Source organism: Nyctibius grandis, chromosome 6, assembly GCF_013368605.1.
Source record: "Nyctibius grandis isolate bNycGra1 chromosome 6, bNycGra1.pri, whole genome shotgun sequence".
NCBI classification, from domain to species: domain Eukaryota; kingdom Metazoa; phylum Chordata; class Aves; order Nyctibiiformes; family Nyctibiidae; genus Nyctibius; species Nyctibius grandis.
Window position 1 is genome coordinate 26,471,314 of NC_090663.1, and position 288,358 is coordinate 26,759,671.

The 288,358-nt window shown below is 40.6% G+C and overlaps 4 protein-coding genes and 1 long non-coding RNA gene across 9 annotated transcripts; 4 read left to right on the forward strand and 1 right to left on the reverse strand.

The window, feature by feature from the left end:
• The first annotated feature begins 211 nt into the window (after positions 1–211).
• Positions 212–18,613, forward strand: C6H4orf19 (chromosome 6 C4orf19 homolog). Its single transcript, XM_068404275.1, has 3 exons — positions 212–306; positions 16,529–16,576; positions 17,662–18,613. Exons 1-3 carry the CDS (start codon positions 212–214, stop codon positions 18,611–18,613), a joined length of 1,095 nt encoding a protein of 364 aa, XP_068260376.1.
• Positions 18,614–29,871: 11,258 nt separating this feature from the next.
• Positions 29,872–59,138, reverse strand: RELL1 (RELT like 1). Of its 2 annotated transcripts, none has more exons than XM_068404218.1 (7): positions 58,974–59,138; positions 47,499–47,741; positions 43,933–44,004; positions 42,594–42,651; positions 39,743–39,982; positions 38,889–39,076; positions 29,872–32,469 (listed from the first exon to the last, which is right to left on the reverse strand). In XM_068404218.1, the coding sequence occupies exons 1-6, from the start codon at positions 59,059–59,061 to the stop codon at positions 38,896–38,898; spliced, it is 882 nt and encodes a 293-aa protein (XP_068260319.1). In that variant the 5' UTR covers positions 59,062–59,138; the 3' UTR covers positions 29,872–32,469; positions 38,889–38,895. The 2 variants fall into 2 exon arrangements, with proteins under 2 accessions (XP_068260319.1, XP_068260320.1); XM_068404219.1 differs by having other exon boundaries at positions 29,872–32,490.
• An 11,551-nt stretch (positions 59,139–70,689) lies between these two features.
• LOC137665245 (uncharacterized) lies at positions 70,690–91,294 on the forward strand. Its single transcript, XR_011048465.1, has 4 exons — positions 70,690–70,897; positions 71,218–71,310; positions 83,015–84,860; positions 89,816–91,294. It is a non-coding gene; the product is annotated as an uncharacterized lncRNA (long non-coding RNA).
• Positions 91,295–92,438: 1,144 nt separating this feature from the next.
• On the forward strand, positions 92,439–113,280 carry PGM2 (phosphoglucomutase 2). The gene is made up of 14 exons (XM_068403487.1): positions 92,439–92,652; positions 97,507–97,674; positions 98,554–98,660; positions 99,031–99,115; positions 100,415–100,498; positions 101,943–102,136; positions 103,268–103,457; positions 104,144–104,241; positions 107,222–107,402; positions 107,514–107,607; positions 108,481–108,610; positions 111,153–111,342; positions 111,990–112,123; positions 112,940–113,280. The coding sequence occupies exons 1-14, from the start codon at positions 92,581–92,583 to the stop codon at positions 113,040–113,042; spliced, it is 1,830 nt and encodes a 609-aa protein (XP_068259588.1). The 5' UTR covers positions 92,439–92,580; the 3' UTR covers positions 113,043–113,280.
• Positions 113,281–124,591: 11,311 nt separating this feature from the next.
• TBC1D1 (TBC1 domain family member 1) lies at positions 124,592–242,670 on the forward strand. 4 transcript variants are annotated; one of them, XM_068404271.1, is made up of 23 exons: positions 124,592–124,676; positions 132,079–132,122; positions 132,500–133,015; positions 179,492–180,025; positions 183,108–183,197; positions 186,936–187,040; positions 187,676–187,808; positions 189,238–189,329; positions 190,976–191,086; positions 193,672–193,800; positions 195,483–195,569; positions 197,271–197,521; positions 199,267–199,392; positions 202,385–202,504; positions 203,677–203,816; positions 214,787–214,972; positions 219,278–219,439; positions 222,753–222,911; positions 230,222–230,466; positions 230,914–231,073; positions 235,525–235,694; positions 238,503–238,673; positions 240,785–242,670. In XM_068404271.1, exons 3-23 carry the CDS (start codon positions 132,599–132,601, stop codon positions 240,983–240,985), a joined length of 3,789 nt encoding a protein of 1,262 aa, XP_068260372.1. In that variant the 5' UTR covers positions 124,592–124,676; positions 132,079–132,122; positions 132,500–132,598; the 3' UTR covers positions 240,986–242,670. The 4 variants fall into 4 exon arrangements, with proteins under 4 accessions (XP_068260372.1, XP_068260371.1, XP_068260373.1 ...); XM_068404270.1 differs by having other exon boundaries at positions 124,601–124,957; XM_068404272.1 differs by lacking the exons at positions 199,267–199,392; positions 202,385–202,504 and having other exon boundaries at positions 124,601–124,957; positions 197,271–197,560.
• Positions 242,671–288,358: the final 45,688 nt, after the last annotated feature.

A 288,358-nucleotide genomic window follows, 5' to 3' on the forward strand; every position in this document is an offset into this window, starting at 1 on the left:
TCACATGAGTCCTAATCCACTGTAGCAGGCAAGCTCATGCTCACTTTAAGCAGGTTAGCATTCCAGTTCAGCTCAAGGGGATGAGCATAGTACTCAAGTGATTTGTTTGATCATTGTCTAAATTAAGAATTCACAATGGCACGAAGAGGAGGTTGTTATATTTCCACATTCTTTGCAGTAGACAAAGTATCCTTCTTACTTGTGTGGGCACATGAAGAAACCACTCGCAAAGTGTTGTTTTACTATTGCAGGATCAAGACATTTAAACCAAACCTTTCAAGCAGTCGATGGAGTACAATCTGAAAGGTAGGATTTTTTTTTTATTCTCCTTGTGTAGGTTTAAAACGGACCATTCATTATTGTAACTTCAGCACTCCACAACAGAGAACATCACTGGATTATTTTCCTCTCCACAGTACTCCACCTATTTTCTAATGATGATGCTTTCTTCTACGAGCACTGATAACAGAACAGGTTCTGAACCATGTTTCTTTCCAGTCCCTAATATTTCTGATGTAACAAATAAAATCTTGCCAGTTTCTAAACTTTGAAGTTTAGAAAAAGATACTGTAAAGAAGAAATACAGGAGTACAAAGTTGACTCATTCTAAGTCAGTTAACACGGGTGAAAAATGGAAGAAGAAAATCTGGAAATGCAGGCAAATGGTACAGGAAGAACAAGCTAAGGCAAGGGGGGAAAGAAAGAGGGGCATTCAGGGAAGGAGAAGAAATTGGAAAACATAAGGATTGATTTGGCTGGAGAGGGAGAACACGCTGACTTCTTCTAACAGTTCCCTTACAAAGAGCTGCAGGTTATTTCATTAAATGATCAAACACAATATCCTGACAATTTTAAGAAAGCTCCTTGATCCATTGTTTTTTGGTTTTTTTTTTTTACAGAAGATAATCATTGACTCATACTAACTGCTTACGGCTTTATCCAGCTTTCTTTGTATTAAGAGAGGCTGATGCTCTGAGCAGTACACCACCACCACCACCACAATACCTGCCACTAGCAATATTTTGGACAATATAAACAAATCACAAGCATTTGAAATATTCAGGGCAAGATGTTTTTTGGGGTCATAAAGGTACAGTTGAATACCACAGCTGAGATCACATATCCTACCTGTCCTCAATCCTGCCTAAAGGCATATATACAAAAAACTCCAATACCTATTCGAAGTACTCTCCATAGAGGTCCAAGCCTATTTTTGGAATATTGCTCCCTTAAGTAAAAATATATGGCATACTTAAAGGATAAAGGCCTGCTAAACTCCAGCAGTGCCCCTTCATGCCCATTTCCAAAAACTCAACAGGGGTGGGGGGGGGGGAAAAAAAAAAAAAAAAAAAAAGCACTGAGCCCATCCACAAAACTGATGTGCAAACAAAAAAGTATTCAATAAGCTAGAATGCCAAAACTACACGAGTTGTACCATTTAGTGCACTTACACTTAATTGTTTTCACAGGTTTTATTATTTTCTTATTTTAACTTACAAGAATTTTATGACATCTAAAACATATGAGGTGCCCACCTTCTTTCCTTTCCCATCTTCCTCTATTCACAAAGTGTTTCCCAGATCACCTAAAGATTCAAAGTCTTTCAACAGCATTTTTTAAAGGTTCTGCTATCTATAGCCCCCAAATTTCTGCAGGCCAACAAATTACTTCTGGGTTTTCGCTGCTGCGCAGAACTCAGGCAAATATAAGAGGCGACAGCTTCCAGCAGATGAAGGATCAATGAAGAGCTTGATTTGTTTAAGAAAAGACTGGACATGGCACTTAGTGCCACGGTCTAGTTGACATGGTGCTGTCAGGGCAATGGTTGGATTCAATGATCCCAGAGGTCTCTTCCAACCTGATTGATTCTGTGATTCTGTGATAGCAGTGTAGTGTGCTGCTATGCTGCAAGCTAGTGGCAGCTATGTGACAGTGTACATGGCATAATCACATAACATAGCTAGGAACCAGCCTGGCTTGCCAAGTTTTTCTCAGACTAAATCCTGTGGCAGTAGGCTGTAAGCCTTCATGCTCAATGTCCAATATTTTCCATTTTCCTAATGTCCCAAGTAGAATTTCTCATTGATATCAGCATCCATAAAACTGATACAATAAAAATGAAATTATTCCAGGAGACTACAAAAATAGTCATTATATATATAAAAGAATACATTCAGTTGAGAAACAATCCACATCTAGAAAATACTTCTATATTTAAGTAGGCTTATAGTCTTCAGCTGATTCTGCAAATGGAAGTCTAAGGAAAAATTACTCCTGAGACAGAAGACAGAAAACAAGCTGCTCCACAGCCAATTGGGCTGACATACAAAATTCAAGTCAAAGGATTTTTTTGCTTCCCTGTCAGTACTGCAAAGAAAATAAAACTGTGCTGTTTCTGGCTCATTCAGCCCCAGAGTAATAAGTATTCTGGAAGGCAGATTCTGTCCTTATTTGCATTCTCCCTGTCCCTTCTGGTGAGAGTGCAGGAAACTAAGGCCACATCATGGCCAGGAGAGAATCTGCTTTGTATTCACATTGCCATATGCATTTTTCATTGCTACAGGATCTCAGGGACCACCATATCAGTTCAAACCAGTGACCTGAGTAATCAGCGATACCCCAATTTTCAGCTCAGTACCTGAGTTTAGTGCTACTTCATGTTTAAGTTACACATCAGTATTGAGATCCCCCAGCTATGCCTCATTGGGCACTCTAATCCATCAGTTTGCTCAGCAGCATCTCACACGCAGCCAAAAAGGGACGCAGCCAAAAAGAGGCATAGCCAAAAGAAAATCTGTCAAGGGCTGGATGCAACTGCAGACACTGACATACTGTTCTTTTCTTCAAATGTACCTTTCTGACCTCAGCATCGGCCCTTCCGCAAATTCAGCTAAAATTTCAATCTGATCTTTCACCAGGGACAGCAACATCTTTCAACTATTGTTATATTTAATGGATGTCTTTGACCTCTCAGCAACTGTTGAATTTTCTCAGTCTTCAAAATTTACCAAAAGCCTTTAATACATCTATGGATCAAGTAGCATGCTTCTATCCTCTCTCTCCAGTTTCTGAGACCTAAATTTATTGATTTCAGTAAAGCGTTTGACACGGTCTCCCACAGCATCCTTGCAGCTAAACTGAGGAAGTGTGGTCTGGATGATCGGGTAGTGAGGTGGATTGTGAACTGGCTGAAGGAAAGAAGCCAGAGAGTGGTGGTCAATGGGACAGAGTCCAGTTGGAGCCCTGTGTCTAGCGGAGTCCCTCAAGGGTCGGTACTGGGACCAGTACTATTCAGTATATTCATTAATGACTTGGATGAGGGAATAGAGTGCACTGTCAGCAAGTTCGCTGATGACACCAAACTGGGAGGAGTGGCTGACACACCAGAAGGCTGCGCAGCCATTCAGAGAGACCTAGACAGGCTGGAGAGTTGGGCGGGGAGAAACTTAATGAAATATAACAAGGGCAAGTGTAGAGTCCTGCATCTGAGCAAGAACAACCCCATGTACCAGTACAAGTTGGGGGCAGACCTGTTGGAGAGCAGCATAGGGGAAAGGGACCTGGGGGTCCTAGTGGACAGCAGGATGACCATGAGCCAGCAGTGTGCCCTTGTGGCCAAGAAGGCCAATGGCATCCTGGGGTGTATTACAAGGGGTGTGGTTAGCAGGTCAAGAGAGGTTCTCCTCCCCCTCTACTCTGCCCTGGTGAGGCCGCATCTGGAATATTGTGTCCAGTTCTGGGCCCCTCAGTTCAAGAAGGACAGGGAACTGCTAGAGAGAGTCCAGCGCAGAGCCACGAAGATGATTAAGGGGGTGGAACATCTCCCTTATGAGGAGAGGCTGAGGGAGCTGGGTCTCTTTAGCTTAGAGGAGACTGAGGGGTGACCTCATTAATGTTTATAAATATGTAAAGGGCAAGTGTCATGAGGATGGAGCCAGGCTCTTCTCAGTGACATCCCTTGACAGGACAAGGGGCAATGGGTGCAAGCTGGAACACAGGAGGTTCCACATAGATATGAGGAAAAACTTCTTTAGGGTGAGGGTGACCAAACACTGGAACAGGCTGCCCAGAGAAGTTGTGGAGTCTCCTTCTCTGGAGACATTCAAAACCCGCCTGGACGCGTTCCTGTGTGATATGGTCTAGGTAATCCTGCTCCGGCAGGGGGATTGGACTAGATGATCTTTCAAGGTCCCTTCCAATCCCTAACATTCTGTGATTCTGTGATTCTGTATATAGAAATACAACCTTACAACCTAACCTGCCACATCATTTCTTCATCACAAAGATTATAGCATAAAAAATGACAAGCCACTTCCTCTAGCTGAATCTGAGCTGGTCTGCAAGACTCGACAAATGGGGCAAATGAGTCACATTTTTCTCTTGAATAGATTCACTGCATCATATACATGACGCACATGAAGTGTCCACTGTCCTCAGGGAGGAAAGTCACAAATTAGCTGTCAATGCTCAGTTTCTAGCCATACCACTGCTATGCCAGTGGGACCCAGATTGTCTGTGGTGTAACACCCAGCTAGCTGAAAAAGAAGTTATCCACGGGGACAACCTGTCCTCAGACCCTATTCAAGCTTCCATTTCACTAAGCCCAAGCCAATCTATTGTATATCACACAGATGTATATCATCCGGTCAGGATAGAGCCTTTTAAGTAGAGTCAGGAAAATAGCATATTTTAAAGGATTTTTTTTCTTCCAACTGCATTATTAATTGTGTTCGCTCTAATACTTTTAGTGTCCTGGTGATGCTTTGGTGAATTTTAAGTGCCCAAGCCCAAAACTGAAATCCACAGCACTCTCTGAAAGTCCACAGACACTGCACTTCCACCCAGGTGTCTAGCTAACTAAAGCTGTTTTCATGGACATATCAGAGCTCCTACCATCTTGACAGGTCTCAGCAAAATAATCTCCTGCAAAGTTCATCTGGGAATTGTAAAATAAGCAGACTATTTGTATTAGGAATCAGGAAAGACTGTCCAGCCAAATACATGATAGAACAGGGAGTCCAAATTAAGAGCAAGAATTTATAATCAAATATCTACATGCTCCTAAGCCAGGAGGGACAAGGCACTTCAGCTGGATACCCAGCCAAGTGTGCTGAGAGCTTATGAACCCCTTGCCCTAGGGTGTGACTAAACCAGGTTTCCTGTGGCCTGAAACCACATAGTGTTGCTGAGGCTCCAAATCCTGGCAGGTGCATTAAGGCCACATCTCACACAGACTAAGAGCACTATGTTCAACCTAAAACACAGCAGCCACAGCAACTCCCAGTCAAAACCACAGAGGAGGTGGTGATTATTTTATGTAGTATTCAAAAAGTTAGATAATTCCCTCATAAATTAGGAGCCCCGGTGCAATTTGAGCCTCAGCCTCAAAGCCATGTCTCACAGCTATCGAAGTCCCATCCTTGATGGTATGCTGTGCAGAAGGCTGCTGAAGCCTGTCCATGGGAAGGGAACTGTTCCAGGCAAAGCATAAGCAAAGAATCCTGTGAATTGTAGCCCCATGGCAGCACTATCTCAGCTCCTGATTCTAGGGCTGTTTCTATGTTAAATATTGTAAAAAAGACATTGGATACAACTAAGGTTTTTCACACCAAGCGTTGGAACCCAAGAATCCATTCTCCAAAGTAGAAAGTCACACAAGGTTGCAAAGAGATAATTTAACCTCCCAAGAGAGATAAGATTTCAGATACAGTTCCTCTTTGTTACATAAAAATTGGCTACAGGTATTTTGAGGCTGCAGCTGTGTTCCCAAACACAGACCCCCCACTTGGGCCTAGCCTAACACAATTACTGAATCAAATACAGTTTCTCTGCTGATTGCTTCTTTCACACATACATGACCATCTGCTTATCATACCCATTTTTTGCCTTGTCATACATTTAGACCACATATCCCTTGGGAAGGAGTGCATTTCTATGTTTGCCTTTGCACAATATGGCCCTGAATATGATTCGGGGTTTTAGGCCCCACTAGAGTACAAGCTATTATATTTTATAGGATTAACAATTTTAAAAGACAGGAAATATAAACTTCAGTAACTTAAACACCAGACAGTGATGTAAGTTTGGGAAGACCAGATGTAGGGAATAAGCTTGGCTGAAGAGGAAATGAGTGTTTTTATGCTACAAGCTATTTTTGTTTTTCCTTTGTGCAAACTAGGTAATGATTGTGAGAGTTTCACCCTTTGCCCCACTCTTCCTTTTAATCATCAAAAATAAAACAAACATTTTTTATGATAAATAATGCGGGCAGAGAAATGCTCTGTGACCTAGTGCTGTGAGTGATGAGGAACTAGTCAGAGAGAATGCATTTCCTCTTAAATATCTTATAAATATTTAAAATCAATTGCAAAGAGCATAACAGGAAAAAAGGACACATTCAGGTCACCTCTAAGTTGTAGCACATGTGCCCTCTAGGGCACTCTACTGCAGTAATAAGGGCCTCAGAAAAAGGTCCACCTTCCCTGTGAGCTGGCCTTGCTTTCTCAGAGGTGTTTACAAAAAAGCCTACAGCTACCAGAGAGATTAGTCAGCGAATGAAACAGTACAAGAATGACTTCAAAATAAAAAACGTTGGCAGAGTGGAAATGGGGATCTATGATGAAAATAAAACATGGGACTTCATATACTGACCAGTACTGTCAGGAAGCCACTAGGGGTAAGGGGAAGACCTGGCTGACCTTACTGGTTCGGAAAGACAGACTTTTTGAGGAGGAGCTAGCAGGACTTAACATAGCTATGCATATTGTTACATTTTTTGGAAGATCAGCTTAGGCAATCACCAAGAGTTACAACTCAAAACAAAACACCTTTTGTAAAACTGATAGCATCTACTTTTCATTACCTTCCTCTTCCACCAGCACACCTGCAAACAAGTGCAGGTGCACTCAAGCTGAACTGGCAGCACTCAGCTTCCCTGCCTTGAGACCTGCCCGCCACTGCATCTTAGTTTGGTGCAAAACAGCTGCATGAAAAAAGCAAGAAGGTGAAGGGGCAAGGTGGAAGTAGAAATGCCATCAGGATCTGATGAAGACATATCTAGATGCCTGGGGGCATGGGGAGAGAGCAATTGTGAAGAAGGGGAGCAGTTTCTGATGATGTATTTGCATCAATTCAGATGCTCCCCATTCCAGGTAAAGTATTTACACTGGCATGTAACAACTTGGAAATATTGCCATTGCCAACTATACTGGTATAGCTTCCTGGTATTACAACTACACATATGTAAGGTAACTAGCACATATTTTTCTAGTAATAGCAGAATCAGGCTAAACCTGACCTTTTCTCAGCTCTTTGAGTGAGAATATGAGTGTAAGCAGATATTTCCATTACTTTGAACATCCTGACTGCCAGAGTTGCTTCTCATCAGATTGCAGCCGGACATCATGCTGGCAGGATGCTTTTCTCCAGTGTTAAGAAATGCCACAGCACACACCCACAATTAGAGGACATAATTGACTTCTGCACAGTAGACACACCTCTCAGCTAGGAGTCTGCACTCTCCCTTGAATGCTGTTATGAATAATCCAAAGATATAATAAGCAGTTTGTACTAGTACTAGTAGTTTACTAGTATAATAAGCAGTTTGTACTAGTAACTAGTGTTGACTGCTAATGTTGTGATCCTGGGACAAAGAGCACAGTAAGTGCACATTTTATCAATTATTATGCACTTAATACATGCATACATTTTCAGATGACACCATGCAGATAGAGGTTAAAATCATAATAGCATTACCCCCATTGGTTATGTGGCAAGTAAGCCATAGTTTGGTGATTAGCTGATACTGTATTGATGGTTCATTGGGCAAGCATGGTGTTTGTTATTTGGGTGTTTGATATTAAATCACTTTGCTCAGTAATCTGAAAAGTGTGGGATTCAGCTAATTCGAAACAATTCTGCTTAAATGTCACTTGGTTTGCTTTTCCCCTTGCTATGACTGCTCGCATACCTTTGTCATTTAAGGATGTTATCCTCTCATGTATCACCTTGATGAAGCAAAAACATGTTGTGATATCAGAGCTATTTCCTCGGTAACAAAAGAACTACTCTTTGTCAGAATAGAAAGCATCAAAATTTATGAAGCCATAACTGAGCAAGTCCTATAAATTCCCAGATAACAAGCAACACATGATTCTGAGGCATGAGAACCTCCAGTTTTTTATACTTGCCCTGGTTAAAACCACTTTTCTCCCTTGAAAAAAAACAAAAGTCTAAATCAGTGTCACAGCTTCGTTGGGAAGAAGCATAAATTATACCCTCAAGTCCTTACACACAAAACCAACTCCAAACTTGATGCCTTGAACAGCACACAGAATACATCAAATTCTTCCCTCATTGAAACAAACAGCCATTGTCTATACACAGTGCCAGTGTGCAATATCACCCAGAAGTTTGACACTTCAGTCACAAAAACACATAAATAATCAGGCCACTGCCTCGAACAACATACAATGCATGGGCTTGATTCAGCCTGGCCAGGCAGAAAAAATGGAAAGAATCATCTTCAAAAAATAAATACATAAATATTCTTCTCAACAACTGAAGACAGTGTAAGGATTATTTGCATTCATGCAATGATGACATCTATTTGTGAAAAACAGCAGATCCAATTTGAAAAGGAACAAGGAGAGAGTGGGAATGGGAGTCAAACAGCTAAAGCTGACTACCCTAAGTCATGACTGTAGTTAGGGCTGTGGCTTGAAGAAGTTGTATACAAGTCTTTGATGGATCTCTCTGTGTCAGCTTCTCTTATCTTCACAGTTAGCTGTACTAGACATGCATGCAAACTGTTCAGTGGGCAAATAAGGCCTCAGTGGAGAACAAAAGTGGCTGGTAGACCTGTGCAACTCCCCAGCTTTGTTTGTAAAGTAAATGAAAAAATGACAGGCAACAATAAACCTTGGCAATAACCTTGTGCTGGCAGGATATCATAAGGCTCTTTCTGGCAGACACTCTGACACTCCTTATTCCCAAACACAGAGCCTGCTCCCCTCAAAACAGCAGGGTAAACCAAGCTGCACCAGGAAAAGCACTTGCACAGTTCCCTTTTCTTGCAGAGCAATGCAGACAGCAGGGACTGCAGGGTGACTCAAAGTCAATTCACAGGTCATACTCCGTCAGCAGGACAGCACAGCCAGATATCTCACTAGCGCTGGACTGCAAGACGGCTAATGCACAGAAACGACACTTCAGTGCTGCACTTTAAGAAAGTGTGAACAATGAGACTGATGTCAATTCAGCTACGGAAAAACAGAGAGACAAAAAGAGCGCATGAGCTGGGACCTGCTTTCTGTAAGGGAGCATATTATGATATTTCCTCAGGTTAGTTCATTTATTTTAGATTATATATGACAATTCAGTTGTTCCCTGAAGCACTTTTAAAATAAATGTCCACACTAAGATTCAGTGAGGAAAAATGAAAGTAGATAGATTTCAGTCCAGCTTTAAGTATTGGTCTCAATGCAGAGTTAAGCACAGACTTGTTATCAAGTTGTTGCCTCTGTTAACAGCTATGCTAAGACGAGAGTTGCCAAAGACTCTAGAGACTCGATGAAAAAGATCAGGCATTCTATGCCACTTTAATTTTCACAATTTTTTGGGTTCTCACCTATACGTTAAATATGACTATTCCAGCCAAATTGGTCCGTAACCTTCAGGTACAGGAGTAGAACTGATTTGGAGTTTTGTAGGAACATATTTTGTTTTCAGAAGACATTCATCTGTCAGCTCCAAAGGTTTTATCGGTGGTGTTAGTCTCCACAGGGCATTGTAGAATCATAGAATAGTTTGTGTTGGAAGGGACCTTTAAAGGTCATCTAGTCCAACCCCCCTGCAATGAGCAGGGACATCTTCAACTAGATCAGGGTGCTCTGAGGATTCTGGCCTGAGGATGGGGTTTTTTCCCTCCCTCCCCCTGCTTTACAGGCCCTCTGGCCTCAGAATAGTGACTAAGGTCAGGAAAAAAAACCCCACAGGATTTGAAACTTTCTCTGTATTTTAAGCAAAGTGAGACAGTTCTTACAGATTATATTCATCCAATAGTATTGATTAGCCTGCACAGCGTGTGGCTAACAATGTTATGTCCCCACTCGCTCTTCCTTTACAACCTTTTCCCTGTTATCCTCTCTCTCCCTCTACCACAGGCTGGTGATTTTTTCTACCGCATGTGTACTAATTTTCTAAACTTCTAAATATAGTTCTTCTCAGCTCTACCATCTGTCCCACAATCTTTCTGTGCCTCTTTTGTATTATCTGTCATCCAGATCAATTGTTCCTCTGCCTCTACCCCTCAGGAACACATTGCACTTCCCTCCTCCAACCTAGAAACACCTGACCCTTTCTCAGACCTTGGCACATGCTGAAGACAGCCTCTGAAATCTTCTGAGAAGTGTGAATGCCTACTCAGCACACATGGCAAACTGCATCTCCCACTAGGAGAAGCTTGCCAATTGCTAGAGCTCTCTAAGGTTATTCCCACCCCAAATTCTTTCTGTTCCCTCCGTACATATTTCTCTGCAAACACTTTCTCTTCCCACATTTGCTTCTGTGAATATGTCTCCTAGCTGATTAGCATTTGGCATCTATATGAGACCCTGCTAGCGAAAAAAAAAATCCACTAAGTAAATTGTGTTTGTGTCAGTAGTGAGGCAGCCAGGCTTAATTTTGATGAGTGAGGGTTTCTGTCCATTGCAAAGAGACTGGTATCTCAGGCTCGTACCCTGAGATCAGACAGGTTTCACTGAGGAGCCCAAAACACAGCAGACTGATGGGAAAGACACTGGTCTAGTCCGAAAGGTGCCTCTACTGGAAAAAGTGAGCAGAAAGAGGTGCCCCAGGCCCCTGGGAGATGCATCATTCAGGCTCAACAGACCAGATAATACATTTGTAGGAAAAAAAGCTCCTTACTTTGTAATCTAGAGCGAGAAAGGATGGAGAAGAGAGAAAAGCCAAAGAAACAGCAAAAGCTCATAAAGCACCAGGTGTGGGGAAGGAAAAACCCGAACATACAAAAAATACCCCAACTGGCTTAAAAAGAATGACCCAGATCAAAAGTCACCAAGCCAGAGTTTATCAATTTGAGACCTACTAGAAAAGCTATTTTAATATGCTCTCCCCTCAGCTTTCTGCCTCTGCTCCTGGAGGGGTTTTAAAAAATAAATTAAAAAAAAAAAAAAAAATCAAGACAGAATTAAAAACACACCATGAACAAAAATAAGATTGGCCTTTTTCTATTTCTATGTAAACTTCCAAGAATATCAGGAAAGGCTGTCAAACCATTTTTATTTCTCAAAAATATTTCTCCTTCCCTTTTCATGACATTATCTTTCATTCACCTGTTGTTCATTCATAACACAGCTACAGTTTAAATAGAAGCTATGTTATTACATAATTTAAAATCATATATGTTGTGTTTATCAAATCTGATAAAGCAAAGCAGACTTCTCTTAAAGCACATTGTGGCTTGAAATGTAAGGTTACGTTTTTGAGTCAGACGCTATTCTTGTTATCCTCACCAAGGTCTCACACTAAGGAAAGTCCCATTTCATTCTCTTAGCAGGTGCCACCATAAAAATATTTAACAGCCTCCCCTTTTTCAGCATTTGTTTTACTGATGGGATTGCTGTTCTGCTCTCCTCAAATTGTCTAATTTCTGCCTCCTTAATAACCATAGTAGGATTTTTCAACTGATTTTAACATAGTTGCTCTTTTGTATCATCTTCATTTAAAGGAAGAAAGTCACTCTTTCATAACATCAAGTCTTCCCGGTCTCTCCGTGAACACTCTTTTAATACACTGCAAGTACATTATATGTAGACTATCTTTTGCATGGTCAAGTAAAGGTCTGCTTGGGTGGCTGGGGGAAACGCAGAGTTGGGCCTCTTCCATCTCCTTTCACTGATGAAAAGTATCGTCACTGAAGCAAGCACTGACACTGAATATGCAAACCACAAGGCTATCCTACTCTCTCATCCTGCAAGAATCTGACTGTTTTGTAGAAACTGGTACAAGCTCAACCTCAGAGACACACTTTAGAAGATTCAGCAGCTACTCAAAGCTGGAAAGGGAGAGTTCAAAGTTAAGCAGAGTAAAAAAAAAATTAATTCTAGGCCTCCTTCACTCCTGTCACCTGAACAGCTCCATGTATTAGTGCTCAGGATTAAGTGACTGCATAATAACCAGTGACAGAAATTTACAGGCTTTCAGGAATTTCATGATTGAGAAGGAATGATGTCTAGGATTAATGGCAGCTTGATCTGAATTCTGAAGATCTAAATGTTAAGCCAAGCATTTTACTGCTGCTGTAGACAGGCAGCCTTTTTTTGGGGGGGTGGGGAGAAACTAGTCCCCAAAGTGTTCTACAAGGAGCATTCCGCATCACATCATGTTCATCTGAAATTATCTAATCAATTTAGCAGCACAAAATATCTAACAGAATAAACATCTTATAAAAAGGCAAAAATTTTGAACATAAAAGGATGCAATGTTTCTAAACCCAGTATCACATAACATATCATTATCCATTGCTTGGGCTCTCTAATCCTTTTTTGTTGCAAGTTTGCAGCATGTGCTTGATTCAAACTGCTCCAGACAGAAGCTTATTAATACTACTTATCCATTAATGGAACTACGAACATCACACAATACACAAGTCTTTAGAGCAAGGTACCTAAAACAAGATAAGTAGGATTAAAGCATGCCTTTTCATGCTATAAAAGCAATTTGTTCCCCAGAATTATTTTCCAACTTGACTTGAAAGATTATTATAAATATGGAAGAGTAAGGGGGGAAAAAAACAAACCAGTGTTCAGACAGTGACACTGTAAAACCATATTCCTGTTTCAGGGATGTGAAATAATTTATAAGATAATACAACATAAAGTATTTTCCATATGTGATATTTTATTCATGCCAGAGAACAGATCCAGTTGTAACTAATAATTGGAAAAGCTTAACGCAGTAGCTGCAGAGATAATTCAAACAGTAACTGTAATTTAAAAAAACAACCAGGAAAATGCTTCCTATGAAAACAACAACAGTAATTTCCACTTATAATTGCTTTCTATGATGATCACAAGCATCTTTACAACAGAATACAGGACAGCAATTAGCACTTCCCAATGGTTAAAACCTATGAGCAAGATTTTGTGCTTTAAAAAAAAAAAAAAATCACGAAAAGTTATAAATAAAAGCACTGAGCACGAAATTTGTCAGACAAAAGCTTAAACAGAAGCAGCCTGACCTGAAGCACCCAAGCCCAGCTAGAAGCAGTATCTGTTCTCAGAACTGGTCTGCATACAAACCAGGACTGGTTTCACCAAACCTATAAACTTTAAAGCAAAGCCAAAAGCTGCGTGGGCATTTCAGTGGGCTCACGTGGCAACTGACAGCAACTGAAGTTATCAGGATCTAGCAGAGCTGAAATAATATTTGCATACTCTTAGCCCATGGCAAGCATGAGAGATGGTAAGAGCCTGTATCACAGAATCACAGTATCAACCAGGTTGGAAGAGACCTCAGGGATCATCGAGTCCAACCGCTGCCCTGACACCACCCTGTCAACTAGACCATGGCACTAAGTGCCATGTCCAGTCTTTCCTTAAACACATCCAGAGATGGTGACTCCACCACCTCCCTGGGCAGCCTGTTCCAATGTCTAATAACCCTTTCTGAAAAGAAATTCTTCCGAATGTCCAACCTGAACCTCCCCTGGCGAAGCTTGAGGCTGTGTCCTCTTGTCCTATCGCTAGTTGCCCGGGAGAAGAGGCCAACTCCCACTTCACTACAACCTCCCTTCAGGTAGTTGTAGACTGCAATAAGGTCACCTCTGAGCTTCCTCTTCTCCAGGCTAAACACCCCCAGCTCCCTCAGCCGTTCCTTGTAGGTCAGACCCTCTAGACGCTTCACCAGCTTGGTCGCCCTCCTCTGGACTCGCTCCAACACCTCAACATCTTTCTTGAAGTGCGCGGCCCAGAACTGGACACAGGATTCAAGGTGCGGCCTCACCAGTGCCGAGTACAGAGGGACGATCACTTCCCTAGACCGGCTGGCTACACTATTCCTAATAGAGGCCAGGATGCCATTGGCCTTCTTGGCCACCTGGGCACGCTGCTGGCTCATGTTTAGCTGGCTGTCAATCAGCACCCCCAGGTCTCTTTCCTATAGGAAAGAGTCTCCTTTTTCTCTTTTTCCTATAGGAAAAGGCTTAACACAATCCAAGTTACACTGCATTTCCCATGAACACGGATCACACGGTGACTTATCTAACACGTGGTAACCTGCCAACCACTGAGACCTGAAAGTTGAGTCTATCAATGGCTGGTCAACTTCAAGCAATTTTTATTCTTTCTGTTTAGAAGCAGGTTTAAGCTAAAACTAAAGATGTTAGTCAAACCAAAACAAGTGTCCATGTAAGGCTTAACTCACCTGAATTAGCTTCAAATTAGTCTTAACCTAAAGAAGGGCTATAGCTAATTCAGCTTTCAACATGATCAAAACAAATTATGTTAAGAATTCCTCTTTGGCTGGAAAAGATGGCTACGCCAGCCAGCTCAAATAAGCCCCGTATCTATTCAAACCTGTCCAAACGGCTTTGTATTGTAGAGCAACTGCACAAGGAAGGTCAGTACACATGACCACCTCACCAGTTATTGCATCCTCTGCAGATGAAAAATCCTGTATCAGAATTCCTGCTATGACATTGGTGGGGGGTGACAACACAGAGCATGAGATCAGCAGAGATGTGGAAGGGGGAGTGCATTTAAGGAACAGAGAGAAGCAGCACCAAGCCAGAGGAAGCAAAGCAGCTGGCTTACAAGCCATCCCAACAGGCACCAAGCTACAAGGAGCTGGCTACTCCTGATAGAAGTTTCTGCTCCAAAACAGTTCATGTGCAGACAAGGACAAAAAGCATAGGTAGGAGCAGCCATACACTAGCTAAAACCAGCTGCTGAATGATTGCGGGCCCTTAGAGGCTCCAGGAATGAGGGGCTTGACTTCAGGCATTTTGTTCAGTGCTAACACCAGAGGAAGTAAGATCTTAGAGGAAAAAAAGTGAGACAATAAGTCCATGCAGTTCAGCCCATGCCTGGTAAGAATAAATCAATACTACTTTCCTTTGGTGTTTTGTGAATAAATCACTCTGGAAAATACCCTGCCCTTGCATCGTCAATTTCTGTTTTATGGGAAATGAGCTACTGTCCTTAGGCAATGGCAAAAGTATGTGAGGTTGTGGAACATCAAGAGAAAAAGAGTGAGCATGAGTAACAATGGACGAAACATATTAACAACTTGTCCTGACTGGATTAACTTGAAATAAGATAGCCCCAACCCAAAAAGAATACTCCTTTTTCTGGGATTTTGGGATGTTCAGATCTGTGTCTTCACTTTAGGTTCAGAACATAAAAGTTTTCAAGGGTCCAAATTAGCAAACTATTTCTTCCCATAATAAAAGACTTTGGTATATGAACCATGTAACAGATAGCTCTTAGCATCTCACTGGGTCAGACACTGACACACATACACAGAAAGCTTGCAATATACAGAGAGGCAGCAAAACGCAAACACTCTGCTGGCTCTAGTCAAACTCTGAAGAATTTACTGTAGTAAAATGCAGGTGCAACACACTGCATATAATAAAGTGCCAATCCCAGCAATATGTCTGTGTCTAACAGAGTTCCACAAAAATCCTGTCCTCAGTGCTCAGTAGCTGTCACAGAGCCAACTGAGTGGGGACAGGAGTTACTAGGAAAGAATAGATCTGTGGTTCCCCACACCTTGAGAACTCTGCTTTTGTGGTTCCCACACCTCATCTAAGAAGGATGTCAAAATGCAAAAGACCCAGAGAACCACCACGAGGACAATCTATAGGCATGAAACAATGTCAGTATGGGTAACACTTTAAATAGATGAGGATTCTTCAGACTGCACATCAGAACTGAAGCGGCAGTACAGGACCTGTATTATAGTGACCACAGGACATGCTGCTCACCAACTTTTCGAATACAAATACTGCTAGTACAAACCAGGTTCAAGTCAAATAAAAGCAAGTGCTTCTTCACATAGGCAAGGCTGGGCTGTGAAACTCACAAGTAAAGGATGCTGTAGATGCTAGTAGTTTACTGGAGTTTAGAAAACAACTCAACAAATTCATGGAAGAGAAGTCCATCAATAACTGCCAAATAAAAAAAAACACACTACTTTCTCATTTAGGAGTCTCCAAATCATAAAATTGCTTAGGAAAATATTCTGGGGGAACACCACTATCTGTCTAAGAACTGTTAATTTCTTCCCCAGATTTTTCCCCAACTAAAGTCCACTGTCAATGCAAGATAGCAGCCTAGAAAGACCTTGAACTGTACTGCATCCATTCTTGTGTAGGAATCTTTCTTTTTAGCTAATAAAACCCTTCTAAACATAAGCATAATTTTCAATGCAATTGCCCATACATTAATTTCATAATGCTTCACTCACTTCCCCTCTCCCTTGCCTTCCCTCTCTCTCTTTTCAGATTAAAGAAAATCCAGATGGGGTGCAGGTGCTGCAAAATGATACAAAGGTACAACAGAACGAGAGTTGCTTAGACTGAATAAAAGAAATGCATTAAAACATGTGTCTGTGCTCCCCTACAAAATGTGCTCCCCTTAAATTAAGCCTATTTATAAGGTTGGAGTTTTCCCAAAGTTTACAGCATCTTTAAAGTCATGCCAGAGCGTAGGCATACTGATTTCCTGTGAATGTCCTTTTGATTTACTGTAATTGAGGTCAATTTCTATAATTCCTATCCCACAAAAAAATTGTGTGGCTTTGAAAACTCAGCTTCAGCAAAGCTTTTTCTGATTTAGGTAGCAGGAGCTTCCCTCAGTTCTGTAGAACGAGGAGCACAGACTTTGTCAGATCCTCCCTCTCTCCTAAGTAATGAAAATGAACTACAGATCCTTGCTTCCACCTTAGCTTTTAAATGTAGTTAGTCATGGGAACAACTCCCACATTAAAAGTCTCCCTGAAGAGGAAGACTAGGTAGTTTTAGAAAGACAACACTTCAGCCCCACTTGATGGTTACTCCTTCCCTTGGCCACATCTCTAGAACAAGTAAGGAAGTGGGAAAGAAAACTGGTGCTACAAGAGAAAAAGAGGAGATAAAGAAAAGAGAAAGGCTCTGGAAGAAATAGGTGAAGGAAAAGTTAGGAGCAAGAGGAAAAATTAAGTAAGAAAGAAAAAAGGAGGGAACAAAAATTTTAAAAAGGACTTGAAAGGAAGAACACCAGGGGAAAAAAGGGAGATATTTTAGCAACTACATGAGGACATATTAATTAACAATCTATGTGATGACTACTCATTGGCTAATCTACCCCCCCGAGAAAATAAAAAATAAAGTTGGAAACACGTAACAACCAGCACAAGGTTCTCCAACAACCTCCTTATGTCACTACAGGGTTTAGTTACAGTCAGTCCCAGGAGACAGAAGCCTACACCATAGTTCAGCATTTCCATTCAGGTTAGCTCATTCTCAGGACCCCAAGTAAAGCTTAGTGACACCCGTTCCTCAAGATCTCCAGCTTAAAAATTAACCTTAATCAATATAATTAGAAAAAGGATTAATGGCATAATTAATATTTCCTCTACAAATATTCCTTACTCCAGCTATATTTTTGATCCAGAAGAAGCAAAATCGCCTGGATGCATTCATGAAGTAAACAGCTACAAACACTATGAGCAAGACAGCAATAAATTAAAATTCAAAGAAAACAGTGACATTCAAGAACACAAAAATGAACTCCAGAAGGATGAGCTAAACAGAATAGAAAACAAAGATCAGGTAAATAGTACAAAAGAAACTCTCTGGAACCACGGAGGCAATGACTTTCAAGAGGATGGCCTCATGAAGTGTGCTGCAAAGCTTGATGTTGCAGTCAATGGTGGCAACTCCTGCGCTGGAGCACACCCCATGCTCAATCCCAACACAAACCCAGTGAAAGAAGCTGGTGAACAGGGAACATCCAACCAGTCAGAGTCTTCTTCAGCCAACAATAGAGACTTTTACACCAAATCAAATAGGTTTGGCCAAGAACTTGACCTAAAGGCAGGCAGGCAGAGGAAGGCAGCCTGCAGTGAGCCAAACATTATTCAAGATGGGAACCCCCAATCTGCAGAAGATAGCATTGTCCTCAAAGGAAGGACAATACTGGAGACACAAAACAATGCCATACAACTGCCAGATATTGATTATCCCCAAAATGGCAATCAAACAAGGAACTATGTTGAAAAAGATAGCTTTTCAGCCAACTGTGCACAGTCAGACCAAAACACTGGGCCTTCAGCAACACAGGACCAGGACCTTTGTGTAACCACACCTTCGCCTATGAAGGAAAGCAGTATTGAACCTTTTAAAACTGACTCCGCAAGTTTGAATGAGGGCATTCCTGGTGGTATCACTGCCGTGGCTGTTACCGAAGTAGCACAGGCACCCACACACCCCAACCACACAGACATCAATGGAGAAATTGAGGAGGAAGATGCAGAAGTAGCAGCAGCTCTGGCTGCACTGGAAGCTGCAACTGCAGGGGAAGACCTGGAAGATGATGACGAGTACTAGATGAAGGTTTCTTTCCAATACACTGGGTAAGATCCATATTTTATTACTGGATCTATATGAACACATGTACAGCACATGTGTACAGCTGTTATGAACAGCATATATAAAAGGAGTTGGGACCAAACCTCTGTTGTTTCAGCTGTTTTAACAGCCTTTTAATTTCTCCTGCCTGAGGTACACAAGTGCTCCCTTGGCTAATGGTAATACTAACACTCTTCTCTATGGGGCCAACCAGGAGGGCAAAACATAATTTCTTCCACACAGGATATTCTGCTTTATACTCACCTCACCTGGACTCATGCAAACGGTTCCTTTGGTTTTGACCCTCAAGAGGGTCTATACACACTGCATGTTCCAGGTTCAGAAAACTTTCATTATTTAAAACAGAACTATAAAAGCCATGGAGTTAGAAACCGCAGATTTTCATCATGTTAACACAAAAAAATAAAACTGACCCAAAGTTCTATGATCTAATGAAGTATGAAATAGGGAAGGCAGCTTGGCTTGCGCTTCAGTTCCATTCTGAATTAAGCCTAAATCTGTGCATGTGCAGTTGGCATTAGGATGATAACCTCATCTCTTCCCTCACACCTCCCCTGGACTTTGTTTGATACTCCAAGTGACCTGCTTTTGTTCATTAACACAGCAAAAGCCTAGCCAAATTCAAGAGAGTGGGTAACCTTCTGTTGGTTTAATGAGCTGAAGTAGCTCACGTAAGAATTGCATGAACACTATCAGTGGTGCTGGAGAGGTATCAAAACTCAGTCCTACCAGTTTGGATAGATTAAAACCACTGTGAAACTACAGCCTGGGACCTCTCAACTCTTGCTAAATTTTCCAGGTACACATCGCTTGCCTTAGCAATACAGTTTGCAAACAGGTTGTGTCTCAGACTTCCCCAGCAAGATGCGTTTTGTTTATGGACCCATCTCTGGCTCTGCTGCAGTCCTTAAACTTAAGCGCAGGAAAGGGATTGACCTTCCAAGTTGAATTAAGCATAAGACCTGAACATATCAGAGCTGCATTCCTGGAGTGTTTACCCTTCCTCTGATCTTCAGACTAGTATGTTAACCTTTCTTGTGGGAAGCAAAGGAGATAGATACCAACTTGGTGCTGCCATTTCATCAAAAGAAGGATCGTAATGGTTGAAATAGAAAGTGCTTGACATTTTATACTGAAATTTTGTGGTTTCTGAGTCTGTTATAAACTCTTAATAAATTTTTTTAATCATATGAACAATCATCTGGTGACTTTTGTGCTTTATGCATTTTCTGATTATATAACAGTTGCATAAAAAGTACTATAAAACACATACTTCATTCATTAGATATATGAAAAGCACTGTCTATGTATTTGCCAACAGTATATGCTGAATCCTAGTCTAACCATTAACACACGTAAGGATCAGAATATCAGGAGGTGGGTTTTAAGTAATGTGTAGATATTTCTATTATTTCTATTCAAATGCAGATTACTTCTTTTCCTCCAAATACTGGAAGATCAAATTAAGATTTCAATTTCTCAAAATATGAATGATATCCCTAAGAGCAATTAAAAAACCTAGAGTCCTACCTTCAAGAGAACTAAATTCAGCTAGATGAAAGCCACCACATTGCATCTGTAAAAAAAAAAAAAAAACTTTGTGTTTTTAAAGTATGGTAGTACTGTATCATTTGATTTTTCTACCACTTTCCTACTTCAATAGGCCCTTCTAACCATTTTCATAAGTGCATACAAGTTTTACATGCACATTTGTGTATCAAAGATTACTATAATACTGAATGACAATGGAAGACTACTTGCACATTGCATGTTTACTCGTTATGGTTATGACAGGACACAGCATATGTCTGCTTATATATTGTGAGGGCCCCAAGGGCACCACCAGGCCTGACTGTCCCCCAGGGGCTCCCCCCCCGCCCCGCCCTGTCCAGGGCCCAGGACTCGATTTCAGCCACTCAGGGCCATCAGACCCTGCCCCAGCTCCCCATGGCCCTGCCCAGCCTGGCTGCGGGCCCCACCAACCTGGGCCTACCTGCAGGCCGACAGCCCGTCCCTCCCTCGGCCTGGTCGCAGGGAGGTGCCCAATGCCCAGAGCTGGGCTTTCCGTGGTGCCCCCAGCCTGTCCCGGTGCTCCCAGCCTGCCCCGCTCCCTGGCTGGGGCAGTGGGACAGGCCCCGTCTGCGAGGCCCAGCCCTGTCATCCCCAGGGGAGCCTCCACTGCTCCCCATGTCCCAGCTCTAGGGAGCCACTGGCCCCTGCTGCACCATGACATGAACCATGAAAAATTATTTAAGTAAAAAAAATGTTAAAGAAATAAATGCAACAAACGCCACAGGAAAAGTATCCGATTTTTCGGTATCCACTTGATTAGATTTTTCTAAACTGAACTCCAACCTGAACTTCGAGTGCAAGTCACAGCAATTTTTGTCTTGCTCCCCAAGAACTAACAGTCGCTAGAGGAGAGCACCTTGTCCCCATGGATGGTCAAACCCAGCTGGCGCCCCGGACGCTCCAAACCAGGCAGCTGTTCTAGGGGCTGCCCGCAATCGTGGACCACCCGACTTAAATCCTCTGCAAGAGATCACCTGGGCTTCAAACGTCACATTTCTTGCAGCCCAAGTGCCCATTGTCTTAAATGTAAGAAAGACAAATTGTAAAGCAAGTATATTCACTGCATCGGAAATAACTGGTCAATGCTTCTCTTAACCTATTTTAAAAAAAAAAGTCAGGCATATGCATACCTCGAATCTGCAGGATATGGAAAGCTTCCATAAAATAAACCTATGAGGTGTCACCAACATTCAGACTTCTCTTACCTGCTATTTAAAAGTGCCCAGTGCAGTTGTTTGGGGTTTTTTTTAAATATATATGTTTTTTATATTCATATATGTGTTTATTTCCCTTAAGCTCTACCATGTCACAGCTGAGCATCAGGAATTTTTAGCCATTTCTCAGACTGCAGTACTCTTTTCACAATAAGTGTGAAAGAGAATCAATTCTTTCAGAAGTAATTTTTAAATACCACACACAATTTCCTTCATAAAAATCAGCTTTTAAATATTTTTCTGAGAACCAAATCTTATTCAGCTCCCGCAGATGTTGATGCAAAGAAACACAAACACTGCCAGCTTGAACAACCCATTTTGCTCAGACAATTGCGAGAGTAAAATTTAGTATCTTGAGAAAATAAAGTCACCAAAAAAAAGTTACTGGAATCAAGAGTAAACTGTGTATTTTAAGACTTCTCTCAAAAATGACACAGCTTTTAAGACACCTCTTCCTCTTTACCCCAGACACCATAACTTCAGATACCAATCAACTATGTTTCCTATATTCAGAGGGCTCACTTATGAAGTAGAGTTTAAACGTTTCAGTTTTCCTTTGATACAATAGGAATTAATGAGGGAGCTGGTTGGGCAATATCCATTTTTCATGTTTTTATATTTGATGTAATTCAATATAGGTGAGTGTGAAGACATATATAGCAATAAAGAACAGGCAACAGGATGGGAAACTATTATAAGAGCTAGTATTTCTATGAAAGATTTTGCATTGTGAAAGCTCATGTTTTACTTGTTATTCTCCAAAGCTAGTAATACAGCTTAAAGTGAAATGGTAATCTTTCCGTATATAAGAGACATTGAGTAAGAGTAAGCTTAGCACCTTCTCATTTAGCAGTGAGTTACCATTGGTTTATGAAAAACTTTTCAGATCACTGCAGAGATGCCAGATGTGACAACAGGAGTGGAAGTTGGCCCAGTCCACCCAACTCAAGGAAGTTAATTACTTCCTAGTAAAAACGTTATGGGTGAAGTTTGTTTACAGAGCAACAGAAGAACCCAAAATCTGGTACTGCAGAATTCTTCAGTTCAGCAAACAAAACCCTAACAAGAAACCAGGAACCTGGAAACAGATAAATTCCACAAGGATATTTTTTTTCCTTTTAAAGAACAAAGACAATCGCCTTGGCAAGCGTTGCTATGGAGACTTCCCATTAAAAATTAAAATCCAGAAATAGAAAGTCTATTATTTTGTAAAAGATACTTCAGATTTGATTGCTTTAAAGTACTCTAAAAATACCATTTCTTATCATAATTTAAATCATGAAATGAGAAACGCAGACTTAAAAACTAAAAAATTAATCCTGACCTTATGCTGTATTTGTAGTTTCAATTTCCTAAAAGTGATTTAATTTTCCAAAAGATTAATTCTTGCTGATGTATCCCAGTTTGCTAAATGAGAATAGAATATCTCAACATTTAAGGCCTGTGTATATGGTATTTCATACATTTATTCAAATGCCTATATTGTACATTTTAATTATGTTGAAACAATGAATCTTAATATATTATTTGTCTTGAATTGTGATCTCTCTCCTTGCGTGTAGATGGAAATTGGAATCCATCTAAATTGCACAAGAGCATCACTTCAAAATTAAATGTATTAGAACTTCTTTAACATGCTGAATACACAAGAAAGTAAATTTATCAGAGTTGTTCTACATTAAAAACTAATTTATTTTTAAAGGAAGTTTTATCAACAGAATTGCAGACATTGCATCCTTCTAGGTTTCAGAACACCTATATCATACAATGTTTAAGAGTAATTGTTAGAAGCAGATTAAGACTTTTTTATTGGTCTTTCCAACACAAACTGCCCTTGGCAAAGACCATTTTTTTCCCTTACCATCATGAATTCAAAACAGGAACTTCTCAGCTCCTTCCCTGGCCAGGCTTTCCAAATTTCATGCATTCACATACACAGCTAGAGACCTCAGTTTCAGGACTCCCTTCTCCATTAACAATTGCACTTGGCATCTCAGGGAGGTTTGTTTTTAAACTTTCCTTCATTTTGAACCTTCACAATCATTTTCTAAATTTCAGATCAGGCAATCCTTGAATTGAACTAGTTGGATAAAGAGAAAACAGGAAATACTGCCTGCACCTACAAATGATACTACTACTGACCGACCGCTTCTGCAAACTCTGTCCCATCTGCTTTGGGACTTTTTCCATTCCGAACAATGAGCTGTTGAAATTTTGGAAGAAGCTAACTGTTCATCCTGGTTTCTACAAGAAATTGAAATAGATTATAGCAATTTTATGCCTTATCATAAGCAGTCATGACTTTTTAAAATTTTTATTGTTAAATATAATTTTGTTAACATGGTTTAATCCAACTTCACAACAGAACTTTATCAAACAGACTTACTCCCCCACTTCCCACCTCTTCCTCCTTTAGTCAGAGAAAAGCAATATTCTCTTGTACAATTTAATTCAGAAAACACGATTCTCTCAATGAAGCAGGAAAGACAACGGCTCTCTTGTTTTTGTTTTTAATCCAATTGCTGAAGTACAGATCACAAGCAGCCACCTCACAACCATCATGAATGCAACTGTGGAGGTTACACCATTCTCCTCTCTGAATCTTGATTGAAATTATTATAGATTAAACAGGATTTATCATGTTTTTGCCGTACCTCATAATTCAATTACTGTACATTACCAACTGAAAAACATTTTATTCTATAGCAAAACAGAAAAAACAAGTCTTTCAGGAAATACAGCATCCCAATATTAGGTCAGGTTGCAGATGACTTAAGTACTGAACCGACTCCACAATAAAACCATGTCACATGAAGACTGCAGTTTAATTTGTTTGCTCATTGACCTCCTTTCTATTTACTCTGAGACAGAGATTAACTTGATTTTTATGAGGGTGCAGAAGCAGAAAGGAGCAAGGCAACACCCTCAGCTACTCACCTTAACCTCAAGCACAGCCAGATTTTCAATAATATCACACATGCTACTCCTCGCTCTTAACACTTGAAGCTGTATCAAGTGATAGCAAGTAACTTACCTAGACTTATCCAAAAGGAAAGTAATGTAAGTGACAAAGGTAAGATGACTACAGAGCAAAATGAATCAATGAATGAGATTAAAATACTGTTTAAGTATTTGAGGACAAACTGTAGGGATCTGGCCAAGAATGAATAACCTGAGTTGTTTCTATCTCATGTCTAAAGGTTGATATCTAAATAAAGCTTTACTTTACTTTAGTTCTCATTTGAGAACCTCTTCCAGAAACAAGATGGTATCAAATGAATTTAGGGACATTCCTCAGATTAGTTTTTCCATACAGTCTTCAGAAAAAAATAAGATCCATGCAAATTTCCATATTTCCAATACGAGATGTGTTAAATGACTAGAACAGACTACTTCAGTTGGAAGGGACCTACAACGATCATCTAGTTCAACCATCATGAAGAGACTTTGCTGTGGTCAAAAGTGGTACGAGTTTCTCCAGAATCCATCTCCAGAATGGAGGAAATATTGCAGATTTTTAACCCCACAAATTTCAGCCTGGTAGATAAAAGCAACTCTGTACTTTGCCAGAACAATGCCACTGTCTGATTTTGGTTACTGTTAATTTTTGATGATTAATCTGTTTATGCAGACTTGCATACAAAACTCATCCAGTTAGCATCTGCAAAAAAAGAACCATACTAAAGATCCAACATTAATCAAAATCAAGACAAATTATCAAAAGCCCTACAAAATTATACACATATTCCACCCTGAGTGGGAATTACTTTTCCAGAGTCATGCATGAGCGTTAATTAGCAGCCGACGCACACTACTATTGTTTTGACATACACCACACAGATCCTGTGCTTCCTCATTGCTTTGATTAAAAATTTGGCTTAGGGAGAAGCTTACGTTGTTCCTTTTAATAACTACAGCAGCTACTTCCAGGCTGCCGGCAGGCCGCAGGGCAGGAGCTGAGCTGTCAGCTCCCGGCCCGCCACAGCTCACGCCCCAGCCCTGGCAGGGCCCCACAGCTGTTGGCCACCACCACCAGCCGCTGGCCAACACCACCAGCCACCACCACCTTCACACCTACCTCACCATTGCCTTTCCTGGGGCACAGAAGACCTACCTGGCTACTCACCCCCAGGGCAACAACATGCCAGGCACCTCAGATCTCTTGATTCAATTAGGGCTTTTTAATTTTTTTTTTTTTTTTTAAACACTGACACGCTCCGCAAGTTTTTTGAATGATCAATAAAAGCTTCAATAGCTCCCTCTGCTGCCAGCAAATACATATTTCAGCTGCTCTATGCATAACCTGCTCACAGCTGACAGAAGACATTCCTGTATCTATCTCTATGCATATACATGGGTGCGTATGTGTGTACACACACAGGTATGTAGAATCCTTGAAAAGTAACATTTGGGAAATACTATGGGCATTTTAATTTAACTCTCTCCTAAGACTGAAGCTTTTAAAGGATAATTATTTTGACTGTAAATCAAAATACTTGAAGGCCAGTAGTTAAACACTCACTATTTTCCTATGATAATTTCAAAATACTATCTTATTCAATGCAAAAATCCCACCATATTACCTGGGTATCTAGCTGGATATATAGCAACATCCATAGAGCTGAGGCTAATTTTTTAGGACAGTAAGTGACAAGAGTTTGTCTCAAACTGCTGCTGCCCTTACTATCACTATTTTTCAGTCTTCCTCCTGTCTTCCCAAGTCTTTTATACTCCCGTTGCTGCCTCCTCTCTGTACCTGCCCCTCTGCCATCAGAGCCAGCAGGTATCAGCTAGGTTTGTTAGCTGCTTTGCAACAGCAAAATGGCGGTTTTGCTGCATGCTGACAGCTATGGAAAGCGTCCTGAAGCAAATGCTCTCTATTCCCCATGACTGCCATTTCAAGATCCACACAAGGACGCAGAACGAGCACCAGTGCCTCCTGTTCATCACTGCTGCACACTTAAAATGCTCTGCAGCCCAGAAGAAACAAGACTGGGATGACTAACTGAAAATAGGCAAGGAAATGACAGCTAACAAGGGAAGGGGGGGGGGGAAATCAGAGGGTTTACACATATAGGAGCAAGTGGTTACGTTGACAGAAAAACACATTTGCCAATATATCCTCCTTTGTACGAGACAGCTACGCTGCAGCTAAACTTGATGCCATTGCATCTCTACAGCACTAGGGGCTGCACAGACGTAATTTAAGAAGAGGTGTTTCAGTTAAGACACAACAGGCCTACTCGGCAAAGTCTTTACACAGACCTAGACAAAGCAAGCCTGATTACATGTCCAGAAACAGATGGCCAAGCACTACCCACATAACAGGCTCTGGACTAAGGCCCATCCATGTCACAGGTGACTTGGTATCTCTTCTTACCTAAACTTATTAGCAAAATATACCATGAACCCACTCATCCCCCCCTCCCCTGTCACAGGTAGTTCAGAGGTCGCTTACTTTAACAGCACAGACAGCTTTCAGACCTTGCCAGTATATCTCTTCAGAGGCTTCCACCATCTTCACACTTCCAGCACTACGGGCCTGGCGTCTCTTCTACCTTCTTTTCCCTGAGGGTTAGAGAAACAGACTCCTACTTTCCGAAACTGCTCAGCTTCTTTTTCCTCATCTTGCTCCAGCCTTACGTATCCTTTTATTAGTTTTGCCTCACCAGGTGATTTTAACCTGCCACGAACGCAGCTCCGAGGCTGACTGGGTGCCTTGTAGCTCTATGGAGTGATAGTTCAAAAACATCAGCCAGCCCTGCCACAGGTGGTGCAGAGAGGAGGAGAAATGGTGCATCCAGAGCAAGAGATACAATCAAATTACGGCAAGAGTAAACAGAGCAGCAGCACGTTATTGCACACGCCCTACAACTGGAGAGGGAAAAATAAATAAATAAATCAACAAGGATACAGAAAACAAGCGAGAAATGGAAATTGCATCCAGCATCTGCCAGTATTTTGAGCCTAACTGCAAACTTCCCTCAAACAAAATTCTCAAACACAGGACTTCACAAAACACTAAGAAAAAAAATTAAATCTAAATCCATCTTTATCTGCCCAAGTTTTAGAAGTTGTTCATTATTATTAGATAGCTAAGGCTTAACCACACTGTTTTCTTGTTTATTCATTAGCAGTAGCATTACATACTTACCAGGCAAGAAGAAAGAACAGGCTAACGTGCACAGAAACCCTGGTTTCATCGATACAAATTAATTTGCACTGCAAACCACACCCAGGGCACAGGTGAGAGTACTCAGTATCCATTAAACATCCAGGAAACATAATTCCTTAGGAGAGGCAGAGCCTCACATTCCAACCCAGCAGGTACTTTCAGCATTACCAAACTAGAACAGACCGCATTTCCTCCTCTCACCAAGAGATGAATCTCAGAAAAAGGCACTTTTCAACCCACATCATTTTGTATTAGTATGCAGCAAGTACAAGCTCAATTCATTTGTGGGGGAAAAAAAAAAAAGAACAAAAACCAAACCCAAACAAACTTACCTGACACCCTTTTCTCCTGTCGTTTCCTATCACGCTTTTAGTGCCCATCTCCCCCCTTCTGTGTCTCTCAGCCTGGCTCTGCTACTCAGCACCACAGGAAGCCACAGCTCTCCAGCAGGCTCAAGAGAGCCCCCCGCTCTGAGCTGTACACACACACTTCAGGGGTGCTGGAACAGCCTCGATTCACTTCTGCAGAAAGCGTGCAGATGCAACATCCATCCACAGACTTGAAGTACACAGGAAAACACTTGCGCTTTAGCTTTTTTTTTTTTTTTTTCTAAATTAGTCCAGCTGGCTGAAATAACACTATCTTTCCACAAGTGACACACAAAACACTTGTGAGTACAGGGATCCTATAAGGTATCAGTTTTGTCAAGGTTTATGTACCTGTGAAAAATAGGGAGACAGTTCAAAAAGAAAATGGCAATGAGCTACCAAGTACACTATGGCATGCTTTTTGACTGAGGCTGCTTATAAAGAGATTCAGAAATAAGAGAAAATAAATGCTCTAATCCTTACTACGTTTCAAAACTCAATTGCACATGTGCTCTGTGCTCTGTACAAGTCAAATCAGATTTTATTGAAGATCGAAGTAGCTTCCTCATCTGTTTCGCTACAGCAGCATGGGGATCTTGGATGGTGCTCTTGGATGAGCACCAAAATCCTGAATTTTGGCATAATACTCTACTAAAAAAATAAAGTGTCTGTATCGGGGAAAAGTAACAGAAGTATCCATGTAAAAGAATATTCCATCTGGAAAAAATTCTTCACATTTCTTTTGAGGACCTCCCTATGTCAGTCCAGTTATAATAGAATTTCTCAAACTTTAATACAGCAATCCTCTTATATTTCAATAAATGCACATATCTAATAAAAACTGTATTACACAAAATTACAATCTTCCATCCTTATCTTTTCTGGCATCAAAGTTTCTTGATACGGTTATATGTGTATTGAAATTAAAACGGAATGGAAGCTGAAATTGTTACTGAAAGCATTAGAAAGTCAGTGAAAAGGGGGCAGGGGTGAAACATGCTAAGGGAACAAGTAGTAACATAATATATTACTCCCATGTTCTTTTGTTATGTAGAACAAAAAAAAGGAACAAAAAAAAAATCCCTGAAAATGTGAATCAGAAAGTGTGTTCAATTTCCAGAAGCTTCACTATCAGCAGTGTCTCGATTCTCTTTGGAAATTAAGGCCTGGAGGGAATTTTTTTTTTTTTTTTTTAATTCTGAATATAAACTGCAGCTGTACATAAACCTCTAAAATTCAAATACAGACCGCAAAACAGAGCTCATGTGGTGCAGTGAGGAACACTTAAAGAACAAAAAACTGCTAATGGGATAGTACACTGATAATTACATCTCAGCTAGCCACAACAACTTGCTTAAGCCTCCTTCACACTACTCATACAGCAAAACTAATTTTTAATCCCATTTGCAGATTTTCGTCATCTGTGAGAACGTAATGTAACAACTTAAACATTGCAGTATCACAGAAGGACACAGGCTGACAGGAAGCAACTTCAAAGAGCTTCCTGTCATTGGTAATTTTTTGTTCCAGATCTTATGAAAACAGTTGAGAATAAAGATAACTTTGTGTATTTTTTAAAAGCTCAATGTCAAATATAATAAAAAGTTAAAAGTCTTGATACTTTAAAGGTAAAGTCTTTAATCAGATACCAGCTTGGATTAAAGCATAGATTTTTTCCTTTCCCACATAAAATATGGACGTAATATTTGCAATTGTCCTTTCTCAAGATAATAAAACTGTTGTGAAGTACATCACGCAACAACACAACCTTCTCACTACCTCCATGAACAAAAACTTAAGGTGCAAAGAGATTTCATTATACATTAAGACTGTGCAAAAGTTAAGTTTCACACAATGGATGCAGGCTTAAGGAAGTCACAAGCAAGCTTAAGAATCAGTATTTTTTATTTACTGCTTGGTAGTACAAAAGTTGTATGTAAACTATGTTGTTAAAAATACATCTTATATGCAAATTTAAGAAAGGCTGACTAATATGGCAATATTCATACCACTACAAAATTGCAGAGTGTAGTGTTAAATGCAATAAAATAGGCAGAGTTTCTGAATCCTCCCTCTTATTGAAGTAGCAATGCACAAATTAAATTCTTGCATGTATCAGGTCTTATAATACCACACGTAAGTATTTTATACAGGTAAACAATGTCTTACATATTCCACACATTTTTATTTCTTTTATTCTACACATTTCCAATGGAATCAAAATAGAAACTTCTTTTAAATTAAGTAAAAAAATACATATTTCTGTTTAAAGTTTCTTCCATCCTTTTGGCATATTTACTTGCAGTACTAATCCATCATGTATCAAAACAGAATATTATAAAAAAAAATTAATAAAGCTTTTTTTTAAAGCATTTTTTAAAGCTTTTTTTTAAAAAAACAGTCTATACACAGTCTATAACTGTGTATCTCCTTTCTGAAAATTATTTGAAAATGCTGTGTTTTGCCCAATACTCCCTTTTTCCAGTAATGTTTTATACTCATAGCTCTCAATCTCTTGGAAACTAAAAGCTAACTATTATAATCAATACTAATTAAATTCCTCTAGAAACATTAGCTCTTCATACAAATAATCAAGTGAAGCTTGAAGAAGAAAAAAATTCAAGAATATTAAATGTATGCCTGTAAGGTGAGCTTGGTCTTTATGTTATACTTAAATATTGAAGAGATTTCATAAACCAGGCTTAAATTAATGGGAGCAGGGATGCTAAACACTCACGGTCCAGTCCCGGCCAAACAGTTACTTTGGGTTTTCAAAGATGGACTGTTATCTCTAAAAATATACATTTTAAGAGGAACAAGAAACCATTTATTCTTTTCAGACCTTTGGTGGGTGGTGGGGTTTTTTGGCAAATACTAGCATCGATGAAACGTATATATTGATAGGTCCAGTCAGTATCTCGTGTATACAAGTAGAAGGAAGACCATCAGCAGCACATACTTTCAGCAAGAGTGAAATAAACTTGATGTTTCCTGACAAGACGTGGGAGTATCTAATACATAAACAAGAAGATTAATGTTTATCTTTGTACACATTGATTGCTTAATACTGCATAAGCTGATGAAGAAACCTGATTCTCAGATCTGAAGGAGAAACACAGTTTAGATCACTTAGACTAAAAGGACTGAAAGTATTAATTTAAAACAAATCAATTTCAAAACAAACACTGATTTTCACTGAGTTCACAAAGCAATTAAGTTACTTTATAGTTCTCAGAATATAGTGCAATCTCTACTAAAATGCATTCCATTAGATCTTATATTCTTAGGCACTCGGAACAAATGTTGTTTTTCAGTTTCTATTACACAGCAAAGTTTGCTGAAATATTGCAAAGATTTCCCTCCCAAAAACAAATAACAGGACAAAGCAGAGATCATGGTAAGCAGACACAAAGAATTAACATCACAAAACCATCACTGGAATTTTTAGCAGTAAGTCACACTTAAAATATGAAGGGAGTGACACTGGCTTAAGATTTTGGTGCCAATGAAAACTGCTACCCTCAGTCCAATAAAGCTACTCTGAAGTAATTTAGTATTAATAAATTTTTAACTCACTCCATAAATTTTTAATGTCAAATATTCCATATCCTTATCGAATGGTTGAAATACATTGCCCTAGCTTAATCAGGAACCTCTGGGAAGAAACAAAAGAGAAAGGCAGAACTATTAGGCATTCTTCAAATAAAGAGTGAGTAGGTACAAGAAAATGGAAGAACAACTGGCCTTGAGGAAAGTGACCTCCCCAAGAGCTCACCCAACTGCACAGAAAAATATGCTCTCTAGCCTAATGTTAGGTAGTAAGGGAGAAGTATGGGGTGAAAGACAATTTAATTTAACCTCTGCGTATAACTGAACCACTCTGTACTGTAAAGTACCCTTCACAGAGTGCGAGGGCTTATATACTAAAGGCACGCATGCAGATTTTGGACAACATAATTATCTCCTTGTATGTTTTGCTTGGCTGCTAACAGTTAGATTAAAAGAGTATTTTCATCTTCTGAAGGCTGGCTCTTATCTTCAGCGAACACTTGTCAGTTCTGGAGGGGAAGAACAGAGGTGAAATATCCAGATAGACCAGAGGACCAAACACAGTTTATCCATAGTGTAATCATATTACTTGTAATATTGAGCTCATTAAAAATGCTTGTTGAAGTACAAAAAAATTAAGATTATTCAATGAGGCTTTTACCTTTCCTGTCCAAAAACTTAAATGTATTTTTGTTTTCCAAGATGAAGCACAACATTTGGCATGAGGTCCACACAGCTCAACAGTATGTAAGTGTCTAAATCTTACTGATTTTATTGGTGTAAAACCATTAAGTGTTTAACCTTGCATGGATCCCATCACAGAACTTGTAAAATGCTACAGTGCCGTAAATATATTTCCTTAAATAGTATGCATCTCTTGGGAGTTTTCAGTTTTCTCCAAAGTGCCAGCAGACAAGCTTCTTCTAAAAGTTCCACCTGCAAGAGAAGAAAACAATTCTAAAAATAAGCCTGAATAGCAAAATTAGTTTTAGGATGAACAGGCCAATTAAAAAGTTAGCAGATGCTCTGAAATGGAAAAAAATGCCACAATCACATGAAGTGGTTGCCATGCATTACAAGTTTAGCATGTGAAATCCTAAAAGAGAAGAACTGAAAATTCAGCTGGTACTCATGAAAAGGATGGACAAACACATGGATAAACTGACAGATCACATCACAGTGCAAAGCCCACACAACTTTCAAAAGGAGACTAGGAATGGAAATTGTTATGTAGCTTCAATGCACCCATACCTTAAGCTTTTATTTACCCAGTAGCTTACAATGGATGTGCAATAGCTCAACTCAAAATTTTGACTTCAACTATCAGCTGTATATCTACTACTTTTTTATGTGCCACTAAGCATATTTTAAACAAACTTAACTGATGAAATGGAGTCTGCTGAGAACACGGACCTTGGAGACATGGAGAAGACATGCTACAACTTCAAATGATGCAGCCAGCAAGACACTAGGGTAAGCTGAAACACTGTAGAGCTCACCTCAAGAAAATACTAAGAACATGTCAGTTTATGGGAAAAAAAACCCTGAACTCAAGAGCAGCAGTGAACACAAGCAACCAGCAATATTACGTCATTCAGGTACTGCCCAACTCAGGAATTCCATCTCATGCAGGAACTCTCAGTAACAACAGTTAAAGTCAAGTCACAAAGCACAAATCCACGGCCTCCAAATGCTGGAACAGTTAAACACACAGCAGCTAAACACACATTTGTGTCTGCCTTCTTCCTCTACACCTGAAGATCTGAGCCAAATTCTCCAGAACTATATGTGCTTTTTATCCTAAATTTATTGGCTGGAGGCACAGAAGTATTAAATGCTGCTTATCTGTTCAGTTTCAGTAAATTAAGCTATAATAATTTATTGCAAGTCAGAAATAAGTAATTGAAGTAAAGGTCTAACTACTACCTGTTTGTGTGTGAACAGATTTTTGTGGCAAAAACTGATCTAGAATCATGCTAGGGAAAAGCATCATAGTCTTTCAAGCAAGATTTGTTTATTTTTTTATAGTGCACATCAAACAGGCCTGGCTAGTTTCCCAGATGATTTACAAATAGTTCTGTTGGACTGGAGAGACCTTCACAAGAGATTCCGTGGAGCCATTTCTCTGCTATTAGAACATTTGTTCTCAGAAAGGGCAATACTTTAATCCTAAGGGAGGTTCTACAATAAAAAGCTGCCATAGATGGACATATAAATTTTTTATAGCTATACTATCATATCTCTCTAGAGAACAGCTTACTTTTAGATTAAAGTAGTAACGGTTTAAATTTAGAGAACAACCTTTAGGTAATTACAGGGAATAGCTTTCTTATTTAGGAGAGTAAAGAACAAATTAGAAAGAAAAGTGGACTACAAAACATTTTCACAGTGATTTCAAAAGATTATTTCTTTCTTTTTTTTTTTAAATCAAAGTGCACTGGACTTAACTTTATTTTCATATATGCCCTCTTCTTTCTATTTCTAATGTTTAAAGAAAAGATAACTAGTCTGCCTTTAAGTCAAAACTCATATTACAAACAGTCTGATCATGCTACCATTAGAGATACAGAAAAGAAAAAAAAAAAAGTCACAGGAGTAACAAAGCAGTTAGCTGGGCATGAAAATGCCAATGCAGCCAGTGAAGGCAGAGGTTATCTCCTGTTGCATTTAGCCAATATTGATTTTTAAAAAGGGAAGAAAGGAAAAAGAAACCACACCAACAAAAAAAACCCTGAGCACCAGGACATAATTCTGAATCAGAAAATGAGAGTAAAGTTTTTCTTTCACTGACATCTGTAGATCCTTCACAGATTACAGAGCAGCAATGAGACAGCAGCCCCTAGAAAACTATGATTTGCCAAAATTTGCCACAGAGCAAAAAGCAAAACAAAAAAGCCAAACCATCCTTACAGTCTATCACCTACCTCCAAGGCAGGGTCAGCTGTATTTACACTGGCTTTGACCAGCATTTGTCCAGTGTGGTCTTACAAATGTCCAGCAATAAAGATACAACAGCTTATTCCAACTTCCTAATTTTTGAAACCTGAACTCCACCTCCTTGCAAATTAGCCTACTATTTATCATCTAACCCACTAAGCAAAAAGAAAAATTTACTTCATAACCCTCCACATCTTTTTTAAACATTTGGAAGCATACCACATCTCCAAATCTTTCTTCCTCTATTGCAATGGTTCCAAAAAATTGGGTATAATTTAATAAGGCACAAAGTCCAGACAAATACACTCCACTCAGTTCAACACTCATAACTGCACTGCCAGTAAAGGTTGGGAGGAAGTATTCCATTGCATACCAGCTCTCTGCTTTGTCTTTCTTCCTAAATTGACACAATTACAGAATGTTTTGTTAATGAATAAACAACGAATATAAAGAAAAAGCCACAACTTGTACCTTGGCCTTTCAGAATTCAACCTCAAGACACTCAAGGGGTTTTGGGTCTTGTTACATTCTTAAACATACACAATTTCCACTTGTGCATTTCCATCTTATATTTGAAGTTACTCAGAGTTTGAAACTGGACTGAGCTGACACAACCTGATTTATCCTCTCTCTCAGCATACAGAGAGTTTGGCACTGTGCACTTCGTCCACTTTCTTCAAATCCAGTGCCTTTAATTTGTTACAGAATCACAGAATGTTAGGGATTGGAAGGGACCTCGAAAGATCATCTAGTCCAATCCCCCTGCCGGAGCAGGATTAGCTAGATCATATCACACAGGAACGCGTCCAGGCGGGTTTTGAATGTCTCCAGAGAAGGAGACTCCACAACCTCTCTGGGCAGCCTGTTCCAGTGTTCAGTCACCCTCACTGTAAAGAAGTTTTTCCTCATATTTATGTGGAACCTCCTGTGTTCCAGCTTGCACCCATTGCCCCTTGTCCTGTCAAGGGATGTCACTGAGAAGAGCCTGGCTCCATCCTCATGACACTTGTCCTTTACATATTTATAAACATTAATGAGGTCACCCCTCAGTCTCCTCTTCTCCAAGCTAAAGAGACCCAGCTCCCTCAGCCTCTCCTCATAAGGGAGATGTTCCACTCCCTTAATCATCTTCGTGGCTCTGCGCTGGACTCTCTCTAGCAGTTCCCTGTCCTTCTTGAACTGAGGGGCCCAGAACTGGACACAATATTCCAGATGCGGCCTCACCAGGGCAGAGTAGAGGGGGCGGAGAACCTCTCTTGACCTACTAAACACACCCCTTCTAATACACCCCAGGATGCCATTGGCCTTCTTGGACACAAGGGCACACTGCTGGCTCATGGTCATCCTGCTGTCCACTAGGACCCCCAGGTCCCTTTCCCCTACGCTGCTCTCCAACAGGTCTGCCCCCAACTTGTACTGGTACATGGGGTTGTTCTTGCCCAGATGCAGGACTCTACACTTGCCCTTGTTCTATTTCATTAAGTTTCTCCCCGTCCAACTCTCCAGCCTGTCTAGGTCCCTCTGAATGGCTGCACAGCCTTCCGGTGTGTCAGCCACTCCTCCCAGTTTGGTGTCATCAGCGAACTTGCTGACAGTGCACTCTATTCCCTCATCCAAGTCATTAATGAATATACTGAATAGTACTGGTCCCAGTACCGACCCTTGAGGGACTCCGCTAGACACAGACCTCCAACTGGACTCTGTCCCATTGACCACCACTCTCTGGCTTCTTTCCTTCAGCCAGTTCACAATCCACCTCACTACCCGATCATCCAGACCACACTTCCTCAGTTTAGCTGCGAGGATGCTATGGGAGACCGTGTCAAACGCTTTACTGAAATAGAGATAAACCACATCCACAGCTTTACCATCATCTATCCACCGGGTTATGTCCTCATAAAAGGCTATCAAGTTGGTTAAGCATGAATTCCCCTTGGTGAAGCCATGTTGACTGCCCCTAATGATCCCCCTATCCTTGATGTGCCTAGAGACAGCACCAAGGACAAGTTGTTCCATCACCTTTCCGGGGATGGAGGTGAGGCTGACCGGTCTATAGTTACCTGGGTCCTCCTTCTTGCCCTTTTTGAAGACTGGAGTGACATTCGCTTTCCTCCAGTCCTCAGGCACCTCTCCCGTTGCCCATGACTTAGCAAAGATGATGGAGAGTGGCCTAGCAATGACTTCTGCCAGCTCCCTTACCCCAGAACCCCTTTCTTCCCCAAGGGTCAAGCTCTGTATTTTGAATCACATTTGTGTAAAATCACCTTTCCCCTTCAGATTATCAATCAGTGTGTCATCAGTTAGAAGCAAACCATATTAACTTACAGGCTTTTTTTCCCCAACACTCTTAACTGTTAAAAATAAAAAAAAAAAAGTAGTCAAAATCATGCCGGACACATTTTTGACATGCTTAATGGGGTCACTCAAGCAATTCACTGAAGTTTAATGACTCACAAGAAAACTCCAACCTCCTGGCTTAGTAACCTACCATAGATCCCTGTGATACGAGCATTTTTGCGTGTCTCCGTTCTTATTAGCCCAAGCTCCACTGATCCATCAGAGAAGTACCTCATAAGCAGTCACTTTATACAAGCACACAGCACAGAGCAGCAAGCGTAAGGAAGAAGCACTGTAGTTACTCCAGTGATGCAGCTGTCAGCAGTGTTTGTTTCTTTTGGGTAATAAGCACATTGCCACTAAATCTGAATCATCATTTATTGCCAAAAAATTAATACGTAGATGTTTTATTTCTTGGACCAGTGATGCCACCTTGACAAAGTAGTTTTTATTTCAACATCTACTCTAATTTCGAAGTCTAAATAAACAATTAAATAAGAATTTGGTGGATAATTTAGCCTCTACCAATTTATCAAGGGCCGGAAGGATGATCCAGCGAACTATAGGCCTGTCAGCCTGACCTCGGTGCCAGGCAAGGTGATGGAACAGATCATCCTGAGTGCCATTACACAGCACATGCAGGACAATCGGGGCATCGGGGCCAGCCAACATGGATTCATGAAAGGCAGGTCCTGCTTGACCAACCTGGTCTCCTTCTATGACCAAGTGACCCGCTTAGTAGATGAGGGCAGGGCTGTGGATGTAGTCTATCTAGACTTCAGTAAGGCATTCGACACTGTCTCCCACAGCATCCTCCTAGATAAACTGGCTGCCCGGGGCTTGGATGGGTGGACTCTTAAATGGGTTAAAAACTGGCTGGATGGCCGAGCCCAGAGAGTGGTGGTGAATGGGGCAAAGTCCAACTGGCGGCCGGTCACTAGCGGTGTTCCCCAGGGCTCAGTTCTGGGGCCGGTGCTGTTCAATATCTTTATAGATGATCTAGACGTAGGGATTGAGTGCACCCTCAGCAAATTCGCAGATGACACCAAGCTGGGTGGGAGTGTCAATCTGCTGGAGGGTAGGAAGGCCCTACAGAGGGATTTGGACAGGTTAGATAGATGGGCCGAGACCAACGGCATGAGGTTCAACAAGAACAAGTGCCGGGTCTTACACTTTGGCCACAACAACCCCATGCAGTGCTACAGGCTGGGGGAAAAGTGGTTAGAAAGCGGCCCGGCAGAAAGAGACCTGGGGGTGCTGATCGACAGCCGGCTAAACATGAGCCAGCAGTGTGCCCAGGTGGCCAAGAAGGCCAATGGCATCCTGGCCTCTATTAGGAATAGTGTAGCCAGCCGGTCTAGGGAAGTGATTGTCCCTCTCTACTCGGCACTGGTGAGGCCGCACCTTGAGTACTGTGTCCAGCTCTGGGCCGCGCACTTCAAGAAAGATGTTGAGGTGTTGGAGGGAGTCCAGAGGAGGGCGACCAAGCTGGTGAAGGGTCTGGAGGGTATGACCTACGAGGAACGGCTGAGGGAGCTGGGGGTGTTTAGCCTGGAGAAGAGGAGGCTCAGAGGTGACCTTATTGCAGTCTACAACTACCTGAAGGGAGGTTGTAGTGAAGTGGGAGTTGGCCTCTTCTCTTGGGCAACTAGCGATAGGACAAGAGGACACAGCCTCAAGCTTCGCCAGGGAAGGTTCAGGTTGGACATTAGGAAGAATTTCTTTTCAGAAAGGGTTATTAGACATTGGAACGGGCTGCCCAGGGAGGTGGTGGAGTCACCATCTCTGGCTGTGTTTAAGAAAAGACTGGACATGGCACTTAGTGCCATGGTCTAGTTGACAGGGTGGTGTCAGGGCAACGGTTGGACTCGATGATCCCTGAGGTCTCTTCCAACCTGATTGATTCTGTGATTCTGTGATCATTAACTGAGTGATCAAATATAACTTTTGCAGACTTCTGTAGAAACTTTTGAAATTGAAAGATGAGTTTTCACACAGAACTGATACATTTTAATTTCTCTTTACCAATTACCTTATTTCACAACATACCACTTTCAAGATTAGTTCCCAATGTTTGATACCTGCAGTTTACTCTGAGCTTCTCCTCTCTTGCATCTCCCGTTTCGCAGGCGTGGCAGGTGCCTCGCTCGCTTCCTCTTTCGCAGGCGTGGCAGGCATATCACCATTGACGCTCTCCACGCCAGTAACAGACATCAAGCTTTTCCGTTCTTTGGAATTTGATTTGTGCTCCACTTTTGTGACTCTAAATCTGAGGTAAGCAAAAGAAAGATTCAGTTGTATTTCCCCAGAGATTAGTTAGACTGTTCTCAGTACCCAGCATACAGACAGGAACACGTTTGCAGGTCCCAAGACCTAGATGTGAGAGCAGACATTCACACACACCCAGCTTCACTTCAGAGCAATCTTCCTTCCTATTACCTATGTGTACTTTTAATACTCACTACTACTGAACCACACTTTCTCAGGGAACTGTGTTTTAAAGCAGAATCCACAGATTGCTTACTACTTCTTAGAACAGTAATTTCCTAAGACAACTACAACATAAGCTAGGAATTAAAAATACTAAACAGAATGAAGAGGTTTCTGTAACTCAGACTTACTTGAGAAATATCAAATTCAGAAACAGAAGAATTTATTAGTCTGCCATCCTCGTTTCTTTTTAGCCAGTATCAACAGAGCAACAGCTTTGAATTTATACCCACAGTAAATCCCCATTTATTTACATAGTTCTAAAAAAAAAAAATTTAAAAATCACATTTACTTATTCCAGAAGGAACTTCAGCCTAATAGTAGCAGGATTACAAAAAACAATCACTGATGCTATAAACAGAGAGGAATCAATGGATAGCTGATCCAACACGGGCCACTGCAGTGTTCCTAAGAAAAGTATACAATAAAATTAACTAAATCTTACCTTCCCACAGAAAGGACTGTAACTTCTCCAAGACGACTTCTTCTGTGCTCTTTAGATTTGTGAGCTGGCTTTATAAGGTGCCATCGTTTGTGGCTACAACGATTACAAACATCCTTTTCCACTACTCCTCCAACAGTATGGAAGTGATGGCCTTTGCAGTTGTGTTTAAATGGAACAGCACCAGGTGACAAAGGAGATCCTGGACTCATTGGACTCCCAGGAGAGGTAGGAGATAAAGGGCTGTAAGAAAAAGTATAGAGGAAATTTAATGTTTACTATAAAATCCTTTTTCTTAAAAAGGAAAAAAGGATAAAATATAACCTTCAGTTATGTCTAGTGAATAGCTAGTTTTTTCAGGGACCGTTTATTTGTGAGGATGTCTGGTTTAAGGTTCCCTCCAATATCATATACTTGCAGTTAAAATCACTTCCATAAATTAATTCAGCTGCAGTCATGTGGTTAAGGCAACTAATAGAAAGGGCGAGGAGATGAAAAAAAAATCAGGCTAAAACAGAAAAGAACATGGTACATGGACTTATAATGATGAAGACATCTAATTAGCTGATTAAATTCGCACTTGGAGAACTACAGAAAGTATTTCAGAGTTGTTATAGCATCTTTAAAGAACTCACAGAAGAAGAGCATAGTCCCACAATATTGCAAAGAGGCAAAACTAAAATGTCTACCATGAAAAGGAATCAACAGATCATTCAGCTTAAGCTTCAGAAAAACGCTTTTTTAAAGTACCTAGAAAGAAAGAAAAAGTAGTACGACACCAAAAGGCATTTATTGAGAATATCTAATCAAATCAACCTAATTTTATTCTAAAACAGAAAAGCAGATAGCATAGGTAGAAAGCAGATTACGTAACTTTTGGACTTCAGCATCAATTTTGACACCATCTTGCAACATTCTCCTAAAGCAAGCTAGAGCTCAGTGTATTAAAGCTGAAATTCCTGTAGCGTAAGGTAGCACACATTGTTAAAAAAGAAAGACAACGACATACCACAAAGTTATATATCAGTAGCTTACTATGAAACTGGAAAGACATACTAAATGTGGTTATTCTGGTCCTGATGATATTCAGTGTTTTAAATAGTTCCTTGGGTAATGGATAGAAGAACAGCTAAAGTACCCGTAAACTTTGGGTCACCCATAGTTAACTGTAGAGGACAAGATGAGAAATTAGGATGATCAGAGGAGAGTACATGTGTGAAAGACACATTCACACATACATAACTCATTAAAAATACTGGATGTATTGCAGCAAGGACAACACAAATTTCAGTGCTTTAGCAGAAAAACTTTACAAACCCAGATGAAGAAGCAACTAGCCAGATGATCATTCTTCAGAAAAAGAAGGTGAAGATCACAAGCTGGACATGAATCATTACGATGATGTTGCTTAAAAAGGACAAATTTCACAGTGGAAAAAACAGGAGTATAACCTGTGAACTTAACGTTACATTACTCAGCATTAATCATGCCTCAGCTGAACGTTCCATCCAGTTTTAGAAATGTTATTTCAAGAAAAATACTAACAAACTGAAAAGTCTCCAAAGAAGAACAGAAAGAACAAATTAAAGAAGTGAAACACGCCATAAAAGACTGGAGTTACTTGGATGCTTATTTTCAAAACAAAAATATTGACAGGAGACATTTAATGGTTTTCAAATAAATAAGAGAATGCTCTAAGGGAAATAAATCTGTTCAACACCTGAAGCAAAGACAGGAATTGATGGCTTTAAGTGGAAGAAGTGCAGGTTTTACTCAGCCATTACTATTCCTATCATTAGGAAGCATTTCATAGTGCACCGAACTTACAAAGAAATACAGTGAATTTGCACTTGAATTCCTAAAGCTTTAGGAGTGTCTGTCAGAAATTATGTAAGAGCAAACAATCATTTTTCCCTTCCCCTTACTTTTAATTCACCACTGAAACAATAGTCTAAAACTCCCCAAATAACATCACACATCCCTACACAAGACGACTGAGTTAAAATTCAAACAAATACTTCTGCTGCACTATAAAAGTTTAAAAATAATTCCTATACTTGAGAAGAAGAAAACAAAATTGAACTCACAAAAGGAGTTCAGTAACCCCTCAGCGTTAAAACAGGAGATAAGCAGTTCCATACACTCAACTATTTGTTTTGCTAAAACTATACACTCGCACTTCTTTTATTAGTGGCACACTACTACTTGAACCTTCATCTTCTCTGCCTTGAATATGAACACAGGATTCCACATGAAGAGTATTTAGAGTAGTAAAGATATAGTTTAAAGGTACATCTGTACAGATATAAGTACTTTTACACAAATGATGCATCTGCAACTCAAGGGCTGAATTACTTTCTCTACCTAATTCTCCAAATAGGTGTGTAGTGAAAAAAATAAGAAGTAGGTCAGCCAATGTATATTACCACAATTATAAAGAAAAAAGTAAACCAGGAGGAGACATAGAAAGAGATGTCTATTCTAAGTTAGCATCCATACAAATTAAATGAGTGCTGCTTCTGTTCTTTCAAGTCAGACTAGCTTTGGACTAAGCCAACTTGTAAGTAACTTCACCGTAAAGTAAGTATTTGCAGACTCTGTAAATCTTTAGTCCAAAAAGCAATAAATCCGTATCACACACCTAGAACACGTAACCAGAAGAGCCAGTTACTAACCCAGCGCATACATTAAAATTTAGTGACTCAGAGACATCACAAGGAAATCAAAGTATTATCCTCTTAACTGATAACTCAAGGAACTGATGTAGTCTTAAAAGTGCTCAGGAAATAAAATCCTTTGAAGGGTACATTTTTAGTTACCTCAGGAAACATGCATTAAAAAGATAAGTAATTACCTTTCAGGTTCAAAGACACTGCTATCTGCTACCATGGCCTGTAACACATCAGCATTTGCTGCAATGAGAACAAATAGAAATCTTCAAAAGTGTACAGCTCTAACTTCATAAAAAACAAACAACAAAATCAAAGGTCCTCAGAGAAATTTCATCTAAAAGAAAGATGACTGGATTACGTATATCTCCAAAAAGATACAAGAGAAAATTGTGAAAAAAAATTTTAATATAATTCTATGGGATATTCTTAACACGAGCTACTAAAATGACGGTTCATATAGCACTCAAAGCTCTGCCCCAATACAAGCCACATAATGTAGCCATCTGCACAACACTCCCAAACAAGATCTCTGAAAATTTTAAAACATACATTTGACCACAGGAGTATCATCACCTCACATGTAAAAAGCAACTTCAGATTAAAAACAGGTTTAAGTAAGCTCTACAAAACGCAAATTAATTACCAGCCAAGAACTACCGATTGTTCACATACTTTAAAAAACACATGGGGTACCTAATCCCAAGCTCGAGTAAAAATACACAAGCTCAAGGGTCTAATTGTTATTAAGACGAAGGGAAGAACAAACCCCCCAAAACCCCATAAACAAACCCAAAAATACAACTTTTCCAGAGGACTAGTCTTCATTCAGAGGTAACTCAAAGCCAGTTCAATGCTTAGAAGAATTTCAATTTATGCAAATGTAAAACTAAAAGGCTAAAAGTTCTTGTACTATAAAAGCATGCAGTCTCCTAAATGTTTCTTTTATGGGCAAATACATTCTGAACTAACCAAGCATTCCATGTGCTGCTTAACTGTGATTTTATTTTTTCAGTCATATCTTCTTCTTTATCCTTTACTTTGCACACACAGCACACGAAGACACCAGGTCCAAAATGCAACGTTAGCACTAGTGTACCCTACTGTCTCCGTTACACACAAACCTTTTATCAGACAACAGCTTCAAGAACCGTTAGGACAAAATCTTTAATCCGGTCAAAACATAAAAATTTCACATGCTTTAAGCATTGCCATTAAGAAAGCAACCTTTAGCTTTTACTTCACAAACAAAACAAAAAGATGAACCAAAAAAATCAAACACCCAAATAGTTAAAATATCAAGAAATGCATGAGCCAAACTTACCATACAAACAGGTAAGCAAAAAACTTTCCTATTTTGTGTGAAGTTATTGCCTCCTGAAGGCAATCTCAAAGAGTTAAGAATGTACAAAATGGTTATTAAATGAAAACACATGAACATACCATACTTCAGAATATTGAAAAAAACATATGTTATAGAACACCATCACAAACGCTCATAACTTCAATACCACAATACTATACCTTCATTTTTCATAATGTAGTTAACAATTTGTCCCACAGTGTCGCTATTCTCATGCATAGTTTCGTTCATTTCTGTGCAAGGAAATAAATATTTTGTCAATATCTTGGCCTCCCAAATCAAGAATTGAGTTATTTTAAAGCAAAGTAAAAACAAAAAAAAACAAGTCAAAACAAAAACAAATAAACACCAGACGAAGTTACATCAAAAAAAAGACAAGATCTATTGTCACTTTAGAGGGAATGCTTACATAAGGCTTTTTAGTCCTTATTCGGGAAAAAATACAAACACAAGTTTATGGAATCTATACACCGGCTCTAACATACTCATCTAAGACTTGAATAAATATTTTCCAAGCATAAGTCAAAATTCCTTCTCTAGCTAGTAAGGAGGAGACAAGCAAGAGAGCAGTATTTCTAATCGTAACAATAGGGAGGAAAAAAAAACCAACCAAACAAAAAAAATCATTAAACTGTCTCAAGTCACTATTTTAAAATCGGTATTACTGGCTTCTAGTATAAGAGGGATTCAGTTTAAGCTTTTCACCACAAGGACATAAAATTTGATTTTTTTAATTTAAAAAAAATTCTCATGACTACAGGATCAAGGCATTTAAGAAAGAAACCTCATGACTATACTTAATACTTTTGGAATCAATTGCACCCAGCAACAACACTGGAAGCTTCCCCAGAATAACTTCAGAAGGCAGAAAAAGACTGAAGAGAGAAACAGAAAAATTATGATGCACAGCTCTGCCCTTCCCTAGTAATTGTTATGACTAGCTTTATTTAAATAAAAAAAAAAAAAATCACAGGATTGAGGCAAGTTTTATAGATGAGACCCTAAATTTGTCTCTAAGTAGTAAATTCATAGAATCATAGAATGGTTTGGGTTGGAAGGGACCTTAAAGATCATCTAGTTCCAACCCCCCTGCCACAGGCAGGGACACCTTCCACTAGACCAGGTTGCTCAAAGCCTCATCCAACCTGGCCTTAAACACTGCCAGGGAGGGGGCAGCCACAACTTCTCTGGGCAACCTGTTCCAGTGTCTCACCACCCTCACAGGAAAGAATTTCTTCCTAATATTTAATCTAAATCTACCCTCTTTCAGTTTAAAACCGTTCCCCCTCATCCTATCACTACTTGCCCTTGTAAAAAGCCCCTCTCCAACTTTCCTGTAGGCCCCTTCAGGTACTGGAAGGCTGCTATAAGGTCTCCATGGAGCCTTCTCTTCTCCAGGCTGAACAGCCCCAACTCTCTCAGCCTGTCTTCATAGGAGAGGTGCTCCAGGCCTCTCATCATCTTCGTGGCCCTCCTCTGGACTCATTCCAACAGCTCCATGTCCTTCTTATGTTGGGAGCCCCAGAGCTGGACGCAGTACTCCAGGTGGGGTCTCACGAGAGCAGAGTAGAGGGGCAGCATCACCTCCCTCGACCTGTTGGCCACACTGCTTTTGATGCAGCCCAGGATACGGTTGGCCTTCTGGGCTGCAAGCGCACACTGTCGGCTCATGTTGAGCTTCTCGTCAACCATCACCCCCAAGTTCTTCTCCTCAGGGCTGCTCTCAATTCATTCTCTGCCCAGCCTGTATTTGTCCATTTATCACCAATGTACCTATAGAAGCATTTCTTGTTGCCCTTGACAGCCCTGGCCAAATTTAATTTTATCAGGGCTTTAGCTTTCCGAACGTGCTCCCTGGCTGCTTGAACAATTTCCCTGTATTCCTCCCAGGCTACCTGCTCTTGCTTCCACCCTCTGTACGCTTCCTTCTTGTGCCTGAGTTTATCCAGGAGCTCTTTGTTCATCCATGCAGGCCTCCTGGCATTTTTGCCTTCCTCTTTGTTGGGATGCATCACTTCTGAGCCTGGAAGAGGTGGTCCTTGAATACTAACCAGCTTTCTTGGGCCCTCTTCTCTCTAGGGCTTTATCCCAAGGGACTCTCCCAAGCAGGTCCCTGAAGAAGCCAAAGTCTGCTCTCCTGAAGTGCAGGCTGGTGAGCTTGCTGCGTGCTCTCCTTGCTGCCCTATGGATCTTGAACTCCACCATTTCATGGTCACTGCAGCCAAGGCTGCCCTTGAGCTTCACATTCCCCACCAGCCCCTCCTTGCTGGTGAGAATAAGCTCCAGCATGGCACCTCTCCTCATCAGCTCCTCTATCACTTGGAGAAGGAAGTTGTCATCCACACATTCCAGGAACCTCCTGGATTGCTTGTGCCCAGCTGTGTTGTCCTTCCAACAGATATTGGTGTGGCTGAAGTCCCCCATGAGGACCAGGGCCTGTGAATGTGAGGCTACACCAATCTGTCTATACAGGGCCTCATCCACTCGGTCTTCCTGGTCAGGTGGCCTGTAGCAGATGCACTATAATGTCACCTGTCCCTGCCCTCCCTTTAACCCTGACCCATAAGCTCTCTGTTGGCTCCTCCTCCATCCCCAGGCAGAGCTCCATGCACTCCAACTGGTCATTGACATAGAGAGCGACACCCCCTTCTCATCTCCCCTGCCTGTCCTTCCTAAAAAGCCTGTATCCCTCCATTCCAACACTCCAGTCATTAGGGGCTTCCCCATCTCTGTACCTACCCTTCATCTTCATCGTGATACCTGCAACTTTGCAATGCAACTTAGACACTACCCCAAACTAAGACCTAAAAGTTGTTCCCCTTTCAGTACTACTCACCTTGCTGTTACCACTCAGGTGAACTAACAGATCAGACAGTCCCACTCTCTGCGTACATGCCCCAGGCTGTAATTGCTTAAGAACATACTGACACACCACTACTGCACCACACGGCTCTACCCTTACCACAGAGCCGCTGTAACTTGCACTTAGGAACCTACTGACAGTAATTAATTGGGAGAAAGGAAGAGGCTCACAGTTATTTACAAGTGACTTGGCCCTTGTATTTACTTAGCCAATGCTATACTGGGTTACTATAGCCCTTCCCAAGTGATAACACTCTTTTCTTGGGTTTTTTTTCAAGCAAGAGAAGATGGGAATAAGGAACCATAAAAAACAAGAGCACAAACAAACACACACTAAAAACAAAGACAAAGGTATCTTTAAGAAACAGTTATAAGTGGCACACATTACATAGAACATAGACAGTCAGTCCAAAGGCTCAGTTTTATAGCGAGAGGGGAGATGAGAATAGACAGAACAACAGGAACAAATTAAGATTGCTAAACATAAAACTAAGATTTTATGCTTTAAAAGGCAACTTTTTGTCACTCCTCTGTATAATACTTTGTTACTAACAGCATGTGGAATGCAGAAAAGCAATCTGGTGACTCCGATTGCAGTGTATAGTTGCAAACAGATAGGCTGGATACTTTAATCCCTCTGTAAGCTCTTAATTGATGTTAGAGGACTTTCATGGGAAATTGGAACACTCCTAGTTTTGACTGGCAAAGATCAAAACCCAACAGACATATAATGGTAATAAAAATATTTTTCTTAATATTGTTTTGATGTCAAAGATGTCAGAGAAATGACAGAAGTCTCACAATAAATTATTCCACAGTAGTTGCCATGTACAGAAATGAGACATTTATTAGACTTGTTGATTACCTATTTTTTCATCAAGTTTTTCTTCTTCTAGTTGTTCAGCCTCTGTTGTACAACGATATCCTTTCCTCTTAAGGACATGACAGACGAGGATCCCCAAGAGACCCATGATGAAGAAAACGGGAACCAATGCAAAAGCAATATACTCTAGGTGTTCAGTTTTGCCATCATTGCCATCAGTTTGAGTTGTCAAAGTAGTTGTCTGCAAGCCATAGCTTGACAAAACCTGGAGAAACTCTCCATTACCTACATAAACAAATAAACACAGTTATTACTATACACTGTAAATCACTTCAAAGCGTTTAGAAATTACAAGCATGGCCACATCCCCATAGCATCAATGTGATGCACCTTCTGTGATGACCTGAATGGGTGACACATACCCTACGTGCTGAGAACTCACACCCATAACAGTAGATATTCCCTCTTCATAAAATGATTACAAAACATCTAACATACAGAAAACCCACATGATATTTCTTCAATATAACAGTGAAGAACAAACAATATTCTAGCCTGACAGGCTTGCAACCTCAACAAGAGTGCCCACATATTTCACAGAAGAATAACACCACCATTGCTCCTTGTTCCCACCAGTGAGAAAAATGCCATACAATTCCTCTGGTCCTAAGTGCATGCAAAATTGCTAAAAGAAATGCGGATCCTTCCCTAATATGAGACTAAGTACAGGATTTAGTATTGACCCTTGCAAAGAAAAAGTATCAGGGTTGAGAAAAATAGCCTTGATTTTTTTCTTAACAGTGGGATTTCACAGCACAAAAGAATGAACATTTACCCTCTACTCATCAGTATAAAGTAGGCTAATTCTTCACTTGTTTAAGATTTGTAAACCATTTTGTATTTAAAACTTGACAGAGCATGGGACAGAGGATTTTTTTGTTTGCAAAGAATTTAAGTTGCAGCATAGGCACACACTAACTTTATATCCACAACTAAGCATTTTTGTTTCAATTAAGCTCTGAATTTAAGAGTCATATATTCCATGTTATAGATCGGCCTTTTGAACTACCAAAAGTATAGAATACTTACATTAGAAGGGACATCTGAAGTTCTTTAGTCCAAATGCTGCTAAAAGCAGCTCTGATTAGATCAGGTCGCTCAGGTAAGTTCCATCTGAAGGATGGACATTCCACAACATTTCTAGGCAGCCTGTTCCAGTATTTGCCCACTTTTATGGCCAATATACATAGATAAATTAAAACTTAGCAAAAGTTCAACTGTTCAGCTAAATCCAAAAATACATGTTTGCATCTTCAAAATTCCTTCTGAGCCTCTAGAGTTTATATACACTCCCCACCCCACATAATAAAGATTAAACTATTACTCTTTCAACAAGCAAGAATATTCCTGCATTTCTACCGTTTATTCTTCTCGTCCACTTCAGGTGAAAACAATTTTTGGAGTAGGAAAGAATGACAACAAAAAAGACCAATCAAAAAAAAAAACCACCAAACACTATTTCAAGATATTTTCCACCTACTTGTATTAAAATGGACAAGACAATTCACAATCTTTCCATTAATCAAACTAGTTGCAGGAATGAAGACTCATCAGAAAACCATTTACACGACGGTGACACTTTCACAACAGAAATGTCTAGAACAATCAAATCCCTCCCTTTTAAAAAAAAGTAACATGAGCCTCCAGTAAATTGCTGAAAGATGGTTATTCCACAAACACCTCTACCGTACTGGCTGGATAACTAAGTTGTATTTGAAAAATACCAGTAAGGTGACAGATAGCTAAGAAAAGATTTGTAAAACTGCAGTTAGACATTTACCTTAGCCTTCTTTATATGGAAAGATTAAACCTTTTATTTTTAAAGTATTTCTGAATTTTTCAGAACAGCTGTGAACTGTCAGTTCAGTAGTAATACACAAGACTTGCTCGAAGTGAAAAAATACTGGCACTTTGAAATAACAATTGATAAAACCCCTACCAGCAAAAAGAAAAAAAGAAGCGTTAAGCATTTCTCTAAACTAATTTTCTAGACAATAGTAGAAATGCAGAAAAATAGAAAGACGTGCAAACAAACTACTGAAGAGATCATGAGGCCAAATGCTAAAATAAAATCTCAGGATGTTTGCTTTGGATAAAGCCAGATAGTCTAGCTTGCTCCCAAAACCAAAAGAGAAAGCTATTCACTTTTAAGAAAGGCCAGCAATCCTACAGATAGTTGTATGCAGAATTAACTCGATAGGTAACCTTTAGAAGCTTTAACTTACGCCTGAGTAGGATAACTGAACAATACATACAATTTAACACTTTAAGACTGCAATTGTTTTACATAAGGAAACAAAAGACAGGAAGGGTTAACTGACACAATCATATAACTGAGAAGGCTCATCTTACATACAGTTTATTTGCTTTCTAAAAATTTATAATTCGCATTTTAATATACCAAAATAAAATTATTCCAATTTTTTATTTTTGGCTAAACCATCAGGTAGCAACAGCTACAAAGTTCTCCACTTAATCGCACAAAATAGCTTAATTTACTTCCCAGGCAGAAGAAAAGCCATCTCACCAGAGAAGTATTGTTTTGATGACTATAACATCTCAGAATCTAAGAAATCCAACTTAAATAGTATACATTACAAGCTCAGAAAGGTACTAATAAATAAGTATCCTTCATGTTCAAATATAAGACAAAAATAGGCAGATGCTTTGGATTTTGCTGTACATTATCAATTTTAAGAATGAATGGGAAAGACCTATGACACTATTTTTAAGACATCAACAGCCACTTACTAGTCAAGCTAACAGGTGGAATGACAAACCAGGAGGACCACAAAATGAACCTCCTACTCAACTTTTCAGGTTTTCTTCCTTTCTTTGTGGCAAGAGTGGCATGCATTGCCCAAACAAATAGCATCTCTTGACATTTCTCTATAACCACAGTAGGTAATTCCCACTTCAAACCTAGCGAGCAAGTGGGCCTTATCGCATGGCTAAAGGTTCATGCTTCAGACTCTCCAAGTTGTGGTTCATCATAGTTTCTGCAAATGCAAAGTGGCTTTAAGAAGTCCCTTCCCCTTCAGTCCTCGGCGACCCCACTGGATGTGCTCCTTACAGACTGCAGCCCTGAGAACAGTTTTAAACTGGATTATCGAAATGACCAGGGTTTAAGAAAAAATGCCTCAAAAAGTCTTCAGCTTTTAAGCAGCCATTTTACTGAATCAGTATAACCTGTGATTTGGCAAACTGCTCTATCAAGACACTGAGTAAGCTGAAGTGAGGGAACAAGCAGTCATGGGCAAGGATGAACGTAACTAGAACAAGCTTTCCTGAAGTAACTGTAATAATGCGGAGCCATAGTCTCACAGTACGCTCCAAAAATAAGGGCAGATGGATTAATTACATGTAAAAAAAGTATAATGTTCTACGTAATTATTTTTAAATCATCAACTTGAAACCCCATCAACTTGACACAGCCTCTGAAAACATACATAGAATGTAAAATACAAAGCTGATTCAAAGTTGCATACAATGCACAGAAGGCAACAATTATACAAAGGAAATGGGAAAATGAATCCCAAATACTATTAAATGTTCACCGCAAGCAAGAAAAAATTCTATATAAACCAGAGCCAATCTCAAGCTGACAAGTAACTCCAGCAACAGAGCTAGATCACATTTTCAGGACAGACCATTGCTGAGCAACCACTAAATACCATCCCCTCCCTCCAAAAAACCTGAACCATCAGAAACTACTCAGGCTGATATCCCCAGCCTACACAATATACATCACCTGTAAAGGTTTGCATGGTAAAAAAACATGTTTTGAGTTTCTTTGTTTTCTTTTTGTACCTATATAATCTGTTTTATGATTTAGTTTAGGACTCCCACTCATAGACTGCCACCTGAAACATCAATGAGAAAACCTCATCAGCTACAATCTAATCTGCAGTCAAAAGGTGATGACAACCTAGACAAATTCTCAAAAGATAGATGCAATGTATACAAGTTAAAATAAAATTTAAAAAAGAAAAATGCCAGAACTGTGCCTATATTGGCACTTTTTTCCCTGACAGTAGGACGTTTAAAAACTCTTAATTTATCAGCTGAATACCCTGTAGCATAGATTAGTCCACTAATTGGATTGAGATTTAAAGAGCTTTTGAACTAGTCAGGAAAACATACTTAAAGTATTTTTTGCCATTTAAAATGCATTAACATAGATAAGCCAACATATCAGCCTATATAGATAAGCCTAAGCAGTTGTCCTTAGATACTTAAAAATCTAATTCTATTAAAATTCAACAAGATACAAACAACTTTGCAAGGTATTGTGCTTATTACTAGTGAAGCATTAAATCAATATTTCTATATAAACACAATTTACACAAAGTCCATAAACTGCTTGATGCCATTGATTTTATGTTCAGAGATGTAAAAATTCACCAAAAGCAAACCAAAAATATCCTAGAAGAAATTAAGTAGCTGGATCAAATACTTGGTGCTGTGCAACCTTATAAGCAGAGCAAAGCACTCAGCTTTCATTATCAAACATCCTACACATATCAAGAAGTCTGCCTTCAAAAAAACCTCAGCAGTTATGACTTAATGCAAAAACAAAGCTTGACCAGCTAATGAGCAATATATTTTATATCCCAAGTCATAGCTACATCATTCATTGTATGTTCCCTATTCCTCTTCCCCAGAGGCATATTATACTTATTAACAGACTGTTAATAGTCCACCTCACTCTCATGATGTATGATGTTGCTTCAGAATGGCTTTTAATGACAAGTTCAGGCCATAGTAATCTTCCTTGACTCAAATCAATCCATATAGAAATTAATTTGCTTTGGTGTTTTGCTGTCCTGGCATTTATATATACCTGTCATTGTATACCAGTCTACATATCAAAATTACTTGAAGATGTGATCTAAATAAAAAGATTTAGGAGCAATATTCAGCACACTTAAAGAGATGCTTAAGCTGAAGATCACAGATTGCATTCATGTTACTAATTCAGATCCCACGTACTCTTGTTTGCTTAAAAATGAATATGTTAGGTATTGAAACTGAGTATCATCTGCCCTTACTTAATCCTTATCTAAAAAGCAAAATACAAGGACAGTCAGCCTCAGACAAGGACTAGTTTTTTACGCTGGTTCTAATCATTACTACTCTGACAAAGACAGTATTCTTCCATCAGAGCAATGGCTCAAGAAAATTTTACAGCACCTTTAGGAAACAGAATATAGGAGGAAAAAAAGCACATTAATGAAAAAATTTTTCATCCTTCATTAAATTGCAATTTTTACATGGCCTAGACATATCTATTAACATTCTAGTTAAACACTGTATTCCCTCCATATTAGTAAAATAACGTTTGACCACAAAAATATTCCAAGACTACAATGTCTTGAACGCTGTGATAAGAATGAAGCTGGAACGGACTACATAAGCAAAGGTATTGCTCTGTAACAAACTTTCTCTTCCCTGAGGTTTTACAAACTCAGAGAAAAAAAGAGATGGGAGCACCTTAGAGAGGTCATCCCACTGTGAAAAAGCAGGATTAACTGTACCTAGACAACTATCTGTCAAGCATGGCTAAAGACCCTACAAAGGCAATAGCTTGCCCTCCAAACCTATTTTCTTTCTCACTGCAAATGGAGGGATACAATTCTGCCTTTAGTATCTACTAGCACAGTATCAGATTCTGCTTGCACTGAGTTACAGAATTACTCTTTCCTTGCATGTAGTTGAGAAGATTTCACACTTAGCATGATCACTAGGGCCTGCTCAATATGAGCCCCAGTTATCTCAAAACTTTGCCTTTACTACTGAGATAAATAGACAATTCCCAAACTTCTCATAAAGCATGAGAAATCTCTACAAATATTTAATATTGCTAAAAGAACTCAATTCTTGAAAAATAAATCCTTTTTGTAACAAAGATCAAACCTGTTTAGTTGTTATGTAAGCAATATAAAACTCATCACTAAAATAATGCATTATATTTATTTTTCTAAATCTCCTATACTAAACTTAAGTATAATCTATATCCAGCTGATTACTTCAAGCACATTCCAGTTGCTTTCATATTGTTTGATTTACAGAAAGTAGCCCATAAACAATGATGAAATCTTCTCTCTGCTCTACTGATAAAGAATCCTATTTGGTTACTCAGGATTTTGCCCATTACGTCCATGCCATTTATTTCTTATGGCATGCCTTTTAAAGAACTTTGTTTACATTTTATGAATTGTTCTAGCAATCTACCTGCTAAAAATAAGTACATGCAAATTCACTATCTTCTTCTCCATAAAGTTCAAGGAGTTACAAGATCGTATTTCCTGCTTTCAGGCACAAAAATGAAATGTAGCTATCAAGCTCACAGTATACACAAACAATTGTTGGCCTTAATGCTAATATTTAAATAAATTAAATAAGATCCATGTAAAACCTATTTAAGTACAAGACAAATGAAATATTCAGATATGGCACATGATCTGCTCAAACATCTCAGCTAAGCATAGCTGGAAAACATGTCTCAATAGCAACATCAGCTTACGTGTTTCTCCCCCTCCTCACCATTAATGTGTCAGTCCATCCATCTGTGGAAAAAGAGCAACCACTTAAGGTTCAAAATAATTTAGACAGAATATTGTTTGCTGGGGTGGTTTTTTCACTCTTTTTTGGTTTTGGTTTGGTTTTGGTTTTTTTTCTTTTTCTCTCATACCTGGATCACTTCTAATTCAATTCACCATGTGGACCTACACACTGTTTAAAGGGCACAATCCAAGGACTGCTTAAGCTGGCAATGCCACAAGCAGGAATAGTCAGGAAGCCGTGACCTCAGTTCACCCTTCAAGGAAAAGGCACCTGGTGACCAAAGCGAGTGCTTCATCCTCTCCTGGCTCTAGGGGAAGTATCCTTTGAACCGCATTAAACTATAACACCACTTTTTACCTCCAGGCCGGACATCTAAGGTGCATGGATGTAAGCTTTGATTTAAAGCATTCAATTTTAAGCATGATTTAAAGTAAACTTTTTTGTTGTTTTTTAATTAAACACTTTTAAATTCAGGCCTAAACCCCCAAAATCTTATTTATTAGCTCAATTTCCTAAATACATGCTAAATACCTCACTCAAGAATTTAAGAAAACTAAGTATTTTTAAAAGCTTACTAAGGTAATGGAGCTTTAGTGAACTTAGTTAGATGGCGTAACTGGCCAGCTTATGTCCCTTGGCATTTCAGAACTGGTGGATATTCTGCTAAAAGAAACAAGCTCTAAATCAGTTATTTACTTTTATTCAGTACATTCAAGTTATTTAGATATAAAATACAGCATTCTGCTAGAGCTGCAGTAGAGGTTTCTGTTATCAAAGACTAATCCCATTTTTCAGATTCTTAATTCAAGTGCTTAGCAGAAAATTTGTTTAGAACTCTGATGATAATTATGTACTGATTCAATACAGGTTTTTAGTTATTTTAATAATAGCAAGTGTAGCTAGAACAGTTTGCCAGGACTTCAAATTAAATATACTTTTTAAGAGTTACCCAATTTAAATATTTACTTAAATTTATGTATTCTAGACACTATAGTCAAATTCCCTTCGCATAACTAAGTGGATGAAATAAAAAGCAATTTCAATCACAAGTCGAAATATATCACTGCCCAAACCAGACATACACAAAGATATTTAGGAACTTTTTGGGCTTCTCTGCTTTACTAGTAAGACAGTAGCTACAGAAGAGACCAGGCAAGCTAGAAAAGGCTGCAAAGAACAGGTTAAAAAAAAAAGTGTATTTTCTAGAGGAAAAACCTCTTAAGTGAAGAAAACCTATTGCCTACCATTTGCGTCGTCTATTGTTCAAGGAAACTGTACTTTAGGGAATATGCATAAACTGAGTAACAAAGGAAAAATACCTATCATCTAAGAGGAACATTCAACAAGTTTGTGAATTCCCCTTAATTTCTAGCTTCCTTGTAGTAATCAGAACCTACAACCAGAAGTGAAATAAGCAGGAAGTCTGATGAGAAAAAGGAAACCACATGATGAAAGAACACACTGACAACTAGTAACAGTACTGCCAATTGCCTTAGAGGTTAAGCAAGGTTGTTTAAGGTCTGCTGTTAAGAACAGACCTCAAAACCTTAACTAGATTTGTCAAAAGCAGTACCTCAAAAAAGTGAGCAGAAGAATCAGCCACATTTCTTTAAAGCTTGCTCCACCTGCACCTACTTTGAGATCACTAATAGTAAGATGCATGCAGCAATTCCCAGGGACGACCTACCTGAATATAATACCTAACAGCATCCTTACTACCCAACATCATGTTCAAAACCATAGAACTGCGAGTCTTTCATAGTACCTCAAGCTGGAGCCTGCTATGAGTCCTTAAATTAGAGACTGAGCCTTTGGCTCACTGAAGCCATCACAAAAATTGTGAATGTGGGCAAATTTTGCAGTAGGTCTGGAAAGAGAGCTTTCTACTCTGAGAGGTAAATGTCTGCTCTTGTGAGTTCTTTCCTAATACCTATTTATTTCTAAAGTACATGCCCTATCAACGCTTTCCATAAGTCGTCTGTAAAAAGTTTTAGACAGAAGTCCCTGAAAGCCTGGGAGTGGGGACCCAGAGAGGAGATACCTCCCATGTAGGGACAGGTTCTATTAACAGCAAACAAACGATAGCTAAAAGCAATACCGTATAATGCACGTAACCCTCAACAACTCTAAACCATTGCAATTTCTACACTCCCAGACGGAGCTCGTTAGGAACAAAAAGGAAGACCAAACGTAATAAATCATCTTGTTAGTCCAAACAATCACACCATGAAGGCATCTGACATTATTAAGAATTCAATGAGAAAAACAACGAAGAGTATCCAGAGCAGTTTTGTCCTGTTAAGAAAGGGAAAAACTGCAATATGAAGGGCAGTAACAGAGACTCTGTCCATTCCTTGTGTGTGACACAACATGCAGTTGATAACGCTGCAGAAACATATACAGAGACAAAAAGCTCATGTTTCACTGTTTACCAGTATTAAAATTGCAGTGCTTATGGTGTAATTGCTTTGGTCATGACCTGAGCAGCACATAGCTGCTACTGCAAACATACATAGCACTGATGCTTTGCATTTGCATTTCTGTTGGAAAATTTTTCCTCAAATTTCAGCTTTCAAATACAACACGCACTGCATGCAGCGACCACACACATTTAACAAAGCACACTTCACCAATTTGGCTGTTTAAAAAAAAAAAAAAATCCTTCCCGGACACATCAGATATTTAAAAGTATTCCGTATCACAGGTAAATTTACAAGTGCAAGCAGCATCTAGCAAGCAGCACTAAATCAATGCTTCCAAACTCATCATATCACTGCATTTATGCAAACTAACATCCACACTAGTTTAGATGAGTCAAAAATCAATTTTAACTAAAACTAGTATATTTCCTGTGTGAAGATACAGCAGACAAGCCGACAGAAAGCATTTGGCAAACTCAGAGGAAGAAGTCCTGTTCTTTCATATCTTTCGCATTTCCTGTTAGACTTGCCAACTTTTAGCTTTCATAAGTACAGCCCTATTCATTTACATATACCAGACTAAATTACTGCTATAGTTGTTAAATCCTACCAAGCACATGGCATACTAACATTCCTCCAGCATAATTGCCTGCAAGCTCAAAAAAGCAATCCTAAGTATAAACATTTGTAAAAAGTCAGTACAAACCTATGTATACACATCCTTTGGTTTACTAAAAGATCTGTTTACACCCTCTTCAAGGTGCCAGCAGTAGCTGAACTGTATAATAATCTCGACGTGTAGAAACATGCAGTAATATGCCAAAGTAACAACCATCAAAGAGCAAAATAATTTTTTATCTGTTAAAAAATATTTTACACTAAAGCAACTGAGAAAAAAAAAAAAGATGGCCATGATCAAGAAGAGAAGAAAAATCCACAATTCCTCTCCTCCTCTTACCTCTGCATACAAAACCTGAAAAAAATAAGAATTGGGGCCTTGGAGAGCACTAGCTACCAGTCAACACAAATTTGAAATTCAAGATGCTTAAACTCTTTCAGTGAAATTGATTAGCTGGGGAAAAAGAAGAAAAAAAAATGCTAGTATCTTTAGCACCATTTTAGTGGCCCCAGTTGTGCCTAGCAGTACTTATTTCTTTCTGCTCTCCTGAAGAGAAGGATGGACTTGATGACAAGCCTTCCATTCCTCTTGCTTTCAGAAAACAAATAGCACGTGGCAGGTATCTCAATCCTTTCTGACCAAGCTGGCCTGCACCAAGTAATAATTACAGACATAATTATTACAGTATAGAAAGACTAGAAACATTTATTGCTTAATTTTATGCTAATAAGTATACACATGATAACTGTTTCCAAGTTTAAAGTTTGCTCTCAAACAAGCTGGTACGCACTTTATCAGTTACATACCACCCAAAGGTAATAAAGGTGATCAATCATGCCAGGTAAAAATGAGCATCACCTTAAACACAAATGTTTGAGAAGCGTAGACAACACACAAAAAAGCACTTCAGACTACACAGGCAACAAAATCAGCTTCACTTCGAGGTAATAGTACCATAACATTTGGGGTTAGATATAAACAAAGAAAATGTCATTTAAAACTAACTTCCTCTGACACTTGTGTGCGTGCGAGCGTTCTTCAGAGATCTCAGGGGTTACAGTCAACTGAATTTCCAAAACCTAAACGCTAAGCCCAGTTTAACCTCACAACAGACGGTGAAGTAGAAGCAACTCTGACGCACTGCTACCTTGTGAGCCACCCGATTCCAGCTCAAAGTGAAATCAACGGCGGAGGAGTTGCCAGACTCGGTCTGTGTAGTGCATTAGAGCTTTTTCTTTCTTTTTTTTCCGCAACTCATGGCCATACCTTACTAAATTAACAGTCCGGGGCGGGCGCCGTCGCGACATTAGGGACCGTTTTATCGCTAAAAGCACCGGCACGGGGGACACGGACAGCACCGCTACTCCCAGCCCGCCTGGGCGGGACCCGGGACTCCCCGCTCCCGCCCCGAGCGCCCCCTCAGCCGCCGCCACCGACGGCCGCGCTCCGCTGGAACCTCCCGGCTGACAGGCGGGAGAAACTTCGGCCGCTGCGGCCGCGGAGCCTCGACCTCCTCCCTGCTCGCTCCCGCTGTCGCCCCAGGCGGCAGGGCGGAGGGGAGACGCGCCCTCCCCTACTACTCTCCAACAGGCCGCGGCGCAGGGACTCAAACGCCCGAGTTACCCGCTTCGGCCCCGCGACGGTGCGGGGGAAGGCTCCCGGGTAAGAAGCAGCGGGGTCAGCCGAGGCACCCGAGCGGCGAGAGAGGCCGGCGGGGCCCCGCGGCTCGCACCCCCACCAAGGTTACAGCCGGAGGCGGAAGGCCGCGGGGAGCCAGGGGGTCCCGGCTTGAAGCTTCCTCTCCGACCGAGCTCCCATCCGCAGTAAAGGACCGAGGCCGCAGAGACCCACCGGGAGCGGAGCCGCTGCCCAGCCAGGCAGCCGTCGGGCCCAGCGAGGAAGCAGTCGGCGAGATCCCACCCGTCACTGGCGGAGCCATAGCCGGCGCCGCAGCCGCGCTGTTCCCGCTTCAACAGCCGCGCTGCTGCCGCTGGCCTGCCCGACCCAGCCCAGCCCAGCCCACGGGCGGCGGGGCGAGCCCTGCGCGCACGACGCCTGCGCGGAGTCGCCGGTCCGGGGCGGTGTTGCGCCGTAGCGTCCCGCCCTTCATGAGACGGGCGAGGGTGGCTGGGCTCGGGGTTGCGGTGCGGGGCAGCTGGGGCTGGGGCTGCGAGCAGGGGCTGCAAGCAGGGTGCTTCGGCCGGGCATTGAAGAAGGGGGAAGGCGTTTCTTGCGTACAAGGATGTTTCCGAAGTTGGCCCCCACCCTCAGAAGCAGTTTAATATCGCAGCTCCCAGATGTGGTGTTCTGAGCCCCCCGGCCCCCTCAGGCCGGGAAGCGTCACGCCGGGGTGCAGCGGCGAGGCAAGATGGAGATGGGGAATCGTGCCCTAAAAGTCCCGGGGTGGGCTGGGCTGACGCCTCGCCCCGCTACCGAGGGGCCGCAGGGCCCGGTTGGAAGTGGCCGCTCCCGCTGCAGCATTGGCACGGGGACCCGCGAGTGTTCTGGAACTTCATTATGACACTGCATTAGCTGTCCCTTCGCGTGTGGGGACACTGCTCACGCTCACCCTGTTGCCTGTTCGCATCCACGAGGCCTCACATTTATGTTTTATTCCTTAATTCTTCATAGCTAAACTCCATCTTAGATTTACACTCTGGTAAACTAACTCATGTGCTTAGACTTTAGCCCACTTCGAATTTCAGCATCTGCAACTGGACTTTTCTACTGACATGGCATGAAACTAAGTCATGCTCTTGTATCAAGACAGAGGCAATTATAGTTTCCCTGGAGTTCCAAATATATTACTCTAAATTATTCTAATCTAAATAATTTATTTACTTTTACTCATTTTAAATACCTAAGCAAAAAAACAACATTCATTTAAGAAACAATATCACAATAATTATAAAGGCAGATATATTCTTGAATGATTTTTTCATCTAGTACCAACGATGCATGCAGAAATATCCTTATCAGCCACTGACTAGACCTACCCACAGCTAGATTCAGTACACCAGACTGCCACCTTCTTCTTTGGGACAATCAGCCCATCTGACATCTCCCTCCCCACCCTCCCAATCTTGTTTTCTGGGCAAGAAAATATGCAGAAAATTATGTCTGCAAAAATACTACGTCGGTACCATTTGTGCACTTGAAAAAATATACAGCGCTCTGGAAATAGCCAAAGTTTTAACCCTTTTCCTCTGTGCTTGACTGTCAGCTCTATTCATGGTACAAACTGTAGCCACTATTTTCTATAAAATTATTTTTTTCAGAGATACACATATAAAAATATCAGGATTATTTAGTATCTGAAATAAATATATTGACAAGCAAAAAGTTAAAAAGCTGTCTTTAATCCTTTTGGGCACAAGGGAAAAAGGCCTTTCCAGAGAATAAGCATTTTCTGAGTCTAGTGACAGGCACTATTGATTGTTTAGATACTTGTTTACATTTCCATTTTTAGCTTCTATTAGTACCATGATTTTACAATTCCTTTCACAATTCAAAGTTGAATCCTGATAGAAGCAAGTTCTGAAACACTTTAGCCGAGTTTGACTGCTATTTGCTCATCAGCAGCATCCAAATAGAAAAGGCAGTACAGCAGTCCTGAGAACAGATGATGTAAGCCATCAGAAACAATTATGGCATAGATAATAAAAATAGAATGTTAAAGCCCAATAAAAAAAAAAAGCCCTAAAGCTACAGAATAGAGTACATAAGCAGAATAAGTAAGGATTGCTGATTTTTTTTTTTTGGCAAGTTTATCTTGGGTATCAAATGTTCAGCCTGAAGGAGTTCAGGAATTTAATGAATATTTATAATTGGAACTGCCTCTTCTCAGTCAAGAGGATAACCAAGAACGTGAAATTTCAGGTTTCTTCTTATTTGAAGAAATGGCAGGAGACTTATGTATTTATTAACAAAGAAAGCTACCATGGAATGAGCAGAACTGTCCTTGTCAACAGAAGAGGAAGTCAAGCAGCAGGAGACAGGGTTCTTTGTACTTATAAAAACAAGTATTTCTTGCTCTCAGGTTTCCTACAGAAAGTACTGCTGCTCACCTGAGTTGCCTCTGCTCTGTCTCTTAAATTTTGATTTATTCTTTTTTTGAGGGTGTGGTTCTGTGTCAACTGCACTCAGTGTCGTAAAGGAGACAGACTCAGGGAGAGGGGAAGTCCTCCTTTTCTCTTTGGTTGAGTGTAGCTCTGCAGTTCCCATCTCACAGGTAATTGCAAAATTCATCTGGATTTCTGAACCAAATCTGACTCCATGAAACAAGCTCTCCAGAGGTAGCCTTTATCTCAGAGTCTCCCTCTGGCTTCAGAAAGATTATACTTTTTTTCAAAAAGAAAACCCCAACCTGATTAGAGAGCTAATCTGGGTTTACAATACAGCCCACAAGCAGTGAGTGAATCGGCACAGTAACTGAGGCAGTAACTTCCTGCCCTTCTTCACCCACTGGAACAAACACCCCTGGGCACAGGGGAACACTTAAACCAGCTTTGCCACTAGATCTGTGAAATCACCTGCCAGCTTTTACAGAAAATAATAAACCTCATTCAAAACACTATAAACCATAAAGTTTCTTTAACAGACTTGTTGCAATAAGGTTTAATTGACCCAATCTATCTCAGTTGTTTCCTCAGGATTTCTAAAATGTATCTTCAGTTTGTTCCTATTACTAGAGAATGCAATGAGTTAGGAAACTTCTAACTAGTTTTTCTAATGCAAAGCAGTCAAGGAAGTTTCTTCTTTAAGTTGCCATTGGCTTTATTCACTACTAATTCTTGACGCTTCATCTCAAAACCAAATTTGTCTTATTTTGTACTTAGTTTGTGCAAGCATGTGGAAGAGTTTACATTTTGCCTCTTTTTGTATGTATTATTGCGTATTTCTGCATTTCCCTTGGAAGTCCTCACTACTGTTACTGGAAGTCTGGAAAATGTGTGCCATTTCTTGACCTTTATAACTAAGAGGCAAGTAGGTTTTGCTTAGTATTTCTCTGATAGTTCAATTTCAGTCACACATTAACTTAAGTATTATTAAGAGGATGTCCTATTAATTAATTTACCTTATTTTTCCTTTTGTTGTTTCATTGTTAACTTTCTTTATTGAAATACGTTTTCTGGATTTCATTTTTATTGGTAGGAATATCAGAACAGGCCAGACAACTTGCCATCCTCATTTGTAAAAGTTATGGAAAGAAAAAACATTGGCAGCAGTTAAGTAGAAGACGGGGAACCCATCGCCTTCTTAAGCGACATGGTCTTAACCTTCAAAATAAATAGTCTAATTTTGACACTGGAAATGTCACATCATCAGGCCCTTTTATATGACTTAATGAGATACTTTATACTGAACTTGGACACCATTTCCCACAGCATTTTCATGAAGAAACTGGCTGCTCACGGCTTGGATGGGCGTACACTTCGCTGGGTAAAAAACTGGCTGGATGGCCGGGCCCAAAGAGTTATGAATGGAGTTAAATCCAGTTGGCGGCTGGTCACAAGTGATGTTCCCCAGGGCTCAGTGTTGGGGTCAGTTCTCTTTAATATCTTTATCAATGATCTGGACCAGGGGATCGAGTGCACCCTCAGTAAGTTCGCAGATGACACCAAGTTGGGTGGGAGTGTTGATCTGCTTGAGGGTAGAAAGGCTCTGCAGAGGAATCTCAACAGGCTGGATCGATGGGCCGAGGCCAACTGCATGAGGTTCAACAAGGCCAAGTGTTGGGTCCTGCATTTGAGTCACAACAGCCCCATGCAATGCTACAGGCTTGGGGAAGAGGCTTGAAAGTTGCCTGGCGGAAAAGGACCTGGGGGTGTTGATCGATGGCCGACTGAATATGAGCCAGCAATGTGCCCAGGTGGCCAAGGCAGCCAACAGCATCCTGGCTGGTATCAGAAATAGTGTGGCCAGCAGGACTAGGGAAATGATCATCCCTCTGTACTCAGCACTGGTGAGGCCGCACCTCGAATACTGTGTTCAGTTTTGGGCCCCTCACTACAAGAAAGACATTGAGGTGCTGGAGTGAGTCCAGAGAAGGGCAAAAGAAGCTGGTGAAGGGTCTGGAGGACAAGTCTTATGAGAAGCAGCTGAGGGAACTGGGTTGTTTAGTCTGAAGAAAAGGAGGCTCAGGGGAGATCTTATTGCTCTCTACAACTACCTGAAAGGAGGTTGTAGCGAGAAGGGTGTCAGTCTCTTCTCCCAAGTAACAAGCGATAGAATGAGAGGAAACGGCCTCAAGTTGCGCCAGGGGAGGTTTAGATTGGATATCAGGAAAAATTTCTTCACCAAAAGGGTTGTCAAGCATTGGACAGGGAAGTGGTTGAGTCACCATCCCTGGAGGTATTTAAAAGATGTGTAGATGTGATGCTTAGGGACATGGTTTAGTGGTGGACTTGGTAGCGTTTGGTTAACAGTTGGATTCAATGATCTTAAAGGTCCGTTCCAACCAAAACAATTCTATGATTCTATGGTTATAGCAATCGTGGTAGGGAATAAAGAGGGAAGTGGTGCAATTAGCTTTAAGCCCTAAAACTGCTGTGGTTGCCAGTATGTTTCCTGAGATGCCAGATCCTGTTGATACTCGGTAGGTGTTCCCCAAGAATGCCTGGTAGATAGAGCTCTCTTCAGGGGACTGAAGGAGAGGAATGTTGATGTTCTGGATTCTGATCAGAACACCAAATCAGGCATGATGTGGTATTAGCTAGGTCCTAAGCATTGAAACAGCTGTGCCTTCAATGCCTGGGAAACTTTAAAGGCTATGCTATGGCTCTTGGGAAGCTCTGGTGCCTCCTCAGTTAATCAACAGCTTTGGGCTTCGGTGGCATATAAGGTCTTTTGCATGTTATTAGATCAGCTTCTCAGAACATAGAGAAGAGAGAGGATGTTGAGCAAGTACCAAAGAAGCTTCTGAGCTTGACAAGAGGACTACAGGAAAACAACAAAGTCCACCCTACACTGAAAGGAGCTGTGAAAGAAGGCTAGAAGTTTTGAATGTTGTGGAGAACCATATTATGAATAGGGTGGCTTGCTTGATGTGTGGTAGAAGCAGAAACTGAAGTAGCACAAAGTAGACCAAGTCCCTAGAGACAGCAGCTTTTTTCCTGGGTTTTATGCTGGCACAGTTGTTAAGGAATTTTTCACATAATAGTTAGTAAGTAAAAATCAGCATGTAAATCCTATATTAAGATTTTGTATTGTAGTGCTTATTTTAAGTAAATTAAAAGTGAAGCACAGGTCAATAGTAATGAAACCAAAATTCACTGGTTCTCATTCCCCATTCATACATTATTATGAATTAATCTGATGGAGTTTGAATTTGTCACAGCTGGGCAAGTACTCATTGGGGAATTCAACAATAGTACTGGTGGGTGAAAAACTAAGAAAGCCCAGTAGTATTGTGTGAAATCACTAAGCATGAAAGAATTGGCTTCATTAATGGCCTTATTACAAATAGTGCATTCACAACGCTGCATGCCTAAAGCTATATATGTACATACAAAAGGAAATTTAGAAGTATAAATTTTCTATTAATATTTTGATTCATCTCTATAATCATTTTGGCAGCATCCCTAAATGAAAGTAGCAAAGTAACTGAGGAAGGTCACTTTCACATTTCAGCAACCAGGGAAGCAGGAAGGATGCACGGAGACACGTGCGTGGAAACCTGGAACCGCTTCTTAATTCTGGCTTTGTAAAGAGGGGCAGAAAGTAGTTCTGAGCAGAGTCCCTTCCCATCTTCTGCCTAGGGCAGACTTGCAGTGAGTGTTGCATTGCAGTTGTCTTCCGATTCCCAGAGCTAGTAAGAAGATCAGTACAAATTAAAAAGCCTGGATATTCTAATTAACCAAATTCTATTGATTTGTTTTATCCAGCCAGTTTGAAGACACTTGTTATTCTCATCTCTCTATCCCTGTTCCTGTTAGGAAAACAGAATAACTGAAAGCTGGCTTTCTGTCAAGTTAAATGATTTTTAATGTTCAAAACTTCAGATAATATTTAAAGTAAGTTTCCCTAGCTTCTGAGATTTTATCATCAATAACAAATTGCCTGTTCTGTAATATGGTAGTACTAATTTATTTGAAAAGGAGAGTAACAAAGTATTTTGTAAAGCATAAATATTAATCAAGTTTCCATATAACAGATAATTCAGGAGTGACTTTGCCTGAATACGACAAAGAGATTTGCTCTTCAGTAGAAATGGACTGCTTGGCTCTCCCCATTTTCTGGCTTTTTTATAGACCAGTCCTTCTAAAGCAGTCCTCTGTCTCCAGAGCCATGAGAGACATAACAGTTAAATGCCTATAAGAATTGATTGGTAATGGCAAATATGTTACCATGACACTTCGAAAAGTAGCTTTGTAATGCATTTGCTCCCTTATGATTTCATGAAAGTTTTTTTCTCTTTATGTAAAATGTATAAAGACCCAATGTGAAACCAATTGCATTTTGATTATTTTTTTTCCATACGGTCTGACATAAGAGTAAAAAAGGTGGCCAAATAGCAGTAATTTGTACAGATTATGCCACATGCAGCTTTATTGTGGAACACACACAAAAAAATAACATGCTGAAGATTGTATTCACAACAAAAACCAGGCTATGAGAATACAATGACAGTAAACTAGTAAGGAGATACAGCACAAATATATCTGTTTGGCATTCACATCTTGAGATTTATGCTCCCGATCTGTCAGCAACAATATTTACGCTTAGCTGTACGCTGCCTAGACACTTTCGAGGATTTCTCAATCCTCAACTCAGAAGCTGCTTTCTCAGTTCTTAGTCACTCATGAGTAATGTTTTCCAGAAGATTTAGAATCTAGTTCTAGGAATTAAGAACTTAATTTCCTGGAAGAAAAAAAGGATATAGACCTCCAAGAGACCTCTAGCAAAGGACCTAAGTGCTTCAATTATTAGCTTAGAGGCTCACTTACTCATAAAAAGCCCTGCTTTAATCTGAGCGTACTGGCTGTGCAGATGGAATAGCACATTCCTTCAAAATAATACTGAGGCTGGAACTATTAAAGAAAAATATAAGTCACACTACTCTGGTAGCAGTTCCTCATACATTTTCATAGGATGAAAACCTGGAAAGTGATCTGTTAGCCTGATATGGTTAGACTTCTCATGTTGGTTGACCAAACTATTAGCTACCACATTTTATCTCCTTAAGCATGAATATATAATGTGGGTAAAAGCCCAGAGCCAAGTAAGTAATCACTAAATTCCAAATTGAAGTCTTACTCTGTAGAGGACAGCCTTTATTTCCTCCAAGATTTCAGAAGCACAATCTGCTTTATGCAAATATGACTCACCAAGTTCGCTTTCAAACTCAGTCAAGAACAGATCTGCTGAGATAAACCTGAAATCTTGTTAGACCTGTTTATTTCCACTGCTTTTTATACGAAACTCTTCAGATAAGAAGCCACACACAAACTGAAAAGCTGTAGGGAGAGGGAAAAGATTTGATTTTATTTGAATTCCAGTCCATTGTGTTCACAACAGTATTTCTATTTATATGTATAATCCTTGGTAGGCCACCAATCATTTAGAGACAGAGAACACTTAGAAGCAGTTGTACATAAATAAATTTAGAAAAATATAAAAGCTGGAATACAGTAAGATATACAGTGGATGTGGTTGTATGGATGCTTATTAAAAGTAACATGCTAGGTATTATTTTAGTTCTTTTCTGGCAGAAAATGTTTGTGATTTCCTAAAATAATATGAATATTGGGAATTTCTGCAGCTCCTTCTCTTGCCTTCTCTAAGCCCAGCTGTGCAGTAATCTTCAGACCAAGGCAGCATCTTGCAGTAACTCTTTTTCTCTGGAAGACCCAGATTAGTTTATTGACAAGAATTGAAATGAGAAGGGCTAGTGAAATCCCAGCTGATTTCTGATGCACAACGTTCTCACTGTACTGACAAGACCTTGTTAGATCCACTGCCTGGGAATGTGGATCTGAAGCATAGTTGATTCAGGAGCTGATTCAGTTTTGAAGACACAGGGAATCAAGGGATGGATGGGGGTAGGAGAGACAGCTGGCTGAGAGTCTAGGGAGAACTTCTCAATGGAAGGAGCAGCTTCCTAGAGCTGGTCAGGAAATAATGTCCCCTGACTATGAGGACTTAGGAGGTTTTGACAGATTTTTCTCTTTCATATCAGGACAAAGCTGAGATCAGAAGCGTGATTAAGTCAGAATATTTTTTGGTTTAACAGCTTATGAACAGTAAGTGTTTGTGACAGCTTTAAAACCATAAAATATGTAATTCTGAGAAGTCCAATTGTTTTTCCCCAGAAATGTATGTTCTATAGACTAATCTTCTATTTTGTTTGCTTCAAATTATTTAGAATTTTCACTGGGGACAGAAAAAAGTGTAATCAGAAAACACTAGTGCCAAAGGCCAGCAGGAGTGCGGAGAGTCACTCTGGGGAAAAAGAAGGCTCAGCAACCAACATGGACTCTGGTGCTGTGTTTTCTGAAGAGGATCTTGTGGCATTAAGAAGGATCTCGGTGCCTTTCACTGAAGGTCACAAACCTGGGCCTGCCCTGGGTAAATAAAGACCATTGCAGAGCTCCCTTATCTTTAGTGTCATAGTTTCAAAAACTGTAGTGGTTAACTTTGATACAAATTCCGCTTACACAATAATTTTGTTACCAGACGGCTGCGTGCTTTTTTTTAAAAAGAAACAAGTTCGTTGTGTTGTCAAATAGTAGTAGATAAAGGAGCTGCTCATCTTCTATGTTTTGTGCAGAGCACGTGGTCTTGTTAATTGTGCTGGTTACTCTGCTGTATCACCAACCCTTGCCACAGGATTTGAGATAAGTTTCTTTTACAGGATTTTAATAGGTGTGTGATAATTAAATTAATAAGAAAAACATCTTGCAGTTGAGTTGGGTTTTTGGTTAGGACATGCCCATCCACATCAAGTCTTAGCAAGTTTGTTTCTTTTGTCTAGGGTGATGGGGGGAGGGCGGGGGTGAATAGTAAATTCATTAAAATATATGATTTCAGATATTCCCAAGCTGTTTATTAAATGCAGTCAAACTTGTTGAAGTATGATGACAGAGAAAATGTGCTACAAAAGGTGGGATCAGGTTCACGAGTTTGCAGAGGGAGGAGACATTTTTTAATCAAAAAGCCCAGTGTGTTAGCCTTCCTCCCGGATGTGGACAAGTTGTTTGATTTCCTTCTGGGTCTGAAATGATTTAAATCCATAGGTCCTGCTTTGTCAATCAGAGCCTAACCAAAGGGTTGTGGAAGCTGAGGTTGGCTGCTCTTTTTCTCAGTTGTGGATGCTGTTCTGCTTCACACAACTAGCCAAATCTTCAGAGCAGCAGTATCTTGTGTCGTAATCACAAGGATATAATGGTCTGTCTTGCTTGCTACCTCAATGATTATTTGAAGATTTTTTATACTTAAAACAGTGTCTCACTCACACTGCCAGAATATGTAGTTTCAGTATTCTGAGAGAATAAAGCAAATGCTGGACTACTGGGAAAGAAGAGAAGAAACTCCTCCATAGCTTATAATTATTTTTTCTTTAATAATAGTTTCAAAGAAATATTTAACTTTATGTTAAGTCAAATGTTTCTGATAAAGTGTTTTTACTTTTTATTTTCAGGAAAACCCCAGCTTTGGCATAATGCAAATCAGTTTCTCCCTGCCAGAATATTTTCTAATGGAAATGGAGGCAGGAACGAAAACATACAAGCAAAATTGCTTTATAACCAGCCTAGACTTGCAAAAGGTTATCTCAGAGTAGTACAAATAATATTAATACATTAAGATGAGGACAGACTTATAAATGATATCTTTGGTATGAATTACTATGTACACCAAACACTAATCTGCAATAATCATATCCTTAATTGTCATTATGGAAGGAACAATAGGAAGGAACCCAGCCTTATATGGAAGGAACCCAGCCTTTCTCAGCAAAGTCATTGCCTAGAGTTATATCAGTGCCTAGATAGATATAATATGTTATGTTATGATATAATATGTTGTATCTCTCTATAAGATCAGTGTAATATGTTATATATATCTCTCTATCATATATATAATGTATTATAGAGAAATATTATCACCTAGAATTGTGTTAGGTAGAAATCCTAGATTCTTAAATCACTTCACAGGGAATATGTAAGTAGTATATGGTACTAGAGGTCTTTTTCTAAGGATTCATTTGACCTTTATTCAGCCTCCTAAAGTAAACACCCAAATTATTCCAAAGAATCCCTCAAGAGTGTTAAGTCAACAAAAGGTCTTGCATCTCCAAATATTTGCTTCTGGTGATAGCACACTACAAACAGAAGCCATAATCAGGATTTCCACCTGATGTTTATAAAATGTAATCTTGTCTCAGCTGCTGATGTTCTATGGTAAAAGTAAGAAGGTCCTGCTGAATATTTTCACATTCCTTCAGTTAAAAATATTTTGACTGAAAAAAAGCAAAGGCATTTTTTTCCAATGGTGTTTGTCCATAAACCACAGTAACAACAGAGTGCAAGCCAAATCAGAACAGTGCTGCTGTGTAAGGTCAGATCCTTCACTTAATTCTCCACTTCAAGGAACTCTGACAAGAGGATTTTTTTTTCCCCTTTAAAATATGAAATACCCTTTTTCGAAAGAAATATCAAACTCCAATAGTGGGCTAAGTTCTGTCAAGAGAAAATACTGCCAGGTAGTAACAATCTGTAAACTTAAGTGTTAGCACTTTATGCTGCTTCCCTCTCAGCCCCTCTTCCTGCCTTTTTGCCAGACTGGTCATGGGTTGCAGGAGGGCTTGGATGCAGGAGGAAGACGACCCCTTGGGCAGCTCAGAGTAACTGGAGCATCCGTTAGAGTCTAAGAGATGCCAGTGAAGTTGGTGTTTGCCGTAGATTCACATCTGTGGTTTAAAGCAATACAGCTTTTTACTCTGCCTTCCATGCAATTCATAGTTGGAAAGCAGCTGAAAGAAGAGTAAGCAATAGTTTGAATTATATTTTGCTGTTAGGAGACAAACTATACAGATAAATTTTGCTCTTTCTTGTGGGGCCACTGACAGTATCAAAGATGGAAAAAATAGAGATGTGATCAGAGTAACAGGAAGGGGGGCAAGAGCTGATTAATCGGCACACTGTCAGTGGTCATCATTGCTAAAGCTGACGTGGAAACACAATGTTACGGTGTTTGAGGGAACCGACAAGGATGGATGAGAACAAAACTTGGGAGCATTCGAGTGAAATCAGGGGTTTTCTGAAGCGGGATATTCTACTTCAGCAAAGGAGGGGAGATGCTCACTGCATGTTTGTCTCTTCATAAAATCGCTAACTGGTTTAGGTTGTGACTTTTGAAAGAGCCCAAGAAAGCTCTGACTCTTGCAGAGGACGTCTGACTGATGCACTTTCTAGTCACAAAATCCACAGCTGCTTCCTAAAGTAGGCAGCACATAAATAAGGGTAGGTGTCAAGATCAGTTCAGCTGAGCATTGCAGAGCAAGGAGCTCTGCACCCTAAAATAGGAACACAGATCTATTTCAGCAGCTGAGAAGGTTACCAGCTCCCATATAGCCATGCCAAGAGGTTGTGCTTTAATCAGCTGAGGAGACATTGGCATGTGATCCTTGCCTGTCACATGGATAGCTGCTTACAAGCCTTTTCAAATAGGGGATAATAGTGTTTTCAGGTTAACTTAGGGTGGTGAATATGGTGGGGAAAGGGATTACTTTTGCTCCTTTATGCATTCTTGGGGGGGTTCCCCCTGTTGTACAGGTAAGTAAAGCTATATTACTGACTGTTTCTATGTTCAAAGGGCTGTAATACTTCCAGTGGATGATTACTGGAAAACCCATCTATAGTAAATAATTCTGTGGAGAACTGCCCTATTGACACCTGGGATTTTGTCTCACTCAGTCCTTCTCTCTTCCAACCCTTTTCTGACTTCTGTAGCTTTATGTTAGTCTGTCTGGTCAAATGGCTATACCTGTGCCTATCCCAAATAATGATGGGGGTTTTTTTTGTTTGCTTGTTTGTGCTATGGTCAATGCATCTTCCTTTCTTTGACAATTAAAATTTCTCCCTGTGTTTAACAGCGACGTTGACATTGTATTTGGTGCCTCAGTGCTGGCTGACCTGCCAGGAACCTCTAAGCCATCACAGCAACCGAGAAGGATCCTAAATAACTCGTGAGTCTTACAGTAAAACAGTGGAATGGAAATCATGGCTCATTGTTTCTCTGGGGAGCTTCTCTCAGCTAAAAATAAGTCACTTCATTAGAACTTAGCTGGTAAACTTTAGGTCCTGGAAGTGTACGCAACAGAAAGCAAAATTTAATCTCTAACAAGTCACTTCTGCATCAGGGAGGAAAGAAGCCATTTTATCTTTGAAAGCCTCTTTTTTATCCACTGCCACCCTGCAAGTCTCACAGCACTTAAAATACACATGCTTTGCTATCTTCAATATTGGCATCAGGTTCACATCAGAATAAGCTTCTAAGGCAAAAGAATCAGAGGTGCCACATTAAATTAGCTTGTCCAGAGCTCCAATTAAAATTTTAGTGTAATGAGTAGATAACAAAATGAAGATATTTCAGGTATCTTCAGAAGTGTGGTGGCTGTCAGCTAACATAAGATTGAATTTTGTCTTGAATGTAAATTGTTGCCTTACCTAGAAAAGGGACCAATGAAGAAAAATCTCCACCTTTATGTCAGAAAAGTGTGATCCAAAAATGTTAGACTGGTCCTTTTTTTCAGTACACAAAAACGTAATGGGAGAACTGAGATAACTGATATTCTTCACATTATTCCATTATTTTTTATGCAAGACCTTTTTTGCTTTTAAGAATGGAGAGAGCCATTTTTTTTTCAGTGGCACAGAAAGTAAATCTGAGTAACTGCATTGTTTTTAAATTGTTTTAATTGTCAGTGGTTGCCAGCCTATTCTCTACAGCTATAAGATTAAAAAAATGCTTTTTTTTCATTAAATGGCTAGTAATTGAAGGAACTCTCTTAAGTCACTCCGTCATAGTGTAGCACTCCCATAACCAAATGCTCAGAATTAGGTGAACATGTTTTCTGAAATAGGGGCGGGGGGCACACCTTTACCTTTTAAAAAAAAACTTCTGGTAACTTTTGCAATTTTTTCCTAAAGATTTGCTCCCACAGAAAAATGCTGCTTGTCATATTTATATGTTTTCAGTTACGTTACTGATATTAAGACTGGTTATGAAAGACTTTTATAATAGCTATGATGATACAAGTTTTATAAAATGATAAATATGATAACCTGCAATATTATACTAAAATTTAAAATTTCTCAGAAGTCCTGGAAGTGAAAACTCTAATTACAACCTGGAGTACTGTAGATGAAACTTGTACGTAGTGATGACTCTTTATAATCTATCTAGGTCATTACACGTTATCTGTGCTGCAAACTTACTGCGCTGCTTTGTGCTCCTCGTCTGTCCTGTCCTACAGCACCTTACGAAAAAGCACTACACCTTTGTACTCAACAGTGGGTTATGTGATTATTTTTTACCTCTTCGATACTGTGTTATCCTGTCTATGGTCTCATGGGGTGTTATCTTTATTGTTGGTAACAAGGCAGCACCTTCGTGCTTCCACTGTACCAAAATGTCTTTCTTGGGAAAGGGGAGAAGCAGGGTGCAGTCTGCTTTTTAAAATAAAATAACATTAAAAAATTGAAAGAAGTGAGGAAGTAGTAATTCTAGTAATTACAAGATGTTTTTGCTAAAACTGTGCCCTGAAGAATGTGCAGGTGTAAACGTCTGCTTATGGCTGAGTAGAACAGAGAAGTGCGTCAGTGAAAACCATCCTGAGACACAATAAACAGAAGTATGTACTTCAGAGCTGCTAATATTTAGACTCCTGGCTGAAAATGAGCGATATGAGGGAGAGCTTCAGCTAAGAATCAGGATCTGCTTTGAAGTGCTATGTTTCACGACGTAACTATTTTTTAAATGTATTGACTTGAAGAGATAACAGGAAGCAAAGTAAATCAGAGGATGCAGATCTCTAAGGAAGGAAGAAGTGGCTGGCAAAAAAAAGCAGTGGGTTAGTCTTGGTGTGGTTAGAACAGCTGCTGCTGTCCAGCATGTAATATGTTACTTTTTTGAGGGGGGGATGCCTTGCTTCTATATGAATGAACAAGGTGTGCCCTTAAATACATTTCTATCCATGAGATGATTCGCAGTTGAGGCCCACAGGTCTTTAGCCAGACCCAACAGACTATGGAACAAGGCTACTCCTGCTGACTATCTATCTGCTCAGCCTTGAACAATCTGCACCCTTGCATGCATGGTTACAAGTGATGCCTAAGCACTCAGCAGCCCTTGCTGAATTTCTGTTCCTCGAGCTTCTCATTGCCCTGTGAGCCATGCAGTTTCTAGCAACCTTAGCAAGGAATTCCACAAATTTATATCTCGCATGAAGGACCTTCATTGTCTACTTCTATTTAACACATCCGAGCTCTTGTACGGGAAAAGAGCACGTGAGGGAGGACTGGGACTCCGAGCACAAGGTCTCAGGGTGGGAGGTGGCAGCACCAGGAGCAGGGACAGGAAGAAGCTTCTCCCTCACTTACAAGGTCTCCTCCTCTCACACTTGCCAAACGTGAAGTCCATCTAAAAGTCGGGTTTTTTAACAAAAAGCCCCTTTTCTCATTACTTCTGGCACTTTCTCAGCCCATCAGAGCGCTAGATCAGCTCGTGGGATGGGCGGAAGCTTTCAGCTCTGCACCTGGTGTCCGTGTGTCCTGCTGGCTTCCTGGGCAGCTTGCAGAGGGGATCTGACATCAGGCAGAGCTGGAGATGGGGAGCCCCATGAGCGCCCCTGAGCTTGGGAGCACCCCTTTACCCAGACAGAGAACACTAATCTTCTAGAAGCACAGAAAGAAAAAGTATTTTATGTCCTTGCAGTTTTTATTTCCTACTTTTGTCACAAGTATTTGTCAAATTTCCTGTTAAGATACCAAAGCTGACTACTTTTTTTGACTACTTAAATCATAAAAAACCCATGATTCATAAAACTGCAATATTTAACAAGCAAGCTGAGAAAATACTTTGAAGACAGACACATCTCTTGTTTAAAAGATTACAAACCTAGTTTTAAAAGATATTGAAATACCCAAACTTTTTACTGTTAGATTGCTGTATATAAAACTTTTAGCACTGTTTAAATTTGCTGCAATGTATGTTAACAGTAGTAGAAATTTCTCACACAATGTAGGGAGGGGGAGAAAATAAGAGGATATGTGCTTAAAAAGCAAACACCCAAAATTTTTGCCACACATTTTGGGATGCACTAAGAAAACTGCAGCTACAGCATGAGTCAAAATTTGTAGCATGGGGAACTGAGAGACTTGCATCTGTGTGTATTTTTCTGCTTTGTTTTTAGCGCATGAGCTGAATGCTGCGTTTAAGCATTTTAACTAAGAATTTAGAATAGTGTGTTCAGTAAGCCTTGCTGACAGTTTATCTGGTATGTGACTGAGCTCACATGCTGCTGCTTCATGAAAAGAAAGGTGTAAACATGCCTGCATGTCATCTTGCCTGCACTGATGATATGAGTAGGTATATGTTTGCTATATAGGGGACTTATTCTTCCAGCTTGCTTCATACTTTCTTTTCTAAGACAGATTATTGCTTTAAAGCATATCTTTAAATAGAAAATCATTATCTCATCTTTAAAGCAAGTCTTTAAATAGAAAAACATTATCTCATCTTATTGACACTGAATTGCTTGAGAAGTCTTTAATGATGTTTTTGTCAGGAAGACTTTGTTCCAGCAAGTATTTACATCTATAGAGGAAATTGTACAGTTTGTCTACAGTAATATTGTGTTACAATACACCAGCAGTATGTACAATAAAGTGACAGTAGAGTGCTGTAATAAAGAACAGGTTTCAGAATGTAGTGTTAAAACTTCATCATTCAATATAGTCCTTTCTTCAGCTGGCACCCACAGAAACTTGGTTCTCTCTCTTCATCATCAGTGCAGAATACCTGTAGTTCATTCACCAAAGAGGGTTTGAATGGAGGTTGTAGCCTGTCCACATGGTCACCAGATTTGGGGTCTTCCATGTCGACAGAGTGACGATGCTGTAGAGCCACCAAGCCATCCGGCATCTTTGCTGACCACAGATGTGGCAATAAATTCCTCTTCAGGTAGAGCTGTCTTGGGTTATCTGGTGCTTGCTTGTGAAGAAACGGAAGCTTTAAACTTGTGCCCATAAGTGTGAACTATGTATTACTTAACTTGTTTTTATATGTTACTTAATACTGTGATTCTGTCTCTTCCCTACTAACAGCCTTCTCACTTCAATAAAACTTTTCCCTTTTTTCAGAGTGATACGTCTGCTAAATGTAAAGTTAATGCTGCTTCAGACCCAGGCAGATATTCTAAGGACAAATATGATTTTAACAGAACTAGGAATGGAAAGGTAGTCCTTCAGAATCGATAATAATGCCCCCTTTGCAGAGCTTGTAATGAAGGTTTTCTACGGTGCTGGTTTTGTACCACATCATATTTCCCTAAGAAGTCTCACACAAACTTCAGGCTTCCCAAGAAGTGTGACTCAGGCTGCTTCTTTTCCTCTTACCCATCTCTATCTGCAAGTGCATTTTTTGTGTAAAGAGTGCTTTCCTTCCTCAAGAGTAAAGCTTTTGTAAACTTTTTTTTTTTTTTGCTAGTCTTTTTTTTTTTAAGGTTTGGTTACCATATGATCCGAAGCACTACACTGTGAACTATCAGTTCCTAGTATAGATCTAATTATACTTCAGGCTCTGAATGGTGGTCACACATCCCTGGACAAGGCAGAAATGTCTTTTACTGGGATCAGATAATTGTGCTGGAGGAGGCAAATATTATGAATCACTTATAGCATATTTGCAAAGAGTTAATTACCATTTGTGATCTCATAAAGCTGTTCTTGTTATATAAGAAAGAAACTATAGTTTAAATCAAACATGTTCAAACCTTTTCAGTGCATTCCCATTCCAGGACATGGGGTAGAATTGCAACACATTATACTACTACTTCTTTTGATCATGTATCATTTCAATCTTGCTGTGAAAAATAAGCAGACGATGACTAGCCTGTCACCTACAAAATATGAACAAGCAGGAAGTAGCTTTGAGTCTGAGTATTTGGCAAGTAAACCAAGAATAAAAATGAGCATAATTATGCTAATCGGAAAGCCAATCTCCAAACAATTTCTAAAGCAGTGAAGGCACTGAGCCAAGTACCTAGTGAGATATTTGCATTTACCGAGCAAGCACATGACCCCAGAAAAATTTATTAATACAGGAATGGTTACAGAAGCAAATTGTTCTCAGAGGTGGTGACATTAATTCCTTTCAACAATTTGGTCACAGAAGGTAGAAAGCAAAACAACCCCCCTAGGCCCATGGTGAAGTTTCAGAGCCTTTACTAAAGCATATTACCATGCCAATTTACTTACGTTTTCTGTATATTAACAACAGGACTTCAGAAAGTAAAATTCAGTTGAATACAACTTCAAGTTTATGCAAAATAAGATATGGGAAAGATGGCAGACTTCCAAATGCATGGCGCTCCTGTTATGTTCTCAGTATTTCTTTTCATTCCTTGATAATCGAACATCATGGAAACAGGAATATTGCAGCAGTATGAGGAACAGTGCAGAGATTTTTTGTTCACTGACATTTGTTTTCTGTTACAGAATTCTAAAGACAAGCAGAGGAAACTCCTGCCCCTAAATTACAGGAAGACTAGCACTAAATTATCAAACAATTGCTACTGGCAGAAACGTGGGGATTTTTGACAAGGCAGGACACCCTGAATACTGTTCTAGCTCAACTATGACAGCAAGTCTCTCTGTGATTATTTCTGCTATAACCGAGAGAGGGCATCCTGTTCCTATCAAATCATGACATGACTACTGAGATAATAAAAGCTTTTGAAGAACCTAGTTAATTTTTTTAACTATTCTGTTACATTTTAACTGAAACTTTTTAAAGTTTCAAAATGCAACTGTTTAAAAAGCAGATTGTAGTCCAATCTCCAAGTTTTTTGGGCCATTTTAAGACCTGATACACAATTTTCTCAGTATAGACTTTCATTTAGTACTTGTATGGTTTCAGTAAGATATGCTTTACCTCCTCTGTCGAGAGTAAATAATATAAGAGTCTACCTCTTTTAAATCAATTCCTTAATTGCAGATTTTTTTATTTATTTAGGGAAAGCAAGGGCATTTAGTGTTACCTCCTTCTTCAAGTCGCTTTCTAGCACAAATGTGAAGCTACTGACTTTCCGTACTTTAGATACTATTTCCTCCATCAGTGAGACATCAGAGAAATCTTTTGCACGTGAGCTCAGTTTTTCTCGCTATAAAACAAATATATCACCTTTGGTGGTGTAAACTGTGGAGTGTAGCTCTATATTATAAAAGCACGCTGTGCCAGTTTCTTTAAAGCATCCGCCTTTCCCCTTTGATATGGTCATCGTGCCCCTCGGCCATGCATTTACAAGCCCGAGCATTCAATGGGAACTGCTGCAGGTTCAGCACTTTTGAGAAACAGCTTACTTAGAAGCCTAAAGTTGGATTTAGAAGCTTAACATTTTTGGGAAACTTGCCTATAATCCTCACAACTTATTGTTGGTAAGGCAAATATCTATCCAGTATATTTATGCTGTGACGACATTAGGTTTTTTTACTTCTACTCTGGATAACTAATACTGGCTAAGGAAACCTTTCCATAACTTAGGGCAAGAGAACTGTCAGAACCACTCTCAACCTCATTTCTGTAACAGACAACACCGTCTTCTCCAAATCAAGTTGTCAGCTTAGTAAATCTACCTAGGTATCCAGAAATGTACCTAACGAGGGAAGAAAGTTTAATTACAGTTACAACAGAACTGAAGAACATATATAAAAATAGTGCACCCCACTCACTTCTTTCATAAAGGAATTGGGCCAAAATAATCTGTGCATATTACTCTCTAATTCTGTGAAACCAAAACATTAAATACTTAATTTTTGTCACAGCATAATTTGAATCATTTGCATAAGGGGTGAGTTCAAGATCATGTATTTATTAGCCAGATTAATTTTATTTTTCGCTTAAACTTGCATTTTTGGGCTTTAAAGTGAAGCAACATCTAAGAGAAGGGCAGCAATCCAAAATATACTTGAAAAGAACTGGCATTAGCTCTAACTTTGTCCTGTCTGTTTGAACAAACGTAAGTTAGTTCGTCCTTGAACCTGGAAACTGGGTGCTGTCTAGAACAAGACAGAAAAAGCACGTTTTAGTAGTTCAGCTGCCACAGGACCCGATATCTGCCTGCTGCCAGAGGTCAGGAGTTTATGCCAAATGGTGGGAATTAGAAAAGACTTTCAGTTGTGAACAAGAGGCTTACAATAAACAATGGAGAAACCATTTCCAAGAGGAAACGTAAAAGAACTTGACACATCCTTGGGTTAGCTGGTAGACCACAGAAGTGGAGAACAAATACTAAAATGCAAGCCAGGAATACAGTCTCTGCTACATCCTTCCTTCTCCTCCCCTGCTTCCCCCTACCCTCTCATCAGGTTACACGAACAGTTCTTTATTTAAGACAACATCCTCCTGTGAGTGCTATATGTGCTTTTTGAAATGTGCAATGTGCGTCACAGTTTGCCAGTCAATCTCTGCTACAGAACTAAAGCTTTCTTCTCTTCTGCCTCCCACTAGTATTTCAAGCTAGTGATGGAAGTGAAAGCTAATAAAATACATTGAAATTTTCAGACTGCACAAAGTACTAGAGCTAAGACTTTTCTGCGCTTTAAGCTCTGAGAACCTACAGGTAACTTTAACTTGTTAGCAGTAATATTCTATAACCCTTAGTCCTCTTCTTTATTTCTGTAGGTACCACAAATATCAATTGCCATGTCCCAATTGGCAGTAAATGGGAGAATGGCTATGCATTAAAAGCCCACAGAAAATGGGGAACTGGGTAGAACAGTTTAAATGTAGTATCTGCATATATAACAGGAAAATGTCACAGATTGTGATACTCACTTTCTGTTAGCATTTCATGAATTTTCTGTACAGCTGTATCGCAGTAATGCAGAAGTCAGCAATGAAAAATTTAGATTCCTTGCCAGAACATACAGTATTTCACCTATCACAGAATGGTTGAGGCTGGAATAGACCTCTGGAGGTCATCATCTGGTCTAACCCCCTGCTCAAGCAGGGCCACCAAGAGCCAGTTGCCCAGGACCATGTCTAGATGGTTTTTTAATACCTCCAAGGAGGGAGACTCCACAACCTCCCTGGGCAAACCTGTGCCAGTACTTGGTCACCCTCACAGTTAAGAAGTGTTCTATGATGTTCAGAGGGAAACTCCTGTGTTCCAGCTGATGCCCATTGCCTCCGGTCCTGTCACTGGGCACTACGGAAAAGAGCCTGGCTCCATCCTCTTTGCACCTTCCCTTCAGGTGTTTATATACATTGATGAAATCCCCCTGTACAAACTACTGTTGTAGATAATGGGATTTTAAAAAATCCTTATTGATAACAGTTAACTGGTAATCTTTTATGTTGTTCCAGCATGTGCCAAATAGTATGCTATATTGAAAGTTTCCCTAGGAAATGTCTTTTTATGGCGCCTACGGAATTTCTAAGATAACATAATGAAGGAATGGCCAGGTAGTCCATGACTTTAAAAGCTTCAGATTTCTGTTAGCTCTTTGGCAGATCTCATCAGCTTACACCAGCTTCCTTAATAAATGTGCCTTTTATTCTGTCACACAGCAAACTCATCTATTACCTGAAGAACCACAAGTAATATTTAATTAGTGTGCTAAAAATTAGTGCGCTAAAAATTAGTGTTAAACTCATGTGATGCTTTGGATATGAAAGACATAGCTGGTACTTCTAACTTGCCGTTGCTATCTGTATTTCAGGTGTTAACTGAAACACTGAATCTGACAAATTGGTGTAGGGGCACTGACAAAAAGGGATGAAATATGTCTACATCGAACCATTAACTGCTTGTCTCATCTCGTATGTTTGCAGTGCCCTTGTTCCTATGGCTGGCTGGCTGCATGTGACAGCAAGTGCAAAGCTGTGCTCACACCTTGCTGAGCACCCACTGGTGTCCCATGCTTGTTTCTCATTTTCGTTTCTCCAGTGATGATACTCTGCAGTGTGAAACCTGGGACAGAGAAATACCTTACAAAGTGCAATAAATAGCCTTCCTTGCAGCTTACAGCCAAATGACAACCAAAAAATATAGAACATATATTAGATAAACCTCTTTCATCAGCCAGAAAAGTACCATAAAATATATAGTTTATCAAAATCCCATGTTTATTGACAATTACAGAAATCACATGCTGTTTTGACTTGGGAATGATCTTGTTTGTGACCTTAGGCTGAGTTGAAATTTAAACTTCTTTACATTTCTTTCAGGATTTTTCTTTTGTTGTCATTATATTGCTCTTACAGAGCAAGCTGTAGTAGTAACGTCTGCTGCACCAGCAAAAGACCCATAGGCTTAAAAATTCTCCAAAATGTTGCAAGCTGATTCCTGATTCTTCTGACCGACAAATAAGACTATCATCTCTACTGTCTACTTTGCTAAAAGAGAAAACACTGTACCCAACACAGCAGCTGCTCCGTGAAATACAATTTGGCCGGTATGATGTGATCCAAAGGTGTCCAGTCTTGTGGCTGACTTGAAGCCACGAGTGAATTTGGAGCTTTACAGTCACTTAGTTGTTTGTGTTTTTTTAATTTCAGAAAGCAGGAATATTCATGGACTGTCATGCTTTAAGAAACGATACGTTATTTAACCACCACACACACAGATTGGTTCTCTCAAAGTTGGAGCAAGTCCTTAAACAAAAAAAGTTACATACAACTCAAAATTTGCCAGAAAATATTGATCAGCATCATTGTGATCATGTTACTCATTTTTCTTCTTATCTACAAGTTAAATAAAGGAGTTTACTGCTGTGGTGTTACAGCTAAAGAAATAACACCATTAAAAAGCACAGGCCATTTAGTTCATATGTGGTGTGAAAAGCCTGTGCAGCCACAACCATACCGAGCCCAAGTTACAACAAGCTTTTGGCTTCAGTAAGTGTAAGTGAAGAGGGATGCTTTAAGTACCCTACTCTGAAATTCTAGCATTAATTTGAATTTAGTAATGGTTCCACATATTTTGAAGAAGATTCAAGTAAAATTAGCTACAGTATTTGAAGTTCCCAGAGAGAGCATAAAGTCAGTAAATTGACTTGGTTTATTGGTTGTTTTTTATTTTTATGTTTTATTTTGCTAACTTCAGGTGGGTTAGGTAACAGTTAGAGAAAAGAAAGGAAAAGGATTCCATCCTTTATGACTCAGTTTTATCTGCTTCTTTTTATCTGTGGTCAAACAAATACAACTTTTCTCCTACAACCCAGTATCTCAGCCTTTTCATGAAATACCATTGGTTTTCTAATTCTTTCTTGGAAATTTGCTCTCTGGAAGAGTCACCAGGAAAAATCTAATTGTTAGATTATCTGGTATTTTGAAATGATTTGCATTGTACTGTTTGCATGAAAATTATGTTAATCACAGGAGCAACTGCAGGCAGCACTTGACTGTTCTTCCTTTTTCAGCCTCTTTTAGTCCCATTAGATCATGCAGTTTTTAGGACTGTGGCACTTTGCAAGTTGCATGGTTCTGGCCACTCTGTTCAGGGCAGGCCCAGAAGGCATAAGGCAAGGACTTTCAAACAGGCTTTCAGTGACACAGCTGAGCCTACACTATGTGATGGATCCCGATGACCATTTTCCTCCATCTTGAAGAAAATCTGTTTGATTTATAGTCAACCTGAGGCACTCAGGAGAAAGAGGAGATCCTCCATGGACCTGTTGCTGTCTGCCACAGCTCCTTCAGTTGAGTCCATGGTGATACTTTGTCAGAGTGCTTTGCAAAGTCAACGTCTTTGTGGCTATATCGTTCTTCACTTACAGAAATGCTGTTTTTTTCTGTGGTTACTTCTCTCCTGCCTTTGAGAAGCACGGCAAAAGCTCACTGACATTTCCACAAGGTCAGCCTCTTCCTCGTTTGCCTCATCCTTTAAACATGGGACAACGGGAAATGAGGATGCTCAGATTGTTCCCACTGAAACGCTGTTTGAAAGTGCCTGGATAGCTCTATCCCTCACGGGAGTTCAGATTCAGGACTTGGCAACACTGGCAGGTTACTCTGCTGGCTCCCGGGTGTCTGCTCCTCCTCCTGCACGCCACCTTCACAGTGACCTCAGATTGCTCTGCACCCTCAGTACAGCTGTGATACATACTCTGCGTTCATACCATACTCGGGGATGTTGCCCCTACCTCACCTGTACGCAGAGTTGAGCAGGGAAATCCCAGTCACTCCTTGTAGCTCTCTCTGCAGTTATGCAGCACCTGGTCTAGCTCAGATTCTGACAGAGGCTGACAAAATGTAGGGAAAAGCTCCTGAACAGCGAACACCTTGTCCCTGGAACTCCAGAGCAATCAGACCACTGTTTCCCTTCGTACTTTGGGAGGCTGATGCCAGGTATCTTGTTGTGCAAGAAAGAGTTCAATGTTCTCTGGACTATACTTCTGCCCAAAAAGTTGGAAGAAATCTAACTGGCCAAAGGGGCTTATCAAGGCATCTTCAGGGGATTCCAGCCAAAACCCAACTAAGTTACAGGAACTGTTTAGATGGAGCAATGGCTTGGCATCTCAGGCTTCTCTTGAAGACGCTATGCTATCAGCTATAATGATTATTCAATCAATGCAATATTAAGTAGTCTTTAATTCTGGCAAGAGGAACACGATCAATATTCCTGAGTGAAATTCCATTACCAATACTTTTTTTTTATTTTGCAGCTGAGGGCAGGTGTGCCCAGCCAGAGAGATGCAGAGGCCAGAGGAGCTGCTGAAGGATCACTACCAAAGTGCTAGAGGAGAGAAGACAGAAGATTCCAAAAGCAGCCAAACAACATATTTTTGCTTGCTTTCCTTAATCTTAGGTTCCACTGATCTTTCATCTCAGAGTTTTTCCAAAAGGGTATGTGTCTATGTTTAGCCCACACCCAGGGCTAAACAATAACAGTTTTTCTCTCACCCAATGCCCCTTCCCCGACCAAACTGGGAAAAGGAGGGAGACTCATGGGTTAAAATTAAACAGATTTAATAAAATAAAGAAACCAATATAAGTGATAATACAAAACACACAAAATTTTATACTCAGCTATAAAGCACTAGCAAGTTGCTACATGAATAGCAATCATTAGAAATGAGGAAAGGAGAGCAAAAAGAACCCCCACCTCTTCCCCCCAAGCCCTCCCTTTTATAGTGAACTTGATTGTTAATGATATAGAATACACCTGTGGGCCAGCCTGGGTCAGCTGCCCTGCATTTAACTGCTAAGGGCCTTGATCACCATGGCTGGCCACAAACTGAAACAAAATCCCAATGAAACCAGGACAGTATGTTAACTGTTATGTTCCTGATCAGTAATGCAGAAGGATATTAATTAATATCTTTGCAAGTGATGTGTAGCATTTCTTTTGTTCACATGCATTCTGGTAACACACTAATGAACTTTGAAAGGTTTCCAAATATCCGTACAATGAAAATTTACCCAAGTAGTACTTATTCTTCTAACCAGTCATATATGCCTTTAGTACGTGATCTAGTGTATACCCAATAATATGTAGAAATAAAACATTTCATCTGATAACAATGAGCAGTGCCAACTTGAAAGGGTGTAATACATAGAAAATTTATTCACAAATAAACAAAAAGCATTCTTCAACATGAAAAACATATTCACAATACTGAACAAGTGCTTTTTAGCAATGGGATTTTTAGCCCCCAATAGTGGGAATGGCTGTGGAAGACCCTCAGCCTGCAAAGAGCTCTGCTTTACTTGGGGAGCATAAGATTTGCTTGGGAACACTGCACTGAGAATAGTTTTTGCTTGCTTCTAAGATAAAGGAGCCGAGACCAGTTCACAGGGCTTTTTGAGGCATGAAAGAAGTAAACGTGTTGAAGGTCAGTTCTGAACACAGAGCTGAAAACAAGGAATGGTTGTTGATGTTTTGAGCCCAGGACACTGTGGCTCTTGCCAGAACGGGTGCTGAGTGCTTAGCGTGTGAATGTTGATGTTATCTTGAACTGCCTAGTCTGGCTCCTGCATTGTAGCAGTTAAATAGGGTAGTAGCAAAACAATAAAAAGCCTTAAGCCTTTCAGCTTCATGCCCTTGCATCCTCCATCTCAGAGTCTGTGCCTTCCTTGCCGCCCGCCGCAAATGGCGCCCGAACAAGGTTGAAGATTAACGAAGAAGCGGCGGCGACTCTGATCGAAGGATTGTCAGGGGCTAGCACGCGCCAGGACCGGAGAGTCCCCAGGACCTGAGAGTCCCCAGGATCGGAGAATCCCCAGGATCAGAAAATCACCAGGACCGGAGAGTCCCCAGGACCTGAGAGTCCCCAGGATCGGAGAATCCCCAGGATCAGAAAATCACCAGGACCGGAGAGTCCCCAGGACCTGAGAGTCCCCAGGATCGGAGAATCCCCAGGATCAGAAAATCCCCAGGACCGGAGAGTCCCCAGGACCGGAGAGTGAGTCCCCAGGACAGGAGAGTCCCCAGGATCAGAGAATCCTCAGGACCGGAGAGCGAGTCTCCAGGACCGGAGGGTCCCCAGGACCAGAGAGTCCCCAGAATCAGTGAGTTCCGCAATCGCAATAAACATGGGACAGGCTAGTTCCCAAGAGCATAAGCTCTACACTGAGGTATTACAGCGTATATTACGCGAACAGGGCTATAAGGTCCAATTAGCGAAATTGGTGCAGTTATTAGTATGGATCAAAGACAACTGTACCTGGTTCCCTGTATCAGGGACTTACGATGCAAAGATTTGGGCGAAAATGGGGGTAGAAATACAAAAACGGAATACGTTGCAGTCTGATATTCTAAAGGATTTAGAAGCAACGTGGAGGGTTGTTTTTACAGCACTCTCTGCACTCCAGCCTGTAGAGGAGTATTTGCAATCTCTGGCATCCACTCCTATTAACACCTTAGTGGATGTGAAGGAGCAACAGGAGCCTGTATATGAAACAGTCTCCGGAGAATCAGACGATCCTTACAATCTTGATTTCACAGATCCAGACATACAGTCCAATTTATACCCACCATTAACATCGGTAAAAGAAACGGCTGCAGCCGTCCCTTCGGTGCGGGGGGTCTCGCAGCCAGCAGCGGCAGTAGCAGCGGCAGCGGCTACGGCCAGAGCACAGTTAACACCAACAGCTCCTCCATATCCTGCGTCTGCCGAGCCACCTATTGGCTTTGCTGAAAAGGTACCAGAGTCTTGTGTAACGAAATACAAAACGCTGGCAGAAAAATGTAGAGAGGAAGCTGCTCGTAAAGGAGATTTTGCCATGCTGACGGTGATGCCAGTAATCTATCGCCCAAATCATTCTCCTGAGTATCGCTACCTTAGTTATGAAATGATTAAGGAAGTACGGGCTGCGGTGAGAGACTATGGTTTGCACAGTAACTATACTTCAAATTTAGTAACAGTCATTGGGGAATCCTATACTATGACTCCACATGATTGGAAGTCACTTTTACGGATGATTTTAACACCTGCACAGTATTCAGTGTGGCTGGCAGAGTACCAGGAGGCTGCTTCTGCAGACACTTTGGAAAATAGGCAAGAATATTTGGGAGTTAATCAGTATGCGACACCAGAGGTACAAGCACGGTTACCTCTGCAGCGTTTACAACAGATCTCTGCATTGGCTTTAAAGTGCCTGAAACGCGTTCCGGAGGCAGGGAAACGCCAGCCCTCTTTTGCGGCAGTCAGGCAAGGAGCTCAAGAACCCTATGTTACATTTATTGATCGTTTACAAACAGCACTGAGCAGGCAGATTGATGATGAAAATACAGTAGAAACACTGTTATTACAATTGGCTTATGAAAATGCAAATGCAGATTGTCAAAGAATTTTGGGCCCTCTAAAAAACTCTTACAAAAGTATAGCAGAATTTATTAAAGCTTGTCAGAATGTGGGTTCTGAAGAGCATAAAGCTACTTTACTTGCAAGTGCCTTGGCTCAGCAACTCGTTGTGGGACGAGCAGAAATGAAATGTTTTGACTGTAATCAAATGGGACATATTAGAAAGAACTGCCCAAAGTTGACAGTAAAGAAAAAAGATGAGCAGAAAGGATCAAACAGACCTAGAACACCCAGAGGATTATGTCCTAAGTGTGAAAAGGGCTATCATTGGAGCAATCAGTGTCGATCAAGGTTTGATAAGGATGGAAATCCCATGCAGGGAAACTGGAGGAGGGGCGCGAGGCCCGGTGCCCCTCAATACAACAGGGTCTGTTGTGCACATGCACAGTCCGAGAATCCGATAAACGGACAGTCTCAGAACTCGTTGCCAGCACAGCCGGCAGCGCCGGGTTGGATCTGGCCTCAGCCACCGATACAGAATTGAATGATAAAAGGACTAAGATCATAGATACCAATGTATATGGGCCTCTCCCTTCGGGACTGGTAGGATTAATTTTTGGTCGTTCTTCTGTGGGAAAGCAAAATATATTTGTCATACCAGGAGTTATTGATTCAGATTATATGGGCCAAATTAAAATCATGTTATGGACATCAGAACCACCTTGTTTTATACCTAAAGGTCAGTGTGTGGTGCAGTTGCTATTGATACCATATACTGTGCCAGCGGCTAATCCACATCCACGCGGCACAGGAGGATTTGGCAGTACTAACACACCACAGGTGTTGTGGAATCAAAAGGTAACTAATGATCGGCCTATGCTCACAATAAAAATTGATGGACGGTTATTCACAGGTCTGTTAGATACTGGAGCAGACGTGTCCATTATCAGCAAAAATGACTGGCCGTCAGATTAGCCTCTTAAACAAGTAGCTGCTGCTGTGAATGGAGTAGGAGGGTTGCAAATTCCATTGCAAAGTGCACATACTCTCTGTGTGGTGGGCCCTGAAGGAAAAACAGCAACCTTAGTTCCTTTTTTTCTTTCAGTTCCTTTTACATTGTGGGGACGTGATCTTTTAGCTCAGTGGGGTATTGTATTGTCAGCTATGATGGCCCATTTAACCCAAGGGTCACTGATCTCTTACCCCGGCTCAAACTGACTTGGCTAACAACAAAACCGGTTTGGGTAAATCAGTGGCCCCTTAACAGGGAGAAACAAAAACGGGCAGAGGAATTAGTAAATGAACAATTAAGGGCTGGACATATCGTACTCTCAACTAGTCCTTGGAATACCCCTATATTTGTGATACCAAAGAAATCTGGCAAATGGCGATTATTGCAGGATCTTAGAGCTGTCAATGCAGTAATACAGCCTATGGGAGCTTTACAGCCAGGTACACCTAGTCCAGCAATGATCCCTTCTGACTGGCAGTTATATATAATTGATTTGAAGGACTGCTTTTTTACTATACCTCTCCATCCTGACGATCAGCCACATTTTGCTTTCTCTGTACCTTCGATTAATAATCAGGCACCTATGAAAAGGTACCAAAGGACGGTTCTCCCACAGGGCATGATGAACAGTCCCACAATTTGTCAGTTAGTGGTCTCTGCTGCAATAGAGCTGACTCGAAGTATTTTTAAACAGTCTCTTATTTACCATTATATGGATGACATTCTCATTGCAGCTTTGACATGGACAGAACAGATGAAAACAGTAAATCATCTAAAAGACTCTTTACAACAATTTGGGCTTCATATTTCCCCAGAAAAAATACAAACAGAACCGCCCTGGAAGTATTTGGGATGGGTACTGTTTACCAGAACCTTACGGCCACAACAACTTCGTTTGGTAAACAATATCTCTACATTAAATGATTTGCAGCAACTACTAAGGACAATTAATTGGATTGGTCCTGTGCTGGGTATTTCTACTGAAGAGTTAAGTACCCTGTTTAACACCTTGAAGGGGGATTCAGATTTAACTTCGCCTTGAATCCTTTCTGACAAAGCAAAACAGGAATTGGCATTGGTAATTCAAAAACTTACAACTTCCCAAGCAGGACGTATAATCTTACACTTGCCTCTTCTATTTTTTGTGATTCACACGAAATTCCAGCCTTATGGGCTATTTGCTCAACTGACAGAATCATAGCAATTAGTTACCCTGGAATGGATTTTCTTATCACACACCTTTACAAAAACAATTACGACCCCTTTGGAGATGGTCATTATGGTGATTCAGAAAGGACGGTTCAGGATACAGCAGCTGACAGATAGAGACCCTGACATTATTTACCTACCCTTTCATAAGGAAACGTACATTACTCTGATGAGGGACAGCCTTGAATTTCAGGCTGCTCTGGCTGATTATTTGAATGATATCCATTTTACTTTGCCACAGAATAAAATCTTGCAAGCCTTACCTTCCCTCTGTTTACAACCACAGAGAGTGATGGTGCCTCACCCTTTACCAAATGCAAAAACAGTTTTTACAGACGGCTCAGGTAAAACAAATAAGGCCGTAGTGGCCTGGAAAGAAAAGGCACAATGGCAACACACATCAATTACTGTGGAAGCGTCCACTCAGATTGTTGAATTGTCTGCAATACATTTAGCTTTGATATTGTTTGCAAGCGAACCTATTAATATTGTATCAGATTCACTATATGCTGTTGGCGCTATTAACCGCTTAGAAGCTGCATTTATCAAAGAAATTAGCAATCAAGAGCTGTATAAACTTTTCCTTGCTATTGCAACTCTGCTTCAGCAACGACAGCATCCTTGCTTTATTGTTCATATTTGGTCTCACACTCGCTTGCCAGGACCTCTGGTAGAAGGGAATGCGGTAGCTGATAAGTACACTGTTTTGCCCATAACATCATCCTCGCTTACTCAACGATTTCAACATGCACAATTATCTCACTCCTTTTTCCATCAAAATGCTCGCAGTTTACAGAAAGAATTTGCTCTGACAAAAACGCAGGCTCGTGATATTATTCGGGCATGTAACGATTGTCAACTATATAATACTGTAACTTATCATGATGGTGTAAATGTCAGGGGACTGAAGGCTAATGAAATTTGGCAAACAGATGTTACACATTATCCACCTTTTGGCAGGCAAAAGTATGTTCATGTTACTGTGGACACCTTTTCTGGTTATGTTGTTGCTTCTGCAGCTACAGGGGAACGGACTCAGGATGTTTAGAAACATTGGACAAGGTGCTTTGCACTTATGGGCCTCCCTAAACAAATAAAAACAGACAATAGACCCGCCTATCTATCTCAAGCAGCGGCCTTATTCCTACAACAGTGGGGTGTGTCTCACGTTACAGGTATCCCGCACACCCCCACTGGACAAGCCATAATTGAACGGACACATCAAAACTTGAAACACATGTTGCAAAAACAAAAAAGGGGGAGTGTAGCCACAACTCCTCAAGAACAATTAGATATGGCTGTGTTCACTTTAAATTTTCTAAATCGGTCATCTTCTCGATTAGATACCGCGGCAGTGGAACGACATTTTCAGGGTAAAGTTCCCTTTACACAAAATCCTAAGGTTTGGTATAAAGATCTGCCAGGCCCAACTGATTGGCGTGGACCAGTAGAATTGTTGACATGGGGGAGGGGATATGCTTGTGTTTTACTCTCAACAGGTCCTCGTTGGCTACCTGCGAGATGCGTGAAGCCATACCATGAGCTGGAGAAACCACAACCAGAACCCGGTACCAGAAATGCAGACGCTGAAAGCACAGGGACCACGCAAGCGACGTAGAACAGTCAACCCGACACCAGGCATTACTTGGGGAATGCTGAAATGACTGGATGAGCACGCAAGTAGCATGCTGCGAGGGGTCTTGGGTGGTCTCTGGTGGTCGTAGTCCCCCCGTAGTTGTGCTGTCTGCTGTGTGACTTCGCTTCCACGCAAGCATGGTTAAGGCCTTTCTGTTGACACATGCAGGTGGCTCTGAGGAGAAGATACTGTTTTGATTTTCACAGCAGTTATCTCTTCTAGAGCATGTGGATCAAGTAAATTTATACACTACAGGGATGTTGTTCACAGTCTTGTTTATCTTTGGCCCTTCCTTGTAATTAGTGATGCTACAGCATTATTGTATAGATATCTATGTTTATTCCTTTTTCTATATGTATTTATTGCGTACCTCTGTATATTATTCTGCTCTACACCCCGCAAGCCAAATGTGCGCATCCAGCTTTGCACTCCCCAGGAGAAGCAGTCTCATGAGCGAGGGGGTAGAATGTGGGAATATAACGGAAGATTGGCAAGGAGGATTGTAAACACACTCAAGTGACTTGCACCTGGGATGTCAAAAAACACGTATATCATACTACCTACTGTTATTTAGTCTTGTGTGCTGGACAAGTAGAGCATCTGCATTCAGTTAACATAGGCCTGTGATAAGACTCAAGGGCACCTAATGGTTTATGCCTGAGATTCCTGCCCTGCTGTGAGAAAGATCAAGGCACAGTGGAAAACTGCCGCCTGCCAGAAATTCCTAATATACAGGCGAAGGCAGCAGGCCCGGAATCTCTCTCACTCTCTCTCTAACAGGAACTGAACTCCGCAGTGCCTGCGTCCCTGCTTGTGTGCCTTTGCCCCGAGTGCTGCTTCAGACATTTCTCGGTATGTGAGTTCTTCATTTTACCTGGTCTGCAATCAGAGGACTCTGAAAAGCCAAAGCCCACATCATGACCACACTTGTCATCGAATAAACAAAAAAAGGGGGAAATGTGGAAGACTCTCAGCCTGCAAAGAGCTGTGCTTTACTTGGGGAGCATAAGATTTGCTTGGGAACACTGCACTGAGAATAGTTTTTGCTTGCTTCTAAGATAAAGGAGCCGAGACCAGTTCACAGGGCTTTTTGAGGCATGAAAGAAGTAAACGTGTTGAAGGTCAGTTCTGAACACAGAGCTGAAAACAAGGAATGGTTGTTGATGTTTTGAGCCCAGGACACTGTGGCTCTTGCCAGAATGGGTGCTGAGTGCTTAGCGTGTGAATGTTGATGTTATCTTGAACTGCCTAGTCTGGCTCCTGCATTGTAGCAGTTAAATAGGGTAGTAGCAAAACAATAAAAAGCCTTAGGCCTTTCAGCTTCAGGCCTTTGCATCCTCCATCTCAGAGTCTGTGCCTTCCTTGCCGCCCGCCGCAAATGGCGTTAGCCAACTTCTCACAGCACTGAACAGGAATCATCCAGGATTCATCCCGGTAATCTCTCTGAAAGGGCTGTGATGTGAGGCCAGGCTGCTGCGTGCTGGCTCAGAATTAGCAGAAGTAGAGCGCTGTGACTGTGACTTCCATAAAGAACTTCCTATGTTTGACTGGTTGGCAATTAAAGGAGAAACAGAAGTCATATTAAGTCCTGAAGTCTGAGACCAAGCACTGGAAAAAAAAAGCAGTTATAGGTCCATTCGCTGAAATATTCCTCCTTGCACGCTGCTTGGCTCGTGCAGAATTCCAGCTTGTTCTGGAGCGTATGGGATAGAGCAGAGGAGGAGGAAAGATGGAAAATTAGTTTCTCCAGGCTGTTTCCCGCTTTGCCTCCAGGTGAATGCAATTTGTTCATGTTTTTGTTATGGGAAGGATTGGCTACACGGTTGTTAGGGTGTTTAGAACCAGACACGGCTAAAAACTTTTCTTGCATCCTTTGTCCCTTCCATGCTCTCACAGCACAGACAGTAAAAAGTAAGTAAAGATACCACATATGCATCGAATGCTTTAAGTAGGTGACTTCATGTCTGTATGTTGCGTATAAATTAGGGTTCCTCAGAGATCACCCCTCATTTATATTGACTTCAAAAAGAAATCTAAGCAGCCTTACTCCAGTGCCCGTGAGAAGTTCACACTCCTACACACAGGGATAGTTTTAATTTTTCAGACAGACACGCTGAGAAGGAGGCAGCAGCTCGGGTAAGTGCGAATAAGCGGTGCCGTTTATCGCCGTTCTGCCTTTGGTGTTTGGGCTCGGGGCGGCGGGGACACGGGGCGGCGGGGACATGGGGCACCCACCGCCGCCGCTTGGGCCCTCCCGTGCCGCCAGCGCGGCACCCACCGCCGCCCGGGTGCTTCCACTGCCCCGGGGGAGCCCGCCGGAACATTCAGCCCGCCGGTGAAATGCAGGGACGCGGCTCGTCAGACAAAGGCCCTAAACACCCCGCTCTTCCCAAGACTCCCCCAGCCTCGAAGGCCCGCCCCGGCGGGCGGGGCGGAGGTGGGGCTGCCCCAGCACGGCCCCGGCCCTGGCCCCGACCCTGACCCCGGCCTGGGCCTGGGCCCGGGCCCGGGCAGGGCGGAGGTGGGGCGGCACGGCACGGCCCCGGCGGGCGGAGCGGAGCAGAGCGGGCGCGGTCCGGAAGAGGGAAGGAGCGGCGCGCTGGCGGTGGCTGTGGCGGCGGCAGCGGCATGGCAGCGCGGAGCTCCGCCGGGGATGCCGCTCTCCGCCGCGCGGCCGAGCAGTGGTTGCTCTGGGATAAGGTGAGGGGCGGCGGGGGCGGCGGTTAGCGAGAACCTCCGGGACGCCGGGTCCTCCCTTCCCCGCGGGGACTGCGGGTGCCGGGGCGGAGGGGGCCTCCCTGTCCCGCAGGGACGTGTAGGGGGAGGAGGGGGTGGCGCAGGCTTGTGGAATGTCAGGAGGCGTGGGGCGAGCCTCGGCTCTTAAGCTGTGTCAGCGCTTGGTGCGGGGAAGGTGCTTGCTGGCTCCTTCCCCTCGGCTCTGGAAGCCCTCCGGCACGGTGCTCTCCCTCCCTCCCCGCCGCAGTGAGGGGCGCGGTGGCGCTGGGGCTGCGGGTCCCGCCGCCGCCGCCGCCCCCCGCTGCCCTCTGCGCCGCTGCCCTGTCACCTCGGCAATGATGTCCGGCCATAGCAGCCCCCTCCCTGGCTTAGAACCCAACTGGTTGTTCTCCAAGTGTCGTCACTGTATCTGGCGTTTAGCTACGTTGAATTTCTTTTTTAAAAGGGCCTGTATTGTTCCTAACAGCACCTGTTGTAAGGGTAGTTGATAGACTTAAATTATTAAAGGCAAGAAATACATTGCAGTGTTGTCTGTCTCTCAGTGTTAAAAACCTCTGGGTACCTCCCCATTCTTGTTGCTAAAATATCGTTTCCAAAGCACATGTGGGCTTGCTTCATAACCACGGGGGAATGTGGAATCCGTCCTCTTTTCCTGGTAGTGTCGTCCAGTGCTTCGTGACCCTCACTGCTGATAAAATAACTCCCAAATCTTCAATATTGTCTGGTTTCATGGTTTTTCTCTCTTTTTCTGCTCTTACATAGCAACACTTTAGAGTGCATTATTTCCCTTCCTGTTAAGGTGCTTAAACATCTTAAGACTTAATCTTTGTGTCTTCGGTTTTGGTCTTGACAGCACTATATGCAGAAGTAAAATCTTCTCTGTGTTTCTATATTCCGTATGTCTAAAGAAATGTTTTGCCATAGCAGTGTTCTGGAAATGCTTACGTACTTCCTTGCTGCTGCAGTTCCCACTGAGATGCAGGCCCATATTCAGTATATATGGTTTGCATTTTTTTTTGTCTCTGTACATGAAATTTGTTCATTTGGCTGTATTGGAACACACAGGCCATTGCCCCCTGTGGGTCACTGTAATGACTGCCCTGGGCTCAGCACCATACAGTGCTCTCTGGGGTTTGTGCAACCTACATATGTTTTTGATAAGGGGTCTTCTGCTTATTTCAAGATTGTCAATGAAAACATAGAATTATTCTTTTTTTTAGTACTCTTTCCAGGTTCTAAAGGACATCATTAGAAGTACCTCAAGTTTGTTGTGATTTTTCATTAAAGGTCATTTAACAGGTTAACTGATCAGTTATTCAGCTCTGTTTTTATTAATGATAATGTAGGGCCAAACCAGCCCATCTTTCAGAAATGCTAATGTGTCGCATCAAATGACAATAAGCTTTTCTGTCTTCCCCCTCCCCCCCCAGTTTAAACTGATTTTGAGAAAACAGTCTGGTTTTAAAGGGCCTCTTATTTCCGTAACTTCCTTGACTAACATTAGTTATATTCCTGTCTTCTGTGTAATCATTTCATTTTCAACTGGTTATTCTGATTATTTTGTGAAACCCTTTGGAAATCCAATGCAGCATCCCTTATAGTATCTTTACTTTTGAAAGGTTAGCTCTTTGTTAACAGTTGCGTCTTTGACTCAGTAATAATTGACCAGTGTGCAATACCCATTGCTTATTGCTCAAAAACTATGAGGTATTTTCATTTCTTGGGGAGCTCTTACACGTTTGTATTGAGTAACAGAAGAATCCGATATAACCCTTGTCCATTTACTCTGATATTAAAAAAAAAAAAGGTTTCTTTTTTATGTGTAGAGATAGGTTAATATTTAATGATGATAAGCTGCACATTTCTTGCAAAATAATAGTCTGCAAGATCAAGCCCATATGCCTGAAGAGAGTCCTGCTGACTTAACAGGAAGTTTCTACCTAGATGATGATTACTGAGCTTGTTACCAGGTGATTTTCATCACTGTATTCATTACAGAAGTACTATATTTTTCATTCTTTCCATTATCAATCATAAAATTCTGGATAGAAGGTAGCTTCTGTTTTTGTTAAAAAATAAAACCTGTTTAGTCAGTAGCTGTCCCTCTCCTTTAAAACTTTGTGGGGACTCCTGCAGTGACGAAAAACTCTTTGGGGCCTTCCTTTAGATTAAGGTAAATAACTCACGTTACAGATGATGTTAAAGCAAACTGCACTACTGCGCATTAACCCTGTATTAAAACCCTTGCCACTGTATTCGCAGAAATTGGTATGCTCATACTCACATCCAGCTTTGTTGGAGAGCAGAAAAAGTGTAACCTGAGAGAACCAGCGAGGATGGAAAAAAGCAGCACTTCATCCTTCAGATACAGTTGGGTCCTCCTTTAATAGAGATGCTGTGGGGATTTGGTTTTGGCTTTTTCTTTTGCTTAAAAAGTTTAGTTTTTTTCCTTAGCTATGTACAATGGCATCATAACATTCCTAAAATTGAAACAAAATGGGAACAGTTGTCTGTACAGTTAAAAAAAAAAACAAAATGCAAATTCTTAGGAGAATATCACCATAAACAGTTACAACAGAAATTCTGGAAAAAATCCTTCTGTTCTATTAAACAGACTTGGGCCTGGCTACACACACACTACTTCTTAGAGTGTGTGTGTATGTGTGGTGGGGGGGAACAACCCAAACGACTAAATTCACGCAATCAAGTTTTCTCTAGCAAATGGTGTGGACTGAAAGTCCAAGACTCGGGCAGCCACCTGGACAAATACGATCATTTAACCAGACCTGAAAAACTGGAGGATCTCTGTAGTTTCACAGTAGATACCAAACCTGGGAAATTCCTCTAACAACAATAACAAACAAAAATCTCCTTGGTTGTGAGAGCTACAGTATCATCATAGTGTCCAGCTGCCCTTCTGTATTGGCATTACAGCTTCTAGTCTGTCCAACATCTACACAAATGTGTGCAGCATCTACTGAAAGAGATGCCTGTTTCAATGCTGAGACAACTCCTGTGCACAAAGCTCATGCGGGGAAAAAAAAAAAGGTGAGGAGGTGCTGTACAAAGCCCAATGCAAGAGGTGGCACTCAGGCTTTACTTACAAGACACAGGCCTGGTACTGCAGCAAAAAGTTCAGGTCAGCTTTTAAACAGCCTAAATTCAGAATAGTTATGCTGACCTATATTATTCTGTAATAACATAGAATTATATTTATTCTTATAGTGATAGAATACAATTATTCTATAATCATACAGAATTGTGTTGAGCCTCCTACAAGGAAGTGTCAGTTACAATGTTCTCGGACTGGTAAACTGGTAATTCTTAAACTGGAAATCAGTAATTCAGGGGTGCCTAATTGCTTACTGCATGCAGGAAACGTGATTTTTTTTCTTTAATGAGCCCAGCTTATTCTGCATTGTATAGTTTGCTCATTAGCATCAAAGGCTCTTTAGCTTTTTGAGTGTTTATTTGAACTATGGTGTTTGTTGTGCAGCAGCAGGTGCACACATCAGTGATTAAGGCATCCAGACCCTGATCTCAGTTTGGTTTCCAGAATGCTTACACTTTTGTATGCAAGCTCACTCACGTGCCTACTACTGTGCATTTTCTGCAGCATTTTCTGGAGCTGCAGAATTTTTTTTTTTTTTTTTCCCCTAGGTTGATATGCCTTCCCTTGCTGTAAGCATACCTGGGTCATCCAACAAATAGTGAAGTCTGTGACTTTTTATGAGGTCATTTGGTTGACCAGAAATCAAAGCTTATGTCCATTTGGAAATTATAATCTTTGTACTCCAGTGTAAAGTGTGTGTAATCATGCGGTGACTAACCTGCAGAGTATGCCGCCTCTCCACGTAACCCAGTTGCCCCGTGGCTGGAGTGTGCCAGCTGTCCTGTTGGCTCATCAGTTTTCAAGAAATCAAATATTAAACTTCTCAAATCCCATGTTACTAAGATTGAGATGTTGGGGCATACAGGACTTTACTAGTTCCTGAGTTTTGAAACAAAGAGAGTTGGTAACAATAAAGAGTCAATATAAGTAATACACTGAGAGACTTAGAAGCTCCTCACTGTTTGCGAGCAGTCTGACGCAGCCTTTCCGTCGCCACTCTGCACAGTCATTTTATTTACAAGTTCAGCTGTAGTTGCTAAGCATTCCTCCTCAGAGTTGTGCTTATTTTTACAAGCTTTATCTGCAAATATATTGCAGATTGTCATCTTTATCTTCTGACCAATCTGCTTAGTTTTGCTGCTACCTCTGGTGTTAGCCAGTCTTGGGACAAGGTTATGATATTGGGTTTTTTTAGACTCTACTTATAGCACTATGGAAGTAACAAATATTTCTTAATCATCAGCTTAGCTTACTTTCTTATATGTTTAGAGTAGTTCTTGTGATGACAAAAATTCTCTGAACTGTAAAGGTGCTTTTTTGTTTGGTTTTGGGTTTTTTTTTTTAAACAAGAAAATATTAAAATAGACATCTTGGAAACCTTTTCACTTCCCAAAATGCAATATATACACTGCTGTCAAGGCAGTGTCAAGGCATGCTGTCAAGGCAGTGTCAAGGCATGCTGTCAAGCATGCTCACTTAAGGAGATAAATCTAAAATAAGTAATACTTAACATTGTACTGACGTAAAATTAGGAAGATGTAGCAGGAGTTCTGGTGTTCTTGAAGTGGTGTGCAATGTTTTGATACTGAAATAACCCAGCACAGAGAGTGGGAAAGGAAGTCATTTCTGTTAAGAAGCTTAAGGGTATTAAAAACAAACAAACAAACAAAAACCTTTTCTAGAATATCTGAATTTTGTATCTACAGAATCCAAAAACTTCTGCAATAGTGAAGCAACTGGTTGCTGAAGGAAATGTCGGAGAACTGCAGAAATACTTTGGCTCGCGGATGGAGTTTGGCACAGCAGGGCTCAGAGCTGCCATGGGAGCAGGGATTTCCCACATGAATGACTTGACTATTATCCAGACAACCCAGGTACGTGCTCACACTTTCTCTCACTTAACTGGCTGTATATATATGAATGGAAGAGCCTCATTTATGGCAAGCAAATGGGTGTTCTATGGAAGTGCAAGGTTTTTACTATTCCTCCAGTTTTCAGAAATCATTTAAATTATAATTATTAGCTGAGTGCTGATCTCTAAAAACAAGCAGAGAGAAGCTGTTAAGCTGTTAAAATAAGTTATCTTCCATATTTGATTTGCAACTGAATTTATACACAGGTGCAGTTAAGCTCAAGTGGATCAGTTAGTCCTGATGTAATTATTAAAAAAACCCAAAGGTAGCCAGCATTTGGCTAAGCTTTCTGTATGTTGGACATAAATTTACATAAATGCAATGAAGCTATATATATGCATATAGGTCCTAAAGTAGATCTACCTGGAGAGAGCTTAAAAAAACCCAAAACTTTAAATTACTGCAGCCTGGAGTGGTGGTGTATCATGTCCTAAACAGGTGTCATTATTAAGGGTGAGATTCAGTTAAAAAATGGAGAGATTTCAGTTAAAATACTGAAATATTGGGCAGTTGTTCTCTTCCTCATCTGAGACCTAACACAGCTAAATCACTTCTCAAAATCTGCAATTCAGATTAATCGTGTTAACTATTTCTTTCTGGAGCTGGTTCTGATTTTTGGAAAAGTACTTAAATGCTGTCCAGCTTCTCTGTATTGATTTGAAGGTTTCTGATATTTCTTGGTGTTTGTTGGTCCTAGACAAACTGAATCCCAATCCAGTTCAGTGAGATGTTATGTGCGCTCACCTTTCTAAGACGTCAGTGCCTTAGCAGTCATCTTAATGCAGTGATAAACCAAATATTAAGATTGGGTTAATGAGGTGGATTTGTTGTTGTCTTCAGGGACTTTGCAGATACCTTGAGAAGAATTTCAGTCACCTGAAAAAGAGAGGAGTTGTGATTGGTTTTGATGCTCGTGCCCACCTTTCCAGCGGAGGTAGCAGCAAAAGGTACTTTTTAGGTTTTAAGTATTTTGTAGATGTCTTGTGTGATCCATTATGGTTTTCTATCTGCTTCAACGGTATTTTCTCTTTCTGTAGAGTGAATTAAGGTGAGGGATTTATAGTATTTTTATATTCTGTTAATGCCAAAGCAGTTCTTAAGAGTTGTGCTTTGTCTGTTGGGAATAGGGAGGGAACACATTTAAATTGAGTCTGTATAAGAATTTGTGTTTTATTTATGTTTGTGTGGTTTTTTTGGGTTTTTTTGTTTTTTTGTTTTTTTAAACTGGAGTGAGGAGGGGAAAAAAGCTGTGAATACTAGGAAACTAATTGGTGAGAAAATGAATATATTTCCAAGGTATCTTTTCTTGTTATTTAGGTTTGCAAGACTTGCTGCTAATACCTTCATCAGTCAGGGGGTTCCAGTTTATCTGTTCTCTGATATAACACCAACTCCTTTTGTGGTAGGTTTCTCCATCATATCTTTTGATAGACACACAAAATCTGTCAGATATCAAAAATGTAATATTTATATTAAGGAAAACTAGACAACCCACTTTTAACTTTTTAAGCTCTACCTGCAGTTAATGTCATGCTTATTTAGCTATATTTAGTTTACAAAACCCACAGCAAGAGAAGCAGCTTAGTGGAATATCAGTGACGGTGGGATGTGTTTCTATTCATTCCTGCTTTCATGCAGATTGCTTGTAGAAGAAATAACTTCTAGATGGCTGTGGAGTCTGACATCTGAAACTTAAGAAGTCTGAAACATATACAAAAATTTAATGTTGTGATTTTTGGTTGGTTGGTTGGTTTCGTTGTTTTCTTTATTTTTTTTTTTGTTTTCGGGGTATTGAATCCAGAGTCACCTTTTTGAACGGCAGGTTGGAGTGCAGGGATGTTATGCCGGGAGGGTTGTTGAATGTGTCTGCATTTTCCCCATCGGCTCACTAGGTGTCAGAGCTCTAGAGCAGTAAAGAAACCCCTACCTTGGCCCCGAAGGCAACAGTTTCTCCTGATACCAGTTGCTCCAGTGAGTGCTGCAAACAGAACATAGCAGGATGAAGACTTTGTATGTAGTATTCTTGTACTGATACAAATTTTGGTAGATTTAGGGCCAAATTCTTCATAGTGCAGCTTAAAGCAGTGTTGCAAGAACTGCAGTTGATGCCATTTGCTAATAAATAGAGAGCTAGGAGTATATTCAAAGCAGATCTCTGGTCACAAATAATGCTTTATTTTTAAATCACTCCATCTGTTTTGGACTAATTTATAAGAGCTCTCTCCAAAACGTCTCTCTTCTTAACTACAATGGAGTAGTTGCTCCATGGGCTGCTCTCAAAAGATAGTATGGGTGAGACTACTCCAGTTGTAATTCTCTACCCTATGCAGACTTCTGTCATTACCGCAACAGATTTTGTACCCTTAAAGGCCTCAGGTATCTCAAGTCATCTTACAGTAGGCAACATGTGCATTTGGTTTGTTTCTATAAAAACACTACTCTAGAGATCCACAAAATATCTGAAACGAGACTAAAAATACATACATGGGAGAATGCACAAGAAGAAGCAAGGGCTACAGTTGTGGCACACGGGGTCTAGTGGAGCAAGTAATACTTAGCTGCTGCTTCAGAGAGTCAGTCTGTAGGAATCACATCCTGGCTTTCTTTTCGTTCGGCAGTATGGAAGTATTGCATATGCATGAGAATAAATAATATATAATATTTTGTACATTCCACTTCAGATAACTTTCTCTTGTTACAGCCATACACAGTAACTCATTTGAAGCTTTGTGCTGGAATTATGGTAACAGCTTCCCACAATCCAAAACAGGATAATGGCTACAAGGTATTCCTATAAGATATATTTTCTGGAGTTTTTTCAAATATTTTTTTCCATGTAGAGACACAAAAAGTATTGCATATAGTTCCTATCATGTTGTGGACCAAATTAATTGATAGTTTGATTTTTTGAGATGTCTTCTAGACATACATATTTAAAGCTAGTAGCATGTTATACTAATAACATAATTAAAATCTTAGCTCTAAAAAGCAGGAAGATAAGTAATAGAAGTGCATGCTTTGGAACACTAAAATATTAACTGACCTTTTTTCACAAGCACTAATCGCTTCTCCAGTTCATGATTTAAAAAGATTTCTCTACTTCTACAAACCCGGAGAATTAAAGTATGTTAAACCTAATGAGCTGCTTGTACAAAACTTTTTGAATAAATTCCATTAACTTCATGTAGTGTATTTCTCTTTTGCTAAGTCACCTAAGTGACCTTTTTCTATGACAGAAATCTGCTTTCCACTGAAAAACCATGGCTGAGCTGCCTGTATGCCAATAGCATAGCTGGACTAGTCACATACAGACTGTTTCCAAAATACAAAAATGGCAGCTGGGAGATCTTTTTTGTCTTAACAGAAAAACAAGGCATTAGCAGGGATGATTTCTTGCTATCTCTCCTTCCAGAACTTCACGTCTGTTTAAAATTGCTTTTTTTTAATATTTTATGTATTGATCTTGATAGCTTGTTTGGATGTTTTATCAATTACTTTTTAAATCAACTTCATTTTTTCTTAATGTTTTGTTATTTGGGCTACATACATGCATGGCCCAGATGCTGTTAGGTATCTTTCCTTAAACTTGTGGTCTGTAAATGATGAGTAGAAGGAAATGTGCAAGCAACTGTCAAAAAGTAAAACATAATAAGTACATCTGTCCTGGATGTGTAAACAATCAACAAAAAGGAGAAGACTACAAGTAATGAACATCTGGAAACTTAGTTGAATTTGTGCTTGCTGTTGTGGCAACACTGCTGCTGTAGGCAGCTGCAAAGTTTTTGTGCCTTTCTCCTTGATTTTTTTTTTTTTTGTGGTAACTGTGTTTCACTTTTGCACACTTTTTTCCTCTTAAGAATTCTTCTATATATAATGATTATACCTAAAAATCTGGAAGAAAGTATATGAAATAGCATGGGCAAGTTATCAGTCCCAAGGCTAGCAGACAGGCTGATACTTGAATCTTCTCAATAAATGAACTGTCGTGTTTTGTGTTTCATTATGGATTTTGATATCTTGATAAAATTAAACAACTTTTTTTATAGAACCAAAATGGGATGTGAGAGGAAACACTGAGACTATGAACAAGGGCGTACTCTGGGTATACTTAAGCCTAATTTACCGTAATACTCTATGGAATGTAGTGCACGTTAGCCAACAAAAAAAATAACAAAGCTATCCTACAATATTAATGACCATAATACTCTCTTGCCTTATTTATTATTTAGGTTTACTGGGAAAATGGTGCTCAGATCATTTCCCCTCATGACAAAGGAATTTCTCAGGCTATTGAGAAGAACCAAGAGCCATGGCCTCAGGCTTGGGATGACAAACTGATTGACAGCAGCCCACTACTTCATGATCCATATGCCACAGTCAATAAGGAGTATTTCAAAGACATACAGAAACAGTGCTTTCACAGGTAACTGGTGTTAACTCTATTAAGAATACGGGATTTTCCATCTAGTATGTCAGTGGGGCAGTTTAAATTGATGGAAGTCAGGGCGTCCATGATCCTGCCGTGATCCAGTTCTGCCTGTGCTGCCTTGTCATCTTTTGCGGTAGCACTGGCAGCTGTGTGGTGATGTAGTAAGCCAGTTGATAAAGCTGGTCTGGCAGAAGCCGAACCCAGCAAAGTGAGCAATTAGTTTCTGATTATATCATCTCTCTGTATTTGCATAACCACGCATCAACCAAATGCCACAGCAAGACTGGGGGTGAGCTGACACTTATGGTCCAACAGCCTTAAAATAGGCTTCTAAGAGAGAAGGTGAACCAGGCTGGTAAGCCAGTTCTGGAAGAGGAGGTCTTGCTCTGCCATTCTAGCCTTGCGTGTGCTCCTGGTGGCCTGGGGTGCCTTGCACGAGCCTGTTCCTGTCACTTGCTCAGTAAAAACTTTACTCAACAAAATCAAGTGGATGTTTTGCTTTGTGATTAACAAGTAGAATTGGTTTATGGATTAGATGAGCAGCAACCTGTTAGATCTGCTTATTTACATGAAAATTTTAACCACCCATAACCCTGTTCTTACTCTTCCTAAAAACAGTCAGAATTACTAGAAAGTTGGGGCTATGTTGAGAAATTATGCCGCTTTTTCAGAATACGAGTTAAATGTCTCCTTAGGAGTTTGCATGCCTTTAGGTATGTTCTACACTTTCAGTAATGTACTTCATAAAAATGAGTGTGCTCAGATGAAGCATGCTGCTGTCAGCTCACTGTGTTCAGTCTTTGGAGCTGGTTAAATGCCAGAGTTGGGGATGAAGAGTCTTGTTAGTCAGTTGTATTTGTTTTCCACTCAGCTCCTTTGGTGTGTATCTCTTTCTCATTCCAGTGATTTGCACATACCAGGACATCAGCTATCAAGAGTGACTCATATTGCTGAAAAATGAGACTAAGCCAATTTTAGAGCCATTACCTTTAAAATCTGACCTCCTTTAATTTATAATTTTAACAGTGATATACAATACTGAGTCATATCTGTTTCCGAACGTAGTCAGTTTTGTGCAGAATATTCTTCTGTATCCAAATTTACTGTTAATCTGTTTTATTTCAGGAATATAAACAAGGAAACAAACCTGAAATTTGTTCATACTTCTGTGCATGGCGTAGGTCATAAATTTGTGCAGTTGGCCTTCAAGGCATTTGACCTTAGCCCTCCTTTTGCTGTTCCGGAGCAGAAGGATCCTGATCCAGAATTTCCCACCGTGAAGTATCCAAATCCTGAAGAAGGCAAAGGTGTTCTGGTAAATAGATATTTCTTTAATAGTTTCAATGTCTTTCAATTGGCGTTTCCTTTCCGCCAGTAGTCATGGCTATAAATATTGGTTAAAGGTCTATTATGTTTCTGTTTTCATAGCGTTACATTTAGTGAAGAGTTAGCTGGTATCCTTTCTTTGAAATTTATAACTCTTTCTGAACCAGTCAGGTAATAATTAGCCATAACTTTAAACTACTTTGTTCTGTGCTTTAACAGAATGCATCTGCACACAGAACAAATTATCGATAGAGTTCCTTTAAAAAAATAAAATAATAATTAAAAAATCTTCACAGTTGGTTTTGGAAAGTTTCTACAATTTACATCTGAAATACAAGGACTGATTTGTTCTGATATGACAGCAGGAGGGGCCAGGGGAAGTCCTGAGAGGTGGTTAGAATTTCTGCTATGAGTATTTCTGCTACACTTTGTTATTGAAGGATCCTGTTGAATCTAAGACTCGGACTGTAGAAGTGGATTGATGTAGGTGAAGTCAAATATCCTGACTGTGCTCTACTGCTTCCAGGCTTGAAGTTTATTTTTTGTAGAGACACATCATGATTTTGGGTGTTTGAGATTAAATAAATGGGGAAAATTATTTAAAACCTATAAAGAAAGTGAAAATATTATTTGGGAGTATTAACACTCATCTGGTTTTGCTTACCACTTTTCTAGACATTGTCTTTTGCTTTGGCTGAAAAAGATGGGGCAAAAATCATTTTAGCAAATGACCCTGACGCTGATCGGCTTGCAGTGGCAGAGAAACAAGAGAGGTATGGTAATAAAGAAATGCAAACCATTTACATTTTTTACTTAAAGGCTATGCTCATTTGGGGGATTCTTGCAACCTGTGTTGCAGAGGAAGATAGAATAGTCACAGTAGTTGTTTTTGGACTGAAAACACATAGAAATGTGAGAGGACTGTATGAAGCAGACCACAGTAGGGGCAGTAAATGAAATAATGATTAATTTTAGACACTGTACGGAAGTGTGAATAAATACTTGACGCTTGCTGTACTTGAGGCATGCACAGAAGCATGTGAATTGTCATTGTGCTGTACCTTTTTAAAGGTAGGTTTTCAGTTAGGAAATTTTCACAGAAGACTGATAAACATTATTTCATACTGTGTTTATTAAACAACAACTTTAATATTCATGAGAACCTTTATAGTTTCCTGATAATCTCAGGAATAGGGAACATCCCTGTTCTTTAATATGAGTTCCTTCTTTCTCAAATACTGTTAGACTAGACTTTTTCCTAATCATTAGATGATTTGGGCCTCTCTTGCTCAGTTCCCCACTTCTATGTATAATGTTATGTATCTGCATTTCACCTTAAGCTTTGTCAGTGTTTGGTACTTCTCAGTATAGTCATTTGTACTCTCTCCTTTAAGGACCAGCTATACATGCATTATTTATCTATGTGCATCCTGTCAAAGAACGGGATCACAAAAGGTAAACTTGCTTAAACAAGGGCTTCTCGTAAATTTTCATATGTATGGAATGTGTAACCTATAGTTCTGACCTAATATTGCCATCCTCTTATTTCATGCCCCCTGATATCCTGTATTTCTATAATTGTTTGCATTTCTGTATTGTGATTATATTTGATGAATGAAAATAAACTGAAGTACTGCACTTGGTATCATATCTACAAATAGTGGTGTTTCTCTTTAATCTACCTTGATAAAGCAGAAACTAATCTGAGCAGTTAGAAACCATAAATGTTTAATAAGTAAACTTCAAGGTTTTCAGCTCAGAGGGGAGCAGGACAAGAATCTGCTGCTGGGCCAGGAGCAGAAATAGTGTGAATGAATTCCCTGTGCGTGAGAGGCAGAAGAGGGATATAAAATCATGCCAACAGTCCTTGGTACCCCAGGGATGAGATGGGCACCTGAGATGGAGCGAATCCAGAGGAGGGCCACGAAGATGATCAGAGGGCTGGAGCACCTCTCCTGTGAAGACAGGCCGAGAGAGTTGGGGCTGTTCAGCCTGGAGAAGAGAAGGCTCCATGGAGACCTTATAGCAGCCTTCCAGTACCTGAAGGGGCCTACAGGAAAGCTGGAGAGGGACTTTTTACAAGGGCATCTAGTGATAGGACAAGGGGTAACAGTTTTGAACTGAAAGAGGGTAGATTTAGATTAGACATTAGGAAGAAATTCTTTACTGTGAGGGTGGTGAGACACTGGAACAGGTTGCCCAGAGAAGCTGTGGATGCCCCTTCCCTGGCAGTGTTCAAGGCCAGGTTGGATGTGGCTTTGAGCAACCTGGTCTAGTGGAAAGGTGTCCCTGCCTGTGGCAGGGGAGTTGGAACTAGATGATCTTTAAGGTCCCTTCCAACCCAAACCATTCTCTGATTCTATGATAATTCTATGATTAGATGTCCTCAGTGATTGTGGATGATGCAAGTATTTGAACCTGAATCAGTTATGCAAATTCCAAAAACCCAGTAAAAGGAGACAGTGCAAATATCAATTTTGCTTACCAGATAACCTCTTTTGGTCTTGTAGCAACTTCAAAGGTGGCAGTGTTTTATTTGGCTTTTTGGGGCTTTTTTTAACTTGTTATCCTCACAGCACTAACTGAGGAGGCTTCTCTGCCTTTAGAAGAAGAATGGGCTAATTGGCACTCTCTGCTGTATCTTTGGCAGTGTTAGCTGGAATATTCTCATTTTAATGTTTTTGGCCTGTACCAGCCTCAGTTGGCAATTCAGCATTGAGGGGAAAAGTATAAAAAGCTTTAGTTTGTGCTGGTTATGATGGGTTAAAACAAGAATGCAAAATCACTCATGTTTTTTGTCTAAAACCTCATAGCTATCAGAGACTTGAAGGGGGGTGTTAGTTTATTGTATTTGTCACCATTGAGAGCATGGTGCTCTCATTCTGCTACCTCTTTGCTAATTGTTTAGCCTGTCTTAGTTGTCTCCTAACTTTCAGTCCTGCATCCTCCTTTCAGACTTCTGCTGTAGCTGTTCATACACTAATTGAATATTAATATAGGCTTCTACAGTATCTGTACTTCTTCTTTGACAGAAACTCCTGCTAGAGCACACTCTCTCAGGGCTCTTACACTAAGTTGTCGCTGTGCATTGCTTTGTGCCTGTTGGCATCAGTAAATGCAGGAGACAGTCTTCTCTTTCACAACAGGTACTGTTTCTGTAGGTCTTGATTTTTGTCAGTTTGGCAGTGTCTTTGTCCCCTTTTGTGACTGGGAATCTTTGGGCATTTTTGACATCTGTCTTTCCTTTTTTCCTTCAGTTTTTCTTGTTCTAGCCACACTTCAATGTTAATCTTTTTTTACCTGTTTGAGATTTTTTTCCAGTCTTCCTCAATGACCAGTTGGTGTATTTGTCATTAAATAAAAGGTATTTGTCACTGAGTCAACTAAAAATACGGATCACTTGAAACTGTATTTTCTTGTCTCTGTGCTTGTCTTAATCATTGATTTTATAATTTGTCTGCTGAATATTTTTGGTTTACTTAAAATCTGCTGGAAATATCCCTGTTTCATCTCTGGATAAACTCAAAAGCTGGTATGTGTGATGGAGGAGGAAGGTAACCACTTAATAATTTTTGGGGGGAGGAATTTTTTTGTACCTAATGAACACATGATATCTTGTAACTGTTGATTGGAGTTCAGATGCAGTGGTTTTATTTGGTAGTATTCATGTATGGAAGAACCAGTAGATTTTTTTTTTTCCAGTATTATTCTTTGACTTCATTTACTTTCTTCCCCTCCTGCCGCCCCATCCAGTGGTGAATGGAAAGTGTTTTCTGGAAATGAGCTGGGAGCTCTTTTAGGCTGGTGGATCTTCACTTGCTGGAAAAATCACAATAGGGGTACTTGCGCCATTAAAGATGTCTACATGTTATCCAGTACTGTTTCTTCCAAAATCCTGAGAGCAATTGCACTAAAGGAAGGTTTTCACTTTGAGGTAAGCTCTTGCATGTTATTCCATGTTCTTTTATTTGCTTACCTACAGTGTCATATCTTTGTAAAACACTGCTTTTATTTTCAATGCCTTTTTTTCTCCTCACCGCTATAGGAAACACTGACAGGTTTCAAGTGGATGGGCAACCGTGCCAAACAGCTCATGGACCAGGGAAAAGCAGTTCTTTTTGCATTTGAGGAGGCTATAGGTAAGAAAAAGAATATTATGTTGTAGTACGCTGTAAAATAGTGAAAGTAGGACTATTGCAAAAAATGGCAATGTAAAGGTGCCCTCAACGCAATGGGTGTTTCCAGTGAGTAATCAAAATCATCTATTTGGATGATTGATATTACTAGTTTTAATCCTTTGCATCTTTGCTTAGCACAGAGTATGATGATGTAAGCTAGGTGTATATATCTTCAGTAGCATGGCTGTGTAGACTTGGACTGCAAATTCTGCATAAGCTATTTAAAAAACCAAACAAACACGTTTTTCAGACATCACGTTGAGTATGTTTAGCTGACAGTTTTAAGCTAAGTTTAAATATGAATAAAATAAAAACTCCCCCAAATTATACTTGTAAACTGGAAAGCCATGAATAAAAGCTATGAATTCATGAGAAGGAAACTGTAAAGTTATGGTGCTCTTTCTTCAGTATCTCAGTACCTGAAAACCAGAGAAAATGTGACTAATTTCACAGATAATTATCGGTGTTACCATATGCTACAATGTAAGGGTAATTAGATTTGAGACAAAGTGCTATACTTGCCTTGTTCCTGCAGTGTGGCATTTCTCTTTCATGAGAGCTCCAAAAGTACGCGGGAGCATCTGGCATTGATACGATACAAATCTGTCTCTATCTTGAAATCCCATTAAATACCTTGCCTATCAAAATTAACACTGATTAGAAGAAAGAAATTTTTCCACTTCTGTTTTGACTCTAAAGTCTGTACTATGGTAATGTGCATTTCTCCTTTAAAAGATGTTGGTTTGATTAACTCCTCCCTCCCTCCCTCCCTCCCTCCCTCCCTCTTATTTCCTCATAAAAACGTATCAAATATATAAAATTTTCTTTGTTTAGGGTATATGTGCTGTCCTGCTGTTCTGGACAAAGATGGTGTCAGCGCTGCTGTTATAACTGCGGAGATGGCTAGCTTTTTGGCAACCAGGAATTTGTCTTTGTCTCAGCAGCTGAAAGCTGTCTATGATGAGTGAGTTCAATTATAATTGTTTAATTTTCAGATTTTCTCCGTTCCACATACCGGGGTTAATAGGGACTCAATAGCAATCTATCATATATGAAGAAGTAAAAATTGAGTTATTGTACTGCTAACACAATTTTGTGTTAATAGTAATCTTCTAGAAAGCACTCCTGCCTCATGGGCATGAATACATTTATGACTTCATTTTGTGTTATTTTAAGGTATTTTAAAAAGAATAATATTATCTTACTAATTCCCTATTAGTTAATGAGATTTTTGAGGTATTTTTGTTCACTTGTCTGAAAGGTTTTTCGCTTTTGGGAAGTTCTGCTCTTGGGTCCTTTTACAGAAGATTGGCCTGTTTTTTGGCCAGCAGTATTTCTGTGTTGTAGAGATCGTAGTGCCTCTTGCTGCTTAAATGTGCCAGACACACAAAAACATTGATGGCAGAATGGGCCTAAGTAGCTCTGGCATATTTATGCTACTCATAGAAGCTAGCTTGCTTCTGTCCTGCTTGCAGGGCTACTTGTGATTAAATGAATTCTAGTTGGCTCTAAAGTTAGGCTTTTTATTATATTATTCTGTCTTTTTTGATGGATAGTGTATGTTGGTTGTTCTTTCTCTTTCGGCTCCCGAATACTGAGATTTGAGCTGATTATGCAGAAGTGCTGTGACTGTTTGACCATAACTATTGGCTATACACAACTGGATATCCTTCTCAGAGCTTTTAATATGGGGCACTAGTTTTCTTATGTTCTTGTTTAATGTGTTCAAAGACCTACAGAAATCAATAGCAAAGATGGCTACTGGATTTCATGAGGCAGGGAGTGTTTTTGGGGAGGGTTTGGGTTGTTTGTTTTAAAGGAGGGAGCAGTGCAGGCTGGCTGATACTCTCCACCTCTTCATGGGTCATAGACACTAAAAAAGGAGTGGTGGAACCTGCAAAGAGACTCGTGGAAAACTCCAGCCTTGGTGCTGCTTGTTTTCCAATCCTCAGATCTCTCATTTGTGTGCAGCACTAGCCATGCTTGTTTCATTCACTGTTTAAGAAGGAATCAAGTGGCAAAGACTTGTAAATTCGGTGGATTCAAGAAACAGTAATATAAATGCGTGGAAGAGGAATTCATGCCTAGGGCTGCAATACAGCATCTGACATGAGAATTCCCTTAATTACTAGTAGCTGGAACTGTATATTCAGAGAATTATCCTTCTCTGGCTCATGCTTTTTTTTTTTTTTTAATACTCATTCAGTAAACACCTGCTTCAGGTTGCCCTCGGAAACAGAGTATTTAACTGAGTGGATCTTAGCTGTGCCGCTGTGTACATAGACACTGAAGAGGGCTCTCAAAGTCAGAGCTTATTTAGCATAAAAGCAGTCTGTAGATGCACCTCAAAGTAAGATGTCACTGCACATAGTCACTCTTTGTGGAAGAGATACAGATAACAGGGAAGGATACAAATCTGCCTTTTTAAATTGATGCTTGAGAACTAGAACTGGAGGGGGGGTTCTTGTTTTGAGGGGTCATTTTGTGTGTCTTTATTTTTTGTTTGCTTGTGACTAGTATAGAGTTGCAGTTTTCTACTCCTTACTACTTTATTCTTCATCAGATTTGTCTTGTGAGCTGCTGTTGAAACAGAAGAAACTCTACTGTGTATTTTGGAGGTATAGAAGGGGAATCTGTTCTCAAATAAGTAAATGCAGATCAGGAAAAGGACACAGTCCTAGCAGGCTCATCACCTCTTTGAAATATAGGATGGGTTTTGTAAATTCCCTTGCTGGATTCTCAAGACTGATTTAACAACTATTGACCTTCAAGATGTCCATTTTGGCATAAACATGACACTACTGAAGGAACCTTTCAGGTTTCTAGCATGAACATCCTATTACTAACAAAAGATTCTGCCCTTCAGGTTTTCCCTGGCATCAAGGATACTCATCAACTGTTGATCTTTAGTAAGAACTCACTTAAAAAACCAGTCCAGGCTTGTGTGTTTTTCAACAACACTGTTTTGAAAAGTCAGTGTTAGCAGGTCATTTGTCTGATGCAGATTCTGCATCATATTACATGGCAGCAAACAGACAAGGTAAAGAGATGATGTTCAGAACAGTTTGGTTTAGTAGGAACACTTTAATGGGAGAGCAGCTTCTGAAGTATGATTGGAAAAAACAGACTGGAATTTGTTTTACTCAGAAAGGGTCAGCTAGAATCCAGTCAAGGAAGCTGTTCAGAGGTAGTCTGTTCCTTTCCTGTGGTGGTTAGATCTCTTCAAGGCAATAATGGCATCTTTTTTTCTTTTGGTTTAGCAGTAAAATTTCTCATTTTTAATCATTAAAAGGAAAAAGTGTCTGCACAGAAGTTTCTTTAAAGTATGTAAAATAGGCCAATTAAGCTGTTGAGGCATTTTTAAAATTGTAAGGGGGTGAACTGATGCTACAGCTGGGTGACCGTGAGTACAGATTCTTGCTTTATAGAAGGTTGTATAATGTGTATGATGTACAACTCTAAGAAAAACATTGCTTCTTGAATTCATTAGTATTGTGTCTTCATAGATACGGCTTCCATATTACCAAAGCTTCATATTTCATCTGCCATGATCCTAAAGTTATTCAACAGCTTTTTGACAACCTTAGAAATTTTGATGGAAAAAACACATACCCAAAATCTTGTGGTAGATTTAAAGTTTCTGGAATAAGGGATCTAACTACTGGGTATGACAGCAGCCAGCCAGATCAAAAGGCTGTAAGTATATTTTTTAAATTATGTATAAATCATCTAAGTATGTATATACACATATATAAAAAATTCTACAGAGGAACTCTCTAAACATTATGTTGCATCCTGACTCTTAAAGTAAGTTAGATTGGGGATGATTGTTTTGCGTTGGTGGGAGGAAATGAAGGTTGGGGGAGGGGGGGCATTTTTGCTTAGTTTTGTGGTGGTTTTTCTCTCCAAGGTAACAGCCTGTAAAGGGAGGTAGGAGGATCTTGCTGTCTTGCTACAGCAGTGTTGCATTATTTTGTTGTGAGTGTAAGTTACACTGTCTGCTGAGATGGTGGCTTTGGGTTCTTTAGTTTTCCACGATCCCTGTTTCTTTTCCTCCTGGGAAATGCCATCACAGAGCAATTTCTATTTGCAGCAAAAATGTTGACTAGGCTTGAAATGAGCTACCTAGCAGTAATGTACTGCTGCCACATTCTCAGTTGAGGATAAGGCTGTCATTTGCCTGTTGGAGTCTCAAGACCACAATGATGAAGAAAACAGAACAAAGCTTAATTTTAACTGATCCTTTAGTTATATTATATGACATCAAGTCACGGGTTTTGTCTTGAATTCGTTACATATAGTCACTTTTCAAGCTTCTAAAAAATTATTCTTACTATTTCTAGATACTTCCCACTAGTAAAAGTAGCCAAATGATAACGTTCACTTTTGCTAATGGAGGAGTGGCCACAATGAGAACCAGTGGGACGGAACCGAAGATCAAATACTATTCTGAACTTTGTGCACCTCCTGGGAACAGGTATTGTCGCTTACAGCAGTAAATGCTGTGTAACAGGGGCTGTGTGGCTTTTTGGTATTGTTTTGGTGGGGAAGGGGCTCTCCATGATCAAATAATATTACTACAGTCATTATTTTAGCAAATGCATTTGCATAAAGCTTCAGTTCTGCAAAATTTGTTGATACATTCTTGTTGTCACTGAAATTCCTTTGAACTTGGTTTCACATTCAGTAAAAACAGTATCAAGACAAACATTTTCCCTTAAATTATAGTAGATATATTCACTCTCTTTTTACATACATAGTTGCTTTAAACTTATATAACTATATATAAAGTGTTCTAATATATTTTAAACCCTTCTATGTTTAGTAATTATGTCCTTGACTGATAGCCAGGAAATCATATAGTCCTAAAGATAAGCAATTATTAACTTATGTAAAGAAAATAATGCTTTCTCACAGATGAAAATTCATCTGAAAATACTATTACAAGTATAAAAGTTACATTTCTAATCACAGACATTTAGTAATAGAAATCAATAGAATAGAAATAGAATAGTAATAGAAATGAATAGAAAAACTCAAGCTGGCTGTTGTATTTTAGATTGTATTGTGGGTTTATGTTTGTCCATAATCTTAAGTGCCTTCATGCACATCAGCTGGAAGTGATCATCAGTGCATTACCATAAGAAATCAAATGTATATACTTTTAGTATTAATAGAAAACGTTTGTCTAGAACAATGCAACAGACTTAAAAATTCCTCAGACTGAAAATGTGCTTTTTAGCTTCTCTACTGTGACACTGTTTTCTGTGTTTGTGTGGATTTTGTTTCTCAGTGACGTTGAGCAGCTGAAGAAGGAACTAGATGAATTGGTCAACGCTCTTGAAAAACACTTCTTTCAACCAGAAAAAAATAATCTTCAACGAAAGACTGAGTAAAATAGCAAAATTACTACCTTAATTGGTTTTTGCAGCATTAGAAGTGCATTATTTAAGAAGTAAGGATTTTTAGGACCAAACATCTGAGAGCTCAGACTAAAAAGACTTCTGCTTTTATTCAGAGTTACTCTGGGTACTCTTGGATCTAGTATCTTATTTTGGAAGGAAGGTACTTCTGCCCTTAAAGGACCAAAAAACCCCAATCAGTTGAACTAAAAGCTTTATGAACAAAAAGTTGACTGCAAATGTATTTCAATGGAAACTTGTTTTAATTAAATATTATAAGTAATATCCTGATTTCTGAAATGCAGCCTGTTTTGTGGGAACTTTTATTTCATACGTGTGTGTGTGTGTGTGATATGATAATACTATGCAACTTCATCTAGGCTTAGATTTGCAAAGCAAGTTCTTTTGTTAATAAGAAGTACTGAAAGCCTGTGGTGAGACTTTGACAAACTTGGGGCAAATGTTTGAGAAATAGTGATCTTTCTTGGGAATTTTGGCCCAAATAAACAAGAAAGTCACAGTGAATTTGCTGGAGAGGTATTTGCTGTGGGTCAGAGATCCTAAATGTACTAAACTGCCTTTTAATACCATTAACTTATTAAGATAATATATCTACATACAGCACCTTTCTGTTGCCTCATTGAAGTAAGCATAATTAGTTCAATGCATACCCCAGTCTTGCAGCCTGTCATACTGTATGCTGCCATGACTTGGTGCGTAACTCTGCAAGTCTAATTTAGAGCAGAAGTTTCCATTTTGTTGCATGTTGTTGTCTGCACTTAGGGTTATCTGGAGGTTAGCAGTTGACTTTAATACAAGGGTTTTCTGCATTTTCAGTACTTGTTTTGGATATCATTGTAGCTCTAACAGCCCCAGTACTTATTGAGTAAAGAAACCTCTTTGCTAGAATTACTTCTAGTATCCCATGGAGAATGACTAGTTGCCAGACCAAGCATAGATCAAATTTAGCAAATTATTCATAAAGGAACAAACTTGCCATTCTATCCCCAGTAAATACTAGCTCACCTTGTTAGCTAAGATGGTAAGCAAAGAACACTGGATGTCTGCTTTTACCTTACAGACTTCAGAGTTATCTTCGTAGGACACAAGGAAAGGAGTAGTCCCTGCATTCTTTGGCTGTCACATCAGTGTTTCTTGGCTGTACAGAGTAAAAGGCAGCATCTGAATCACTCATAATGAGGTCCATCTGTGTGACATAGAAAAGTAACTTCAAAGGTACTGAGGAAACAGAAGATGCTGTTAATAAAATCCTAGGCCTTTATAGTAGACAGTTAATAATATAGGTTATTAGTTTGTGCAGAAAGTGCTTGTTCACACCTTCCTCTTTTCTGTTTCAATTTCTCTTATACTAAACCAAAGATGAGACAAGTTTTTATTGATACATGTTTATTTGGTGCCTTGAATAATGCAATCCATACTCCTAAATAGGACCCTAGGGGCTACTGCATGTAGTAATACCTGTAAAGGGAATCTCAATGTTGACTTCAGTGCTGTCATCAGCTTTTTCACATTGCATAAAATTTCTGCACTTATCAACTCCCACTGTTGTTTCCTTCTGAAGATGAAAGCAAAGGACAAATTGAAGGCTTAAAATAAATATATAGTATTTTAGACTTTTTTCATGCATGTTAAGTGTGCTAAAACAGTGCATTTGGCATGTTGTAAATCTGAACTGATTCTCAGAAGGAAAGTAGAACTTCTTAGATACTGACACTCATTGATATATTAATTGATCACCAATCCATTTCCACCCGACCTTGTGGCAGAAAAGTCTGTTAATCTGTTTTTTTTCTGGTTAAATAAACTTATTGCCTTCAGACTTCAGGAGCAAGATTACCAGTATTTTAAAATTTTGGGGTTTGTGGTCTTATTTTTGTCCCTGGAAGTAAGCTGAGAGTTCCAAGTCCAACTCGTGCCTTATCATCTAGAACTGAGATTGGGAGGGATTTCAAGACCATCCATAAGCAGGGGGCATGAAAACAAGGATCTATTATTAAGGAATTAAAATGACAATGCTAACCTTAGCTTTTGACATAGTCCAAATCTGAAGTACTTCTCAGTAGTAGTTGTTCCCTTGTTCCGTTTCCTCTGCTTCCTGAGTACCTGCGATGCTGGGTCCCCAGCTGCCTGAGACCTGGAATAACAGGTGTGTGGTACAAGTTTGTGAGACCAGAGTATGAAATGGTGCTGATACATCACAGAACACAGCATACACCCGGGTCTCGGAGGTTTCTCTGATAAGTTTCAATGTGTCAAGAGCTGGCAAGAGAAATTAAGCAGGAACCTTACCCCCTGCTCCCTAACCTTGCTATTGCAAAGGTTCCTCTTTTCTTCTTTCCCTGCCCCTCAGCACGAGGTGCTGCTTTCCTTCATTTATGAAGAGGCGGTAGGGAGACAGGAAGAGAAGAAGGTAAGGGGGAAGATTAAATTGAGATAGCGTGAGAAGATTGTATACTCCTGTACTCAAAGTAGAATAACAAAGCTGAAAGGAAATAGCTCCCATGTGCTATTGCTCTGTCCTTTACACATTGATTAAAAGAAAAGGGCAGGAGGATGAGAAGCAGAATGGAAGACTGGGGCACCTGATTCTCCTAACTTGTCCTTAATTTTTTCCCCTGCCCTTCCTGGTAAAAGCCTTTCTATGTGGAACATTCTCCCTTGAAGGAACTCTACCTCTTGCGTGTGTGGTTTAATGGTTGATGTAGAGTGTCATGTTCAGCTGCACCCTCAATTCTGGCAGAACAGGTAGAAGGATGAAGCTTGCAGGGGAAATGGAATTTGGTTTGGTAACTGTAAGTTATGACTTACATACATTCACAACCATAGCTACATACTTCTAATAAAGCTTTACAGTTTTGCATTTATAATCCTTGCAGAAGTCGAATTCTCTATCCTTGCTATTTTCAATACAATTTAAAGATTGCACCACTTGTGCAGCTGGGTATGGGGAAAGTACCTCTTGGAAAGCTCCAGAAATTTCTCAGCATCATGATGGGAGGGATGCATGTGCCATTCATTTTCAGCTACGACTTGTTTCACCCTGCATACAGATGCAATTGATTCTTCAAGGAGTAGCACTTTTTATCTGATAGCATTGACCTTTGCCTTCTGGGTAGTCATCTACTGCAGCCAGGTACCAGTCTATCACTGGGACATGCACTACTGAATATCCATGGCTGTCTCTAGCCCAATGTCAGGTTGGGGGGAGGAGGGAAAGACACAGGCACATGGTCCCCAGAACAGAGTAAGGGGCCTTATTTCAAGGTACTGGCTATATGAGAAGTGGAAGGGTGAATGTTGGGCCTATACCTGAATTTCACTCTTAGTAGAGTTGAACATGTGGCTCGTGACTTAACCACAGGCCACCCTTGCAACACATGGTTTCCTGCACTGCATTGCCGCCTGAGTTTCAAAGCAAATGGCTTTTCACAAGCTCCCAACCCAGACTGCTCGCTGCCTGGTTAGGTGACATTGGTCAGTGCTTCCGAGACTAACTTGTTTGTGATCTCCAGCCTCTGTGTGATTGCTGTGGACGGAGGGTCAGGATTAAGACAGGCCACCCAGCAGCAGCACCTTTGTCAGAAGATATAGCAGTAGGGGCATACCACGCTGGGGTGTGCATCATCTTCCAGCATGCTAAAGAGAAAAGCTGCTTGAAAGAAAAATGCTGAAGCAAGAGCTGTAGTACACATATGATAAATGTAAAACACTCCCTCAGCAGCCGAAGTAGTCAGAGAACAAGCGGTGCTACAAACCTGTGGCATATGGGGCGGACACTGCAGCTTCTACCTGTGGCCCTGGTTATATTTGCCCTTAAACAGCAGTGTGGATGGATGCACTGCAGCTGGCTGGGCCCGCTGTGGCACTCGGCTGGTGAGATCCCTGGGTGTGCGGGATCCCAAGCTGGAGAGCCCAGACAGAGGAACAGTTCTGCAGGAGGCAGGCTGGAGCAGTGCCTTCAATTTGGGCGCTGATGGGCTATAGCCAGGGCAGGGGAAGCTTTGTGGATCTGTACAAGCCTGCAGCCCTGGACTTTGTCAGGGGAGGTGATTCTCCCCCTCCACTCTGCCCTTGTGAGACCCCACCCGGAGTACTGCATCCAGCTCTAGGGTCCCCAGCACAAGACAGACGTGGACCTGTTAGAGCAGGTTCAGAGGAGGGCCGTGAAAATGGTCAGAGGGCTGGAAGAAGAAAGGCTGAGAGAGTTGGGGCTGTTCAGCCTGGAGAAGAGAAGGCTCTGGGGAAACCTTATTGCGGCCTTTTGGTACTTAAAGGGGGCTTATAAGGAAGACAGAAAGACACTTTTTACCAGAGCCTGTAGTGACAGGACAAGGGATAACAGTTTTAAACTGAAAGAGTGTAGATTTACATTGGATATAAGGAAGAAATTTTTTATGATGAGGGTGATGAGACACTGGAACAGGTTGTCCAGAGAAGTTGTGGATGCCCCTTCCCTGGAAGTGTTCAAGGCCAGGCTGGATGGGGCTCTGAGCAACCTGGTCTAGTGAAAGATGTCCCTGCTTATTGCAGGGGAATTGGACAAGATGATCTTTAAAAGATCCCTTTCAATCCAAACCATTCCACGATTCTTTTGATTTTCATCTGTAGCATGGGAGGCCTCACATTTCTTTTGTTACAGAATGTGGTAAAGGATGCTATACTGAATTCACTGGAAGGTCTAAAGACAGTAGGGTTACAGGTCCTGAGTCTTTTTATTGTTTTCTGTATTTATCTGAACATCTCCACAGGCTAGAGAGGCATGTTTATTTCACATCTGCCTCTGCATGCCAAGTCTGGATCTGGATTTTGCTAATGTTTCGTCTCTCTAGGAAAGCCATCTGTGTTCAGCCTTGGCCAGAATCTGGCAAGGTGCTTCACTCTTGAGGGATGTTGAGGACAACCAGATGGCCTGGTCTATCCCTCAGGTTCCTGTGACAGGCTGGGTTTCTGCTGAGCTATTGCTGTTACTTGTGGATCATCTACACACATTAATTACTACTTCTGTCCTGCCTGGAGATCTCCTAGGGACATCATCTTTCCTAGGAGCAGGCAGTCCCTGGTAGTGCCAGGGTGGGTGGGGTGACTGCCTGTGGGGTTATGTTAACATTCTGATAGTAGGGCCATGATGATGTTGCTGCCCCTGTTGTCACTGTTGTCACCATTCTCCTTGTTTAGACCTTTAGAGGGAACCTCCTCATTCCTCTCTCATCTTCCACCTAACTGATCCCCTAAACTGGATACCTCTACCAGGTACTGGTACAGCGAGTCTGTGATTTATTGTCATCAGGCTGAGAACCCCTTTTTTTAGGTTATACAGAAGGTCTTATGGAGCAGGTGAATATGGTATAAGGCAAGACAGAAGGGCCTTCATAGCCATCTCACAAAGGCCTACGAGAGCTTGCATGCTCTACACTGAGTGGATGCACTTGGAGAACTCTGCAAGTGTCTTAGAAGTCTGGCAGCAGGGCCAGCAAGGAGCTGATGTGTACTAAGACATCCTTAAGATGGCTTTAGAGCATCCTCAGAAACAGTACAGATATGGTCAAGATGATGACCCAATCTGTACCATCCAGTCTTCCCAGGGACAAGAAATTCACTTACTCCATTCCCTGCTCTGTTCCAAAAAGAAGTTCACAACTTTGGGTGGGGGGAACAAAAAAAGAAACTACAGTGGTTTATCGAGCTGATTGAACAATTACGACAAACTACAGAATTACAGGATGAAACTTGTTGTTGCTAGAGTCTTTACTAACCTCATCTTGCATCAGAGAAAGAGGATCTAGAACTGAAATAAAGAACTGAAACAAAGGCAGTAAGAGTATACCAAAGAGAGGTTAGTATTGCCAGTTGGAATGGGTGTTAAGCTACAGCTTCTTCACAGCTGGTCTAATTCCTCCATCAAAGTGTTGTGTAAGATAATGAAGCCAGTTTAGAGATGATCAGTCCCAGGACAGAGACCCAAAAAAACCAGACAAATGTAATTTGTGAATAACCAGCCTTGAACTGGGAGCAGAGACACTAATATTTTGTCCAGAAATGGCAATTGCCACGACCAGAATACAGAATGCTTGTAGCCCAGACTGAACTCAAGTGTAGGGAACCCCTGGCTATTCCTAGAGAAAGGCACATCCTTAAGTTACCAAAACCATGTAAAATGGGCCTGTTTTTTATAACATATGCATACACAGAATTCCAAAGAAAGTTGTAAACGTTGATCCTGTAGGGAATCGTGCCTATAGGGGTAGGGGCAAATGCCTCTAGACTGAGAAGAAATTAGCATAGTACTAAAAACTCTGCCAAAAAAACCCAAAACATAGTAATGCTTTAAGAGCAGACTGGGGGGCTTCACTTGAAGGTTATTAGTTTGTTTACTAGTCTCAAATTAAATCCACACGAATTATATTTTTTTTTCAGTAGATTTTATGAAACAGTTTGGCTGGAAGGAAGTAAATACATTTCATCTTCCTTACAGGCTGTGAACTTAGTCCTCAGTGTATTATGAAAAACACAAGTGTTGTACTTCAGTTGCAGAAGGAATTATTTGAGACTTTGGCTATATAACAACAAATCATACAAGGATAACTGGAATTCACTATAAAAGAATATTTAATATATAAGCAATTATTTTCATATTGTATAAGTATTTTTTAAATCTGTAACTAATTAACCTACAAAATTTCTGTAAATGAAGTTTCCTGCTCACTATTTCTTTTCAAAGTTCCAGGGGTTGTGGGTTTTATTTTGACACACCAACAATAAGCATAAATATCCCTGTTTAACAGTCACTGTGAATAGCAACATTAAAATGATATTAAATTAGCATTTGTTAAGCACCAGGATAAATCTTTACAAGATTGGGGACTTCTAGGATTCTGTGGATGCCATACATAAATCTAAAAATCTAAAAATTAATTGTAAATAAAAATAATCACCAACAAAACTTCTCTGGCCATAAGTACAAAAGTAATCAAAGTTAATTAAACTAAGCTGAATTGCTTTCCTTCATGATTTTTTTTTGCACTATATAAGCACACAAATTCATCAGGGATAGTATTTCTGCTCAACTTCCAAGTGGAAGCCAGCTTTTCTCTTTTGTACAGTAATTGCCAGGTAACTGAAATGAGGTCACGCACCATCAGAACACTGCGCACAATGGGATGAGCCTATTAAACTGTCCAATCATATCCTAACACCCACCTAAATAAAATGGAATATAAATGATGGCATAGCAACAGCGGCTTCCAAACAAAAGGAAAAGCTTAAAATACTCGCACAATCCCTGGTAAGTCTTTTTCAAATGTATTTATGGGAATGAAGGGGAGGGAGGATTAATCATGACATCTGAAATGCGCAAAAACACCGAGACAGCAGCAGGCAGGATCTGTAGCAGTAAGCTCAACTCTTGATTCTTTACTCATGATCAGTGATAACAGAAAGCCTCTTGTCTACAAAGATAATCACTAATGTCACTGGCATGCATTCCTACAGCATATGAAGTAGGCAAACATGCTATAATAGCAGTTATCATTCAAATTTTGTTTATGAAATGTCTGGAACGATATATAAATAGCATCTGGAGATACAGTGTCATTGGAGAAGAATGTAGTACTTCATCCAGAGCTCACTGAAGTCAAAGGACTGCAAAACAGTTAGTATCATGCCCTTAATAAGGTACTAAACAGATTTACATGAAACAAATCACAAATAAAGACTTAGACTATTTTATATAATAGCAATAGAAATTCATCATTATGGGTAGTCCAGAGGGAAAAGCACAGAGGTTTACAATGCAACTGAAGCACGATGTAGGTGCCTGCATTCAAATTCATAATCCAAAATGTTACTGCTCAACTGCTGCCCAGCTATGGAGCAACTTGAACTCTGAAAGCATCTTGGGGGGACACTTAAAACTTCCCGTTTGCCTCATGGTACTTCAAAGGGTGAATCCACAGTCACAGCAGCCCCAAGTTCTGCCCTCACCCATGGCCAGGCACATTCAGCCTTAATTTGTACTGATCTACAATCCTACCCCAACTGGCATCAACTGAGTAGATGCTTCTCCTCAGCCTACAAGAGAGAATTCATTGCATACATGTTCTCATAGCGTGCCTCATACAAGCCTGTATATTCAAGTTCTGTACAAAAGGCAGTGGTGGGTTTTTCTGTGTGTATTTTAAAGTGTGACTGGATAAAGAGATAATGGTTAAACTGGTGTTCTTTTATAGATCATGTCTGCAGGATGTGGAAAGCCCAGGCTGATTTTCCTCCTCAGTCTGAAGAAGTTAATGTGATGGTAATATGTTTGAGTTAATAGGCTACTGTAAAGAAAAAGTAGCCCGTGAGGGAAAAAAGAAGAGAGATTTACTGTTTCAAAAAATGGAACATTATTAGGAAGTCTGGTGCTCAGGGCTTTTACCTGGACACAGGGATTCCAGTCCCTGGAACACATGGAAGTGTTTACTTTTTCAGGACTGGAACATATGACCCTCATTCCGTTTTTCTTCTTGTTTCCACAAATGAAACTTTTTTTCCCCCTACATAAGCCACAGTTTCATCAGGAAGCAGAGAGAAGGAATGCTGTCCAATGTAGCCTGGATGCTGATGATTAGGAAACTTTCATGGGAGGCAGGTTGAACGCTCTCAGGCTGAGTAGAAAAAAACCCTGGTCTTCCTGCATCCTGGATAAACAGACATAAAAGACAGAGTGACCTTTTTGTTCTTTAAATAAAGCCCCTAAATACCTATCTTCAGGAAAGTGTGGATGTTGAATCATGAGAACAGGGGACCACATCTTGCAGACCTGATAGGTTCTAAAAACAGAAAGAGAAGGTTACTTTACGCACAATCCCATCTTAGAATCATAGGATCATAGAATCATTTTGGTTGGAAACCTTTAAGATCATGAAGTCCAACTGTTAACCTGGCACTGCCAAGTCCACCACTAAACTATGTCCCTAAGCACCTACATCTTCTACATTTCCGTATCACCTTACATAGCTCATGAGTTATGCAACATTAAAATACCCTTCTACTGCAAGGACAGACCACAAAGAACAGTTGCAGCTTTACCACATAGCTATTCAGAAGCCCTCTTTGTCCCATGGGAGCTGTTTCTTTCCCTTGTTATCACCAGTCACACCAAAGTTTGTTCGTATCTAAATGCTCTTTGTTTCATCTGATACAGCTTTAAACTCTTTCTTGTGCATTGTTTCTAAATCCTCTCTGCAAACAATTTGATTTCTGTCATAGCAGTGTTTTAAGTCTGTATTACCAGCACTGAAATGAATGATCACTTACATGTACACTGCTGAACATGGTGGAGTTCGCTCCAGGTGCTGACTGTGACCTGTGCATTTCTCCACTCTATCTCATTAGTAGTATGTTGTTCTTACTATGATATTTTCATCTGTTGTTGAGCTGGTGACAGACATCAGACTAATACCTTCTAAAACCATTGACAGATCTCGTATTTTTATTACTTGGATTTTTTAGTTAGTTTTAATAAAAAAGCAAAATATTCTAGAATAAAATGATCGCAAAATTTTGCAAATGTTAAACTAAAATTTTCTTTCTTTTTGAGGCACTCAGATACAATATGTTTACTGCACCTTACCAATAAGCATTGTAGAAATTGGCTGAATTAAACAAATAATGAGTGACTGTTCCTGAATAGTTTTTCAAGGTGTTTAAGTCAAATTATAAACATTTCATGTTTGTTTTGTCTCCTGTTAACTGTGAGGAAGTATTTTATGTCTACTTGAATGAAAAAGGGGGACTTTTTTCAAAATTAGAGCAAATGAAACTATTTAACCAAGTGTAGTTCTTAACCAAGATATTGCACTTTGCTTATAAAAGATTGTATCAGAACATGAATAATTTGACAAAATCTCTGCTAGGCAACGAATTAAAATATATGAGCCAGAGATAACAGGAAAAATAATAGAGGGCCCCATGAATGAGTTCAAGCACAGTCCACTTTCTTTCCCAGCCATCAAAGAGGAGAAGGAAGAAAAGATTTGTATTTGTCATGCTCTAGTATTGACTTCTGTCGTTCAAGGATTTTCCAAGCAGCAAGAAATAGTCTTGTAGGATCCTTATCTGTTTCATTATCACCTTCTGAAAGGCAACAGTGAAGCAGTAAAAAAAAAGTCTCCCTAAGATCATTGGTTAGTAATTTGGGAATGCATGAGCCTTGGCTGAAGGGTGCATGGGTGGTGATTGCAGTTCAACATCTTTAACATGATTACCAGAGACATGCGATGCCTAGGCAGCAGGCTTAAAATGAGCGGAAGGACACACTTGTCTCATTTACTGAGGTTGGCGGGTGATAACTGGAGTAAGAACGCTGTCCTTAGCTGTGGTCGTTTAAAAACATAAGACAGTTACGGTTTGCAGAGAGGTGGCATTCCTATTCCCAAAAAATGTAAAGTATGTCACTGAAAAACAAGAGGCCCTTGTGCCCGTTCCCATGTCTGAAGGAGAAGCAGCAAACCATGAACTGAGTACAGATTGGGAACAAGTGCTGAGGGAACTGCTGCTTTCATACTTCGATTCACATATCAACGATCCTATGAAAGCACACCTAGCAAGCAAAAGCCATGTAGATACAACCACCATGCACTTTGCAAGTAGGGGATGTGTTACATATCAAAATGTGACTTGTTTTTCATCATCTGGGGCAATGTTGTGTTTGCATTTGGCAGCCTACTTGACCGTTTCCCTCACAGCATAGCACACGTGCAGCAGCAGAGCAAATTTCCTTGAGAAAGCTCTGATTCTACAAATGTGCACAGGCTTAAAACTAAGTAAGTCAGTGGTCTTACTGCCAAGACAACTTGAAATTAATTGAGTGCAAAAGTGGTTTGCAGAATAGGAAGGTAGGGTGCCTTGATCATCTGGAAAGAGCACTTGCTGAGGCACATAATTAAGTCTCCAGATCCATTCATTCCTTATCCTCTCTGGCAACTGAAAGATCAACTAGTGCCAACTCTTACAGTGATTTCATACATATATAAATCACATATATATATATGCATGTGTGGCTTCTTGTGCATGGAAAAAGTGCGAGGAAGGCACGAAGATGATTCAGAGAAGAAGGTGAGCCCGCAGAAGGCTGCCCCACGGCCAGGGCTGGGCCCAGACCCGAGGAGGGATCCCGGGTGCAGGGCTACTTCCAGTTTCGTGCGGAAACTCCCCTGTGGAGGTGGCTCCCGCCTCACCTTCTGTGCTCGCAACCTCAGCCAACCTCGCGGTCCGCCCGGGCTCACTACGGAAAGGCGACACTGACACGTTTTCTGCGGGAGATGAGAGGTTCTGACAGACACACGGAGCAGCACCGCCGAAACCCTCCTCAGGAGGGACGAAAGGGGCCGGGGCAGGGGGCCTCAGCTGCCCGCTGTCGCGACACGGGCGCCCGCCTGTCGCCGGCCGCCCGCCCGCCGCCTCTGGCGGGCGCCTGTCCCTCTCCGCCCCCGCCGGGCTGGGGACCCGCCGCCTGTTGCTATTTTCGCCCGCGCTGGCTGCGGCAGGAGGACGGAGGCTGCGAGCGGCAGCCGCGGGGTGCGCGGCCCGGTCTCCCTCAGCTCCTCCCGCACGGACCGCCGGCAGGTAGGGGCGGAGCGGGCAGCCCGAGGCGGGGCGGCCCCTCCTGACCGGGGCGGACAGCAACAGGAGGCGGTGAGCAGACCCCCGGCCCGGCTGGGGCGCCCGCGCTGCCGCTGCCCTGAGGCGCTGGTGTGGCCTCCCCCTCCCCGGCCCGGCGTCCGTTAGCGGCTCTCTGCCGCTCTGCCCGCAGCGGGAGGTGGGCAGGCGGCGCCCGACAGCCCGTGGCCGCTGCCCGCCGAAGGCACTTCCTCGCAGCGAGCACATCCTGCGGCGGCGAGGCGGCGGTAAGCGGCGGCGGGCGGTCAGCCCCTGGCCCCAGCTTCAGGCCTGGCGGGGGGCGGCCGCGGGCCGCGGCGGTGGGGGCCGCCGTGCCCCCGTCTCGGGCCGGCCCGGGGGAGCGGCGCTGGCGGGGCCGAGCCGCGTTTTTGGAGGGAGGGAAGGAGGAAGAGCGGTTTTTAGCTTTGAGGAAGTGAAAGAGTTGAGGGGAGCAATGAGGCACCCCGCCGCGGGCGGCGGCTGCGGGCTGGCGGGGCCGGTCCGTGCGCTGTGCCCAGGCTCTGCGGTGGCGGAAGCCTCCGGCCGCCGAGAGGAGCCGGCTGTGAGGCCGCCGGCGGGTCCGGCCCGGGGCCTCGCTTCCTGCCCGCGGCGTGGGTAGAGCGGGCTGCCGCCCTCCCGTCTGTCGCGGCAGGATCGCGCTGTCGGTCGTAACGGAGCCGCTGGTGAAGTCGCAGCACTTGCTCTGGGGACAGTGTTTCTGCGGGGAGGTGGGAGCGGCGGGACGGGACGGGGCGGCCGGGCGGGAGCGGAGCGGTGACGGCGGGGCGCCGGTGCCGCGCCTCTCAGCTGGCAGGGTCCTGGGAGAGCTGGCTTCTCGTCACGGTAACCAACAGACCTGCTGGGATTCCGGCTGAGATTGACCTGATGTGCCACGGTCTGCTTTTAGTTCTTTTTTTCACTCACTCTTCCCTGCGCTTTCCTCACCCATCAATGCGAAATCGCTCGGTTTAACTCCTCCCAGAAGCTGCTCCTTCTTAGAGCAACACAGCGACTCTTCCCACAGGGGTAAAGCTAACCTTTCCTACAGCCTGCAGCATCACACTTGGGAGTTTAAGTTTAAATTCCTCACACATTGGCGCAGTATTTTTACGTCCCTTTAGGTTCGCATGCTAAACTAACAAGGGAATGATCTCTTGAAACCGCTTTCATGAGAGGTATGAAACAAATGTGGTTATTTATAGAGCAGTTTGAAAAGATTGAGACCTTTGTATGCTGTGTTGTATTTGGGAGACAGGCTAATATGGCAGATCTGCTGTAGGAACCTTTAGCAGTGCAGATGGTGGGATTTGTGCCTACCGTTAAGCCCAGAGACTGAATGGAACATCATGGGTCAAAATTAATAAAAATATATATCTCCTGAATAGCAAATGCCTCTGAGCTGATGAATACGATTATACTTTTAACGCTTCTAAGTGCTGAAATAGAAATTCATCACAGCTTGTTTTATAGAAATGCTGAAATGTTGTAGGTAATGTGCAAAAGTAGAATGCTTGCAGGTGAGAAAAATGACAGGCTGGAAGGAATGTGAAACACATTCAGTGGTATGTGGATGACTTGACACTTTTTTTGCTTTATAATTTGGTTAACAGAAAAATTGGATGCAGGTATTTTGGCTGTGGATATGCAACTGAATAAAAAGGAATGGCATTCAGAATGTAATTTACCTAGCAACTTTCTTTTACAAAGATTTTTTTAGTGCATTGCGGTGGTAGAACAGCCCAATATTTTGTGCAGGTCCATATGAGGCTGACTCAGAAGACCTCAATCATCAGCATATTGGTTTCTGTGGACTCTACTAAGGCAATAGCAACAGGTGTCAAGGGCAGGAACAGTGACCTATTTTCTTCATTTGGTAGCTGATTATAAACTTGTATGTTTATAATCAAGAACTATTACTGTTTTGCTGGAATATTTTTTTAGTAATAGTCTATTTAATTTTTTAACCTATTTGAGGAGTGATATAAACGCTGGCTGTATCGGTAAATATTTCAGGTGTAATTATTACCACAAAACCAAATTATTTCCTCGGAGTACATGGTGGAACATTTTTCAGGGCCACATCTGAAGCTGCTGACAGCATTGAAAAGAATCCTTTACAAGTCAGCATTTAATGCATGTATATGAAAAAAGAATGGAAATTAAAAATAATTTCTGAGATGAATTGACTTCTGGACTTGCACATGCTGTTGCCCACAACAAGCCATAGCTCCAGAAGGAAACAGCAGATAATAAGTAGCTATGAGATAAAAAGAACATCCTTGCAACAGAAGGGCACGTCGTGATTCCAAGTGCTGGTCTGAGTTAAATTAGAACTGTTTGAAAACTGAGAGCAACCTGTGGTATGATATCTAAACAATCTTATGTAACTATAGAAAACAGGCCAAAAATGTTTTTTGAAGCCTCAAGAAAAAAGATAAAGCTTGCAACTAGCTGCCCCATAGAACGATCTAATGGATGCTGTGTTGCGATACCAGAGAAGAGAGTAATTTCATGCACGTTGATGAAAACATAAAAGGACCTCTTCTCAGCAGTGACCATATCACGACATACCTAATACATATTCTCATTTATGTTTTTCTATATATCCTGCTAGGTGGATAGAAAAATCTGTCAGCACGAGTGAAGACAATGTGAATCTCAGTCAGGGATCAGACAGAGAGGGAGAGGAGTGGTATTTAATTCTGGCTTGCGTTCCAGAGCTCTGGCTGCAGGCCAGGGCTCCTCATAATCCTTAAGTAGTATGATATTTCTGCTAAAATAATTAGTGGTGAAGTGCAGTCTGTACCGTGCCTCTGGTTCCATTTGTCGGCAGGGTTCGTCACTAATGCCATGCAGGGAGAGCTGAACAAATTTGTGCTCTTTAAGACCAGCTGTTTTTCACAGAAACTTGCTATACGGTTGAAAGTTTTGCTTAGCTTCTTGGAGGGGGGAAAGAAAACCGACTTACAGAAGAAAACTACTGTCATGTCAGCAGCCTGATGTGGAGTAACTGCACAGTTGTCTCTCAGATGAACTGCAAAGGTTGAGGAAGCTGGGGTCTTTCTGTTCAACAACTCACAGGTCAATCTCCTCATTTCATTACTGATGTGTGGAAGCTCTGACTGCTTCCTTGCTTGACACATCTTCTGAACTTGTCAGTCCTGCTGTGGGTCCCAGCACTCCAACCGCTAGCAAACCGGGGGGAGAGCTGGAGCAGAGTGAAGGATTGCTTAGGTCAATAGTTACCTATGTTCTCTGGAACTTTTTGCCACATGTCTGTATTGAATGTAGTCCAGTCCAGAAGAAACAACAGAAGAAGGATAACTCTTCACCACTGTTGTAGTTTCTGCTTTTTTTTTTTTTTTTAATTTGTGTGTGTTCTTTTGGTTTAGAACAACCTCTCTCCCTTTGCCTTTTTTTCTGTATTAGTTTGAGTCTATCCTAAATCTGCCTGGTTTTCCCCCAGCTGCCAAAACCTGATTTCCAGTGCCTCACCCTCCCAGGTTAATAACACGGTCTGTCCTCTGTACCCCACAAGATTCTCATTGCTAACCTCAAAGCTGACCTGGCCCCCTTTAACTGAATGGCACCCAGAGCCTGTACCTTGTCCTTATGATAAAGTCTTTGCTTTCTTGAGAGAAAGCGAGTTTTGAGGAATGTTGTCCTGCATGATGCACAGTTGCTTGGACATGTACCTTCATGCAGGGAGAACCTGGGGTCCAGAACGGCAGAAGTACTAATTTTTGTATTTGTCCCCTTCATGCTGTCCTGCCATCACCCTGACTTCTCTCTGAAGGCATCCCTTTTAGTTTTTGGTGACATAAAAAAAAGAGGATACAAGTTAATTTGGGAGAACGAGAGCCTAGTATATATATTTTTTCAAAACACAGTATCAGATTTTGCTAGAAGGGGACTATCAGCATAGTGTTGCATGCTTTCTAAGCCTACTCCCTGCTTGTGAGAAGTGACTGGGTTGATCACTGAAGTTGAAGTTGAGGACAAAGTGCATGCATGTGTTCCCATGTGCGTCTTCCCCATTAGTGAGTCAGTCTGGTATCTCCTAGTATAGAAGGTGGGGTTAGATTTATTAGCGTGGTTTGTGTAAATAGTATATGTGCTACAGTTTGCCTGACTGTTTTTATGCTGATGAAGCAAATACAGCTAAATCAGAGCAGGTTAAACACTGGCAACATTAAGATACAGTTTGGAGAGTATTAACATTTCTGAGACAGCAGCAAAGCTGTTAGCTGAGGAGTGACACTCAAGCTCTTCTCAGCTCTGAGTGCAAGGGCAGCAGGGATCCTTCAGAAGATGCTGATGGAGGGGAGAAAGAAGAGCTGTTCCAGTTATGTCCATGAGCACTGGCAGAACAACCAGAGACGCTCCGCCTTTATTTTTATACCTTTTCTATTCTCTCTTGGATTAAAGGTGAAATAAGGATTTGCTTTGAAGAAGCTGTTTGTGAATTAATCAGTCAGAGACTTGGGAGGAAGAGGAAGCTTGCTCAAGCCTACTGTACTAATATGGATGGTAATCGGGCACAGCGCCTGCAGAGCCAAGTTTCGGAGGGGATGAACTGAGTGGTAGCAACCAGAGATGGGTGAAGGTGCCAAAATTCCAAGTAGTGGAGTCAGGGCAGACAGAGACGGGCTCAGATCACTGACACTCTTTGGCTGTAATGTGTGTTTAATTTTATGGCGGGGAATAGGCCTGTTGAGATGAACAGAGCTATTCTTAGGTCTAAATTAAGCATGTACATAAATACTTCATGGTCTTGGAGGAAAACCTAGTCCTTGGTGTAAACTTAAAGAATGTTAAAGCTGGTGGCATGAAATTGGTGTAATTTCTGGTGGCATTTCCAGATAAGGATGACAGGAGGAGGAAGCAAAGAAAGAATGGCTGGAAAAGGGAGATGGAACATGCAGAGCGGTAACATATGTAATGATATAGGTTAGATGAGACCTGATGATGATGCTAAATTTGTGCTCTGAGAAACTGCACTTTTAGCCCCTCTTAACATTAGGAAAACACCCTGACTTCTAGTTAACTGTTTTGATTTAGTATTAACTGTTTTTCTTTAGAAATAACAAATGTAGACATTGGAGTATTTATGCTGTTGACTTGGCAAGGTGTTTATTTTGTTAGAGAGATGAATGCCAAGAAGCTTTGCATTTATATTAAATACATTCCATCAGTACAGTGTTTGCTGAAGTATGACAGAGTATCAACCTGTTTTTTTAAAATACTGTTCATCCTTAGATTTAGCATGCAAAATAATGTGATTGTGATATTTATTCCTATTTGAGTCTGCAGTGCCTTGTAGGTGTGGGGTAAAAGAGCATATTAGATGGTGGTACTCCAAATGAAACTTCTCTTCCTTGAAAAGTTGATTTAAATGAGGATTACTTTGTTGTATTTTTACATGCATTTTATTTAATTGCATTTTTTTAAAAGGAGTTCTGAGAGAACACGATTGAGAAATATGGTTACAAAGCATATGTGGCTAATGGTCATCATCCATGCAGTAGCTGAGTTCTTTTTTCAACTAAGAACGGAGTTTTATTAGGCTTTCTTACCCTGAGATTGTGATGTATGCCACTGAATGACGAGAACACAAAAAGCTAAAAACTCAATTCTTATGTGTTTCGGACTAGACACCATTGTAGTTATGAACGAATCCAGTCTTCCTTGCAGTTGCTGAACTATTTTTCATTGTTACAGTTAAGGAGAAAAAATTTGTAATAGTGTGTTGAAGAAGAAGAGACAATTTTGGTTCCTGACAGATGCAAAACTATAATGATAATTGTGTTTAGCAGTCTGTGTTGATAAAGTGTAAAAATGCTTCCTGAAGCTGCTACCCCATACGATGCAATGCATTTATGTTCATTTTGAAGATGGTTGTTTTCTTGATTGTTTGTGAAACAAAAAAAAAAAAATTAAAAAGAGTTGTAGTATAATTGAAATGAGGCATACAAATTCTGGATTTTCATGCCCCTTTTTCCCATACATCCCACGCACAGACACACAGACACACACAGACACACACACAGGTTTATAAAAAGGCTTTTTAAAAAATTGCTCTACACATCTAGAATGCTACTTATGATGAGTTCTTCAAATAGTATCTTTAAATTCTGCACTGTTGGATTCTCTTGCCAAATTTGGGATCCTTGCAACTGGTAATGTTGCCACAGAGTTCATTTGTCAAAAGATGCAAAAGTTCCAAAAAAGTAAATATAACCAAACACGTGGTTTCTGCAGTTCTCTTGTTTTTGCAGTTTGCCAGTTACTTCAGAAACATTTTTCCCCACTCAGACATTTGCAAATTGGTTGCATTTTAAACAATTTTTTAGGTCAAAATGAATTTCCATCTTGCAATTTTTTTTACAGGTTTTTTTTAAATGCTAAAATTTCCTTTCATTTTCAGCAAGGTGAAACATTGTTAGAAACTCAGTTTGAAAATATTTTTACAACGACAAATAAAGGGAAGAGTTTAATGAAAACTCATGAGAAAAATACTGCTATTTTTGATCATGTTTGTAGATGAACAAAGACAAAATATACTGTTGCCACAGTAAACATATGATGCCGTTTATTAAATACTTGTTCAAATATAATTAAAAATGTTTTCTAAGGAGTTCTTGGGACTGCTCATGTTGTTTTTAATAGGTTTTTTCATGGGAAACTCTCAGAAGGCTGAGGGTAAACTACTGTCATGGTATTTAAACACAGGCAGTTATAGGCCTGTCAGCTTCTCATCAGTCTCGCAAAAAATAATGCAACAGCTGAAACCACGTTCAATTAATGAAGAGTCAAAACATGGTAGTATAACAAATGCCAATCTATGCGTTTTCGTAGACTAAATTTTGCAAAACGGAATTGATAGGTGCAATTACTGGATATTGTTACTAAAACTACTAACATGTAATAACAGTAGTAATAGTAGACGGTGGGTATAACAGGATTATAACAGGGTTGTATGTAACTTGGTTCCATTTGATATTTTAAGAAATGAAAAATGATACAATATCAATGTGGCAAACATTAAGTATTCCTGGCTGGCTGACAGGCCTTAAAATGCAATCATGAATTGTGAATCATCATCTGTTTTTTCGTGGGATGCTGTGAGGATTGTTGCTAGTCTCTGCTATCTGACAGGTTTATCAGCGATCAGTCAGTTGACTGCTGCTAGCTTTTTCAGATGACAGCAATTTCTGAGGTGTTATTTAATGAAAAAGTCTGGTTGGTAACAGCTCATGATCACTTGGCAAACTATACCCAAGGAAACAACTCCATGTTAGTAGCCAAATTCAAAACCATCCACCTATGAACAAGAAAGATAAACTTTTTTTCCTTTTTTTTTTTTCAGATGTGAAGGTGTCTCAGCAAGGACTGACTTCAGCTGTCATGAAGGTCAGAATAGCTCAACTGAATTCTTTCTGTGATAATAGGATTGAAATAGGCCAGCGTGATCCACATGCGCCTGCCCATGAAACAGACACAGGCTAGAAAGAATGTGCATTTTTGAGTTTAGTTACTCATTAGATGGTTTAGCAAGGGTCATAAAGCAACTCTTAAATCAGGACTGACTTTTTTCCAAGCAATGTATTTAGTACTATTATGTTTGTTGGACATGAAATAGTAAGGCCCAGTGTAGGGGAAACGTGCTAGGTAGGTCATGGTAGATGATCAGTATGTCTCTTCTGATGTTAAGTTATTAAATAATTGTGTTACTGACAGTTTGTTTTTAATAGGGTTCCAGCACCTATAACTATTTATTTTCCTTTCAGAACTCTTCTGTTTCTTAATCAAAGGAACTGTCCAGGTATCGTCATTCCATGGAACTGAAATATTGGTGAATTAGTCCAGGTTCCCTAAAGGACTGTAAAATGGAGCCAATAACATTCAAAGTTAAGAAGCATCAAACACCTAGTGATTTCTCAGCAAGTTTCAGTCTCCAGCTCGTTGGTTCACTGCCAGTGCATTCCCTAACCACTATGTCAATGCTGCCTTGGATTGTGGCAGAGATCCGGATGCTCAGTACAAAGTCTTCCAAAGAAGAACCTAGCGTCAGCCAAATCCGACTTTATGTTTCACCAGCGAGTTTGCGATGTGAACCAGACACAGGGAAAACCCAGCAGTGGGATCCTTTGATTTGTTCAAGTTTGTTTGAATACAAGCCGCAGCATGTCCACAAACTGATTCACAACAGCCACGATCCAAGCTACTTTGCCTGCCTGATAAAGGATGGAGCAGCAAACCAGCAAAGTATCTGCTATGTATTTAAAGCTGATGATCAGACAAAAGTAAGTAAAAAAAAAACCAAAAAACAAAGCAAGCAACCCTCAGAATCATACTGCAGAATTTGTTCTTCTTCTACTATCATGTTTATGATGTAAATGTGGACAAGTTGATGCTACTTCTTTTAAAATGGAGTTGCTTTTGTGCTGTTTGAAACTTTTCACTACAGCGTAAGATCTTAAGGTTGTATTTACAGTTAGAGACTGGATCTCACTAAACTTACCAACAAGCGTCACTTTACCTGTTGTTAATGGTTCAGTTGAATTTGAACTGCTCAGTATGTGAAGTGAAAGGTGTGTAAATCTCCTACAGGATCAGAGCCTGAATTTCATCGACTTAAAAAACACTTTGGTTTGGGATATGGGCTGAAATCTTGGCCTTCAAGTCAGTGAGAGTTTTTCTGTTGATGTCACTAGGGCTAGGATTTCACTCTTGAGTCACTGTGAACTTTATCTAATGCTACAGTCAGACCTCTCAAATTTCTGTTTTCCTGAGTTGAGACCTATGTGACTGGGAAATAGAGATACCTCCTTTCTCAGAAGAGGAGGGGGTAGGGTGAAGCCTCCACATGCAGCATACCTCCAACCACAGGATGCTGTAGAAACCTCTTCCTAGCTCTGTAATCCACAGAACCTGGAGCGTAGTGTTGGAGAGTGGGAGAGAGGCCACAACACAGCTGTGCGACTCTGTGACATGCAGGCTTGCTGCTGCATGGCATGAGGCAGGAATTGGGGTGTGTGCCTCTCACACTGTGGGTGAGATTTGGCTCAACCTGCATTTCCTAGGAGCAAGTTGTGTCCTTGCTGAAAAGGTGGAAGCATTAAAAATAGTTGATCTCTTCTTTTGAGAGTAATGTGAGATAATAACTTTCGTGAATGGGTAAGGTGAGTAGGATTTGACACAAAGCCATTGTGATCTACAGAGGACAAAACAGTGACATATCCTTCACCTCTTGAGTGTAGTCTAGTTATAATGTTGGAAAACAGCATCTTGCTACCTGCTGCTTGCTTTACTCATAGGGGATGTCCTGCACCTTGGAGCTATTATGTGAGTATACACCGTACAGGGGATTTATGCCAGCCTGCCCAATAGCAAAACATTGTACAGTTCCAAATCTGTGGTCTCAAGCTTAGAGCTCAAAACATATGGAAACAGCTTTAGTTAAATCCGCCTTCCCCTCGGGCCCCCCGATAAAAGGGCAGTTCCGGTAAATTAGAAGGCAAATACGTTGTAAATCATAGACATTCAAGTGAGAAATGCTGTCAAGGTACAACGTAGAAATTTATATATGTAAGGGAGCAGAAATAAGGTATAGATATTTCAGGACTTGGCATTGAATAGAAGCTGGTAAATGCGTTTTGCAGTTTGGTTATGCACTTATTTTTGTGGCTTGTGATTTTGCAGGATTATGGTTAGTACGCAACACTGATCACCTCCAGTAGATTTTCTTGTGCAACAAAAGATTGAAGTACTTTTTCCTCATGTTTGATCAGATTCCTAGACATGTTTGAAATGAAAGAGAACAAAATAAGTCTCCAGTTAAATTTGCAGCTGTGTCTACGTGTTTTTTGGAGACAACATCCAGAATTTTCAGATGCCTATTTTAACTACTTAGCCCTAGATTCACACTGCTGTCTGTCCTTTCAAAAACTACCCTCCACCTCAAAAGGAAATTGAATTATTGTCTCTTAACTTGCTTTGATTGCAAGGGTTGTTTCTCTTGACTTTTTTGCAAGCTAGGTTCCTGATTAGGAGGTAGACATCTAATCGGCATTTGTGGGCCTATGTTTTAGCAAAAGGATAATGGAAATGCCTAAGTGTTCTTATCTTCTAAAGTGAAGCCCTGCCTATTTTACTGAAATCCAGTGCAATTGATGATTAATCTACCTTTTAAAGTAAGTTCTGTATGCTATATAGGGTGTTGTTACTCTGCCCTGGATATTGTCATATAATGCCTTGCAGCTAATTGATGCTTGTGTATTTATCAAGAGGAGTGAACTGATGTTACCTGTTTTGCAGATACCCAGCTTGAAAGCACAGGAGTATACTGTGTACCTTAGTTACAAATTGAGGGAGCTGTTTGTTAAAAGTGAGTGAGTTGGGATGAAGAATTTACCACTATGTTGCTGCAGCTTATGTTCAACTTCAGAAGAAATGAATTTTAGAAACTGGACTTTTGCAGCCTGTGTGACTTGGCAGACTACTGTGCTGGCACTCCTGCTCCTGAGGAGTCTTTTTTTCGATTTGCTTCAGCTCTGTAAAAGAGACACAGTAGCCCAAATAGGTTTAGTCACAGAGTTTATGTGTTCATAGCAACTCTTTACCCAGCAATCCTGGACATGCAAACTTTTGTGATAATTGAACTTCACCTATTTTTATTTGGAAAAAAACCCCCCATGGTTACTAATTACAATAATATTGTAAACTGCAAAAGCCACAGTTCTTTGTATCTGCATAGATAAATCTGTAGTAGGGCTATATTTGACAAAGAGTTCTCAGATTAGGTCAGGTCTGACTGAGGATTTGAAGTAGAAGGTACTTTGTGGCTTTGCAAATATGTTCTGAGTATATCCCCACCTTAGGATAAGTCGAATGAAAGAGGGCAAAAGGATGTCTGTGGGAGAGGTAGACTAGGAAGATTAGTATGTTAAGATGAAAGCAGGTGGGTAGAAGACTGAACAGTGAAGGCCTTTGAAGAGGAGGACAAAAAACTTGAACTTCATGCAGACAGAGAAATAGCACTGAAGGTGGTGCAGAGTACAGGAAACCAGGAATGGTTAGGCTTTTAACATCAGCATTGCAGACAGACTGCAGTCCATTGGCTGTAGTTGTACTCCTGTATATATACAAATTGAGTGAGAACATATAGTTGATTAGTGAGGGATTATCTTACTGTTTAATGAGAAAGCATTTTGTTAATGGGAGGTGATTTTTTGCTGGGTAATATTTAGCTAAAATCTAGAATTGATGGGGGTGTGGGAACGCATGCAGTGTTTTTCCTGGATGGAAATAACAGGGCTGTTAGGTTCATGGGAACGCATGCAGTGTTTTTCCTGGATGGCATAACAGGGCTGTTAGGTTCATTGTTGCTCCATTACCAACATATCACTTTAGAGAAGAAAATCAGTAGACAGGTAATTATACCAAATAATGTCAGGATTCTTTGCAAGGAATTCTTTGTTCTGCTCCTCTTTAGAAGTGAAAGAAAAGACAGTGCCCTATTGTGGTCTTTGTCTTCACCTCTGTAGGATCTTGTGTGATTGTTCCATTCCATCATCATGCAGCATACGGCTCACTTCCCTGCGGGTATGGCAGTAAGTATGGAAGGATGAAAGACGCCTTCCTGGCAGACGGTTTCTTGGCACATTACTTGAAAACAAGCACATGCATATAGACATCATTCCACTCCACTTAGTACTAACAGGACGGGTTACCTAGGAGCCTAGGGAGAGCTTCTCTTATGGATTAAAATTCCCTTTCTAAGCAGATCTGTCAGATCTATGGGATCTGAAGCCTTCCTTCCTTCTTCATGTATAACTTCAGTAAGTTTCCACTAGTTACAGATAGTGGAGTTTCTTATCCCTTCACCCTCATTCTGTGGAGGTTCTGATGGGGCCTCATGATTAATTTCTGCCTGAAGGTGAGGCTGGAACATTAATGCATATTCTTTGTAGGTGCTCAGGAATGGAGCTGGATTCAATTATATTGCCTGCAGGGAGCTTATGAAGACTATTCGTAGGTCATAGATGGGAATTATGCATACTGTGTTGAGTAATGGTGGTGGAAGCTGAAGAAAAATTAACTCTCAGTAAATCTGTGCTTGCAGGATAGTACCCTCATCATAAGAATGCAGCCTTGTTGAACAGCTTGGCCAGAGAGCTTGGGTACTGGAGGAGTGTGATGGCTTAAATTAAAACATACATGCTACCAGCCTATATATCTTCCCAGTGGCCTCTGGTCTACAGAAAAGTGATGCTATTGACGTCGTTGTTGTTGAAAACTATAGACATTAAAAATTATTGGCATTTTTGTCCTACACTTGAGATGTGGTGGCTCAAAAGTGTTTGGAACTGTAGGTGAGGTGTGCTGTTTCCTTCATGAGCTCGTTCTCCAGAAACAGCACTGCTCTCTTTAGGATGTCATTCACTCAGAGGAATGAAACAGGTAGATAATGAGATGCTAATGGCATGCTGTCACAGAATATCCCTCTCCAGCAGATACAAAGTAGCCAATACATTGCAGAGGAAGAGAAATTTCTGTTCTTATTTTCAGTTTAGAGAAGTAATTCCATGTGCCATTATGTTGATCTTTCTTTGGTGTATCAAATGATTTGTTTTACTTAGGTATGTTTAATCTTATTTGATGGATGTTTTGGCTGGCATATAGAATACTGATCACTAGTTTATCTGATAATGCCCTGGGCTAGTTTAGATTTAAGGCAGGTTAAGGTTGTACTGTCCTTTATTATACTTTTATATTTATTTATTGTAAATAAAGAATAACAGTTCTAAACTTAATGGTTTCACAGAAGTCTGAGTCAAAGAGAGCATTCTTTACCTCAGCCTTTTCCATGTCCTGTGCTCCATTCAGCAGCAGACCCACATTTTCCCTAGTCTTTTCTTTCGTCACCTATGTAGCTGTAGAAGCCATTGTTGCCTTTGGCATCCCTTGCCAGATTCAACTCCAGGTGGGCTTTGGCTTTCCTAACCATGTCTCTGCATGCTGGGACAGTGTCTATATATTCTGCTCAGGTTACCTGTCCCTGCTTCCACTCTCTGTATTCTCCCTTTTTATGTTTGAGTTTTGCCAGGAGCTCCTTGTTCATCCATGAAGGCATTTTTACCTGACTTCCTGGTCGTTTGGATGGACTGCTCTTGAGCTTGAAGGAGGTGGTCTTTGAATAACAACCAGCTTTTTTAGACCCTCTTCCCTCCAGGGCCTTTATTCCATGGTACTTTTTCAAGTAGATCCCTGAAGAGGCCAAAATCTGCTCTTCTGAAGTCCAGGGTTGTGATCTTGCTTTTTGCCATGCTTCTCAGGAACCTGAACTCCATCACCTCATGATCATTGCAGCCAAGGCTGCCTTTGACCTTCATATCCCCAACAAGCTCTTCCATGCTGGTAAGTATGAGGTCTAGCAGAGCACCTCTCCTCATCACCTCCTCTGTCACTTGGGTCAGAAGTTGTCATCGGTGCTCTTGGGAACTTGCTGGATTAATTATGCCCTACTGTGTTGTTCCTCCAGCAGATACTGGGGTGGTTGAAGTCTCCCATCAGGACTAGGGTCTGTGAATGTGAGGCTAGCTGTCTGTAGAGTGCCTCATCCACCTGTTCTTCCTGGTCACAGGGTAAAATAAATTCCTATATGCAGAGTAAAAGTCAGCAGCCAGCACTGTCAGCTTTTTTTAGTGAAGCAGAGCTCAGAGTGTTTGAAAGTTTCTCCTTTTTAATTTCTGTGATATGAACCGGAGGTTTAGAGGATTTGAAGGAGAGCCTAGAAACTTTAGCCTGATGTCTTGTAAGGAGAAATATTTCTGTGACATTATCAATGACTCATGGAGAACTAGAGTATGAAAAAATGTAAAAAGTTCAGTTCAGATGTCAAAAGGGTTAAGTTTAGTTTGGTTTTTTTTTTTCCCCAAGGGTCTGGACACAAGTTGTCATAACAGCCTGTAATATATGCTTGTGTTTACCGGAGCTATTAATGCTATAATGGCAAAACACTGGATAGAACTGTTCTCTATTAGAAGTAATGCTCGTGATTTGAGCAGGATCACAGCTGCCCAAGACATGCACAAGTCTCCTTGCTTCTTCTAAATCTTCATTCTGTAGTGTCATAAACCCGGGACAGCTTTTGGCCCAGGAACTGGGCTTCTGGCAGCTGCAGGAATGTTGCCATAAGAGTGGCAGTGCCTGTGTGGTTGCAGTGGACTGGGACACCTGCTCAAGACCTGAGCCTGCTCATTGACTTTGCTCATGCCAAATCTGCCCCGTAACAGACACAGATAAATCCCATTCCCTTACACTGAGGCACTTTTTAAAATGTAGCATTTGCTCTGTCGTTGAGCTGTTTGGTTACAACAGTGATCTCTCTCCTTTTGTGAGAGGTCTTCATTTTTTTTGTCCACCAGTTGCTTTAACAGTCAGTATTTTTTTTAAACAACCTTCACCTACTTTTATGAGTTACAATAGCTTATGCACATAAGTAGATCATGCTGTATTACCTGGAATGCAGTACTCTCTGTTACATGTTGTTTGTGATCTGATTATCTGCTGGAGAAGCTGGTTTCAGATAATCAACACTTAGTTCTCTGTGAGGCTGCACAGAGCTGATGTTGTGAGTGAACTTCACATTATTCATCTATAAAAGGAATGGCAGAGGCCAGTGAACTCCAAAGCAGTTGTTGCGAGGCTTAGCTTCATGACTGAGGATTATTACACAACTTGTTTTTACATTAGACTCCAAGATATGGCCTCAGTTTTTTCTCATTTTTATGTCCCATTTTTAATAGCACCATTTCCCTTTCTTAAAAGAATTCAGGCAAGATAATTTTAAAGATAGAGATGATCTTTTTCTACTGTATTTTACTGCTTGATGAGTCTAGGGAGATTAAAACATGGTTCTTCTTTTGCAAAAAGCATAAAACACAAACAAAATGAAGTAACTGGACTTATTTCAGTGCAACTGAGAGCTTAATTTGCCTGTTTTCTGCTTCCTATTCATATGCACTGTTGGTTCTTTTTTTTTTTTGGTGGAATCTACGTAATTGCAAACTGCTAGCACTGCTTTTTGGTTTAGGAAGCCTCTCCCATCTCTCAAATACTAACTGCCAAAATCAGTGTAAAAAACAGAAGGAAAAAAATCCAACAGAACAAATGAAAAATCAAATACGTATTTGTGCACATGCATAGTCCAGTATATAAAGTAGATCAAAGTTTAGCTGTGTAGATCTTAATAGAGTGTCCTATGTAATGCAAACAGCCAGCTGTGCTTTGGACACTCTCACAGTTAATCAGGTTTTATGCTCATCCTGAGCCTAGATCATAACTGTAACCACACCAACTCTTATCTTGGGATCTGTTCAAAGGATTCATGTATGTGAACTCTTATTTCAGGGGGCTTTCGTGTCCAATGGCCCTATCCCTAACAGTGTTATCCCAAGCCTTTATGGGGCTCTTGTTGGACTCTAGAGTGACTTTGTGACATCCTGGCTTAGCTAAGTGCTCCTGTGTTCACCCTCATTTTATGAAAAATATTGTGTGATTTCCATCAACCTCATGTGTGATTGCCACACGGAGGAAGTCATTTGTGCAATAACAGTGCCATTTCCTGACTTAAAGTCAGAGATAATGTCTTACCAAGGAAGATGAAATTAATCACATGGTTTGTAAAAAGAGGTGCCTATTCCCACTCCTACGGCAGCAGCAACATAAAAAATTGTATTTTCTTGTGATTTCCTCAATCTCCTAAACCATACAGAAATTTCTGCTACAGAATGACTAATAAGAACTTTTACTGTGACTTCAACAGTATAGTATTCTGTATCAGATGACATTGTTAGTGTACTTTTCATCTTAAATAATATTGAAAGTAGCTGTGTGTAACTTGTGCTGTCATGTGCACTTCATTTTAGAGCCAGAGTTCGTGCCAACGTTATTTATTGTTCCTTCACTTTTTCTGTGGGAATTGTAGCAGAAATACAAAACAGTGGAACTGAGGCTGAAACAGTGGATTTGTGATGGCTTCTTATCTGACTACTAACCATTTCTTTTGTTGTACAAGGTCTGATGCTTGTGGCCTATGAAGTCCAGTACAGGTTGGAGGATGCTTGGACATTATGGCTCCAGAATTACAGCAGAGTTTCCTTCAGAAACTTCCTCTTCACATAGAGAAGAACTTCCTTACATATCTCCAAAGAGAAGCTCGCTCCTAACATCTTAACCTAGTCTGAGTGCAGCTTTTGGTGGCCTTGCACTCCCTTGGTTGCTGACTTGCACGTTCCTACCTTTTCCCCTACTCCCGTATTATGCTGTGTTATCACTCAGTGAGGCAGTTCAGAGCAATTTAAATACTCCAAAAGGAAAAGTGATACAGTTTCAATTAAATTAGCATCCTAACCTGATCACAGGACAGTTTCATGAGGGCCTTTGTGAGAGTAGGGAGAAGCAAGGCCACACTATCTAGAGCAGAGAGAAGGCTGGACCCCCAATCCCTGATTCAGTCAGTCTTAAGCTGCCATGGGGTTTTAGTTCAAGTGTAATATCTGATGATATAGTGAGGAGATCTAATAGTTGTCCTCTGTCAAAAGAGGCAGTTCTGTTATTCTTTTCTGATCCATCCCTTGGTGTACATTCTCAGTGTTTTCTCCTGTGCTGGCATTGATGTTTGTACAGCTCCGTCTTGAGCTGCTTTAGGAGCTAAGGTAACAGAATTGAATTTCTTTCTGCTCCAAACCAACTCAGTGCACCTCGCTAGATCACCTTAGGTGTTTTGTCAAATTCCATGTTGATGCAAATTTGGAAAATAAAGTGAGAACATAAAGTAATTCGGGACAAATTTTCCCTGGTACTTTCCCAAGGAGATCGTAGAAGTAGAGTACAGCACCAGAGGTACTCTGAAGGGATTGGGTTGTGCAGCAGGAAACCTGATGTTGTTTCTTTGTATGGTGACATAGATCCTAAAAGTATGGCTATGAGGATGGAGGTGCACAGGGAGACTTGCAGGCTTACTTGGCCTCTGTACAGGTAACACAGAACCACCTAGACACTTAAAGTGACACAGATTTGAAGTCTGTCCTGCTGTCATTGTATGAGAAGAAATGACTGCATACCTGCCCAGTGAGTCCAAAGATAGCCTTGCTCTGAGAAGACATGAACAGCATGGGAACAATCTGCATGCTGGTAAATATCTTGCAGTCTTGTATCTGCTGCTGTTATGGTGATGGGAATGGAAGGCTTTTAGTACATTTCCATGATTTACACCTAATTGTCTTAAAATTACTAGTGAACCTGCCTCAGAGGGGTTGAATGTGTTGTGAAATACTGTCATGTGACAATTTCCTCATTTTTGTGGCTTCAACCTCACTCTGGCACTAACTTTCAGGTACTCATGCTGTGCTTTATTTATTTCATTTTCTCAGCTGGAATAATTTCTTTCTGCTTTACTGAGCAATACCCTCACCAAGAAATAAGTTAACCCTCTGTGACCAACTTCCTAAACTTTGCAAGAGTTTGGTGATGCTGTAGTCTTCAAATTTGATTGAAAAGCTTGAAGATAACTTGGTGTGGAAGGTGAATATGAAAATTTGAGATTTTGTTGAATCCACGCAGTTCTCAAAGTACAATGTAGGTCTTCAGTTGAGAGGCTATGTTTATCCACGCATTACCCCAGCACTAAACATGTCATATTCCTCAGCTTCACAAGCGGTAACAATAACAAAATAAGTAACAGCAAAGTTACTCAGCTCATCTTACTGTAGTGTAGTAAAGTCTGCCCACTGCAAAGGTGTTGGATGCAATACACACAAGGTGAGTGAATGGGTCTCTTCATTGCCTTGCAGCCTAGTCAGACCTACAGCTTCAAACCAACTCACAGCCAGAAGAAAATTCTGGGCAAATAAAAAATAAAGTATAAGTTACACCTGTGGAAAAGTTCTGAGTGAAAAAGAGAATGAGTCTAGAAACCCAGGTTGCATATACAGAATTAAGAGTTCAGAAAATACTGTTTGATGTATAGCAACATTGAATATTAAGCTGAATGTACAATACTACAAAGAGGAATAATTAATGATAAAGGACCTCCAGTGTACTTCCTGCAGTTACCCACTGCTATGGCTTGCTGAAGTTAATTTAAGACTAGAGGACATTTGGAAAAATTCTGCCTTATTGAGCTCCAAGCACAAGTCAGAAAGTCTAATCTAGATTCAGTAGACAGTTTTTATTTTTAATTTAATTAGTTAATGATCTTAAGGAATTTAAAGTATCTACAGTTGTGATGTTTTTAAATTAATTTTGTGGGTACATGGTGCAGTGATAGTTGTATGCAATTAAAAGCCAGGAAGTGTATTTTAGAGGGGGAAAAAAACCTGCTTTGGCAAAGAACAGTTTTTATAAAAAATCACTCTTAACTAATACAGTGTTAATTTTTGTGGCACATAGCACAATAAAACATTGAGGACAGTATAATTTAGTTAGTGAAAGAGAACATTCAAAGAGTGTACAATCTGTTTTTAAACATATGAGAAGATAGCTTTTGTCAAATACGTGAATAAATAAAGGCCATAGCTGTCATGTGGGTTAGTACAATCTCTCCAGACAGACTCAAGAGTGGTTCTGGCACGAATCAGGTTGTAGGACTGCATCCTACATCAGGAATCTTTCCTCAAGACTAGTGAAAACAAAACCTTTCTATTTTCTCTGCTTCACAAGTTTCTCTGAAAAGCTTGGGCTTTAGCTCACTTGGATCTACTTAAACGTGTACATTCATGTTCAGGCAATTTTGTTTTCTTTTTTTCAGATTCTAAAATGGCCCTAATGAACAAACTCAAGCCATCCACATTAAAATACGAAGATGCCAATTTGTAAATTATGATACTGAGTAAATCACCTTCCTGAAATAGCTCCTTATTTGTCCTTGCAATCGGCTTTTCATTTAGAGTTTTGCCTGCATTGGGCTGACATTTATGCTGTGCCCTCAAGGTCATCAGATGTGGGCTCTTTGGCTGTAGTGGAGCAGAAAACCAAAGCAGAGGAGGCATATATGACCCCTGTATTTACTTTAGCAGCACAATCTCCCATCCTGTTATATGTCAAAGTGAATAATGGTAACAAATCACTGTCATAAAATCAGTGCTTTCCCTTGCCCTGTGTAGACACAGTTGTGCTATATTTCTGTTTTTTTACCCTCTCTGTGGACGTCAAGTTATGGGAAGGGCTGTGGGAAATATTTTCCTAAAGAATGATTTGTGTGACTGGACAAATATAGGCTTAGATGGATATGCGTGTCTGCCCTAACGGTTGATCATCGAGGATCTGATACAAGGATTGAGTGGATAATGCCAGTTTATACTTGGTTTGTCCTTTGTATGAAACTGCTGGTTGATGTGGACTTCTCCTTTCTTTCCCACCCTCCCCCCGCTTTTCCCAGAGTGACAGTGATTGAGATCTATTGCTGGTAATGAAAACAGCTTTGCTGCTGGTGATTCCTCTTGCATTAGGTTAGGTTTGATCCTTCTACATAACTGATTGAATGCTTTTCATTTGTAAGCTTCTTGTTTCAGCCTTTAAAAGAACCCCACAAAACTAGTTTCGCACATGCAGAATGTTCTTTAAAATTGTATTCTTAGTAATCATATTGTACTGTGGCTTGTTGAGTTGCTTTGTTGCTTATATGCTGTGCTTCTAATCATATCGTAAAGAACTTTCACAGGAAGAAGAGAATAAGATAAAATTCTGGAGGCCCCATTCAACACAAAGGTGAAAAATAAAGCTTGCAGCTAATATCTGGTGATGTATTTTACATCTACACCTGTGGCTAACTGAAATCGAGGTGTTTCTTTGAGAGTTGAAAAAGCAAACTGTACATAAATCTTACTTCTGAGTCTTTGATGCTGGAAACCTGTATGCACTTTAAGTTCAGGCTAGTTCCATTGAAGACAACAGAAATACTTGCAATAATAACATCGAACATGCTTGTAGATACATGCTTGGTTAGCACCTAAAATACTTAATATATTATTCTGCTTGTTTTTATCTTCAGATTTTTTTCCAATGACAGTTATGTTGTTCACATAGGAAAAAATGGTTTCCAATTTCTGTAATTAATTTATTTAGAAAGATTTTTAATGAAACAGAAGCACTTTTAAAACCAGATAAAAAGAAAAGTGATAACTATAATGTATTAACATATTCAGGATGATTATCATGCAGGCCTGGGATTTAGGAGAGGATGCAGTTGCTTCTGTGGAGCTCTGTGCAGTGTTTGTGCCTCCATGGAGCACTGGTCACCATTTCTGCTGGTAACATTTTCATACATAGTCAGGCCCTTAGAAAGTTCCACTAATTGCAGGAAGTGAACTTCCATTATTCTTAAAAGGGATTAGTCCCCAGAGTGCATAACTCCCTTTCCCCCCCCCACTCCCTTCACAAAAGCTTGCAATTCACCATGGTTTAAGATGAGGTGTTTAAGTGCCACTTAGTGGCTGTCTGGAGCAAATGTACGATACTGCGATAGCTGTGACAGTTCTCACCTCTCCCGCTGTTGTTTTCCAGCAGCAGGGGAGTTCCTCACCTTATCTTAGACATACTGAAGGCTTCATCTAAGACTAAGGTTGAAGTCAATTAAAAGACCCTGGTGGGCTTTCTGTTAGAATTTCAGTACCGTCATTCCTATTTTACTTTTTTTTTTCCAAATTGCCCTTTTGAATTTTGTTTGGGTTCTCCTTGTGTTTTTTTTTTTTTTAGCAATAAATGCCTGTAAAAGTATTGTTTTACTCTGCAGTGAGCTAGCACAAGAACCATCAGTAAGTAAAAGTGCAGTCTCTAGAACTGAAACACTACTGTTCCTGGAGTTTATTCTTAGGTATTAAAATTCACAAAACAAGACACGTGATTAACTGGGGTTAGTGTTTGGCATCACCTGATGTTCTGGGATGTCTCAGTTCCCCTCATCAGAATATCTGATAGATGTGAAAACATTAGCTCTCAGTCATGTTCTGAGCTTGATATGCAATGCTTGTTCTGGATAAGGACCAAAGTTTCTCTTCTAGAAACTTGTAGGACTTCAGAATATTCTTTACATGTATGTTATTAACTCCATAATGAACTAGATACACCCAGGGGACAACAAACCTCAGAGTGTGTGCATTGCTTGTGTGCAGGCTTCCTTTTTACTGGGTGGAGGTTTTCAGTAGGCATTCTGCAGGTAGATTGTGTACTGCAGAAAACATACTTCAAGTTTTTCTTTAAAATGAAGTCTTTTTTTTCCCCTCCATTTCAGTTTTTGTGTTTTGATAGACTATCCATATGCAAGCTAGGATTGGAAGAGTTGGAAAAGTTCCCAGGAACCTCAAACAAGCAAAACATAGGTTTCTGATGTGTAGGTACATTTCTTGTTAAAATTACAGAATACAAACTGTCAAGGTCTCAGGATAAATCCCTTCACACAAGTTGAGACTGTGCATTTCCAATAAGCCATATAAAAACTACGTATGTGACAAATTTTCCTTACCCAGATAACCCTCAGTGACCTGACTTTTACACACAGACCTGCATAGGCATGTCAGTCTGTTCTGGGAGTCTTGATGCCAGCTTGAGACATCAGCTGCATTAGACTTCCAAGTGATAGTCTTAACTGGATTTCAGTCCTAACTGGGTTGTGAGTGAAATCAAAGCACATGTATGGGGATGACATTATGGATCTACAATGGGAGAATGTCATACTTTATTCTTATTTTTCTAAGCTCTTGCTGTGTGGCTCTGTACTACAGCTTTTTGCATGTTAGAAACATACTGGGAAAATGAATAAAAGCTGGCCTACATTCTACTGATAAATTATGGTAATAAATTATGATAATAAATTATGATAAATTATTATATAAATTATTATTGAAACCAACAGGAGAGTTGAGAATTTATTACATCCTGGAGTAAAATACCCTGCTCAGCTAACTTCTGACGTTCACTTACTCATTTGGGTCTTTGTGCCTGTGAACACATTCAAATACGTAAGCTCAGACTCACAAGCTGCAGTGGTATCTGAACTTATCAGATCGCCTGAGTGAAGAGTTCAGCTGTCCAGCCCATCTGTCCAGCTGTGTGCAAGTTTCTCCTAGAATGCCAGAATTCCCTATTGGTACTGGGAATACCCAGGAGGGAGGAAATGGCAGAATCGGCCCATGATGATTTTATTGTCAATTTATTTATTTATTTATGTATGTCAGTAGTGTACCCCATGTCAAATAATACTTTGGGCTTTCTTCCTGAAAATATGTACACATTTCCCAAATTTTACCTGCTCCCGGAGTCTTACGTGAAATGACGCAGCTATCTAGCATTCTCAGTGGTAAGACGTGGTTAAAGAAACCTGTAGTGAGGGAGTGTGTTGGGTCTGCATGGATCCGGGGCTGTGGGATAGCTGACTCAGCGCGCGAAGGCTTCCATTGTTCTGGCAGAGGAGCAGAAGCGCAGTCAGCACATGTGGCCAAAATGTGCAGTGGTGTCTTACAGCAATAGATCCTGAGCCCTTTGAAGTGATGCAGCTTATCAAAACCACAAAAGAGCTGTAAGGACAAATCCTGTTGCTGTATTTTAAAAGTCTTTGTATTGTGTGTTATATTTCATAAATGTTTTCCAGCGTGTTTTTAGGAGTCAGATGGAATTGGCTTAAAATAACTAAATGTGGAGTGTTGTTTGTAATGAAACTGGGGGCTACAAACTTGTGAACAGAAAGCTAACCGAGTTGTGGGGAAAGGGTTTTCAGACGAGTTGAGACAGTGTTTGAAGCTTGGGTTTAAAGATGTTTTATTGCCATTTTCTGGCTTTTGCTGTTACTGAAAGACAGTATGACTTAGCCAACAATATATAAAATCACAAGAGCAAAGAATCCACATCATTGCTAAACATACACTTGATGGGTTAATAAGCCCTGAGAAGAGGTTAGGACGGGGAGAGATAAGAAACAGTAAGTTAGAACTGTGTGCAAGGGAACATCATTGCTGATAAAATTTTCCACTTTTAAGACAGCTGAGAAGGAACATAATCAACAGCACAACATGGCAAAATAAAAATCACAGATAATTTAATAAAAAGGCATATTTATATGCACCGAACAAAATGACCATACATGCAAATCATTATATTAGTGGGTTTCCAGCAGTATTCTCAATTCCACATTACACAGGAAATATGTAGGGAAGGACTGTGCTGCAGCTTGTGATCAAATGAAAGGCTGGTGATGAGAAACAAGGCAGAGCGAGGGCTGGGCGAGTTGCTGCGTGCACTTCTTAGCTGTGAGGGGCTGCTGTAGTTCTCAGCAGGCTGCTGCAGTTCTCCCACCGGGGTTTTGGCCAAGAGCACTGGAGCAGGGAGGCTTGTAATATGAGGGCAACGTTACAGAAATTAAAATTTCTTCAGCTTGATTCTGGAAAAGAACAGGACAATATGGTATTTGTTTCCTCTTTTTGTTATCTACATTTAAGACGCATAAGGATATAGTAGCAACTTGGTCTGTGCTTTTAGTGGGGGCAGGATTGGATCCTTCTCAAATGAATAGCTTTTACACCCACGTGCTCATCGTATGTAAATTGAAATATAGCTCCATTGACTGTAGGTAAGTTCTGGACCCTACCCCAGCTGAGAAATAAACCAGAGCTGATATAGATTTTATTGTTAAACTCTTTCCAGCAAAACCGAGAATATTATGGGGTGGGGGTGGAATGGTTAACACTTAAAGTTTCCTTCTAACTGTTGCTTTTTTTTTCAGTTTACTGAAATGGATGTTGCTTTAGAGTATCTGAACTACAGTAAAAGTCCAGTAGAATCTGTGTACTGTCTATGGGGATGGCAGCTGAATTCAGTTATGAGAAATCAATGTGCTTTTGGCATGTATCAATGCTGTTAGAAATAGATTTATTAAGTTGTGGAGAACTGAGAAGACTGGCTACTTTTCATGGCTCTCTGTACTATGGAACTCAATCTACTTTCCTAGTCTCTTCCTGTTGCAACTGAAGTACACAAAATAATATGATTAGGGTGGTGGGACTATTTTTGTGTTTATAGTTAGTTATGTGAACAAAGAGCTAGGCTGTAACTCCGTAAAATTATGCATACAAAATTACTTATTTTATATTATTCATTACTAGAGTGTTATAATAGGGTAAAGTGAATATGGACATCTTAACTAACATCAAGTCCCATGTAATGGGAACAGGCATTCATAATATATCTATCTCCCATAGCACAAGGGGAATTGATAAATTGTATAGTTAGGTTTTGATTTTAACCAGTCAAGTGAGAGTTGTCATTTTCTGTTTGTAGTCTGGTTTTCCTCAACACTTTCTAGACTTTTTTTACTACATAATTTACCCGCTATTGAAAGTAGAAGTGCTTATTATTTAAATTTTTTTTCCAGTGTGAGATAGTGCTTCTCCACAAAGAAAATGAGACATATTTTCAAATTAAGTGTCTTTCTTCCCATCTGAGTAACTTGGGTTAACCATATCAGTTTCAAGATCAAGGAACACTTTAAGTATAACCTTTAATTAATTGCATTTCAGAAAATACTTCTTAAACTTTGAGAGTTTTTTTTTCTCCTGACACCATTCAGTGCTTTCTGCGAGGAAGCACTGTGAGGCTGGAGGAAAAGGGTGTGAAGTCCTTATGTGGCCATATATCTAGTGCCAGTGGACATTAATCCCCGTTTAATTGTCACATCCTTCACGTCCCATTGTCAGGGGGATTTTTAAAATAAGCAGTCTTGCATCATTAATATTTTATGGTTTATCCATTTGTGTCAGAGTGTGTGTGCAGGTGTGTGTCATCTCTCTGGTGGCTGCTGCTCTCCCCCAGAGTGGCTTCAGCAGCCTGGAGAGCTCAGCTAGTTGTCCTGCAGCTTGGTGACACTGAGAAGACCAAGAAATATTGCCCTGCAGGGAGAAAATCAGGAGGTTTCCAACTGTTTCAGCCACAGTCAAGACCTAGTTGCTGATCTCAAGGGCTCGACCAGTGTGTCACTGCACACTGGTAGCATCCCCATTAAGCTTTGTAATCTGTTGCTGCAGTTTGCCAGTTTGCTCTGCTTGTGCTCCACTGTTCCTGCTCCAGTTTCACAGCTGCCAGAAAACCCTCCATCACAAAACAGAATAAATGCCTCTGATGTCTCTGTGTGGCAATTCCCTGCTATGCGCTGAGTTTTCCCCATTGCTTATTTGCCACATTGTCCTTGTGGGTTTTTTGCATTCAGATCGAAGTGATCTCTTCACAAGTCTGCCTGGACTTGTGGCTGTGGTTTTTTGCTCATTTATAGAGATCTGATCAGTTAATCACAATTGGATCACTCAGCAGTGCACATTTGATCTTGGTCAAATGCAGACATGATCATGCTTGAGTGGAATTAGTCAGAACCCATGGCAAACTTCCTGACAGCTTTAGGCTTTTTTTTTTTCTGTCTGTGGGAAGACAAAAAATACTCAATCAAGCATAAAGCTTGCCAATCCAAAGTTTACTCATCAGTGTTTTTGGAAGTGTTTGAAGTGGCAGGATGATTTCAGTCCAGATGAGCATTTTGCGTCAGATGGCCTTAATGTTTATGAATGGGCACTAAGACCCTAAAGCTAGATTGTTTGTTCTTACACTGATTATGTATAGCCTTGCTTACCTCTCTTTCTTTATCTGTAATGTTGCTTCCCCTCTGTACCTGGATTTTGTGGGTATCTTTGGCACGCATCATATTTGTTGGTCAGGTACTGTACATCTAAAAGTGTCCTCTTATCAGCTTCTCCTCCTGTAGCCAACTTCAGGTGTTGAGGGTACAGCTGCTTTTCTCTGGTTTTAGATTCTCTGTAACATTCATCCTCATGCAAAGGAAGGTCCCTTACAGGATGATGGGTTCTGCATTCCATGAGTAGTATTATTTTCTCTAGTCTCTTGTTTGATTAAGGACTTCACCAAAACCTTTCTACTCTGAACTTTCTGAATCAAAAGCTAAGAGATGATCCGTTCCATTCAAGATACCTGACCTGTCAGGCCAGCATCTGCTGTCACCCAGAACTGCATTATAATAGGGCATAAGAAAAACAATCCATTTTCTCTAGATGGACCTTTTCCAAGGAAAAAAGAACAGCTGAACACTTCTTTGTCCAAAACAGATCCACAGGGAAGAATCTTAAGAGAATGGTAGCAACTAGGAAAGCTACTTCAACCTCATGATGCATTTTATCATCTAATCCTCTCATGACCTTACTGTAGTTGATCTAACCTTGCCTGCAGGGCAGCACTTGCCCAAGGATGACTTAATTCCACTGTCAGCTGAGCAACATGGCCCTTGGGTTCTTGTGCTGCTATCCTGCATGGTGTAGGATCACCTTTCCCTTCACAGATCCCTCCTTCCTTTAGTCCTCTTGCTGAGATCCAGGATCCCAAATGAGCTTCAGCACATGGTAACCTTCTTATGCTCTGACACTTTGTTCGAGAGAGGATGGATACTGCTGATAGGGAAGAGGATGGATAACCCATCACCAATGCTGCTTTTCACTCCTGAGCAGGAAATGGTAGTGTCACTTGACTCAAAGGATTTCAGCAGTTACAAATTTTGTGGCTGAAAAGACAGTCATATAAAAGCTAAAACCTACAGGAGAGGCTGGAAAGGGCTCCACTGCTGAGTCAGTGCCCAGCACTCCAGTGAGGAATTGTTCTCTTCTGTCTGCCACACAGGGAGTGAATTGCATGTTATCTCTGGGCACCAGCCCAACGTCTTGCATTTTTCATGTTTGCTACTGGTTAGCAGATAGCCAAAACACTTCATGTCTACAGTTTTAACTCACTAACAGGACAAAGAAGATTACCCAGAACACTGTCATTCTGTTTCCTCTGAGTATCTGGAAACCACCAAGAAAGTTATCCCCCTTTCTTTGGTGAGAGCTGGGTTTCGTCTTTAGTGTGGATGTGCAGCTCAGGGCAGTGGGCTCCTATACACTTTGTGTTATGGGGACAGCCACTGCCAGTCAGTGATTAGCTGGCAGGTCTTGCTGTTGTCTCTCATCAGGGGGCTGATGCAGATCCTGTTTGGTAAGGTAGTTTGGTTTTGTGATTAATCTTTTATTTTATTTTGTATTGAGAAAAAAGGAGTTTGCTTATAATTTAGCCAAAAGAAGTAAGAAAGCGCACTCCTTCCTTCACCACAGTATCTTTTCAGAAGCCAGCTAGTCAGGCTTGATCGAGTCTTTGGATAAGATGAAATCCAGAGGATTTCATTACTCTTTTCCTTCACTGGATCTAGATGAATCATTTGTCTCATCTTGCATCATATAGAGGTGCCATAAATGTGTGAGGTTTCCTTAGTAGACACCTTTGTTTTGATATCTTTTAATACAGCTGTATCTAAGAATCAAAACATTATGACATTTTGAATTCACATGACAGACAATACTCTCACAGTAGTTACGTTCTTTCTCTCTTTTTCCTCTGTGTCACGGTTTAAAGCTGGGCCGGCTATTAACCAGGTGGCAGATGCTCTCTGTTAACCCTCTCCCCCCCCCCGCTAAGGGAAAGGGAAAAGGGAGAGAGACTTATGGGTTGGAAAGTTAAAACAGTTTTAATAAACTACAGTAATGAAAAAGAGTATAATAGTAATAATAGAAATAATCAAATATATACAAATATATACAAAAACCAAGATTGAGAGCTTGGAAATCCTCCTCAGGCAGAGTTGCTCCCCCAGCACAGGCAGAGGGGAAAATGCAGTAGCTCCCCCCAGCACGGGCAGAGGGGAAAATGCAGTAGCTCTCCCTGCCATCACACCTGCAGGCTTTTAACTGGAGAATTGGCAAAGCTGGTACCAATCAGTGGGAGACAGGAGGGCCCCTCCCTCCTGGGCCCCACCTCCAGGAGGCAGTGGGTTAGTGATAAATAGGAAAGTGAGAATGACATGTATGGGATGGAATATCTCATTGGTCAATTCTGGGCCACCTGCCCCATCTGCTCCTCCCTGCAGGTGCGACCCCCTTCGGCTCTTCACTCGTAAGCAGTGAGGAATTTAGCAGTGACCTTGGTTTCTCTAAGACTAATTGGCCTGGTTTGGGCCAAACCAGGACACTCTGATAAAGGAGAAACCATCTAGCCTACTACTTGGAATGGGAAGGGATGAGGCAAGGCACAAGGAAATCCTAATGAACAGTGAAAACTAAGCAATAAAGGATAAAAATTGTGAGCATTTTTAAAAAAGGCCAAATACTGGATGCTGGTAATTACTGGCAGGCATATTCTTTTCTTGCATTTTTTTTTCAACTGAATTTATGAAGACCACCTTGTGTACAAGGAAAGAAGAGAGAAATGAAACTTGTAACAGTGAATGTGGGCAGAGGGGATAACTCAGGAGAAGAATAGCTGCTGAAACATGTTTAAATACAATTTAGAGGAAAAAGCTTCAAAAGGGAATGAGGTCTGCTGTAAAACCACCACCAGAGTTAACACAAAAGCAACAGGAGAGGACAGTTTTCAGGTAATACAGTTGTGGCTATACCCTTAATGCAACTTCTTGTGAAACTTCATTCAGCAGTGAAATACTGTGAAGACTCTCAAAAATATTTACAGCCATTAAACCTAAAGAAAGCTGAAATCAGAGGAGAATGAGTCAGAAGATATCCTCTCTTGAGTTAAAAGGTTGACTGTAGTCTCTTTTCTTTTTAATATTTCCTTATATCTCACATCTGTCTCCTTATCTCCAAACAGTTTCTTTTAATACAGAGAGCTTTGTTCACAGAATCACAGAATCACACAATGTTAGGGATTGGAAGGGACCTCGAAAGATCATCTAGTCCAATCCCCCTGCCGGAGCAGGATTGCCTAGACCATATCACACAGGAACGCGTCCAGGCGGGTTTTGAATGTCTCCAGAGAAGGAGACTCCACAACCTCTCTGGGCAGCCTGTTCCAGTGTTCGGTCACCCTCACCGTAAAGAAGTTTTTCCTCATATTTATGTGGAACCTCCTGTGTTCCAGCTTGCACCCTTTGCCCCTTGTCCTGTCAAGGGATGTCACTGAGAAGAGCCTGGCTCCATCCTCATGACACTTGGCCTTTACATATTTAAAAACATTAATGAGGTCACCCCTCAGTCTCCTCTTCTCTAAGCTAAAGAGACCCAGCTCCCTCAGCCTCTCCTCATAAGGGAGATGTTCCACTCCCTTAATCATCTTCGTGGCTCTGCGCTGGACTCTCTCTAGCAGTTCCCTGTCCTTCTTGAACTGAGGGGCCCAGAACTGGACACAATATTCCAGATGCGGCCTCACCAGGGCAGAGTAGAGGGGGAGGAGAACCTCTCTCGACCTGCTGACCACACCCCTTCTAATACACCCCAGGATGCCATTGGCCTTCTTGGCCACAAGGGCACACTGCTGGCTCATGGTCATCCTGCTGTCCACTAGGACCCCCAGGTCCCTTTCCCCTATGCTGCTCTCCAACAGGTCTGTCCCCAACTTGTACTGGTACATGGGGTTGTTCTTGCCCAGATGCAGGACTCTGCACTTGCCCTTATTATATTTCACTAAATTTCTCCCCGCCCAACTCTCCAGCCTGTCTAGGTCCCTCTGAATGGCTGTGCAGCCTTCCAGTGTGTCAGCCACTCCTCCCAGTTTGGTGTCATCAGCGAACTTGCTGACAGTGCACTCTATTCCCTCATCCAAGTCATTAATGAATATATTGAATAGAACTGGTCCCAGTACCGACCCTTGAGGGACTCCGCTAGACACAGGCCTCCAACTGGACTCTGTCCCATTGACCACCACTCTCTGGCTTCTTTCCTTCAGCCAGTTCACAATCCACCTCACTACCCGATCATCCAGACCACACTTCCTCAGTTTAGCTGCGAGGATGCTGTGGGAGACCGTGTCAAACGCTTTACTGAAATCAAGATAGACCACATCCACAGCTTTACCACCATCTATCCACCAGGTTATGTCCTCATAAAAGGCTATCAAGTTGGTTAAGCATGACTTCCCCTTGGTGAAGCCATGTTGAGTGCCCCTAATGATCCCCTTATCCTTGATGTGCCTAGAGACAGCACCAAGAACAAGTTGTTCCATCACCTTTCTGGGGATGGAGGTGAGGCTGACCGGTCTATAGTTACCCAGGTCCTCCTTCTTGCCCTTTTTGAAGACTGGAGTGACATTCGCTTTCCTCCAGTCCTCAGGCACCTCTCCCGTTGCCCACGACTTAGCAAAGATGATGGAGAGTGGCCTAGCAATGACTTCCGCCAGCTCCCTCAGCACCCGCGGGTGCATCCCATCAGGGCCCATGGATTTATGGACGTCCAGGTTGCTTAATTGATCCCTGACCCAGCCCTCATCAACCAAGACAGATTCCTCCTCTATCCTGACTTCTTCTGAGGCCTCAGGGGTCCGGGGCTCCTCAGGACAGCCTCCAGCAGTATAGACAGAGGCAAAGAAGGCATTCAGTAAGGCCTTCTCCTCCTTTGTTGGTGGAGAAATGATGGGGGTATGTGTAAATTTATGAAGGACATCTGTAAAACTGAAAGATCACCTTTCTGATGATGTCAGCTTTAAGTAGTGGTTTTGAAGTATTTTAATTGCTACTATTTTAAAAACAGCCGCAAATATCTTGCTAATATTTTCCATGATAACATGGAACAGTTCATAGGAATTAGGGTTTTGTTTTGTTTTTTAAAAGATCATACACTTAGATAAGGTGGTGTCAAGTGCTACTTACTGTTTATGCAATACAGATGTCATTCCCTGGCCCTGAAGTTTTCCATTTACTGAAAATGGATGTATAGTATTTTTGGAGAGACAGTTATTTGCACAAGCCAAACTTAAAATAGAAAAATACAGAGGTTCTGTTTTTAGAAAAATGAATGCAGTTATTTTTCCTACTACATTGCTAAATCTTACCTTTTTTTGGTAGGTGAGCAACACAGTGACCTTTTCATTTACACTGAAGAATTTCATGCATTACCAAACATTTTTATATCTGAACACTTAAGCCTGGCTGCCAGCTGTTTCCTGAATGCCAATGAGTGTGCCCCCTCCTTCTTCCTTCAAGGCTGGCAGATATAATCTCCATTTAACAGATGAACTAAAGCAAAATGAGCAGTGAAGTAGCATGCCTGAAAGTCATGTTAACAGCAGAAGTTGGAATGCATTCGCTGTTACTCTATCTCCCAATTCAGTGTCTTCACCACAAGACCACTCTTCCTCCCAGTCGTATAGAAGCATGTAGAAGGTTTCAGAGTGCATTTAAAATCATACAAACATCACTATAACAATTGCATGCAACAGGTTTAGAAGATAAATAGTGTGAAATAGCACACTGAGGATGGCTTTTTGAGCCAGTTGCAGTCAGGGCGAGAAGCCAGATCTCCTGACTGACATCAGCGTTTAATGTGGATTCAGAGGAGATGTGTGTATTGTTAGTTTAAAACTGTGGAAGAGTGCGAGTCAGGAAGGGGGAACTGGAAAAATCCAAAGCAGGCAGGATCTCCTCAGAGAAAGAGAAGAAGTAATTATTTAGAAATAATATTGTCCACAGTCAGTGTTAGAGAAAAGCAACTCTAATGCTACCACCAAGTAGTGGATACACTGTACAACTATAAGCAGCACATAATGAGGAACATTCTGCCTTGCTCTTGCCCTCAGTTGCTCTATGAAATAAAAGCAGACCCAGTTCTGTACTTCAAATGGTAATACTTCTAGCGTTCTTGTAAGGTGCCTAGTTTAAAGCCCTGAGAACAGAGGCCATTTATTCATGTATGTGCTTTATACATCATGAACAGTAGCAGCAGTGAAAATTTCTTCCCTCTGTCATGCCAGTAAACCTTTCGAGACCACCACCAGATTGAGTGTCGGTCATATTTAGTCATTTATTTGGCTTATGGCTAAGAACATCCATGCAATCAAACTGCCCGTGGCCACTGTTGTAATGACAGAATGAGCTGTTGGCTATCTTTGTGAATCACCTCTACTTAAACCTATAGAAATATTAGAAAATGGATTTCTAGTCTCCTTTTATGAAAATATGCAATGTATTTGTTATGTTTTTAATTCCAGAAACTGTAGCATAGGTTGTAGGTTGATCAAAAACAAGGTCCAGGCAGGCTTTGGGCTCTCCAACCACAAGAAGGTCACCATAAGTAAGTTGCATGCTGTTTTGTTAGCGCATATTGGTTAGTATTTTGTGGCTCCCTGGCAAATGTTGCTCAGGAAAAGGATTTCAAATTCCCATGTCAAATTTCTTCCCCTAATTATCTGTGTGTCTTTGAGCAAGCCAACAAAATTGGACAAGACTTAATTTTACAGATGGGTAAACTAGTATTTACATAGAGAGTGCTAACTGGCAGCAGATTTCCCCAGTCCCACCACTGCCAGCTCTGCTGGGCCATGGTGCTGCCAGGCAAGGCCAGGCCAGGCCGTGCACTGCCATGCACTAGCTCACACATCCACCACAGTCAGATACCTCCATTCTGGGACTATCAGCCATGCCTTGGCCATGACAAAGACATCACACTTCACTGGTGCAATCCTTTGTTTCGTGCCACCTTTTCTGGGTAGGTGTTACTGTTCTGCATCAGCATTCTGGTTTGTGATTCTCTGTTCCTCAGGAGGAAGTGGATGGAAATGCTCTTAGATACTGCAGATGCCACAGGTACGACCTGAGAAGAACTGCTTTTGTGTTGCCCCCTCAGCCCTTCGTGGCCCATTATCACACACACAGCTAGTGCTCTGCGGCTGCCTGGTTTGCCTTGGGTGAACCAAACCCAGGGCTGCAGGGTCATGCAGTCTGGGGCAGGGGCCAAAACAGCCCCTTTTCTGCCTCAGTGAGCTGTGGGGTTGGCTCTGTTTCTCTCCAGCCCACATGCCTGGGTATCACTCTTGTGCTCCAGTGGACATTTAATAACTTAGACGAGCGGGATGGCATTGGCTTTAAACCCAGATATTACTCCTTCAGCCCTGAGCATGCAAGTGCAAGCACATGCAGGACACTTCCCCAGTGGGGTGACTGTCTCAGCGAGAGTGTCTTTGGGCAAAGCGAAGTAGCTGAATTTGGCACTTCGACATCTAACTTCGAGCAGTTGAATTTTTATTGGGAAGAAGTGCAGAACAGACCCCTGTGCTTTCCTGTTATGATTTTGCAAATCTAGTTCTTCACTTTGTTTCTGTGAGGTGATGGCAAATAAAGGGCTTTTTGTTTTGGGCCCAATGGCTTCTTTCCTGTGAAATCCAAGCTTTTTTTTTTTTCCCCAGTTCTGTGCTCTTCCTCCAAACTGAGGAAAATGAGTTGTGTTCAGGCAGCCCTGCAGCCAGTGAGTAGGGGTGTGTGTTCACAGACACTGCTCCAGCTGGAGCAGTGACAGGAATGAACACCTCACCTGTCTGCGTGGTGGGTACCATCCCTTGACCTGAAACACACACGCTATTGACTTGGGCCATACTGGGTTGTTTAATTCTCTTCGACAGCTGATTTCTGGAAGTAGAGCTGCGAGCGTGTGATGTCAAATGCCGTTAGCTAACGTGAATGGCGAGCCTGACTGGAAGTGTAACATTTCCCAGGGGTTTCAAACAGGTGATTTTTTGGTCTGTCCTTTAACGTTAAGCATGACCTCGATGCCCGCCTGTTCCCAGAAAGTTACGTGGACCGCGTGGGATCTTTTTTTTAATAGTTGCGAATCCTGCCTTTTGCGCTGAGTTACGTAAAGGGGCAACGCGATGCAGTAGCAGGCGGTTGTCCGCGCCTTCGGGCGAGCCGCCGGAGGGCGAGCCCGCTCCCTTCCCGCCTTCCCGGCGGCGGGCGGCCGCAGCCCGGCGGGGGCGCCCCGGCGGAGGCGGAGCGCGGCGGAGGCGGGACGCGGCCCCGGCCCCGGCCCCGGCCCCAGCCCTAGCCCCAGCCCCTGGCCAGGCCCTTCCTTTCCCTTCCCGCCCCGCAGCAGCAGCCGGCGCCGCCGCGGGGAGCCTTCCCGGCGCGGCGAGCTCACGGTCCCGCCGGCCGGCACCCGGAGGCGGCGGTGGGGAAACGTTCCGAGGCCGGGCGGGCTGGCTTCCCTCCCGGCGCATGAGGCGGCGGGAGCGGCAGGCGGGAGGCAGCGGGGAGAGGCGGAGAGGAGCGGCCGGAGCCGGGGATCGCCGCCGGCCGCCGCGGCGGAGCCCGTAGGATGTCACCATTGTTCAGCTGGGTGGCTAAGGTAGGCGGCGCCGCGCCCGCCGGCCTCCGCGCTCGGGAAAGACGGTCCGGCCTCAGAGTTTGCAGATGTTCGCGTGTAATTTCGAGGGAAGTCACCCACCTCTGGGAATGGAGCGGAGCCGTGCTGTGTTGTTCGGCGGGGGCGACGGAGCAGCACTCCGAGTGAACAGTGAAGGAAAACTGATATAACTCAGGGCGTGGGCTGAGGGGCTACAGACGAAGCTGCGGGTCTGGCCGGCTCTCCTGCCTTGCTGCGGGTCTGAGGAGGGGAGAGCTGTAATTAAAACTGCACGGAAGGTGTGGTCTTACTGCCTGCTCGAGTCTAACGCTTCTTGTGTGCTCTGGAGAATGTGTAACGGCACTCGCACTGTTTGTTTTGGACTTTTTTCCTGTTTTTTGTCATACTCTGAATTTTTGAAGAGCAATAAGCTAGCTTTTAGTGGAGGGGCTTACGTGTTGAGGTATGACAATGCGTGTCATGTGCTGGCTTTTACATGTGTGTCTAGGGCTTCAGTAGGATCCCCCACTGTAACTGAAACTATGTATGGATGCAAAGCAGTAGCGACGGTTAAAGAAATCCAGAATGTAGTTTTGAGCTGATGTTTCAAAAAAAAGATCTTTTTTTTTTCCAAACTAACAGTCATTTGGAATTTAAAATGATCTGTATATGATAGTCTGTCATCAGGCACAGCTGAAAGTGCAGGAGAGGACCATCAGGTGAAGCAGAGGTGTACAACAGGCAAGAATTAGGGGTCCTTGGAGGAATTAGCTGGAAAAAAAAAGACTGTATCTTGAAGTTAAACTAACAGGCAGTCTACTTTACTAAGCAGACCACAAAAAACCTCTTTCTCCCTTCTGTTTTGCCAGGTGTAAATGGCCAGTTGCTTAATCACTGTTAGGTATCCCTCTCCCTGAGTGTCTAACAGGTGAAATACCTACCCTGGGAAGATGTTAAGAGGGAAGTGCTTGGTGTGTAACTGTAGCTTCTCAGATAGAAGGATTTGCTATATTCTGGCTTAAAAGGAGCCTGCTTAACTTTAGCCATGCCTTGAAAAATAGAAATTTATCCTTTCCTCTTCCCACCTGGCTTTCTGTCTCTGTTTAAATAGCTACCAGGTGGGGCTTTTGTTAAAGTAGTTCCCTCTCCTGTCATCACCGTGTCTCTGTCTCAAGGGTGATGTAAGGCCTGATTTGCTGTGTTACCTAAGGGAATGATATGGGCTGATTTCTATGCTGACTCTTTCGTATGTGCCAGTCTCCTATACAGGTGGCTGCTGTCAAAAATGAGTGATGCTGTTGAGTAAATACTTCAGGATGCCACCAAGGCGTGGCCCGTTTCCCCCCCTTGTTGTTCACTTGTCAGCTGGACAAAGCAGCTAGTCAGAGAGGAGTTAGTCTTGGAGGAGGTACAAGGTAGAACTTGTAGTGTGCAGACTTGGCCACATTTCTAGAGAGAGTAACAGAAGCTCTTGCAGAAGCATACTTCTAACTCTGCTTTCAGGAGTGCTTTCGAGGCTCTCAGAACTAATTATTGCAATGCTGGTTCCTCGTAAGTGTTTAGTTCTGTTCTTTCAATGGCCGTTAATAATCGGCACTAATTTGGGAGGGAAAGCAAAGCAGCATATTTAGAAATATAAAATGAGGCTTGTTAACAGAGAAAGCTTTCCTGCATGCCAAAATCTGATCAGTAAAAATGTAGGAACTACTGCTGTAGGCTTTCAACACAAATGCAGTTTTTATAAGGTGGTGGCCTGTTCCAGAATGGGGAAGGACTGCAGGGTATGGGGGGAGGAAACTGCCCCCCTCGAAACAAAGCTGTCCTCCTGCATCTATTACTTAAAAATGAGTAACCCCCCCATCCAGTAACATGAGTGCTTGGTGTCACCACGTAAATATCTGCAGGCCTGGGGACTTACAAGTGAAGTAATTTACTCCCATATCCTATAAAATTGGTCCCTAGTGTTTGTATAAGCGTTACCTTTTAATATGTCTTCATTACAGGTTTTTACGTGCTGTTTTACTCAGCTTGTCTCCTACCTACACGCAGGCTCCTTGGGGATGAGTTTGCGGTGCTGCCAGGCCGGGTCATGAGACCGGTTCTGGACTGGAGGATAAAGCCCTGCTCGAGTCTTAGTGGGTTGGTGTTGCCCACATTGGCTGTATGGATGTTGGGCTAAACCACTTGAATGATGACTCGGTAGATAATGAATTCTTAAGTACTGACTTGTTCTAGTCTCCTAAAATTATTTAAATAAAAAAGAATAGTTATACCTGTTTTTCCTGCATGGTTTTATTCAAAGTCAGACAACTGATCTCAGGGAAACCTTTGACTAAGCATCTTAAAATACTGTTTGTTGAAAGTGTAAACTAACTTTGCACTGTTGTGGGTAGACAATACCCACAATACTGATTGTATCTACAATACAGTCACTGTTGTAGATACACAGAGATGTTTTAGTCTACGTTCAGTTTAGTTCACTGCAATAGCTGTTACTAAAAGTAAGGAAATCATTTTGGAGTTGAAAAACATCAAAGCTTTAAGTCTGCAAATAAAAAAAAATCATATAGAAATGCAGATTTTTACTGATTTATGGTGTACTTGCACACCATTAATTCATTAGTAGGAGATAATAGTACAGTGATAGTTGTTAAGAGTAATATTATTTCTCTTTCCATCATATTTAATACAGCTTTAGTTTAAGTAAAAAAAAAAAAGTTTCGTGTTAGTTGTCTACAACAACATTTTGTAATGCAAGTTTCTATTCAGAAGCAGCTTGACAGAAACCAGAATTAAAGAACTGATTGCTGAAGAAATAGAAAGTAAGAAACAGTTCTTAGTGTAATAAATTGCTACATAGAGAATTTAAGTAAATCTGTCCTCAGATTCTCAGCTACTTAAGCAATTTATACATGATGTGTCTTTCCAGTTACAAAAAAAGAGTACCGGATTTAATACAAAAGCTGTGTTTGGCTTCAGCTTATTTTGTCTAAAGGGTTATAAACCAAGAAAGAACCAGTAAAGAAAATAACTAAGGTAAAATGCAAAGCAAGGCTACATTATTTAAATCAAGGTTTCTTCTATAATGATTTTGCTGGAATGGATCAATCAGCCCTGGTCAGCTGCCTCTAACCTGCAGAACAGCAGGTGGGAAGGGGATGCTCCTGGTTCCCTCCTGAGGGGAACTGAGAGCAGCAGGATTTCTTGCTGCGGCCTGAGGAAGCTCTGAGAATGGGCCACGAGCACTGGCAGAAGAGGGTGGGTTTACAATGTAGCTGTCCCCAGCTGGCTTGGCTAATCTTGGACCTGGACTGAGAAGCTGATAATTTAGATTTCTTCTGCTCTGAAGATCAGATTTTTACAGTATATTCACAATAGATGCTCTGAAATTCCCAATAGCAAAGCAAGAAGTAGATTGTTGTTTTTTTTTCCCCAAGGACTGCTGAGTCAGAATTGCCTGTGAGCTTTCTTTAGTTTGGGAAGCTCTCAAGGCATCAAAAAAGAAAGTTTCTATACTGTTCACTGCAGCAAGGCTTGGTTACTTGGCTTGTCCTGTGAAACATTACTGAAGTAGTAATTATAATATTACTGGAAATGCCACTTATTTTTCTTGAAATCCTAATAGAACTTAATATGCTGTGTTAGAATTGATCTTGCTGATGTTTTGCCGTTATTTCTACTATTTTCTAAATAATAGAGTGCCTGATAGACCTCTGGGGGAGAATGCATGGGAGTAACAATCTACTAAGTTTAGGTCAGAAGATACAAATGAAATTAATTTGCCTTCTGGAAGAGAATGAGAAGGAATGAGAGACTGAAAATCAGAAAGCCTGAGAAACCTCCCCCTCCTTTTTTTCCCCCCCTTTTTAAGAGTGTTCTGAAAGGGCGATCTTGGCTTTTTTCCTGGTCTGTTTTAGGGTATATCACACCCATTTATGAGGATATTTTGTTCCAACTGTACTGACGTGTCTCTTTCCTTTAGTCCGCACAGCTTCCAGCAGAGTTGAGCACCTCTGGGTGTCTTTAATCCCTCACTGAGTGACTAGCATTTTAGCCAAATGAATCTGGATTTGGTCTCTTAAAGTGCCCTCATAATCAGGCATTTTAACACTGTCTAAAGCCCAATAAACCTTGAAGTTTATTAAGTCTGTCTTACTTTTAAGCCCATCTTACTTCTAAGATGGTAAATTATTTGAGGAGGTGAATAAACAGTGGTGATATCCTCTGGTGTACAGCCCTTGTTTGTGCTAGTGCATTTACCCCCAATAACCCTTTTTATAAGTGAATTTGAATACTTTGATACTGTATCAAGAATCGGAGAGTTAATAGAGAACCAGTGTCAGGGAAGAACTGGGAATCATTGGAGAGGGAAGGCTCAAATGCCACGGCTTCACTTGTAGACGGATCTCCTTGAAGGCATTGACGCTGCGGGTAGGGCTGGAGGGACAGACCCTCACTTGTCTCTCAGGCTGGATGCCGGCAACACAGCAAAGAGAAAGTTCAGATTTCTGCCAGAGCTGGGTTTTGGCGCCCGAGTTCGCACAATGCCCCTGGTAGAGAACACTATGTTGCTGCTCAGTGTGTTTCTCCAGGTCAGTTTGTGTTCGGGGAAAAAACGTTGTTACCGATTGACAGCTTTCAGATCAGTGCAGATTATCACAAAATCATAGAATGGTTTGGGTTGGAAGGGACCTTAAAGGTCATGTAGTTCCAACCCTCCTGCCACAGGCAGGGACACCTTCCACTAGACCAGGTTGCTCAAAGCCCCATCCAACCTGGCCTTGAACACTGCCAGGGAGGGGGCATCCACAACTTCTCTGGGCAGCATGTTCCAGTGTCTCACTACCCTCACAGGAAAGAATTTATTCCTAATATCTAATCTAAATCTCCCCTCTTTCAGTTTAAAACTGTTCCCCGTCATCCTATCACTAGATGCCCTTGTAACAAGTCCCTCTCCCGCTTTCCTGTAGGCCCCTTCAGGTACTGGCAGGCTGCTATAATGCCGAGCAGTTGAAACGCGCTGTTTTCTGTATGCCAGTCACTCCCCACCTTCCCCCGCGGGGGTCTGGGCAATGACCGAGGAGTATGCGCTCAGCATTTGAAATGAAGTTAGTCCTGTGGTGAGACCCCTCTGTTACTCAGCAGTTACATTCCCTTTGGAGCTGTTCGCTTTTATTCTTCATCCTTCTATTTCTTTTTCTGCCCACTAGGCCTGAATTGCACCCGCTCTGCTTAGACATCCCTGATTTGATGGGAGAGGGCCAGAATACAGTCTGGCTCACATGGCTTTTATGTGGCTGGGCAGATGTAGTAGGGCAGTGTCCTTTGCATTTGTAAGGTACATTACAGGTGCTTAGTAAGGAGTAGGGCTTTCCATAGTGAAAATCTTGGCAGTGTAGATTGCAGCTTACCAAGGTTTTTCTCTTGAATCATTTATGCCTTTCTGAATTAATTTCTTATGAGTATCTACTTTCAGGTTCATGTCGACCTTCAGATTTAACAACAAGCCAAGCCGAAGGAGGTAGCTGAGCTTGCTGTTTTGTACAGGTCCTGCCCTCTGCAATTCAAAACAGGACTTTTAGGCTCTGGTCAAAACCTGTTTGCTTTCATCTGCTGAAAAGCTCTCTGGAAATTGGTGCTATTAGGTGTCTTCATGTGGTTAACACATTTTGGGCCAAACCAATAGCAAAAATATTAGTAAATCCTGCAGGATCAGGGAAAACTCCAGGTCCCATCAGAGATGGATGGTACAATGAAGGGTTTGTTTGGGTTTTTGCCACATATATATGTATATATATATAAGGCACCACAGTTTAACTTTATTTGCTCTACATTTGATGATCTAAAATACTGTTTCACATCATAGCCTGCTGTTTTGGAAAGCTACTATAATGAAACAGTCTTTTATGTGTACTAGAGGTGTTCTGAGAATACAAAAGCAGCAGTTTGGCTATGGGTTCCCCAAGTAGAAATATCTTTAAGGGAAAAGTCAGGCAAAGCACCTCTTTCTTCAGAGATCAGCTCACAGAGCTGCAAGACAATTCCATTTTGTAATTTCCCATCATCCTGAATATAGAAACTGCAGCGTTTCTGAGAAACCTCTGCTTTGAGGGGATGTTGGAACGTTTTTACTGTGACAGCTAATAAATACTTAAGATTTTAAAATAAAATGGTTTAAAAGACTTAAAGTTCAAGGAGCTGAGGTTGTGTATGATGTACAGAGGTTGACTTAGCAAGTAAATCTTCAATAGAAACACTGTTAATTGAATTACAGCTTGGCTATAATTTTTTTTAATTAGAAGCCTTTACAGCTTAATAGTTAAGCTGAAATACTCATGGATGGTAGTGACTGAGGAAAAAGAAGTCTCAGCCTCGGTTTTGTTGGTATTTTACGTATCAGTAAAGATATGCAAAATATGTCAAGAGACATGCCAAAATAGGAGCTTGCTTACTAATTTGTCTAGGGAGGTGAGGCAGTAGAGCTGGGACGAGCAGCTGGAACTCAGAGAGCAGAGACTGAGGCAAGGAATGACATTAACCACCATGTATTGCTTTTATCACTGGGTTGTTTGTACTGAGTTGTATCTGAATTGGTTTGGGTTATTCTTACTTTTTAACCAAGTTACAATGACAAATCCTGAGGTGAATTAATGCATAAATATAAAATTTTAATAGGAGAGATTTAAAGTAAAATCTTTCTGAAAAACATGGCTTGCTTACTGAGAAGCAAGAGGGAGGTTCAGGCACCTTTACCCTGTCGAGGGGGGCTAGAGCGTAACAACTGGGTTTCTGCTACCTCTTTTCTCTTGTGTCTGCAAGTTCCCAAAAGGCCAGGCCAGTATTCCCGGATCAGCTGGCCAGGTGTGTGAAAGCTGCAGTTAGTAGCCTGGATGAAATCACCTGTAGGTTGCATCTATGTTAGTAAGTAGCATACAGCAACAGCTTGTTCAAGGGAAACTGCTGGCACTGAGGACAGGTTGTGTACCTGGTTCAGGGAAGTGGGTTTTACTTTGGACTAGCCCTAATTTGGTGCTGTGAACCGAATGTCTGTTTGCAGTGAAATGCATCACAACATGAAGATGTAGTTCTGTTTAGATGGACATCAGTTCAGGCACTTTGAGACACCTCCACTATGCAGTCTGCCTCACAAGAAGTGGATTGGGAGAATCCAATCTCAAACACGTTCCTGGTCCAAATCAAAATAGTGAAGTAGTCACACCTATATGATACTTGAGAATCCAGTTAGAGAAGCTGGACAAACAGCGTATGCATGGCTTTCCAGTAGCTGGCCCTGATGTGAGGAATGGGGGCCCATCAGAGAATTTTTGTTTTATTGGGATGTTGACCTTTTAGGTACTGCTTTGTGAGAATTTCAGGCCTGAAGAGGTTGTCCAGAGTGTCTGTGAGCTAGACTTCTGTCTGTCACTAACTGAAGCACTGTGAAGAAAGAATAAAAACATGTATTGCCTTCCGTTCTCAGGGCAGTGTGCATGTAAGCACATATGTTGATAGTCACATTTAAAACAAAACAAAAATTCATCTTGACTGAAATATCTGGAAGCTTCTTCCCAACTCAGAAGTTGCTGGCTTTGGACATGTGAATGCTTCTCTTTGGGCCTTTACAGCATCATCACATAATGAAAAACATATGTTTTTTCCAGGGGGAACCTTTGATATGCAGTAACCAAACAGGATTTTCAGGTACAGATATCCTGTGAAATTGCAGGTTTGGGGAGACTACTCGTGCATAGTTACACAGGCACACTCGCAGCCTCTGAAAATGGCAAAGCTGAGCTAAACTAAACAGCCCCTTTCTTTTTCAGTCAAACATTTTGGGGGTTTTCTGTGTTTATTTCAAGGAGCTCTGTAACCAAATATCTTACTTTTATTAGATCTGAACAGTTGCCTCTCTATATTTACTGGACCATTGGTCTGCTGCTATAGTACCAATGAGGTGAGCTCACTGAAGCCGTTGTCATGGAAATTTGGATGGTTAACACTAAATGTTTCATGCTGGTTTTTTTTTCTTCGGAGCTTTTTATAGCTTCCAATCTCCTCAAATGCAAGCCATGGAAAAGGAGATTTGTAGAAGTGCTTTGGAGTTTTAGACGATTATGTACAAGAGGCCTGTCTTTAAAATTCTCATGGTAGTTACCCCAGAACCTGAACCAAAAATACGTGCTGGAATTTCAGATTTTGGGTAAGTCCTGCAGAAATACAACCTGTAGGATTTAGCATTCTGTGGAAGCAATTGACATTTCCATTTGACATAGTTATCGGAGGCGGACTTTTGTAGACTTAAGAAAAGTGTTCTTTTATATACGCGAACACAGTTCACGGAGCTGATGCTATTTTATTTATAAAGTGCAGAATCATATACAAAATTATTTATTGTAAGTTCTTGTAATTCAGGTAGCATTTTTTCTCTGATATTTCTGAAGATTTGATAATGCTTTCACGTATGTTTAAAAAACAACACAAAAAGGCCCACTTGTATATTAGGTGTGGCTGAAATACCAGCAATCCCTAGTGCTAACATAATTTGAGGGGGGAAGAAGTTGGCATTAAGAGGAGTTTTTCCTTGAAACCTTTTTCATTCCCTTCTTACTGCTTTCCTTCAGCTAATCTGTTACTGTGTCCTATAGAGCATCATCCTTGTACCCCCCTCCAGCTTCTTGTGGAGATCCTGTAAGTCTGTGATACCTGTATTTTAGAAATGTTGAATACTCACCACTCCCTTTTGGGTTTCCTCGGTGAGTAAGGGTTTAAATATAGGATACTTCGGAAATATTGTGAAGGTCAGAATTCAGTCACTCTAAAAGGGGTGTGACAGGGTGAACTGTCCAGCTTAGCTGCAGTTCAGTGTTTGGTAACTGTCTGTCTGATTTACTGTTTTCTAAAGAAACCCAGCCTTAACTTGTAGGGGAGAGTGGAAGAACAAAAAGCAATAATAGAAAATTTACTGCTGGAAGAGACTAAGCAGGCTTAAAATAGCAATTTCATAACCCTGAAAAGAGAACAGATTCTGAATTTTTGCATATGTATTGTTATAATTTGTGGCTGAATGAAGTACAGTGGGGATCGAATTTGATATTAAGTGGTAATACAGATAAATGGTAGGAGCTCCAGAAATGCTCATGATCACGGGCTAACATGTATTATTGAAAGTCTTTGTATACACTCTTACTGGTATCTTTTTTAATTGATTACAGTTCTTCATATGTTGCGCTATCATGCAGACACTTTGTTTGGAAAGGCACTGCAGCTAGATCTGTTTGGTGATTTCTGATTTTTTGTTTCCCGTTGGTACAGCTAGCTTGCTCTGACTGTAGTGATGGAGGAGCATCGTTACTATTTTAGCAAATACCTTGAGAATCTTGAGGATATCTTCCATTTTCAGTCAGTCTGGCACTGTGTCTTTTCCATGCTGTGATTTTTTTTTTTCCTGCATTGCTTTCTTACACAGGAATAAGAAGAATTTTGAGACTGAGACTCAAATTAATGAAGTTACCCAAATTTCTTCTCTTGTTATTCGTCAGTTGCATCATTAGTATTTCCAAACTCCTGTCAGGCATCGTGTAGGACTTGGATACTGGTTGCTGTTATCATGACATTTATTTAAATAAACCAGATGATGCAGATAAATGATCTGACTGCAGCTTTAGAGAATTGTTGATAATACTGTACTACAGCTACATGAGGAAGAGAAGGATGAATTTCAGCTGTTACTAGGATTTTCCTAGATGGGCACTGCTTCTGAGATCAATTAGCAGTGCCTGCATAGGCCAGGTAATAGTGCTGAACTGAGATGACCAAAATAAAGTTGTTAGCACAGGCTGCAGATCTAGAGATCTGCCATTGTAGGTCTGTAGTGAATTTGGTACAGGACATAAACATGAGAATGTTTTTCAGCAGGGAAAACCATCATGGCATTTTCATAATGTGGAGGCACTGCTAAAACTTCTCTTCTGGCTTTGTGTTCTTCGGTATTTCTGGAGTGGCACCTTGGCTTGGCTCTGGGATAGCTTTCAGGAGTGATCCCACAGCTCCATTTGTCTTGATGGTGCCTTTTATGTATTTTTTGACAACTGTTCTCCATTTAGGACTGAATGTGCAGCTTTATCTAAAAAGGACAGTAATGTCGTGGGCTTTGTGTTGGTACATTCAAATTCACTATTGACTGTCAACACAAGGAGCATGCTTGGCTGCCCTGTAACAGATAAGTGACAAGAGAACAGCCAATGAAGATGCCAACATTTAAATGAAGAAATGAGATCTGGTTAAGATGACCAAAAGCACGAAAAAGTGAAGTAGTGTTGCGTAGGATGGTGTTGCAGGACTGCCAGGGAACGGATAGCTAGTCTGTAACCCTGCTCTACAGCTGATGCGTTCCTACCAACCACGATGGCATTTGCAGTGAAGCGCTGTCTTGCAGACAGCCTGTGAGTGAATGGCACGTTTTCCACACTGATCATCTTCCTCTGAATACATTGTTAAATAACCTTTTCAGGTATCTAGCATCCCATCTGTTTTTCCCCTCTCTCTTCACTTTTCTAGCATGCTTATGTACTTAGTGCAGACATACTGGGTCTCTTACAGTGACTTTCAGAGGCACCTGATGTAAAGATTTATGGAATGACAACTCTACAAAAGCATCTTTTTCCAAGCTCTTTCTTTATTCTTGCAAGATTTTTGTCAAATCTGGATCCGAGAGGAAGAATAGAACACAGACAAGCTCGAGTTTTCACCAACTGTAAAATTTTAAGACAGCTTTATCTTTTTAACAGGAGGGAAGCAGGGTCTAATTCGTCTATCACCAGCAGGAACTGAAAGGACTGACTTTATAGAACAATGATCCTTGACCCTTTGGAGGAAAAACTGGCAACTCCCCTAACGTGATCTGGCTATATCTTAATGGAGGGGATCTTGAGTAAACAGCTTGCTCTTCCCTTTTCTGCCCAACAACATTGCATTGATAGCTTCCAGTAAATGCAAAATATCCTAAGGAAAGCAATGTGTTTTGCACTGTCCTTGATAACAGCGTAGCAGCTATTTCCAAGAGAGTTAAAACATGACCTGTCCTATTGTAGCTACATTTCTTCACAAAAAGCTGAATAGTTTTAATTCAAATTAAATGATAAATGTTTTAATGTAAATAGTCCTTAGTGAATCATAGGAGGTCAGTAAGCTTTCTGTGAGTCATTCGTTTCAAAATACAGTCTAATTCTCTAGGTTATTAACAATTTCCTTATATGCTGCTTATGTAATAAGGGTCTTGCTAGAAGTTGAGGGCTCTTTAGGTGTATTGTTCTTCCTCCTCTTCCACTATATTGAATGCACTGTACATTAGGAATGCCTGATAGAAATCAGTAGCATTAAACTTTAGCTTTATAAAACTTTAAATTAACCTATATCAGTACCATAAAATGTGTAGATATTCCTCAGATGACCATTCATGTAGGAGTCAAAGGCTGGCAAACACCTTATGTTCAAAGGAAGTTGACTTTCAGAAATAAATACATTGTTATTTTGAGTGGTTGACAATGTATTTTAGAAAAAAAAGAATACAAACTAGTATCAGCTACAGGTGTGGATGTCATGGAAGTATGTAGTTAATTGACAAGTTTGAATAATCCCATTAGACCTTCTGATGAGACGCCATCACTAGAAGGCATTTCGTAGGAAAAAACCACCATAACTCAAAAAGCCCATAGACATGAGAAACCATTTGTTTTGCATCTGAAAAGGACTAAAACTGGTGAACTAAATAACTGCTTTTCTTAAGTGGAAGTCAGGGTAGTTTTCATGCGATGTTTAACCATTACTTTCCCATCCTGTTCTTCTGTGAGTTGACCTGAGGCAGCTGAAATCTACTACATGACAAAGCAGCAAATATGTGCTCATCCATGAGCAAATCAGTTCATCGGCATTTTATACCAGTCAGGCAGAATGCTGGAAAAAGCTGATCAGCTTCTGCAGTCCTGTTCCCTTGGGCCCTTTAAAGTTTAATGTTTGAGTAAGATTCTTCCCATGAAAAACATCATCAGTCCCCCTGCCCCCACCCCAGCATTTCCAGGGATAAGGACTGTGAGGCTGTGCCTTTCCTCAGGAAGTCTTACTGTGTTGTCAGGGTAAGAGATGATGTTTTACTCTGTTGCAGGTAAAGCTAACCTATACATCATGTCAATCAAAAGCAGTCATAGGATGATTCCACCCCCCTGTGAAAACCTCAAAATAAATTTTGAGGGGAGGGGGGATTTTGACACACGTTTGGATCAGCTGCCTTAAGAAGGTTATATCAGAAATAACTTCAGTTGTAACGAGGACACACATCGCAAATGGAGTTTTCCTCCTTTCTTGTCTGGAGTTGGATATTGCTAAAAAGGACAGAACAATTTCAGGCTTTATATCATTTGAAAAGTAGTTATATTCACTGCTGTCTGTTTTGCTAGCTCCTATTTTGCCAGTTGTACCGATTTTGATAACTGTGACAGAAACCTGAGAGCAAAGGAGATCGGGAGAGAGCCTGTCTCCTATTGGACAAATGGAATTTAATCTGGTAAATAACTTTTTCCCCAAAAATGTTCTTAGTAACTCATTTCCTGTTTTAAATCCTGGTTTTACCTTTCAGTTTAAAAAAAAAAAAACAAAACCAAAACAAAACCACAAATAAATCCCCCTCCAAAAAACCTAAGAAAAATCCCCTTGTCCTGAAAGCTTTCAAACGCCATTGCTGTCTTTTTCCATTTATAACTATCTAAGAATAGGCTTCCTTCTGTTTCCCACCTCATAGCCTCCAACTCATCCCCAGGCCTGTCTCAGCCCTGTGAAGGGGAGCTGCTTGCAATTCCACCCCCCAAAAAAATGGATTTAATCTATGTTGATAATGAATGAGCACAGATGTTTCTAGCTATTACTTTACAACAGGTATTGCCTCCTTGTTCAATAGTCACCTTGTAAAATGTGAGCCAGGAATCCTGCAGGTCTGACCAGCAACTACTGTTATGTCTTCAAGTGCTGTTTTCATTTGTGAAATTGTGTGAAAAGAAAACTTTGAAGCAAAAGATGGAGAAGATAACACTATGAAGATGTTAACGTGCTATTTGAAATATCTGTTGACTTGCTTTATTTCACATTTGTTGCTTAGAAGTTTATGGTACTGAATGGAGGAGCTGATGAAACAGTACAGGATGAAAAGAAATACTTTGTATTGTAAGGACAGAAGGGGGCTGGGGAAAAATGAATTAGTGAACACCACGTGATAAGCCCTCCGGGTATAGGGCAGAGTGTACTAATAGCCTTCCCAAAAGTAGATTTTGTAGGAATACCCCCTTCAGAGCCACTCGGGTGCCATTACATTCGGAGGTGCACTAAAAGCCCACAAAGGCCTTCCATCAGCTGCAGTTTGTTTTTTGGATCATGCATTTTCATGGGGAGGGGTCCAAAAGTAAGCAAGAATCTGGGACGTGGCGGTTTATTTATGAAGAGTAGCCAGGTTTTGTTGTATTTTGGGCTTCAAGTAAGGTATGTCTTGAGAGCATGTGAAAGAAAACCTTAATGTGTATCAGCAACATGATGCATCTCTCTCGAGGAGGAAGCACCACCACAAAATAGAGCAGTCCAACATCACTAGAACACTGAGTACAATTATGTTCTATTTCTGAGCTTGTTTACAGTATCTATAAACAGATTCTGCAAATATTGTGTTTTAAGAAAGGAAAGAAAACCTTTTTGTGCCTCTTTAAATTGCATGGAGTGCTCTCCAACTCACATGACTTTGCAAAAAGTGTAACCTTTTCCATCTGGCTGAGGAGTCATGAGGAAGGTTCTCGAGCTGAGATTTGTTTGTAATATTAAAAGGAATGTGATACTGTGAAAGTGGCATACAGTACTCGTGGCATCAGTCTGCAGTACTTAGCAATCTTCTGGAGGCAGCACTTAATGTATGTGGGAAGTCTAGTCACCTTTATGGCTTTTTATAATAATGTGTAAACTGTGAGAGTATGTGTTGGCTACATGGAGCTCCACTCTCAGTGCTTACTGTGTCAGAGTCATCTCGGAGGACACTAGTGTCACTCATCCACCATGCTCCAAGTCAAAAAGAACTGGATTTAAACAGATGACTCTCTTCTGCCCCACACAGAATATCCTTTGAATTTTAGTGCACTCTTGTTCATCAGCTTCTTACATACATCCATGCAAAATTTGAGTCTTAGCCCCATCACCCTCACTTATCCCATTCCCTGTATAATGCCCGTTCATAACTAAGCAAACTGCGCCTGCAAGTAGACATGCAAACGATAGCTTTTCCTTTCATAGGTCTGTGATGATATTATTCAGTCATGGAGCTTTCCCTTATCAAGGTTGAAACCACATCTCTGTCTTGCCTTTGCAGGTCTGGTTTCAGAGTCCTTCCCAAGCAGTATACCTGCGGTGCTGGTTGCTAGCATGGCTGCCCCTCCCAGCCCTCTGGTTGTGCTCTGGCTTGTTCTCCTTTCTCAAAAGATAACCACAAGTTCTCTGGTTAAACGAGACAGTGCATTTTAGGTACTATAGAGAGAAATTACCTAGACCAACACGTGCAGATGGTGAAGCTGCTGAGAGTAGCACAGTTCGTAGTTGTTTTATGAGCAGTGAGGATACAGCAGCAAAGTTTTGGATCACACGTGTTGAGGTGTGAAGTCATGGAGCAAAGGTGAACTGTCTCTCTGTGTACCCACCGATCTTAAGTACATAGGGAGTGGTTAGTAAGAATCTCACTTGTCTCTACCCATGGTGCATTCGTTATGCACAAAAAAACTGATGGGAGCTTGCAAAAGGTGGTCATCATCCAGGGACTGGAGGAACTATAAACTTTCTGCCTCTCTTTCTGAATTAAATCTTGGTTTAAAAGCAGCTTTATGGGAGGAATAAAAGGCAACAAATAGCAAGGGAAGGAAGCTAATAATTAAAGTACCCCATAGAACTGTTGATTAGGAGTCAAGGAGTGAAAATTTGGAAAACAAGAATTGAAGTTAATGATTGGAAAAAGTCAGCGAGGTGTAGGAGGCTGTAGAGCAGTCTCCAAGCAAGATAATAGAAAAAAAAACCTTGTGAAGACACTTGAGATAAACCTGAATATAAAAAGTCTTCCACTGAAGTGGAAATTAACTTGACAAGTTTGTTACTCTTTTCTACCTTGAATTTCTACTAATGCCGAGGAATAAGGAAATTCTGTCACTTTTAAAACTTCCTTTTTTACTTCAGTGAGAGACTAAAGGCTGTGGGTTTGTAATAGAAGTTTTTAGTTTATTCTTTGGTTAAACTAGTGAGCAAGACTTCTCACAAAAGAAATTTCAGTTGATCTTGTCTTGCCTTTCTTTTTCTGTCTGCTGTAGGTTTCCTGTGGGGAGGAGGTGGTGAGGTCCCTGTCACTGGGGTTACTTGGAACTCAGCTGGATGTGACCCCCAGCATCTCATCTGAGTTTGAAGTTGGATCTAACTTGAAAGTTTGCCTTGCTTTATATGGGGGGCTGTACCGTCAGAGGTCGCATCCAAATTAAATTATTCAGTGATTCTGAAATGAGATATTGTGCAGTATCTCAATTTAAAAAAAAAAAAAATCCCAGTGAAATCTATAAATTAAAAAGCTTTAAATCTAAAAATGCCAAACTTTAAATCCATTGAGTGGAGAAAACTGTTCAAAAATGTCAGGTGACCACTAGCGTGGGTTTGAGGCATGATAAGGATGGGAAGCATTGATCTGGTGTTTTACTGGACAGCTGTTTTGCTAGAAGTGTGCTGAAAACAGACCAACTCCTTTTTAGTACATATCAAACTACTGAAATCAAAGATTTTATGCAGTCTTTTAAAAATGCAAATAAATACTTTGCTGTATCATCTTTTTATATATGTCGCATATGTCTCAAAAATTATTTTCCTTTATTCTGTTCTACTACTTTTACAAAGTATTCCATGGTTATAAATACCTTGTGGGTGACAAAAATACTGCTATCTGTCCTGATACAACTAGATGGCTTCTCCCAAGCTGTGGACCCTATTTTTCCAGTTGCAGCACTCTCTAGTAAAATAGAGAGGGAAAGGTATTCACAGCAAACAGTGTGTTAGGCTTCTTGACATATTTTATTGAGCCTGCTATGGTCAGAAAAAAAGGCGAGTAAAACCACTTAAAAATAATTCAGATATTGTCTCATACTTGAGTAGGCAGGCAAAACTCAATTAAAACATCTACTTTTTTCAGGAGCTTTGTGAAAGATTTTTAAGGCTGTATTCCAGACGGGGTGGTGTGAGACCTTCTGAGGTTCAACTCAAGATCTGACCCTAATGGTTTTCAGTCTCCAAGACTTCATAGAGTCTATTGTGTAAGACCAGTTCCTGACAACACAGGTCTGTCTTATATTAAAGAAAACCACCTACTCCCTTGAAATAGTTAAGCCTCTGCTTGAGTCCTTCACTGACCTGAAGCCTTATGAAGGGACTGGTAGGTGTAAACTGGTAGGTTTATACTGTAGGTGTAAACACTGTGTAGCATCTAAAATAATGAATCATCCCACTTTTTTTTTTTCTTAGTCCTGGCCAGTTGATGTGTTAGCAGTTCTTTTTCTGTGGCATGCTTTGCTTTCCTACCTACTATGGATTAAAGAAACAGGGAATCTTTTTTTAGTCTGGTCTTGTTTACCAAAAGGCAGATATTGCATTCAGCTGTTACTGGGCTTTTTTCATTAAAGTAGTTTCTCACTCTCTCTCAAATCTACTGACAGGCTAAAAGACGTTAACATCTTACTGGATGCTTGTATGTAAATTTACAGAGTGACTTCTGGTCACATGGGGAAAAAATGCAACTGCTGTTTCTCTTTTTGTGAAGGGAAAGAGCTGTTCCTTGTTCTTCAGATGCAGCAAACCTGTGCATGCTTAAAAATTATTGCCTTCTCTCATGATTTGGTGCATGGCATAGAAGCTGTAGGTGTTTGTCTAGTAACAAACTGATGTGCATTACAAAGTTCTAGGTGTTGGTCTGTGTTTTGCTTGATTACCCAAGAGTCAAGTCACAAGAATACTCAGCATTTCAGTTCCCTGCTTTCTCTCTGCAAAATAAACATTCTCATCACAGCTGAAATAACATGGTATACTTAAAAAAAAAACTAAAAAAAATCACAACAGTCCAGTGTTAGTTTTAACTGTTATAGATACATCTTCTTTTTCTGTATCTAATTCAGACACTCTAAATGCAGAAACTTTTCCTAACACATTTCAGTTGTGTCTTCTGTTCACCAGTCCTGTTTGGCCCAGGGTGAGTAATGAAAAGATAATGTTCTCTGTTTGGTAAAGCTTCATCATTGATTACACTGTTGTTCTATACTTAGTTTTGTGGTTTTAGGGAAATAATTTTAGGTCATCAGCAGTTGTTTTTTCTCATTACAGTAATAATCTTTAGCCACTAATTGCATATTTATACTGAGAAACAAGTCAGAAAACACTTAAGAATAGAAATATGCTAGAAAACAGAATTTGTGCGGCAGGAAGAAATCATACATGTGTGCAACAGTCCTCCCCCACTGTTTTAGCAAGTTCAGATTAGTAGACACAATTACCTGTAGGTCTGCATAGGAGGTGTTGGTATCTAAGTCACCAAGCTGAGAGTCACCTAGTTCAGCCCCCTGCCCAGAGCAGGGTCACCTAGAGCAGGTTGCTCAGGGCCATGTCCAGTCAGAGTTTGCACATCTACAAGGATGAAGACTCTGCAATCTCTCTGGGCAATCTGTGTCAGGATGTGGGCACCCTTACAATAAAAAAGACTTTTTCTTATGTTCAGAAAGAACCCCACAACCTTTAAAAAACTCCAAGCAACATTAACTTAATTCAGGAGCAACCTGATCCTTGCTGCTTTCTGATACAAATTGAAGAGCTATAAAACCTAATTCAGTTTACATCTTAATTAATTGCTGGAAGTTTGCAAGAGATGCAGTTACTCTTCACCCAGTGGCATGATGCTTAATCTGGAAGTGTTCCAGCTGTGGTTAATAAACATTTGCCAGGACAGAGCATACATTGTTTATTTTAATAATTCAAAATAATTATAATATATATTTATTTGCATTTCACAGATTTTTTTTCTTTCTCTTTTGTTTTTATAACTAATATTTACTTGATCTTCATGTACTCAGCATCCAGGTCTGTTTGCTGAGGGAGCCAGGGTCAAAGGACACACAGGAGCATGTGGATTCTTTGTTTTTAGATACTTACATAAAAGGCCTGGAACGGTACAGGTAGATGAAAAGAGCACAAATCTTGATCAGGCCAAGAACAGTGTCAGGGAAATATGTGTTTTGTTTTTTTCTCATTCATCATGGCATCTTGTCTTTACTAATGAAAAGAGATTGATGTTTAACATACGCAAGGGTCACAGGAAAGTGAGGTGGTGGTTTGCTGCTTCTGCTAGAGCAATACTGCATCAATTGCCTAATCAGAAGTAATAAAAATTATATTAACAGGCTGTGAGTTCTTTTAGGTTAATAAGCAGGAACAGAGAAGTCAGTGTTTTTCAGTAAGTGCGGAAGCCAGCTGTTACTTATAAATTACATAATTCAAGCCTTAGCATGTGTGAAAATAAATAAATAATTAAATAAATACTCCCCTTGGTTTTCGTCAATGAGCCCCTAGGTATCCTCAGACGTGAAGTTTATTAACTACCGCAAACTCATTCTGTGGGATGTAGTGTCTTTCTCCAACTACTGTCTGTATGTAAAGTCCAGCCACTGCTGAATATCAATTTTGTCAATGTCCAAGGTGTTTGATAACAAAAAAAAAGGAAGAAATCAAATTCAATAATGGCAGGTCTGTGATAACTGAGGTGAACCTTGAGCTCACTGTGGAGCAAGTGCACTTCATTTGAGGTAATAAAAATTCATTATACCCTTACGTTCTCCTTGTATGTGATTAAAGTTATAAAGCTGCCCGAGCCCAAGGGTTTCAGACGCATTCGTGACATAGCTGAGAACCGACTTCTGAAGTCATGACCCTGCCTTTCTTACCTCTCCCCCATTGTCTTTACCCGGTGATTAGCTGATGACTCATGCCTTGTGCTCAGGGGTGAAGTAATGCTTCCTGAGTCCTCTTATGTACTTCGTAATCTGTTACTTACTGTCTTAAATTCACTAGCTATATGTGTGTGTGTATCTATCCATCCATATCTATATATCTGTATTTCCTTGTCTATAGAAAGAATCCTACTGAGGTCTCTATGAGCACCCAGAATATAACCATTCAGTTTTCACTGTTCAATCTTTTTTTTTCCCCTCTAAGTACTTTGCTGTTTCCTGCATTGGTTTATGTACATTATTGCATTATGCTTAAGCATTAGATAACCATAGAAATGTCTGAAAAAGACAGAGGTCATGTCTCCAAAAGATTCTTTAGGTTTAGGGATGCCTTTTCTCATAGGTGAGATGGTTCTTCTGGGCTGCTCTTTTAGTCTGCTGCTCCCAGACTTCTTTCTGTACTATCCGTAACCAAATACTTGTAAGTAAGCAAGCTCCAATTGATGCTTGACAAAGGAAATTTGTTTTGTCAGGAAACTGGCACACTTAGCATGGATTTTTCTCGAAGTAATTTAAGGAAATTAAAAAGTTGGCAGAATTATCTGCTGTAATCATAGATGATGGCCCTGCATTTGTCATTTTGGCAGCAGCACAGGCTGCAGAAGAACCTTAATCTCCTAGGCCAGTCAAAGCAGTGGGATGTAACCAAGCAATTGGCATTGCAGCAGCTTAGCAGATAGCACATGCATGTTCCTACCTTATAACCGTATCAGAAACTGTGACCATTTACTGTTACTTAAAATGTATCAGATGGCAGTTTGGGTTTTGTTTATAATTGCAACATCTTTGGGCTGTAGCAGACTGCTGTCTCATACCGATGCCCTGCAAGTGATACTGTATGTGGAAGTAATATTATTTGGGAGTTTCATCTAGGATGGTAGAATAAAAATGAACATCCAAAATAATGAATATGTTTCTTTAAAAAACACAGCTATGTACAGCTGAAAAAACCCACGAACATTAAACTGCCACAACAAGGTAATATACTATTATGAAGGTGAAAGCAAATTTACAAGAGATTCATTAACTGACGTGACATGAATGCTTGAGTAAGAGAAGGGAGTGAAAATAACAGAGATTAAATAACTTTCCCAATTAATTAGTCTGTGGCTTCTCTTATGCTTCTGAAGTATTTTTATCTTTCATTTTGAGTTTGAGTTTGTCACATTATACTGGTTCCTTCAGGTGCAAAAGTTTTACCGAAAACACAGAGCATTACAAAAGACAAAGCTCTTTTGACAAAGTGTCGATGATGGTGAACTCCTGGCAAGGAGACAAATGAGCAATTCATCTAGTCAGTGTTTAACTTTTATAATGTGTCTGTTGGACAAATACAAGATCACTTCAACTGGTCTTTCAGAAAACAGAACCAAACTAGCCATTCCAGAAAAATAACAGCAGGGAGCACCTCTTGGGTGTTGCAACTTGTTTGTCGTAAAGCACCAGATGCTAATGTTGTGTATTTTTTTTTCTCCTCCTGTAGGTGCCTGAGATTATAAGCTCTATTCGACAAGCTGGAAAAATTGCTCGTCAAGAAGAGTTTCAGAATAATCTCTCAGATGTTGAAGACCCTTTTGCCAAAAAGTTTGAGGTGCTGTTCTGTGGACGGGTGACAGTAGCACATAAAAATGCACCTCCAGCACTCATAGATGAATGCATTGAGAAATTTAATCGTGCAAGCTGTACAAAAAAATCAGATTTTGACTCATCGTCCCAACAAGTTGAAACTGCCAATAACTTCAGAGGCTTCTCTTTCAGTAACAAATTTCGGTCTGTCTTCCAGCCCTCAGTCAACGAAGAGGAGGAAAAAAGGCCAATTAGGAAATCCTTTTCTCAACCTGGGCTTCGTTCCTTTGCTTTTAAGAAAGATTTTCAAGAGGGAAGCCATAGGAGTAACAGCTTTGTCAGGTCTTTTGAAGAAGATGCAATTTCACTGAACCTAAAAAGTCAACTTATCTATGGACACAGTGTTGTGCAGCCAACAGACATTGCAGAAAACCGGACGATGTTGTTTACGGTAAAGCAAGATTTGCAGCTCTTGGTGACGTTTCCACATCTTGGAGTTTGGAGTGGCAAACACCGAAGCAGATGTTCTGACAGATGGCTGTTACTTCTTTAATAACTTAATTGCAATTACCAGAGCTTAACTTAAACTTGCCTGTTTCTCTAGAAAGCATTACCAGTCAGTGTAAATTGTTTTATGTAGTCAAAATAAGTTTACATTAAATAGTTTAAAGCAGCACTACCTGAAACATTGGGCTTCTAAAGACAGCTTTTAGAAAGCTACAGCACTTTCGTAGGTAGCTGTACAATTGCAAAATAGTATATACAATTACACTAACTAGTGACAGCAGAAATAAATTACCAGGTGAATGTTACCTGTGACTAGAGCAGAAGGACCAAACCATGACTGGGGGCCAGTAGACTATGTCCCACGATAAGCAGTGTACTTCATGAAAGTGTTTCTGCTGCCAGCATGTCTGTGTAATGATGGAGTAGTGTAGTAACTTCCTAGGCTACTCCACACCTGCCTCCATTCCTGTCCTGCTTTTGTGTGGCTAGCAATGCCTTTGCCTTGATAGGTGAACAGCAAAAGTATTTTTTAAGACCTGAGAAACAAGTAAGGAATGTGTAATCCTCATGATGGATAAGTTATATAACATATTTTATATATCTTATGAACATAATGCAAATCTGGAGCTGATATTGCAATGGCTGGCTATCATAAGGTCTTCTTGGATCTGTCAGCTGCTGTTGGGGCTCGGAGTTTTTAAGGACAGTAACAGAGCGGAGTGGGTGCAGTTACAGCAGGTTTTTTGGAGGGGAGAAAGGGAAGTGCTGCTTTAAGAAGGATTGCCAAAGTGTTATGTCTGCAAAAATAACACACAGAAAGAGGTGTAGTTAGCTATACCTGATTTAAAACTTCTGTTTAGTTGTGGCAGGCTGACACCAGAGAGAGAAGTGGAAGAAGGTGGAGAGAAATTTTGCGCCCCAGTAAAAACAATTCCATGTTTACCTTCTTCCCTCGAGCACGTATTTCACACAGAAAATATAGACACCCTTTATAATAATGCCTAATTTTTAAACAAATCCTGACTCCATTATTACTTCCTGGCACATATTTTAGAGATAGGGAGATTATGGATGGACTGCTTAGGTCTCGATCCTCTTAGTCCAGGGAGTGTATTTTTAATTTATATTAAATAGATGCAACAGTTCTCAAAGACACATGCAGCTTCAGCCTGAATATAACGTCAGTTACCTGCTGACAGGCTCATTTCCAAATTGTGGGGATCTGCTGATCTGGCTTTCCGTCTCGGGTTGCTTTTTGCCTGGGAAAATATCATTTAGTATGCACAGTTGTATTCTTTTGCCATTCAGCCAGTCTAAATTCAGCTGAATATAAGGAAGTGAAGTATCTGTGGTTTGTGCCTCTGGTATCCACAAGCTAGCAGCTTGTGGCAGAGCTGAGGTTGTTGGTTAGCCGTCCCACCGTGTTCAGCAGGATCTAAGTAACGGTATGCATGCAGCGTGCAGGGGTCTTCACCATTGCTCATCAATTTTGTGTGGCTACATATGAAACACTTAAAAGTAACTTTATATCCAGAGGAGAAAATATTTTTTGTATTTTCTCAGTTAAATTTCTTACTTGGATTTTCCCCAGGAAAATGCAGCAGAGGTTGGTTGGTGTATGAGGTGTGAAAAATGTTCAGATAAGTTATCTGCTGACTCTCCTCACCTGGTTCAGACAGTCCTGATTTTGGTATCCCTTCCTGAAGAACTGCTTTCCTAGCCTATTTCTCAGGATTTTTTTGTTGTTGTTTTTCGGCTTTTCTCCTGGCTGTATTTTGGGAGGGGTGTATTGGGGTGTATTGTTTTTTTTTTCCCCTTGTTCAGTTGGCTTCAATTGATCCCTGCTGACCTGGGACCAAGTGTGAAAGGAGTTATGTGGGGCTGAGCTAAGAATGAGCTTCTCGCTGCAGGGAGGGGAAGGCAGCAGTGAGCAGGAGAAGGCTTCTGAGTAGGTGTTGGAAGGAATAACCCCATGAACACATGCGAGGTCAGCCACGGGGACAATACAAGGAAGCCAGCAGGGAGCTGGGGAAAATCATTGTGACTGGTTGAAGTGAAAGAAGAGGTGAAAGGTGAATGTGCAGGACCATTTTAGACACACAGAGGAGGCACATCTCAATTGATCTATTCCCACACAGGATTTCCTCCTTCCTTAAGAATTGCAGGTGTGTTGGTGCTGCTGATGTTTTTATGTGTGTCTTTTGGGATCTGGTAGTGGTTGAAGCTTCAGCAGCTTTGTCTAAGTCATGCTCATGAATAGATCCAGATTTCACCCATCTTCCCTAAAATCTAATATGAGACTTGTCCTTAGCAGATTTTCTGATGTGCTAGAGACTATAAGGAATTTAAATTTCATCTGTTAAAATGTTATAAAGACGTTGTCAGAAGCTGAAAAATTGAAAACAATAGTTTCACCTTAAAAATACCCTTTGCCCATCAAAAGTTAGTGTCAGCTTTTGGGTCACTGCTGTACAAATAGCCTACAGATTAAATTAAGTTAGAAAATATATTCCAGTAAACTCATTTGTACAATTTGAGTTAAAGCCTTTAAATTAAATGCTATGTGTGTCTTAAATAAATAAACCCCTAAAAAATAATTAGCTGGAATACACGTAGAAGCACAGACTTGGATTTAAATGTTAGTACAATTTCATTAAGTAGCTTTTGGGAATCTGGTATGTGCCAAGACTGCAGAAAATAAAAAAAGGGAGTATGAGTATACTTTCTCAGTGCAAAGTAAGTTACTTGTGGTATAATATTGCTCTCATCTAATTAAACACTATTCTCAGTCTCTTGTCTCAAATGTGAAACTAAATCTCAGTTCAGTAATGTGCAGAGCTCTGAATGCCAAGTCAGTGTTGTTTCAGTATTCTCTTTTTCTCTGGTAATAATACACTAATTGGTCCAAATATACAGATAGATAGAAAAAAAATTGAGATTTATTTCCAGGAAACATTTTTATAGCAAGACAAAAGTAAGTGTAATGTTCCTTGTTATAATCTTGCTATTTATTTTGCTCTTTCTAGATTGGCCAGTCTGAAGTTTACCTTATCAGTCCTGACACAAAAAAAGTAGCAATTGAAAAAAGCTTTAAAGAAATATCCTTTTGTTCTCAGGTAAGATTGCAGTGTATTCTTTCTCTCTTTTTTTCGTTTAAATATTCTCCACTTGTGAATGCTCACGTACTCCGCTCTCCTAGCATTTCAAGTGGATTCTCACCCTAGCGGTTTCAGTAATTGCTATTGACAATTTGCTAGTTAATCAGTAATTTTGTAAAACCATCATTGTTTTCTCATGCTTTGCATTATAATTTCTGAGATAAAGACTCACTTCTGCGTGCGGTGGATGAATAATATGAGCTAGAAAGAACACCCTGGTCAGCTCTGGTTTGAGATTTCAGCGGGCATGATTCACAGTTGTGCAAATCTGGGATTCTTTGAACCATGTTTTTCAAGAAGTGATAATGAAAGGAGAAAAACTATATATAAGAGTTATCTGAAAAATACTTCAAAAATACTTTTTTTTTCAAGAGTATAAGTTGCATGTGTGTAAAAGAAGACAACCCTCTGCCATGCAGAGGTAGTGTGTGTGATGCACTGAGGGCAAGTGTATTTCAGAGCCTCCCCATTCACTATTAACCCCCGTTCCTTATGCCACAGAGTTTGCTTCCCTGTCTTTCTGCCTCTCGTTTTCATGGCTCTGACTGTAATTTTGCATGGATAATGTGAGGGCGCAATTTATCTAATGACTTATTTCGAGCGGTGATGTTTTGAAAGAGATGCAACTTACACATGTGAAGTTGTAGTAATGGTGTTGTGTAGGCTACACAGGCATGTGATTCACACTCAGCTACTGCAGCGGCTCAGCGGTGTGAGGGCAGAACAGTCACTGTCACATCAAGGACATGAGACAGCTCGGGCAATTACAGCACTCCTGTATGAGCAGCTGCACTATCTGCTGGTGGGTCCTGTGTACAGGAGCAGAGGATTGTCCTTTGAGAGTTGCTCAAATATCAACCTGCAGACTGAAACGACTGTTCATAAAGACATTTTGTAGACCAGTTGCTTTTGTTAACTAACCTGTGTCATGATGCAGGGATTTGTCTTTCACTAGCCTTTTTCTGTCCTGCAGGCCATTATTTGTATTTAGTTTTTCTGTGTAGCAGATTTGATTCAGTTTAAGTGAATGGGGAAATTGAATTTAATTCATTAAATTAGGATATAGTCCTTAGAGAACACTTTATTCCTTTAAAACTTGTTATATAGATCATTTTAGTTTAAACCTCTGAGAAATTAACCTGAACTGTAATTATATAAATAAACCTACATTTATTGAGGAGTGGATGTTCCCACTAGTTTAACTAAAAATTCACCTTGAATTGAACCAATGCAATGCTTGTTTGTACTGTGGGAATAAGACCTAGTATACCAAGATGTGAATTTTGCCACTCTTTCTTGCACTAGGAACTATTTTGCACTTGGCTTAGTTGCATAGTGCAGGTCTACTCAGCACATCACAGGTTCTGGTCTTAATGATATTGGGGCAACACTTTTTTTTTTTCAGTAGGTTTATTTACCCATTTTTAAATATAAGGAATATGATTTGCTGCTATTTGCTTCTAACTTTTCTGGATTTTTTTTTCATAAATGACTTTGTTTTTCAATTTGATGAGGATAGCTTTCATCACTGAACATACAGGTACCTATTCTGAAAATTTCAGAGTAAATGTAAGTAGTTTGCATGCTGTCAGACCAAGAGCTCTGAAGAGAACTCCTTGATCACAGAGAAACCTTTTATCTCCATGTTCCCTTAGGCCGTGTCCTTAGGCAGGAGCTAGTTAGGTAGACTTCGTGACTTGCCCTGAACGTCAGCAGATGGTTGTGCTCCTCAGAGCAGTAGGAGTGAGATTCTGATTGAATTCTCCCCTCCTGTCTGATGAATGTGCTACTGGGCAGATGTTGTGTCATTTGGGCAAATATTGTTATTGGGGTACAGCGGGCGTTTTCCCCAAATATGCACATTTCAATAGACTTGACGGAATGATCTTATGGATGCATCTTGATCATACAAGAACTTTAATAATCTTGAAGGCACTGGAGTTAAATTATAAGGGAGATCAGAATCAGTACTTAATTTCCAGAATGCCTAATCCGTCAGTGAGATATTATAATGGCAGAAAGAAGTCTGTGGTCCTGGGGCAGTATCTGAATTAGCTAATCTGAAACAGCGAAGAGCGTTCGCCAGCTCCTGGTACCTTGCAGTTTTGTGGGCAGAGACATGATCCCAGCTGGGCTGCTTCCACCTTAGCAGTTGGGTTTTCAGGAGAAGAAATGGGCTTTCAGAAGAAGAAACATAGGTTGGGAGGTTAGAGAGGCGGCTCGGCACATTCTGTGCATATCTCTGATGTGGGTGATGGAGGGAGAGAGTCTGTGGGTTGCATCAGCCTGTTCTTGCTTTATAACATAGCTGCCTCCTAAAATGCTTAGCCTGGACATCCAGTGGAGCTAGAGTTGGAGAAGCTGCAGGCTTTACATCGTTTGAATGTCCTTCTGATCATTTTCTTCTCATGGCGTATTAGTGCCTGATGTTTGTGTAATAGAAGTATTTTTGTTATCTGTGTAATTGTCACACTGCAACAAACCAGGTATCTCCATATACGTTAAATTATTTTCCTTCATTCAGCTGGCATGCTCTGAAGGTTTATTGCTAGTATTTCAAACAATAACACAATGTTGTTCAGATTGCTTGAGGATATCTGGTGCTATAACCTGTTCTTTTTTGGGACACCTGGCCGTTCTATTTTATAGAAGTATTGACTTTTTATGCTTTTTATATGCTTTTTTTAAATGTTTTCTTCATGATAAAAAGACAAAGAGACTACTCAGTGATTCTTGCTGTGTTAACAAGGAAAAGCCAAAAAAAACCCAATAAAAAAGTCCTGCTTGGCATCTTCAGATTGTTTAAATTTCACTGAAATTTCTGATTTACTGTGGTTCATCCTTATGATTTTTCATACACCACTTTATTGCCTCTCTTTACCCGACTTTAATATAGAAGGTAGTAAAATGGTGCTGAATGTAATTGAATTTCTGTAAACAGGCTCTACCACTGTGCATGTAATTCATCATTGTAAGTTGTGTTTTTTTTTGTTTTAACCAAGAGTGGTGCACTGAGGAGACATGCACTGGGATCACCTAACTCTATTCATCTGAAAGTCTTTTCATAAAAGAAAAAAAATCCCAGCAATTAAAAAACCTTCTTAGGATTTTTCCAGGATGTACTGTTATCTGCTGTTGCAAGTAGATTATGCCTGAATTTGCTTGCCTTTTAGGAGAACTAAATCCTTCCATGAGTGATCTTTAAGTAATATATTTAACCATTTTCATTTTTTAACTAGCCAAGCTTTTCTTTAGATGAAAAAAAAGTTGTTTATCAGTTTTTCACTGTTGCTTTGATGTGCTCTTACAAATGTAAAGCAATTGTTGACCACTTAAGCAAAAGAGAAGAAAAATAGAGCGAACTTTTTTCCCCTATTTCCCATATTGAGTAAAATACATCTTGAATAGTATTTATTCATCCCTGTAAGTGTTTTTCAATGGATCTATTATAATTCAGTCATTAAAATAAAAACCAACAACCACTGACTTAAGTGAAATTTAAAAGATTCATGAAGTAATAGGTTCTGTAACAGAATAAATTTTTAATGGCCAGATGACTTTAATGTAGCTCTAATGGAGATATGTGACCTTTCTGTAATGCTGTTGGGCCTTTCATGATTTTTTTACTGGAAGAAATACAGGTTCAAAACATTGGAAGTAAATATGACTGCTTCATTACTGTTGTTTTTGTGCTAGGGAATTAGACATGTGGATCACTTTGGGTTCATCTGCAGAGAGTCTTCAGAAAATGGAGGCTTCCACTTTGTTTGCTACGTGTTTCAGTGTACAGATGAAGCACTGGTAAGTGAAAGAAAAGAAGAGCCTAATAGAATTTAGGCCCTAAAAGTCTTCTGTTGCTCCATGCTCTGTATTTTGCTGAATGTCTTCAAATCCTGCTCCACTCAGAAATATTATTTCAAAAATATAAACACCACAGCAGTCTGCAAAAGAACTTTTAATTTGTTTTGAAGGCAGAAGTTAAAATCCGCTTCATAATCCAATAAAACTTCCTTTCATTACACAAACTAAGTTAGACTGTGTGCCTCTTTTTTGGAAGAGGATTTCTTCATAGTGTACTTGTTCAGAAGATCAGAACTAACACTACTGTGCTCTCGTCAGGCCAGTGCATCACAATTGCAGTAAGTTGTTTTTTTTTATCACAGACAAGAAAAGGTTTCTAGATAGAGGTAGTATCTTTTATTAGACCACAGTAATAAAATTGGGTGGCCTGGAAGAAATATGACTTCACAATGAGTTTTGTCTTGCTTGTGTGTTTGTGCACAGAAACGGCACAGGAACAGCTTTTCTTTTTAATCACAAGCACATTCCCCAAAAAGCAGCAGTGTCATTCTGAAAAGCTGTTGTGTTTGTGTTAAGGAAAACAGAAGCTCAGTGGAGGAGTGAAATTCTGTTCTTTTGCACGCTGTTCTTTTCAGGTTGATGAAATCATGATGACATTGAAACAGGCTTTCACCGTAGCTGCTGTGCAACAAACTTCCAAGGCACAGACCCAGCTCTGTGAAGGTTGTCCTATGCAAAGCTTGCATAAACTCTGTGAAAAGATCGAAGGTGAGGTTTAAAGAACTTTCTGGTCGAATATTTTTTCTAACTATTTTATTGGGGGACAATCTTACATGTGAAGATCTAAGGGAATGAAGGCTTAAAAAGAGCATGGGACTTGGGATGGAGGGTTGAAAGGCAGTCTTTTTATTTAGAGGTTTGCAATGTCAAGTTATCTGTAAGGTAATAAGAATTTTATAACACAAGTTAAGCTCGTTTCTTGTATTTTAGTTGAATTTTTTGAAACTAATTAAGAGTCTAAATATTACTGAAATGCAGCTAGCTTGGCTCTATTAGCCGTATAAATGCAGAGGATTCTAGATAAGGAACTTCTCAAGAATATATGTTGCAATAGCTATGGCCTGCTGTCCTATTCAATCCACCTTGGTACTGTCATTACACTACCACTAAACATGAACCCAACAGTATGCTTTTACTATGCATGTTTGTGGTGTTGATCTATGCTCCTTCATGAAAACGCAGGAGTTAGAATTGTAGTTGTTGCCCAGAAAACAAGTTAAAGACAAAAAAACTTCTTTGCATTTCAGCACATTTCACGGTTAGGTTTTGTTCATTTAAGTGATGTCTGGGGTGAATAAAGGGCAACAGCAGCTTGTCAGATCACATGACAGCAGCTTGTTGGACTAAAACCTATCTAGTATTAATTTGATGAAACTGGAGAACTTCCAAAACTACTTGTCACTCTATTTTGGTCTTCAGCTAGTTATGATTTATGAGAAATTTCTTAAAGGCAAATGATTCTTAATGCCTTTAATCATGCTATCTGGTTAATCGTATCATCTGCTTCTGAAGGAGAAATGCCATTATCAGCAACTGAAGTACAAAACACCGTTGATGGTTTTCTGTTTTTCCACAGAAAACAGAGGAAAGGAATTTAATCCAGGATGAGAGCAGAAAAAATAATCTGAATGAGAGGGTAGTCTGCTTTAGACTGTCAGTAAATGTTTTCAGCAAGAGACAAAGCAAGAACTTCACTAACGTGCAATAAATCTATTATTTTTCAGAAGAAGCCAAGGCATACAAATTGAAGAACATCAATGGAAATTATATTTATACCACAAGGAAAGTTCAAGCAGTACTGCATAAAACACCAACAAAGCAGTCTGCTAAAATGCAGTAGATTGTGGGTTTATTTTATCTTGTGTGATAATGGAATCTTCAGCTAAGAGTATAATCCTGGTCTGTGCTCAGTAAATCTCCTGGTTGCAGAGCTTGTGTCCCTCATTTTAAAGACATGAGTTCAGTGGTAGCTTTAAATGAACCTAGAGTTCTTTCTAATGCCTGGTTATGAAATCAATGCAATGGGTCAGCTCAAATAACTGACAAGCTTTGGCTGAAATTGTGTGCATATTTATGTGATTGATTAATTCTGACAAATTTGAACCTGTAATTTGTTCTCTTTTGTTCCTCTTGGTAGGGCTACACCCTTCTAAGACTAAACTAGAGCTACAAAAGCATCTAACAACACTAGATAACCAGGAGCAGGCCTCTGTTTTTGAAGAGGTTAAGGTAAGCTCTTTGTTTCCTATAAGGTCTTAAAGCAGTTGATGTTTTTTTGCTAGCATCAGTGTGAAGCACCAAAGTTACTTTCATTTTTTTTGTGAATTATTCATTATCTTTATTTAATAGACTCTTAATCACCTTGTGCTTTAATTTCAATATCATTATTTTTCTAGAGCTGTTTAAAACTTGCCTTTTGATGAAAATGTTTTATTTTACTCATTTTTCTTCCCCTAATACAACTTATTTTCCATGAAAATGTTGACTTCTCACTGAGTAAAACTGCACACTTTTTTTTGTGGGCAAAGGCAGTAACTTGTACTGTAAGAACATTCAACTGTTACTTTGGCCAAAACAAATTACTGTAACATTCCCAGATCAGAAAATTTCCTGCCTAAAATTTATCCTAGATATTACTACTAGTCAAACTAACTAAAAAAATTTAACTTTGTGTCTTTTGAATTAAATCCATTTTAGCCCAGAGGAAAGCATAGCTGGATGTAAGAGAAATGATGAACATTGTAGGAAATGTCATTGGGCTTGGCACACTATTGAAGATTAGGAAATTTCAGACTTTTTAAAAAATAATGTTTCCTTCCTCTCTTGAGTCATTTCAGGCTCTTTGTGTGTTTCCGTGTGGCAGTCAGTTTATCATCCAGTATCAAATTTGGAAGTTACTCTGTGGGAGCAATTCCATGAGCTAAGTAATTTCTTAGTATACAGCAGCTAGTTGGCACTGTTGGCTTTTAGTATTCTGCACACATTTTAATGGTCTAAAGCTTCTAGTAGTCACAGGAAACACTTAATTGCTGTGACTAAGAGTCTGCAAACTATTAACTTGGTAAAACCAAGGGTAAAGTACATCTCTTCTGCCTGTCTTTTTCAGCTGATTTTTTGAGTTGAACTGCCTGAAATTTTAGTTGTTGCATTCTTACAGATCCATATGTTCTAAACATGATTTGCATTTTTAAATAACTGTCTTTCTGAGGATATTTTTATTAATCTGATGTGCCATTCTGGCATTAGCTAATTGATGCTGTATCCTCTGCATTACATCAATAGGCTTAAAACAACATATGCTTTTCAAAAGTTAGGTTTCTGGGCTTAAATTCTATAATAAATTGTTTTTAAAACATTTTCTTTTACAATAATTCAGATCTAAATAGAAAGCAGCAAAGCAAATAGGTTCACCTTGTGCACTAATTTTTAAAATACCTATGTTGTTTCCCCAAAAATGAAATGTCCAATGAGAAGGATTTCTAGGAGAACAGTTGTACATCATAACTGCAAGACAGTACTTCATGTGTGCTACAGACTCAGAGCTACAGTGTTTTGGTTTTCTTTGCATCAAAAGCAAATTGGCAAAAATATTTTTTAAAGTCTTTATTTGCTTGTGGCAATTTGATACCTCTACAGTTGTACTTTATCTTTCAGGTAAATTCTGTCATGCATGAAGTGAGGTCAAGTGTTTCTCTGGCTGTGTTGCTTCTTTGCCTGGGACACTGGTGTCCTCTGGTGGACTGAAGTAGTAGCATTAACCGAGTTAAACTTGTTCTTACACTAACGACATATTGACAGTGACAAGAAAAGAGTAAATATTTGATAACTGTTATACAAATGTATAATTACTGTCCTTGTGGTGTTTTCAATTAAAGAAATTAAGACCAAGAAATGATCAAAAAGAGAATGAGTTGGTCATCTCTGTTTTGAGAAACATGTATGAAGAAAAACAGAAGGACCATGTTCATGTTGGAGAAGCAAAACAGGTAAGCAATCATTTGGTTTTAGTGCATGTAAGGAGAAGCCAGGAAAAAATCTTCCATTCCATTTTTATATCTTTCCAAAGGCAAACTTCCATCACTGGCATTTTGGAACTTCAAACTGTAAGCAGTGGTGAGCACCGGTTTTGCTTATGAATCATAGGCTGTTGTCATGCGCCAAAACAGGCATATCTCAGATTTTGAGGTACCTCGTACAGTCTGATTTCAGGCCTAGGAGACAGAGATACAAACAAGAAAAAACACTAATTTGGTTGTTTCTTTCTTCTCACTGGAATGAAAATTCAATGTTTGTGAGAGAATATGTAATGAATTTGTAATTGCTCAGCCAATCTGTGGCATTTGCCATCCCGCTGCCTGTCTGTGTGAGTCAGTGTCCTGACAACACATTTATTTGATCCTTGATAAAAATCACTACATTTACTCGATAGCTGGAAGTTATTTCTTGTGCACAAACCACCATTTCAAGTGGCCTCAAGGACGAGTAGCTGAGGAGGATTGGTGCAGAAACAGCAGCAGAGACTGTCATCCATTTGCAAAGAGCTGAGTTACCTTTCATTCTCTATCAGGCTGCACCAGTGCTGTTTTAACTGGCTGTTTATACAGCACAGTTAAGATTTTCAAACGGGATTAATGATTTTGGGTGCCTTGGTTTGTGACTGACTGACTTGAGACAATTCAAGGAGGTCTGTATTTAAAAGAGGATCAGCACCCATTCTCTGGAAACTTTCAGTTCCAATTATTTGACCCTTTTAAAAATCTTGGCTGTCCCACTGCTGCTGGCTGGTAGCTCCATTGTGATGACTGCTGTTGGCCATTTGTGATATAAACTAGCAAATGAATATATGGAGAGTAATTAGACCGCTGAAGAAGTTGCGGAAATAGCAGCAAGTCTTCATTTAGTATTTTTTCACTTTGTGAATCTCATCTCCTTTTATGGCTTACTGGCTAATTATTGACCTCCCTGAGAAAGCAGGAAGAAAACTTTACATATTTCATTCATTGTCTGAATTCTTGTCTTGGGCATCTCACCAGAAATATGTTTTTAAGAAAAAAGCATTGTAGTTATGGCATGACAGGAAGAAACATCGCCTGAGGTCTTCTATCATCGTACCTGAAATATTTTTATTTGTTCTAATGCCAGCTGATTATCAAATAGTTGTCAGTCACGAATGGCTTGGAAATAGGGATGTACGAAGAAAGATAATCCCTTCATATGTCTTCAGTGTGATCTGAAAATTCCTAAGGCCTGCTGCAGTCTGTTTGCTCAGTTCCTGAATCCAAAACTGGTTAATCTGACACTTGCAAAGATGCCAGTGCTCTAAGAACAGAGCTGACTTGCCCTCAGTCCATCATTTGTCTTAGCATTACATTTTATATTTACTCATGATTATCTCCAGAGCTGTGTAATAGCAGATACATTTGAACGTGTACTCTGGCAGTGTTATTTGTCTCAGCAATCATTAATCCATGACATCCTGGTGTCCCTGTTCCCTTCTTTTGTGCATAGATATTCACTTTCATGCTTTTCATCACTTTTTAAAAAAATATTTAAATCAGGGGAGAAAAAAATGAAATATGATACTAGTATATGGGTCTTATTTGACAATAATGACCTTCAAAATAAGTGTCTTTTCATAAGAATGTAATAGCAGGCAGTATCTGATTTGCCCTTTGAGGATAAGATGAGTGAAGGTAAAAAGAAAATACAGAAAACTTTGTTGTGCTGGAAATAGGATGCTTTAAAATTATGTCTAGACAGGACTATTTGGTGATGGTGATGATGTGCTATTCAGCTCCCACGTACTAGTAGTTACATAGATCAAACATTCAGACCTCAGAAATGAGGGCCAGGTAGAGAGGGCTATGGTGCCTGGCAGCCTTAAGGTCAACCCCCGAAAATAACACTGAAAACTGTGCTCTGGTTTCTACTGCAGATGTTAGGTTTGGATGGTAATATTTGCATCATGGTGTCATTTTTGTATTTACTACACTAGTCTTCACAAGCACTAAAAATGGGCTGAAATATTTCTTTAAAAAGCAACAATCTCAATAGACTGTTAGCTTTAAGGTGGAAGTGTTTCTCCTGGTGAAATATATAGAAGAGTTAGACTGTTACACATCTTCCTGGCCTTTAGAAAGCCCCATTTTAATATAATGGAGACATTTGAGAGTTCTTGTTAATTATGAGCTTCATCAATTTTTATTAATTTCTTGGCTGAAGAAAAGTAAATCCATCAGAAATCTATAATCTGTTAAGCATTTAGAATTTGTACAATTGAACTTTGGCGTTAAAGAAAATTTGTCAACATAGCCATAAATCCCTATCAAAATGGCAACTCTTCTGAAACATGCTACTACATTCAACACAGTTCCTTTAAGAGATACCCTGGTCTTATGTTAGGATAGTTTGTTAAACTTCAATGTGAGTATCAGCAGAGAAAAAGGCATGAAAAGCCAAGGACACCAGGAGAAAGTATTGATTCAGGTTACTGAAGTCTTCAGACTGTTCACTGAGATTCTGCTCCACATGCTGTTGAGTATTTCACATTTATGTTTTTATACACTTGCAGACTTCACAACCCCCTGCTGAGAATGCTGTAAATGAGGTGCCCAGCAGTGCTCCGAGATTCAGATTAGATATGTTAAAGAACAAAGCAAAAAGATCTCTGACAGAATCATTTGAAAGTATTTTATCACGTGTAAGTATCTTAATGTTTATTGCCTCTGAACATAATTTCATTGTTTTATTTATTTGAATGATAGAAAAGTCATATTTTTTGTCCTTCCAGGTTGTAGCCAAGTGATTATTAAAGGCATAGTGCCAAAATATTTGAGTGTGCATGTTAGAAGAAGGCAAAACAAAGCAGGGCTTTGGTAGAGAGAATACCAAGTTCTGGAAGAAGTGAACTAGTTGCTAGACCAGAAATAGTATATATAGGCATTTCAAAAAATTAATATGAAGTTGAGCATGAGAACTTACAAAAAAATTTAAGTAGTTTAAGTTTAATAGTGTCTTCTCATTCAAATATTCTTTTTTTTGCACCTCATGGAAAAAAGTCTGAGGAAAATAATAGGAGACTTGGAAAGACTTCTGCTTGACAAAGTATTAAAAAATCAGACCTCCCTTTTTTTAAAAAAAAAGAGTTGTGACAGAATGCCAAACAACAAATATTAAAGAACAAAAATTGGGCATTTTCAGTTCTCATCAGCAGTTAAATTGAAACAAGATCAAGTACAATTTATTGGCTCATCGACATGCAACTTTTAGTGACAAAACTAGGCTTTCAAAGCTTATTTCAGACATTATATCTAACCTGTTCCCAGGAAACAAATGATGGCAAAAGCATGTTCTCCCTGTTATAACTCTGCATATAGAGAGGATTTTTAGTTGAATATTTTCCCTCATTGCTTCCCAGACAGCATTTCTAGTGTTCACTGCCATAAAATCCTGCTGCATGTATGTTTGGGATGTGAAACATAATGTTAGTGTTGTTACATTAACTATAGTAGTTACTGTTCTAATTTTTGCCAGTTTGTCCTGACTGGCATAAACTGTCTTCATGTGAGCACAGCTGTGTATTGGTTGTGTTTTCACTGTCATGGCTGTTTTGATGGAAATTCTTGATTTTGACCAGATCTGAGGCAAAACATTTTGTTTGAGATTCAAGGAGAAAATAGTCACAATTATGAATAACGATAACGTTTTATATTTTACCTGGAATAACAGTTCAAAGAGAACATAAGCCTTAACTTCAGAAGACAAAAAAATTATACCATTTGTTAGGAAGATACAAGTTCCATAGTTGTGTTAGCACATAAGAATCCATCAGTAGGTTTCTTGATATATCTCTTGGTTACATAAAAACGTCAGTCCAACAAATTATACAAAAATATTGTTCAACAGATTATACAAAAATATTTATGCTTTCTGATTTGTAGACATTGAAATGATAATACCAGAAACTATGTTTTGCTGTGTATTAAATTTGTATGGTTTTAAGTCCTTTGTGATAGATGGCCTTTTCGTTTCTTTGTATCTTGGTAAGAAGTACCTAGTGTGAGAATTTCCTGTTTGGAATACAGAAGGTACTTTAACAGTAGTTATAGTACATGTGTGCAGTATGTGATTATGTACGTATCATGGAAAGCACATCATTGCCCATGAGAACTCCTTAATTCCACAGGATCCTTTAAAATGTCAGTGACTGTCCTGAATGAAGCCTCTGTTTCTCACCAGGGCAAAGGCTGTTCTTAGGCATTTCAGGAAATTAAATTTGATACTGTCTTTGAAAATTACAGATTCTGACTATGCTACACAAATCTCTTTTTGGTATGCCTCATATATCATAATCCTAACTGCTGGTGTGCTTTGTCTCTACAGGGCAGTAAAGCCAGAGGTCCACTGGACAGTTCTGGTGCTGTGGATTTGGACAGCTCCATGTCCAGTACCTTAAGCAGCACGAGTAAAGTAAGTACAGCCTGGGGTGAATGTACATATTTAGAAACTGCAGATAACATTCCGTGAAACAACTAGTCAGATGTGAAATGCGGTTACCGACTGCTCATAACACTGTTCTGTTCTAACATCTTGCATTTTGGTTTGATTATTTTTTGGGAGTAGAGAAGCTAACTGGTTGTGTGTGAAAAGAAATAAAGCCCAGAACAACCAAACAGTATGATAAAAACAGGATCATAGAGTAGGGAGAGTAGGTATGTCCTTTTCTTCCTACCTGTAAGAGTCCTGCTGCGACTTGCTGATCCATGGGGTGTGTCTTTATTCCTGTGCTGAGTCCCTCTGAGGGTGACAAGGCTGCATTCAAAGCAGGCAGCCTCTTGGATCGGCCACTGCCTTTCCTTCCCCCCCCACCATCTTGAAGCATTATTCAAGTTTTTTAGAATTTGCAAGTTGGTTACCCAAATCATTTTTCATATATGTAACATGTTAGAATGTGTGTGAGTGCTCTGAGGGACAACTTGAACAAAGTAGTTTCCCAATTTACTCTGGTAACAGAGATTCAGGCCAAGAAATAGCAGTCATGTCAATACAGTGGTGACGTGTAAGATGCTGTTATCTGTAGAGTTTCACTGAAGATTTCCATACTTTTTGACAAGATGGGACTCATAGTAAATCTGTGTTTCTGTTCTCCAGAAGTTTCAAGTTGCTTTCAGGCCTTTTATTCTGTTCCCTGTGCTATAAAAACCAGCAGTGCAATTGGGTCTCCATTTGAATTAGAAATGCCTTGTACTGTATATAAACATATATTTTCTATGTACGTATCTTATCGTGTGAGTCTATATAAGTGAAATAAAGTATTATGTAACAATGTACATAATCTTGCAACAACGTACAGCAAAACCAATGCAATAATTACCACGCTGCTGATCCTGATCTGGTTGGTTTCAGCCCTGAAAGTACATACCATGAATGCAGGATTGAATTCATAAGAAACATAAAACTAAAACAAGTGGAGTAATTTCCCCCTTGCGTGGTTAGAAAGCTTTTAGTCTGAATAAAACAATATAAACAAACAGCATAGAAGAAGCCAGTCTTCTTCCCTGGAGGCAGCCTAGCACTCTGCAGACTTGGATACAGCTATTGATTCTGCTCTAGTGCCTAGTCACCTACGGACTCCTGACTTCAGGTAATCAAGAGTCTGCTCTTTCTGCTTATGTTTTTGAAAGAATGGCCGACACTGCAGGAAACACATGAGGTGGGGAATCAAGAAAAATGCATGGTTTTGGACTGAAACAGGTATCTAGTCATAGAATTTGAGTGAATCTTCAGATAGACAACAGTAATATTGTATTGTTAGATGGGGTGCTAAATATACAGTACTCTGAAATGCCACCCTTTTCATTGCTGTCACTGTTACCCAAACCTGACCCATCTGTTCTGACCCCAGTTCTTCTGAGTTGTATTCAACATACTGTAAAATACAATTACTCTCAAAATTACTTTTTCTCTGTAAAATGGAGCCTGCGATTTGTTGACCTAAATGATTAATAACAAAGACATAAAACATCAAAGATTCTTTCTTTGAGCTATCATGATAAAAACGTGCAAGTTTGAAGCAGGTCTCTTGTGGGATGTGAATAATGACATGGGACTGCAACCTCAAAGATTGATTCTAAACCCACGTATTGATAACCTGATTTTTTGCACTGCTAGGAGCCACCATTGTGCGAAAAGGAGAAAGACAGACTTCCTACGCTTCCTACAGAAAACTCTGTCAAGACCAGCGGATCAGTGGGTGATCTCTCCAGCGATACAGATGATTCTCCTGTTGAGCAGTCTGTTACGTTACCTCAGCAAAGCTTTCGGAGGCGAGCAAACACGCTGAGTCATTTGCCAACAGAAAGCCAGGAATCTCTGGTACCTGTTGAAACATTGCCGTCTGTTCCCCAGAGGAAACTTATGAGGTATCACTCAGTGAGCACAGAGACTCCTCACAAAAGAAAGTAAGACTTATTAAAAGCAGGCTATGATTTCGTTTGTTGAGGGCATATTTGCGTACCAGGTATGTCCTCTTAATGGATAAGAAATGTATCACAGCAGTGTGTCACTCTTTGGAGGTTTGTAGGTATTCTGTTTAAAAACACTTTTAGCCTTGTGCATTCCACAGGGGAGACAAAACATGAGGTGTGTAGTTCCACAGTATATGTCACAAAACTAAGTGTAAGCACAACAATAGGATTGCTCCTAAGGGGTTTGATCATATTTTTGCAAGCAATATTAATTGATTTTTGTTGTTTTGATATGCGAGCAGTATAAATAAATGCTACTTCTTCTTGTCTATTTATAGAGAAAAATCGAGTAGCATTTGTGATGCTGAAAACCTTACTAGTTGGTGTATTCATGTGTGACTTTAAAGTACCACACAAAACTGACATGAATTGCCTAATTGTTGATAGAGGTGAGGCTCCTGTCTAGCTTTTCAATGAGCCTATGTAGATTTTACTCACAAAAACAAGATACTGCTTGCCTTCATGCTAATATTCTTCAAGCTATCCTCCTTCAAAAGCCTGCCTCTACATCTCTAAAGTCTCCTCTTAACTTATGGCAGTTTTCTTCCCTTCCTCTATCTGGCTTTTTCCAATTACTATGGAAACATTTTCTGTCTGTAGGCTTCTGTTTTACTGCCAAAGCTGCTCATTTACACAAGTTGGACAGTAGGAAATCTGTATGTGTTCCAGCTCATTTTTCCCTGCAGGAGGCAGGGAAATGAGCATGCCTGAAATAGGTGATGACAGTGAAAGAAAGAGAGTTATAGTATTTGAAAGGAAACATAACCTGAGTTGCCTTTTTGTCCCTTCCTTGAACCTTTTTGATTCTAAAATACTGGAATGTTTTTGTAATGCAGTTTAGGACTTGTGGTGTTGGTCTGTTACCTTCATGAGAGTTGCCCTGATGCTTGTAGCTGCTTGTTCACTCAGTTCTTATCTTACTATAGGAATGTAGCTAGAAATTAAGTATATTTTTCATTTCCTTGGTTATTTCTGTTTAGGTTTGTTCATGTAATTTTTAGTAAGACCTGAGTGTGCCTGCTCCCTCACATAACTCAAACCAAAAAGAAATCACTGTTGCTTCCCTTTCATAGCAAATGTACAGAACCAGGGGAAATGGAAAACTTAAAAGAAAAGTATACTTAAAGTTCTCAAAAATCACTGCAACGATAGACTTTTAACAAGTCTTTTACATTTTATGAGTGTTTTTGAACAGTTTACCTCAATTCATAAGTAGCTTCCAAAGTGTAAATAAATTCAGTTCTTCCTGTAGCATTTCACTTCTCATCCATTGATCATGTGCCTGACTTTATCATAGAAGCCAAGGGGAAGCACATGTGAGGGAGAAGAAGGGTGTGTCAGTGACAGGTTTTGGGGAGTTTAAATTTAGTCATATGCTGAAATGCCTTGCTGAAGCCTGTAAGTATGTATTTGGGACTTTGCTGATTAAGATGTTCAGCCTCTTATAGTTACTGCATTAAATGGCTCATTTGTATATGCCAGGTCCCTTTCAAAGATTAGAGAAGGGATTTCACTTCCCCCCCACCCCTTCCCCTCCTTTCATCTCTTACTGTGTTTTGTTCTTTGTGCTACCTGAACTCCATCGCTCTGGTTGGAATCCCGCTATACGGTTTGAATGCATCTGTCGGCGAATCTAAAAGTTCTTCTGGTCAACTTGCACGTTCTAACGTACCTCGTCTTAATCCCTCGGCCTCTTCACCCAACTTTTTTAAATATCTAAGGCATAATTCAAGTGGAGAACAAAGTGGGCATGTTGCACAAAAGAGGTGAGCTAGCACCTGTACATAGTTTGGGGTAGGGTTTGTTTTACCATGTCATAAATATGAAGCTCTGTAGTGTAAATAATTAAAATAATTTAGTATAGACTAAAGGTGGTAGATTTTTATGGGAGAGGGAACACTTTTAACTGCTCTGGTACTGAGTGTAGAGCTGCTACTTACATAATTTTTTGTTTTAATAAATAAAATTCTTTCAGACACACGGACCCATGACTTTCGAGCCAGTTGCTCCAAAGCACCTTGTTGTTATGCAGCAGACAGCAGCACTGCTTAAATTGTGTGAGGGATAAGTTGCCAAGAACCTGTGATACAGCTCACTCTGTCCCTCCTGAATCATTCAGTTCTGTTCTGCTTTGTTCATGGTAACGCAGAAACATGTTAATATTCTTCTGTGCCTGGCATTAAAGGCAAATTGACGAAGTTAACAAAATGGGGCAAGAAATAGCAAGATTCTGGAGAACCTATACAAAAAAAATCACAAACAACCAAAAACCACAAGCAACAAAAAAAACCCACACCCCCACTCCCCCCAAAACCGAAAACAAACAAAGAAGCAAACAAACCCCAACCCCCCAGCTTATATATTTGTCTTGGTTACTTTGAGCAATATCAAATGATAACTTTTCTGTGCCTCCTTTCTTAGAACAAAAATACATGTAGAGAACATTGAGAAAAGGACATGAAACCATCATTTCCCTAAGAACCTGAAGCAAGTAGCTCCCCGAAAATCTTAACTGTGAAACCCATTCTTAATCCCTTGAGCTAAAACTGCTTATTTTAGCTCAAAAGGCTAATGAGACTGAATGTCCTTGGAAGTGCTGTCAACAGTCACTGACTGTTGGCAAGCAATTTTTATTGCTGTTGCTGTTTATTGTTTGGTTTTGTTGCCTTGGGTGAAGGTCCTGTTTCCCCAAGGTTCTGGACCTTCTGATCCTGAGAAAATACTCAACTGAGAACCGTGTTTCACCAGTTCCTTCAGTTGTATTTGCTGAGTGCTGACAAGCATCTCTCTTAATTTAGCTTCACCTCAGAAGTATGGTATAGCTCAGGTGAGGAAATGTGAGTCTACAATGTCCTCTTTACTCTTCATTTTAATAAGACTTTCTTGCATCCTGAAGGTTAAATTCTCAAAAGTAGATTTGGTAATAATTCTGCAAGCACAGTAGCAACTTCTCTTTCCCTTTCCCTGTCATTTAAGGGTATACCATATTGAACGTTTAAGCAACAAGACTGAAAACAGAAATTGATAGGGATATTAAACGGGTTAATGAGTTAAATCAATAAAGCCAAACTGCCCAAGTTGATTGCACCGAACTGAGTGTTTGCTCCAGCTCCTCTTTGTATGCTTGAATTTGTTCTTTATGTTGTTCTCTGAGCCCCTGCAGAACATCTGCAAGCTTACATCTGCGAGAACATCTGCGGCCATAAGATGGCCAGCTGAATATGAGCCAGCAGTGTGCCCAGGTGGCCAAGAAAGACATCGAGGTGCTGGAGAGAGTCCAAAGAAGGGCAATGAAGCTGGTGAAGGGTCTGGAGAACAAGTCTCATGAGGAGCAGCTGAGGGAACTGGGGTTGTTTAGTCTGGAGAAAAGGAGGCTGAGGGGAGACCTTATCGCTGTCTATGACTACCTGAAAGGAGGTTGTAGCAAGGCAGGTGTTAGTCTCTTCTCCCAAGTAACAAGCTATAGGACGAGAGGAAATGGCCTCAAGTTGCTCCAGGGGAGGTTTAGATTGGATATCAGGAAAAAGTTCTTCACTGAAAGGGTTATCAAGCAGTGGAACAGGCTGCCCAGGGAAGTGGTGGAGTCACCATCCCTGGAGGTATTTAAAAGACGAGTAGATGTGGTGCTTAGGGATTTTGTTTAGTGGTTGACTTGGCAGTACTGGGTTAACAATTGGAGTTGATGATCTTAAAGGTCCTTTCCAACCAAAACGTTTCTGTGATTCTGCGATTGTATTCTGTAAGTGAAATTACGGTGTAATTGTGGTGGATTTACAATGCGATTGTAAGTGAAACCTGTTTGCAGGGCACACCATGCTACAGCCTGATCTTCTTCATGCTCGTTACCAGCTACTAAAGAACAGCTTCACTTCATGTTAGTGATTATCCCAGAATATCCCCTCATTCCAGGAGACAGCACTAAATGCCATCCAGATATATCATTATGGTTTATCAGAAGCAGTTCTTAAACTTAGTTTTTCAGGAGTAAATTCTCCTACTCATGTGTTTTTGTGTACTCTTCTGAGGAAAAAGTCTTCCAGTATCATCAGCAAGGTAATTTTCTGTTTTCATTCCATGCAGAAACTTTTCATTGTCTGAGTGTTCTCACTTCCTTCTATTAACCACCTTCTGAGTATGCTGGGGGCTTGTTATTTTAAAAGAAAGAGCAGAATTATGTTGGCCGGAAGACTGTTGATGAAATTTGATTAGTGCTCCTGTCTGTTGCATAAATAGAGCCACAATCTTAAATGATGAGTCAGAAGGCTCAGCTTTTAACTTAAAAGTTCCAAGCTTGTCTGAATAAGACCCCATTAATACTTTACAAAATGGTTCTTGCCAAAGTCTTATTTTTCATTTGCCAGCACAATGATTATCAACATCAGCTTTTCTTAACCTTTTCCCTTAATCATTGAAATTGATATTTAAGTAAATGTGCAATGATAAAGTTGCCATCAGTTCTTATTAGACTAAAGGAATTTACTTGAAACATGCACTAGAAACCTTGGGATATAGCAAAGAATAATAAGTTTACTGGAAGTACATTTATTTATATGGGAACATTTTAGTTTGCCCAAACAAATACGTATTTCAAAGTAGCACTTTGTTAGCAGTTTCAGTTTTGACTTTGGTTTCCTTGATATTCAGGCCTTCAGGATTTAGCTGCTTTTTTTGTTTGAAACTTAGCAGTATGTATTGTTTTTATTCTGTGGATTTATACTTCTTTGTTCTAAACTATACTTTTCCCAACTGCACTCTCAGCATCTCCTACCGTACTGCCTTAAGGAAAAAGCTTCATTCTTCCTCTTCTGTGCCAAATTTCTTAAAATTTCTGGCTCCTGTAGATGAAAATAACACCTCTGACTTTAGGAGCACAACAAGGTAGGGTTCCCTCTTAAAGCCTGGAGGTAAAACTGTATTTTCAAAGGTTTCTTTGGAATATTTCAAATGCTTCTTGCACTTGCAAAACGTTATTTGTGCAACAGTTCACTTGCATGTATTCTGCATGTGAGTGCTGTCAGAAGGATGGAATTATCCCAGACTCCTCTCCCGTTAAGATTACAGAACTTAGCCATTTTGGTGTTGTAATGGTCATGCAGCTTCTGTCTATGTACTTCTGTGATTATTTCTGCCAAAGGACTGTATTAGCAGTTTTCAGTTAACAGAATATACATGGTTCATCCTAAGCAATGTCAGTGTCCTCAGATTGGAAGGATGGCCCATAAAATGCTCCTCCCAGTTGCTGCCAGAGCTATTTGAAGTTCATTTGTCCCTTTCAGCTTCAACAGAGAGTCATGCAACCATTTAGCGAATGGCTGGAATAAAGCAATGAATAGTTCAAAGATGTAACAGGTGAAAGTTTTTAGTGGATTTTTAATAAGAAAACAGCATTGCTGTTCATGATTTCATTTAATATTCTGAATAAAAACCTCTGTATGTAGTTTATGGATTACATCAAAGGAGTAACATCCAAGGTTCCAGGATGCTGTTCCCAAGTTTGTTGCTTATTTTAGATGGTGACTTGCAAGCACAAAGGTTAAAAGTTTTGCTCCAAGTCTGTGTTGTGAAGGAATATATTACATACCTAGTTCACAGAAGGTTGGAAGTTTAGTTGGTGTTTATAAAGCTTCTTGATGTGTGCTGATAAAAGGCATCAGCAGTTCTTTGTGTCTCCTATGATTAATTGCTAGATTTTGGGGATGGCATTTAAATAGCAGAATGGTAAAGATGCATTATGGTGTATGTGTCTTTAATGCATTGTGTTTAATACGCTGCTGTAAAGAAAGCTGAAAATTACTTAAAACTGGAGAAAGCAGATTGCACAGAGCTGCCAGCCCCTTTTGGTGAACCTAAGTGATGCTTGCAGCCTTCCATAAGCCTGCTGCCACAAAGCAAGCTTCACCTACCTAACACCAAGAGCTTGACCCAGCATGTGCACAGCACACTGCACTCCTTAGTTGATTTGTGTTATTGTATTCACTGAAGACTGTGTCACTGTTACTAGCAGGTTCAGGTAACCTACTCACAAGCCATTCTGTGTTCTGCAATTTTAGCGACTACGAATCCAAACACAGCCAGCAGGCCACTGGTGTGGACAGCCCTGTAAGGACTCGACGGCATTCATGGAGGCAACAGATATTCCTGCGAGTGGCAACCCCTCAGAAAGCATGCGATTCTCCCAGCCGATATGATGGTAAAGTCTGTGTTTATTTGCTCCCATGAACATTGTTAGTGGATGTAGTCTGTGAAGCGTGGATCATTTTGTCTACTGAGTGGACATATTTGCTTGGTGCTCTGTTTGTACTGTCTTTGCAGTTTCCCACCTACTTTTTGGTCATACCAAGCTCATAATCTGTTGAGTTTTTATTTTTCAGCTTTGTATGTAACATAGTTCTGATTGTGTCAAATTAACTAACCAGAGAAGAAATTATTTTCATGTGTACTATGATGAGTTCTGGGAAAAAAATGTATCACCAAGTTTTGCTCTGAAGAAAAGGTGATGCTTCTATTTAATCTTTCCATGATGGAGTATAGAACTATGGACTAGAAAAATCTGACCTCATTTGTGTTCTGTAGTGTGTACTTCATACCATACTGAATTTGACTTCCGATACAAAAATCGGAGATCTCCAAACCCCCTTGCTTTCTAACTTTCCTCACCGAAGTGGGAAGCTAGGTGCGGCTGGGTAAGGAGTCCGAAAGAAAACTCAGTAACACCAGAGTGTGTTATTAAGCAGGCATTCTTTATTGCAGCGCTGGGCAGCACTGGGGATTATCCACCATGAGTGCTCTGCCGATTTTGCAGATTTTCAGAGATTATATACCATAAAGTTATACATAGTCATAAGATTCCCAAGAACTCATTTGCATAGTCACGAGATTTCCCGGAACTCATTAATATATGTAAATGTCCGTTCCGCACGCGCAGTCGTTTTCTGTGGTGGTCGTCAGGGGTCTTCAGATGAAGGCTTATGGTCTTCCTCGCTGTGTTCGCTAACTGACCCCTGCTTCTGCGCAAACTCAGTCCATGGATCACGTAGGTCACGTAGGCTGTGTCCTTCAAGGCAGCTGTTGCAACTCCCTTATCTTTAGGTTTCTGTGCCTCTGTTTTCCCAAGGCCAAGTTGTCTGAAGTGAAATACAGCCATCCTAATTAGAAACTATCTTTTCAATGCCCAGTTGTCTGAAGTGAGATATACCCACCTAAATTTAAAAAAAGTCTCCCCTTTGCCTATCCATACAACTAGGCCAGTCGAATGTCCAAGGCATCCACAACATCCTCCTTGTTCCCGGGGCCCTCAACCGCCTCGTTTCATGTATGCTGCTCCAGTCTGTGACATTTGCCACTTGAGCCATAGTCATCAACTGTTCTCATATTTATTTCCTGAAATTCTGTAGTGCTAAAGAACCACAGACTAGAAAAAAAGTCACTGCACCTGAGCATGCAGGTGCATCATTTTATGCAAATCACTTTATGTGAGCCAGATAGTACAGCACATGCTGAGGCCAAGAATGTCTCAGAGAAGCTTGTGTTTGTAGATAATGGTCTCTGGCTCACTTAAGTTTGAATTTCACAGCTTGAGCTTTGCAAGCTCTGTCTTCTGACTGACCTCTGAGGACATTGTATAAGAAATAAGAAAAAATGTGAGGGAACAGGAAGGAACAGTACATTATAGTAAATGTAGTAAAAAGTAACCATCTTAATGTCACTGAGACATTTTTCTTGCATCTTAAAGAGAGACCTTGATTAACTGGACACAGTACGTAACAAAGGTGTTTCTGTCATTAATGCATTGCTTGCAATCTAATTTGACTGGTGATGGCGTAAGCTGTATGTGGGCATAGATGCTTCTCAAATTTAGTGTACTTCAAAACAAAGTGATCTCAAGAGCATGTTGTGTAAACATACATGTGAAATGCTCTCCCGTACTTCAAGACATAGAAGGAGCTGTTCAGCCTCAGCTGTTCTGTGAAGCTGCTGTTTTTGCAGGTTTCATGCCTGTTTTGTGACTGGAAATAGTCTTACTTGTTTTTGAAAGCCACAAAACCTTCCCATATTAAATAGGAAAAAAAAACCTAAATTGCTCTGAGACATAATAGCTGCAAGATACAATCTTAACAACCTGCAGCTGGATAAGCAGAATAGTTGGAGAAACAAGTGTGGCCAAAATGGAAAACAGGAAGTGCTATTAATAGGAGGAGCAATTTAAAATATCTGGCATTTTTCTTCACTCTTGTTTCCTTTTTCTGCTTTTGTTCCAATGTACATATTCAATTTATGAACAGAGGGAGAATACTTGTTTTTTTCCATTTGGATTTTCATGCATCTACTGGAACATTTCTGGCAGTAAAGAATACTCACTCATGATCTAGCCTCTGTAGCCTTTAAGAGAGCTGCTGTGCAGATGACCTTACATTGGACTCTGTAGTTCCAAAGTAAATGTAACTAGCTGTCATTCATCATCTTTTTCCTCTTTCTTTCATATTGTCTCAAGGAGAAGCAGCACATGCAGTGGAGTTTATTGATTTGATGTTACCTGTACTTCCTTTTTTTTTTTTTTTTTAAGTCCTTCTCACTCTTTTTAGACTGATTTCCTTTGGAAACAGAATTTATGCAAACAGCTAATGTATCACCAAAAGACCAATTTCAGCCAAATTGGACAGAGGGCAAAGAAGGTTTTAAAGTTAACATGTTTTGTTGTGTTCTGCAAAAGTAAGCATGAAGAGAGGGAAACAAGGCAACATTCATGAGTTTCCCTTTATAGACGGTGGCTCCACTGACCAATTTCTCCATTCAAGTGCAATAGCCCACACACCACTCCAGGGTACTCTGCAGGAGAGCAGTAAGGAAAAAGGCTAGGAATTTTTTTAAAGTTAGTAAGTTGGCCAACCAAGAGACCCAGATCTCTGTGAGTCATATGTGGTCATAATGGGAGAACTGTTTTGCAGGTTGTCAGAAACTCCCAGCAAAGTCAAGTGCTAGATTTAAAGGAGGTGTGAATAGTTTTCTGAAGTAAATGGTGGGAAAGTGATGGTGCTTATTGTGAGCTTTCTTGCTTTGGGATGTGTGTTGGCAATAGATAGCAAGATTTTTATAACAGCTGTGTCAGTGTTAGGTTGGAGAATGGGTTATTTGTTTTAAGGTGGGCAGTGGGATGGAGGTACATGTTGAACAGCAAAAGAAATTGCAATTCGGAGGAATGAGATGCATGGTATTGCTTAGCAGTACTCAGAAAATAGATTCAGATGAAAAAAAGGAACTTCAGCCAGAACAACTGCGTAGTATTTTACAACTTGACTTGCAGAAAATAATTCTTTTGGAAAGTACAAGTATCTCTGTACAGGAAAAAAAAACTTGATTCGTTCATTAAAATGGATTGGGTTTCGGTCTCTGGCAGACAGAGGTAGCAAACTGTTAAATCCTAAGTGCTGAAAAAAAGTTTGGATTTGAAGAACTGTTGTTACTAAAACCAGTTGTAGTTAGCACCTACCTGTCTATTTATGTGCTTTGTGGTAAGGTTTATATCTCTTCCATTATTTAAGCAAAAATATTTTTAAAATCATTTTGTAGTAGTATTGCAAATGCTGTAAACTGTTGCTTTAGGATTCTATACTTAGAATGTTTGTGTGGCGTAATTTATTTGTAATGTGTCCTCCAATACTGGTTTAATGGTTCTTTTTTAGCAACAAAATGATTATTAATTAACTAATTACTAGTTTTGTAAATGCTGTAATAAAGGCAGTCTGTTAGAATTGATTACTCAGTTCTGTTCCTCTCAGAGTGAATATATGCTCATAATGTTGATTTGCAGCATAGGACCTTGGCTATAAGCAGTAAGTACCACATATAATGTGTGACAGTTTCTGTGCCCATTGAAATAGCAGGGCATTTGTTTCTCAGGGCTTGATAATATTAGTAAATGGGGTGTATTTGGAGGTAGTGATTACTTTTTAAGAAGCTCCTGGCTTTAAAAGAAAAATCAAACTCTAAAGCATCTCTCAGAGCTGATTTTAATCAATTGTATCGAAATACACAATTTTTCAAGAATTCCTCATTCAGCCACTGCCTTATGTTGTATGTCAGACTAGAAGAACTTGTTGCTTCTTGTGATTCCATATCTGAAGCTTTCTGGTAACAGAAGGCTCCTGGTCATGTTACCAGATTTCGTTATGAAGTCAAATATTTCAGACATCTGTGTAAAAATAATAGGAATATTATATCCTTGGTTATAGAATTTTGCAGTTCCTCTTTATTTTTTTATCATGTATGAAAGAAGGTGTTGCAGTACCTGAATGGAAGATCTGAAGAGAACTAAGTAAGGATGTTGTGAAAGTCCTTCTTTTGGGCAATTTAATCTTACATGACTGAATATTCTCATTTGTTTGCTAAGCTGAATTTTGTAATGTTTAAAATACAACAAAGAAAAATAGTGTAATGCAGAAAATAAAGTGCTTAATGTAATTCTTCCATCGACATTTTCACCATATCTTGCCTGACTTCTTAACCCTGGAGAGCAGATGTGACTGGTAAACACTGTATTTAGAGAGACCTGTGTAAACAACTCCATAGTGAGGATGGCAATAATACATTATATTTGAGCCTCCTCCCTGTTAGCTTTCTATAAAAATAAAACAAGCCTTTCTTTTCTATGTGAAGTGTTGCAGTTTCTAGTCAAAGATGAATCTTGTAATCTTGTTTTTGATATTTGAGGTTGGTTAGACTAAGTGCTTCTGAAAGAATGTTTTTAAAATTTAGGCTTTTAGGTGGGTTTGTTACTTCTGTTGTTTTTTACTTTGTATGTGTGGTTTGTCTTAGTGGGTTTCCTTTTTTTCTTCTTGTTTCTGGAAAGCGTCGTTTAATACTGAGATTGGTTGAATAAGAAACTATTGATCAGTTAGATTTTTTTCCTAGTAAATTACAAATGAAATTTGCTAAAAAACAAGGTTTAAGGCAACATTTTAATAACTCATTGTTGGAATACTTTAATGTCCTCCCACAGGTCCCAGCAAATGCTCTATGTTTGTTGTAGCTTCTTCTGGAGCTAATGAAATTTCCTGTTTATATCACTACCAGTCAAATATTGTCTGTTTTAATTACTACTGCAGTCATTCATCAAGTTTTCATTTACAAACTTTCTTTAGCGTGGTCCCTGGTAGCAATATACCGTGATAATCTTTTGTATTTTGTTTTGTGTGTCATCTTTGCACAGGAGAGTTTTGTGTAATGCATTTGTTGATCCTTTTGGAGTGTAGGGATACTCTGCATCTTAGGATTAAAACACTGCCACATGAAGCCAAAGAGTTGTGTACAAATGAATAGATCTGCTGTACAAATTCCATCTCCGTCCATTATTACTATTGGCCTTGTCTTTTCTTGGGTAATATAAGCAGTGTGAGCATCAGAGCAGTACTGCTGAGGTACATATGGATGCACTAGTGCATGTGTGCAACATTTCCATCTGTTTCATGAGCAGTTTTATCTGCAGTTCTTCACTTGCACAAGTTCTCACAAGCACAGGAAAACTAGTGGCTTTCCCAGTGAAGTACACTCTTTCTCGAGGAATAGTTGGTTTGGACACAGAGACTTGTAGAAGTGCATTGCGCAGAAGAGTAATTCTGAGGGGTAGTCCCAGTCTGAACTTCAAATCATAGAATCATAGAATCGTTTTGGTTGGAAAGGACCTTTAAGATCATCAAGTCCAACCGTTAACCTGGCACTGCCAAGTCATAGAATCATAGAATCATAGAATGTTAGGGGTTGGAAGGGACCTCTGGAGATCATCGAGTCCAACACCCCTGCCAAAGCAGGACCAATCTAGGGCAGGTTACACAGGAACGCATCCAGACGGGTCTTGAAAGTCTCCAGAGAAGGAGACTCCACAGCCTCTCTGGCGAGCTTGTTCCAGTGCTCTGTAACCCTTACAATAAAGAAATTCTTCCTCATGTTGAGGTTGAACTTCCTGTGCTCTAGCTTGCATCCATTGCCACGTGTCCTATCGCAGGGCACAAGTGAAAAGAGGTTGCACCTTTCTTCTTGACACCCAGCCCTCATATATTTATACACATTAATCAGATCCTCTCTCAGTCTTCCCTTCTCCAGACTAAAAAGCCCCAGGTCTCTCAAACTTTCCTCATAAGGCAGGTGTTCCGGTCCCTTAATCATCCCCATAGCCCTCCGTTGGACTCTCCAGTAGACCTCTGTCCCTCTTGAACTGAGGAGCCCAGAACTGAACGCAATACTCCAGGTGAGGTCTCACCAGGGTAGAGTAGAGGGGGAGGAGGACCTCCCTCAATCTGCTGGACACACTCTTCTTAATGCACCCCAGGATACCATTGGCCTTCTTGGCCACAAGGGCACATTGCTGTCCCATGGATAACTTGCTGTCCACCAGGACTCCAAGGTCCTTCTCTGCAGAGCTGCTCTCTAGCAGATCGCTTCCTAACCTGTACTGGTGCATTTTATTACTCCTTCCCAGGTGCAGGACTCTGCACTTACTCTTGTTGAACCTCATTAGGTTCTTCTTTGCCCAGCTCTCCAGTCTTCATATCATCAGCAAACTTGCTGAGAAGACACTCTGTCCCTTCATCAAGGTCGTTGATGAAGATGTTGAACAGGACTGGACCCAGCACTGATCCTTGGGGGACTCCACTGGTTACAGGTCTCCAGCTGGACTTGGCACCATTGATTACCACTCTTTGGGCTCTATTGTGTAGCCAGTTCTTAATCATCTCACTGTCAGTTCTTCTACCTCACACTTCCTGAGTCAACCACTAAACAATATCCCTAAGCACTACATCTACTTTAAATACCTCCATGTCTTTTAAATACCTCCAGGGATGGTGACTCCACCACTTCCCTGGGCAGCCTGTTCCACTGCTTGATAACCCTTTCAGTGAAATTTTTCCTGATATCCAATCTAAACCTCCCCTGGAGTAACTTGAGGCCGTTTCCTCTCGTCCTATCACTTGTTACCTGGGAGAAGAGACTAACACCTGCCTTGCTACAACCTCCTTTCAGGTGGTTGTAGGGAGCGATAAGGTCTCCCCTCAGCCTCCTTTTCTCCAGACTAAACAACCCCAGTTCCCTCAGCCACTCCTCATGAGACTTGTTCTCCATACCCTTCACCAGCTTCATTGCCCTTCTTTGGACTCTCTCCAGCACCTCAATGTCTTTCTTGTAGTGAGGGGCCCAAAACTGAACACGGTATTCGAGGTGCGGCCTCACAAGTGCCAAAATGGAAAATAACCTGTGTATTGATAAAATGTAATAATAGTTATCGAGTCAACTTGCCCAATCCTGAACCTGAAAGAGTAGTAGTAGGCCTGTAGAAGTAGTATGTATGGAGGTAAAATTTTATATGGAAGCTACAGAGAAGGGAGCAACGTATTTGAAAGGAGTACATGTCAAATGCGGAATAGGAGTCAAGAAAAGCTGACGAGGTTAGCAGATGAACAGGGAAGCAGTCTTTCAGTGTGTGCTGAAGTGTTCAGATCCTGCTTAAGTGCATTTACTAATCTTATAAAAGTTTTGAAGGCTGCGCATTACTTGGATTTTAACACACGGCCGTTTGATTTGGCGGAACATGAGCTCCCAGTTATGTTCGGTTGAATTGCTCTGCTATTTATCTTTGTTTTCTCTGCTGTCCTCCAGATCATTTGTGCATAATAAAGAAATATTCAGTTTCTTCTTACAGTATTTCTACACCTGTCTGTTCTGGATGTGGAAGCTGGATGGCATGTCTGTTGATCACCCTGTTGTATATTCATGGACATGGGTTAGTGCTGACTTACCAAATGTCTGGTTTTATCTTTGCCTTGAGGGATTACCTGCACATTCCACCTCCCCCCCCTCCTTTACCAGACAAACAGCTGATGCAACTCTGCAAACTTTAGACAGGCCACCTGAGCAGTTAAACAGGTTTATTTTGGTTTCTATACATCCTGCTACATGCCAGCATGGAGATGGGAGGGAAGGCAGGTTGTGAATGTGTTGCATTTTATCAAAGTAGACTTTAGACTTTCTGTTAAATGTCCACAAGTGATAAGAAGAAAGTAAGATAGAAAAGGAGCTGCCATTTGGAAGGCAAAATCAAGCCTAGGACTCTTCCACAGAAGAATTAAAGGTAGGGTTGGTAATCATAGTTGTTCAGCCTATAGAATTTTGTAACCTTTCTGTTTTCTTTTATAGCCTTAACCATTGTGAGTTAAATTTCTGTTAGCGAATACTGATCTTAGCAGGTTAGTTAGTAATAGACAAGAATTTTTCAGCCTAAATGGAAGCAGGACCATGGACTTGAGTAATTAATGCTTTGAGGTGGTTCAGGTGTTGCCTCAGTAAGTTTGATCACTGGAGGATGAGAAGTGAGTAACATCTCTGATAAATTAGAAGGTGATATTTTGCTAAGTTGGTACTTGAAGACCAATCCACAAAATTTGCACTGAGAAAGTAGAATGTACATGTTAAAAACAGGAAGATTTTAGGTCTTGGATATGTTGATTCTGCTTTAGGAATGCAATGTGTTTAATCCATTTCCTTGCGTGTGTTTTGGCAGCCTGGTTTTTTTGCAAGCGGGTAACCATAAACTGTCTCCATAGATCGTCTGATATTTTTTAACACATACATGCATAAAACCAGAATAATATCTGACTCTAAAGGAGATCCATAAACCACTGACAGGATGTGTAGGGTGAGAAGAGATTTGTCTCCCCCAAGATGTACAGGCATTCTATATTGGATACTATAAGAATGTAATAAGAAGAGAATAGACTACAGATAGCGTACAGTGGTTAAGGGTGTACCCCACTGGATAATTTTTACTTTTTGCATTAATGTTTGGTGACCATTTTGATTAATTCCTCTTTCTTAAGGCGATGTTAGTTTGTGCATGTAATGCAGCCTTAGAGAAAATTAAAAACTTTCCTTCAAGATGGTATTTTTATTTTTTTAAGTTTATTACTTTATTCAAAGAAATTAAGGCAGTTCTACCGGCATTATCCTGAAGAGCATTTCCCTTATAATGTTCTTTAATATGCACTGAGAAAAATGAGCACAAAAGCTATTATATATACAGAACGTTGTTGGCAGTATAGTGTGTGCGTCAAAAACAACAATCAAATCAAAATAATTTTCCTTTAATTGTCAACATAAGTTGAGGATTATCAAGTGTGTGTTCCTTCTCTACCTGATGACATTTACCTAAACCTCTTTTATAATTGCAGATCTTTGCCCAGGGAAGTCTTTTCGTTTACCTGGAAAGAAAAAAATTAAATTAATGTTTCCCAGTTTCATTTAAGGGATACAATATAATTTCTTCAATGTATTGATATTCTTCATAACCAGATGTATTTTTGAATGCTTCTGTCAGCATTTCCTACTTTTCTTTGCAACAAATGGTGGTGGCCTTTAAAGTGTCAAATATTTGTCCTTTGCCTAATTCACATTCCTGTGAAGTTCATTGTTCTCTGAAATGCTGTAGATACCCAAAGTTTGGGTATCCACACTTATATCCAGAGTGCAGTTTTGTAAAGCTTTAATTTGTGCTGCTAGCTGTAAATGTTGCATTTATTTTTATATGTATATTTTAGCCCTTGAATTTAACTGTGGTAACGAACAAATCAATGTTGTATAAGGAAGCAGGTGGTTTTGGACCCACCCTATTTGTGTGACTTTTTGAGAGGAAGAGATTGACAGTGGCAGAACTTAGAAAAGCAGAAGCCAACAGCTGTGAACATTTCCATTCTTATTTAGTCATCTGAGCTTAGTTGTGCGAGTGCCTTTCAACAAACAAGAAAAGAATAGCTGCATATGAACTGTGTGAGTCAATATATGGTAGCATCCTGAGCAGATTCTGAAGGGGTGAAAACCTTCCTATTTTGTTAGTTTGTAGAGATGAGATAATTTGCGTGTGTGTGTTTAATTCAAAATCTTCATCACTGTGCTAGCCAATGATAAAGAAATGGACCACTGAGCTACCACGCAGAATAATTGTTTCGGGAGTGTCCCTTCTCCAGGAGCTGTTTGAGGTAGCATGCACGGATGTACTTGTCCTTGGCTGGAGAGTCTGGGGAATGGTTTTTGTTGCACTGATTTTTAAGGCATTTTCTTGCATGCATAACTGGTCAGCTTGTGCTCGGGGAGACATTTCACAGCCATTCTGTTTGGCTGAAGGAGAAGTGCTCTCATGATGGCTTTCTATTTGGGATTTGATAGGAAGAGATGAGTGGTTTTGACTATTCATTTTAAAGGTGGTGAATTGAGTAATTTTCCTTCTAGGTACAGGTTATATCAAAGGCTGTGGAGCCTTCGGAGGAGCTGTATAAAACAGTAAAATGAAGTGATACTGCAGCAGGCATTAAGAAAACAAAGTATAAGAACTTATGCTTCTTATGTTGAGAACTTGATTAAAAACAATGTTGTTTACCCCTTCTCTAAAAAAAAGGTTTTTCAATTTGCCTGAGATTTATTTAATGTTCACTTTCTCTTGTACTGTTTTCAGTCTTCTTAGAATTACCTTGCATGCTTGACAAAAAGATACATTTTGTGGTAGACGAGCTGAAGCCAAAAGAAAAAGTGAAGAAGGTTATGACATGGTTAAAAATTAGAAGTGAAAGCAAACATGTCTTAGGTGCCTGTCTCCCTTTCTGCATGTTTACTTTAAGAACTGGTAATCATCCCATTGTATGGCGATAGGTGGTGGTGTGTTTGTGCAGCTAAGGGTGTGTGTTTTCTTTGTTAAACACAGTTTAGAGATTATTCTTTAAATTATGTGGGTGCTATATTTGATTTGATCTGCTATTTGAATCATACAACCTACAGCTGAAACCTGATGTTTTTGCAATTTCTCAAACTTGCCTTTTCCTTTTTAGTTCTGCCCTTGTAAAACTGTGATTAGCAAGCCATGGTCTTGGTGTATGGTACAATGTTTTTATCAGATTATAGAAAAAAAAATATTCCAAGCTTTGACCCATCCAATACCTACTGAGAAGCAGCTTATAAACCTGCTTGCAACTGTCATTTGGGAAACCTTGCTTGGTATTGCTGCCTCCTATATACGTATGTATATATGTGTGCATGTAGATATGTATGTATGTATATATATGCAATCTTCAAAAATGTGTCCCTTCATTCACATATTCATGAAATCTAAGCTTCTCTCTTTTATAGATTACTCCGAATTGGGAGAACTTCCACCAAGATCCCCATTGGAACCAGTGTGTGAAGATGGCCCCTTTGGGCCAGTGAAAGAAGAAAGGAAACGGACACCCCGTGAGCTTCGTGAGTTGTGGAAGAAAGCCATTATTCAGCAGATACTGCTCCTCAGAATGGAGAAAGAAAACCAGAAGTTACAAGGTTGGTGAAGTTCTTGATTACACCCTACTGCAATACAAGTTCACTCTTTGGCTTGCTCTGCTCTGTGTCCTTGGCAGTGAATTGGACCAAGCCTTAATGAAACATTTTAGGAACATACAGGTAAATCAGTTTAGCAGCATTTCCCTCAGTTCTCATTAATATAGGTTACAATTTACACTTAGTTTTTTTTATCACTTCACCTTGTTATTTGTTTACTTGATCTTAATTGGTACTCTTTTAGTTTTACCATGGCTGGGGTTTTTTGGTCTGATATCTAGAAGCTCTGACAAGGAATTCAGCGCAATCACTATCATGAAGTGAGTTCTTTTCTAGGTCCATACGTCATTCACTAAGTATTGGTCATTGCAACGTTCTGTTTAGCCAGTTTTGAAGTTGAATTGAAGTTCTTAAGGAGCTGGTTGTGGGCTTCTATGGGTGCCTGCCTGTGTGCACACATTGTGCAAGCAAGGTTTGTATGGAGTAGTAATGACTTAGATCAGTCAGAAGGGTGATGAGAAGGAGCTTGAGAAACGGGAATTTGCAGTTATTCTTAACCAAAATTTTTCTGTGGCTGGATGCATAGCTGCAACAAATCTGTTGTGGTGGCAATTTTTACACATAGAATGTAGTTGATTAAGAATACACATTTAATTGTAGCAGCTGCATACAGAATTACAAGTGGTTGTCCTTGAGAGCTGCTCCTTTGAAGTTATGAATGATGAGGACAGAAATGTTTATCTGGCTGATTTTAGGTGTTCAGGAAGGGAGTAGGCACCTGGATCCTCAAGGGGTGAGGTACCTGGCATGAAAATTGAGGAAGGGTTGTCTTCCAGGAAGAACTGTGTAGAGAAAGGGCCCAGCTGTGTGAAAAGATCACTATACCAATCATGAAATTCTTCTTTACACTTGGGCTGAGACTCCTAGCTGGAAGAAGAAAACACCTCTCTTGGACATTGAATGCGGCCTCCCAGAACACTTAGCCCACCTGTAGGCTATTTGCTCCTAGTAGTATAGCTCTCCTGTTTCAACCCTGATATCTGAAGAACACCTGATACCTGAATTTCCTAAGAACCCCACAGGTGACAGGCATGTTGCCAGCAAATGTACTTGCTAATCCAGTAAAATAAAATATGGTAATGGATACCAAATATACAATGCCCTTGGCTAAGGGGCCAAGACCATCTGGAGAAAGAGGTACTGAGAGCAATGATTTATACAGTCCCTTCAGCTTAGAGCAGTGCTGTCATAAGTAAGCTTCTGTCAAGTTGTTCTGTAACTTGGAATTTTTATGGGACCTAGCATTTAGAAATAAATTTTCTCTGGTTTTTGTGTTTATACTTCTGATTTTTTTTTAAATTCTTTTGTATTTAAGATATCTGACTCTACAGCCTGCAGTCAAGTTTTTGGCAGCTGCAGGACATTAATATCAGTAAAATTTTAACAAGTTTAATCAGATGCTCCAATTTTGTCTGCCCAAAAGAAACAATTGCAAAACTGTCACAAATTCACTAAGATTAACATATCTGAAGCTAGTTAGTGAATGAATGAGACAGGTGTTGTCATGACTGAAGAGCCAGGCTGTGCAGGATGCACCATGCAGTAAGGAAGTTGTCCTAGGTAGCTGCGATGGTAAGCGTGCTTGAAAAAACAGATGACTATGCTGCAGTGAGCAGAGCTTTGTAATGTAATGCCACGTGTTCTTATGCTTTTGTCTCTGGGAAGTAAAAGCAAATATTTTACGTGCAGTAATAATTCTCGGAGTACTACTGTTTAATACTGGACAAAATATTAAAATTAAATGTACAGTATGTTGCATCTTTACTGATAATGCTTAAGTGTTACATTGAGAATTGCGTAGTGTAAGTATCCGATTAAGCTTGTTGATAAAGGCATATTCTCTCATCAGTCCTTGCATGTCACTCCCACTGTCACATTTTTGTAACTGACAAGTTGCCAGGCACCTGTGTTTTAAGTTTTTTTAATATTCTAATATATAAATACGTTGTATTTGACCTGAAGAAAATGTGAAGATGTTGACATAGAGTTTAGATACATAGAATCACTTTCAGTGTGGACACACAGCTATAATAAAACCATCAGTGCTTGTATTTACGTGAGTCTACGGTTAAACACTGAATATAATCTAGAGGGAAAATCAAAAGCAACAAGAAACGAGGAATAAAACAAACCTAAGGAGTAAAATTAAGCTACACCTGTCTGTATCCGGATAGCTAAAGCATGTGTCAGTACACATGCAGCCAAAGTCATGTTTTAAAATGAAATATACTACTTTGAAGAGAAAAGTCAAAAACTAAATTAGAAAATGTGAAAATGAAATACTATGAGGTCCAGATCTTGCAAACGCTTAGGTAACATCATAACTCACATGAATAACCTCACTGAGTGTAATCATTCACATGTGAAAACAACTACAGGATAAGGAGGTAAGGTGGACATTCCCCAAGTATAAACAGTTCTTCTCTTTTTCTGTTTTAAAATCTAGAATCTTCTTTTAGCCAGTGGGAATACAGGACAAGCTAACCCTTTGTGACTCTCAGAATTTCATAATCTAAAAAACCTTAATTGCAGGTGCAAATCTCAGAACAAGATGGGCTTAGTTGTGTTGGGTACTTTAGTGTCATATGGGCCATGTAAACCAGGTGATTTTTAACTGTTTAGTAAATTTATATAAACAAGTTGAATGTAAAAACAATGGAGAGTTAAACTAACAAAAGTTAACATCCTTTTTAACATCGATTGTCTCAAGACTAACGCATAGGAGTGTGATTTTTGTGAGTTCATATTGTGAAATCATCAAAAGTAGCAGTAGCCTTATGATGTACGGCAGAATGTCCTCAAGACGAGAGTATCTTGTTAGCATTACAGTAATGCATCATCACAATGATGAAGTACTGTGAATACATCATGGCAACATAATTAAAAGTCATGGTCACTTCATGATACTCTCTTTCATAAACATGGTTCCAAATCGTGTTATTTGTAATTTGCTTGATGGGTGTTATTGAGGAGCAGTATTTATTAATTTTTGTTTAATACTATAGAACCTTTTCAGTTATTTATGCCTCTTGAACCTGTGCTGTGGTCATTTTTGCAAGCAAAGAGCTGTTGACCATATCCCAGGATTCTTGTCCTGGAACTAGGTGCGTTAAGTCCTCAGCCACGTTTACAGCTCAGTTTAAAAATTGAAATACCCATGTTGTTAAATTCTCCATAGACTTACCACAGTCCATGTCACTCCTTAGTGCTCTCTTTGTAGCTTCATCTCTGTTTCCTCATAGCATTTTCTTCAAGCATTTCGTGCCTTTTAGGAATAGATGTCTGACATCTTTCTATCTCGTCTGCACTGCACCTTTCTTCTCCATCTGAGCTGAAAGACCTCTCCTGTTTTTTCAGTCTCATGACCTGCACAGATTCATCCACTGTTCCAAAAAGTGCTTTATTATTTAGTTTATACGAATACCATTAATAAACCCTTTTTCCAGGTACATTCTAGCACTAAAAACCCCCGCAGAAACAAACCTTAAAAGCTTGGCCAGGAGTCCCTTTGAAATTCTCACTCCAGTTCTAAACTCAGCCACAGAATTCATTTTCATTTTTGCCATGGCTCTTTGATGCTTTACCAGCTATCGATTTATTTTTTGTTAATCGCTTATAGATAACACATGAAGATACAGTGCAATATTCTTATAAATTGTTATCTGATAAAATCATCAATACTACAATGCATCTCTGCCCCAGGAGCTCTGATAGTCTTAAATAAGACATTTTAGATTGAGTTATGCATTGACCCTTGTTTGTTTTCTTCAGTGGAGACTTTAGAGAGCCTTATGTGTATATAGTGTTTATGGTCCTATTTGTGTTCAGGGTTCTGGAATTTTCTATACTTGACCTTTCTTTTTTATGTGGTCTATAGAAATGGACGTGAATGATCACCTTTAAAGTAGTTTTTTTGACTTTGTCATTACTGTTATAGACTTGTATGCATAAGAAATAGATTACTATATTGGTTTTGTATTTTTATTTGGTGTAGGTCATCTGCACTAATTTTTTTTAAGAGCTGCGAAATTGAAAAATCCTGTTAGGAAAATCTTGTGTTTATTTCATTAGTCATCATCTCTCATGTTTCTTCAGATTTAGAAGTTGACTAGCTGTGAGGAACTTAATTTAACAGGCCAAACACAATTCATATATAGGTGGATTGCATGATGAAGTTCTAAGTTAAATTCATCCATTTTACAAATAGTAAACAATATTAACGGCTGCCTTCATGATATCACTTTCTAGCTTCAGAAAACAATTTGCAGAACAGACGTCTGAAACTTGACTATGAAGAAATCACACCATGCTTAAAAGATGTAACTTTGATTTGGGAAAAAATGTTGAGTACACCTGGAAGGTCAAAGATTAAATTTGATGTGGAAAAAATACACTCTGCTGTTGGGCAAGGTAAGCACAGTTTGTTATTTTGAGTTGTTCAAATGCATGTAAATTGTATGAGGAAAGGAATAGGGTGACCTCTTAACCACTCCTTATAACCAGATTCTCACTAGAGCGGTTCCTCAAGTTGCTGACTAAATAAGTAACAACGTTTGGTATCTTCATGGTTATACATATGCAAATAACAGTCCCTTTCAGCGGTAGCTGCAATTGTATTCCTGGAGTTACAGTACTTGGTATTAATTTTTGAATAACGTTTGTCCTTACGGGAGAGTTGTACAGTACCTCAGTACAGCACCAAAGAAATGACTGTGTAAATAACTGAAGAAACTGTGTGCACTATTATCTCAAAATTCTCTGTTCCAGCCTGGGTAGTATGTGTGCATACAAACAGTATACATGGAGATATCTGTAGAACTGCCTTTTTTCTGAGTTCAGCCATTCATTGTACCTGCAAACATCACTTACAGTCTTCCTCACAACTGCAGGGCTGAGCAACCAGCCCCTCTCTCCGCTGCATCAAAAGTAATATAACCTAAAGATGTTTTTCAAGTGTTATAAGAAATTGGGTTATTACTCAATGTTATTTGTGCCACGGTTGGACCCAAAGGCCTTAAGCTGAGTGCTGTATGTAGCCGATGGTGAAGATGGCTACTCCAGGGAGCTTTTTGTAGTTCTATACAAAGCTTTCCAACGTGTAAAGGAAGTGTAAAGAATTCACCACTAGCAGAAGTTTAATATTTTAAATATTGCACCTGCCTGTATGCAGTTATTCAACCAAGTTAAACCAAATTGTCCACATTTGTTCCTCACAAACTGCTTCAGCATGGGTCCCCTACAAGGTCATAAGTCCTGCCAGGAGCCTGCTCCAGCACGGGCTTCCCATGGGGTCACAGCCTCTTTCGGGCATCCATCTGCTCAGATGTGGGGTCCGCCATGGGCTGCAGGTGGGTATCTGCTCCACCATTAACCTCCATGGGCTGCAGGGCGACAGCCTGCCTCGCCATGGTCTTCAGCATGGGCTGCAGGGAACCTCTGCTCTGGCACCTAGAGCAGCTCCTCCCCCTCCTTCTTCACTGACCTTGGTGTCTGCAGAGTTGTTTCTCTCACATATGCTCACTCCTCTTTCCGTCTGCAGTTGTGCAGGTTTTTTTTCCCCTTCTTAACTATGTTATCACAGGGGTGCTACCGTCACTGATGGGCTCAGCCTTGGCCAATGGCAGGACCATCTTGGAGCCAGCTGGCATGGGCTGTATCTGACATAGGGGAAGCTTCTGGCAGCTTCTCACAGAAGCCACCCCTATAGCCTCACCCACTACCAAAACCTGGCCATGCAAACCCAATACACACAAGTTTCCTTCTGTTCATATAGGTAAAGGGCTTGGTCCAGTCAATATTTGAGCATGAGAAAAATTTGGTTTCTGTTGATAGTCCAGTGATGCTGGCCTGTGTTAGAGTTCAAAATAAAACTTAAAAAACTTGGAGTGATGCAAAGTAAATAAATAAATAAATAAAGCCCTGCTTAGTGGATTGCTAATAAGGAGCACATACAAGTAGCCAGTAGATGGGGAAATTATCCCTAGCTCTGGATGCTGCTGTTATGCTCTGCTCTCTAGAGCCCAGTTGTGTCAGAGTTCTCAGAGTGAAGTGATGTCAAATTTCATACATATGCAGAAATGAAAAATGCATTTAAATTTAGTTTAGCAAGTTGTAGTTTAGACCAAAGCCATTAAAATAACTTGAGTAAGCAAGGCAAACAGGTAAGAAATGCAGGTTTCTGTAAGCATGGGGTTTAAATTAGGATAACAGATGTATAGTGTTGACCTATAATGTACATTGCAGTAGATGTTTAAACATAGTGCATCTTTCATTTAGGAAGTAGTAAACAGAATATTTTACATGTACAATGCAGCATACAGAGGTAAACTTAATATTGGACTGCTTCCTTAAAGGTAATTCATTTGTAATTTTGCAGCTGTAAATGTGCACTATTAAGCCAGTTCTACCCTATGTGACACATTCAACCTCACTGAAGCTAATGGGATTTTGGATGTGTATCTGAAGAGGAGAACCTGGCCCATTCAGTGTCTGAAACAGCACTTTCCCTCACTGTTTCATGTTGGAGACTTTTCAATAATTGGGTTTAAGTTCCCTAAAGTAATTTATGGAAACGTACTCTAAATGCACTTGTGGTGTGGATTCAAATATTTCTACTAGCGTTTCATTTTCAAGCAATTGTCTCTGGATTATGTTAATGTAGTAAAAATAAGTATTGCAGACATAAATTCATATCCTTTTGTGCTCATATGAGAGGAGGCAGTGAAATTGCTCTTGTATGTTTTGTTATCCTTCCATGTAAGTTGTATACTTCAGTCAATTTTGATTTCTCCTATTGTTGTTGTCGTCCGTATGTTACATATATACCAAAAGAAAAAAGCAGTCCAAAAAACTTTTAAGCCATAAATTAGTTCAAACTGTAATATCTGGTTCCAGTACATCACGGATTAGACAGAATACTTTCCCAAAGAATAGTATATTGATTTCTTGTGTAGATGATTTAGTAGTGCTAGTCTTGTGCTGAATAAAGTATGCATGTAACAATAACCTTTCTGTTACTTTCAGAGCATCTCATATAGATATAAATGAAGGCTACCATTACCTATGTGAAATAGTTAAGTAGCATCATCCCTTTTTATAGAGAAAGGCATTCAAGCTTTAAAACATTTTTATGCATACCAGTCATTCAGCAAACCAATGGCAAAACTAGAAATACAACACTTGCTTTCTGATTACCTGCCTTCTGTTGTAGTGTCTAGATCACATCTCATTTGTACTTGTTTATACTTTTGGTATGTGTGCGTGCTGCCTTCCTAAAACTTGCTCCTAACAACAGTGTCAGTGCTATATTAGTGAAAAATGTTTATTAGTTCTATTGCAGTGCTTTATTGTGTACTTTACATGGAAGAATGAGAGATAAGCATATAACTTTTCAGAGACAAATACTGCAATTTTTGCTGCCTATTCTATTACTTCTCAGACTGGATGCAAGTGGTAACCTTAGACTTAGGCATCTCACCCTGTTTCTACCTTAAATCTCTCCTGTTAAGGTGCTGATGTCTTTTATTAGTTGAGGAAGTAGAAGCACTGTAGTTTGATCTGCTTCTATGGCCTACTGGAGATAGCAGATATGGATCTAGCAGATATGGATCTGTTTGCATATCTAGCAGATACGGATCTTCAGTTCCTGAATCCTGTTAGCTCAACTATAGCTGACCCCTGAGTATGAGTACTAATCACTGGTTTAATGACTTTCTTCTCTCAGGAGTACCACGTCACCACCGTGGGGAGATCTGGAAGTTTCTAGCAGAGCAACACCATCTTAAGCATCAGTTTCCAAGTAAACAACAACCAAAGGACACACCTTATAAAGAACTCCTAAAACAACTAACTTCTCAGCAACATGCAATACTTATTGACCTAGGTAAGTACAGTAGTGATCTGAAATTAAAATAAGGGGTTTATGATCTCTGAAAGAGAATTAAATAGAAGAAGGTAACACGCAAAAAGCCTCTCACCATTTAATAATAGATCGTTGATAAGAACTGCTTTTAATCTGGTATAAGTGAGAACTATTACTTGACACCATTAGGAAAATGAAAAATCTGCATTTCAAGCACAGAGGTCCCTTGCAACATGTGGTAATAAGAGGTTGCTAGATGTAACTGTGATGCATCTGTATTTCAGATATTGACAGTGAACTGCCAGGCCCGTGGCATACAAATTGTCAAGAAAGGAAGTCAATATTTAAGTGCAGACATGCACTTAACATGCTGTTCATTCCTGATGTCCAGTGTTTGCTGTCTCTGTTAAAACACTTTTACTTGAAATAATGCAGAATTTTTGCTTTTTGCTTTTCTTTCTTTTTTTAATGGGGAGTTGCTAGCAGTTAGTATTTTTACTTGTATTAAAACAATTATGAAAGAAGTTCTTTTTCATAATTAAAAGAAAAGGCTCTTTTTAAGGCAGGTTATTCACACTGCCTAATTTTAAGCAGTAGCTGGCTCCTGATATAGGGACAGTGAATTGGTCTGTGGAGGCACATTAAGTTTAGTAGAGAGAGGTTAGGAGCCAAGGCTCTTAAATTTGAAGTGACTGGCAGGTGGGCTTCAGGCAGGCTTTTGGTCTTCTTGAGCAGAGTTTTCCCATGATACTTCTACTCTTTGTAACTACTCAAACAGTATTCGAGAGTTTTTCATTGCAAATGAAAGGCTATACCCCCTTTCTTCCACATGGAAGAACTGGCTGATGAGGGATCACCGATACCCAGAGCTGTCCAGGAGCACCTATTTCTTAATAACTCAATGTGCAGACTATCTTCAGGGGGTACTGAACTGTGAGAAGATTTGTCAAGTTTAGATGGTGACCTAAGCTTTATATGGTAATTAAGAGTATTTTCTCCTTTTTTGCAACACTTGCTAAATTGAGTCAAAATATCAAGGCAGTGCATAGAAAACAAGAATCTGGCGGAACAGGCATGTTTCTGCAGAAATTGGCATGAGACGAGGTGGGGAGGGTGATTGTCCATGCCACCTTCACTTTCCCCTACTTGACAGGCCTGGCAGGTTTCGACTTGGCACTGGGAAAGTAACACCCCAAGGATACTTAATGCCATCTCGGAACAGGCAGTTGCAATGTAGGTAAATTATTTCGCTCCAGACTTTGTCACACCAATTCTAGGAATTCCCCTGGACTGCACAGCACCAGAACTAGTCTCTTGTTTTTGAGAGAGACGTTTATGTGCAACCAGAGATCATTCACTAGCAAGTACACATCAGTCAAGTCAGCATACCTGGTGTTGATACCCTGGCAATGAACGTTGGGATTCTGTCACACTGAAGTGCCTCAGTAAGGGGTGAGTAATTTTGCGCTAGGTTAGTGAACTGAACACCTTCAGCAGAGGGGAGAGGGGCGAGACAGCTCCTGGACAGTACAGAACACAGTCAGTCTGAGTTTGGTTGGCTCACACAGTGGACTGGGGCTTGCTGGCTCAGCAAGCTGTTCATATTTTCTGCCTGGCTCTGCACAGAAATACTTTCTCATCTTAGCCGTGTCCTCTGCTTGTAGAAACAAATGACTGCATGTGTTGGCAAATTGGTAACTTCATGGTGGTTTTCATGCAAAGTGTTGTTTTTGCCAGGGAGCTATTTGCTAGCCCATTAGCTGAGGGAAGGGTTGGGCGCTATTATTTCAGTAAGATGAAAATAGGAAGCTGAAGACTTCCTAGTTTCCTAGTGATTCACGTTGAAATAGAGTAGTGCTGCACAGTAACAGACAGCGTAACTGGATGGGCAGCTGAAAGGAATTTGCATGTTCTGACTTGGGTTCCTTCAGGTTATCAGAAGCATTTTCTCTTAAATCTTTAAGAATCCTTCTGAAAGCATGCACATTTCCCTTGAGAGAAAAGCCTATGTTCTTGTAACGTGTGGTTATAATATTTAAAAAAGTGTTCCCAAATTAAGCTAAAGAGGTCTTGCTAACACAGTATGCGCCAAAGCTGTAAGTATTGCTCACACTTAGTTGAGTCAATACATCTTCAGCTGTAAATACTGCTTCCTGAGAATGAGGACAGCAGTGTGCATCTGGATGCAGAGGTAAGGTACAGGAGCCACTTTCCTGGCCCAGTTTACGTGTCACAGTGCTATTTCGTTACATGGGCAAGAACAAAGCCAAAATTCCCTGAAGGCTTTTTTATGTATTTCCTTCTGTGGCCCCACCTGCACAATCACTGCAATCACTGGGGATTTCAGGTCCTAAACAAAATAACAAAATAAGTTTCTACAAACACATTAACAGCAAAAGGAGGGTCAAGGAGAGCCTCCACCACTTGCTGAATGAGGAGGGTAGTGTGGTATCAGGGGATGAGGAAAAGGCAGAGGTGCTCAGTGCCTTCTTTGCCTCGGTCTTTAATGTCAGGACTGGTTGTCCTCAGGAGACTCGGCCCCCAGAGACTGAAGTTAGGGACAGGGGGCTGCGTGAACCCCCCATAATCCAGGAGGAGACGGTTAGTGACCTGCTGTGCCAACTGGACACCCACAAGGCTAAGGGCCTGGATGGGATTCACCCCAGAGTAATGAAGGAACTGGCAGATGAACTTGCCAAACCACTCTCTTATTATCTACCGGCAGTCCTGGTTAACTGGAGAAGTTCCAGCTGACTGGAAATTAGCAAATGCAACGCCCATCTACAAGAAGGGTTGGAAGGATGATCCAAGGAACTAGAGGTCTGTAAGCCTGACCTTGGTGCCAGGCAAGGTGATGGAACAGATCATCCTGAGTGCCATTACACAGCACATGCAGGACAATCGGGGCATCAGGGCCAGCCAACCTGGATTCATGAAAGGCAGGTCCTGCTTGACCAACCTGATCTCCTTCTATGACCAAGTGACCCGCTTAGTAGATGAGGGCAGGGCTGTGGGTGTAATCTATCTAGACTTCAGTAAGGCATTCGACACTGTCTCCCACAGCATCCTCCTAGACAAACTGGCTGCCCGGGGCTTGGATGGGTGGACTCTTCAATGGGTTAAAAACTGGCTGGATGGCCGAGCCCAGAGAGTGGTGGTGAATGGGGCAAAGTCCAACTGGCAGCCGGTCACTAGCGGTGTTCCCCAGGACTCAGTTCTGGGGCCGGTGCTGTTCAATATCTTTATAGATGATCTAGACGTAGGGATTGAGTGCACCCTCAGTAAATTTGCAGATGACACCAAGCTGGGTGGGAGTGTTGATCTGCTGTAGGGTAGATCTGGACAGGTTAGATAGATGGGCCGAGACCAACGGCATGAGGTTCAACAAGAACAAGTGCCGGGTCTTACACTTTGGCCACAACAACCCCACGCAGTGCTACAGGCTGGGGGAAGAGTGGTTAGAAAGCAGCTTGGCGGAATGAGACCTGAGGGTGCTGATCGACAGCCGGCTAAACATGAGCCAGCAGCGTGCCCAGGTGGCCAAGAACGCCAATGGCATCCTGGCCTCTATTAGGAATAGTGTAGCCAGCCAGTCTAGGGAAGTGATTGTCCCTCTGTACTCGGCACTGGTGAGGCCGCACCTTGAGTACTGTGTTCAGTTCTGGGCCGCGCACTTCAAGAAAGATGTTGAGGTGTTGGAGCGAGTCCAGAGGAGGGCGACCAAGCTGGTGAAGGGTCTGGAGGGTCTGACCTATGAGGAACGGCTGAGAGAGTTGGGGTTGTTTAGCCTGGAGAAGAGGAGGCTCCGAGGTGACCTTATTGCAGTCTACAACTACCTGAAGGGAGGTTGTAGTGAAGTGGGAGTTGGCCTCTTCTCCCAGGCAACTAGCGATAGGACGAGAGGACACAGCCTCAAGCTTCGCCAGGGGAGGTTCAGGTGGGACATTAGGAAGCATTTCTTTTCAGAAAGGGTTATTAGACATAGGAACGGGCTGCCCAGGGAGGTGGTGGAGTCACCATCTCTGGCTGTGTATAAGAAAAGACTGGACATGGCACTTAGTGCCATGGTCTAGTTGACATGGTGGTGTCAGGGCAATGGTTGGACTCGATGATCCCAGAGGTCCTTCTCTTCCAACCTGATTGATTCTGTGATTCTGATTCTTAAACACCAAAGTCGTGTTCAGTAAATGATTTCTTCTCTCAATAAAGTAGGATAAACTGACTTCCAGATGCTATCAGTGTAGGAAACCACTGTACTCAGCACTCAGTGTTTGCTGAACACAGTAGAAAATTGTGTTTTATTACATTTCAAAAATGTAATGAGCGCCCTCATTCTGGCGCTCTTGAGGTATCACAGTTCATTTAGAGTCTCTTTTCAGCAGGGCCAGTTGTTTGCTCCTGAGTAAAAGCTAAAATTCTGAGTTTAGTCATCAATCACCAGGGCACTCAGAAACAAATCAGCTTGTGAGTTTAGCTGTTCTGCTTCTCCTCCATTTACTGTTTTTTAGAACTTCTTTGCATTTTTATTCTTTTTTAGCTTGTAACTTTTCTTCATGACTTGTCTGAAAGGAGCCTTGCTGCGTGAGTGAGGCAGTACAGGTCTGCCTTTAGACTGTGCTGTAATAACTTGTCATTCAGGCAGAGGATTCCTTTGCAAAGGAACACAAGCTCCTTCTCATTTAGAAGCTAGAAATAATTCATCTGTAATGTTCAACTCTCTGACAGCCTGGATCAGGAACTGAATGCCAGTGTCCCATGTGACAGGCTAGAGCAGCTACCAGATGGCAGAAGGACTCTGCCCTGGGCTTTGTCTTATTCAAACAGGAGCTTTGATGTTATCTGGCAGCACAGCAGCATTCCAGGAGCTAAAGGGTGGGGTGCTATTTAACAAGTGGGCAACCAAAAAACAAGCTCCACTTAATACCAGAATAAAAGAAGTATTCAAATTTCTTCTTCATTGAGGTATTTCACAGGGGAAATCTGATAGCGGGAGGGGTTTTTTTCCTAGAAATGAAAATATGCCCTTTTGGAAAAGTTTTTGAAAAAAATCTGTAAAAGTGAAGCCTTTCATGTCTCTAATCACAGAGTGGTTGAGGTTGGAAGGGAGCTCTTGAGATCATCCAGTCCAACTGCCCTGCCCAGGACCATGTTCGCTCAGGTTTTGAGTGTATCCATAGATGGAGACTCTGCAACCTCTCTGGGCAGCCTGTGCTGGTGTCTGGCCACCCTTACAATAAAAAAAACATTTTTTTTTTTTTCCTATGTTAGGTGGAATTTACTGTATTTCAATTTGTGCCCATTGCCTCTTGTCCTGTCAGTGGGTACTGCTGAGATGAGCCTGGCTCCCTCTTCTTCATTTACTTCCACTGGACATTTGTGCACGTTGATAAGATCCCCCTGAGCCTTTTCTTCTCCAGGCTGAACAATCCCAAGTCTCTCAGCCTTTCTTCATTGGAGAGATGCTCCAGTCCCTTCATTGCCTTAGTGGCCCTTTGCTGGACTCTCCCCAGTATGTCCATGTCTTTCTTGTACTGGGGAGCCCAGAACTGGACACAGCAGTGTGGTCTCACCAATGCTGAGTAGAGGGAAGGATCATCTCCCTCAGCCTGCTAGCTTCCCCTAATGCAGCCCAGGATTAGCCTTCTTTGCTGCAAGGGCACATTGCTGGCTCATGTTCAACTTGATGACCACCAGGATCCCCAGGTCCTTTTCTGCAAAGCTGCTTTCCAGCTGGGTGGCCCCCAGCATGTACTGGTGCATGGAGTTGTTCCTGCCCAGGTGTGGGATTTTTGCACTTCCTTTTGTTGAACTTCATGAAGTTCCTGTCATCCCATTTCTCCAGCCTGCTGAGGTTCTTCTGAATGGCAGCAGGACCCTCTGGTGTATCTGCCACTCCTCCCAGTTTTGTATCATCTGCAAACTTGTTGAGGGTGTGCTCTGCCCCATCGTCCAGGTTGTTAATGTCCCTACCTAATCAGTGATCAATTAGAACAAAGGCTACAGGCACCCTGTCATCAAGGGCAGCTGACAAGAGTTGGTTAGAAGCTGCTGGAGCTACCCTTACCACAGCCGCAGCCTTACTGCTGGGGCAGCAGCAGTACCCTCGGTTCCCAGGAATCCCCTGGCAATCCCAGACAAAGTATCCAGGTGCTCAAGAGCTCAAAGAAGCAAAGCCCAGAAGCTGCTGCACAAAGTGCTGTGTCTGTTGGCTGCCTCCGTTAGCTGCGATCTCATATAATACGTATATAGCATATATCATAGCACATATATAGCTATGCAATTCTTGATATTGTAAGGGCTGCTGAAAAAAAGACAAATTGAGTTTTTACTCACTTGAGTAAATATCGTGGGTCAAACATTGTGTAAGTTACCTAGTTGGATTGGTTTGGTTTAAGGACATGTGGGTCCCAGCTCTGTGTGAAAGTTTACAGGTAAGCCAGTCTGGGGTGGAAGTCATCATCTTGTTCTAGAACTGAAGGACTGGAAATGGCTCAGTTGTGCTCCTACAGCTCTACAATTAGTATAGTTTACCATATGTTGGGATTTAAAGAGATGTGGGGAATAGATCCAAAGCCCATTGGCTACCAAGAGAAAGTTTTGCTCCAACAACCGACTCCCACTCTCTAAGGACTTGTCACTTGTGGTGGTGCTCATGGGCTGCCTCCTGGAGCTGACACAGCTGAACGACAGGGCAGAACAGCTAACCCCATGTAAAAGGGGATTTTTCCAGGTTAGCTCATGGTAGAGTCTGAGCTTCATGCTGCAGGAAAGGAGAAAGGATCCATAAGACTGTGAGGGACCAAGGCAAGGAGGGAGGTGATGAGAGACACATTTACTGGAAAAAAAGACAAGAAAAAAAGAGGAAGGGAAGGGCCCCCAGCCCAGAGAGCTCAGGTGTTCTAAGTCTGTGCCTGGATCCTAATAGTTGTCTAAAAGCTACACTTTTTAATCAAGAAAAGAGGACTGGGTGACTTGTCAAGCCACAGAATCGAGTCTCCCACTATTATAGGCAACCAGCCCCTATAAGCCCTTCAACAAACGGGTCAAGGGCCAGACTTAAGAACCAGTTACTCAGCTGTTCCAAACAACAGACTGTCCCCATCCCTCTGACAATTTCTAAATTAATTTTGCAGCTACTGTGACAAAACAGTAGTAGAGTATGAGAGTCAATTGTTTTGTATTGTTAACTTGACTTCCTGTGGGTTGACTCAGACTCTACCTTTCAAAAGAATCTACCTTTTTGAAAGCCTGTTTAATTTGATAACATGGCAAGGTTTTTTTTTGTTTGTCTATTTTTTAATTTAAGTTGCTAACTTCAGCTGTTTTCACAGGGCGCACATTTCCAACACATCCGTACTTCTCAGCACAGCTGGGAGCTGGGCAGCTGTCACTCTACAATATTTTGAAGGCCTATTCACTTCTGGACCAGGAAGTAGGATATTGCCAGGGCCTTAGTTTTGTAGCAGGAGTTTTACTACTTCATATGAGTGAAGAAGATGCTTTTAAAATGCTGAAGTTTCTCATGTTTGACATAGGCCTGAGAAAGCAATATCGTCCTGACATGACAATTTTACAGGTATGATTTGAATTTTTCTAATGAAAGGGTGCTAGTGTTAAACCACAATGCAATATAGATAGCATTGTCAAATCTGGACTGGAATGTAAATTCAGTTCTCAAAAATGGGGAAGTATAATCTGTGAAAAGAATATATAATCTTAAATGCACTAGTTTCAAATAAAAAGACTACTGGGGAAACTATGAAAACCGTAAACAGGAAGAATTCTGCTACGTGTTGTATGAGGTTCAAATGACCCTGCACATGAACCTGTGATAGACCCACAGGTGACCCACCCTGGGTCTTTTAGGTGGTTTCAGAGTATTTCTTTTCTTCATGCAACTCCGTCCAAACATCAATTGTCAAATATCTTTCACTGTTTCTAATAAGTGTGTGAAGCATAGACTTTGCTACTATAAGTGTTAAAACATGTTTATCTTCAGTCTCTTTGTTCTTATTCTGTGCAGATCCAGATGTATCAACTGTCTCGACTTCTTCATGACTACCATCGAGACCTCTATAACCACCTAGAGGAATATGAGATTGGCCCCAGCCTCTATGCTGCTCCCTGGTTTCTCACCATGTTTGCCTCTCAGTTTCCCCTTGGATTTGTAGCCAGAGTGTTTGGTAATTCTTCATAAAACTTCTGTCTATTGTTTTTGAAGTTTTGTATTTAGAATCCTGTTATTAGGAACAGCATTATCATCCAGCCTGTTTCAGACACCTAGGAGAAATATTTTACTTACTATTGATGAACAGAACAACAGAGGTCATGGAGCATGCTGTATTTACAGTAAAATGGAAAGAGAGAGGAGGCTGTTGTGAGACAGTTGTGGATGCTGCCTCCCTGGAAGTGTTCAAGGCCAGGTTGGATGGGGCTTTGAGCAACCTGGTCTAGTGGAAAGGTGTCCCTGCCTGTGGCAGAGGGGTTGGAACTAGATGATCTTTAAGGTCCATTCCAACCCAAACCATTCTATGATTCTATGAAAGCGTATGACAGTCCCAAACTGTCCTGTCTTTTCATTCTTATTGTTACCTTTTCCCACCATGTAACCACTTGTAGAGAGAATGTAAAACTGAATGCCATGAAGGCATGGTGTTGTGACAGTGGCACTTCAGCACCTACAATTAGTTAGTTTCAAGCTGAAAAGAGATATAACAAAGGCATCATCTGAGAAATATATATCCATTTACTCCATTGTCATTGTCTCCAACAGTGTCAGTGGAAAATCATTTTGAGGGTTATGTTTTTAAAACACACACAGAGATGGCCCTGGCAGTTTAATCATGGATTTACTTTGCAGAAACGTAGGGCTTTTAAACTAGCGTTTCTTATCCTTACGATTTTAGACTGACTGATAATCTCACTTTCTGAAAATGTTTGGAAGCATACGGGGTTTAGGCTCTGAAGTCACTTTTCTTACCTATTTTTAGAATCTGCAGAAGTAAAGTTCTCTTTTTTAATTAAATTCCAATGAAAAATTTACCTTGATGCTATCTTACAGATGTCCATTGCATAGATTAACTGTTTGGTATTTGAGAAGATGCTTTATTTCCTTTTCAGTTGTTTGTTTTTCAATTTCAGTATGTGGTACTGGATCGTCCATGATGAGCAGGGTGGATTGGAGCTTTCCCCCATTCCTCTCTTCTAATGAGAAGCTATTTTTATTTTTCTTAGTCAGTCTCACTTAAGAGATGTAATGAAGCAATTATTTATTAGGGTATTAAAATTGGCACTTTCCTGACTTTAAAAATTATAGTCTCATCTACCCCAATAACAAATATAGATTCTAAGAAGAACCAACAAGAGTCTTGTCCTGTTCTGTTTAAGGACATGCCAAAAGTAGTGCTAGGAGAAATCACAGTGAAAAGGATGGTGTATAGCTAAGCAGAACTACATGTCCTGTGATTCGCATCTTAACTCCAGGGAAAGCAGCATATTTGTTTTTTCCTGGGACAGTTCAAAGTAGGCTAATATACATCAACAAGTATCTAGCTGACAGTAATAATCTGTAGGAATCAAATGAAGTGCAGTATGTGAGTGTCATGTACTGAGTTTATAATCAGTTCATCTTTCAATTATTCTTAATCATTCATAGTATTGTACATGATAAGAAGAGTCTTTGAATTGGACAACTGACTGCAGTGAGGGTATAAAAGTGCCTTGTATATCCAGCATATTTGGATTTCTACCTTAATACACAGATTAGTATTTTATCTGTCACTGGAGGATTGTAGGGCTTTAAAAAGCAAAGGTTTTACATTATAATAGAAGGCATAGATACATGATCTTCACAGGGCTGATTTTAGGTCAAAAACAGAAAAGCATGTGTGACTGAAACTGTCACCTCGTAGAAATCTCTGATGTTTCTTAGAGAGAAAGTCCAGCATGACCAACACTTGCAGTTTTTAATGTTCCAAAGTACTTAGTAATTTTGTTGAAACAGTGTTTACTGCCATGATGTAAGTCGAGAACATTGGACATTGTTTTACATTAGAAAGTAAAATCTCATCTTCAACCGTGCTAATGACTCTGAAACACAACTATAAACCTAAAAAAGGCTAGAGGTGTCACTTTGCTGGTGGCTGTCATTAGCAGCATAGCAAGCTAGGATCCGATCAGTTCTGACCCATGTGTTCACACACTTCTGCAGAACATACATACATTTTCGTTGCTTACTTATTAGAACTCTTGGGATGAAAGAATGTTGCCTTTTAATGTAGAAGTAACTCATCAATAGGTTACTAAGACTGTAAGATTGCACTGCTGTTTTCTAACGTGGTACCTCTGAACCCTTGATATTTGAAGCCCCACTGCTATTTAATAATATAATTGTTACAGACCACTTCCTTTAGATTTCCATAGAGCGTACTTTTTGCAAGCACCTCACAAGCAATATGTAAAAAAATTGGGCTTAAAAGAGGTTAACCCAGAGACTGTTTTATGAGTCAAACAGCAAAACTCCTTTTAACTTTTTAATTGTCTGTCCAAACTTTTAGCAATTCTCCTGAGCACGATCTAATGAAAGGACAGCGTTAACAAAGATGCATTGTTTAATACCCCCTATTTACTTATTAATGGAGGAGACTTGGTAGCATAGTGTTTATTTTGTTTCAAGATTGTAGATAAAATTTTAATTTTTTAATCCTGTAGGCTGCCAGTCATGCTGACATTACTTTGGGTACCTTCACTGTACTGTCGTTGGCTGGCAGCCCACTTAACGGGAAGCACGGGGAGTGGATAACAAACAGGTCTTTGTTAAGTACTTGCTGTTTGAAATGAGAGAGGGATTTCAGCCATGTATTACCAGCTCAGCTCATACAGACATTCATTAACAACTTACAGGTCACCTTGAGTTAATCTGCATGTCTTTATGGGGCAGGTGCTGAATCATAAATATGCATTATTTTCAGCTCTATTTTTTTCACTTTGTGTTTCCTAGCTGTTCTTCAGCATTCTCTGTCCTAATGTAGAGCTTTCCCTATAAAGCATTTTCCCATAGTTTTCAGTTTCAATAGAGAATTGAGGCAGATGCCTGCTCTGTTACCACTTCTCAATCATTCCTGCCTTTGGACTTCAAATCGAATCAGAGTTGAAAAATTTTACACCACTTTTAGGACAAATGGCAGCAAAGTGCAAGATTTACGGTTAGTTGTTACTTGTGCTTTTCTTTCTCAGAGAGAGAGAGAGAAGTGAAATGAGTTATGGGTTCAATGTTACAGGCAAAAGAGCACAAGGGAGAATTTCAGTCTGATACAAATTTGGAAAGAGAGGTTGCTTTTACTAAGAAAGGCAGTTAGCCAGTGTTTTCATATGTTCTTTTACATCAGAGAGACCTGTGGTTTTGCTAGTAGTTGTTTCCCTTACTGTGTGGAGTTTTTTTCCCTCTCTCTCTCTATTCTTCTTTTTTTTTTTTTTTTTATCATTAAGACATACTGTTTATTTGGTGTCATTGTGATACTTCGTAAGTGATTGTGACTTCATTCACAGCTTCGAATACAAGGAAGGGAAAGAGCAAGAGAGAAGCCCTTTAAAAATAAAAATATATTTAGGAAATATGGAATAACCGTATCATTTCCTTTTCCACCTCCACCAGTATTGTTTCATGTGTTAGATGCTTTTGCCTATAGTGAGTCCCTCAAAAAAAACAGGAACAGATTCTGAGTTAGTTATAGTAGCAGGAAAGTCAAATGCAGGGCAATGCTGTTTATACTGTGGACAGATAGGTTTGTGAAGATGGGTTACTCGTCTGATGCTTTCATTGCAGTCTTCTACTTCTTTCCTCTATGAAGACATAGACAATTTGTAAAGGAAAAGAAAAGAAAGTTGCATTGAAAGGTCACTATATACTGTGGTTTCAGTGTTGTTGAATGCATGCCAGGTGCTGTCATTGCAGGGCCACCTGCAATATTAACGCTTAAGCTGTATTACTAAGACTTCAGGGTACTTATTAATGTAGCAATTAGGATATTAACATAAGAGGTTGAGACACATACTAAAAATAAGTACACGCATGTGAAACTTGAGGCTGCTGGAAAGTGCGCGTTTAGCCTCATGTGCTCAATGTATTAACTGAGATTTTGTAGCTTTCTCCACCAGATGAGAAAAGAACAGAACTTCACATCTTCAGTTGTGTCTTCAGGTGTAGTTTTTGCCTGCTGTATTAGGATTTTTAAATCACATTGGCTTTAGTATTCTATTCAAATTCAGATTCCCATGAACATCTCAAAAGAAAAAAACCCACTAAAAGAACTATTACATGCACAAAAAGTGGCAACAATAACAAACTTGACTACCTGGTTTATTGTGTATTTAGCTTAAACTTGAATTGGATTTTTGGATGAAAACTCACTAAACAAATTAGTAATTGATTATGTTAGTCAAGTGTGCTATTCACAGTGATAATCTTGATCCTACAAAACTTCTAAAGCCATAGCCACAGTAACAAAAGCACAGTATGTCTAGCCTCCAGATCGCTCCTATGAGAAGTTGTTGTCCTTGGACATTTTACTGTTTTAATATTCTTGTCAAAAGATGTACTTGCTTGATGTACTCTATTTTTTCTTTGTTTTCACAGATATGCTCTTTCTTCAAGGATCAGAAGCTATATTTAAAGTGGCTTTAAGCCTTTTGGGAAGCCACAAGCCCTTGATTCTGCAGCATGAGAACCTAGAAACTATTGTTGATTTTATTAAAAGCACTCTCCCCAACTTGGGTTTGGTACAGATGGAAAAGACCATTAGTCAGGTATGAAATAATCTGAACATATGAGTAGTATGCAAAGGAATGCTCTTTTCAACAAGGTCTTGACAGAAAAACCACAACAGTGTATTGTGTTACTTCAAGCTGAGAATTCTGTAATTGTAATTCTGAAGATGTTGAGAACTTTTGGAAGCGTATGATTTGTATAATACCTCTGTATTCATACCTCTACATATTGGTTATGGTCACTTTATGAAGCCGTTAATGAAAATTAGTTTACATGTTTTTCTGAAGTGTGCAACACTTTTTGTTACTGGCAGCAATGTTACAGCCCATACACAGTGCATTCCACAAAAAAAAAGCAGCAAGGTAGGCTAAAAGCCTTCTGAGTTTTCCTGTCTCCCATAAATCTTGCTCTCCTAGTCTCATTTCAGAAGCAAAAATTGACTTACAAGAGCCTCACAAATGTTGACCTTACCTTACTTAATGAAATTAGAAGCCTCCTTATGTTGGCTTTGTCTATACTGGCTTTTCTGGCGCTGGTTCAGTATGCTACAACAGTATTTCTGCCCTTTGTATTTCTGCCAGGAGCACATGGGGCAATGCAGTCTCTTGCAGTGAGCAATGATTCTAGACAGCAAAAACTGGGAATCCTTTATATACTCTTTTTAAATGGCAGACAAGAAAAATGATGCAATATTGCTGAGCTAGCAGAAGGCTCCAGATGATAACTATGGAATTTGAAAAAATCACAAATCATCACAGTTAAGGCTTGCCTGTTTAGAAAATGTAACTGTTACACTTGACATCTAATTTGCAGCAGGCAAATAGAAGATGGGTTTTAGCCTGTTTTTCTGAAGGCCTTTTGTGGTCCAAAACATGGGGAGAGCGTACTGTGCAGGACTGCGAACACTTGCCACTCACCAAGGGCTGCAGGTGATCTGCAAAGCCTGTGGCTTGATAAAGAAAGCAGGCAGCAGCGCAGCACGCTGCGAGGGGCTCCCTTCTGATCCCTGGCAGCAAAGCTTCCAGCGTACGTGCACTTGAATTAGAATCAGAAAAATTGCTTCTAGTGCTTACTATCAAAGGAGGGAGGGGAGAACTAGAAAGCCTGTGCGAGGGGAAGGAAAGCAAGTGATTTCCAGGGGGCGAAGGGGATCATATGTTACCTGCCGGGCTGAAAGCCTGGAGCGCATAGCTCTGCAGAGACTTGCTTAGGCAACCTGCAGAAAGCCATTGGCTTTGGGCAGAGGAGGGTGAGATACTCTGTTTAGGCAGCTCTGACTGCTCTAAATTTAAAGTGGGCAGGTAGAAGTGAGTTGAAGGGAGGGTAGTTCCCCTGCTGTGATCAGGGCTGCCTTTGAAGAGAGCAGCTGTTTGACCAGCCCTGCAGTCCATACACAGCTCCTGGGCTAATCCCCATCCTCCTCACGCCTTCTGCAGCATGGCCTTTGGTTTACATGCCCTAACGTGCCTTCAGTTAGCTAGTCAAGCTTTTGATGTGTCTCATGTTTCCCCCCTTTCAGATTTGATACTCTTGGTATGACAGCAGGGATTTCCCTCCCTTCTCAAGTGTACAGAGGCTAGAAGTGGCAGAGGTCATGAGAGGAACTAGCATTCTGCCCTGCTGAATTGCACCAATTGTTTTATTGAAATTTCAGCAGTGTGTGTTCTCCGGAGATACTTACATCTACGGAAAATGAAAGTGCCATATGTGTACCCAAACTCAAATTACAATTGTATTTCAGCCTTCTGTACTTAGTTGCTCATTATGTGTGTTTCTGCAGCTATACAGCTACGAGAGAATTTTTAATAGCATATGTAACAGGTGTCAGAAACATTTCATAAACTGACGTTTTCTTTGACTATAACCAACAGTTAAAGTTTTGTAGATAAAGCAGATAAATAGGAAATAATTCTTGTTATTTCAGCAGGTATTTAAGATATGATTTGATATTTGACTCATTTCCAAAAGGAATAAAGTACAAGAGGTTTAAAAATAAAGAATAACCCTTGAACTTCTATTCTTGGGCTATTTTCCTGATGCATTTTTAAATCAGCTTTTGTTTTTACTATGTTCTGTGATTGGCACACTTGTCCTTTTCATTTACCACCTTCTTCACTGCTTTCAGAGGAGATAACTAGCTCAGGGACATTAGAATCGTATTTCCTGAATAATTTGAAGGCTGATGTTTGCCAAAACCTAGAAAAAGGAAAATACAATAGCAGATCACTGTGTGCACCTCAATTTATTTGTCTGCTTTTAAAATGAAAGGTTATCTTAATATTCGTGTATAAGACTGAGCACTCATTTCAGTCATTCATAATCAACAATAACAGAAATCTGCTTTGACATTAAGTGCATTAGCGTAAGGATAGATTATTTAATTTTCTTTCAGTCTCTAGGAGAACCGTCGAATCATAAATAAACCTAGCAATGTTTATTGTTTTTCATTTAAAGCTCTCATTCTACTTAGCCTTACACTTGTACATGTGGCACGTGTCCTTGGACCACACTTCTCTAAAGTGACATCTAATTCGTAGTATGTCGAGGAGGATTTATGCCAAACTGAGATGCATTCAATTTGAAATCTAAAAAGGGGAATACCCTACAAAGTCTACACTTCCTGAAGACTTTAGTGTAACTGGTTTTGCTGAAGTCAGGCAGCAAATCAGTAGCAAAGTTTATAAGTAGATCCAATGCCAATATATTGCACTCTACTGCCTCAATCTTGCCATTTCCAGAGTAGGAATGTGATTAGATATCCTAGTCTGGATCCATAGATTTTAAAGCATTGAATGAGCTATATTTTTGATCTCTACAGCACCTAATAATATTTTTATATACAACAGGTGTTTGAAATGGATATTGCCAAGCAGTTGCAAGCTTATGAAGTTGAATACCATGTGCTTCAGGATGAGCTTATAGATTCATCTTTAAATGACAATCAGAGACTGGATAAATTAGAAAAGGCAAACAGTAGCTTGCGCAAACAAAACTTTGATCTCTTGGAAGAACTGCAGGTACAATTTATATTTCATATTTAATCAACATTCTAATTTATCCACCTTTCAGAAGAGACCGTCCTACACTAAGACACAGGAGAGACTGGCGTTTGGTGTGGTGACTTTAAAGTGTAGCCACTTGTAATTTAGTTTAGGCTTTAAAGTTTAAATGCAGAAGAAATTCTGAGAGGGGGATGGATAAAGCATATGCTTGCAATTAGTGAAAAGCTGATTCATCACATTGTCTCGTCTCTTGTAATTAAAATCGTAGCTGTAGAAGTTGACTGAAAATACACAAAGTGCGTTCACAACTTCATTTTCAATCACTGCTTTATTACAGCAAGGATACTAGTCTATCATGAATGGAAAAGCCAATGCCAGTGTCACAATTTACAGATACATCAGATATGGGATACATTGTCTATAAAGACATACTTTTTCTTACAAGATTTTTTTTAAACTGTTATCCAGATTGTTTAGACAATATGTGAAATAATAATTTCTAATATATGCTTGGTGCCTGTTCAGTCTGCAGCTTTTTCAGAGGCAGTACACCTGGTCTCTGTAAGGGTTTTTCTTTGCTTAACTGTTCAAGAAGTCAGTTTTCTGGCTGTTTTATAACAGGACATCTGTTATAAAACTTTTGACCATGAATTGAGTTTGATGGAGAAAGGGACTTCAAGGGTAAAAAACAGACGTCTCAAGCCTCTCAGTTATTGTTGAAGACATAGACTTCGTGAGATAATAGGTGAGGGAAGGAGTTCAGGTTTCTCAGCCATTGGTCCTGTATCATGACTAAAGCTAGCGAATGTGCAGACTTAGATTGCCTCTCCTAACAAAAATTTGCTTGAGCTGTAAATTCTGATCCTGTGAGATCTGAAACTGTTTCAGGTTCTAAGATGAGCCTTAGAGAAGTCAGAAGAAGAGATACTCTTCTGCAAGATATTTTCATAAAGCTTCAGGCACATGGGCAAGGAAACTGTTGAACATATCATGAGGGAGAGGGATTTCTGGGATGAGATTCAAGATGTGATGTCCTATAGATACCTGCATCAGGGGATCTTCCACCCTCTCCTGCCCCTAAAGACTTTGCAGCCTTAAGCAGTTTTTTACAAAGCTCATCTTCACCTGAGTGCTGGCAAGTCAGCACCTAAGATCATAGTGGGGAACTTAACTGTCTGTAGTGTTGGAGCAGTCCCTTTGTCTTGGAGGTGGGCCTCATTAGCCTTTGTTTCCTGTGGTGAAAGGTGACCCATTGCTGATGGGAGGAAAATGCATCGCCAAACCATGTGGGTCATAGTTTGTCAATATTTTGCCCCCAAAGGTGGAACTTATTAAACCACCATAATTGCCTGAAGGGCAGTGAGCTCATCAGAAAGGCAAATACTTCCCTGAAAGCCAAGACCATCCAGTGGTCTTGTCTCCAAATGTTATCCGGTGCTGAAACTGCCAAACAGATCTCTTCTTTTGTCAAAGTACCTCAGCTGCAGGTCTCACATGATGAGTTTGAGTGATCTAATACTTTGTTTCGCCATGAAGTAGAATGCCCATACGTGCAGCCTTTCGAAGGAGAATTTTTGGAATTTTTCAAGATGCGTTGTCCATTTGCATGTTGCACTAAATCCCCTCCTCCCCCTTTGCCTCCAAATCTGGCATTTGTTAGACTCAATGTCAAGATGAAATGAGAATCCAGCTAACAGGCAGAGTTGTCTTTACTTTGCAAAGCATGTGGAATTCAACAAATATGGCTGGCTAAAAATGTCTCCCAACTGACCCATACAGAGGCTTATCTTAACCTGCAGTTCTTTGGTATATAATTCACATGCTTAATAACTTTCTAATTTCATTACTTTGCATTATATTCTGAGTTTAATTGTGAATCAATCAAAGCAATTGAGAGAGGGACGTTTCTTGTTATAGGCAACACCGTAGTTGTAGTCTAAAGTACACAGATCTAATAACATTCATACTTGCATTTTACCTTTGCAATTTTTCATCATTTGGAAAGTATTTTATATGTATTAATTTATCTCAAAAAATAGTTTCAAGCTGGCTTCAGATATTAATGAATTTCCTTTTTTTTTCTTCCCCTCCTTCCTCCACGTCCTCCTTTCTTCTTACTTTGAAAGGTGGCTAATGGAAAGATCCAAAACCTTGAAGCCACAGTAGAACTTTTATTGACCAATGAAGGCAAATTGAAGCAGTCCATTCTCACTCTTGAGCAGGAGCGAGCAGCTTTGCAGAAAGCAGTGGAAGAGATGCAGAAAAAGATTGGTGATACAGATGGGAAACCTCTACTTACTAGACAAGAACACATGGATGCTGACTGACATTCACAGTTGTAATGGAGCACAGAAGCTGAGCAAGAAACAAAGGGAAGAACTGGGTCTTTTTGTCATGATCCATAGGGATTTGACACTGTCACCTTCTTTGTACCTGCCTTACTGTAGCAAAGCAAGATATGGGCATGGTGGCTTCCCGTATCAAAGAAGCTGGTTTCTTGGGGAGAAGGCTCTTTGTTCTTAGTATGTAGAAATACTATGAACAGTAAGATGCCACATAATAATAAGCAGGAGAAACGTAATAGTGCATGCAGTCATACACAATACACTGTAAAGATGTCATGGATTCTTCCATAAGTGCTTCTAAACCTAAGTGCTTTGTGTTCATCACGTATTTTGTTTGTGTGTAGATCACCACCATGTTAAATAGCACATCCTTTAGAAGGTCCTTTGAAGAAATATGCAGTGTAAAACCTTTGAATGGATGACTGCCCCATTGCAGCTATGCGGTGGTAACATTTACAGAGAGTTTTGTGATTGGACTCAAGCTATTTTTGGCAGTGTAATTCCCCTACAACTTGACTGGGTTCTGTTAATTACGTTGTTTGCGCGTCAGAAAACTGCTTCCTGATGCTTGAAGGTGTCAATCAATTGGACTTCAGAGAGCTGGACTTCATCATGTGTAACTATACATAGTTGTGGGGTTGTCATCTGTTTTTATAAGTACATTGTTTTAATACACTTTTTGTTTAACAACCGTTAATTTAGTGTATTGTTAGTTGGCATTATCTGGTAAACATACTGTATATAGTAACTGCATAATGCTTAACAAAATACACTGACATTGGTTTGGTGAAGCCTGTGACTCTTGCAACAACATCCAAGGATTTATATTCAGACTCTTCAAGTTTCATCTTATTTATTTCTGATCTGCTGTGTGCTGCAAGACATCCTTTTGCTGGGAAACTAATGCCTGCTGTCATTTTTTTCCATTTATTTGGTACTCTGTGCTCACTCATCCTCTGGGAAATGTTATTAAGACTTTCTGAAGTAGTGGAGGCATTTCATGAGCTTCATGGTGTGCCAGATATGCTTACACTGTTTTATAAAGGGCATGGCAGTTTGAATTAGGACACCATTATTTTTACAACGCGTCTTTCAAGTAGGATTACACATGTGAAAAAAAAAAAATCTCACTTTCCTTAATACAATGAAAGTAGTTCTCAGGCCAGTTAAAGCACCACTGCTACAAGTGCAATAATATCCATGGATATCCAGTTGTTTGGATTTGCTTCAGAGTTAGGAATAGTGCCATAGTTTTGTTCAGTCCCCAAGCACAGAGTTAATAGGCATCAGTATTTTGTTATGGTGGAGATTCACCTGGGAGATGTGATTTTTTTTCTTAAATTGATGTTTTTATATTTAAAATTTCAAAGCACACATTTTTTTTCTCTGACTGGCAATGTAGAAGAGGTTTTGTTTTGCTTTTTCATTTTCTCATGCAATTCCCCCTGACACCTTGTGGTTGTAGTTCAATAGGAGAGCTGTAACATTCATCTACTGTGCAGAACAAATAGCTCTATGTAGGTGAAAAAGAGAGAGAGAATTTACTCTTCAATTTCTAGAAACTTTGTTTGACTCTGTCGTGTCTTAAATATGTCTGGTTCTTGCAAATTCATTCTGTATTCACTTAGTATTAAAAATCCAGATAAATCAATTATTATTATTATTAATCCATTTACCTCTTAGGCTTTTTTTATTTGGAAATCCATATCGAAGCTCATGCTTCATGTTTAAGATCTTATCATAATGGGCCTCATACTGTTAGAGCACTCAGTAATGTTGCATTTTTACAGCATAGTGCCATAAAAATTCATACACTGACTTTTTAACAAAAGCAATAAAAATAATAATAATCTATGCCTATATCTATGTTTGTACATTTTTTGACATTTAAAAACAAAAACATAGTTGATGGGGTTCAGAACCGTGTAAGACGACACTTTCCCTGAAAGTACAGTACCATCTACAGTGGTTATTTGTGAAAACTCTTAGTCCTCAGACACTTGTAAACATGCGAAGGATCCAGTTGTGATCTTGGGACCTGCATCTGCATATGTTGACTGAGGTGAGGTACGTTCCACATAACTCCAGGGATGCATTCATTTTTGTGAAGTTTTGCTTCTCTGCCACTGTAAGTGGAGGACTATTTCTAGTCTAAAGCCTTTTATTGAGAATTTGTGTAATTCCAGAAGTAAGTATACTTAGATGAGAACTAAAGTCACTGTTCTCAGAATGCACAGATGTGGTAAATGATAACAAGCAACTTTTTGCTTTTGTGACTATATAGATGTAGCTGTTTCCTTGTACCAGGGAGCTGAATTTTCTGTGGGTACAAATGAATTTTCTATTTGTACATATGCAAATTAATACAATTTTGTTAAATATGTAGATGCCTGGCAAAGTGAGGGATCATGCCATCCACTGGTCCAGGGTCTGAATATGAGTGAAATAGCTGATTTAATTCTTTCTGCTGCTTACACTGAAGCAGATACACGGTATGTTGCTTCACAGTGTCTTTCCCCATCCTGTGCCGCTTTTTGTCACCAGGCCTCTCCAGTTCAAGGGGCCAAAGTGGAAGAGTGTGGAGGAAGGTAGTAGTATCACTTACCCAGTTCCTAACTTTGGAAAAGCTTGGGGCTTTTCCCTTCAGAGGTATGAGAAAGAAGTAATAGAGCCCAGAGCTAGTCCCAGGTACTTGCATCCTTCTCCAACTACACTCTGTATCTGAGCATCCCTAAGGACGTGTAAGATCAGATTTCCTGTGGTCTGAGTACCAGCGGTTGTCATCACACACTGTCTTCCATATGAACAGTAATTTCCGATTCAGAGCTGAATGCTGTAAAAAAACGGTGCAAATCCATACACTGGCCCTCAGCAGGAATCCTGAATGAACCGCTCTTGGAAAATCCAAGTTGAAATAATTAACATTTTCTCCATCTCACTTCTACAGATAAAAATCCCCAGGAGTGATGCTTAGTTCTTGAAGAAAACAAAAAACAATGAAGGAAGGAAGGAGCTCACTTCTAGGCGCAACCTGGGCTTCCAAAGGTGCATGACAAAGGCAGCAAAGTGTGCAGTGTGAGTGTGCTAGTGAATAACATTGATACAGTAGTCCAGAGAGAGGTTAGCCTAAGATGTGGAAGGAGCTAACGTTGGCATGTGCAACAAGAAAAAAAGCAGCTCCTCTAGAACTATAGCAGTGACCAGCACTGTATAGCTGGAGGACCTGCTGTGGTGTGCTCTGGTCACACAGTTCTGTTTTGTTTTTTCCGGATTGTGCAAGTGGCGTTTGTGGTAGGTACATATGACTCCCTGTGCTTCTAGCTGTTTGAGGTACTTTTATATTTTGCCCTGTTGTCTGTTTCCAGAGATCATGACTTAATACAGAATCTGAGAATGATGATACAGTGCCTATCATGTGGGAAAGTCAAAGCACTTTCATAAAGGCACCTATTACAGGTCTTCCCTTGTTTCGAGTGAGAATTGAGTCACAAAGGAGTTCAATTACTTGCACCAAATATTTCAGTTTCTCAGTGGTTGCTGGCACTGAAATCCAGATCTTCTAAGTTGTGATCAAGCTCTCTTGATGGTTGTCTGAAAGATTGTTCCAGAAGGTCAGTAACATGTACTCAGTAGTCAGGTGATGCTCTGCTAAAACAATGTAAGATGGGAAGCATACTTGCTGGAACCTTGTCCTTCCCTGACAGCTATACCTCCCTCCCAATAACTCTCTCAGCCCTACTAAAACACATTGTATCCTTAGCAGGTACCTGCTCTGCAGATATCCACCACCCTCCAGCTCTTGCTTGGTACACTGGAGTAGGTGCACTGCCAGCCATCCTGAATAGCAAGGATTGTAGTATAGCATCACCAGTCAACCAGTATTCTTGGGACTTTTTTCAAACAGAGTAATCTTTGATATGAGTTGGCATTACTTAGGACAAAGTCATGAAACTGCAGCTAGTAGGACTCTGAATGAAGGACAGTAATTACACAGAGCAAAGAGGAGAACAAGCTAGTGCTTTTTCTCCTTTGGGATCTTCTTCCACCATACAGTGGAGCAAGGAGCTGAATCCAGTTTTTTGACTTCAAGTCCACCACAACAGCTGCTGCAATTCCACCGTAATAAAACAGCCTGGTATGTCAACATGGCAGAGCACACCGCCACTTCTTAGCCAAGTCAGCTGGGATAGTGTCAGTGCCCTCAATGCATTTCGCTTTCTCCTGGGGGGTTGGCTACTTAATTAGATAATGCAGACATCTAGCTTTGAGGCACTTCTGGCCTCCAGCAGCTTCTGGCTTCAATGCCTGCTGGCCTTGCAGCCATTCAACAAAAAGCTGGAAGAAGTCAGGTGCTTCCCACCCTGCCACCAGCTCTTAGGAGCTGCATTTAAGCTGAGGCTCTTGTGCTTGGTCTCTGCCTGAGCTATGTTGCAGCCACACTTGTGTCTGGCTGTGTACCCTTGTTGATTCTGACCTATGCACTTGGCTTCCTGGCTTGACCTCAGACCTGCCTCACTACCACAGCCTTGTCTGGTGACCTGGACTGGTGACCTGCCTTGCTCATCCTTTTTGGGTACTGTGGGACAGCCCCCTTGTCAGTAAGTTGCCCCCTTTGCCTGCCTACCTGTCACCCTCAGCTCCTGGCTCCCTTTCCCCCTCAGAGCAGCACCTACCCTTGCTGCTCCCCAACACACTGCCCCATTGCACAGCTCAAGTTACATGTCTACATTGCTTCTGATTCCAGTGCTGGGCTGGTCAGAGCTTGTTGAGGTGTCTCTGCATGCCACTGCTCTTCACTGAGCAAGCAAGCCAGTTCTCTTAGAGCTTGCTTGAGGGACCTCCAACACAATGGTCACACTGTGTAAAAGGGCCTTTACTAGTCTCCCATCTATTTCAGAATACCATGATCACATTATTTTCCACTTCCAACAGAGCACCATATTTTTGTACTATGTTGTTGACACCAAAAAAGCACATAAAACAAAAAGAATATATTTTGACTACAGCTGGATGGATGCCATGATTGCTTGAGGCACCTTAGATCATTGCACAGTACTTATACTCTGTCACACCCTGTGATGTGAAATAATTTTTGTTTAACAGAGCTTTACTAGAACAGGTACGTGGGAGGGAGAAGAATGCTGGCAGCCAAGCTAACCGTCGGGAGTGCAATCCAGGCATTGCCTTCGGAAGGCACATGTGTGGCTTACACCCACTAAGTTTTACATAACCTAAATTAGGGTGGATCACTGGGTACTCATTTGCTCACGCAGCTACCAGAAAGTGTTCCTTTTATCTAAACAAACCTGAGGCTGCAAGAATTCAGTGCCTCAAAGCAGGCCTTTTCAGCACAACCCATAGCAAATCAGTAAGTACTTCATTATGTAGAAGACTCTACTTATTCCTTTGTATAAATGGATTTTTTTCTTCTGTCTAACTGTATCATATATTTCCATGGTGTTATAAATGCTTTGGGGCTATAGATGCTAAAAGATGATGAAACTCCTCTTACAGAGAGAAGAGAGATGATTAAAACAGGGGTTCTGGAAAAGCTAGTACTAGCTCCCCGTACCCAAATTTTCTCATGCAACATTTCAGAACCCCAGAGAGATTTTAGGAAATTTCCTGACATTTCAAAAGTGTTGTATTTCACAAGTAGAAATTGCTGCTACAGAAAGAGATGGAAGCAGGATTCTGCTTTTGATTAGGAGTAAAATGACCAATAAAAATGTTTTGACAATGGTCATATTGGTCCTAGGCTCAACTGGATGCCTACTTCTTTCTGTTGCTGTCTAGTGCTCTTCTGTAATATCTGTACTTATGTTAACATTTCACATTAGGCTACTTGTCTACAAAGGAGGTATAAAAACATTTCTCATTTTCCAGATAAAAGCAGAATATGATAATTATATCTGTCTGTTCTTCTGTTACTAATGAGACAGCGAGTTTCCATTTCTCAATGGTTATTTGCAAGTCAGTCTAATCAAGATGGTCCTCAGGAAAAAAAAGTCTTCTTGCTACAACTTGATTTGCCCTCTTTCTCTTGAAAGTGGTTTTTTTTTGACTAAACTGGCATTTAAGAAGTTTCCAAGTTCTGTTTTCTCAAAATTTTTTCATAAGCTGTTATAGGATGAACAAATACTTATAACATTCCTATATAGAGTCTTTTTCCATGTTTCCAACACCTGATGCTTAGGATGTTGTTGGCTCTGTAGATAGTGAAATGTCTTGCAGTGTCAAAGATTTGGAATTGCCAAGGCAACAGTTGACTCAAAGAGCATGTTTCTTCCACGTATTAGTTAAGATGAGCTGAGTAGCTTGAAGAGTCGGCCACTGGTTGAAACTTTGAGCTCATGAAGTCATAGATTCTTGATGGGAATAGTGGTATATGTATATCTCCCCAGCTCGTTATTTGCAGTTTTCTCTTAGGGTATATCACAAAAAATCTGATCCCAAGACAAACTAAACAAAACCTGAAATGCAGTTGCTGCTTAGTATTTAATGGCTTGCTACACCAGTTGTGTCAATTTTTTGGTAAGGTATCTCAAATGGTGGTTTCAGTGGTTAGAGACTGAGGTAACAGGCAGATACAGAGGAGCAGTGAACCTTGCAATTGGCAAAGTAGCAATATAATTAACAGTATGTAAGTAAGGAATAATTATAGAGCTTTTGGAGCATTCTATACAGTAAACTGGTCAAGAAAGTTGCTAGTGAACATTATGCTCATTTTGAGAGAAGGAAAAACTAAGACGCTTATTAAAAATGGGAAGAGATGGACTGTCAAGAAGAGAATATGTAGGGCCAGCCTTGATAAAGCCATGACATTTTCAAGACCTGCCGTAGGATGTCTAACGTACCATAAAGAGGTATGAGTGCAACCATTGAACCGAGAGGCAGTACAAACCTGAGCATAGTGCAATACTCTAGACAAGCCTCAGAAAACCTTCGGGGTTTTTTGCAGTTCTCAATGGAGTTCATAGAGGCAGGTCTCAGTGCAAAGCAAGGTTTCTCTGATGAAGAATATGTGCTGTTCTTTTCAAACAAACAGTGGAAAAAGTCAAATAAGACCTGATCACATCACCTGGTCATCTGGTCAGGAAAGGTTGCTTCCTGCTAGAATGGAAAATAAATGAAGACTTTTTAATACAAAAAAATCCTCCAACAGCCTCTGATGTATGTCTGGGATACACTGACACCTTCATGGTGCTGAGAACAAGCTTCAGTTTCAGTAGTACCTAGAAAAAACAGTCAACAATTTAAGTGGCAACTTTGAGTTAGGGACACTTTTACATCATGAAACCTCTCTGGGGCTGAAATGAAGACAGTCCTGGTCTATTATCATAAGGCCTCTGCTTGAAACTTTTCTTGGTGATACCTGCCACCTACCTTACCTTTAACAAGAAAAAAAGGTATTTATTCACAAAATCTGGATTTTATTGTTTGACTGTCAATTAACTTCATTGTTTGGCATTAAGCTGCTGAACTACATCAACAGAGTAGAAAGATTGCTTTAATGCACTGACTTTGCAGGAAGGTAATAAAAAGGATGGTGAGACAGAACATATGTAGGTGTTTTACCCTACCTGTGCAGAAATTATATCTGCAGAAACCGCAGGTGGCTCACTCAGCTCCTGCAGGATTTAATGGGATTGTGTGATGGAGTCGTGTATAACTACAGGCTTTAATGTTACTGTACGCTAGTTTAGATATGCTGGCTGGTGTGAAAGGTGCCATAACAAGCCATTATCCATACCCTGGTAGCTGCCAAGCTCTGCATGGGGTAGGAAAAATAAGTCTTTGTTAGCCTAAATCAAGCATGCATAAACAGCAGGTTCTACCTTCAGAACATCAGTAGGCATCCAAAATTATTAGCATTTATTTAAAAAAAAAAAAAGTCAACATTTCAGATTCTGTCCTAATTTGTTCCAAGCATCTCAGTTCCAGAAAGGAGTACTATTTTTTTACTGGGGCAGATGTTTAAAAGACATTACTAAGTAGGTTCAGATTAAGGCAACAATTGCTTAAAATGGTGGATGAATTAAGGAATGTATATTTGGACATTTGAGTGGATCTGTGCTAATTATTTGCTGAGTCTGTGTCCCAAGTACAGTAAATTCTTGTTTCCCCTTTTTTAAAACTTCATGTCTCAACAAAGGATAAAAACTTCCATTGTCAGCTTTTGCTTAAAAAAGAAGTAGGAAGTTCTATGATTAAAGGAACATGAGTGTATGTGACAGGAGGAAATGAGAGTTTCAGAAGCAAAGAGCTGACAGCAGGGATTTACCCAAATCCTTTGTATGACCTCCAGATAGATCCCAGCAAACAACATGCAATGTCTCACTGCTGTGGCCTACAAACTCCAGGAATTTTTAGTTGCTGCGGTGTGATCTCAGAGAAAAGGTCATAGTATACTTTCCCTTGAAAGCCCCTTCTGTATTCCCCTCCCACCACTACTCTATCTTGCAACATAAAGATGGGACCTGCATGTAACACAGACATAAGGCAAAACATCTGCAAGCTCTGTTTGTCTGTCAGTTAACCAATATGTCGTGATGACCCAACCAGTCAAGAGGAAAAACTTACATCACTGGGGACTAAGGTACTTGCTTCAGCTTGTGGGGTCTGCAAGAGTCACCTGCTACTGACTCCAATCCTGTGCATTTTGGTGAAGAGTATCTATCTTCTGGAAAACCAGCAGGATATGATCCAGCAGGCATCAAGAGATGATGACTCTTCAACTTTCCATGACAATTTGATGTAGGAGAGAAGGTCAAACAAGAATGAAAGGCTGAAAACATATTTTTTTGATCAGGCGGATCAAGCGTTGGAATAAAGAGTTCTTAAAAGATTTTATGTTTTCTCCTGCATTGCCTTCGTTACCATGTATGGTTTCTGCCCAGCAGTTGTTGGTACTGCCAACCCTCTCACCTCTACAAAGGAAACCAAGGACATGGGCAGTCTGAGAGCTTTTATGCATGTCAGGATCTTGCTTTTTTTCAATCAGTGACTGAAGGATGTATGTTGGGTCATGTCCCATTCCCGATGCATCGTTTCAAATCCAGTTCCCTCCTTCAGTTCCCGATCCTTGCCTACTTTCTCAAGGCACATCTCCCCACTTCTCTAGAGGTAGCTTTAAAAAAAGCTGTCTGTGATCCGAGATATACTGAACCTACCAAATGGAGTAGTTCCTTTCACCCAGAACCCACACCTTACTGCTCTGTTTCCTAGCCAAACTTATTAGTTTGGGCCCAGTGTGGTCCTGATGGCAGTTATGTCATTCCCAGTTTGGAGTTAGCTTGTGCCCAGCAAGCTTGGAATACAGAAGGAGCTCGTTCCTGTCAGCATACACCATTCCATGGAGACATACTTTGAGTGTTATCAGGTCAACTTCAAGGCTTCCTCTTGACTAAGGTACAATGAGTGCAAGCACTGTGAAGCATTTTTCCAGCCCTTGGCCATTAATGTTGTGGGCTTCTGTAACACCTTCCATTTTTCATAATTGTGGGAAGACAGGCATAGAAACTGTATGTGATGCTCCATTGGTGGTCTTCTGCATGCCCCTGATTAGTCCTTCTTTTCCATGTTTGTAGATGATGTTAGATCTTGTCCCAGCACACCCTGGGAACTCAGATTTGCTGGCAATGACTGTGGCTCCTAAGGCCTTTTCAGTCATGGCCATTTTGCATCATCCAGATGTTTGTTCTGTAGCTATGGCACAGATTATTCATTCCCAGCTGTGTACTTTTCACAGCATTAAATCATTTGATTTCCTTAGGACTGCACCACTATAACAATCAAGACCACTCAGAAGCCTTCCTAAGGTCCTATGGGGCTATCATCTATGGGGAAAAACAACTATAACTGCGTTTCTCATCCCCCTATGGAAGTTTGCAAGGTTCACTGAAGTTTCCAGTCGGGAAGTATGTACATCATGATCACCTGGCTTCCCCTGTTTCCAGCACCCACTGCTACGTGGGTGGGCAAGGCACTGGGCTGAGATGGGATAGTTAATTGAACTTTTTAAAGGTAGGAGCAACTTTAAACGCAAGCAACTCACGAGTTGCCAACTGTATTAATTTACCAAACCCCTGAACATTCAGCATATACTAAGGTTCTCACTGGCTACCAAACTGGCCTAATTTGGAAGCAAAAAAGCAGTTATGGGTTGCACTGGAGGTCAGATGGAATTGCAAAAAGATGTGCTGCATATTCCACAAAAAAGGCCAAGCTCATTCCCTTGCTTTAATTCATTTGGCCATTTGTCCTAACTATTTTCTGACTAATGAAAGAGAGAGCTGTTTACCGCTCTCTCCGACCGTCTTATGCAAAAGGATTGTAAAGCTTCAGGCAATTAGCCTGGCTATGTAGCCATTGCTGTTACTGGAGGAGGTTTAAAAATTAAACAGCTGCCATACCCAGACCCATCACAAAAAGCAGGCTCGTTATAATATAGCCTTGCACTGGGCAGATGGTAACTATCTTCTTAATTCCAAGTTTTAAGGACTTTCTGTCTCAGATCTAGTGTGTTCTGTCTATGTAAGGGAAGAAACACCAACATCGTGAAGTATTACCCTGCTGCAACTTATCAGGAAGGGAAGAAATTTGATCTTAAAAAGAAAACCCACAAAACTTTTGGCAGAGATTTAAACTACTTTTTTGTTGTTGTTGTTTCATTTTACTTTTCTTTTAGTGCCTGATATTAGAGGACCCAAATTTGTCCCCAGGGGGGAATTTAATCATGGATTCCAACAGGAACAGGATGGTACCCTTATTATTCCTACCTCAGATAACAAACTGCCTCTGGGGGAGGGGTTCCTTTGTTGTTGCCGGGTTATTTTTTTAATGTGTTAATTACCCTTGGAGTTTAAGACCTAAGCCTATAATCTCCAAAGCAAAGCAGTGATTGTGACCCTGAGCGAAGGAGGTGCTGTGATGCTGCTGTTCAGCATTATGCAAGCTGCTGAGTGCTGTGCAGAATGCTTCCGTCTCCTCCAGACATCAACTTCCACGAGATGTAGTTTTTCTAAATGATACCAGGCGTTGTACAGAAAAACCAGGAGAGTTGAGGAGCTGAAGCAAGTTCTTGGTACGGCTTTTCACACGTGTGCATGCTGCTCTAGGCAGGCACCTTCTACAAGTGAAAATGTGGCCCTAATTGTGGGTGGATTTAAAAGCATTCATTGAGCTTTCTATGAAACTTTCTATTTTGGCATTTGAGTGATGTATAAAGTTAGTGTTCCCAGAGGATGGTGTGTTTTCCTAACAAACAGTTAACTTTTGCCTAAATGCAAGGTTTTTAGGCCACGGGGGATTGAAGAGCTAGCCAAACTGGTTTCAGCTACAATGCTGAAGTAAACGTGGCAATAGGGAAAAAAGCATGGAAGGACAAGGACGACATAGATGAGCCCAGACAGCTTTAAGAAGGTTGCTATGCGTCCTGCACGTTCCTAGTGCTCTGCTTCACTGTGGCGGCCCCTCTGAAATGCTGTCTGTGTCGCTGTGCAGGTGAAGCAACTGATGGGAGATGTCAGAGAAACCCGATAAACAAACCAAGAGAGAAACCAAGAGAGAAACCATAGAAAGTGCAGGGTGGGGGCACAGGAAGCCAAAGCCCTGTAACCAGCAGCCCTGTCCTGCCGCAGCTAGCCTGCTCGTCACCACCATCTGTCCTGAATACAGGGAAGTGCTGCACAGTGCTTGGGGCCAGAGACATCCAACGTCCTGCGTGTGATGGGGTGAACACGTGAAAGACAACTGGTGGGGCCTCGTGAAGTTTCCAGAAGAAGCCACGTGGCTGAATCTGCCTCAAGATTTCCATTTACACCAACCTGAAAGATGAGAGTTTGGGTTTGATTTGTATTGATTATATTCAGACTCTAATTTTTACATAACTTGTGTATAGAGAGTAATTGCATTTTTGTTATCTCCTTTCCAGATATAGATTTAGCTGCTTTGCCAGAGTGAATATAAAACAATGTTTCCTTCTGACAATCTTAGGGAATTGAAATTTATATAGGGATTCTTGTATAGATTTCCTGCATTTAGCACAGTTTTAATTCTTCAGTTAAAGCAGTCAGCTAACTTCAGGCATTGATATTCAAAATGAATATTTAATTGACTTCCTAATTCTGCATTTTTGCAACAGATGATACACAAAGTGTGTATTTCTGCATTAAGAAGGTCACATCAGTGGTGAGTGTCACGTTCTCCACTAGATGGTAATGTTGTTTCAGATGATTTGTGTTGAAAGGAGCTGCTCTGCCAACAACTCCAAAAGGAAGTGGAAGCCATGAGATTTGTCCAAGAAACAATCTTTGGATGATTTGGGGAATAAAGTTTCTATTTGTTAGAAAATCTTTTTTGTTTTGAAAAGGTTTTGATGAAAACTTTGTATGTACTGTAATTATTAGGATCATGGAAGTCTTAGTTCATGAAACAACTTTGAAAATGTCTAAAAACAATGAATTAATTGACAAAGAATGCAGAAGTCAAGCAGAACGATCTGTGCTTTGTGCTCTTATCTGATACCCATCCTTGTTGCTGAATGACTCAAAATCCTCCGGTTGTTTCTCACCACAGTTTTGCTGGGAAGCAGAAAAATACTCTTCTCCTCCTTTTATGGCAATGGAAACACAGAAGCAAAAGACCGTTCCTGCAATGGTACTCGAAAGCCTCACTAGCTCCGTTGGTGCCGTCCTTGGGATAAAATAGCAGCTGTGCTTCTCTTCACCTGCCTCCTGGGACTTGGTACGGCCAGGCTGGCATGTTCAGGTAAAGTATGAACCACGATGTACGTGCAGTGGAGGCTCTGGGCAGGCCCTGAAGCCAGTCACACCCAGAATTGCAGGTCTCTGCCTGCTCTGCAGTGCTGGTGTGCAGTGACAGTGGTGCTGGGCGATGGTACAGGAGAGCGTGCCATGTAGCACTGCCACGTAGCTTCTAGTCATTTTAGTCCACTGCAGTAAAAATCTGATCAGGGAGCAAGTGCCTTACTATTCACAGTGAATGTGGGCTGCAGTTGGGACCAAAGGGTGGCCTTTATCACAGAAACATAATTTACTTTATTTGCATTCAGCAAAACACAACCACTATGAAATGAAAAAACACCAACATGTCCCACAAGAAGAAATACAATTCCTGTATGTGCTACAAGCAAACAGCTGCAGGCTTGCTCCTAGGCAATATCTCAGGCCAGTGCAGCTCTGGAAAATGTTTTAATAAGTCTTTAAATAGCACATAGCATTAAAGCTAAATACAGTTTCCACCTTAGATCTTGACCTAAGGTTTCCAGCTTCTGTACTAGGATTTATCATGAAATTCAGTGGACTCTTTTACATTAAATGTTACCTTAGTGTGCTGACAGATCTAAACTGCAGCATTACAAATACTTACTTACCTAAAATTAGCTCAGTTTGCTTCTTAGAGGTGATCCACCGATGTTACAAATTAAAAGCAGAATTACGCTATTCGCAAACAGTACCATGCTCTCCATAAGCACTGGCTGAGAACATCATCACTTAACTCACATCAAGTAGGAGAGTCCCTGTCAGCACTGGATCCTCTGATCACATGAGACTCAATTACGTATACTTTAAAGTTCATCTGTGCTAGTTTTATTTTTAGTAATAAAGCAAAGTTTAAAAAAAGACTTTTCACCTTTCACTTGGAACAAGAGAGTAAGAAAGATACCACCAGGAAAAATTCAATAGAGGTTTGTTTTAAAGTAACGATTTGTCATTTTGATAGTTCTGCAATGTGATTCTATTAATTGTTGTTAAAGGATTATTCAGGCCTTGGCTACAGAGATGGTTATGGCTGTAGATAGTTATGAAAAGGCACAATTTGGATTGAGAGAGGAAAATGTAACGGTTCTGCTTCAGGTTTGGGTTAGTATTCCCTATTCTGTAATCCTTGCACACTTCAGCCAGATGGAAGCATGGCTAACTGTCATTTTTGCTTTAAATCAGAGAAACAGAGGTTTATCCCACTCTCAAGAGACACAAGATTGACCACTGACGATTGCTGCACCCCTGCATTAGAACCACAGAATCATAGAATCGTTTTGGTTGGAAAGGACCTTTAAGATCATCAAGTCCAACCGTTAACCTAGAGAGGCAAAATTTACAATGAAAGGTAATAGTTTTAATCAGAGCTAACACGTCTGATGATATTTCAGGCTCAGATTGTATTCAACTGTCCAGATACAAAGCTGCAAAATCAGAACTGAATTAAGATTAGACACATTTGCTCTTATCCCATGCACACCACACTGGTTACCCTGAATGCTTTTGCTGACCTGCCCACCAAAGACACCTTCTCATGGCTGTATCTATTTCAGTCCCCAACTGACTAGCAAGCACACCAGCCAGAAGGACCTTAGTTAAAAAAGACAAAGGTGGTGTTAATTCTGAAGATGCTAAATGGTGCTGTCTCAGCCAAAGCTGCCACTGCTTTCCACTGGAGTAAGGTTTCAGAAAGGAGTAAGTGCAGGACCGAAGGTTAAAGACCAGCTTTGCCTGAGAAGAAGGATGAGTTCATCCTGGTTATCTGGTCTTCTGTTGCCACACTAAGACTTGGAGGCTGCAGCATACATTTTGATTTTAGCACAGTCTTCCGTCACAAACAGCTACTCTGATACTTAAGAAGATAATTTAAGCTTCACATTATATTATGATGACCTTTACAACCATCGTGACCCTCTAGCTATGTGGAGAAACAGTTTCTTCATGTTGCAGATCATCTGAACACAGAAAGAGAGCAGCCTTCCTGACACTCTTTGCAGAACAAACCGTTAGGAAAATCTCTGGGCAACCCATCTTCTACATACAAAACAAACTTCTGTCCATACTCAGTAACAGCCCAGTAACCCACGAGGCCCACCCAACGTTACACAATGCAAGTGGCTGCCAGCCTGGCTGTTGGCTAAGCATCCTAAATGTGCTTTTCCCAGAGAAAACATGCAAGAGACCTGGAAACCCTCTTTTTTCTTGCTTTTTTCCTAATTTTCACCTGCTGTCGTACCTCATTCTGAGACATCAGAACGTGTTGGATGTCAGACTCGCAGAGGTGAGGACAATACTTGACCCCACAGTTTTCTTCTGAGCCAGGTTGAAGGGCAGAACCTCTTTCATGTCGCTGATGCATGGCACTGCTGCTGGATCACCGGTGAGTCTATAGATCCACGCAGAGAAAAAGATCTGAAAATGCAGATGTTTCTGTTTAAGTTGAAATGGATCAGACGTTTGTGTCTGTCTTGTTATTCTCATAATCTTTTGATATTATGAAATCTAATTTAATACTGGGTATTGTAATTTGACAATCTAAAAAAAACATATCTAGAAAAAATTTCACAATTTCCACTTATCAGACCAAATTAAAATCCTGGCCATTTTACAGCTCTCTGTTAGAAACAAGCTAGTTAGAAAGCATTATTCCATTTCTCTGCTCTTCTATAGAGCTTTTCACCTGCAGATTTTCAAGTGCATTAGAGAGGACATCCCATTTTCTCTCTCTCTCTTTATAAGCACAGTAGTGGAAACACAACGAGTTTAAATGTTCCTATTTGGGCTCATCCTGCTCTGCAAAAGCAGAGGCGCAAGGGAGACGGATGTTGGAGGGCCCTTAGCCCCGCTCAGCCACTCTAACCCCTAAATAGCCCTGCCTTTCCTGGGTATAAACTCCTAATCAGTGCAGAGGACAGTGGCACTGAGCCAGGAGAGAGAAGCTGAACTGTAGGAGCAGAAAGCATTGAAAGTTATTACTGGGTTGTTGGGGGTGCGGGTGGTGCTCAGACATATGAATAAGCAGCAATCTGCACGCAACCGAAGTCTTTGAAACATACTTTTTGCTTTTGGCTATATATTAGATGTCTAAACTATATGCTTTAAATGGAGCACAACTAAACAAGTATTTTAGCCTTTAGAAAGCTGCAATATTTAGCTGTCCTTCCAAGAGTGAACTCTAAAATTAAATGACCCCAGATCTATATTGCTGCTAGATCTGCAGTGCAGTCGTCGCTTATTTTTAGCAAAAGGTGATTAACTTCCTTTGTCCAAATTAATGCATTTCTACAAAAAAAAACAAACCCAAGGACTCTGAGGCTAATGCTTTTTCCCACGCAACAAGAGAAATACACGCAGCACCAGCGAGCGGAGCGAGGCAGGGCAGGGCACCCCTGGGCAGCAAACACCCCTTGCTGGTGCAGGGACCGCTGCACCCTGCCCGGGGTGTGCGAGAAGGACAGAGCCGGGCGAGGGGCTGTGGGAGCCCGGCTCCACTGAGCTTCACCTGTGGTGTGAGCAGGGGTGGCAGGCCCAGAGGAGGGTAACGCTGTCAGTGCCAGAGGGGGACCTTGGGAAAAGCATCGACGTGTAAGAGCTGCTGGGCACCACTGAGACGTGACTTAAATTGATTTAAACACTCCCGTCTCCTAGATTATTCTCCTGTGTCGCTGCCTCTGTGTCCTGGAGGGACACCACCTCGGAGCACCTCATGCACAGGCTGAACGGGTGACAGGATTCGCCCTGTCTGTAACCTTCTGTTATGTACTGCAGCTCCTTATGCAGAGCAAAGCTCATGGTGGGGTGAGGCAGAAAGCACCTCTGGCAAAGGCAAACAGCTTGCTCTGCTGAGGACAAGCGTGGTGAGATCCTGCGCTGCGTCTGTACAAGGGACCATGCAGAGTCCAGGGAGGGAATGACATGAACAAAATTTCTTGGGCTGCCCATGGAAATGAAAAAGGAACTGTGGCCTAACATAACCTCGTGGCTTGGCTTCCCACAGGCTAACTAACTGCCTGTTTCTGGAGATTTTTAAGGAAAAATATGCTGATGATGGAACAGGTACACTCTCTCTCTCTCATCTTTTTGAACCTAATATCCGGAACAGGCAGGAAGCATTAAAGCAAAAGCAGGATTTCCTCCTAGTAAATTCAGTTTCCCTCTTTTAGTCTAATTATGTTATACTAAGTGATGTCATCCTTTTTTTAAGTCACAGACTGAGAAGTTGTTAAATAAAAGAAAAACAGAAAAACAAAAAAGAGAGAAAGAAAAGCAAAAGCACATGCAATTGCATTGCCTTTGGCATGTGAAAAAGTGCAGCCAGAAGCAGCTCATGGACAGACCGTGTCTTAGGGCTGTGTACAGCTTGTACCAGTGCCTGAGCTGTCCTTACTGCCCTCCCTCACAGCAGCTGGTGCACAATGAGTTTGGATTACTTTCTGTGCATAATTGTTTGTACCTACTAATGAAAATCAAGCCTAAAATATTGTGTTTCTTCAGCTATGTCTTCTTAATTTAGCCATTGCCAACCACCTTATCCCACTGTGGATTTCACCTCAATCTAGTTGTCTGATTTCACCACACTCTAATTTTCCCTTCTTTTTTTTCTCTGCAGAGCTTCCTGTTCATCCAGATAAATCTTATTTGCTGATGATCTTTCTCTAATATTTTAGTTGTAGGCTCTACAAAGTTTTTTGTTATCAAGAATCTGCAAATTAAATAGAACATCTTTTTTTTCCTCTGCTGTCCCCTTTACGGTTAGAGCTGTGACCAACACAGCCTTTAAAAATTACTCTTCTGCAGTTTTTCTTCTAGAAACGCTGGCTTGTGCAAGGTGCCACAGGGAGAGGGCAAAGGGAACCAGGGGCTGAAGCAGAAAAGGCTCAATTCTCCTCCTCGTGGGAGAGAACCCGGCACAGGACACCCCGAGCCAGCTGTAGAAGGTGCAGTAGGGCAGGCTGAAGTTTCAGGAGCTTTGCACTGTGAACCGGGCCGCTGTGACCCCCCGGCAGGTGTGGCTGGTGTTTATGGGAGCTGCAGCGCCTTTTCTGTTGGGAGCACCAGCAGAATGCAAATGCGGAAAAATTGGCAGGAAGGGCGTGCTGGGGGCAAAGCCAAGAAATCGCATCTGCCCCGGAGCTGCGCGCCACGGGCCCAGAGTCAGGAATTGTCCCGGAGGGTCAGGGAGCCCCAGCAGCTCTGCATTGCTTCATGAGATAGGCAGTCACTTGGCAACAGCCCCCAGCCTGCTCGCCACGGCAGCGCCTGCCCGTGTTCTATCCTACGGCCAGGGTGAGGGTCGGGGGGAGAGAGGCAGCCTTTGAGGGGACAGAGGGAGGGAGGCTGCGGCCGGTACTGAAATTGCACTGTAAAGGTCACCGTGTAACTTCCTGAATACGCCATAGAAACAAGGCTGGCACAGGGCGCACGCACAGCAGCTGAAGACCTTGATCCCTTGTGCAAATTTACCAGGGGATATGGAAAAGCAAACACGGCGGAGCCCAGCGAGAGCTGTGGTGGTTAGAGCTACCTCAGAATAGCAGTTTTTAACTGGAGTTGGTCATGAATTTTGCAACCAAATGCTTTTCATCAGGTACTGCCTGCTCTGATCAGGCTCGAGAATTTTTCAATACATATTTTCAGTACATATTGAACAAATCTTTTCCCTTTTCTTCTTTTCTTTTCCCTTTCTTTTTCTTGATTTTTCTCTTAAGAAAGAGAGAGAAAAAGGAGTGCTCTTAAGGACAAAACAGGCTATTTGGCCATAAGATCCCGTTAGTCCCTTTCCTGCAAGCAGCCAGCAGTGGGGTGGTTAGAGCCCTCCTCTGGGATGAGGAAAGAGACCAAGTCTGGATACGCCCCCTGCCAGCTCCAGGCCAAAGGAACAACACTTGCTATTTTTCCCTCCCAAGTGTTTTCTCTGTTGGGGAGTGATAAGGAATGTGTTTTCCAGTGGTTTCTGTGAAAGCTCCTATGCTTGTTATAGAAAATTTTTCATTTTACAGAAATAACTGTGTCTTTTTTTATTAATGGTTCCCCTCACCTTGGGGCAGATGGTTGGCTTGCTAGCCCAGGGTGAAGGGCTATCAGTGCTGAACACCTCAGACCAGGCTCTTGGCTGGTGGGGCATCTCTTGGTTTTTGCACCAAAAAGTCCTTCAAAAGGTCTTGGGCTCCTTCCAACTTTGAAATTTTGTAGTTTTGTGGGATGAGGAAACTATTTTCCACCAGCCACTATTCCTCAGAAAATATGTTAGGAAGCAGCCAAGGAAACTGGGAGAACAGCTAAGTCCTCATGTGTCAAGCTTACTTTCAGTGGGGTCAAGGAATAGTTAGGTTTACTGCACTTCAGGGCTTTCAATGTTATGCCTGCCTTACTGTGTGAGTTTATAATAGTGCGAGAGTTCCCTGAAGCATTTTCAGCCAAAAACTGTGATTCCAAAAATTGAGCTGAAGGATATTTCTCTTGGGTTGGGCATCATTGGCACCTTGAGCTTAGAACAGAAGGAGATGAGATGATTGATAGACAGTCTATCTGTATGCAACTCAGAGGTAAGATGACTGTACATCTTATGGAAGTATGTTTTAATGATGGTGTTTAAAGGCAAAAGAGTTTACATGAACAAATATTTGTGTCATTGTTACTCTGATGTAACTAATTTACTGGCAAAGATTCTTGAGGCAGGAACTGTCAATAAGTCATGAGTGAAGTCACTGGCAATCAAAGATGAGTGAATATTAGGATAACCAGGAGCTGTATTTGGAGATGACATTGAGGGATTTGTGTTCTTAGCCATGTATGTTAAGAACTTTGTGAAGTATTTTGATACATCATTACTCTGGAGATATCATCTTTTTTGTTGATGTTTTGGTAGTTCCAGTCTCAGGTGAACCCAGAGGTGGGAAGTTTAGCTAAAATGTTCTTTACGATTTTTTACTTCTCTGCTTTCAATATCCAGAATAACTTTCACTTCAGTGTAGCTTGACTGTTACTTTTACTCGGATGAGTTTACACTTTTTGAAAGGTTAGGCAGTAAAAGTTTGTTTATGTAAACATTAATTAATTAATAATACAGTGTATGCATTATTTATTTTGTACATTACAATCGTCTCTTTGGCTTAGATGTTCCCCATTTGTTGGCTGATGCCTGTCTCTGAAAATGAGTTTCTAAATGTCAATAATTCCAAATCTGTCTAGTTTCAATAGCCTGCATGATAAAAGATTGCATTTTGGTTAGATGGATAATCTATTTCTGGACTGATAAGCACTAGGCATGGTGCAATCACTCTGCAAGGTTCTTGACATGAAAGCTATGTGTGTGCACTATATAGTTTGTTTTGATGATTTGGTTAGCTCACCCCAACTTTACTAGCTAACTTTGTGCCAATATGGAATACAAAATATTTCTCTGGGACCAATTCCTCAGAGCAATTTCTGCTGTAGATTGCTAGGAAGGAAGGCTGGTCCCTCCATAAAGGACAGTGGCTTCTATTTTCCACATCCTTTTCATAAAGTATGTGTGAAGGTACAGCTCCTTTTTTCTGCTCCCCTCTTGTGTCTGTTCCTCTCCTCCATATAACTTCAAGTCAACCTTGTGGTTGCTGCTTCTTTATCACAACAAAATTTAGGTAAAGGCAGTGGGGGAAGCCGGTGGCTAGGGTGAAGGGAAAATGAGTGGCTGAGAAAAAGAAATGTTTTGGGTGGTGTGAAACAAAGTGAGAAACAGGAGTGCTCTGCAGTCCACGAGAGGAGAGAAGGGAGGAGAGCAGAGCAAGGTCACTGCCGTGGCAGGGTAAAAAAAAGCTGAAATGTGTCTGCGTCCCAACGATTGCTTTGACCATCAGCAGCCATCAGCAGACTAATTGGCCTGGTTTGGGCCAAACCAGGACATTAGTACAGAGCAAATAATGAAAGTGCTCCTTTTTTAATGGCACATATTACAGTTGCTGTAATTACAGCCAGATAACGGTTAAGTAGCCAGTGTATCGTTAGTGCACAGTTAAGCATCACCCTTGCGAGAACGCAGGTAAACCTTCCATTTAAGAGAGCTCCATTTTCCAGTGTAATGCACAGACACTTATTGATGTAAAGATGTACTGGAGCAAGTCTCCTGCTAATATTACTTATCTAGGAGACACTTAGGATGTCTGAGATGGTCCTTAACTCGTCTTTGTCTTAGAGTGCTGTTTGATGTCTTTCCAAGCCAGATGTATCTTCTCTAGCACAAACCTTTATGGTCTTCCTTTTCTCTTGGTTCCCTGTAGACTCCACTCCAGGGCTTGCCTGCTAGATCTGATATCTGATTTCCTCAGACAGTGGCTAATCCATTTCCACTTTGGTGCATCTCTCTTGTGCTATTCTGTGCTCTCATTTGTTATCCATCCAACCATCCATTAATGTCTAAAACATGGAGGGATAGCAATGTTTAGAAGCATTCTCATCAGTTCCTTTGTGGTCCCCAGTGTCTCTGACCTGTTCAGTAAAATTCCCTTTACATTTGTGTTCAGAATTGAAGTTTATTTCTCCATTAATCTTAAGTTCCACAGCACTTTGAAACAGTAAAAGCTACCGGTTCTCCTCCAGTCCCACCACTATTATCTCCTTTTCTGTCATAGGACCAACCCACAAAGTTTCCAGCCTGAATGACTCTGCTTTTGCAGTCTGTGTGTTTTGCTACATTATTCAGTATCCTTTTTATCTTCACTGCCTTTATCAGCGTCCTGCTTTGTAAGTTTACTTGTTTCAGTTTCCTCCTGTTGTCAGTCTTTGCAGTCACACACCATCACGTCTAGTCAATGATTCAGATATCATCTGTGAAATCTAGGTCTTCCAGGATTTTGACTGATGTTCACCATATCCCTGTCAATGGTATTCCTCAGTCAATAAATGGAAGAAGTAGCAAGAGTGTTCAAAAAACCTGCTTATCTCACAGTAGTCTCTGCTTTGAATGACTGCAAAAAAAAAAGCTGCTTTCTCAATTGCAGCATAAGAAAATTTTGGGCTATTAACAAACCTTTAAATGGCCCAACTCTCCACAGATCACATGTGTTCTCAGGGTTTATAAAATGTATGTGTTGATTTGAATGCCACAGGATGCTCTGTACAGTAGATAGCCCTGACACAATCTTACCATTGTATTACTGTTTCTGTATTCTGAGTTTGACATGATAATTTCAAAATTAGGAATCCATTTATTGTCTCAGATTCTCCAGAATGTTCTTGAGAAGAACATGAATGATATAGACACAAGCTTTCTCCTCCAGGCATTTAATCAAGATACCTCCTTCTACTCATGGGCAACATTTTTTGTTTTGTCCAATTTATGCCAAAAAGTTCATTTGTAGCAGCAGTAGAGGTTTAACAACTGTATTTAACAGCTCAGCCATGATTCATCCGTTCCACAGGCTGCATTTTCATTATGCAGGGCTGGAACAGCTTCTCACAATCCAGCATGTTTTTAAAACCCAGATCAGGAGAGAGGCAAGAAAATTAGGAGATTTACATATTGGGAGACAGAGCTGTTGATTTTTCAAAGTCTTTTAGTTCTGGATTATTTTTTTTTTAACATGTAAACGTTTAACATTATCTATGAGGAACATTTTGGCCCTCAAAGCCCCTCATCCTGCCAAAGCTTCTTGTCATGCAGATATGACTTTCCTTGTCTTCAGCTGGAAGGGACAGAAGATGGGAACGCTCAGCAGCTGGCAGGAGCGAGCTCTTAATTGTTAGAGAAACTGAATGTCTCGCAGTGCTCCTTGCCAGGCAGCCAGCACCAGTTGTTGTAATGACAGCTTCTGGGGTGATGCTGGTTGGTGCGGATTGTATACCTTGTTGAAATTTCTTTGTAATATTGTGTAAAGGATGCCTTCTCACGTTCCAGTGTCATACAATTATGCTAAGTTCCTTATATCCCATCCTTTTGCTAAGACACCTCCCACTGTCCTTATTTTTGCTCTTTACTCTTGGGGCAATTTCAGGCAAAATTGCTTTGAGTATTTTCCACTGACCAGATGGAAATGTAGGCATTTCCAGGGACTATCGGCAGAGTTAAGCTACACCAGTAACTTATGTGACTACTCTTATTTGTATGAAGCCTGAAAGATTTAACTGTATGGTTTGTCTCCATTAAGTGCTCCTCTCAGGACCTGGTTTCATACCTGTTCATGGTCTGAACCTGCATGAGAAAGTCTTGCTGGAGGAGCCACCACATTTGCCTCCCTGAGCCTTGTCTCAGCATGGGTAAGGGCAGCCAGCTCTTCTTTGCACAAACACCTGGGCAGGCATTTCTCAGAAACACAGGGCTACCTTTACAGAGGTGACCACCCAGGACCATCGCATGTGAAGATCAGATTTCACATGAGATATTGCTACAGCGTTCAGCTCAAGCTAAGCTTGCTTTGCAGAGCGACTTCCAGCCTGGGATGGCTGCAGCCAGACTACAGCTCCTCCCTCACGGTTGCGTAACGGGAAGGGAGGACATTTGCTCTGGGTGTGGGATCTGGCATAAAGTCATGGGAGGAGGGCGAGGACTGGGGTCAGGTGTGGGAGCAGAGGAGGCAGCCAGAGAGGCTTCTTCAGGGCATGAGAAAGGTGAGGGAAGGAGGGACAGGAGAGCCTGCCCTGCGCCGAGACGAATGCAGGGTGGAGCTGGAGCGTGTCTTTTTCCCAACAACTATTTCCATCCTGAACAGCCCGAGGTAGCTCTAGTGAAGAGATAATAGCTGACTTTTTATCTGTGTGCTGTGAGAAAACACATGGAAACTCACCACTGGATCCAGCTATCCTCTCAATATTTTTATTTAAAGGAGGTGGATTGGCACACTGCACAGAAAATGTAAGGGGATGCTACACAAGAAAAAGGCTCTGCTCCCTGTTTGTGTTTAGTTAGGAAATACATCAAAATGGCTTTCAACTATTAGTAAGAATGGACTTTCCTGATATGAAGTACGATAAATGAATCTTCACCCTGTTTTTCTAAGTGATCAGGTCCTGAACTTCTCCTGAGGCATTTCTCCCTCAGGAGTCTCCCAGGAGGATCCTCCTCCCATCGGAGGCAGTATGGCCAGGCTGTTAGAGCCTTGTAGGAGGTCGCCTTCCCCCGGTACCAAGCTCTGCAGATCCCTGACTGGTTTGTTCCTCAGCTTCGTGTTTGGTTTGGAGGCGGAGACCTGCGAAACCCAAGGGCTGGCTCTGATCTCTGGGTTGCTGTCTCCACACTGGTGTCAGCACCTGATGGGTGCGTACGTGCCAGGGTGTCCTGCTTCACCACCTACAAGGACGAGTGAATGAGTCTTAAAAGCACCAAGCACCGACCTAAGTCTGCATCTGCTGACGTCAGCAGGGATTTTCATGTTGACTTAAGAGAGCAGATTTTCTGAAAACGCCACGTTTGTGTTTACTTTGCTGCCTTGCGTGAAATGGAACATGTGGCTGTCAGAGGGCCGACCTGCAGCCTTCCTCCAGCTTACCTCAACCCCGTGCCATGGGCAGCCTGGAGGAACAGTAAGCCTCGCTTACGGACGAGCCAGGTGGGATGCAGAGTGGGGTGGGAAGCCAGGATTGTTTTGACCTGATGAACCAGATCATCTGGGTGGATTTCAGCAGTGCATATCCACACAGGTTGCTGCTCAATCCCGAGGCGAGTGCCTGAAGCCATGCAGTTTATCATTCAGCTTCTGACCTGGGGTCAGGCACCATCAGTGAACTAATCCCTCTCAAGCACATGCCTGCCTGATTTATTTGAACGTCGGACTGGGTGAGCTTGGTGAAGGAAGGTAGTGTTACAGCATCATTGCGTTTTCGTTTGGTGGATCCAGTTTGCTTTAGTCACATGCCTTTTTCTGCCATTGTAATTATATTGTTTGTTTTGGAGGAGGTTGTTTTCTTAATCTTTGTCATCTCCCAGAAAATGGTACAGCTTTTATTTCTGTTATGATTGTTTCAAAATTGAACTTAAGGCATGGGACTAGATTCTTACTTGTTTTATCCAGGAAACCTTTCTACTGAAGCTAAAGTCACAGTCCTGGTCTTAAGTGAGCAGCAAAGAAAACAGGATCAAGCTCAGGTTTCCATTTCTACACATATTTGAAGAGTCAAATCCTATTTTCACAGAAACCAGCAGCTAAACTTGCCCCTGGTCTTCAAAATGGCAAAGACTGGAAGTATCAGTCAAATATACATCAAATATGTATAATTTGATTTTAGAAGTTACCAGTTAGTCAGTGTGCTCATGAAGTGTCGCCATAGCTGTCAGAAACTCGACCCAGCCTGCCCTTTTGTGCCGACCTGGAGACTGAAGGCCTCAGGAAGCTCCTCTGTAGCTGTACTTCAGCAGTAATCCCAAGGAGCATGTTTTCCTTTATTCAGTCTACTAGTTTTCTGTCAGAGTACCTACCTTTTTAGAGATTAGCCTCCTTTTGTGCTAATCTTGATCTTCTTGATCTTCTGCCATCCAGTGACAGACTGACAGTAATGGCAAAAGAGTTTGATATTTCCTTTTGTAAGTAAGTAAAGTGATATGTTCCTTCTCGGGTTAGGTTAATCATGTTCCTTCATTCATACCCTCTGACCTGTGAGGGAATGCTTTCTTATTACAAAGCGGGAAAATGACTGATTTTTTTCATAGGTTTTTAAGGTCAAAAGGGACCATTTTGACACCTTCTGCAAAATACAGACCACAGAATTTCTCCCAATGATTTCTGTATAAAGTCCAGTAATCTCAAGAGGAAATAACAAAATGGTTTCAAAGAGACTTTCAGTCTTGATATAAAGATTTCAGGTGGTGGACAACCCATCACAGCCCTCACTGAGGTCCTCCAGTTGTTAATCAACTTCACAATTAAAATTTTGTATCTCATTTCCAACAGCAATTTTTCTAGCTTATGTCTTGCATCACTGGGTCTTACTGTTAGATTCAGTAGCTACTACTGTGAAAAATGTTCTCTCCCCGTAGAGATGAGGTTGCTCATATTATCTTCGATAATCTCAACTGCCTTAACTCCTCGTGTTTATCAGATTTCAAAAGGATGTTATGATTCTTTTTTGGGGTCCTTTCCAATACCCTTCAAACAGAAAACTACTGGCTTTTGTCACTTGCAAACATAAATAAGGTTATCTGGGGCCTCTCCAGTTATCCTCCTCAGAGAATTTTCATACCGAAGATCCTCCTTAAGGCAGCTAATTCCTGTGTGTGGAAGCTTAAATAATAGCTCTGCCTATTTATAGCTATGTTAGGTTTTCCATTTATTTCCATCTTGGTCTCGTGTGTAAGCCTCCGCCATGCCTGCCATTTCTGAGCAATGAGCACACTGAGAATTCATGTGACTGTGCACGGAGAGAGGAACGCTAGCACCTCTCCCGCTACCTTCTGGGTTTTGTATAGGCACAGAAAAAGTTAATGATACTACTAGGAATAAAGAAGAGGAGAAAAGACAAATTAACAAAAAAACCCCCACCAAACAATTCTTCAGCTAAACAGCAATGTTTATTTTGAAATTCTGATCCTGACTTAACATTTAGCAAACCTTTATGCAAATTGATCTATATGATAATGACCATTGGGATGCAAGCCACGAGCTGACACATATCAACCAGAAAAAGAACTTGGTAACATGCTTTGTTATAGACATAGACATCTCAGCTGAGCTGCTTCTAGACAGTTGTCTAGTACTATACTACCTGAGAATACTGTAGGGTAGCCACCTCATCCCCAGCTATAGATTTCTCATATATTCATATCTCATAACAGATTTCTCATGTGTCATATCTGTCAGCTGCATGTGGATGTCTCATGTGCCCTGAGACATCTTAAATGGCACTACATGCCCAGATATGGACGAGGAGGCAAGCCATGCATTTGTTTCCTATTGAATTTAAGTGATGTACAGGTTACGAATTGCTGTCTTGTTTGGGTTTCTTTCATCCAGCAAGTCTGAATTGCTTGCCACATCCCTACAGAGCCACTATCATAGTTTTCTGGAGTATGTATGGTGTACAGTGTGTGATTTTTTGCAAACTATTATGTCATCAGTGAGTTGAATTTTTTAACTAGTTACAGCAAAGCTGCATTTAAGTAAATTACTATTTCTTCAGAAGAAAAGACTATAAAGAAAATGGAAAATCCATTTCTATTTTGGCTTTGAGGGAGCATAGTATAAAATTAAATGACAGCACATATGAAAAAAAACTGCATAGAAGGAGCCACTGAAGAGCAGGCTGGGTCTCTAAGCAGATGTGAATTAGATGTGATTTTCTTTGTCTTAGTATCTCCAGCCATGTAAGGTGCTGTGTAATAGAGGTGATGAATTGATTGTTAAATGTTAATTTATAAAATCATATGCCTGATAAAAGTTATGTGGTATTGGGCAGGGCATGAAGTGAGAAGCTCTTCCTGTGCACACATGAGCTGGCACAGAGAGTGGATTCAAGGGGCTTTGGGACTACTGTGTAATCCATGAGCGTTTTGTGAGAGAAGCGAGGAAAAATGAGAGACTCTTGACCTACTCATCATATGTCCATTCTTGGCATTTCAACTACACTTACATTTTGTCATATAATCTCTTACAGAGATGATTGTTATGGCTGTAGTCAAGGACAAACTGACCCTTCAGAAAATGTACCTGATCACTCAGCTGCTGCCTGCGGTGTTTAGACATGCCAGCTCAAGCACAGGAGGTATGCATGTCCCTGGGTCCCATGAGGCACCCAGGAACGGAGAGCTCCAGAGTTCTGAGTTTGGCTCTAACATTAACTGAATTTCTGAAGACCTTGAATTTCAATCAGGAATAACAATAACAGAGCTCATTATAAGGACTGCAGAAACAAACAGGGCCAGTTTGCCAAGGGCTTCAAGCCTACCTGTAGAAATTACATCATTGGTTTAGACAGAGTGCTGAAGATCTGCCAATGTCTTGATATCTGATTAACATCAAAGTAAGATAGGAGGAGGTATCTTCAGTTTCTGCTGTATCTTAAACAGCCACCCCTATGCCAGAGGCTTTGAGTTTTTAATTTGCTGTTCTATCAATACCCAGAAGGGTGGGACTGGGAAAGGTTTTCTCAGATAGATCATCAACAGATATGGCTGAGCTTGTTCTTGGAGGAACGCTGCAAGGCAGGCATAAGGAAGGGGCTGATTCCTTTGCAAGTCAAATGAGTGATATGTCACCACTTCAAATGATAAAGGAAAGGCTTTCAGAAATATATGTAGAATAAATGGTGGGGATGAAACAAAACAATCTTTACAAATCTGGAGCTAAGCCTGGAAGGGAGGAGGCCCATAGCTCTGACCAGTTGAGCTAATGTTGCCCAGTTGAATCTTTCTACACCCTGACAATTCCCCTCCACCAACATTCACCAATTGATCCCTTTCTGTCTTGGTCTCAACCCAGTCAAGCTAACTTATGGTCTTCCTAGTTTGAACCTCATCACATACTCTTGCTTCCCTTCAATTCAGTCTACACTTGTTCAGCCCGTATCCATACGGTCCAGTGGTACAGTCACAAGTAACGTTACTCACTTGTATTCTGATCCAGGCAAAAGTGAGAAAAAAATATTTACAAGATGCATCGGTGTAGCTATTTGCTTCAGAAAAAATGTGTCAGAATGATAGGGCTTTGGGGGAAAATATCAGAATACCAACATTATTTTCAACAAAAATCTCAAATCCTTAAAGGCAGTACATGCCAGGACAATGCAACATTAGGACCAGCTGCCTGGTCTATTATCAACATTTTGGTCAGTGATCCCTAGTGTAGGCTAGTGGACAACTGAAAATAAACTGACTAAGGACCAAAGCTGAGAAATAAATGTCTACTGCTAATATCTTACCTACCATGAACTTGTTTATACAGGCAAACATATCATTATTTACCTGCAGGTCATTTAAGGATACAACAACAAAGAACTGCATTAAGAAGAAAGACTATGTTTCATTCGGAGTTATGAAAAATTTCTGCATTACCACAAATCAGTCAGGACTTTGTCTACACACTTACTTGATTTAGGTTGAGATTCATAGCAGTGATAACTGACATTTAGTCATTACTGGTTATCTTACAGGAAGTCTGAAATAGGAAAATTTAAGAAGGTCATTAGAGACAAGAAGTGGATAGGGCTGATATTTTACTTAAAAAAAAAAAAAAAAGGAATGAGAAATGGAGTCATTTCACTTCCTGGAATATTGCAAATAGTAATCCAGAACATGGTAATTTCAATTATGGGGATATATTGTAAGAAAATCTGCCACAAGTCGATAAAAGGTCAAATTAATTACTAACTTGAGATCAAATAGTGCCTACATCACTTTGGCACTAAAGGGTTTGGAAATGTATAAATCAATTTATAGACTGTATATCAGGAAAGTTTTCATTTTACATTGTAAACAAGATGGGTCACAGAAGTTGCCTGAATGACTTCTTTTCCAAATGGCTACATATTTTTTAGGAGAGAATTTTTTTTAGAAATGAGAGATAGAGAGCTCACAGCACCTGAAACCCTTCTATGATTAATTGCTGTTACTGCTTGGAAGTTAATTTCTAGCCTGTATTTCCTCCACTACAACTCACAGCCTTTGAACTTTATCTTACTTTTGCCATATTGAACTCACTTCAATTTTTGAAATACAGAGTACCCTCCTTGGGACAGCCAGAAGGCCACAGTGGCCTAGTGGCAGCTTCATATGCAGGGTCACAGGAGGCCTCTGCTTTTTTTCAGCTCTGCCATTAGCCAGTGGCTGGTTCACTCAAATAACCCTTCTATGACTTATTTAAGAATATAAATCTTGGTGAAATGCAACCTAGGAGAGTGTTTAAATAAAACACCACTACCCCTGCCAATTTTTTTCATCTAGGTAGATTGACATATTGAGTAAATTCCTTTAAAACACGTACTTCTAAGACAAGCGCATAAATACAGCTGCTTTCTGTGATCCTGGATGTACAGGACCTTGCACTGGCAGGTTTTTCCCCCAGCTCACCAAGGGCCCCAGGGAGCAAAGGGTTGGTATCCCATCCTCTTCCTTGCTTGCCTCCCCCTGGTTCCCCCCAGGCTGCTGGGCTTCACTCTTTGCCCAGCCAGGCGTGCTCCAGCCTCTGGGGACCCCAGTGTTCCCCAGTGTCTGCAAGCAACTGCTCTGTGGCAAGAATAGGTATAGTGTCATCAGGGAAATGGCCTCTTAATTGATTGGCAATCTTGCTGGATGAAGTTGAATTAGAAAGAAATGTCAGCAATATCTTGCCCAGGCTCTTATTTCTCCATCTTGCTCAATTAAAATAGTATTATACCAATAATATCTGATGCTGGCAGTACTCAGACTACAGGAGAGTAGTGCACAATGAAGATGCTTAGAGAAAGTTGATTTTAAAAGTTGAAATCAATTACTTTAAAATCACGACTATTCAGTAGAACCCATTTTTCAGAGTGCTATTCATGGAGCCAGCTTTGGGATGTTTGAGGGTTTTATTTTATTTCATTTAGAAAATAAAGACCATTAACTCTGGCTTCCTTTACAGGTATGGCACCTGTGCTGGTTTTGGCTGGGATAGAGTTAATTTTCTTCACAGTAGCTAGTATGGAGCTCTGTTTTGGATTCGTGCTGGAAACAGTGTTGATAATACAAGGATGTTTTTGTTACTGCTGAGCAGTGCTGCCACAGAGTCAAGGCCTTTTCTGCTTCTCATACCACCCCACCAGCGAGGAGGCTGGGGGTGCACAAGAGGCTGGGAGGGGACACAGCCGGGACAGCTGACCCCAACTGACCAAAGGGATATTCCATACCATATGGTGTCATGGTCAGCAATAAAACCAGGGGGGAGGCTGGCAGGGGGGCTGCTGCTCAGGGACTGGCTGGGCATGGGTCCGTTGATGGTGAGCAATTGTTTTAACTTGCATCACTTGTCTGTCTTGGGTTTTATTTTTCCTCTCTTTGGTATTCCCCCCACCTTTTTTTTTTCTTAAAATTTATTATTACTACTATTATTATTCTTTTAATCATCAAACTGTTTGTATCTCAACCCACGAGTTTTCTCACTTTTACCCTTCCGATTCTCTCCCCCATCCCACTGGGGAAGCAGGGGGGAAAGTGAGCAGATGTGTGGTGCTTAGTTGCCAGCTGGGATTAAACCATGACAGCATCATACCTTGTTTTTTTCTCAGTGAGAAAAGCCACTGTTAAGAACAGCCCTGAAGAGCAGAGCCCTTGTTGTCCTTTGAAGGCCACTGAAGTTGGCCCTGCTTTGAGCAAAGGGTTGGACCAGATGATGTCCAGCCTTCTGACCTAAACTATTGAATAAGAAGGACTGCTTTCTGCAGTGAGGTGGACAGCCTTACTACCTGTGAGCAGAAAATGTTAGGGCTTTGGTAACCATGTAGCTCTGTAATGTGGCTGTGCCACGGCTAGAGACAGGCTGTCAGGTTTGTATTGAGTTTGCATGGCCTTGGGACTGAGCCTTGTCAGGCTTGCTCTCTTTTTCATCTGCCTGCAGCTTTGTTTTACTTAGCTTGGCTGTAACAGCAATTTTTCTAACTAACCAGGTGTCTACAGCTCATTTGTTTTATTTCTGTTTATCTTGCATGGTATAATCTCAGTTTTGTATAGGTAGCAGTAATAAGCAGTTATTCTATGTAGAATAAGATATTTACAACTCTAATACAACAATGGAGAGAAATACAGACCAGGTACAACAGCAGAGGCCCTGAGAAGCAGAGACAGAGGGTGCAGCACAGAGGAGGACAGGTATGGGATGATAAGTGACAGGCTGCATGCCTGGCACTGGAGGCCCCATGGCTATAAGCAACTTACCTGTAGCCAGTTAAATAAATGCAGATGTGGAACTGCACTGAACTAGATTTAGGGATAACAACAGAATAAAGAAACAGTATCTCACCTATGAAGAGGGCATCATATATATTAAATTCTGATATAACGTGGCAGTGTAGACCAAGGAAGAAAAAGAAAGGTGTATGTTAGCAAACATAAAATGGCCTCAGGTGGATCCTAGAGGAAGGAAGACAAAACTAGTGGCACCAATACAACCTTCCTCCCCAAAAGGGACTTCAGAGGCTTTGTTTAACCCACACCTGAGGCTAAACAATAACAATTTTTCTCTCACCCAATGTCCCTTCCCCAACCAAGGAAGGAAATTGGGAAAAAGAGGGAGACTCAGAGGTTAAAATTGAACAGATTTAGCAAAATAAAGAAATCAGTGTCAGCGATAACACAAAAAGTGTACTTAGCTACAGAGTTGCAGCAGGTTCCAGGAATACCAATCACTGGTAATGAGGGAAGAAGAAAAGAAAAAAAAAAAGGAAGACTAGAAGACAGGAGAGCAAAAACAGTCTTCCCTCTCTCCCCACCAAACCCTCCATTTTATAGTGAACTTGATGTCAATGATATAGAATACACCTGTGGGCCAGCCTGGGTCAGCTGCCCTGGATTTAACTGCTAATGTCCCTGATCACCATGGCTGGCCACAAACTGAAACAAAACCCCAGTGAAACCAGGACAGAGGCTGATGAAGAATGCTCTTCTGGCAGTATTGTACTGAGACTTTCATTTTATATTGTTTGTCATTCTGTAATACCTCTACATATCCAGAATTGTGAACATCGCATTCACAGTGACAGCATGGGCAGGACTCCTGCACTGGAGAGTCCGGGATATTAGGAGGATGTGACAACTGCACTTGTGACATCTGGCCACAGACAGGAATAAATGCATAATTATAACCTTGCTTTCGCTTTATGATAGACAGTGTGTGTGGGCTTTGGTTGGCTTCGGTGAGGTTTGCTATCACATTAATATAATGAGATTAAACAATGGTAAAAGGCCATTAAGGCTGGAAGATCAAAGCTCCAAAACTTTGCTTAGGAGATGCCTAATAAGTTAGCAAAAAGCCTAAATGTCTTTAATTCATCCCCTTTGGCATACCTCCTGTGATAACACTTTCACTACCTGACCATATACTACTTTTTCAAGAGGCTTTCTGCTTCATTCACAGCACAGCTGATTCTTCTCAACATTGGTGTTGCATGATATCAGTGGGGGAGAGGGGTGCGAAAGGCAGGACGTGTGGGAGGATGTCGTCTGACATACAGGCGAGGGGTGCTGATTTCAGGTATGAAAGCAACAGAGAGGAGGCCTTGAGATACAAACATCTCCAGAAACAGGAAGAATGACGGTTCTTCTTTTATAATACTTGTTAATATATAAAATAAGATTAATGACAAATGAGTTTAAGGCCTATGAGGTTCAAGAGAGGTGAATTTTCAAATTGAGAGACAAGCATTCATTTTGCTAGGTTCACATTCATGTAATCAGCAATTGCTGGAACTCAGCATTCATTCTCCCTCTTGACTATAAATAAATAAATTAATCCAAATCTTGTTCTTGCCTTCATAAATGTCTTTTGGGCTGATTTTGATTTAGTAAATGAAGGGATCTACAAAAGAACAAACCTTTTTGCACTAAAGTCATACGAAAATGTAACTAACTAAAAGGAGCATGCAAGTGCAGACAAACCGAGATACCTCAAGTTATCTCACCTGCAGTTGTGAAACCCCTGCATAACCAGTCCAGTTTTTTATAATTGGGTATTATGAAGTTCTTTGTGTAATGATAGAGAAACTTAATGTGCAGCAACCACTTGTTATGGTTATTTGCTTTCTGGAATGTTGTTCTGGGGGGAGGCTGACCTGGTTAGCAGCAAAACAAGGCAACCTACTACATTTTATTTACAGCACCTCACTTTGCAGATGTGGAAGAGTTGGAGGTAGTCACCTGTAGTTTCACCACCCAGCAGTGTAAAGTAGCTAGACTTTGTGAATTAAAGAAAAAGCCTAGTTTTCAAAACAGCCTTTTCAAATGTTTTTTTGGCTGAAATGTAAGAAGTTGAGAAGGCCTGTACACAACTGCACCAGAAGTACACAAGTTGCACTGATTAAGCGTCCCTGGAGAGGCCAAGAAAACAGGAAAGGGAGCCAGCCAAGAAGCATATTTAAGAGAAGGTTCACAAACATCCCTATTACCTTTGGGATTGTTTCCAAACTCTAAAGCTAAGAAAGAAAAACCTGAACTTGAGAAAATAAATAATCTGCACTGTACAATACGTGGTGTCTCAGGATGATTTGTGACATTTAGCAATACCGTATGTCATGAACAGCACTGAGGGAATAATCCACAGAAATACAGCTGGTTGAAAGTTGCTTCCAAGACCATTTCTAAATGAACAAGTAAATTAAAATTTTGCCCATTTTATAAGCGCTGTAACACAAAAAAACTGTTTTCCGTTCAGAAAAGAGCTATTGCAAAAGTGAAATCTTCTCAAAAATATTCTTACTGGAAATTACTTGGCAGAGATAATTTTGATATTTTTCATAATTTGTTATTTTAATTTTGAGATGGTTGCAACTGGAAGGAACCAATCCTATGATACTGTTCTTTATCAGTAATTAAACTTAGAGTGGTCTTACTGTCACAAATATGCAAGAAAAACAAGTTCAGTATTTTACTTCCTCCAAATGGGCATATACAGATGGTACTTACAGTTAATTTCTCACAGATAACCTGATTGTACTCAGTTTGAACTTGATCTACAAGGAAGAGAAAGGCATGTACTTTAACCAAGACAGTTCAGGTATATTTAAATTTTTTTCTGCTCAGCGCCAGTCATGTGTGTGGGACATTATCCGTAAACAGTAACAGGGAAAAATGGCTTTTATCACACAGTCTCCACTGTTCATAATTTTTTAAAGAGATCTAGTGGAAAAAAGATTTTTCTCTGTATTGGAAATCTCCTTTGCCAAAGACTTTCTTTTTAAAATTCTTTCTTTAACCATCTCAAGAGGTTTATAATGTCTAGCAAAAGTAACATTAATATTTATCCACCATAAATCTGTAGCTCTATCATGTACGTTTTTATTGGTGACACTTGCCAGGAGAAAATGTTTTCTTTGATACCTGAGCCATGTATTGCCTTTTAAGTAACTGTAGTTAATATCATACTGTGAAAGGTGATGTAATTAAAAGCATTTATGGACTATGGTTAAAGGAGAAATGGACTTTTGCTGTGCTATTTTTCTCTCTAGAAAGAAAGAGGAAGCAGGAATTTGCTTCCAATGAAGATTTTATGTCTTCATAATAGGTTTGAACTACAACATTTCAGCCAAGTTTAGGGGACTGTTACTGTGTCCATGGTGAACTGAGGAACTACGTGCTGGTTTCTGGTTCTTTTGATGCCATGATTTACTTTCTACCACAGGTTACATGATTGCTGCTACTATGCACTACTTTTACCATCATTTATGCAATCTGCCTTCAAACCTCTAAGTTAATTGTGGACAATGACCATATACATTCCAGCATTTTCTCAGACCTAAATTTTCATGAATTTTCATCCTACCGCTCAGCAATGCTGTCATTGTTACAGACCAAATAGTGTCTTCTGCATGTGTATACTTCCTGGGGACTGAGTAGAAAATATGGAGGAGAAAAAATGGCCCAGAGCCCAGGCAGGGAATCTCGTAAGTCTGTGTTTGTGTAAAAGAGATGCCTGGTCTGTCATGGGAGCTCTTAAACACTACCTAAATAAAATACAGTGCAACAAGGGAAAGCTGCAGTGCATGAAATCAGAATAAGATTTATTTGAAAACTATCATCATCTGATCTATTACATGTTTTCCCATTCTAATGCAGATTACATCTTTATTAACATAGATATTTATGCATGGCTTTCATAGAACTATATCATCATTTGACCACATAGACATACATGTACCCTGCCAATGGGAAAACAATGTAATCCCATTTTCAGCTGTATTCTCACCAGATCACCATTGCACACATGTGCATTGACTTAAACCTGGATTCTCCTCTCCCCAGACCACTTTCTTTCTAGTGTGCCTCAAGGGACAGCTCTGGCACTTGCCCGCTGGTACACAAGTGCTTTCTAGGGCACAGGTCCAAACGCAGTAAAGGTATCCTTCTCTGCTGTATGCATCAGCCCCACCACCCCATGTCTGCTGATGAAAGACATTTCAAGGACAGTATGGATGCCAAGTGGGCAGCCTTTCAAGAAACTACATTCACTTCCATTGCTGCCAGTGCAGTTAAATGGAGAAATTAATGCTTAATATGATGGTAGAATGGTGATAGACCATGGTCCACATGCTGTCCTGGCTCAGTGGAGTTATGATCTGCTCCACGGTTGGAGATGTGTATATGCATATGTCTGTATGGCAGAATAATATTTTGCACACAAAAGTAGGATTTTCCCAACCTTACTTTGAGCAACCTCCCTACTCTGACTATAAAATTTGCCAGTGTATTTGAAGAAATTAAAATTTCCTCTCTAGGTCGTACCCTGCAAAGTCTCTGGCTGAGATGAATCCTGACACGGTTACCAGAGAAGCAGCACCTTGGGGGAGCTCTGAGGAGGGGAGCTTCATGCCGTCCACTTTGCGAAAAAATATTCAGAGCCCACTTCTGATGATACCCCTGCAATTTTTGCCTTGTAACTAAAGGCTTCACAAAGGCTTTATACTTCCATTTGAAATAAAATATTTAAATACCAGTTCCTCCTGTGCTTATCTGGCAAGATGTGAACTCTTGCAAACACAGGGGAGGACTCCAGGACAGTGGAGCATTTCCAATAGCACATCGCGTGCCAGGCACTGTGTCAGAAGGCTATTTTGGCAATATCTCTAAGGTTGATAAAGAAAGACTTATGCCTCCCTCTTTGCACTTGCTTAGGGGAGACCCAGCCACCACCATCATTGTGATATGGAGTTCCCAGGAAAAACATGATGAAATATTCTATGTTAAAGATTAATTTGGCTTATGGTGGCTCTTTACCATTGGGGTGAAAGGAGAGGCACAGCAGAGCCTTTGCTCTTTGACCTTGAACTGATAAATAGTAATAATAGCCTCTGGGAAGGCCATGCCCAAGTCTTTTCCACAGATGCCCTGAGGTGTCCCCACATCTTCTCGCATAACTTTTCCCCTCTGGAATTTCCCTGCCTCTCCCATTTCGGGGCCCATCCTCACGGCACTGGCTGCAACCTCCTTCCCAGGCAGCCCGGGCTCCGGCATGGGTGCCTTGGCAAGGCGCTGCTCCCACCCCACTGCTCCCTGCCCACGGCGGAAACTTGCCTGGGGACAGCGATTCTTGATTTGTGAGGCACATGCATGCTTGGGTGTCAGGTAAAAGGGCGGGAAAAGCCACTCTCAGTACCTTACGGAATAAAGAACCATGTGTCTGCCTGTCACCCTCACCCAGACCTGCTTACAGAGAGGACCTCTCCTCCAGAGCTGTTGAAGTGGCTCTTGGCCCCTTTCTGAAGGAACTTCATGCTGATCCCTGAAGGTGGTGGTGGTACCTTCTCCACAGTCAGCCCCTGTCTAGGCCACTTTTGAGAAATTTCCCTTTGTTACATGGGGAAGTGCTGATTTATGGATGTAGAGTCAGAACTGTACATGTTTATGTATTTTCAGTTTTCTACTCCTTCTTAAACTATCTAAAGGAGGTTAGAAGCTTATAACTGAGTAAAAGGGACAGGAGAAATCCACATAAAAAATGCTCACAAAAGTCTTTTATCAGAATTTTATACAGAAAGTTGCTTAAAATAATCCTAAGATTTATGAAATGAATGAGCATTTTGCCCCTCAGAGTATCTTGATTCATACCTGAAAGTCTATGTTAAAAAATATTGTACAAACATTACCTCATAATGGTTTCAGCTTTAGTGTAGAGTTTATGTTATAGTAGAATAAACACCTGAGCAAAGTAAACATGCATTACGTGGCTTTAAGAAAAGGGGAAAAAAAAAAAAAAGGTGTTTTTCTCTTTTGCGATGTTTTTCTCTTTTGCGATGTTTTTCCTCCAGGGTATATTTTTTTCTCCCACTACCTAATCAAGAAGACTTCTTAATACTTTGGTGTTAAGTTATGGCTCGTCCATCAGAGGATTGTTAGGCAGAAGACAACAAAGGTGTTTCCTTTCCCTCCTAACTATTTTTTTTTCAGGCAAACCATAATTTGGCTGGCTACATGATTTGAGTGTCAAAAGGAGGCGTTCGCAAGTTCCATAGGGGCCACAGCTTAGTGGGATGGATTGTTGTGGTGGCCTCACTTCTGCAACATAGACAGCACTGTGAAAGCTGGGGGAACCATGCCACAGCCTTGCCATGGGCTTTTCAGAGGAGTCTGCCAGGCCACGTCATCCCACCTTCCAGCTAACTTAGAAATACTGTATCCTTATGCAAGCCCACAATACATCCAGCACTGCTACTTGCTGCAGTACTCAGTGGGAGTATTAATTTAGCTCTCAGAAGTGAGGAATACTTGTGCTCTCAAGCCAGTGATATTCAGCCATGTCTCCAGAAATATAATATTCTTCTTAAGAAGGATATTTTCTAATATCAGGCTTTGAGATTTGCAAAGTGATAGCACTATAGCCCAAATGAACAATTAAAATTTGGCAGATTACTTTTCACTTCCAATTTAGAATAACAAGAACTATGTCAGGCTTTTATTTGATTAACGTTCACTATCTGTAGTGATCAAAGGACTATGTCTAAAAAATTAGCATTTTAGGAGAAGGTCTTTGATAGCCAGTAATAAAATTCTCATATTTAGCCTGAAATCATGCCCATCTGCATTCTTTATTGGCCTACAATTTATGAAGTCTAATTAATGAAATCAAACAGATAGTAAGCACACCTAAAACTTCATCCTAACACAAAATAGAGGCTTCACATAATTAGGGTAATAGCTATTATTTTACTTCTTTGCTCTGCCTCCTCTGCAATTAGTATGATTTTTAGTTCAAGAGGGAGTCAAAGACTTTTCACAAGATATTGCTTTAATCTCACCTTATGCTTTGTACGTGCCTCCTGAGCAAGATAGTTTCTGATTCTCCCTTCATTAGGAGTCTGCCAAGTAATTGTTTGATTATGTGGATGATGTCCAGGAAAAAAAATGGTCACTTCAGCTAGAGTTTTGCCTGCTAAAGGACTTAAATAGTGTTTTTTCTATGGTATCAACAAAATTCAAAGAGCATGACTTGTACATTAGATACTTTTCCAACATGTACAGTGCCACTGGGCACAGTACTTGAGGGAACGTGACTATTTATTGACAATCAGCATACTGCAGAAGTCAGGGAGCACAAAGGCTAAGGAAAGATTACTGTAGCAGGAGTTGGCTTGGGCTATTTTCCAACCCTGAGACTATGCAGTATAGAACAACTTTTTATAAATACGACCTTTATAATATATTGCATTAGCCTACTAATGTCATGAGGAATGTTTTATTTTGGTTTATGCAGTTTTAACAAAGATTAGTAAGGAAGTATCCAGCATTTAGTACTTCTGATGGAAAACTATGTTTCAACAAATCAAAACTTTTAACAGAAAAATGTCTACAGAAAAATGTAGTTATTTCACAAAAAAAAAAAAAAACAACAAAAAAAAGAGGTGTAAAAAAAAAAGTGCAAGGTTCACAGCTTTCAGGTGGGGAGTGAATGCTTTCCATTTGGAATTACAGACCAGCTTGCATCTGGGAATGATAACGCGTTTGCCCCTGGTCCCCACCTCTTCTCTGATCCTGGCTCCCTAGGAGTGAACACACCTCACTGCACCTGCAGGGATTGCACTGAAGCAGCCACCTCACTGAGCAGCCAGCTTGGCCGTCGCTTGCTGTGGCAGGGAGCCTGCTTCCCATCACCCATGGAAACGCAGCAGGAACTGAGCGCTGAGCTCATGGGACGCCATGCCAGGAGTAGGTGACTGACTATCATCTTTTGCCCTATTTATTTGTCCTTCCAGCTGCAGCAAAGCTTCTTCTGTGACTGTGAGAAGAGTGCATGCTGCCTGGTGCACACATGGCTCACCGAAACCTGGGGCTGCTTCTTCACCAAGGACGATGGTACCGCAGTTGCAGTTCAGAGGAAGTGATGGCCCCTTCAACAGTGCCTGAAGATGCTCACTGGAAGAGAGGAATCTCCCCTTCCCCAGCAGCAAGGTACTGACTGTCCTCATTTGTTTGCCTCAGCCATTTCAAAACATTTCATCATAGTTAACAATTTCTTGTCCTCCTCAGTGCTCAAAGTAACTGGTTTACAAAGAAGCTGAGAACTAAAGGTGGTGATAACAGAGCACTTAGATTGAGCAGCATTTGCCTGGGATGTGACAACAGGTGATCACCTCGATGGGTCTAACAGGGTTCTGCTTCCTACCTAATCAGTAGTTAGCTGGCCAATATGATTAGTGTGTCTGTCATTAGAAACTAATGGTACTGTTTCCTCTTACTGGATTTTGGAGCAGGGAGATGAAAAGGAGAATGGCTGTGAATGCTTCATTGTTTTAAACTGTGTAAACTTGACTGCGTGTTTGTAGAGGTTGTATTCTGTATTCTGAATATATTCTGTACATTCACTGCACAACTGAAAGCCTGTGCAACAGTATCTGTTGGAGATTCAAGTGTCCCACAGCAGTATTCACAAGGAAACAAATGTGCCCACAGCCTCAGTCGTGTACAAGAGCCAGACGGAAAAATTTAAAAACTTGATATTGAAGTCAATATTGCAAAATTTTGTGGCAACCTAAGACAAACACATTTTCAGAAACTGAAATTTCAAAGCAGCTTTTAGAAAGCGTGAAAGCTGACAATCACTCAATGATTTGCAGGAAGTCGGTTGATAGTATCAGAGTAGACTATCTTACAACCTGTCCATTCTTGTATTGGCAGAAGTGGCCATTTTTCTCTTCCAATCTTAATAAATTATGATGTGGAAAGCAATATTTAAAATAATTTTTAAGCAATATTTAAATAAATTTAATGTTTGACAAATTGCTCGTGAGCAAAAGAAAGCAAAATAGTCCCACCATCAGCTGATGCAATAGTGGTTTGCAAGACAGTAGCTGAAACTGAAGTCGCAACAGCAGTGTTTTTAAATTTAGATTAACTGCAAAGGCCTTCTGCAACCATTCTGCAGGTTCTCTGCAACACATTGAGACCCTGAAGTTTAAACAGAAATTAGTAACAACACACCTGCATGTCAGCTACCTACAATAGTACATAGAATATGGAAAGAGTGCAAAAGGTGACTAGGAAAACAGATCCAAATCTGGCTCTGCATGACTGCACCTGTCTCAGGCACATTTTGTCCGTGAATGTTACCGTACACGAGATGACAGGGGTTTGTCTCATGCACTGAAATTTTTACAAGTTAGATATCTGCCCTGTGCAGTTTCACAGAAACGCTATGAATAGTCGGAATTTACTGCAATGGTATGGACAAGTTTGAACCTTCTTGGCAACAGCTGTGCAGTCACATATGCTAAGGAGCAATTGCCTTAGCACTTAATCAGACAATATGTTGTTTATGACCAATAGAACATTAGTATGTGATACCAGATGTGGTCTGACAGAGTTGTCCCTTGAACTGCAAAACTGGCTTGCAGCATTAACAGAAGTATTGAGTATTGTAGTTTATGATAAACTTCCCTGAATTTTTCTTGAATCAGCCCAAGAGGCTTTGAAAGCATTAGCATTTTAAGGTGTTTGACTTGCAATTCCAGAGTAAGAGGGAAAATTATAGCTGAGGAGCTATTTTGGATGCTTCATGAAAAATTTAAGGAAGGCAGACTTCCCATTAAATCAAAGTTGTAGGTAAAGATGTGCATTGGCAATGAGAAAGCTGAGAATTGCTTCACTGCTAAGGAAGTATTAGCTCCTGCAAAGTGTGAACCAATAGTCCTCAGAAACCTGTTTCAAAGAAGAATTCAAGTTTAATGACAATAATATTTGAATGGTCACAACATTTCCACACAGTGTTCCCAAAATTAGTTGGGCAGATGAATTATCAAGGGCAGACTGTACCATTTTAACTCAAACCTTTAAAGCCTGTTGTCAAAACCATCATTATCTCAGCATCTGAGTGTGCCCCGGGTGATGCTATCACACCAAGTAGATACTCACCATCATTTAGAAGCTTATTGATCCACTTTTCCGAGTGTATAAAATCAGGCTATTGAAGATGTAGTGCAAATAGCACAGTCCACACATTGTAAGGCAGAAGCACTGTAATTCCACTGGTCTCTGGTAAAAATAGTAAATTTAATCGATTTTGTAGTCATGAGAGACCATTTGACCCATGTGTTTGTTAGCCTAACACATCAAACCCTTTTTTTTTTCCTGGCTGAGCGCGTGCACCCTCACCAGTACTACCTGTGCTGCTGTGAGCTGCCGGCCCTGGTAAGCAGCTGTATCCCTCTGGCAGTGGCTGTTAATGCAAGTCTGAAGAGCAGTGTGTACAGCAACTGGCAAGAATCTGTGAGAGTAAATCATCGTGTGGTGGTTAAGCCCGCTACAGTCAATAGCTATATGAGGACAACATGTATTAACTGGGTGTGTACGAACAGAAGTGCAGGATCTCTTCCAGACTTCGTAGAAAATCCTTCTGATGAAAAAGAAAAGCCTTTTATGTCACCAGCTCACCAAATAGCCATCTCATTCACACCATCAGCACTGCTCTCCTAAATTCCTGCATTATTTCCATGCTTAAAGAGCACATGTTGACTGGCAACAGCTCAGACATGCTAAAAGCCATCCAAGAAGCATGAAAAGTGGCATCAGACTGTGTGAGCCTGCAATAATCCACTGATCTTTTTGAACACATTCTTTTACTTAAGCAGACTTTGGTTACTAGATTTGACACATATTTCACATCTTACAAAACTGATCATTATTGTGTAGCTGGCTAATCCTCAGTTTGAGGAAGGATTGATTTTTGCACTCATATAGAAAGGCTGTCAACATAAGCACAAAAGCTCTTTGTTTCTAAGTGTATGATATATATTGTTTTAACAGGATTATCAGAGACTCGATATAAATGACAGGTAGATTTACATAGAGGGGAAAACGTATATACTGTGAGCACAAAACTGCATCACAGGCAATCATGGAAGTAGAAATGGGTTTGGTTCTCTGTGAAACATCCACTCATGCTTGGAGTTAGATGACAGGTCTGTTCTAGTAGGCATTTAAGCATTTCTGTAAAGGCAAACATAGAACCACAGAATCATTTAGGTTGGAAAAGACCTTTAAGATCATCAAGCCCAACTGTTAATCTAACACTGCCAAGTTCACCACTAAACCATGTCCCTAAGTGCCACGTCTACATAACTTAAAAAAGCCAGGAATAAAACTACAGGAGGAATATTAATTTAGGTCTATTTTGATGCATTTATGCCTAAACAATAAAATGAAAAAACTTCAAAATAATAAGTAAGGATGCATTTTTAATGTAAATATTCACAAACAGCCTACTTTTGTCCAAATATGTAGTATTTTCCTTAAAATATTTTTCACTAACTTGAAAAAACAATATCACAGAATCACAGAATCACAGAATCACAGAATGTTAGGGATTGGAAGGGACCTCGAAAGATCATCTAGTCCAATCCCCCTGCCAGAGCAGGATTACCTAGATCATATCACACAGGAACGCGTCCAGGCGGGTTTTGAATGTCTCCAGAGAAGGAGACTCCACAACCTCTCTGGGCAGCCTGTTCCAGTGTTCGGTTACCCTCACCGTAAAGAAGTTTTCCTCATATTTATGTGGAACCTCCTGTGTTCCAGCTTGCACCCATTGCCCCTTGTCCTGTCAAGGGATGTCACTGAGAAGAGCCTGGCTCCATCCTCATGACACTTGCCCTTTACATATTTATAAACATTAATGAGGTCACCCCTCAGTCTCCTCTTCTCCAAGCTAAAGAGACCCAGCTCCCTCAGCCTCTCCTCATAAGGGAGATGTTCCACCCCCTTAATCATCTTCGTGGCTCTGCGCTGGACTCTCTCTAGCAGTTCCCTGTCCTTCTTGAACTGAGGGGCCCAGAACTGGACACAATACTCCAGATGCGGCCTCACCAGGGCAGAGTAGAGGGGGAGGAGAACCTCTCTTGACCTGCTAACCACACCCCTTCTAATACACCCCAGGATATCCACTAGATCTTGCAGAATTAAACAACATTTTTTTACAGGTTGCAAGACTATTTGAAAGTAGGTTATAATGAGGTCACTGAAAGTGAGTTATTAACATTGGCTTTTTGGTAAGCATCTCTTAACTAGGTCTTTAATTATATTTTTCATTTTAAGTTCTCAGAATGCAATTTCACTGTTTCTTTCTAATATCTGTTTTTAATCACTGTTCAAGTCACTGAAAGACTTACAATTTCCATTAACAGAACTGAACTTATTACCAGGGCACAACGATGCTTCAGCCCAGACCACACGGTAGGATCCCATTCCTTTTCTGATGTACCCTTTTCACCTATGAATGAATGATGAAAGTCCAGGAGGTAACTGGACTTTCAGCGTTCATTCATTGCACTCAAGCTAATCCCATCTGAACAGGGATCTGGGAGAAATTTTGAGGGGCCCATTCCATATAATTTCTTTCAGAAGTATGTTTCTTCATCTGAAGATAAGGCCTTTTTAATCTGTGTATTTAAACATGCACTTAGATATTTAATTCTAAGTTGCACACATTCATTCTTGCTAACTTCATTTGCAGCTAAACTGGGGAAACTGGGGACGTGTGGTCTGGATGATCGGGTAGTGAGGTGGATTGTGAACTGGCTGAAGGAAAGAAGCCAGAGAGTAGTGGTCAGTGGAACAGAGTCCAGTTGGAGGTCTGTGTCTAGCGGAGTTCCGCAAGGGTCGGTTCTGGGACCAGTTCTATTCAATATATTCATTAATGACTTGGATGAGGGATTAGAGTGCGCTGTCAGCAAGTTCGCTGATGACACAAAACTGGGAGGAGTGGCTGACACACCGGAAGGCTGCGCAGCCATTCAGAGAGACCTGGACAGGCTGGAGAGTTGGGCAGGGAGAAATTTAATGAAATATAACAAGGGCAAGTGTAGAGTCCTGCATCTGAGCAAGAACAACCCCATGTACCAGTACAAGTTGGGGACAGAGCTGTTGGAGACCAGCGTAGGGGAAAGGGACCTGGGGGTCCTAGTGGACAACAGGATGACCATGAGCCAGCAGTGTGCCCTTGTGTCCAAGAAGGCCAATGGCATCCTGGGGTGTATTAGAAGGGGTGTGGTCAGCAGGTCGAGAGAGGTTCTCCTCCCCCTCTACTCTGCCCTGGTGAGGCCGCATCTGGAGTATTGTGTCCAGTTCTGGGCCCCTCAGTTCAAGAAGGACAGGGAACTGCTAGAGAGAGTCCAGCGCAGAGCCACGAAGATGATTAAGGGAGTGGAACGTCTCCCTTATGAGGAGAGGCTGAGGGAGCTGGGTCTCTTTAGCTTAGAGAAGAGGAGACTGAGGGGTGACCTCATTAATGTTTATAAATATGTAAAGGGCAAGTGTCAAGAGGATGGAGCCAGGCTCTTCTCAGTGACATCCCTTGACAGGACAAGGGGCAACGGGTGCAAGCTGGAACACAGGAGGTTCCACTTAAATTTGAGGAAAAACTTCTTTACGGTGAGGGTGACTGAACACTGGAACAGGCTGCCCAGAGAGGTTGTGGAGTCTCCTTCTCTGGAGACATTCAAAACCCGCCTGGACACGTTCCTGTGTGATATGGTCTAGGTAATCCTGCCCCGGCAGGGGGATTGGACTAGATGATCTTTCGAGGTCCCTTCCAATCCCTAACATTCTGTGATTCTGTGATTCTGTGATTCTGTGATTCTGTAACTGGATGCACAGAAGTCTGATAAATTCAAATGATGCTAGTTTAAAAATGTGCACACACCTTTACGTTTTGTGACAAGCTTCTAGTGGCCATGGCTACAGACCTTATACAAAACTAAAATAAGTCTAAATAAGTTATTATCTGGGTAATGAGCTTAAATAACATTTTTACTGCTTCATTGATGTAACCATTTTATAATCAGGTTTGCTTTGCTCTTGCACACCGTAGCCATCTTCTCAGCTTTTGAAAGAATGTGATCTTGAATGCAGTCCAATTTCGAGGATATTATAACACTTTTTCTGAGTAAATCAGACCTAGATAAGAACCATGGCAAACTCTGAGACTTGCTGTACTGTCCAGATGATGAGATTTCATTATAGGGCACTGAAATAGGTGTTCTTTGTCCTGAAAGTGATGTGAATTTTCCTGCTAAAATGCAATTCTCATGATCATAACAGTACACAAAAACCTCTGTGGGGTTGATCAACACAAAGTCTATACCACACTTAGACCATATTTTAAAATTTAGTGAAGGACTTTACTTATATGCAGATCTGAGGTTCTGCTCTGCACTATCATGATTTCACCTGGTGGGAATGTTAATTTGCACACATTATCATGTCTCTCTCCAGGCTTTGTTAGCTTAAGTGCAATACTGCATGAATGTAGCTAGACTGCCTTCAGACATGAGTTGGTTCATGCACAGCCAGTGCAAAAATCATTGCTTTATCGAGCTTCATAAGAAACACTAGCCCAGCTTTTCATTTCTGCTACTCTGCTCAGAGTAGCAGAAATGAAAAGCTGGGCTAGTGTTTCTTCTTTTATTTAAGCAAAATTGGTCAGTGTTTTATACTGACTGGAGGGGAGAGGTGAGAGAATGTGAAAGTTGTTTGGTGACAAAAAGAGGAAATCCCTCTTCACTCAAATACTGCTTGGGTAAGGGCTACCACAAGTTTGTCAAGAAATTGACTATCTTCAGAGGTATCAAGCTAATTGTATCTCACCCCTTTAGTCCCAGGCTAGTCTGACAGCTAAGGTGCCAATAATATCAAATATGGTGTTGCGGGTACTTGCCCGCTGGAAGCTGTCCTGATCTATCTTTCGTATCTGCTGCCAAGTGGGTTCCTGAACTGGACCCAGAGATAAGGACACAGTGTGAAAGACACCAGTCCCTGGTCAGCCAGTCCAAAGGGAGCTGTGGTGCAGAGGCAGCAAGGCACCTCTGGCAGGAGGGAAACAGTTTCTTATCAGCATTTTTGTGACTGATACAGAGTGCCTGAAGACCTAGAATCGCTGATTCTAGTTGCAAGAAGGTGTTATCCATAAGAATGATTAGTTTGTTGTTTATTGTTTTATTGCAATGTATTAGTGCAATGCAGAGCACCCTGCAGGCACAAATTACAGTCCTCGCTGTTTTCATAAAACACTGCAATCAAAATTTCAAAATATATTGGGCAGGTATCCAGCGTTAGATCCACCTTTCTTTAGGAAGAGTCTCCTTCTACCAACTTGCCCTACCCCAATTCACTGTGAGCTAAGCTCTCCCCACCCTGAATAACAGCACTAATTAAGAAAGTTTTTGGCTAATTACATTTCATACTGCCACTTAGGTTGACCTAATTTGTGCTTGGCAGGCTCTGTAAGGAAAGTTAGTCAGTGAAGAATAAGACACTGTTGCAGTAAACAATGCAATCCAGGCAATATATGGGCAATCTAAAATAGACATTTGTATCTCTTCAAAGGTAAAAACACAAAACCGTGTTTCTTTGTTGTTAACTTTATAAGCACTTTCTAGGGCAAAATTAAATGGTGTATTTGCCGTAGCACAAATACTGCCCGAGATGTGTGCAGAAAACAGGTGAATCGTTTCCTTTTCT

Coding starts and splice junctions, on each gene's coding strand:
- PGM2 (XM_068403487.1), top strand. CDS start 92,581: ATGGCAGCGCGGAGCTCCGCCGGGGATGCCGCTCTCCGCCGCGCGGCC. Junction 107,403..107,513: donor AGGAAGGTTTTCACTTTGAG/GTAAGCTCTTGC, acceptor TCACCGCTATAG/GAAACACTGACAGGTTTCAA. Junction 108,611..111,152: donor CTGAAAGCTGTCTATGATGA/GTGAGTTCAATT, acceptor GTGTCTTCATAG/ATACGGCTTCCATATTACCA.
- TBC1D1 (XM_068404271.1), top strand. CDS start 132,599: ATGGAGCCAATAACATTCAAAGTTAAGAAGCATCAAACACCTAGTGAT. Junction 191,087..193,671: donor ATGTTGGAGAAGCAAAACAG/GTAAGCAATCAT, acceptor ATACACTTGCAG/ACTTCACAACCCCCTGCTGA. Junction 219,440..222,752: donor ACACTCTGCTGTTGGGCAAG/GTAAGCACAGTT, acceptor TTCTTCTCTCAG/GAGTACCACGTCACCACCGT.
- C6H4orf19 (XM_068404275.1), top strand. CDS start 212: ATGAAGAAACCACTCGCAAAGTGTTGTTTTACTATTGCAGGATCAAGA. Junction 307..16,528: donor GATGGAGTACAATCTGAAAG/GTAGGATTTTTT, acceptor CTCTCTTTTCAG/ATTAAAGAAAATCCAGATGG. Junction 16,577..17,661: donor TGCTGCAAAATGATACAAAG/GTACAACAGAAC, acceptor TCCTTACTCCAG/CTATATTTTTGATCCAGAAG.
- RELL1 (XM_068404218.1), bottom strand. CDS start 59,061: ATGGCTCCGCCAGTGACGGGTGGGATCTCGCCGACTGCTTCCTCGCTG. Junction 44,005..47,498: donor AAAACTTGATGAAAAAATAG/GTAATCAACAAG, acceptor TTCCTTGCACAG/AAATGAACGAAACTATGCAT. Junction 42,652..43,932: donor CTACATTATGAAAAATGAAG/GTATAGTATTGT, acceptor TTCTCATTGCAG/CAAATGCTGATGTGTTACAG.